This window comes from Ceratotherium simum, chromosome 3 (genome assembly GCF_057802395.1).
Source record: "Ceratotherium simum simum isolate JZ-2026a chromosome 3, ASM5780239v1, whole genome shotgun sequence".
In the NCBI taxonomy this organism is placed as follows: Eukaryota; Metazoa; Chordata; class Mammalia; order Perissodactyla; family Rhinocerotidae; genus Ceratotherium; species Ceratotherium simum.
In genome coordinates, this window is record NC_141902.1 from 44119101 (window position 1) to 44407458 (window position 288358).

Below are 288358 nucleotides of genomic sequence, written 5' to 3' on the forward strand. Positions count from 1 at the left end.
TTATAAATACATAAATAATATATATTATATACACCCACCTTGGACTGACAAAGACAAAAAAGATCAATGAATGATATCACTTCTCATAGTGTTATTAATTGGTAAAATCATAAAATCATCTTCTTTCCTGTATTTCTGCCTTGATTATCCCACTATTATTGTCTGTAATTCAGACTAAGCTACTATCACATGGATTACCACCATAGCCTCCTAACTTGTCAGCCAGCATTCATTCTTGCCTCTGTTTATCAGTTCTGTCTAATCAGCCAAAGTTATCTTTTCAAAACACAATATGATCCCTAAATCTTGCTTATATCGCTCCTTGCTGTTGGAATAACAACAAAATCCTTAACAAGACCTACAAATCCATCTGTGGTGTGCTCCCTACCCATATCGCCAGTCTCATCTTGCACTGTGCTCCTCCTTACTTTCCACTCCAGCCACACAAGCCTTCTTCAACTCCCTGTCCTTCCACACTTGCACAGGCTGTGGCTGAAGAGCTCTAAATTCCCCCATTAGTCTAACTAACTCCTACTTACCCTTCAGCCCTTATCTGAAATGCCACTTCCTCCAGGAAGTCATCCTTGAACTCCCCAACTGGGCCAAATCCTCTCTTGTACTCTTTCACAGTACTATGTATCTTTCCTCAGTAACACACCAGACTCTACAAGGGGAGGGACCACATTTGGTGTTGCTCACCATCATATCCTAAATACCTAGCACATGGTACTTGGTATATACTAGGACCTCAAAAAATGTTGTTGAATGAATTATGAATCTTTCCACAGAACAGTTTGGCAACATATGTCAAAATTTTAAATATGTATATTCTTTGACCCAGACATCTACTTTGGGAAATTCATTTTTCCTTTATCCTATTACCCACATGTACACAAACACACAGAAATGAGTTTTGAGATTTTCCACTTTTTTGAGTATGTGCATATTACTTATATAATCAAAAACAATGAAAATAATTTCATTCTTGGGAAACACTGTAAGTTCATGATGTCTTATATAGGTTGTATCACAGCGTCCCCAGATTAAACAGTTGCATCAAGGGGAGAACACCAAAATATCACTGTCGTCCCAGAGACTGCCCTAAATTACTGTGGCAGAGGGTCATGGCAAAAGTCACAGCAGGTAGAGATTTTCAAGTAGGGATGGGAATTGTAGAGGGTTCAAGGACGTCTTCAGAAAGAGGTGGCTTGGGGGTCAGGTTATAAAGGACAGTTAGGAGTCACATAGATGAGGAAGAGGGGAGAGGCTGGGAAGACTGCGTGTCAGGCAACAGGATCAGCACAGAGAGGTACAGAGATGGATGTGCAGAGCAAGCAACATACTCAGCCGGTGCAGTGTAAGGAGTGGAGGGAGAAGCAAGATACAAGACCAAAAAGGTAGGCTGAGGCCAGATCACAAGAATTTCAATAGCCGGTGGGAAACAATCAGGGATGAGTTTTAAGTAAAGGGTAAACACTGCAGGGTTTTTTTTTTTCCATTTCTTTTTTGAGATGGTAAAATATGCTATTACACTCAATGCTGCAGTGAATAACTTTATATATTTCTTCAGACACAAGCTTAAATATAATTACAGGAGAAATTCCTAAACATAGACGGTGTGTTGAAAGGGTATGCACAACTCAAATGTTGATAAATATTCTGAAATCTTTAGAAGTTGTATTAATTACATATCTTAAAAAAATGTGTACTGTTTGTTTCCCTAACTCTTGTCAAAAATAGATTGTCAAAAATACATTTTAAGAAACTTTGGCTATTAGGTGAAAAATGTAGTTTTAATTTGCATTTGTTTATCATATGGGAACCTAGGCATCTTTTCAACTATCCTAGTTCCATTTGTATTTCCTTTTGTGAGTTATTTTTTCATGTCCTTGGAAAATTTTTCTACTAGAGTGTTGATCTTTTTCTTATTGATTTGTAGAAGTTCTTTATATTTTAACAAATTTAGCCGTTTATCTGACATGTTTGTTACAAATATTTTTCCCTGTTTATGATTTCTCTTTTGACTTTGTTTATAGTGTTTCCTACCACACAGAAATGTCTGATTTTTAGACCCAAACTTAATCTTTTCTTTTATGGCTCCTGAGTTTTATCACACTTAGAAAGTTCTTCTCTACTCCAAGATCACAAAAAAATTTTTTTCCATTTTTTCCTAGAATCTTAATACTTTAATTTTCATATTGATAGTTTATCTGGAACTTATCTTGGTATAAAGAGTTAGAAGAAATACAATTTTATTATTTTCCAGATAATTGTCCCAACACCATTTATGGAATTGTAAATATTTTCTCCACTGATTAATAGACGCAACATTTATCAAGTACTAAATCCTCATAAAAGTATTGGGGTCAATTTCTGATTCTATTCTGTCTATTGTTTTGCTTTTTTATTCATGACCGGGTATTAAGCTACATTAATTACCATCACTTTATAATAATTTTACTATCTTTTGGGATCAGTTTTTCCTTTTTATTCCTCCTTTTCAAAATTTTCTTGGAATATTCTAGTATACTAATTTTTCCTTAAGAACTCTCAAATCAGTTTGTCTGCTTACTGAAAAATCCCTGTTGGTATTTTTATTGAGGCCCCATTAAATTTGTAGATTAATTTAGGGAGATTGGCAGCTTTATAATAATTTGCGCTCCTGGCCTTCCCATCTATGAAGTCTTTCTGTGTGTGTCCCTCATTAGCATTTGAAACTTTTCCTCACATAGATCTTATGGGTGCCACGCTATGCGAAGATTATTTGTCAGACAGTTAGGAGAGGAACAAAGCTGGAGATGGGATGGTCAGGAGAGCACTCTGTGGGCAAGATGTGATGAGCAACTGAACTACATGAAGGCAGTTGAAGTCAAAACAACAGAATTTCTTACTTATTGGAAACTGGAAGCAAGGGCATAAAAAGAAATCAAAGCCTTCTCTAAGGTTTTGAGCTTAAGGGTGGGGAGTTTGAGGGGTAGCATTATCAGAAAAGTGAAACAAGGGGAAGAACCAGATTGTGAGCGGAAAGAAGGTATATTCAGTTTGGGAAATACTGGCCCCCAGGTTCCAGCAAGATGTCCAGGTAGAAATGTCCATCAAGCGAGTGGAAATAAATGTCTGCAGATATATACATAGGCTTGAAGTCACACCCGTAGGATGAAAGTCAAAACTCTTCTGGGGAGGGGGGTTAGCGAGAGAGGAGGGCAAGGGTAGGACCTTGGAGACAATCGTGTTTGAGAAGGAAGAAGAGTCAGCATAGGAGTCAGGAAATGAGCAGCCAGGGTAGTGGAAGAGAGAGTCCAGTGGAGAGCCAGGAGAAGAGGAGACAAAAGTAGTGAATGAAAACACTGCTGTATTTCTCATTCACAAAACACTCTCATAAACTTGCATTAGAGACTAGTCATCTGAGGTATAAATCTTGACCCCATTACCTAGGAGTTATATAGCTTGAGGCAAGTCTATTAAGCTCTCTGAGCCTCAACTTCCTCAACTGTAAAATAGAGACAATAATAACATCTATCTCATAGAGCCATTGTAATGACTAAAAGAGATACCTCTGCCAAGAGAGCAGGCACTCAGAAACCCTAGCTCCCTCCTCCTCCTCTCCCTGTATCTGCTGAAGTTCATAAAGTTTAAGTGAGTGGCAGAATTTCTGATTGCACTACGCTGCAGTTCCCTTATTCCAGAGGAATGTATGGTCAACAATGGGCAGCGACATCAAGGAGGTTGAGAGTTTGGCATTTAGGACATTAAAGGTGAGCCAGCAGGGAAAATTTCCCTAAGAACAGTGGATCCAACAGCCAGATTCCAAGAGGCTAAGAAGCAAGTGGCTTATTTCCTCCTATGGTCCCTGTTCTTGATCTCCTATCAACCTACTATCTTATGTATCCCTCCATAGTTTCTTTATGTGCACAAATATTACACAGATTAAAATGTAGTGCATTCTACACCGTGTTTTGTACCTGACTTTCACTAATAAATGTCCTGGAGCTTTTTCCATCTTGGTATTTAGGGAGCTTCTCTGTTCTTTTATACAGCTCCATTCCGGTGTATGGATATATTATAATTTAGTCTATTCTCCATTGATGAATAGTTGGGTTTTTTCCAATGTCCTGATTTCGTAAATAATGCTGGAAAGGTTAACCACCTGCACATGTGATTTCACACAGCCGTTCTATCTGTAGGATAAATTCCCCAAAGCGAAGTTGCTACAGGACAAAATCTTAATCAAACCTAAAAGGAGAATCAACCTACAAATACCAAAACCAAGGCTATAATTCTTCTGTGAGGTGTCCAGTTCAGCACAGGAACAGATAACTAAAAATCCCTATAGGAAAGATATTTCTTACTTCCTTTCTTTGTAAAAACAGAAACAAGCCCAAACACGCATGATGAATGTGCGTTTCACTCCCCATTTAATGTGCTTTGCTCCAGATGTTATAGAAATCGTTGAGTTTGATGTACTCTGTTATAATTTTTATTCACAATGCTGCTCAAAGTCTTTTGAATAACATTAAGGAAGTGGCTGAATTTTGCAAGAATTAATATACAGAAACCTGAGTTGGAGTTTGTTAGAAGAACAACTAGAGAACCATTTTATGATCGCACAACTTCAGCAATCATATATTTCTAAATTGAGTTATTGGTTTAGTGGTTGGCAGGCATGCAAGTTTAAATTCATGTTGTTCTCCCACTCCTTTCCTGGCAGTTTCCAGCACACTGACCCCAGAAACAACTGTATAACCCTCCATTTATAACAAGGAGCCTCTTCTTCCACGAGGCTTCAAGCACTAAGCCAGCTAGCATGTCCATGGCAGGTGGGAGTGGAGACTTGGCACTTCAAATGTGTGGGATAGAAAAGCCAGAAGAGGCTAAAGAGCCAAGAGGTGGCCTGTTCTCCTTATTCCTGATTTCAATCATTTCCTTCTAGAAGATTCTGACAGTAAAAGAGCTGAATTTTTTCAGAGGAGCTCCATCCCAGGTCATGTCCTCATACATCAGAATGAGTTTTCCTCCCACAATCTATTCCAAGGACTAGCCTTGCAGGCTGAGCAGAAGACCAGCCTAGGCACCCCAAAAGAGACACCCTATACCCCTATACCCAAAAAGGATTTGAAAAAAAGAAGAGAAGCAGGCCAACAGGCAGAAATATAAAAATACTCGAGTCTTGTGCTTTGTAGCATTTTCTTATTGAATTAAAAAATAATAATAATAATAAAGAAGTTAGAAAACTCAGCCCGCAAGGAAGAAAGAGCAGAGAGATCAACCAACTCAGCTGGATAAAGCCCACAGCGTGGCCCCGAAGGTGGTGCCACCTGGTGAAGATTCAGAGAGACAGCGCAGAGTTAAAGAAAGCTTAAGCAACTCCAGTGAGCTGGGAAAGCCTGGAGGAAAGGCATCAGAAATCAAAGTGCAGCTGCTCTTTTTGCTGTTTAAATCATTATGTATTAGCTGCAAATTTAGTTTGTTGGCCAACACTCAAAAGTGACATATGGCCAATAAAAGTTCAGTGGAATTTTCCATCTGCTGCTTAACTTTACCACTGCTTCCATGCTCAGTGTCAGAGCAGGCTGCACTTCAGAATCCTTTTATGAGCTGTATGCAGGCTGGTAAATGGGCACAATTCTGCGCCAGCGCATGCCATCAACCCAGCAGAATATTTGACGGGTTGCTGTGCGTGTTCTTCAGAATCTGTTCCACACTCAGATCCAACCGCCTTCCAGGATCCATAGGAAAGAAAAAGGCCTGAGTGGACAAGCCCTCTGGAATGTTGCAGGTGGGGATGCCATAGGTTCTACAAGTGGGGTTCTCCTGAGACGTCATCTGGATACTCTGCAAAAAGCTTGTGAGAGACAACTACACTCTGGGGGCTCATTAAAACCCCTGCCAAAGGCAAAGGAATTGGCAAGTGCCAGTGGCTCAGTTTTGGAAACCATATCCATTGGTATTAAAACACAAAGAGAAGAGGTTTACTTTCCTGCGTCTGGGTTGTTCATTTCACTCACCTTGGAACTAGAATTGCCTGCAATTAAGCAAATAGAGGCAAGCTGGTCCAGTTGTGCTCAGTTTTCACACCAATCAGCCTCTGTGCTCCTCATAAATTCCATCCTGGTGCCCTCTGCCACCAATATTCAGGGACACCTCAATGGTCCGCCCGCTTTTACAGCCACTCTGCAATGCGGGAAAAGTTTTAACCCCAAACCTTGCAATGGGAAGTATCTAGATACTCGAAATCATTCTAATCTTTTTCTAATGGTTGTGTTCTTAAAAATGGAATTGGAGGATGAATATATCCACAGTGATCTCTTTGTTTAAGTAAAAAACAAAAGTTGTTCCCAAAGGTGATTTCACTATAACCCAAAGGGACATTAGCGGGAGAAATGATGATGCACAGTACCATATTTGCCTGCATTTTGCATGAGGCTGTCATTTCTCCTGCCTGCTCTGCACCTGTCAGAGATATACAGCTAGAGACACAGTGAGATTCTGGACTAGACTCAAAGAAAGCACTGTCTCGAACTCCTGTTTTGAATGTGTTGGCAGAGAGACGGTGGAAGGGCAGGAGGGAGACAGGAGAGGAAAAGAGGCTGGTTGAAATACTACATAGGAATTGATGTCAAAACTCCCTGAGTCTGCAAGGAGGTGGCACGAATTATAACAATGAATCATTTGCACAGAAATGGGCTTTCAGTTCTGACAGACAGTGAGGATTTAGGAAGATGGATTCCTCCTGGGTTCAGCAAGAAGCTAAGGCAAGGAAGCCAGTGGCGTTCGGGGTTTGGCAGTCACAGACTCTTTCTCCAATGTGCTGACTTGACAAAAACTCCATCCTCGAGGAGCCAGCCTCTCTGGAGACTATAATTTTTTTAACCCGTGTGTATTTAAGGGAAAATTTAATCTCTCTCCCTCTGACTCATTTACACTTAACTCATCAAAAAGTTGTTTTTCTTTATGCTATTTGATGGCCAGTAAGTTAGAGTCTAATTTAGAAACAGCCTCTAGTCCTGGGAAAGGACCCAAACCAAGACACAAGCCTCAGATCCAGCTTCTGCTTTGAGTACAAAGAGTGGGAGGTTATTTCTTTGGGAAACACTGCAGGGAAAGGGGTCTCTGCATTTTAACCCCCAGCTCCTGTTCTCCCACACACACACACACTCACAATCACACTCAACTAAGGAACTGAGTCTGGTAGGACATCAATGGAATTACCAGATGGATGCCTGAATGGCTCTGTCCCCGAAAATTAAATTGAGTCATGGTAAACCTGCAATAGTAATGGTTAAGATGCACTAGCCTTAACCGTTAACTTACAGGTACAACCTCTGGATGCAGATTGCCTTGGCTTCAAGTCCTGCCTCTGCCCTTTCTTGCTGTATTACCTTTGGCAGCTTCCTTCATCCTTCTGAGCTTCAGTTTTCTCATTTGTGAAATGTGGGCAATGATAATAGTACCTGCTTCCCAATGAGAAGGCTTAACCGCATTAACACACATGTAGTGCTCAGCACAGTCTCTGCACAGGGTCACTACTCACTCAGGGCCAATCAATGAATGGTTGCCCTTCTTGCTACATGTAGCAGACAGCCGTCAGACACCAGTACACATCACCTTAGATCCTCTCAGCCTCCCCTGACTTCCAACCCAGCTGTCACTGCATCTGGAGAAGCTACGCAGATGCAATATGGCAGCACCACTGCAGGCCCGTGCCATGCACCTCTCACCTCCTCGAGGGCCTTTCTATTGTCTTCGGTTGGGTTCTCCTAGAAGCAGACTCTGAGATAAGAATTTAGAAAGAATCCTAGAAACACTGATAAGGGAGTGGAGAGTGAGATGGGGATGAGAAGGAAGCCAGTAAAGGGCGTGTCAATGAGAGGTTGTCGCAGTGGGTAACTGGGGCTCCATGCTACTGGAAGCCTCTGAGAGAATGCACAGCACCTGCAGCATAGTTGGCTCATCCAAAGGAGTGACGCTGGACTATTTAGCCACCAACTCTCAGCTCCCAGGGATGTTAACTTCCTGGTATGTGGACCAGGCATGCTCCTGCAACCAGAGAAAGCCTCAAGCAGAGCACTGCAGGTGGTGCTCCCCTAGAAAGCCAAGATGTGTAAAGAAATACAGAGCGCTGAGGAACACGGGCAGGGAGCCAACAGAGCGGCTACACCTATGACTAGGAGCCCTGAGACTTTTTGGGACCATACTCAAGGCCCGTGCATGCAGCCAGGAAGCACAGGGGGAATAAAAACTTGTAGATAAAACTTTCAGAGGCTGGTGGGGAAGACAGGAGCTAGTGGACAAATTCTTCCTCCTTTCTCCCATCAGGGTCAACTGTCCCAAGACCCAAGATCTTCTTGGAAAATGGCCTCATGAGATGCAGCACTGCATCTCACTTAGAGGAGACTAGCTCTACAGCGCATCCTCATCCCTCCTCCTTCCTGCCTCATCCCCCTCGGCCCTCACGCCTGCTACCGGGAATTAAGTTGTTCCAGTAAGCCCGGGCCTTAAGCTCTGCCTTCTAGGGAAGCCAGGCTAAGAACACAGGATTAATTTCTTATTAATTCCAATCTCCATCACCGTACCAACCTCACAGAGACAAATCTTGTTTAGAGTGGTGAGGGATAGCAAGTCACATGTGACCTATTAAAAAGGTAAGACTTTCTAAGTCATCCAGGAGAAAATATTAGATCCCGGTACCTGGATATCCCTAGGAATGGAAAAACAGTTCCTAGAGAGAATGGCCCACAAACGCAAGACCCCTGCTCTCCCCAAATTAGAGAAAGTAGAATTTATGAAGGAGCTAGGAAGGGCGTGTTTAGTGGCTTCCTAGGATAGAGCTCGAAGCAGTACCTCTGCAGCCTAGCCATCTGATTTTGTCTACACAACCCCACGCCACCCCTGCCACTAACCAGTGGAAAATGACTATTACATGATGGAAAGTGGCCCTTAACAAAACTGTAATAAAGAAGCAGACACTGCAGTTAACATCAAGTGTTTCAAGACTAATTTCAGTTTTTGATATTTTAAACATATTTTGAAAGAGAAATTAAGTCTCTTATCTGGTGAAGGAAAGAGCTGTCAGGACACATAATTGTCCTGTATCTGCGCCACCGAGGCATCCACCCCTGCAGACCAGCTCCCCGCTCCCGGCACGGAGAAGACCCTCCCAATTCCTGGCTGCTCCCACCCCAGCCAGGGCTTCGCTGCTGCTTGCAGACCAGGAAATACTCTCTGCAAAATGAATAATACATCGCTTTGTTTCTGTGAGGACGCTTGTCACTCTTCCACTTTGCCAAAGTGCAAATGAATGTTCAGCGAGGATTGTGGCCTCCGCTGCCTGCCATGAATGGGCAGGGGCAGCAGTGACCCACGGAATGTGATTTCAGAATGCTTCTCCTGCCCGGAATTCACCATACGAAGACACCTGAACCCTGCCGAAGAGGAAATCACCATTTATTGAGCTCCTGTGCACCGAGTTCTGCACTAGAGCCTCTCCATAAGTTAACTTAAGGGAGGAGGGTGGGTAAAGTTTCTCTCTAAGGCCCAGATAGCAAATATTTTTGGCTTTGTGGTCCGTACTGTCTCTGTCTCTGTCATAACTACTCTACTCTGCTGCTACAGTGCCAAAGCGCCATAGATAACAAATACACGAAGGGGCACAGCTGTGTTCCTGTAAAACTTTATTTACCAAAACAGGTTTTGGCCAGCAGGCCATAGTTTGCTGACCCCAGGGCTAGCTTACATCACCGTGATAAACACTCATGGGTGGTAAGCACTGTCCTCCTTGGGGAGTTTCTCGTCAAGTGCAATCACTCTTGAGAGAAATTACTCAGCAAATCCCGAAAGTCTTAGCATGATTTAATTCATCAGTCACTCTTCTAGAGAGGAGAAGTGGGGGAAGACGGACAAACAACTCTTCAGAATAAATGCGAGTATCAGGAGATGAAAAAAGGGAGCCAGAGGGAGAAGAGGAAAGGACGAGGCGACAAATTGTGAGACTTAGGGGGGGTGGGATGAATCTGGGTTGGCAAGTTGGGGAGGGAAGGGCTTTAAGGACAAATTGTTCCAGTGCCACACCATCCCAACTCTACAGGACATCTGTGACAGCATCACACCATGGTTAAAACTTGGTCTGGAAGTCAACTGCTTTGACATAACTGACTCTCCTTCCAAAAGGTGGTGGGACTTCGGATAAATTGTTAATCCCGGACATCAGGTTTCTCATCTGTCAAGTGGAGATTCATAAGATTGAAGCAAGGATTAAATGAGATAGCTCATGGAAAGGGCTTGGCAAAGTGCCTGGTGATGTGAGCTCTCAGTAAAGGCTGGCTGTTATTATCCTTGTTACCTAGAATGAACCCCAAGAAGTAAAGGCTGTCAGAATGAAGATGCCAACCACAAGCTCACAAATGCTCCTACTGGATATTCTATGGCTCCTCTCTCCCTTATAAGTAAGCAACTTATCAGTGAGTCAACTGGACTGTCTGGACTAATAATAATCATAAACAGGGACACACATACTCACACATAAATTCCTTCATAAGCCAAGAACCCATCAATCACTGCCCCGAAGTAGTCTCCCTTCCCCAGTTTTGTGCACTTAGACACATTATGTCTTAGCAGTTGATCACTAATACCACAGGGAGTGCTTCTGTCATCCAACCTAAATACTGAGGCTTGTTTTTCCAATCATTTATTTCAAGCATACTTTCTTGAGGGCTTACTGAGTATTGAGTAGAAATATAGGAAAGAGTACGCATTATATAAAATATAGTGTTTAGGGTAGACAAGACTAACTGCTTTTTAATTGTATTTGCATGAAGCCTGGTGAGACCCTGTTCACAGCTCTTGAACCTAAGGGGTCTACATATTAAAAAGCATGTAAGATGGGGAATCAAGTACTAAGTGAAAATGTAGCCACCGCTAGAAAAATAAGAATTGGAAATTGAATGTTTCCTGGGCTCATAATGCTCATTTATTGTGGAGCCCTGCTGGCCTCATCAATTCCTCCCAGCCTTTGAGGATTCATGCATGGTCTGCCTTCTCTGGGAAGCTTGAACTCACAGCTCTAGCCCATAATGTTTTCTGGCTCCTCTCTCTGCCTGTAGGACAAATGGCAGTGGCTCTCAATCCTGGGGACACATTAGAATAATCTAGGGAGCTTCTATAAAATACTAATGCCCAGACCCTCCTCCAAGAAATCCGATTTAGTTAGTCTAGGTAGGATTGGACATCAGAATAGCTTTTAACTTTTTATTGAAATAAAATATTACATACAGAAAGTACACAAAGTGTTCGGCTCCATAAAGTTTCCCGGTGGAACACGCCCATGTAACCAGTGCACAGATCCAGGCACAGAACATTATCACCGCCCCAAAGTCCCCTCATGTACCCTTCCAGACCCCACTCCTCCCAAGGTAAACACTTCCCTGACTTCAAATAGCATAGCTTGAATTTTGTCTGTCTTTGTATTTGACATAAATGGGATCATACTGTATGACCTTTTTATATTTAAATAAACTTTTAAATTTTAGAACAGTTTCAATTTACAGAAAAACTGCAGGTAGTACAGAGAGTTCCCATATGCCCTGCACCAAGTCTCCCCTCTTGTTAACATCTCACATGATGATGGTACATTTAAGTGTGGCCCTTTTTCATCTGGTTTCTTTCATTCTTCATTATACTAAAGAGATTTATCCACATTGTTGCATGTAGATGTCAATCTTTCCTTCTCATTGCTAACTGGTACTCCATTACGTGAACAATCCATAATTATTTATCCATACTACTGTTGATGTGCATTTGGATAGTTTCCCATTTGGAGCTCTTACAAGTAGGGCTGCTATGAACATTCTAGTAGGCATCTGTATTTTTAAAAAGCTCTCCAGGGATTCTAATGTACAGCCAGAACTGAAAACCACTTATACAATCTAGGCCATCTTTTCTCCTCCATGGCAGGGTGGTGGGGGGTTGGCTGGAGCAGTGCATGGTGTGCTCATGTTCCCCACAGGGCAAAGTACAGTGCTGGAGACAAAAGAGGTCTTCAACAAATGCCTGTTTATTGATTAATCAATGAATTATGCTTTTATATTTCACAACCCCCTTTGTTCCAGGTTTGGAACCGTTTCTCTGCAGCAGCATCTCTCCTGCTGATGGAGCAAGCTGTGCTGCACCCACCTTTACCTCCTCTGGCCTGATAAAGGTCTCTCTGGTCCTCACAAGCTGGGTGCTGAACATGCATGTCCAGAACACACTTGAAAGAGCAAATCTCTTTTTATTTTTTTACCGAAGTATAGTTGACGTACAATATTATGTTAGTTTCAGATGTACAACACAGCAATTTGACATTTATATACATTACAAAATGATCACCACGGCAAGTCTAGTTGAAAGAACAAATCTGGAGTACAAATTCAAGAGGAGGTAGAATGTGCAAGGAGCCCAGGTCATCCAGGTGGCAGTATATTAGTTGTCATTCTGCCTTTGTATATTGATTGTTTCTCAACTTCTTTTTTGTAAAAGATATTTGTCTTTTTCTCATTGATTTTTTGTAGCAGCTCTTCATATACAGGAAATTAACACTTGCTTTCCTATCATATACGTTGCACTTATTTTCAGTGTGCTGTTTGCCATTGGATTTTGTATATGGTGCCCCCAGAAACCCTGTATCTAAGCCTTCCTTTTCCTTCCCTGGTCCTGCCCAATGCCCACACAAAGCTGTCAAGTGCCTGGCATTGCAAACATTCCAACCTACTCTCAGTGGGACATGCGACCCTGAGTTCTCCTGGGAAGTGTGGCTCTGCCACTGCTGAGTTTATCTATACGTTAGTTTCCTACTGTAACAAATTACCACAAAGCAGATGACTTAAAACAACAGAAATTTATTCTCTCACAGTTCAGGAGGCCAGAAGTCCAAAATCAAGATGTTGGCAGGATTGATTTTTTTCTGGAGGTTCTGTGGGAGAAACCATCTCATCTGTCTCCCCTGGCCCTTCATGGTTGCCATCAATCCTTGGTGTTCCTTGGCTTGTAGACACATCACTCCAATCTCTGCCTCTATTTTCACATCTTCTTTACCCCAGTGTGCCTAGCTCTCTGTGATGGTTAATTTTATGTGTCAGTTTGGCTGCGCCATGCTGCCTAGATATTTTGTCAAACGTTATTCTCAATATTTCTGTGAAAGCGTTTTTGAATAAGATTAACATGTAACTCAGTGGATTTTGAGTAAAGCAGATTACCCTCCATCAGAAGGTTGGGCCTCCTTCAATTAGTTTAAGGCCTAAATACAATGAAAGATTGACTCCGCCCTCCTCGCCTCAAGGAAATTCTGCCACCAGGTGGTCTTGAACTGCAACAGCAGCTCTTCCCTGGGTCTCCAGCCTGATGGCCACTGCAGGTTCTGGACTTGCCTGCCTCCATAACAGCATGAGCCAATTCTTTAAAAGAAATCTCTCTCTATATATACATATCCTATTGGTTCTGTTTCTCTGGAGAACCCTGACTGACATAGTCTTTGTGTGTCCTTCCCTCTTCCTATAATGACACCAGTCATCATATTTAGGGCCCATCCTCATCCAATACGACCTCATCTGAGCTAATTATATCTGCAAAGATTCTATTTCCAAATAAGGTTACATTCTGAGCTTCTGGATGGACGTGAATTTGGGAGATGGAGTACGATTCAACCCAGTACAATCTAAATTTGCCTGGAGTTAGTGAATTGTGGACATGGCTCCAGGATCTTGGTGGACCCCAGTTCTATCTCCCTTTTCTTATCCATCTCACAGAAGGCATGGCCTCAAAGAGTAGAGGCTACACAACTCTCAGACTTCTGGCACCAGCCTAGCCCTCCTTCTTCAGCTATTTCAGGTTGAACATGTAGGTCCCAGATATAATTGTTACATTTGATGTTGGACTTTTCTTGACTATGGTGCCTAAAGCCAGATGGTTCCACTTATTCAAGTGTTTGTTGATTCCACACACATTTACCGAGTTGGGCATTAAATTCCTGAGGACAGGAGCATGATTTCCAGAGCCAGGTGGTCTAGATGTGAACTCTGGTTCTATCCTTTCTAGGTGTGTGATCTTGGACTAGTTACTTCATATCTCCCCCACCATAAAAGATATTCAACAACAAAAAGATCTTAGAACAGTGCCTGACAAAAAAATGCAACAAATTTTAGCTATTTTTAGCTATTATCAAGAAAATAAATGAGACATGGTCCCCACCAGTAGCCCTCCTTGCTCAACCTCTCCAGCCTCATTGTTTGCCTACCCCTGCTTTTTCTCCCATCCCATCTCTCTCCTCCTCAAAATCCTGCAGTGGCCCCTCCTTGCCTCCAGAATCAAGGCTAATCTGCTTAGTTTGTCAATGAAAGCTCTGCTCAATCTATCCCCCAGACCATCTTTCCAACCTCTTCTCCCACTACACTCCTCCACACACCCTGCATGCTGGGACACTCACCATCCCAAATCATAGTGTGCATGTCAGGCTCCCAGGATTTTGTTCATTCTCTTCGTTTTGCCTAGAATTTTCTTCTTTCCCCTCCAGTTATTCATTTATTCCTTCCTCAAGACTTAGCTCAATTGTTACCACCATTCTAACATATTTTTATTTTCCCCAATAATCTTAGTTGTTTTTTTATCCACAATTCCACAGCATTTTATTATACTTATTTAGCACTTATTTTATTCCACCCATCTTATAATTACTTGAGTGTGTGTCTGTTTCCCACTAAGATGGGAAGTTACTTGAGGGCAGAAAGCGTATCTTATTTCCCCCATCTCTGTCTTGTGTACCAGGCACACAGTAAGTCTTCAGTAGATGTTGGCAGTCAGTTGAGCGGGCCACACAAGCTCTGATGGCTGCGTGCCAGCTTGATCTGCTCTTATATCTTCTCACTCCTTTTTTTATTTGTGTTGTACTGCTTGAAATTCTTCTGGAGCATGTTCTCTTAGCCTCTCTCCTCATTACTCTATACCATCCATTTGTACTCACCATAAAGGAACCATTCAACCATGTTGCCATTGTCCTCTCTCCTCACATGCCCTGCTGGGTGGAGCTGAATTACACCAACATAGCTCTGAAAGAGTGAGTTCGCTACACCAAAATGTTCCATGATTGCCAATCTCATCTTGGCCCTTGTCATTGCTGTTGTGGCTACATTATTGCACAAACGTGTTTCCAGCTTATTTGGGATATGGCAAATCTACCTATAAACTGACAATCTGGACCTGCCCAGTCATAGAGATTAACTAAGTTCTTAACTCAGGAATCTGAAAAACATAAACAACTGAGTCATGATGGGGAATCATAGAGTCTCCGAGTTCCAACCCCCAAAGAGATGATAATGCAACCAAGTAGTGTTCAACGAGTCAGTTGGATGGCTAGATACATTTCTTAAGAAGCCCAACACATGGGAAGGCAACTGGCATTAAAATTCCTTATGTCTCTGGTGACAGATGATGAAGGATTTGCTTTAAGTATATTCCTGGATTCTTGGTACAATGACATTTAGGACTGCTAATCAGTAAGCATGGGGGAAACAGACAACTCTGACTTTTCTCTCCAAGCCACCCTCCACACGGTGACCAACGATGCCGTTATGAACCATAACCACATCCTTCTACTGATTCCAATGGCCCAAGGCTCCCCATTTCATACAAGGCCATGCATAATCCAGGCCCAAGCTTCCTCTAGAGAAATGGGTCACTGTACACTCCTCGTCCACATTCTAACCACACCACTCTACTGTCCAGTACACAAACACACGGAGGCTGTCACTCCTCCATGCCTTGGCTCATGCTATTCCCCTACCTGTGCTTCCATCTTCTCTTGTTCTTCTGGGAAATGCAACCTCATATATATTTCCACTACACTACATTGCAATAAATCAGAACTAGAAGCCATGGTAGACTGTTTCTTTGAGGGGTGGTGGTGGTAGTAAGAACAAGTGTTACAAAAATATTCATAGTCTGTGGGTATGGAAGAGCTTCAATGCATTCTAGGAGCACAAACTACAGTCTCCTACCTTCCCCCTGTTCACACTGCTTAAAGTGGGGTTGCAGTTCAATCCCACTGGTGGTAGATGCTGGGACGCATATAATGCCTTCAGTGCTTACCCACCGTCAGGGCTCAGTCACAATCTCCTGTTATATTGCTTTAGACAACCAAATGTCCTAATCAGATTCCAAGCCCATCTGAGGGCTGTTGCTAAAGCTTTGCTTACATAAAACACAACACTGTGAAGCAGCCAATTTGGGTTTTAAAAATTGGATTTTAAAAATTAATCTGCACAACCCATAATCCTGATTCTTACTCCATCTCTCATCCTACCCAGCTTTGACTCCCCACCATTTTTGCCCCTCCCTGAGCCTCACAATATCCCTTACTCCCACCTCTCCCTTATCTCATCCTTAATGGGGTGAGCAGCAGAGTTGTGGAAAGGGAAGAACTGGTTCTAAGAGAGGATGTAAGGACCGCACTGGTACATTGTGCGTGAGTATTATTTGATAACTTCTTTAATGGTGAAAGTTTAATTATTTGTTTTTCAGTCAAGTCAAAATACTCTCATATTACATTATCTGAATCAAGATGTCATGTGACACAAGAAAAGGGAAACAGTAATTTTTGTGGCCAGGAGATGGGGTGGGAGAGACCTTTACTTTTCAGTATAAATGATTAACACCTCTTACATTTTGTATTGTGTGCATGCATTACCTTTTCACCAAAACATAAATGAGTCTTCTTTAAAATTGTGTATGTCCTTAACAGACCCATTGCCCTGGGGCCCTAGAGAAGAGTGCAGGCCAACTCCAGGAGGGTGCAAGGTGAAAATTCCTATTAATTTCAATGTATTTGCACCACAGCTTTGTTGGAGGTGAAAATTTGAAGGTTCTCTTAGAAATTTTCCCTCTTTTTAGTATTGGAAGTGCAGTCAAGAATTGGCTGTGAACTTGAAAATAGCAATTGAACATAGGATAGAGGTTCAACACCACTCCTCCTACAAGCAGCTGAAGAATTATACAAATATGTGTCTGAGGAGCCATGGCATATTTAGGGATGCAAACTCATGTCTCCTGATTGGTGAACAAATATTACAGTCCTGTAACTCAAGACACACAGCCAGCAATTTTCAATAATAGAGAATATTGGCTTATTTATTTTTCAGAAACTAACCCAGCAAAGTACAACATGCTGCAAATGAGTTTCATTTGCTCTCTTCGGTCAACTCCAGACGAGCTATCAAGCGTGTTACTCTTTTATAGGCTATCAATAGTTTTTCCATCAAAAAGCTATTTTAATTCATTATTGATGATTTTTTAAAATACCACTGTCTAGCCACCACCCTATTGATGGCAGAGGATAAAAAAGAAAACATCTGAGGAAATGTGAGACATGATTTCTGTGAGGACAACCATTGCTTTTGTTTTAATGTGGTTCATTAAATTAGCTCTGCTGATGCAAGTAAACTCAGCAACATCTCCATTACCTGCCGGAACACTGGGAGTGCTAACAGAAAGCCCCAGGACACACCCCCGCTCTGCTCTCCTGAACTCAGACAGTGTGGCATAAGAATTACACTTTGGGCTCTACAGCCAGACTTTAATGTGCCACTAGCTACTAGCTAGTAACCTTGGCCAATTGTCTTAACTTTTCTGCCTAAGTTTCCTCATCTGTAAAATACGGATAACAGCTGTATCACTCTCATGGGTAGTGATGTGGAGTAAATAAGATAACGCACATCAAGGGCTTGGCAGCAAGTGAGTGCTCAACAAACATTAGCTATTATGATTATATTGTAATACAACAGCCAGACTTGGTGCTATCCACGTACTTCTCCATTTCGCCAGTGCCTTATTGATGATCTGACCAATTCTATTAATATAAGCACACTACTATTGATCACCATGTTACCCACATTTCACTGCCTCACTCTGCGTTGGGCATTTCCCATGTTGGTGTCCAGCAATGTATAGCTGAACAACTTGGAGACGCTGACTCTCTTTTACGCACTCCTCTTCTCTGCTCTGATACGGCTCTTAAGCCCAGCAGAATGGTGAGGGCCAGTGTGGTGTCATACCAAGGAGTAAAGAGGTCCCAAACCTCCCCTCATCCCCAGTCATCCTTGATCTCTGGAGAATGCCCTGAACCTAAACCATTGGCTCAGTTAAATCTTCAGTTAAAAGGAATGAAAAGGAGCAAGGAAATGGAATTAAAACTTTCCTAAAAAGAAATGGAACAAGATTCTACCTTGTTCCAATCTACCTCAAACTCAGGCTTAAGATGTGATGGGAAAATATGATGGGTTGTGTTGCCTGTGGGTTATCTTAAGAACCAAATCCACAGGCTTTAATTGCAATATTTTATGAAGCATGGACACATGGATTAACATTTTCCTTCTGCCAACCCAAATAATACACGTCATTCAAGACTGTTCTACAAATATTCCATCCAGGAATAAACTGTCCCTTCTTTAAATGCCCATAATGCCTTGTAACTTGATTCTAGCCCTTATGAATTCCTACCTTATTTTAAGGTTATTCACGTATTATAGGTGTTGGTGACTATGTTATAACTTTTCCACTGAACTCTTAGACACCTGAGGTCGGGGCTCCTGCCTTTATTTCTCACCGCAGTTTGTAACCCATTTTCACCTTCATGGTGTGTCATCCTTATTACTCCAGCCTGCACCAAAGGCCCATTTGATGAATGAGCACAACTATTAGCAATCCAAACTTACAGTGACTTTATATAATCATAGCCTCAGAAACCATGACATAAACCAAGGAATAATCAATGGCATAGTTTTTAATAGTGCAACTAAAAGTGGATTACTTGTTCCTAAGCATAGAGGAACAGTTAGAGCTGGAGCTGCTCTAGAGGGAAGGGAGGATGTTTAAGAACGTGATACAGGCAATTTCACAAAGCTACAAAAATGGGTTACCTATTCTTAGCTCCAACCTGGAAGTGACTTTTCCCACACAAAGGGGTTGCAAACTCCATTAATAACCACAGCCCTTAAAAATTCAGCTTCTGGCCCCAAAATTACTAATCTTCACAAAGGAAATGCAGCAGTTCAATCGATCTCTTCTTAGAGCCACGAAACTCAGAAATCTATATGAGCCATAGGCAGCACGTTGGGGGAACACGGAAGCAAACAAGATCTTCTAAAAAGTATATCTGACGGACTCAGAGCCAGTGATGCCAGAGCCAGAAATAGCATTCTCTTTTCGTCAACCTAAGTATACCCCAAAGCTCATGTCATCCATAGCTGGGAGTACATGGCCTCTCAGACTTTACTCCAGCCTCTTTCCCCTCCAGTGTTTGGAAGATTTACAAAGAACCTTGAAGATAAGGGCAGGTCCTCATTACTCTAACGGCCTTCTCTCTGTCTTCAAGGTTTATGTCCACATGGTCTCTTGAAGTCTGACTGCTCCAAAGCAGAGAGCCCACACCCATCTTGCCCAGTGCTCCGGTGGCCTTCACCCTCAGAAGTCTCCACCCCCCCAGAGCAGGGCGTGGGTCCCAACTGCCCTCCAGACTGGTCGGCCTCCAGACCCTTCTTAATATCTGGGACTCCTGTGCTCTCACTTTGTCCTTGACGGTGCACCTCTGCACCACTCTTCTCCAGAACACCCAACGCCATCTCTATGATGAGCTCCAGATTTTATAACACACTGGAGGAGCTCTTGCCCTCAAGCAGCTTCTCCTCTCTGCCCTACAAAAGTTTCCAAAGTAAAGAAATACAAACAACCTTGTTTCCCCCCTGAAACAGGGAAGGAGGAGGAAAAATGAAAAACCCGTGCCAATTAATACCTCAATCCTTTATTCTGCCATAAACAAAGACTCTGTAATAAAGGCATAAGCAGGATGCAGCTATCCCCGGACAGATAGGACCTTTTCAGATAAGAGCAACAGGAGACATGCAGAAAAGAAACCAGTCTGGACCAGAACTGATTTAGTGAAAGGTTATCTCCATGTTCCCTTGTGAGGAGGGAAGAGAGAAAAGGGCAGAATCTGCTGCATATCTTTCCTCTGCAGCTTAAAGTCTGTACATAAGAACAGTGAATGGTGTTTCAATTCATTCTCCACAACACATTTCTCATCTTCACAAAACACAAGGTACAGAATCCTTTTTAAAGGTCTTAGAAACAGACCCGGGATTTGGTGATGCACACTTGAACACCAGAGTCAAAATAAGTGGGCAAAACCAAATAAGCAATCCCCCTTAGAGGACAGGCTGAGCCCCAGATTATCCCATCTGTATGTGCAGAATATGAAAATCACACCATTTTTGAAGGGGAATCCAGGTGTCCGAGTGAGACTTTTTGCACAGCATAAATGATTTGAAAAATAGCAGATGCCTTTATCCAATTCGTTACACCACTCAGTTACTAAGAAAATGGAAATTCTGGAAGTTGGCCAGCCATGCTCAATCTACAGATTTGTGCTTTTCATAAAAGAGTGGAGGTAAGGCTAGCTTATCTTTCCCATCACAGACACAGTCTACACAAGGCAGAATGTTTCCAAACTTTTTCTTTTCTTTTTTCCCTAGTTGTTGGCCACATAGTCCTGAATGGAACAACAGAAGAATCTTAAATAGGTGTGCCTATTTAACCAGCCAGTCTGTGCACACGTGGGGAAATAATGTATAACTTTATATTGCACAAGTAATCAAGTAATACATGTTCATTGTTAAACGACAGCAACAAAACCCTGGAAATTATATAGATAGGCCAATAGTAGAAATTAAGAATTACCTATTATTTTACCACCCAGTAATAACCACTACTAATATCTTGGTATATAGTTTTCCAGACTTTTTTCATAGGTATACATAAGTAGACTACATATATAATTTTTAGAAGATTAAGGTCATTGTACTTATTATTTTGTAAGCTATTTTTTCATTTAGGAATATATTTCCATACAAACAAATGAACTTCTATTTAAGCATTTTAACATCAACAGAGCACTCCATTGTACCATAATTATTTTATTAGAAAATATAGGTTATCTCCAGTTTTGGGATATTATAAACAATACTACAATGAATGAATATAGTGTAGATGCATTTCTGGCCATCCCCTTAGGATAAATTCTTTAAAAAGGAATTTAAGGTCAACACTGTTCAGATTTCATAGGTTGTTTTGATGTACATTGCCAAATTGCCCTTCAGAAGAGCTGTTCCAATTTATACTCCCACTTGCGTGGTCTGGGTGAGTGTCCAAGGCATTAATCTTAATGCTGTGCAGTAAACTCACTGACAGCTCCAACTTCTTCTTATGGCTATAGGAACCTGAAGCCCTTAAAACACATTGTCTATCATTTGCACACAGGCACACCTAAGAAACAAGATGTTTACGATGATAAATAATATATACGTGCTCAATCAAAACAAAAATCCTCAGGAGATTCTCATTTAGTAATAACTCCTCAATCATATTCTATTTTTAAATATGTAGTTCAAGTAAGTCGCTATCTGAGTCTCAGGTTCTTTATTGATTAGTTGTTCTTTATGGTCCCTTCTATTCTGAAATCTGTGGTTCCATTCCAAAGAGGGAGAGAAAAAGGTCTGGGCCCACTGGCTGGGAACGGAAGGCCTTTCGTCTGGCCCAGCCTCCTCTCCAGCCATCCCTCCCCCAGTTCCCTGCAGGGACATCTTCATGTCCCCCGTGCTGTTTTCTGAGCAAGCCAGGCCACTTCTGAATTCTGCGTCTTTGGATAGCTATCCACTCTATTGTATAATATTACCCTTCTTTTCTTTCTTCCCTGGCAAATTCTACTCATCCTGCAAGGTCCAACCCCAATAGCACCTTCTCTGGGAAGATTTTTTGGATCCTCCAACAGTCACTCTGTTTTGCCCAGATCACCCTGCTTATGCCTCTTTACACCACTTATAACACTGATTGCAATGATCTTGTTCATGTCTGTCTCTCCCATGAGACCATTTGCTCTCTGTTATCTCCTGAGTTAAGAACTGTGATGCACATACAAAAGATGCTTAATAAGTACTTGAAAAATGTGCAAATGAGCAAATGAATGAACAGGTTACAATTCTTCTGAGTCTGTCTATAACATCTCCAAAAATTTCAGAGATGTACTCAAATCTACGTCAATTTGAAGACTGTTATTTTGCACATCTAGGGTCCAGGGTTTCTTCTGGGACTTATCCCAGATCCAGGCTCTTCTCAACAGCATGCTCTTCCCTCCTTCTTATGAACAAGCACCTATTACTAGTTCTCATTCCTTGACTGGGAAAGAAGGAGATTAAACCCAGTCCATACACACAGTGCCATGGGACCAGCCAGGGACTATCAGCCATCCATACTGAGAGTATTAAGGGAGAGAAGGGAAGGTAACAGGAATTCTAGCTGAACAGAGGAGGGCCGGTGAGTGTAAATGGGACAGTCTTTGCCTTCCCTTCCAGCAGTGACTATGGCATGACAGGGAAAATAAATGAGAGGAGATTAAAGGGGGAAATGTGTTTCCTCTGCTATCAAACTTTATCATGTAGGACTCAGGCTAAGGACACAACATGAATCACCCCAAGCAACGTGAACATTCCACAGGTACATCATCAAGTAACACTTCAGAAGCACTAACACTGCACAACACATTCCCAAAGACCCTCCCCTCCCACTATCTTCACACAGCAAAACAGAGGCCTGGCTGTTTTCCAAATCTGTTTTCATCAAAGACGTTTATCTTTTTGCCATGAAATTGCAGCTTAGCCACACTGCAGGGGCCGTAGCAGGACTGCCACTGAGCATCAGCGAGCAGTGAGCCCTGACTTTGGAAGGTGGAATTCCAGGAGCAGAGATCCCACACTTGAAACTGCCCTCTGGGCCTGCAGTAGAATTAGCCCAGAACTTTGAGACAGGGAAGTATAATGGTTAAAGCGAAGGTCACAGAGTTTGACACCCCTGGGCTTGAATTCCAGCTCTGCCATTTTCCATCTGTGTGGTCCTTGGCAAGTTACTTAGACTTTGTTGAGTTTCTGTTGCCTCTTCTATAAAATGACTCACTCTCTCTCTGTCTATGTCTCTTCTCAAATGTCGTCTCCTCAGAGAGGCCCTCCCAGACCACTCTGTCTAAAATGGTACTTCCTGCTGATTTCCATCCTCTTGTCTAACTTTACATTCCTGCTGGCATTTATTACTATCAATATTCTGTTAGATTATTTGTTCATTGTCCTCCATGGGTAGGAAAGCTCCAAGAAAGCAAGGTCTTTGTCTCCCTCACTCTAGAAAAGTTACCAGCGCGTATTCGTGGCTCAGTAAATATTTGCTGAATGCGTGAATGGGAATAGCAATCATCAGATTGCTAGGAGGATTAAATGAATAAGGCACAGAAATGTTTAGCATGTTGCTTAGCATATTATAAGCACACAATGTATGATGCTAGTAGTTCTAATAATACTACAAAGAAACATAAAAAACCCCAGAATCATTTTTTTTAAAGATCCAATAGCAAAGATATGACTTTATGTAGTCTTGTTTTATGTTCTTTAATGAATAACCCAGCTTCTCTCAAAAAAGGATCTGAAGTAGCTTACAAAAATATGTAAAACTAGCTGTACCAACGTAACTTATTCCATTCTGGAATATTTTTACAGTTGATAAAATTTTAATGTGTTTTATTTGCTTATTCATATATTTCACAGCAAACACAATTAATAATCTCATTCATCTCATATATAAGACTTAACTGAGACGAATGATCAGACTTTAGAGAGAGAGCTCACAGTTGTCCCTAACCAAATTAACATACACAGTGGTCAGGTCTCAGCCCCACTCAGCGCCTTTGCTGAGCTGTACTGGAGTATCATTTTCTGTCCTGCAGGCTTCACATTTCTACCTGCAGAAAACAACGCTTGTAAAACGTAGTAGGTGTCTCAACCAGTGTTCGGGAATAAACTTTCCAGTAATGACAGTAATGTACTTACTCACTGTGTTTAATTGACTCTCCAATATCACGTGTTGCAGAGCTCACAGCTGTAACACGTTCTTTCTGCTTTTCCCTTTCATTTTCCTTACAGGGTGTAGATTTTGTGCCCAGTATTCCTGTGTGGTCAGCCCTATAGAGTTTCACTTGTCTTCTCCTTTCCATTCATTCCTCTCATTCTGCAGTGACCTCTGTCCACGTTTGTCACCTTGATCTCTACTTTATTATTGCATTTACATTTCTTATAAGGCTCCCAGAGTCCTTAGTTACGATTTAGTTCTTTTTACACTTCTTAAATTATTTGATTAAGGAAATATATGCTCAAAAAATTCGTAAAATTTCTTAATTAAATTAATAAAGGCTCAGATAGGCACTTTTCATTTAATTGATAAATGCTCAGAAACATGTTTACTTTTTGTAAGCTGTCTTGTGCCTGGTATGAAGTCCAAAATAGGTTTAACAATATATGTTGCAGAAATTCTAAGCTTAACTCAAAAAGATTAGCTCAATAAATCCTCAGAAATATGTATTGTTCATAAATGATCATAATCTGAATCTTTACTATTATAGTTTATAAAATAACAGGCTTGCTTTTCACATGATCACCAGAAACTTGCACCAGTTGAACTGATCAAAAGAAAATTTCATCCAGTTGAACCTTGGGGAAACACCCTTTACCATTAAATATTCAAGAAAGATTCTAGAACAGAAAAAGAAACATGAGAAGAAAACAGCAAGATGGGGAAATCAGGAAAAGATAATCAGATAAAGCAAAGGGTAAAATTATTCCTAAGAAATAGATACCATATTTTTCTGCATAATTGTTAAACGTGAGCCTGATCCACAAATCTGCCTATAATGGGCAAAGCAAAGAGGAAAAGATATTTGCTTATGAGACTCAGGAAGTGTCAGTTCACCTAGGTGAGTCACAGATCTTCCTAGCAATGAAATCCTAGAAAAATTTCCCCTGTGGGTCCTGATGAAGGAAATACTGCATAAGGGAGTGAATTACTTCTTCGGCAATCCCCTGTACTAAATACCACGGAGAATTAAACAGGAGTGCTTCTTACAGCCTCCAGAGCAGCAGTAAATGTCATTACCCACAAGGCAGCTCACAAAAAGTGGTCCATGAGGAGGCAAGAAGATGGTGTTCCAGGGTGCAGCTCTCGATTCAGGAATAACTTTTATAATTTTTAAAAGAATGAACTTATTTGTTCATTCAGTAAATATTTATTGAGTATTTTTTGGGTCAGGTACTGTCCTGGGCATTCAGGAGAAAGCAGCAACAAGATAAATGTAGTCCCTTTCTTCAGAGAATAACATACTTGTTGGAAAGATAGGCCAATGACTACAAAACATTGAGATGTGTGCAAAATGAGATGACATCTAAACTGGATTTTCAACTCCTTGACCTTCTCATCTCCAGTTGCTTTTTCCTCCACTTTATTACAGCTGATCTAGTCTTATTATCATACACTACCTTGTTATTACTGCCATCAGCACCACCTCCAAATCTGTTTCAGAAAACCCAATCTCTAACCCACACCTCCTCCCCTAGCTCCAGCTCACCCACATAATTCTTTAACCTCACTGATGTCTCCAAACCATGGACCACATTCTCATCATTCACCACTCACTCCCCTCTTTTCATTTTCCTTCTTATTCATTTAGATCACATGGCCTATAATTATAATCACCTTCTTGAAAATTTTCTCTCTTCCTTTATACCTCTTTCTTCTGGAATAAAACCAAGCCTGGCAGAGTTCAGCTTATCCACACCTGTGTTTAAAAATAGAATAGTACTGGAGGAAAAACACACACAGAAAATCTAGCTGACCAGTTTCACTTTAAATTCATGATCAAAAACCTGAACAAAACACTCAACACTCCTCTTATGTTTCCCTTGTAAATTAGCCTTTCCAGTCTTATAATAATTATTTTCTACCTTCTACAGTCTGTCTCCTCAAACTTTCTTCAAATATGAATTAAACATGATTTTTAAAATGTTCTTTATGATTAAAAAAATAGAAACTGTCAGATAATAATTTATACATCTTCCTCCTCGCTAAATCTGTAGATCTCCTTTACCTATATCCATCTTCCACAGTTCTCTTATTTCAGTGGAGGAAGAAAGTCTTTTCCAACAAAGGATCATCTCCCCTCTGGGGCTCCAGAACCCTGACACCCAGCACCTTCTCAAGGAGTCTCTTGTCTTAGCTGCATTTTCAGTCTCTTGCTTGTTATTGGATCATTTTCATCAATGCACAAATGTGCTATAGAATTTCCCATGGTAAAAACAAACAAACAAACAAAAAACCAAATCCCTCACTCAATATCCCCTTCAGCTGCTATTCAATTTCTCTTTCACATACAGTAAAAAAAATTCTTCTCCTTTCCTTCTCACAGTTTACTTCAATTTTACTTCTGCCCACAGGACTCCAGTGAAAATTCTCTGTTAAGGTCACCCATGATCTCTCTGCTGCCAAATATAATGGATGGTTTTGTATTTCGCCTTAACCTCTAACCACTCCCTCCTTGAAAACTGCCCATCTTCTACTCTGGCAATACCACATTCCTCTGGTTTTCCTCCTACATTAGTGGCTCTCTTTCTGAAATTCATTTGCTGGCTCTTCTTCCTCTACCAGGCTGCACCTCTGAGCTGTATACTCCTATATTCAGCTGCCCACTTGACACACAGGTGTTAGAAGGACAGAAGGTTGTGGGATAGCAAGAAAGATGACACCTTTGTCAGGAGGCTATTGTAGAACTCTGGGCAACAGATGATGGCAGCAATGGACATGGAGAAGAGTGTGTTGAGCCAAGAGATGTTTAGGAGAAAGAGCTATCTGGACTCGGTGATTGATAACTGTGGTTGGGGATGGGAGAAGTGTGAGTCAAGGATGACAACTGGGGTAGTGTCATTCACTAAGATTGGGAACTTAGAAAATGGGCTACATGTAGTACATGCTTCAGAAATTTTCCAGAAACCTGGTTTTTCCCAACTGAGACTTTAAAAAGAATTAGGCAGCACAGAGAGGGTTTGAGGTTTATTCCCCAGCAAAAAATCTGATATGCAGGTATTGCCCCTCAAGAACCACATGCTCTGACCATCTTGGACTCCCAACAGTGCAGGGACCATGTCAGTCTTGTTCAGCACTCTATCCCCCAGGGCCAGCATTGCCCCTGGCATACAGCAGGTGCTCAGTGAATAGTTATTGAGGAACTGAGAAGAAAATGTAGTTAGCAACTCCTTATGAACAGTTAGGGACTGAACCAGAATGGATGCCTGTTTCTTATATAAAATGGAAATATTAGGAGCAACTTTCTCTTAGAGTTACTGTTAAGAATTAAATGCAGGAATACCTGTAAAGGATCAGAATAGTGCATGGCTCATAGTAGATGCTCAAGAAAGCTCTTCTTGTTATTGATATTCTTTCTTCTGGGGAACCTCTACTTTGCTATATGAAAGAGCCAAGTGACTTTTATGACTTTTTTTTTAAGAAAACCATGAGTCTTAAAGAAAGAGAGAAAGAATCCTGAGACTTAGATAGAACTTCTGAGCCCTGCTTCAGTGTCCCAGTCACATAAAGACTTGGAGTCCATGAAGTCCAGTCAGCTGACAGACTCTACTCACATGGCAGCCTTCTTCCTGTTTCTCGTCATGACCCCTCCTCAGAGGAAGCCACATCTGCTAAGGGGTGCTGTGTGAATGCTAAATGTTGGAGGTAAATCACATTCCTTCAGAGGGGAATCCAGGGCTGTGGGCCCTTTGGGATTCTCCAGTGGCCACACCCTCCAGTGACATTAGTCCACATGCAGGACAAATTGATGGCTGCACAGTCCCATTCGAAAGGTAGGCACATAGAGACTACCCTTGGAAAATGATCCTCTCGTTCCCTTTGTATCTAGGAGGAAACTCCGAAAGAACCCAGATTAGAAGCGTCCTTCAGAGCCACAAAAATGAGCACATGAGTAAAGGAGAGCAGAAAGCATGATAAACAATAAAGACAGCGGCTGCAATTAAAATATTGTAACTAGATTAAAGCCATTCCTGCCATCGTGGCCATTGATTCATCCCATCTACCCAGCCTCCTAAAGTACTTGAAACAACAGAGTCGGCTGAGGAAGCAACTAAAATGAGGCCAACCTAGTTGTTCAGTGGCCTGCGACATGGCATAAGGGACAGCCCTCTTCCATCAAAAGAGCAATGAGCACCAGGGGTTGCGTAGTGCTATAGAGTTCACAAAGCTCTGTAACATAGATATAACGGGAATAATGTTTTAGAAATACTTTCCAACTTTTTTTTTCATTTCCTCTTGCCTTGTAGCTACCCGTCCACAGAATCAATGGCATTCATTGCTTGAAGGAAAGGGCAGACACAGCCTAGAACAAAGGAGTCATTCGTCAATTTTGAGTTTCAAATTCAATTTGTTTTTTTCTATCCATAGAAGATAGCAGTTTTGAAAGCCAAGATCTGTTGAAGAAAAAACGCACTTTCCAAAATCTAAAACTCACTGTTTACATATCAAGAGTAAAGTTTGGAGTTCTGAATATAGAGTTCGACCCAGCTGGCAGGCGGGCTAGAGCAGGTAGGAGCTGAGAGGGAGCGTGGGGTGTAAGACATCTGTTGGGGCTCAGCACTTGTGAGAGGAAAGGGAGGAAGCAGGATTGGGAACTGGGAGAACTTGAACTTCGATGCAGGTGCAACGAAGCCTCTGCCAAACCAGTGGGGAGCTCTGAAATGAGCACTGCCCATCAGAGCTGTCTGTGACGAGCTGAAATGGCTGGGCATCTCTGGCCCTGTCTTACTTCAGTGTGGGCTGCCCTGGGAACGGTGTGATCTCAGCTGAGGCTCTGCAGCTCAGGCCGTCCCTGAAGGGGCTGCAAGCTGGAGGCCGTCTGCTGACAGCACCTCCAGTGTGGGACAACAAGTCCTCCCTCGAGGGGTTCTGGGAGGCATATGTCTATGTCTCCCACAGTGATCTTCCAGTTTGAGGAAGAACTAGAACAAAAGGGAGAGAAAGACAAAAGGTAAGATATGTGTGTCCTTAGGTTCTAGGAAAAAGTAATATAGTTCTAGTTCTTTGAGAATGTCTAGCAAAAGACAGAGCAGACTGGGTAGTCCAGATGTCTGGAAAGCAAGGGCCCTTTTCACAGAGACCTGTGCAGGCCACGCCTTCAGTAGATTGATTTACAGAGAGTGACCACAGTCACAGTCCCAAGATCAGTCGTAGACTGCATGGGCGTGGTGCACTCATATTACAATGGTTAATCTTTTTGGTCAACGTCCCTACCTTTCCAGCTCCATACCCCCTATAACAACAACAGAGCTCCATCACATAACAACGACAACCTCCATCTCTGCTTGCTAAGCAAGGACTTCAAAGCACATGAAGTCATTTGTATAGCTTATGCCAGCACAGAGAGAGTTACAAAGCTCTTACTGACTTTCTCTCTTCAGGAGCAAATTCTCTTATATTCATTCCTTAAGAGCTCTAGGACTCTTGAGTTCCAAGCCTAGGCGAGAAATTCTAAGCCCAGCAAATTCTGAAGAATCCCTGACGAATGCCTTTGTCCTGATTATTTAGAGTAAAGGAGGCATCAATCTCCCCACGTAGGGATGGCAGCCTTCACAGAGCAGACTAAGGAAAAATGATGGTGCTAACTCAGACCCTGAGGGGGTTTATTATATCAAAGTGAAGAAAATAAATCTCCACACTGCAGCATGTTTGAGTCAGGGCCCCTCCACTTCTTTTCTCACTCGCCACCCCCTCGGAAAACCCCAGTGCAATGGAGCTGGAGGAGAAAATGACAAAGCCAGGTGGAGGCAGGCCCTTTTCCAGATCACTCATTAAACCACTGAGTACTGAAAAAGTCGGGAAGGCTTGTCTTTAAACTCGGAGGATGAAGATAGAGCAAGGCTAGCACAAATGAAGTGGGAGTAACAAGTACCAAAAAGCAGGCTAAAAGCGAAATTACATTTTTTATAAATATAGCTAATGAAAATCCCTTTTCTACTAATTTTTTTTCTGGCTGATGGCCTGCCCAACGCACTCAATTTCATTGAGAGTTAAGCACTCTGCCAAGTTCTGGTAACATAAAACGTGCTCTAACGCAGTTACAGTGCTGAGGGAAAGGGGACAAATATTTATGTTCTGGGTCTTTAATCAAGCATGTGGTGCTATCCCCATTTATTGAGTTTCAGAAAGAATGGGGGAGATGTAATTCAGATTCAGTTAATTCTAACATTATTTCCACTCTAAAATGTTTTTCTTTTAAATAATATTTGATCTGCAAAGCTTGAACTCCCCCTTAGAATTCAGAGAATTGGAATATGCCCTCCAGTAAAAGGAAAAAAATACAAATTTTGAGAGAACTAGGAAGACCTTCTAGGAATTGAAAGTGTTTTAAATAAATTTTCACTGAGTTTGAACCCACACAGCAGTGAATGAGATCAACCTGAACTGGGTTGAAAATTGGGACTATTCACCCATATCCTAAACCAGTGCTCAACCCAGATTTTTGCTGGTAAACTCACGAGGAAGAGGGTGAGGGAAAGTTGGCAGGTAGCTGTGAATATGCGAACCATTGAGTAGAATGCTGTTCAACTCACAGCTGTGGCTGTGGCTCAAGCTAACAACTCCTGTGACGATTAGAGACAAAACATGAAGGAGCTGGGTAGACTGAGCCAAAGCTCTTACTCATGAGGATTCCCAGGCTACTGTCCTACGCACGCAGCCTGAGGGAGGGCCACTCATGGGACAGTAGCAATTGAGACTCTCAAGGCTCCTTGTAACAATACAGTCACATTCAACACTCACTCCACCCCAGCCTTCCCAGGTTGTTCTTAACCTGGTGACTACCCATGGGGCTTGACTCTGCATGTTTAAATTGCAAAAGGCAACGGTAAAATATGTGCACTGTTCTGTATGTATATTATATATAACAAAATAAAAATTTAGAAGATAAAAAGGTGATATTGACAAGCTGGAGTCAGAGTATGGGAACAGCCTTAGCCATCTGCTTACTTTCCCTTCCTCCGTCTTCACAGTAGTAGGGGCAGCCTATGAAAACTTTCATTTCAGGGTTCAGGTGCAAATAGTGAAAGGCCAGGAGTGGCCAACAGTCCTAGCTCTCGTTGCATGGAGAGAGACAAAATTTCTTTTCAAATGACAGATTTCACAGTAGTAGATTTTGCTGTTTTGCCTCCAACAGGAAGTTGAAAAGCCCAACCTTGTTTGAAGCATCAGCAGGTGGAGCTGGAGAGCTAACTGAGCCGTTCAGGTAGGGGGCACTTCAGACAAATGCTTAGACAACAGAGCAGATGGCATTAGGATGGCACAAAAGGGCCAATTTACAAAAAGACCCTGTGTATTACTTTGGGGTCTGTGGACGTTTTCAAGGAAAAGTCACTGTGGAATTCCTTACTTTGTTCATTCATTCATTCATTCATTCAACAATATTTATTAGATATCCACCATGTGCCCAGCACTGTGTTGAACACCGGAAGTGCAGTAGGAAATTAGATAGACACAATTTTGTCCTCATGAAACTTACATTCTGAGGAGTTAGCTCAGCTTAGCAAGTAACATGTTCATGCACTTTGGCACCAGACAGACCTTTGTCTATATCCCGGCTCTGTCACTTAGTTTGAGAACTATGTAACCTTAGAGCTTAGGCAACTGGCTCAATCTATCTTCTCCAAAGCAGGGGTAGCAATATCCATCTCAGTAGTTCTCAACCCTCCTAGAATCTGGGGAATTTTTAAAAATATCCATGCCTGAGCCACCCCCTGTAGATTTTGATTTAGTTGGTCTGGGTAAGTGCCAAATCACCAGTAATTTTATTTTTATTTTTTTTAACAGTTTTATTTATTTATTTTTTTTGTGAGGGAGATCAGCCCTGAGTTAACGTCCGTGCTAATCCTCCGCTTTTTGCTGAGGAAGACTGGCTCTGAGCTAACATCTATTGCCAATCCTTCTCTTTTTTTTTTCCCCAAAGCCCCAGTAGATAGTTGTGTGTCATAGCTGCACATCCTTATAGTTGCTGTATGTGGGATGCAGCCTCAGCATGGCCAGAGAAGCGGTGCGTCGGTGCGCGCCAGGGATCCAAACGCCGGCCACCCGTAGCGGAGCGTGCGCACTTAACCGCTAAGCCACGGGGCCAGCCCTCACCAGTAATTTTAAAAGCCACCAGGTACTTCTACTGAGCAGCCAGTGAGAACTACCCCTCTATCCTTTAGGGTTGGTGGGAGAATTGCACCGAATGATGCACATAAATACCTCTTGTTTAGTAAACACGTAACTGTTAGCTTTGATTCCCAAGCATAACAGGTGCTGTCTACCTCAGCAGAGGTCCAGGTATTTTAGAGAAGACTATTAACCTGAAGTTGGTCAGTGAGCAAGGAAGAGCTGAAGATAATTCTGACAGTTTTGTTCCTTAAAACAAAAAATGACTACCCATCTGTGACTTGATCACAGCTCAGTAACCACCTCTGCACTGATCGTAATGGGTTAGGTTACTTGGCCATTTCAAGAAATGGCTTGTTCTTGAGCTTCTCTATGTATTTATTTTATTTCCGTTTTGAGTACAAACCACCACTCACAGTTTAATGATATTTAACACTAGCAAGTACTAATAAGGAGAAGAATTAAGAACATAACTTAGAATCATACCTAGCCCAGCCCTTTCATTTTACAAATGAGAACAAGGAAGCCCTAAGAAGTGAAATGATTTTCCCAAGATCAAATATCCAATAAGTTCAGTCTTGTTTTGTTTGCTCAGCATGACCCTATATAACAACTTAGTTGTATGCAACTTTGCATAACAGATGAGTTTCTTACTGGTTGTGTGTAAATAGAATCTATGTAAAGTAAACCATATGGTCCATGTACTAAAAGAACTTTCTGGTTAAAAGAACACAACTATGAATCCCTTTGGTTAAAAATAAAAAGGTTTTTCAAGATGGAAACAGGAGTGGCATGGTTTTTCAATCTTTCCAAACTTCCACGTAGAAACAGACAAAATAACTAGATAGCAAAACCAAAGACCCATGGACAATATTGAAAATAAAATTGTGTCAAGCTATCTCCACGAACCCTAAATACAAATGAGTGGGGACAAACCACCCTTGTGACAAGAAACAGGCATGGTATCAGCTTGTATGTGGGAGAAAGCACAGGAAAAGCACAGGGAATCTGACAACCTGAGAACAGGAGACCCGAAAATAACAACAAGGATTTGCAGAAGTGCAACAGGGCTATTTGAGAACAGCAGCAACTAAAAAAGGGTTGGCTCAGTCTAACAGTGGGTGAGTAGGGGGGTCGCAGTAAGTTCTGACCCACGTGAACTCTCAAAACTCATCAACCAGGGCTCCTTTCCAGGATGGCGCCAACGCATAGAGATTTGAAACTACATATTGAAAGTTTTGTCATGGAAAAAAAGCTAAGCAGGATAGAGACAGTAGAGAAAAAACGAAAAGAGAAGGTACAGGTAAAAGTAGAAGTGGAGGTGAGTCAATAAATCTCAGAGAGCAAGCCACGTTATTTTTTTAACACTACAGGCAAGCAACAGAAGAGGGATCTCTGTGAAAAGAGAAAAGCTATACTGAACAACACCTTCTTCTAAAAGTTCAGGAAAAGTTAATTTCACATAAAAATGAAAGAAATAAAGGTGTGGAGGTCAAATCTCACACAAAGTTATTATAAAAATAAGTGAGAATAAGGGGCGGAAGAATAACATCCCTTCAGACAATGGAGGTATGCCAGGAAGACAGGCCCACACAGCAGACCAAAACTGGACCCTCCTAAATCTAAAAGACATGAAGAAAATTATATAAGACATAAAGAGCAACATAAATCAGAAAGAGAAAAACTCAGAAATGAGGTGATAGCAATCAGCAAACATTTAGATAAAAAAGGAAAAAAATTTTGAAAAAATGAATATGGAACCAGAAGGAACACAAGAGCAGTGAACACAACAGATAATGTCTTAAGAGAAACAGAAAGGAAAAAAAGTGAAAAAATTTTAAATCAAGAAGGAATGAAGAAACAGATAAAAAAAGATTTATGATCAAGTAATAATATTGAAGATATACAAAAAATATCCAACATAGAAATAATAGAAGTCACTAAAAGAATAAATCCAAAGAAAGGGAACAAAACAAACACTGAAAACTATAATTCAATAAAACTTTTCTGAAATAAGAGATTTGAAACTACGTATTGGAAGAGTAGACTACATTCCTGAGAATATTGACCTAGAACGACCAACACTGTGATATATTCTAGTAAAATTACTGAACTTTAAAGAAAAAGAAAAAAATCTTCTGGATATATAGAAAAAAAGCAAATGGCTTGTAAGGAGAAGAAAATTATGTAATTATCAACTTGTCAGCAACAATGCTTTATTCCACAAGAAAATAGAGTAACATATTTAAGATACTCAAGGGGAAAAAATGTGAGCCAATGATTTTATATCCAGCAAAGCTGACTTTCAAGTATAAAGACCATTGACAAATTGTGATCAACACGAAAGAGCCCAAGGAGTATTGTTCCCATGAGCCCTTCCAAGGAATCTACCAGAAAATAATATCTAGAGAAACTTCAACCTAAGAATAGTGGCAAGCGTTAAACATGTAGTTACTTGTCGAACCAAGCCTAAATGAGGGTTAAAGGGAGAAAAAGGCTGTTTAATGACTATATGCTCAAGCAATGTAGACAGACTATAGCTCTTAGGATAGAAGGAGAACAGAAAGAGCATATGCAAAGTTTTTTAACTCTTCTCAGTAATTGTATTGATGGTGGTATTATCAAGATGGCTTTTTTGAGACTGTTGTATATATAATATAGGACAAGTAAATGAGTAATTATGAAATATTGGATATTCTAATCCTATCATCCCCTGTGTCCTTGAGAACCAGTATCCTTGAATGAGAAGTATCAATATGAGCTCATGAGGTATTTTACTAAGAGGTGTGTGTGTGTGTGTGTGTGTGTGTGTGTGTGTGTGTGTCTTAGAGAAAGAGAGAGAGAAACTCAGAAACATTGAGCAACCCAATAGTGGTGAGCATCCCTAGCAACCCAGATTCCTAGGTCGTGGTCTTGACATACTTCCCACTTAAAAAAATAAAGAGGCATTTTGGAGAAATGGCTGATTTTATGTATAAGATGAGTTGGAACATCTTTTTCTATCAAGTAGTGAGGAAGCTATCAAAGACTATTAAGATCATGTCAAAGGCCCACAGAAGTCAACTTGAAGAGGCTCCCACCTACCTAAGATGAGACAAGTTGAGCTTCAGAAAGCATAGTAATTGCAATTGGAACCCATCAAATATATTTAAATACAATAATTCATAATAATTTTAAAAATCTAATTGGTTATTTTTGGAGGAAAATGGAGAACCATTATCTTAAGAACTGATAAATAAAGGAAAAGACTCACGTATGTATCTTGTCTTGTCTATATAAACTGAGTATCCTGGGTACCCAAGAGTAGATGATAGAAATAATCTCCTTGTAAAATATTCCAAGTAATAAATCAATAAGAAATTATAGAATTAGAATGCCACTCTTTTGCAACCTCTGAAGAACTGACGGATTTAGGTAATGAGCATGAATGGCTGCTAATGTCGAAAAAACGGAGACAAGCAGACACTGTGTTTTCTGAGGAAAGATCACACCACCACCTACGGTCTTGCCAAAGGGATAGAACTGAGTCTGATCAAGCCTCTGCATTCAGCTACCATTGAACAAAAATACAGAAAACAGAGGAAAACATTGAGCTATACCATAGGACACAATCGACACAATCAGGACTATGGGAAACTCTACAGATCAAATGCCCTGGGGTTTTTCAACAGATAAATTATAAGAAAAAGAAAAAGGAGGGGAAACCTATAAACTAAAAGAGACTTAAAAGACTTTTTTTTTAAGACTAAGCTATGGTATCCTAAGAATGCACCCTATTGGGGTGAGTGATAAACTATTAAAAATACTACACACACGGAAGTGATGACTATAGAAGTCAGGAGCATGGTTACTTTCAGAGAAAAGGGGGAATTGGGATTTGAGGCACATGAAGGCGTTTCTAGGGTGACTGGCAAAGTTCTATTTCTTGACCTGTGATATTTACAAGGAAGTCCATCCTATAAAAATAAAATAACAATAATAATATAATATGATAACAATAAACTATACACTTATTTTTTGTTGCTTTCTTTATTTTATTTTATAATAAAAAGCTTTTTAAGATCTTTTTGCAAAATGAAGAATAAATGTTTAAAGCAAATCTAATTAACCTCCTAAGTACTCTTTCCTTAGTAAATCCATATTTCGTAGGATGGTTTGTTCAGATCAAGTACATGTGTGTTCTAGGAGTGTTATCAAGAACTATTAAAATGTAACCAGGTGGGGCCAGCCCCGTGGCGTGGTGGTTAAGTTCATGCACTCCAATTCGGTGGCCTTGGGTTCACAGGTTCAGATCCTGGGCAGGGACCTATGCCATTTGTCAGCCATGCTTGGTGGTGACCTACGTACAAAATAGAGGAGGATTGGCACAGATGTTAGCTCAGGGCTAATCTTCCTCACCAAAAAAAAAAAAAAAAAAAAGTAATCAACCAACAAATGTTTATTGAGTAACTACTACGTGCAAGGCACTCTGTTCCATCGTAATTGATTTCTATCTTCAGATACTTGCTCTGTTTCCTGGATTAGTTAACATCTTGCATTGGAAGTATTCACTGTGAGTTTGAGTTTTTGTGCTATTTTGGTATTTTGTTTGTTTATGATGTTTAGTTTTATTAATTGATTGAACTACTGGGTTTTGGAGAGAAGAAGCTCATGGGACACTTCCACTCAGCGCATAAGTAAGTGGTCTCCTCGTCTGATCTTAGCCACTCTGGCCCTGAGGCCATGGTCCAGTGGTCCAGGGCACTGCCTCCTGTGGGGATCTGTAGCTGGAACTCTGCTTGTGGAGAATCTGCTCTGTTACTGGGCTTCACTTTGGTGACTCATCATCCCAGCTTATAACCACACCACACATCTAGATGGCCAATTCCTAGAAATGGCAGTTCAGAGAAGTTTATAACAGGCAGCAATTCCCAGCAAAACAAAAGAGTGTTTGAGAATTTTTACCAACCCAAGATCACAAACATCAGAACACCAGGAAAACCGAGTTTCTAAATCTAAAACTTAGCAAGCACATCAATTTTTACGCATTTTCTGCAAAGCAAAGAACAATAAGAATTGCAAAACTACAAAATTCCTTTAAGGCCAAGAAGCTTCTATCTCAACCAAGAGAAATACAATAATAATAATATAAATCAATGATAGGCAGATAAATAGACGGCATTGACCATGTGACAGAAGCTGTTCTTAGCAGATTACATGCATTCGTTTATGTAACCCTCACCACGACCCAAATAGAGGTGGTACTATAACTTGCCCATTTTGCTGATAGTGGAACCGAGGAGCAGAGAGGTTAAATAACTTGCCCAAGGTCACACAGATAGTAAGCAATGCTGGGACTCAACCCGTGTGGTCTGGCTCCAGAGCCTGTGCTGTTAGCCAAGTTACCACACTGCCACAAGTTCTTAACTTTTTGGCAAGCCCTAGTCTACATTTGAACGCTGCCTGCCTTGTCAGATTTGCATCTTAGATAGTAACCTCTGGCAGAGAGCTCAGCTAATCAACGATCAAATATCATCCACTGTCTCCTTAATAGTTCCTGAAGCTGTCGACTTCTCCCCATCCCCATTGTCACTGCTTTGGTTCCAGCCACCGTCATTTCTCTGCTACATTATTGTAGTAGCGTCCTTAGCAACCTTCCTGCCTCCGGCCCTAATTGGAGATGAAGATGAAAAGCCAAAACAGAAATATAAAAGAATGCCCAGCTAGCCAATTAATACGAATTCACCAGCTCCAACGATTTCGAGAAGCAAGAGCTGGAGAGAGAGAGGTGGGAGCAGTTTCAAACTCAGATCCTAACAAATCTACAGGAAGATGAAAGCAGAGCCAGTATGAGGACAGTAAATAAAATCACGCCATGAAGAGCAAGCTGCCTGGATCTGCCCTCAGGGACTGTGGGCCAGGGAGCAGCTGTAGACAAAGATTGTCTGCTCTCCTCACTACCTCCTCCAGCCTCCCTGGGGCCTGGGGCTCCTGATCAGAGAAGTTTGGCTGGCTCCCACCACCCTCCCTCCTGCGCTGGCCCTGCTGAGAAGTGCCCTGGGCAGGGCATTGGGCAGGAAGGAGAGTCCTCACATGATCCAGCTTAATCCTTTTCTCCCTTCCCAAAGCTGCATGCTGCGGTAAGAACGCAGCAGAAATGCAGACAAAAGGGAGCCCAAGGTGGGCGAGAAGGGCTCTGCTGCTCGGCGTCCTCTGGGCTACTGCCCACCTGCCTCCCCCGGGCGCCTCCCTGCCCCAGCGTCTCCCAAGGGCCTCAGGTAGGTGGACACTGGGGTCAGCTACCCCTGCTGCTGCCATTATATGCGGATGAAGGGACAAAGAGAAGGACATTCTCACTTGACTCACTTTTGCTTATGTTTCCTGCTATTTTTACTCTGATTTTTAGCATTTGGAAGGATATCAAACACTTTTGATCCCTCAAATAAGTTCTCAAAGATAGCTCTGAAATAATTCACAGACATCATGGAGCAGGCTAGTCTCCGGGTTTTATTGCCGGAGACTTCATCATGAAAAAAAATCTTCCATCCTAGAAATTCTGCAACAGTAGATGATTCTTTGCAGGCCTGTGGACAACTTGGGCTCTGAAATGGGAAAATGAAATGGTACAGATATTAGAAGTCTTTACCATCAGAGATATAGTTTCTACTTGAGGAGGAAGAGGGGTTCAGAATTCCCTTTTAGAACTAAAGCAGACATTTCTTTCTTTATTAAAGAAATGCTTTATTTCCCTAAAGCACTTTCTTTCAGGCCCCAAACACTAATTTTTTTAAGGATCTACAACTATATCATTATAGTTTTCAACTATATCATTATACATTTTCACCGGGGCTCTTTAAATTCCACCCAGATACCCTACACTTAACAGTTTTCTCAAGGAATCTCTCTTTGTGGGCTTGGAATGTGTGACTCCAACACCCTTCAAACTTTCGCCTCCTTTTCCTCACCAGGAAATAGCACCCAATGTGTTATGTCTTCATCATCAGAGTTTCCTGAAGGGTTTTTCACAAAACAGGAACGCGCAGAGGGTGGCATCATCATCTACTTCCTAATTATCCTTTACATGTTCATGGCCGTGTCTATTGTCTGTGATGAGTACTTCCTACCCTCCCTGGAAATCATCAGTGAATGTAAGTGGCTGGAACTCTCCCCTCTAACCTTCCAGAATGGTTGTGCCACACCTAAGTGGCCGTCTTTAAAACAGCTCAGTGACAATTCTGTCCATCTCAACTGGCTGCAGAGCACTGACTTCTGTGTCATGGGGTCCTGTGTCTTAAGGAAGTGGCTTGTGTGTGGTTTTTAATCTTTAATTAAGTTCCCAGCAATTATTACTATCCTGCCTTGCCTAGCTCCAGAAACTTTCCATTTGTCTACTGCACTGCCTGGCTGTTAGTAAACTGTTCTGAGTTTTCACATACATGCACTTGGTATATACTCCTAATATAATGGACTCCTAATACTTGCCATTTTATACTTTAAGAAAATTTTTCATTTTTACTGTAAAATTGCTATAACTTTTTAAAAAAAAAATAGAGGATAAACAAATGCCATTAAGGACCACCATCCCCCCTCTTCCTTTCCCAGCCTCCTGCCAGTAAGGAAACTAATTGATGCTTATGAACCAATAAATAAATAAATAAGTCCTGCATCCTAGGTAAGGTGACCTCAGCCATCAGATAATTGTAAATTCAGTTATTAAAAGTTAAGCTCAGTTACTGGTTTCTGAAGATAAGATCTGCCAGTGCAAGCCGCTGGGTTTTATTCTTTCAGCCGTGTACATTGCCCAGAATTCTGAGCAGAGGTCTTTCACTGGTGCACTGGTCCCTGAAATCAGGGTATTAGTGATGTTCTAGGCCAAACATCCTAGGACCTAAAACGGGACCTGGCAATAGTGGAGGCACTCAACACATATTTGTTTAATAAAAAAATTTAGAGAATAAGTCAGCATATGTTTATTGTAATTATTATTATTTAACTTAAGTAGATGTAAATATATATTTTCTTACATTGACATTACATTTTATATTGACATAGACATTTTTCCTTAATAGAGATTAAATTAACATTTAACGTAGTATTTTTACTTAGACTGATGAAATACAAGAAAAATAGAAGAAAAAAGTAAAACCACCCACATTTCCATCACCCAGAGATTCCCAGTTACCATTTGGTGTATTTCCTTTCAGTCTTCTGAATCATGGTATAGATATGGTTTGAAGTCTTCTTCTTTTTCCACATATTTTATTGTGCACATTTTCCCTTATTATTAAATACTCTTCAAAAACATGATTTTTAATGGTAGCATGATAGTTCATGATTCTGTAAATGATTTGAGCACCTAACACTGGTTTTTATGCATAGTAGGTACCCCGTAGAAATTTATCATAATCTTAAAAATTATTGATCTCATTAAATATTTGATTCGTTTTTTAATTTCTTTGTTGTAAATAATGTTATGCCTGTACTTATACAAAGTCTTTGCAAACTTCTCTGATCATTTCCTGGTAAAGATGCAGAGCTCTGCATATTTTAAGGTTTATCTTACACATTGCCTAAAGCAGTTTGCAAAGGATGTGCCAACTTAAACCTCCAAAATGTGTGGTAGCCTCCCTTCTAGAAAACCACAAATAATATCATTTTAAATGTCTTTGTTAATGGCTTTAAAATGGAACTTCATTTTATAATATTTGCATTTATCTTATTATTTGTGAGGTTGAATATTTTATATGTTTATTGAAATTTGTGGTTTTCCTCCTGTGCTTTTTTGCCCATGTTCTAATTGGGGGATATTTGTCTTTTTCTTATTGATTTCCAAGACTTTTTTTTAAATATAAGGATATTAACCATTTTTCTAATATAATTTTTACATCATATGCTTTTCCGTGGTTTTTTGTTTGCTTTTGTATTTTGTGTGTTTATCACATTGAAGTTTACATATTTTTTAATAAATTTATAAATATTTTCTTTTGGTTTTATACTTAGAAAGACCTTTTTATCCCTAGGTCAGTCAGAAAAACTGTCATATTTTCTTTTACTTATAGTTTCTTTTTTTTTTTACATTGATTTGTTTCTTCCACTGAGAATTCGTTTTGCTACAGGATACAATGCTATTTTTTCCAAAAGTTGATCAATTTTCATATATTAAATTCTTACATATAGGTAGATCTGTTTCTATGCTCTCAACTCTGTTGCGATAATCCATTTGTTCATCCTTGTGTCAGTACCACACTTTTAATTAGAAAAACTAAATAGATCATGTCAATTATATAAAACTAAGAAATTTAAAATTCAAGGTACTATATCCCACCTAAAATCTTTATCTTCCTGGAAAATAAAAAAAATCACTTTTTTTTTTTTTGGCTTTCACCTTTTCAATGATTTGACTGAAAGAATAAATCCATCAAGAATTTTGTTTATAAAAAATTGTCTTGGGAGTGATAAATAAATAACTTTTCTAGCCCTGCAGAAGAAACTACTGCATTAAAATTTAGACTGTTACTTCAGAATAATCTTTATTAAGTGACTTCATAGAATATCTATAATAATGACTTCCACCATGCCACTTGTAGAACTACTTTGAAACATCATCAGCAAACATGCATTTCTCAAGTGGATTGCTCTTTGCTCTGCAATATAATACAGCAGCTATTATGGATGTGTGATTGATGGATGCCTACACCACTGCCAAATCTTCTTCAGCCACTAAGAATTGACCCTGGTCTTGAGTATTGAAAGCACTGGCAACAAAATGAGATAGAAGTAGTGCTAGCTCGATTCATTTTTAAATGCCTATAAATTAATTCTGTCATTTCTCTTTTCAAGGTCTAGCATGGTCTCATCCAAATTAGGACATCAGCAATAAAAAACAATTTCCCTGGAATTTGTTTACATCCACGGAAACTGGCTTCAGAAAAGTCTGCAAATGCTTTACATTTCCTGATAGTTCTTTGATGAACGTTGAGTTCTACCCATTTTGTCAACAAATAATTATTAATATAACCCTCAAAACAGTTTACTGGAACATCTCACAATATATCAGTGTTATTATTTATTTATTAGTTATCATAAAACAACTATGAAAGACCAAACATAGTTCTAACTTAAATATACATATGGTTTCATTTAGTCTTCACAAAAACACTACAAAGTAAAGACTATTAGGTTGATTTTACTGATGAGGAAATTGAGGCTGAGAGGATAGGTAATTTCTCAAAACTACACAGCCAGTACACGGTGAGCCCCAGCTCCTAATGGCAAAAGCCAAGAACGTTGTCAACTGCTGTATAATATAATTTTACATATCCTTGTTTGAGATTAGCTGCCATAATATGGTTGTTTCAGAAGAACTGTTCTATTTGAACAATCTTAAAAGGTGTTTTCCTCCCAAGGGCACTGGAAATTTGACCAAAAAAATACATCAAATACCCATCGTAACTATGGAGGGAGTATACTACAAAATAAAGAGAATTCAATGAGTTACTTAAAAAAATCAGTTTAGATTTTTGGCAACCTACAGAGGTTGCGAATTAATGTTATAAACACTTACCCACAATAATTAGACTCTGAGGTTTAAACATTTTGTCTAAGATATACATGAGATCATAGTATAGTACTATGGAACCGAATCATCACATATGAGGCAATGACTTTCTGTAGGGGACATGTTCTGAGTCCCAGCCTAGAATACCATGGTAGAATTGGCAGGTCCCTGGCCCACCCCAGCCCTGTCACCCCATTACACCTTCCTCTAATCACTAGCAGTGGTTCATTTGGTCAGCAGAAGGGTCTTCAGCAAGGTGAAGACCAGAAGAGGCTCAGGACTGGAAACTCTGGGCAGACGACAAGCTGGAGGTGGTGGAGAGCCGAGCCTCTTGCTGACACCCTGGCCAGGCCCTAGCTCACCCAAGCAAGTGCTTTCTCTTTCTGTAGCTAAATATGTTGGTCTGGCAATTTCCTCTAGAGCCGCCATCACATGAGACTTCCAGCAAGGATCTTTCCCTTCCACTTGCTCTATCCATGATCATAAAAGTCACACAACCTCTCCTCCCCTCTCAACACTGGAAAAGCAAGCACATACCTCTATTAGGCAACCTGAGACATTTTGCTTAACTGTGTAGAACCAATACAAGAAAATGCTGTTGCTATACTCCCTTCCTCTAATCCTATCCTCTTTTTTATCCCCTTAGATTCTTTAGGAAAAGAGGCTAATGATGATTCTTTGAACACGGAAAGAATCTGAAGTGAGATTAATCTACATTAGACAGGGAATAGAAAATCACACTCTGGTTGTCCAAGACATCTTATCTTTAGAGTAAGACCTGGTTTCTGTGGTGTGAAATAGGATGAGGATACAGGGGAAGAGGTTAAAAGATGTCATCACAAGGGTGAACATGGTCTGAGACCAAGTTAGAGCTAAGGGAGCTAGAGGTAATGGGGCAAAGAATGAACCTAAGGGGAGCCCCTCCTCCTCACCAGTTGTGCCACTCTAGACCTGTACTGAGTGGACACTCTAAGCTATATGTGTGTGTATGTGAGAGAGAGAGCGAGAGACAGAGGCAGAGGCAGAGACAGAGATAGAGGATTCCAAACAACAAGGAAGAAAGGGGAGCCTCTGAGGTATCTGGTCATTGATATAAGCCTGACTTAAACCTTTGCCTAAAATTCCCATGCTTGCTTTGTAAAGTCAGTCACATGACCTTGTAGTCATATCTGGTATCACTTGCTTGGCGCTTTTTCCACTTTGTTGTACATCTCTACTATATACTTGCTGAATGGTCTATGACAATGTTGAGAATCCTTGGAGGTGCTGGAGAGGGAGAATGCTGTTATATGCTAGAGCGCCATTCTACTATAGTGAAATGGTTGAAAGTGTCCGCATGGAGCCAGAACAGCCTAGGTTCAAATCCTGTCCCCATCATTTACTAGCTTGGGCAAAGTGTTGAACTTCTCTCTGATCCAGGTATCTCAGCTGTGCAACGAGGGTAATTAGAGCTCTTAGTTCCTAGAGCTGTGTGCCACACATATGAGGAAATACCAGAGAACTGCTTACCAAGGACCTAGCACACAGTAATCATTCAGTAATGTTCATTATTCCATAGGAACAGACTATAGAGATTAGAATCCTTGACTCAGGAAAGGTGAAAGTGGAGCCGGTGAATGATCAAAGTCAATATGAGTATGTTTAGGGCAAATATCACATCTAGGGCACACCTGCTAGAGCTTGAAGACCCAGTAAGGCAAATAAAAGCAAGTACTACTTCACAAGGTAGGGAGTAAGTTCATGAAATCCATTCTTTTATTTGATCTAACAATCCATGTGGCAACTTGAAACTATACCTTAAAGATCTCTGGAATATTCTGTTTAGAATTCTTCCTATTTCTTTCACATTAAAATCCATACCATTTTATTCCATCTTTAGCAATCTTTTATTGTTTAAAAAGTGATATCTTTAAATTATAGTTAAATATAAATTAATATATTATATAAATTTAAAATATAATACAAACTATATTAACTTATAGCCCAAGTAGGACTTTTATCTCTGCCCTCTATAAGCAGTTCATTGTTAGAAACACAAAAGTTCAGCATAAAACCAAAACAAATTCTATTTACATATCTTTTTGATACATAATGAGGATCTCCTAGAGTTATTTAACCATTGTGTAGAGCTACTTTCTTTACCTTTTTCCAACTTAACTACCTAGAAAACTGAGAACTCCTTAGGATTGGTACTTGCTATAGCCCACAGTCCACAATGAGCTAGTTGTCAAACTTTTCTTTTTAAATGTTATACTAATATACTATTTGGTTAGAAATTCTAACCCCTGCACCATGCTGATCCTTTGAGGTACAACGTGTCTTAAGTAAAAATGATCTTAATAAGGTTTTGGGTAAACACACTTAAATAAATTATTTACTTTTTTATTAAAAAATTGTTTTTACTCACTCCGCTTTGAACTAATATTTGGCCGTGTTCTACTTTATGTTTTGGAAACAGACAGTAAGAAAGAAATGCAAGTTTTAATTCCAGGTAGAATTGGTTCTAAATTGATAAAATTGAAAGGGAGTTGAATAATTCTGTGAGTATGGCATTTGGAGAGCCTACAGTTTCAGGGGATTGTTTGATTCTTAATCCTCATGAAATTTACAGAGGCAGAGCCTTCCCAAAGAACAAAGAATCTAAGAATAGTGCTTCCTCCCTGCCACACAGCACTCATCCTCCTCTTAAGAGCATTTTCATCATCTTTGTTTTTCTTTTCTCTCTGATCTAAATTTTGGTCCCCTTGGATTGCATCTAAATTTACCTCAGGCATATAGATCTAAATAAGTGCCAAGTCGTCTGGATATTACCAGGATGCTGTTGCAAGAACTAGCATTGGTAATTATAATCATAATAAAGCTACATATTAATCTCTTCACTTAACCTACATGGATAATGGAAAGAGCAGCTTTTTGAAGTCAAAAAGATCTAGGTGCCCATCCCGAATCTGCAATTACTACCTTTGTGACTTTGGGCAAGTTATGGAACCAAAAGTCAGGTAATTGTGAGGTTTGGAGATAAAATGTCTTACACATGTTTTCTATGATAGGCTTAGGCAAGGTGGCAATCCATGGTACTATTACAGCTGTTAGATTGGGGGTGCGAGGAGTCCTTTTTCAGTAGAATCAGGCCTTTAAAAGCATGATACAGTGTTTCAGAATTTATTCCATCATAGCTCAGACAAAATGTGAGGTGGCAACTATAAAGTACTCAAATTGTTTTTATTTATTGTTAAAAACATCACAGAGCAAACACATGCAGTTGTGCAGTGAAAGGCTAGGCATTTATTCCAACAATGCAGACTTTACTCAAAATATTTCTACAAATATATTTGAAATTAATGTCAGAACCAGTTTTGCAAATTATAAAAAACATTGGTTTGCTGTCACACTTCATTTTGGACCCAAAATAGAATTACTCAGCATGACTACCCACCCTAGTCACTAGAGTTGGGTCTGAATGACTTTTGATTGTTTCTAAAACTCTAATCCATTCACAAAGCATCAAAATTTCCTATCATTGAGGACTTGTTAAAATTGTGCCAGAGGATACCAAACTGCCTATAGCCTTTGGCTGTAACTTTACCAAAATGTACATTGTGAAAAGGACTGGAAATACACTAAAATGATAGCAGCGATTAAAATACAATGGTAAAGTCTAAGTGACTCTTCCTCCATTTTCCCGTCTTCTAAATTTTTAATTATGTAGTCTTTTATTATTATAACAGGAATTTAACAATAAAAAGTGGTATAGAGGGCCAGCCTCAGTGGCCTAGTGGTTAAGTTCGGTGCACTCTGCTTCAGTGGCCTGGGTTTGGTTCCCTGGCACAGACCTATACCACTCATCTGTCAGTGTGCCAGGGAACACTCATGCTGTGGCAGCGGCTCACATACAAAAAGAGGAAGATTGGCAGCAGATGTTAGCTCCAGGCAAATCTTCCTCACCAAAAAAAAAAAGAAAAGTGGTATAGAGTCTTGAGGCATAGAATTCATATTCTACATTTTGAGTAAATGTTGATAAAATTGGAATATACTTAAAGATTGTGTAGTCCAAATCTCCATTTTACAGAAGACAAAATACAAGTCTTGTCTAAATTTGTCTAAAGTCTCATACTAAGTTACTAGCAGAGCCAGAATCCAGGTCTCCATTTTAGTTTAAAACTCATCCTTCTGCATTATATTTCCGGAAGGGGAGTTTCAAAACTTTATAAACTTTCCAACACGGCATTATAGAAAACACTTAAGAAAAAGTCACGAGTTTTAGTAATCAGTTCATTATCATAAAGTTGCACTTTATATAAACAACATAATGCTTTCTAAACCTATAAAGAAAACTCACCTTGACCGTTTCTACTATCTCCTGAAGGAAATGTGATTTTTCCTTCAAAGTAATGGTGGGGGGAGAGGCAGGAAGTAATAGCTCTGGGGAAGAAAATACGAGAACAATTTATCTTGAATAATAAACTAAAGCAGAGAGAAATGCTACCTAAAGGTCAGTGAAGACAAAGCCAGTCTATTCTAAAGTTCAAAGGTATAAACCATTTTACAAAATATGCTTAGAACCCTAAGATGTAACTTGTTAAAATATCTTTGAAGTTTTATGCATCCATCTACACAGAATCTTTCCTTTCATAACTCAATTAGAGCCCAGTGAATAGCAACAAGCTTTACTGCTACTGCCTTTTAATAGTGAAAGTGTTTGAAAGGGCCACCTATTTTCCTACCTTGCAACAGCCCAATAGATCACATTCTCTCTCTTGAGGTTGAATTTTTCTAACGAAGCATTCTTCTGCTAGCATTAAATGAAGATTGGTCATTCACTCTTCAGCTGCACCAAGTTGGGGCAGTTACTTCAAGATAAAGCATTTTGTTCTCTTTCAATTTCCTCCACATGTTATCTAGCCCTGATTTGATTTGAGAAGAGAATTCATGATAATATCCAATTTCACCAAATTTATACCTTCTCTGGAATATGCTGGAAAACTTCCAAAGTATTCCTGACTCCCAGTCACTATTTTTTCCCCTAGGAAAAAAATGAAATGGGTTAGTCACATGCCAGTGCCACGAGGCACAGAAAAAAGTAACTCCATCACCCACCATGTTATAATTGGCCTGCCTAAGTGCCATTCTTGTATTGGGTCTCTGTGGTGAAAGAGAAATAGCACTGGACTTAAAACCAATAGACTTAGGGTTTATGCCCTAACTCCTCACATTTAAGATCCTTACTATCCATGTAACTTTGAGTTACTTAACTCCCGGACCTGTTTCTTTATTCAAAAAATGGAAATACCACCACTCATATCTGAGGATAGTTGAGATTATTAAATTATGCATATGAAAATGAATTGTATATTATGAATGTAAGATATTTACTTCATTTCTAAAGTGAAAAAAGTTAATCAGTGCAACATACTTTATCTTGTTCTATGTTAAATTTTATGGCCAATTGGTCTTACTATACATCACAGAGCTGTAATAAGTGTTTATATATGTATATACATAAAATCTCATTCTAACCAGTAAAAGAAATGCTATGAAATATGTTACACAAAATATTACTTCTCTCCCTTCATTAGTCACTGCAGGTAGATGTTCATCAAGCAACATGACCAAAGACAAATACTGAGGAATAGGATGGAGAGCCTGGATTAGATCATTCCAACTACCCTGAGAGGACTTTTCACAATGGAGGCTTAACAGGTGGCAAAATCACTCAGACTAGAGCTGGTTGGGCCTCTGAGACCAAATAACCCCAAGATAAAAAGGATGACTGGGGCTGGTATCACCAGCAGACAGTATGTGGATGACTTTCCAAGCACTTCCCATATCTTTCAGAATAAAAGCCAAAGTCTTTAGCAGGATCCACAAGGTCTTACATGATCTGGCCACCCATTACCTTTGACCTTATCACCTACTGCTATCCCTTCACTCACTTTATTCCAGACACACTGGCCTTTTTCTATTTCTTAAACACACAGGCTAGCTTCCACCTCAGAACCTTTGCACGCACTCCTGCCTGGAATCCTCTTACCCCAGGTGTATGTGTGGTAGCTTCCTCACCGTCAAGTCTTTAGTTGTTACCTTCTCTGTGAAGTTCTTTATGGTTATCCAATCTAAAATTACAATCCTTCCTCCACGACATTTTACATCCCTCTCCTTGCTTTTGCTCTTTGCCACTTCTCACTAACTTAACACATAGTTTATTTTGTCTGTTCCCTCTCACTAGAATTAAAGCTCCAAGAGCACAAACATTTGTCTGGTTTTTCTGCCATATTCCTAGCACATAAAAAAGCATCTGGTATAGTAGGTATTCAGTAAGTGTAGTAAATAAATGAACAATAGCCAAATGTTCCAATTATCAATGGCTGCTTAACAAATCACCTCAAATTTAGTAACTTAAAACATTTTATTACCCCTCACAGCTTTGGGGGTTTACTGGACTCAACTAGGTGGTTCTTGCACAGGTGTGTCATGCAGTTCTAGTCAGAATAGAAGACTGGAATTATCTGAAAGCTCCCTCCCTCACATGTCTGGTGCCTGGGATGAGAAGATTCGAAATTTGGAGGCTGAAACAGCAGGGGTTCCTCAGGCATCTCTATTTCTATACAGATACAGGCTCTTCATAAGGTCTCCCCAGTATGGCAGTTTCAAAGTAGCCAGAGTTTTTATGTGGTGGCTTAGGGCTCTAAAGCAAATGTCCCTAGGGAGAGAACCATGAGAAAGTTTTGTCACCTTTTATGTCCTAGCCTTGGAGATATTATAGCTCTGCCATACTCTGATTGTCAAAGGAGTCACAAAGGCTCATCTACAAAGACTAATCTAGACTCAGGAGGACACATAAACACCACCTTTTATTTTTTGACAAGGAATGAAAAGATTCTGGAATAACATGTGAACAGAAACATTGTAGCCATTTTTGTAAATACAATCTGCCACACTGAGAAAAAAAAGTAAAGTCAAATGCAGATGTCCCTCCCAGCAGAGAAGTAGAACATGAGGTGGACCTGAGAGTAAGCAACAGGAAGTGGTCCCCACAGGCAGGAAGTAATAAGGAAATATTGACCACAGGTGACAGGGACTCAACCAAACACACCCGAGTTTGAGGGTCCGGGAAGACTGGAGTGTCAAGAATCAAGAGGTATAGTAAACAATAAACATCAACCAAAAGTTGCTATCAAGAGCCCTGGAAACCTGAATTTTAGTTCTAACTTTGACACTTTGTGACCTAGGGCAAATAATTTAACGCCCAGCATGCTACTTCTATTGGCTTTTAGTCTACCAGCAAAGCCTGGTTGGGAATTTCTGGTGCATCTGTGTCTCAGCCTTCCCAAAACAAGGTAGTTTCTTCAACATGGCTTGCTCCTTTCCTTCCATAGAAGGTTCCTTAGCTCTAAAATTGAAAGGCCAAAAATTTCGTAAGACTCTCAGCCCATCAATCACTGAGAATAACGGATTTGAATGCTTGTAAGTTTGGGGGATATACACAAACTATTTGAATAGAATTTTCTTATATTTGCTACTCTAGAGAAAAGTTTTAATGGTTCCATGTTTTAAATCAATAATCAATAGACTATAATTAAACTTTATTTGGTTTTTAGTTAATTACTCTTTGTATTTAGACATGGTTGAAATTGCCAATTTGTGAATAAGCTCCTTAATTCAGCTTCATTTATAGATCTTAAAAACTACCAATATTCACTTTTTCTCCTCTTTCGACTCGGATTAGGATACCTGAACTACCTTATTTTCTCAGCTCCTAGCGGAGCACTGCTGTCAGTGTGATTTTGAAGTTGTGCTGTTGCTACACACTTAGCAGCCCTACAGCTAGAAAGGAATCTTTTCTGGGTCCTAAAAGATCCCAAATCTTGGCACTCAGAATACTGAGTTGCAGCATAGCTCCAAGTCTCCTGACCTCTCTCCCTTTCTACAGAAGCATTAAGTAGCGAATTCATAAAGAAAGCAAAACACAGGATGCCTCTATTTTTTTAACCTGCATGTTTTATTTTCCCAGTTGAAGTCAATATTAGTGCTTTTCTGTGAAGCTGTAGCTTTGAATAACTATTGTATTTAGTTATAAGGACACACTCTCTCATTTGTCACTTTACCAGGCATAACATAATTTCATTTGTCTTTAGCCCTTGGATTGTCTCAGGATGTTGCAGGTGCAACTTTTATGGCAGCCGGTAGTTCAGCTCCTGAATTAGTTACTGCTTTCCTAGGTAAATATTGCTCCTTATATTTTTTGCTTACTCGACGTGATTTTATCTTCAAGTCAACACTAACCTAGCTACTATCTTGCTCATAGGTGTATTTATCACAAAGGGAGACATCGGTATTAGCACCATTCTCGGATCTGCAAGTTATAATCTCCTTGGCATCTGTGCAGCCTGTGGCTTGCTATCTAATGTGGTATGTAAGAAAACTTGATTCAACAAAATATATTGTCTGGACAAATTATAAGAACTGTTTATAGTCTACAATAAACAAGGCACTAGTATTGTGTTCAATCAAATTTATTAATCAGTAGAAAAACAACATGTATTCAATTCAAAGTTAACCCACAAATAGCTTTTGGTCAAATTTATGAAAATCAAAGTAGGTTTTTTCTTAAAATTCCTTTTTCTCTTAGCAATATGCAAAAGATAACAATATTTAGCTACAAATATACAAACAATTTTAGTATTACACTAAGCACATACTTGAAGAAGTTACAGTGTAACGGAAAGAGTAAATTAACTATCCCTTCACAGGTTTCAACGATATCATGTTGGCCCCTATTCAGGGACTGTGCAGCATACGCGATCAGTGTAGCGGCAATTCTTGGCATAATATTCGACAACCAGGTTTACTGGTAAGCTTGAAATAGTCATTACTCTTATGTAAAACAGAATTACATAGGGGATTTTATGAAATTCGGATGGTTTACTAACATTTTTTTCAGAAATGTTATTTCAGTCACTTCTCAGTTTTCTGAGCTAACTTCCTCATCACAATTGGTTGAGTTCTTCCTTCTTTGCAATTTCTTTTTAATCACGTCAGTCTCCTTTTTTGTCTAATTACTGGATATTACCACCCTTCCTTCTCCCCACTGACTGCCTGTTCAGAAAGTCTCCCAACTTTTGTTGTCCCTTAAAGCCCCAACAGTGGCCTTTTCCTCTATTGGGTTATTGTTGACTTTGCCTCAGTTAGAAGTGGTCATGGTCACAAGATTAGAGAGAGAAGATGATGGAGGAAATAAAAGAAGTCCCTTTAAATGCCCCCAACTTTCTCTCTGATGTTCACTTAGCAAGAGGAACTATAGCATTCTTCCTCTGAGAACCAACAATGTTTATGTTTCAATATTAAAAATTGTTTGCTTTCCTTGTAATCTCCCTGTGCCTTGCTGTTCCAAGAAAATGAAAAAGGGGTGACTTAGTGGACAAATAACTTTCTCAGCTAATAAGCACCAAGTACCTATTAGGTGTTTATCACTATGCTAGGAATCATAAGGGATAAAGAAATGTAAAACACACAGCCAAAGAGGTTGTGCATTGCACAATGCCAGAGGACACCAAAAAAACAGAAAACAATGTAAATGGCACCCTCTGGAGTACTACAACTTAGCAGCCCTGCATAATACCAGCTATCAAGAAACAAAATCTAGCAGTGAGCAAAATCTCTAAATGAATCATCCCAAAGAAAGACTGTTGGTCACAGTAGGGATCCTTCTGAGACTCAGCAGTTGTCTGTAAGGAGACAGTGACTGTGAAAGTACCTAAGCTAATGCTCCCTCCATTGGGGAAATCAAGAACTCGGTGCTTTCAGCTGGAGCAGAGACTTCCTGGCTACAAGGGGTAAATGCAAGGTTCAAATGTGATGCCATTAGCTAACCACAATTCTTTAAATAGGAAAGCAGAGTATAGGGAAACAGTTCTCGGTGTCTAAGGTAATAATTTTATTTTTGAGAATATCCTTGTTTTCTTGTGAATACAAGCCAAATTCAGTTACATTAAAATCACCAAAAAAATCTCTGTATAGCAACCTGAAAAGCCCCAGCCAAAGTCTAACATCTTCTCAGTATTTTACACAAAATTCCTATACCAGAAAACTTGAATAGACATAGCTGAAATGAACAAATATTATATTCTTTTATAATTATTACATATTTGGGGAATGTATTCTGCCAATAAATTGAGGTGGAAAATGCCCATGACTATTCATTAGTTTCATTTTTATTTTGAAATCTACAATTATTATTATTTTCAAATCATTTTTTATGCCTACCATTTGGAAGGAATCTACAAATGAAGACAATGAGTTTACAATCCTTTGTCTTTTGGGTTTTTTGTTTTTGAAATATAGAAAGGACAGTGGCAAGCTATTATCAATAAGTTTCTAATAATGCTGTAACCAAGTTTGGACACATCTATAAAACCAAAATATATCTAGAAATGTTTCTTTGATTGTTCTATTGCTGCATTAGAAAGTTATTAAGCAGACACCGCCCAAAAGCTATTAACTCGAAAACAACTTTTGTTTTTATTTTAAAAACATGCAAATTTCTCTAATTTATAGGTATGAAGGAACTTTACTGCTTTTGATATATGGATTATATGTTTTGGTGCTGTGTTTTGACATTAAAATTAACCAATATATTATAAAGAAATGCAGTCCTTGCTGCACCTGTCTTGCCAAAGCTATGGAGGAGAGAAGTGAACAACAGCCACTGATGGGATGGGAAGATGAGGGTCAACCATTCATCCGTCGGCAATCAAGAACTGATAGTGGAATATTTCACGAAGATTCTGGCTACTCTCAGCTTTCTATAAGTTTACATGGTCTTAGTGAGGTTTCTGAAGGTAAGAACCACATCCTGCCCACTATTAAGTCTATGCACTAGAAAAACTTAAGAATCTCATTTCAACGCAGCAAATACTATATACTTATTATATAAATGACACTGGAGATTCAGAGATGATGAAGAGGCAGTTCCCATCCTTAAGAATCTTTCAATACTGTAGGAAAAAACAAAATAGCTAAAATATGAAGGCTTAAGTGCTATAAAGAGAAAGAAATAAAGTGTAACTGGTTCCTAAATAGGACAGATTGTATAAAACTTGATGAGGATGGTTAGACAGGAAAGATTATCACAGAGAAGGGAGCATTTAAACTGAGCCTTGCAGAATAGGTCAAATTTTAACTGATGATGTGATTTATGACTGATCAATAAGTAACAGCTACTGAAGTCTTTATTATGTAAATCATGCAGAGATAAGAGTAAAGTATATTCTATGGAGTGATGCCAAGGAAGTAATATGAGCAAAAGGCCTGCTGAAGTACTAGCATAACTGGAGCACAGAATATGCATAGTAAGGGAGCAGAGGAAAGGTGGATAGAAAGGATTAGGATATGAAGAGTCCTAAATGCCAGTGTAAGAGTCTTTGCAGGTTTGTAAGCAGAGAAATTATTAGAACTGAAATACAGGATAGAAGACATGGAGGTCTGTAAGAGGCTACTAAAATAGCTGATGTGTTTGGTAAATGCCTAGACAGAGTGAAGGCAGTGGGAACAATAGAGAACAGAGGTGAGACAATGCACAGGAAGCATCACCAAGACTAGGTAACTGAAGAACTGGATGGGGCCAGAAAAGGGAGCAGCGACAATTCTAAGGCTTTGATCATGACTGAGAAAATGGGAATACCACTTATAAAACCCAGGAATTTAGGTAAAAGGGCTGGTGTGGGGAAAAAGAAGGAAACAGTTGAGTTTTAAATATTTGTCATTTGAAGCAGTAGCAAAACATATAGTTAATATGTTTACTAGGAAGTAAAATTCAGCTGTGGCCAGAAATATAAATTTACGGGTTATTTTTGTATAAAGTGGTTGTATGAAACAGATTCTAAATTTAATTAAGTACATTAGGAGGGAACTTATTCTAATTTACTACCTAAAAAAAATTAAAACATGACTTTTCCCCTTCTTACAAAAATTAGTTTCTAGTCTTTCAGGTACAAAACATGTATCTCTAAGTTAAATTTTATACAAGAAACTCAAAAGAACCAGTCTAAATTTTTTATTACACTAAAATTATATCTAATATTACTTAATGGCCCATTGGCTGAGGCTTGGCACATTTTTTGTATGAGTTATTTTACTAGCATTAGTTATAATGTGACTTGATCCAATATAGGGGTACATTATTTTGTAAATGCCATATAAACTTCAAACAATTTTAAAGTGAATTCCCATTTTTATCCAATATATTATTATTGTCTTGCACTAACTTAATAAAACAAATTGAATAAAAAACAGACTCAAGTTTTAAAAGTTACACTATAGATTCTATACTAGTTCCTATTTTCTTAAAGGTTCTTTCTAAGAATTGTGAATTCTGAATTTAGTAAATTAATGAACGAAAATAATGAAACAAGCCCCCCAAAATTACTTACAATGAGAATTAGAATGAAATATTCAACTTAATAAAAAGGTTATGCCATAATTATTTTACACTCCCTAAGTATGCATTATCTGATACATAGGGCAGGCTAGAGGCATCATCAACACTGGCAAGTGGAGAGAACTGGAGAAGATAAGGTACAAGCCAGGTTAATCCCATAAGCAGAAAAAGTTACTAAAGACCATCCACGTTGTAGAAAACCAAGAGATGTCCAACTGATACTTCATAAACATTATTTCTAACATATTTAGCAAATGACCCAAGATATTTTGATGGATTTAAGGCCCCAAATCAAGAAATGCTGAGTATCACATTTTACAGTCTGCCCTAAATTCTCAATTACTTTTTTTTTGCCAGCAATATCAGTAACGAGGTATTCAAATGTTTTAAATAGCCTCTTAAAAACTGACACAGCTAATTCATTTCAATATAGCTTCTAAAGGGACATTTCCAACTTAATCAGCCATTTGAGAAAACTCAAAATCATTTAATTTTTCCTCAACAGATCCACCAAGTGTTTTCAATATGCCTGAAGCAGACTTAAAAAGAATTTTTTGGGTACTAACCCTTCCTATTATTACATTACTTTTTCTAACCACACCAGATTGTAGAAGAAAGTTTTGGAAAAATTATTTTGTGATAACTTTTTTCATGTCGGCACTATGGATATCTGCATTTACATATATCCTGGTTTGGATGGTCACAATAACTGGTATGTATCTTAAGTACAAGAGCACAATTTAAAAAGAAAATAATCAGTTGCATATAAGAACTCCATATAGTCACTAAAAGTAGTCTAGCTAAGGAGCAAATTTCTTTTTCAGCAAAGACTAAAGATTAGCACTATTTACAAAAAGATTAAATATGAATATACCAACAAGATCATTCAGTTTTGTGAGTTGCATATTATATATCAACTATATTCTCACTATTATACAGCCCAGGGGTACTAGTCAAGGGATCATCTTATAAATGAAATCAAACTCACGGGATATCTTTCTATTATGCTAATAATTAAATCATACTGCATGGGGTCCACAACATACTCTTATACTGAATTCCATTTCATAATGAAAAATATAGCAAGGTGCCAGTGTTTTGGAAAAATGATGACTGCTCACTGTTTAACCAGATTACATTTTATTTTGCTTTCTAATATGGCAATATAAATGTACTATGAAATGAGTGAAAAGGGTATAAAATAAAGTTTCATTTTAGGTTTCTACTACCTTCATGATTAAGATTTAACTATTACTACTTGGCCATAATCAGCTCTAGTCCCACAGAATTCCTGGTCCTGAAGGAAAAACTGAATATAAACATAGAACCAAAAAATCAGGAATTTCTTCCAAAAAGGTTAACTTGAATGGACTTATACCAGAGGGGAGCAAACTATCACCTGTGTGCCCAAATCAATCAGTCTCTTGTTTTTGCTAGTGAAGTTTTACTCAATACGATCACAGCCATTCGTTTACATATTATCTATGGATGCTATCACACTACATTGGCAGAGCTGAATAATTGCAACAGGGACCATATAGCCTGCAAAGCCTAAAATAATTACTATCTGGTCCTTCACAAAAAAAGTTTGCTTATCTCTGACTTTTCCCAAATTAATAAGTGACTTAGAATAGTATGCTTGCAAAAACTAAAATATTTCTTTTTTTTTTTTTTAATGAAGAAGAAGGAAAAGTCCAATTAGCTTGTATATTAAATCTCTCCAGATTTTCTCAGCCAGATTATATTTGACATTAGGAAAGCAGGAAAAGAGCAAAATCAAGTAATAGATCATAGAACAGCCCCCAAGATGATAAATATTAGTGTTATTTATGTACATATGAACTCTAGCAAACCAGGAACAAAAATTAAAAGCCAATTACAATTTCAATATCAATATATAAGCATGCAATAAATATGCTAAAGTTCTTTTAATTGACGTTTTAAGAAAAAAATAAGAAAAGAGATTCTAAAGCAAGTTTTCAATTACAACATTAAAAGAGCAATTACATGTACTTTTTTTTTTTAACTTCCTTCTGATTCTGTTTCCCAGAATGAATACATTTCTGAAAAATGATGAACGGACATGAAATTTAACAGAAACATTAATAAATTGGGACCATAGTGTCAGAAAGACTCAAGTAGAACCCTATTTTGTTTTCCTCAGATTTATGGTACTTTCCCAAAGAAAACACTAAATTAAGGTATATCACTAAAGCAAGACTTAAAAAATGTATATACTATGTTAACACATTTACAGTTTAAAAATCGCTACAAACAATTTGCTTAACTCTGACCACTTCAAGAAAATGTTTTTAAAGAGAAAATGACCAATCTCATTAGCATATATTAAGCAACAGCCTTGATGAGATAACACTGGACATCCAAAACTTCTATAAGCCATACCAGGTAGGGGATTACTCCTTGGTAGAATTTTGTCTATTAAATATCTTTAGATATCTGTCATTAAAAATCTGTATTACCCGTGTTACCCAATTTACCAATCTTATTCAAATACTTTGCTAGCTAAAATCTAAGTACATATTGGTTCTGAAATCTAAACGTGCCTATTTTCTTTTTGTTCAGGAAGAAAATATCTGCAGAGAATGGTTAGTGAATCTATAATATTTGTAACTTGTAATATCTATGTTTATTACAGGGGAAACATTAGACATTCCAGATACAGTAATGGGACTTACTTTATTAGCAGCAGGAACAAGCATACCAGACACGATTACAAGTGTGTTGGTTGCAAGAAAAGGTAAGAACTAGGTCCCTCAGGAAGCTGCAATGCCCATTCTTCAAGCCTGGCTGAAACACTGAACAAAGGTATCTTTAAAAATATTCATCTCCTCAGTAATGTACTTAGAACAAAAATAAAGAGTGACTCAAGAGGAAGGATTTACTATTTAATAGCAAATTAATTTCACTAAATCTAATCCCCCAAGTAATATTCATGTGAAATGTGCATTAAATTGTAATTAACCACATTAAATTAGAATGAAAAGCAACAAGTAATCTACATACCTTACTGAAAAATGGTTTAATAAATAAAGATAATTATTATTAGATAAATAAACGTTAATACTTTAAATACTAACCCCCACAAAATTAAAAAATACAAATTAAGTAAGACTTTTGCTCTAATACAACAATTTTCCAAAACCAACAAACAAAGTATCCAGTGTTCTTTTCATGAAGCTTATTAATAAAATACAGTATTGGTATGCACATTTTAACAACATGCTTTTTTTTTTGCAGGCAAAGGAGATATGGCTATGTCTAACATCGTGGGATCCAATGTGTTTGATATGCTGTGCCTAGGTGTTCCATGGTTTATTAAAACTGCATTTATAAATGCATCAGCTCCTATAGAAGTGAACAGCAGAGGACTAACTTATATAACCATCTCTCTCAACATTTCAATTATTTTTCTTCTCTTAGCAGTTCACTTTAATGGCTGGAAACTAGACAGAAAGTTGGGAGTAGTCTGCCTATTATTATACTTGGGGCTTGCTACATTATCAGTTCTATATGAACTTGGGATTATTGGAAATAACAAAATAAGGGGCTGTGGAGGTTAATATTAATAGTGTTATGTGGAAAATGCAAATGATGGGGAGGGGCAGAGAAGGAAAACTCCATTTCTTCATTTAAGTCAAATAAAAACTATCCTGAACTCTAGAATCTAAAGCTTACTTACAGTAATTCTTTACCACGAAAGAAAGGAATTTAAAACCAACCAAAATCACATCCTAATTTGTCTGAGCCCTTTCTTTTCAAGGACAATTACATATATAAAACAGAAGTTTTGAAAAAATCACCTGTGTTTTACCTTACAATAAGTTGATAAAAGCTGGGGAAACTTGAACAAACAAATCCCACTAAGTAGTACTGAAAATAATAACAAGAAAATGGCTTATTTCATTAAAAACAGTATAACCATTCATTTAAACTGAATGACCAGACTTGCTGTCTTTAAAAACCCAAACTTGAGATTAACAAAAATCACAGTATATTTAACACTATACTGTTAAAAGCTGGTGGGAGTTTTAAAAGTTCATTTTTACAGCTTTTGTAAGCATAACAGTATTACTTAAAAAATGATTTTTACTAGGAGATTCAGCAAAACAGATGTAAGAATGTTCCAACCATGGTCTGAAATTATGCATTACGATCCAATCGAACATCTATTTCTCTGCCACTGATTTTTATGCCATTCATTATTCTGCAGGCTTTTTCAGCTGATTCTGGGGAGTCAAATCTGACTGTTCCACAGCCTTTTGACTTTCCATTCTCCATTTTTATTTCTGCAAACATTACATGACCTGTAAAACAAAAATAATAGAATTACTAGTCACTTTAAATAGGTTCCATTTCACACAAATAGGTGTGAAATTCCTCACAGCCAACGAAGTAATAAGTAACTTAGCTAAAAATGTTAACATTAATGATTTAAAAATAACACATCATATAAGCATTATTCTCATCATTTTATATTCTGAATATAATACAATTCATTTTTAAAGTAACGAATACAGGCATGTTAGACTATACAAAATTAGAAACAAGATAAATTTGCTTAGGATTTAATATTTTACTAAAATAAAAAATTTTATTTTTCACGTTAAATTCTTAGTTTCTGAAGTAAATTTTATAGCAATAAGGCAAGCTAGCACAAAATGCCACCAAGTCACCATGCCCAATAACAAACTTACAAATTTAAACAAGATTATTTTTAGGAAAACTTGTTACTTTCTGCCCAATCTCCCTAATCTCTTTTCCTTCCCTTTTATCCTCCATTTCACTCATTCATCCCTGCAAACAGTAGCAACTGCCTAGAAATTTAATTGTTACCAGGCCACAGAGGGCCCCACTCATTCTGCTTTTCAACCACAGTGCCAAAGTTACTTATTCAATATCAGAATTTGAACTCCAAGTGTAAGAGTGGCATCAGACATGTTATAGAAACAGGCATGGAAGACACATCGCAAATTTAAAATCAACATAGGGAAAAATGGTGATGGTAACAGCACCAAGAACATCAGAGAAGCTTCCAGGAGGAGGAGGAAAATCAGACAATTGCTCTGTATACAGTTAATATCATTGCTGACTGTAGAGACTGGTAGTTGAAATAAATCAATATCATTTATCAAAATACAAAGTGGCCATAAAAATCCATTATGCAAACCAGAACACTTTGGAGAGTAAAAGGGAAAGTTATTAATAATTACACACAAGTAACAGATGTAAGTCAGACTTTACAGACAACTGGGATACATGATCATCCATTCCACAGATTTAGTGTGAGATGTGTGACTACTTACCATAATATTTCCCTCCCCTTGAATATTATAGTTGCCAAATCACTATATGCTAATTTTAGCAGGGCAACAAAATCATAGAGGCACACATATTTAGTTCTACAAAGGGAGAAAAAAGGAAGAAGGGGAAGGTATAAGCAGAGGGCTTATCAAAAAATTGCCTAAGCCCTTTCCAGGTGATGGGATCAATTTTTAATCTCGATGCATGATTAAGATATTTTTTCCTGGTTAAATCTTGATCTGAATGATTTCTTACCTACAACCTCCTACACAACTTTGCTACTTTTGTTTTTTCATCCATCTCCTGCCCCCGCTATTACTGCATTTTTCTAAAACCAAGTGGCAGTATATTACTCACCCACTCAATGCTAATTAAATGGTCCAAGTTAATAAACATAATGCTGAGCCAAAACCATGATCTTGTAACCCAGGCCAAGCAGTCTTTTTTTTTTTGTGAGGAAGATCAGCCCTGAGCTAACATCCATGCCAATCCTCCTCTTTTGCTGAGGAAGATTGGCCCTTTGCTAACATCCATTACCAATCCTCCTCCTTTTTTTTCCCTTTTTCTCCCTGAAGCTCCAGCAGATAGTTGTATATCATAGTTGCACATCCTTCTAGTTGCCATCTGTGGGACGCTGCCTCAGCATGGCCTGACAAGCAGTGTATCGGTGCACACCCGGGATGGGAACCCGGGCCACCAGTGGTGGAGCACACGCACTTAACAGCTAAGCCACGGGGCCAGCCCCTAGGCCAAGCAGTCTTTAACTGTGTTCTAGAAGTTATGAAACAGACTAATCCCCAGAGAAATTATATTTTATTTATTTATTTAAATTTTTTATTTTATTGTGGTCACATTGGTTTATAACATTGTATAAATTTTGGGTGCACATCATTATACTTCTATTTCTGCATGTTCACCATCCTAATACCAATTACAATCCATCACCACACACATTTGCCTAATAATCCCTTTCACCCTCCTCTCTCCCCCCGAGAAATTATATTTTAATGGTTAAAGTAGATCCAAACAATATGCAACCTACAACTGTTAAGAAGGAAAAACAACAAAAAACAAAAGTACAAACATTCACAAAAATCACATTTTCTAATAAACATCATAAAACGAAACTGGAGACTGCATTTAAAAAAAAAAAAACAGACACTTTAAAGATAGATGTAGAGCAATTTCCAGAGTCCTCTTAATATCTTGAATGCTGGGATCTGAACAAAAGCAAGTTTAACTAAAGAAGTATAACTTGGTAAATGGCAGCACTTTACAGTGATTTTAAAAAGGACTGTGGAGAATTTTCAAGAGCTTTTAAGGTTAAAGGTTCTTCCTTATTCTAATTTTACCTAAAAACTTAGGGTTTTTCTTAACATAAGTATCCCACCATAGGTTTATTAGCAATAGTAAGGTTTGCTCAAGCAAGAAATCTTCAAACCTTCAAAGGAAAATTTGTAATTATCTCTTGCAAAATCTGTCTCTCAATGTTTCAGGACAAGTTTCTCTTTCTTTTTTTTCCTCTTAAATTGTCTCTCTCAGCTTAGGAATCATCACTCAGACCACCAAATTCCTGACATCACAATGATCTCAAGGCTTCTCTAGCTGACAAGTCTCTCAGCTAAGATACTTGAACCTTCTTACCGTTTGGACACTCAGGCTATATAGAAAGTGGTCCACAGATACTTGTTTCATGGTTAGACTGCCCCCCAAAAATCCTAGTAGGCATAAAACCAGAAAGAGTTGTATGTTTTCTAAGTTTCTTCTTAACCCCATACAAACACCAATTGAGGTATTTTCTTTTCTAAAGATAAATACTTGAAGAATAAAATTTAGTTTCAAATAATTGATTAAAATCAGACCTCCCTGGCTTTTTACACACACTGAGAACTTTCTTAAGTGACTTAAATATCTACTGACCTTGTATGATTCCAAGAAAAACAAAAATAGGACTGCTATTTTAGCAATAATATGGACAAAACAGTATGCAATGACAAATCAGCACCAGAGAATAACCAACATATTGCTGTTACATACACTAGTTATAAAAATGTCTTATCCTACAGTAAAAGAAAGCTTTCCACTTTATTTGACCCAGCTATTAACATCTTGTGGGGCATACTTTGGGAAATACTGATATAAAAGCATATCTAAAAATAGACCAAATTAAAGGATAAATAATAAATAGTTCAATAAAATCTACTTCCAAAGTAAAGCTGTAATATAACCATAGGAGAAAAAATCAAAATCAGGTATTTTGCAAGAAATCATAATTATGATCTAAGGAACAAAAAACAAAGTTTTAGTGTTTCTTTACAAAGAAAGTGAATCTATGAATGAATGTTCCTCATATATTATTTTTACTGCTATATTATTTTACTGTTAAGTTATTCTAGAGTTAAAGTCCACTAGTCATGTTCAGAGCAGCATGTGCTTTAGTAAATAAAATCTCCACAAGTCTCCATTTTCTATGCAGTTAACAAGCATACTGATGTAGAAAACTACATAACGGAAATCTGTTATCAAGAATGGGCTTTCCTTGCACTGCAGTACTAAAATGTTATGGTCCTGCATCATACTAAGCCAGAAGGCCACAGTGTATAGACAATATGGGAGTAAGTTTGAAAGATTATGCCTACTTGACCTCATTAGCAGAACCTGAACTAATGTGAGGTCCAATTCTAATGGGTCAGTTAATTTATTTATACTTAGCCTTCTTAAAAATGCACATCACTAACCAATTACACAGGGCAGGATAAAAAGAGATCTCTTATATCCTCTTATTTCTCATCTTGTTAGATTTGAGGATATGTGAACACACTGTTTCCTGAATTATGAAGGCTGAGGAAATGCTGTATTGAGGGTAATACAACCCATAATACAACATTTTCTCAGCCTATGTAATTGCCCCATCAAGGACAGTTAACCACCACAGACATTTAATAAGCAGAGGGCTTGCTGGTATGCCATTTACTGGCAGATATTATCTGGGGGTGATGCATGGAATACCACTAGACTCTTACTAAGAAGCAACCAAGAGAATATACTTACTTTGGACCCGGGGGGAAAAACACAACAAAAAACTGCCTTTTACTGCAAAAGAGGCCATACCGGCTTGTAGCAGGTTAAAAAGAAACTTCCTATAAAAACTGAAAAACTTAAAATTTAAAAATAAAGCAATGTGGCAGAAAAACAGATGGTTCAGTTCATACAAGCCAGATAACTTACACAGTTGCCAATAGCTTGACATTTAATTCTATTTTACCATAACTTATTTTCTTTCCCATCAATGCAGTTCCAGGGGAAAAACAGGAAGAGGGTAGGGAATTATTTAAGTATTTAATTATTATTATTATTAATTATTATTATATTTATATATAATAATTATATTAATAATTATTGTTAATAATTGATTATTAATAATCATTAGTATTAAGTACTTAATTATTTAAGTATGGCATTATCTTAACATAAATCTTAAAGTCAGAAGCTTTTACGACTAGAATTGAGAAGAAAAACAAAAATCATTATCTCTTGATATAACTATAGACTGAAAGGGACATAAGAACAGAGCTAAAATTTTTCTACAAAATGATAATTTAGCCACTTTATTTTAGTGACTAAAACGTTGTACAAATTTTTTAAATGTAGATTGTGACACTGTTTTTTTCCTTTCAGGAAATGTCTTTGAATTGCTGATGTCCTTTTGTCAAAACGATGCCACTCCTACAAGAAGCCCACCAAAAGACCTCAAGTTTGCGGCAAGCCTTGCTCATATCTGACCTCAAAAGGAAATCTGCCTACATAGGATAAAGAACAGTCAATCAATATTGGTCACATTTTCATTAATGTCATTTGTTTGTCCCACTTTGTTCAACATTTATCTTGTTTCATTTCTACTTTTTAAAATAATGTCATATCTCATTTGGAGACTTTTTTTTTTCCACTGAAACTACAACAAAAGATATTATCTATACTTGCTGCCACACTGCTCCTCATTCAATGTGTTTCACTAAGGCCCTAATATGTTCATCCCTCTGTAGTCTATGGGATTCATGGCCAAATGCTCATTCTGGTAGATCTTCTTATTCCCACAAAGACTACCACCACCTCAAAACAACTTTATAATTCTGCTTTCTCTTAGTGGTAACTATTTACTAGTTGACTAGTATTCAACAACTTTTTTATCAAAAGAAAAATTAAGTTTTTATTTAAATAAAATATAAAGAAGATCAACAAAACAAGCCAATAGAACACCCTAGACAGATTCACACTGTATGTTCTTTGAGGGCAGGACAATATCTTACTTTGTTCACCTTTCTAATTCTAATGACAAGCAGACTGCCCAAAATACAATATTTGTAGATTTAATGCATGAATAAATAACTGAATAAGTGAATGAGGATCTGCTCAGAAGGCTTAACTCACTCATAAACATTTAATAAACTCTTTCTGTATGTACCAAAGCAATGAAAGGTGCTAGGATAAAAAGATGACAGTTCTTGCCCTCAAAATCTCTATCTTGGAGGGAAAAAAACATGCAGATTATTACAACTGAGTTAAGCATAAAGTACTCTGAGAACACAGTAGATAATAGTATCCACAGTGATCACTAACACTTTGTGACAGGGGCCACAAAGGCCACTTTTGTGGGAGAATACTAAACTCATCCCCTTCCTGATCTCAAAAAATTAAAGATATATTCCAAATACTCTTAACTTTTCATTAACTCTCAAAGGCTGGATGTACCACTTTAGCCTTTTCATCATTTTACGTCACCTATATTGCTTACTATTGTGGTTATAGTCTCTGGGATACCATGCAATAGCAGAGAAATACTGGCAGGAAATCTGTTACTCTGTCCCACTCACACTAATTCTTTCACCATCACAAAAAAGGCCCTCTTTTAAAAGTAAGAAACCACCTAACCTTCTACAGACCTAATAAACATATTAAGGTTGTATGGTTCCATAGCCAAGAACAGTTTGTAAAAGAATTAGAAGGGCCACTAGGATGTACCTAAGCATTCCAGGCAGTGAGTTCTATGCTATCAGCTAAGTTTCCTGTGTTGTGTAGGCCACAGAGTGTGCAGAATGGGTCTCATCTATTAACTCCATATCATCTGGGTGTCAGTATTTCATTGGGTCATGCTGACAGTGCACTGCAGTACAATACAAACAAGGAAATAAATATACCATTCATTAATATTTCCCACAGAAAAAAATCTTTTTAAATGCAAGCAATGATAATATATTAACCCATTAACAATCAGGTATCAAAACAAGCCCTTTCTTTATCCACAGGAGACAACCACAGGTTCTACTCTAAATCTTGTTATTTAGTAGTAATTTGCACTTCTGTAAGTCAGACAACAGCAAAATAATTCATTTATTTGAAATGGAATTAGACCTATCATACTATCCAGGAATAAGCATCTGAACAGGTAAAATCTAAACACAGTGTTTAAAAGTTTAAAATCAATTTTTCCTCCATAATCAATATCAACATATCTGCAGTCATCGGCATACTTACCACACTGACTGAATTTCTCTTTTAGTTTCTGCCAAGTCAAGTCAAAAGGCAGCTAAAATGAAAAAAAGGTATTAGTAACACACATATAAGGAAAAAAACAATTTTAAGTATCTTTTACATTTAGTTGCTTACATTTCTGACAAATATCTGGTTGCCTTTGGAACCTATTCTGTCTCTCATTCCACTTCCCATTGGACCCGACAGAAATCCTCGATCCATATCGATGCTCCTTTCCAGTATAGCTCCTATACCTGGTCCCATTCTATCAAAGCTGGAACTCATCCGATCCAGTCCCATCCCCATTCCTCCAGTCACGCTGTTCATGCCACCAATTCCACCACCTGGATTTTCAGGAAAGGAAAGGAGGGTTTGGGAGTTTTTGTTTTAAAAACAGAAGGAAAAGGAGAAGGAAGAGGAAGAAAGAGAAAGAGGAGGGAGGAGAATCATTTTTGAGAAGGAAAAAGAGAAAAATTAATTCATTTATGTAATTAGATAATATATAAACATAAAATTATTTTTATACACACAATATAACAATCTTCCAAGGAACAGAATTTAATTTGGTATACATTCAGTTAGCTGAAAGTTAATGGCTAACTGACTCAGTTAATTCTAGCCACTATGTAAATACATTATACATATGTACTGCTATAAAATTACATTCTGATCATAAAACACATCATATAAATTATATAAATTTTCTACCAATTACTTTATCCACTAATATCATAGTTATTTTTATCCTCATTTTTATTTTTTAATAATTCCAGCTTAATAATTGCTAGAACAAAGATACATGAGGTAAAGTCAAATTATTACAACTCCAACACACCAATTGTTGCTCTCATCATATTCTTTCCCTAGCTTACCTTTCACCTCAGTAATTTCTGTTTCACATACAATTTCTCTTTTCATACAATTCGATTTTCAATAACCACAGAAAAACCTAACTTTTAATCTCAATATTATACAGAACTTGTGGAGATAACAACAAAAAATGGAACCACATCCCTTTAGCCAGAGCTTGAGAATGTAGCTCATAGCTCATACCCACTGTTTTCTTATGTGTTGAGTCCCCTTTAACTATTCCAATTCTACTCATTCTCAAAACTTATCCTTTTTTCTCATACCTGATATTCCCCCATACACAGAAATTCTAAAAATTAACATCACCCTCAAATTGGCTTTCTGTAAATGACAACTATAAAATTAGGGAACCAGAAGTATAAATACTGAGGTGAAAAAGGAAGGTAGGGAAGTTATGATTAATAGGAAAATGGCCAAGGCTGAAAAGATGATGAAGAGAAGGAATAAAATGACAAGCAAGGTACAATGGAAGTAAATATCTTTAGCTGATAGGATTTTTTAATTCATTCTTAGAATAGTTCGAGTAGGCTGTGTTTCGCATTTGTGAGATTTCAATCAATTAAAGGAAGTCAATCAAGTATGGAGAACTCCCAGAGACAAGGCTCAGTAAGCAACAGAGGTCAAAAACTAAGCCATGTGTTAAGGCTTAATGTAAGGCCTTAACTGTGGTAGCGGAAACAGATGGGAGATTTGGCATTCCCCAGTGTTGCAACTACTCTTGATTCTATCATGGGAAAGGTTTAAGAGGAGAGGAAGCAAGCATCTCTTTCAACCTTAGCCCTCAACCTCAGGAGGTCTCTAGAAGTGTGGTATCTGGGGCAATTCACCTGTGTCTACCAAAAGACACAAGATGTTCAGATGAAACAACACCAACAGCAGTTGTAGAGAATAAGCAAGGAAACAAAGAAGGTGCTAAAGCAAAAGCTGTTCCTGCCACATGATCAGAGAAATTCCCAGATTCCTTAGTTAGAAAGGAGGTTCCTGAACTGGCTGACAGTTAACATATACTCTGGTGTTAGTTTAGAAATGTCAAACAAGTAAATTTAAAGTTAGTTTAGAAATTTCAAACAGTGATCAAACAGAAAAGTTCCTTAACTATCAAAGTTTCTCTAAATTATGACAAGACACATTAACATATAAGAACAAAGTATTACTATACTACAATAACTACTCTTGCAAAGTCTTTTGCAAGCACTCAAATATTACTGAATAAATTCCAGTAAAATTTAAACCTACTTATTCCAGATCCTACTGGACCCATGTTAGAAGCTCCTATTCTTCCTGCAAACCCTCCAATCATTGCACTGCCTAAACAAGGATGGAAAGATAACATACTAATTAATTTAAATAATCATACTTTAAAATTCCCAAGATACTATGCTCTCAGAAGAGGTACAGTAACTGAAAAGTATAAAGTCTTCTAGACATAGGGTTCAAATATGTAAGATATTGAAAAAGAGAGCATGTACATTAAAATCCCTAAAGTGTTTTCCTTCAAGTAATAAATTGTGTGAAACATCATAAATTTCCAATTTTTCACCAAAAAAAGGAGAGAAACAAACTTTGAAAAATATAACCTGCAAAAAAAAAAGGAAAAGTATGCAGTCAGCCCTACCAAGTCTACCAAAGGAATCTCCAAAGCCTCGATTTATTCCAATATCACCACGTCCAAAATCTCTCTCCATGCTACTAGTCATCGCACCGCGGTATAGCTCTGAAAAGATTATGCAACAAATTAATCCTTTTTCAAGTACATTAATACAAGGCAATCCATTTAGGAACACACTGAAACTAAACTGAAAAGATAGCAAAAGTCACAAACACAAAAAAAGTCTGTGATTTACTCAACTTACCTCACATGCCACATAGATGCCCAGTCCCACCATGCCTGTCTCTATTCCCCAGTGCCCATATGCCCTCTGAAGACATCTAGTACCCATTCCTAAGTGAAGGGGGAAAATTTTAATAATAGAGAAAACTAAACATAGCATACACATCCCACTATATACATTTACCTACCTCCCATTCGGCCAACTCCTCCAAATCCTCCCATGCTATTCATTGCTTCCAGACCACCAAACCCAATTCCTATGAAATAAAGATTCATTTTGAGATTTGACTGTCAGTTGTATAGCTGAAAGGTACATTTTGTAAATGTTGAGTTTCACCAGTAAGCTCTTCATCCACCCTACCTTGTGTAGCTACTTCTTAACACATCACCTTCATATCCCTTAAGTATGTACCAGGCTCAATTTCTGCTAGCAGCCTTTAGGACATGAGCCAACAATAAACCATGACTTTTTTTTCCCTTGGAATTCTCAACACAGTTTCTAATTTACTAAAAATGGTGATGGGTACATACAAAAAACAAATGCTTATACATACCTCCTCCAATTCTATTCATTCCTCCAAAACCTGGACCATCCATTCCCATACCTCAAATAAAATACACAGTATGTACTTTCAGTAAATCTTATTTTTCCAACTCAAGAATGAGATAATGCAATACAGAAAAACAGATACCACTGGTCTAGTCACAACGGAACAGAAGAAAAGCAGTGGGGCATAGGTGGGATGGTTTAAAGTGCTATGCCATGATAGTTGTCTAATCATGAGTCTTCAAAAAAGCCTCTTTGAATATTTATTAGACAAGAAAACAAAATTCACTGGTCACACTCACATTAAGTTAGAGAATATCTAGGACTGGGTAATCATTCATTTCTTTTCAGCACAAACACACAATCATCACTATAGCAGACTTAGAGGTCAGGTCAGAAAGTAAGGACTCCTCTAAATATGGCAGCTAAGGGAGCAGTAAAAAATTAAAGAATAAAAATAGCATGTGTTTAGGAGGGTGTAGGGCCTAAGAGCAAGAGAGAAAATTTCCATCTGTTTGGATCAAAATGATTACCGTAGCTACCCTCATAATTTAAAGTATAGCTATAACACTTCAACAAAAATAGGAATCTGATAGCATTTATTAGTCCATCGATTAAAACAGCAGTTCTCAAAGTACGGTCTAGGGACCCTTGAGGGTCCAATAGGTCAAAACTATTTTATTCATCAGATAACACCAAGATATCATTTGACTGTTTTACTCTCATGAATATAAGGTGGGATTTTCCAGAACTACATGATGTATATCATAACAAATTGAATGCAGAAGTATTTAGCCAAACATTAAAGAGATGTACAAAAGAGGTAAAACAATGCCACTCTTTTCACTAAGTTTTTTATATTGGAAAATACAATTTATTTTCTTAAAAATTATATTCATGTTAATACATAATGGGTTTATTATTATTTTAAATATGTAAATATTTTTTAAGCATCTAAGTTTTAATTTTTCATACAGCAAATACTGACAAATATAACACATAAACAAAAGCCTTTTGGGGTCCTCAACAAATTTTAAGAGTATAAAAGGGTTCTGAAACCAAAAAGTTTAAAAACCAATCTTTAAAGATAAACCGTTAGTCTAGGTAAAGAGCAAAATAGCTATCTTAAAAGCTACCTTTCCAACTAGATATACAAATATAAATTGCTTATGATAAGGTAGCATTTCAGCCATTCCACAAATACTGTATATCCATGATACACAAGGCACCATACTGAACATTCTCCTTCTGCCTCAAAGACATTTTAAAATCTGAAGTGCTAAAAGGCTAGCTACAACATGGCTGGCCTCAGAGGAACCCTCCTGACCTTTGCCCATCTTCTTTCATGTTCTCTGCCCCCAAGGTTTCATTCCTTTTTCAGACTGAAGTGACATCCTAAATATTCAACTATAAAATAGAGTCCTTTAAATATTATTACAAACAGGTAAACGTCAGCTTCATAAGCTTCATAACCTATGTTTATAGAGTATAGATTATTATGCAAATGTTATCATTTAAAAAGAAATAAGAAAGAATACGTACCACTGGGACCTAAATTTCCCATTACACCTCCTATGTTCAACTGGCTGGCACTAATAGGCTGTCCACCTGGACCAAGTCCCATTCCAATGCCTCCAAGACCACCTAAAACACAAATAAGAATAACATTACCAACCCATATATGACTAACTACCTGGTACTAAATTTTTTTTAAAAGCTATATGCCTGTAGTAGTATTCCTAAAATTTTTCAAATTTGTAAATAAGAGCACTGATTCTTGTTTTCATTGGAATGCAGCAGACTGAAGCCTCACTATAATACTACTTATTAATGAGAAGTGTTTTATGAAGCAGGTCATCTTATATCCCAGTTAAAGGCATATTGAAAAGGACTCATGAAATACCAAGAGGATAATATCACTTTATAAATGGCATACATATCTGAAGATGAGAACGTTGCTCAAATTTGTTGAACCACTTAAAATCTAAGAATTACTTTTAAGATGGTTAAAATCAAACTAAAAAGTCAACAAGCATGAAACCATAATAATAAATATAGCAAATGTTACATTAACTAGTTTTATCATTGACATAAATATTTCTTTACAATTATATGGCACCTTAAGTGTTTTCACATCTATTATCCATAAAGGAGGAAATTTTTGAGACCTTAAGTTACTTGTACAATGCCATTTAGCCATGTGATTAAGCTAAGACTAAAATTTAAGTTTTCTGTCTCTAAATCCACTATTCTTTTTACTACCTCTCTTAAAATAAATTAATTAAATTTACTGAAAACATATGTTAAGAAGATAATTTGATAACACTAAAACAGTAGAACTAATTAACATTTGAGTGGGAACTATTTTATTCTACTAAATCTGAGTATGGTTTTAAAGTTCTTGCTAGTCAATGTAGCATTTAAAAAGTGGTAGGGGCTGAGAAAATGATTCATTTTTTTTTTTTAAGATAGAGTACAGAAGCATGTTGTGTTAAACTGGAAAGATCAATGAGTGATCTGGTAAGAGAAATATCTTTTTTCAGCTCAGTCCCTAAAAATGGTCCAACTGAAAGCAAAAGCACATTTAACTATCAACAATGTTCATGTCTACACCTAGCATTCATATTTTCATCTGGTATCATTCTTTACTAAAAGGAACCAGGACTCCTTGAAAGTAGGCCAATCTCATGTCTTAGAACAAGGAAAATCTTCATTGATCTGGGAAATCTTGTTTTTACCAAAAAGTAAGAATATCAGAGGCATAGGAAATGAGGAGGTTCCCAATTGCCAAGTTATAATCATTTGAGCAAAGGAAGGGAGGGAGAAAGGGAGAAAGAAAAAATGGGGAGGTTAATAATGACTAACTTAACTAAAACAACAAACTGATTCTGTCAAAGTATATGAGTTCATATTATATCTCAATAGAGATGAGCATATAAAAATGTAAATTTCAAAAAGAACAGATATAAAAGAAGTATGAATGTAACAGAGGATATATTTTTATCTAAATAAATAGAAGAGTATTAATAGTGGAAAAGAAAATTGGAAGTCCCTACATAAAGCTAGGACCTTGAAAGATGACACCCGGAGTGACAAGGCAAACTTGGTGAAGGCAGGAAAGGACTGCCCTGTAAAGGGAGAATGGGCAATATTCAAAGACATGTGAGCGGAGAATTTTCCAGAATTTATTTTAAAAACTGAATTCTCAGATAGTGAAATCCCAATAAATAGTAATCCACATGTACACTGTAATCAAACGGCATCTCCAAGACAAAGATCTTAAAAATCAGTCACATGAAAAACACAGCTTACCTATAAAGAAAGGACAATTCAACTGATAGCTAACTTAATAGCTACAATGGAAGCCAGAAGACTGTGGAATATTTTCAAAATGCTGAAAGAAAATAACTATCGATCTCAAAGATATAACCAGTAAAACTATTTTTGAAGACGTTTATGGACAAACCAAACTCGAGAGAATTTACTAACAACAGATCCTCATTGAAAGAACTTTCAAACAATGTGCTTCAGGAGAAAAAAATCTGTGCCAGGGTCTGTGAAAGCAGAGAAATGATGAGACATAAAAATGGTAAATAATAATAATGCCTAATTTGTGAGATTGAAAAAAGCAATATAGAACAAAAACACTGAGCAATAAAAGCACATAATTCAGTACAAAAGTGATTAGAATTAAAGCATTCAAAGGTCACTCTACTACTGAGTAAAAAATAATTAACTTCAGATTTTATATAGACATATTAAAATATCCAGGATAACTACTAAAAGAGAAGGCAAGAGAGAAGAAAAATAAATATTTGTAAAAAGCAGAAAAATAGAACACAAAATAAGATAATGGGAATTAATCCAAATAAATCAATAAATGTGACTAAACAAAACAAAGCTGTTATATCTATATTAATACTAGACAGAAGACTTAAAGGTAGTTACTAAATATAAAATCACTCTATAATGATAAAATTTTGATTCACTAGGAAAATATATCAGTTACAAAAACTTGGATCACCTACTAAGTCAGATTCAAAATAATTAAAGTAAAAACAGGAAAAAATAGACAAATCCACCATTCTAGTGAGAGATTTTACCGTATATATCTCTAAGTAATTGATAGCACAAGCAGACAAAATAATTAGTAGAAATATGAGGCAATTTACATGATTAGCAAACAATTTAATGGACATATATAGAACAACGCACTCACTAAGCACACCTGGAATACTTATAAAAATGCGCCACATATTAGGCCGCGATGCAAAGTCCAAATTAATTCCAAAGAATCACAATCACACAAACCGTCTTCTCTGACCACACTGCTGAGTTAGAAATTAATAAGGGAAAAAAACCATACATGTGGGAATTCAAAAATACATGGCTTAAGAAAAAAATCATAATGGTAATTTAATAAAAATTAAATCACAAAAATATTCCATAGCAAAACCTGTGTACAACGGCTAAATTTATAGTCATAACTATTTATATTAGAAAAGAAAGGCTACAAATTAGTGAAGTAAACATTCAACTGACGGAGTTAGGACAGAAATAAGAGACTAAACTCCAAGAAATAGAAAGAAGAAAATAATAAAGCTAAGAGCAGAAATTAAAATATAGAAAACGAAATTCACCTCTTTGAAAGTACTAATAAAACTGACAAATCTCTAAGCAAAAATGACCAAGAAAAAAAGAGAAATTGCAAACCTTCAGAGTTTAAAAGAAAACAGAACTATAGATGTGGTCAAAATTTAAGAGAGACTATTTTAGGCTAATAAATCTGAAAACGGACAGAAATCGTAAAATTCTTAGAAAAACAGAAATTACCAAAATTGACTCAAGAATCAATAGAAAATATGGACAATCAGTAGTTAAAAATCTTCCCCCAAACAATACACCAAGGCCAGACAGTTGTATTACAAGTTATTTCTAGCAAACACTGAGAGAACAGATCATTCCAACAGAAAAAGAACACTCCCCAACTTAGTGTTGTTTCTAGCAACAAAAAATTAGAATAACCTAAAAAATAGAAAAATATATAAAATATGATATTAGCAGTTAAAATGAAGGAACTAGAGCTACATCTATCAACATAAACAAATCTCGAAAAGAGCAAGTTACAGAATAATATACACAATATGATGTCACACACCAAATTTTAAATCCAGTAAAACAATTCCATATCATGTTTATGGATATATAAATTGTAGTCAAATTATTAAAACCTAAATCATAAATACTACATTCATAAGTTGTTTCCTCTGGGTAAGGTATCTGGTGGGAGGAGGGCAGGGAATAGGTCTCAACTTTATCTGCAAAATTTTATTTTAAAGAAAAATCACCTAAACAAATATGGCCTATAATAGCTACATGAGTAATTTTATTTTTGTCGGTATATTTAAGATATTTTATGATTAAAAAAACTTTAATGATAACGAGAGAAGGTAGACTAAAATAGTAAGAACAAGAGCTAGTTATTTATTGAATGCTTACATTATGCCAGAACTGTTCTAAGTGCTGTGTATATATATATTAATTCATGCAATACTCATGCCAATGAAGTAGGTTCTATTATCATCCTCATTTTGCAGATGGGGCATTGAGACACAGATGTTAAGTACATTACATTGTTGTTTTATAATCCTTTGGAAAACAATTTGATAATACTGATCAATGAGCATACCTGAGAACCTGTAAATCTACTTCAGGATATCTTAAGGAAATAACCAAAAACATACCAAAGATTTTTATATAAAAAGACATGAATTACTCTGCTGGTGATTAAAGGAAAAAAGTTAAAACATCTAAATACACATAGTGAAATAGTTATGGAGCATCCATATGATAGACTATCACACAGCCAATAAAAATATTTGGAAAGAATTTTCAACATGGAATAATGCTTATACTCTGTTAAACCAAAAAATACAAAATTATTTATATGGTAGTTCTCAACTACATAAAAAATATACATAGAAGGAAAGACTGAAAGACAAGACACTTTAATACTATAACAGTGGTTACTCGTGGGTGGTAAAATTACAAGGACTTTTACCCCCTTCTTGTGCATGAACTTACCAAAGTTTTTAGTATATATTGCTTTTATAATCAGGAAAAACTACCAAAAAGGAACAAAATGGCACATATTTATCTTCCCAGTCTTCCTAAACAATCACGCCAAACTATCTCCATAATTTGAAACTAACCCTAAACTCTGGGCAACTTGGGACGTAGGCACGAAAATAAAGAGTTTCGCTTAGCATATAAAAAATTGTAAAAGAATAGTCTGTATTGTTTCTAATAGCTTTTACTTACGTGGTAATTGTGGTGTTTTACTATCATGTGAACGGTAGTCTTCATGAGGGACAGACTTGTCATCCTAATTGCAAAAAAGTTTATTATAGGGTTAATATATAACTAAAAAGATCTGCAATGTAGAGGAGAGCAGATAAAAGATTTCAAGAGGCTGGAGGGTTGAAGTGATATATAGGAACTCACCATTTTCACATGCATAGGTCTATCAAACAAAAACTGCCCATTGAACATAGCTGTTGGTTCAGTCAAGGAAAGCCAGTTAATACAACTATAAAATTATACTTGAACACAAACACATTTTTAATAATCTTATTTAGAGTCAGGCTAACTCTAATAATTTAATCAATGTCTTCAATATTTTACTTATTTGTATTAGTGTCTTTCATATACTCAAAGAAAAATCTTTAATTCTTTGCTTTATATTTTTATTTTATAAATAAAATACAAACTTTTAATTCAACCATTGAAAAAAGAAAATTAACAAGGCTTCTTTTAAAGCAATTGCATTAATGCACAATGGATTACCTAACTGTTAACAGCATGTATACATACAATTAGTTGTGGCAGGAAGAGAAAGGAGAAAAAACTTCATACCGGGCCTGTACAATACAGCTAATTCAAGTTTTAAGAGTGACTTTAGTACTTGGACATAGTAAAGGTTTTATGGTGCTGGAGACTAAAGTCTAACACACATTTCTAAGCCAGCCAACCTTCAATTCCATGACCCCCACAATGTGGTATCAAGCTTCTTCAACCTTAGTAAATAATGCTAAAGTGTAAATCAGGATACAAATTGCTTGAACTGCTTCAATTGCTTGTTCAAAAGTGACTGTGCCCATTCCTCTGCTCTTGCCATCTTTGTCTTCTTTAATATCTGCCCGCTTTACAGTTCCAGCTATGCTGAACACTTCCTTTAGCTTCTTCCAACCAACTTTGAAGTCAAGCTTAACATAAAATTATACAAGGTTACATACCTAATAAACCCCTCTCCCCATTTATAAATAATACAAACAAATCTTTTCTAAATTCTCAAAACCATAAAGAACTATAATTCTTGTTAAATAGTATATCAGTAGTATTCAACTAAAAACATCTTAAGTTGTTTAAAATCAGTTAAGCTACATCTACATTGTTCCTCATCCTTAATTTTTTTTTAATTCCCAAAACAGTCTCTCAATTGCTCAATCCTGCTTTGCACATTTGAAACTTGCACACCTATTTTTACTGAGATAAATTCAGATTTTGGAAAGTACTGTACATATTACTGACTTGCAGAAGCTTAGAACAAATGACAAACCAACTACAACGTGCACATCACAAATATCAAAGCTAAAGAAAGAAATCCATTTACTAACATGAACAAAAATCACATACAATAAAAGTAAATCATTTCAAGAACTGCTTGTGTTTATAAATTCCACAGTTCTCTTTTAAAAAATCCTAAATACTTGTATTTACACTCTAACCTTACATAAACAGACTTAAATTGGGGTTTTTACAATAATTACTGTTTTGCTTACTGTAGTTAAAAATAAGCAAAATGTTCTATAAACCTACAACCCATTCATCTAATTAATCTCATGATTAGAACTAAATATCTGAACAACAAAAATTTAGACTAAAGCTTAAACTTACATTAGCAACAAAAATTGTGGAACCAAGTCTACCAGCCTGCAAATTACTGATAACCTCAGGAGGAATGTTTGGATTATTGAGAATGGAAGGTGGTAAATTCATCAACCCTGATCCCATATCAGGTACATGTCCTCCTGGAAATGATCCTCCTGTTCGTTGCAATGCCCTACGAGCATTTTCTCCATCAGGATCCTATAACACACATTGAATGTTAAATGCCACTAGATACATAAGCAAGTCTACATCATTAAATTAACAACTTCAAATTCTATAGTGGCTATCCCATCTGGCTCAAATTATTGGCCCTCTTGAAGAGTGAGCTTTTTTTCTCATCCAGAGAATTCCGTCCCATAAAAACCTGTGGACAGACAAAAGATTTCAGTCTCCAGGGATGTCAATTAAATACCTCTTTCCAATCAAATACCTCTTTCCAATCACTAAAGTCACTTAAGAACTTGAAATTAGTTTGATTTCACCCTCATACTGGTGTACAAGTATATGGCACATACACATAAATACACATAACTCAAAGAGGAACAAAATACTTACTGTGACTTTTCAAAATGCAGTAAGGGTGAATTTTCACCACTGGCTGCCCAATGCAATGCCAAATTCAGACTAATTGAAAGCTTTTCAACAGCGAAGAGACTGTTATAAAACCCAGGAATATTGGGGTAGAGGGGAAGTATTATAATATATAATTTCATTCCTGAACAAAATACAATTATCCACCTTCTAACCTCTTTCCTTCCTCAACAATGATTATGATCTGAGATGGAGGGAGAGGGGAGATAAAGAAAGGCTAAGTGTTCAAGTGAAGAATGAGACTAAACATTGCTTTTTTTAGTTTACTAACTTTATAAGAGAAATATTCTACCTTTAAACAAAATAAAAAAGCAAATTCAAAAAGCAAACAAAACAGCAACTAGAAGGATGTGCAGCTATGACATACAACTATCTACTGGGGCTTTGGGGGAAAAAAAATAAATAAATAAAAATTAAAAAAAAAAAAAAAAACAAACAAAAACCACATAACAAATTGATACACTATCATCTGCAATACCAAATGATTATGATACACGTAACCATCAACTCTATTCTGCTGGCCTCAGTCTGGAAATACTAAGAAAAAGAAAGTTGGATAATTTAATAAATTCTCTAGGAAGGCTGGGAGAATAGAAGGTGAAAAAGTGAATGCAAGAATAAAGGTGTTCTGTCTTCCAAAGTATTCTTCACCATTAAGGAAAAAAAAGAAATACAGAAGTAAAGAAATAAATGTTTAGAAGAATACTTATAAAACCTTTAAGCTAATAAATAGTATATGCTTCAGGTTCAAGGTTTCAAAAACTTGCACAAATACAAAATTTAGGATAATGGTTACCTATGGAGGAAGGAGAAAGACAGAGTAGGGGAGATGCTTCATGAACTATTAAGATAGTTAAGTTGTTTGTCCTTAACATCTTAACATTAATAAAGCAGATTCCTATGTTTTGATTTGTCTTTTTATGACAAATATATATAAATATATATATATATACACAAAAATATATACATATAGAATATATAAAACATATATAAGATACAATTTATATAAAACAAATTACCTACTATGTTACATGGTTTTTAATTCCTCTTGTCCCCTTGGATGTCAGCCTGCCAGTCATACCCTGCTATTGCTATTGGAGGGCCAATAATAAGTTTACAACTGCTACTAATCCCCATTTAATTAAATGAAAAAAAGGCAATTCTAATATCTGTTAAGGAACACTGGAAATACACTTTTCCTTAGACTCTCACTAGTAGTTCTCAGCATTGACCCCAGCCACTCATTTGTAAATCAGATATTCCCAGAAAAGGGACATTTAGTGATAATAATCCAAAAAAGTTAATTGAATAGAGAACACCTCATCATTTAGCTAGGTCCAACTCAACCATTTTTTTCTCTTAAAAAACTTAAAAATGGAAGTATCCTATATCACCTTGGATCACACAACTCTATTCTAGGGTCTCTGAAATATTACTGAGGATCTATAATGTGCTAAAACTTAAAAGAACACACAAAAAAAATGGGCTTGGCCCTTAGTATCCAATAAACTTTTTTTCCAATTTAAAAAAAGACACTAAGAATCTATAATACTTGTCTTTTGAAGAAGAATAGAAAAAATCATAAAACAGCAAATCATAATCCTCAAAATAATAATTTCCCATAATGGTGGCTGTTCTACAAATACCACCCTTATGGGAAATTATTAGGATATCAACACATTTCTGGAACACTGGTCCAGGCTTATGCATAAAAACTACCAATAAATGGCTGGCACAGACCACCACAGTCTAAACTTTCTCTACCAATTCTCACTTCCTGGTCAAAATATTTAAAATAAATAAATAAAGCCCCAGGCTCAAACAGATTTAGAGGAATTCAGAAGCTGACTCCAATAAAGCGTTTTGAAATACTTTATTTGGTGGTAGCACGGCCTTTATTTTAAGCTATTATCACCTCATATGCAAGAACAAAAGACCAACAACCAGTAACATTCCCACCTTGGACAGGAATAACAATTCATCACTAATAACATCACAATAATAACATCACTATTATTATTACAGCTAATATTTATTATGTAACTACAATATTTTGAGCACTGTGCTACGTGCTTTATATAACAGTATCACAATTAAAACAAACCGCTAACATTTATTAAATGATTTACATATATTAACTCAGAGTCCTTATAACACTATCAGATAGGTTCTAGCATTATTCCCATTTTAGTGATCAGGAAACAAAGAAATAGAGAGGTTAAGTAATTTGCCCTGGGTCACACAGATTCTCTGATGCCAGAGCCTGAGTTCTTTACCATGTATTTTACTTAATTCTCATAAAAACCCTATTAGGTAAGTGTTATCAGTAGTAATATAATTCCTGAGGTTTAGAGAATAAGTCACACAGCTAGAAAGTGATAGAGCTGAGACTCAAATCACTATTATACTACGTTTAATTGTGACTGACAGTACTGCTCTACTACCAATGATTTACATCCATGTTGGTGGAGACTCTTCTGGGTCTCCAAGTTACATCCTCTACCCTTTTTAATACCGACTTTAGCAAGGATATGTGCATAACTGATCTGTGATCAAACTATTCAGATAAGATTAACAACAAGAACGAAAAGAAGACATGAAAATGACTGCTATTCAAGCTAACCATTTTCCAAGTCAACTGTATCTAACTGTAAAGAATGTTTCTATGTATCTTCTGATCATTCTTTTGTCAACATATTTATACTGGTACAATTCCATACAAAGGGAACATCTCCATTTTAGGGTTTTCCAAGTTCCAGTTATAAATTTCACTAACAGATTTATAACTTCTCTTAAATTTTAATCTGGCACAGTCTCAGGTTAATTTTATTAAAAGTGAATACCAATTTTATTCTAATCCACAAGGCATCTGTGTTATTAAGCAACCTGTAATTATCAACTACAAGAATGTCTACTATATTTCTCAAATTAAACAACACAATCTAAAAATTAAAAATGTTATACCAAACAAAGTCAGCATCTAAAGCGTGTCATCTTTAAATTTCTGGGTCCTGAAATTTTTTAAAATTATGCACCTCCACTTATAATAACTTGGAACAAATCAATATATAGGATAACTGCCCTTCCCATTAAGGGCAAATAGGAAATCATGTACAAGCAAAACTATGATCATTATATAATGCTTAAATAAGCATCTATGCTAAAAAAAAAATGTTGTTGTTGGATAAATACATTACCAAAGATGAAAATCCAAAGAAAACATGTCCTTATATTCAAATGTTTAAATTATTCCAAGTATAAGAAATCTTACCTCTTTAATATTCAGGGGTCTTCCACTAAGATCATATTTGTTCATAGTTTCTAATGCTTTCTTTACAAATTCTTCATCTTTGAATTCAACCACACTTAACAGGGAAAAAATTTATAGGAAATGTTTATGTACTAAGATATCTTTTTTCCAATCAGAAGTTTAAATTTGACTTAAGATACTTAAAAAAAAAATTCTTACCCACAACCCTATATCCAGGTAGATTTGTCAACATATGCAAAAGAAAAAAAGTTTTAGATCAGTAGATGAAGTTAATGGTAGATTCTAACATTTAAGTCATCAAAAGCAATCAATAGTACAATCACTTTTTTCTTTATCCCTCCAGAACATAACAGGCAAGTGACCACAAATTTTCTGTAAATTTTTAAATCTATCTATTTAAGACAGTAGAATCCAGCATTTAACAAGCTTGGAGTACAGTTTTACTTTTAGATGACTCTTCTTTAAGTTGTTAGTAATGTCACTGCACAAATTCAATCAAAAGTAACTCAAGTAAATAACTGAAGCCTCCAATATACTTATCCTTACATTGTGATAAATATTTTCAAAAGATGTATTATTATGCACAAATAGTTTTTAACATATATTTTCAATCTTATTAAAATCAAAATAGGAAATATTAATCTCATTTTTAACAATGTTCTCTGTTAGAGAAAACTGGCTGCACACAATTTAACAGCATCCAGTTGTAAGTATATTAAAAAACCACCTATACTAAAGAAACAAATTTGTAGAATCACTTTTTAAATAATTCCTTTTCATTATTACTGTTCAAAGCGCCATTTGAATGTAATGACAAAGTTTTTATTTCTCATGCACCCAACTGATTTTTGATAATATAATTAAACACTGTTAAAAGCTTTCCACTGTATTCTTCCGTATACTGCTTTCTTGTTGCTAAAAATCAGTATCTACTATCAACCAATTCCTTCTATGTCAATTTTAATCATCAATGTCATTCATACCAATTGGTCAGAGCACTGCCTCTTATGTGGTCCTGCAGCCTACCAAATTAAGCTCTTCAGTGTAAGTTTCAAACATATATTCTGAATTAACACCTTTAAGCTACAGGCCTCTCATGGAACTCTTAGGGAATATTGTCAATTCAGTGACTTTTAAAACATCCTTGAAGACATCAAAACAACAAGAAAAAATCATATATTATTGACTAAGAAGCATTACCTTAGAGCATTAGAAAAGTGAATGCCTTTTATCAGCATTTACAAAACCCATCCCTTCCAGGGAGCTAGTTTGGTTTGAATAAGTGTCAGACTTGCTAGTATAAAGCCTCAAATCTTGCATAATAAAGTAAAACAAAATGAAACTTAAGTTTCCAAAAACTGGTACAAGTATTATACAAAAAGTAAACTGCTGAGGAACTTTTAAACCTCAAGCAGATTATTGCCCACAGCACTTACCCTTGATTTTCCTTCCGCATCCTTAAAGAGCTCCACGTATGTAACCTCACCAACTACATAAGACATACAAAAGGAAGATACCAAGAAACAATACATTTAAACACCAATATCTTGCTTTACTGCACACCTGTGCACAACTCTACAGAAAAGCACCTATTATTCACCAACAATCAAAACCAGACCAACATACCTCCTGTCAATGGCTATGTAAATTTAACTAATTTTCAGAAATGTACATCATCCACATTCTCTAAAAAAGCTAACAACCATATTAACCTAATTCGTACTACAGATCATAGTTTGGCCAGCATGATATAGTTGGTGAACAAATGCACATATACATACAAATGGCCCCTTAGCCTATCATATTAAAAGCATCGACATTAGCACTTATCAAATAACTTTGGTCGCCTACACACAACAGCTGTTTTAAGGTGACTTTCTACCTGAATGTCTTCAATCATGTTTGCCATCAATAAACTAAATTTACAAGTCATGCTTCACAGCAAGCCACACACTTTCTAAATAAAGTCAATGAATAAAACCAATCAAATAGTTGTCACCTTACAACAGATACACCAATGCAATTTTTATTTATTTATTAGAAGAGATCAGCCTCAAAGCCAAGTACATAGTTTGCAGGACTGTTGAAACTCAATTTTTCAAGAGATAACAAAACTAACTTTTACAAGATCAAATATTAAAATTATTTTTCCCCAAAATCAACCATGTATATAAAATGAGGGTTTTCAGGTTATTCTGAAAACAAAACTGCAACAGCAGTAACGCAATTTTAATATAGAACTGCAGAGACAGCATCATGGCATTCATGACAATGCAAACAAGATGAATTCCACAGCCGGATTCCAGACTCCACCAAGATAATAACAAAACAGCTTTTGGAAAAAAAATAATCAGACCTTATTATTCATACTTTAACACACTAAATGTATTGCTTAACTAATACAACAGTCCTTTAAAAATCTATAAAAACTTCAACTAGGCAAAGCAATCACTTTAACAAAATTCTTGGTGGCATGCATATGCTGGCTCACTACTATTCCACTAAAATGACAAAAAAAAAAAAAAAAAAAAAAAACCTTCATTTATCCATACTACCTCGTAAGGAAATTGTGTCAAGTGAAAGAAGAGGAAAAGATTAATTCATGTGTCAAGAAATAAAACAAAAATCCATTTATTGAGTCTGTGTGGCTCAGAAGAATAAAAAAGTTTGCTTAGCTCCCTTCCCCCCTTCTACATGAAGATTATCCAACAGTGGGTTTATCAGAGATGGTTACCTTTTTCTCTCATTAGATCTTTAATAGCTTGCCATTTCATGTCATATGGGATGTTGCTAATGAAAACTCTGTTACGATTTGGACCCTTCTTTTCTCCAGTGCCCGAATTCTTGTCTTTTGAATAAGGATGAAATCTATTGGCTTTCTTATTTCCTGTAGACTTTTCTTTTAATTCAGATTTCTCTTCCTTCACTGATTCATCATTCTCTCTATGAATTAAAAACAAAACAACAAAAATAAAACCTCAGTCATGCTTTAATAACAAAAGTCTATATTAAATATTTCATATTTATCACTTCATTTCACCAAACTCTCACTAAGATAGACCTCAGCAAAGCAGCTGGAGAATCAGCCTGCTGGCTCTGAAATTATCCAATGCCATTTCAAAGCAAGGATTTGGGCATATTACCAACTTCTCATTTAACAGTCCTCATTTTTTTCCATATTAAATAGCTACAGCATCCAAACAATCACCCAGTTTTTCCCATCACAATACTTAATAAACATTATCAGAACTTAACAAGAGGGGAAAACCAATGATTTTATTCCTACAGTATGTAAAACTGCCACCTTTAATGGAGAATTAACTTTCTGGGCCTCATTGAGAACTCTAAAAAATCTAATTTACAAAATGATATCCTGAAAAATTTTATCTTAAATGTTAATGGTTTCTTCCCAGACTTTTTCTCCTCCACTGCTTAAAAACATAATTAAAATACATAGCTGTATCTATATATGTATATACTCCCATATGACTCTCATAATTTGTTTCTATTCCCAATTTTGATCAACACAGAAGACTGATAAGGTATCCTAATATTTTCATGCTCAATATTTTCTGTGTTTTAACCTATAAACTAGGATACGGTACTTCATAGAATCATGCCATTTTTATTGGTAGTATTTCCTACAATGGGGAGAGGAGGTGAAGGAGGGAAGCAGTGCTTAAATGCAATTCAAATCAGAATTTTATAAATCTACTTTTTTTTTTTTTGCCAAAGAAGATTCACCCTGAGCTAACATCCACTGCTAACCTTCCTCTTTTTTTGCCTGAGGAAGATTAGCCATGAGCTAACATCTGTGCCAACCTTCCTCCATTTTCTATGCGGGTCGCGCCACAGTATGGATGATGAGTGGTGTAGGTCCACGCCCGGGACCTGAACACGCAAACAGGAGCAGCCAAAGTGGAGTGCGCTGAACTTAACCACTATATCATGGGGCTGGCCCCTAAATCTACTTTTTTCTTTTTATGAGGAAGACTGGCTCTGAGCTAACATCCATTGCCAATCCTCCTCTTTTTGCTGAGGAAGATTAGCCCGGAGCTAACATCTGTGCCAATCTTCCTCTATTTTGTATGTGGGATGCCGCCACAGCATGGCTTGATAAGCGGTGCATAGGTCCTCACACAAGACCTGAACCTGCGAAGCCCTGGCGGCCAAAGCGGAGTGCAGGAACTTAACCACTAGACCACTGGGCTGGCCCCTAAATCTACTTTTTAATGAGGCCCTAACTAGAAAAACATTTAATTTATAAGATTGTAATCACAACACAACTATATGATGCTATCCACCAACCATGTGTAAGATGTAAGTACACACTTGAAGTAAATCCTATAGATAAAAATCTGGATATATACTTTAAAATGCAATTTACTTTTCAAAAGGAATCTTTTTTTACAGAAGTGACAATAGGTTTATTTTAAATCACTAATTACTCTACTGAATTTAAAACCATTTAATTAAAATTTTGATTTTAAAGCAAATTTTCACTAATAAAAATCCCTGGGAATGACATTCAAGAATCTAAACCTTTTAAAGCTTCCTGGATTATTCTGACAACCAACCAGGTTTCATAATCCAGGTTCTAAATTATCTTCTAAACAAAGCAATTATGGGAATTCCTACATTGCAGTGCTCCATATACACCTCTTATTGTAGTCACTTGTTCCACAATATATTGAACTTTTTAGACACTACTTTTCTGCGCAGATAACAACACAGCCATATATATAGTAGGTAAAACTCTATGAGAACAAAAACCATCCGCCTTGGTATCAGCAGCATCTAGCATGGTAACTGCACATAACATGCGCTACATAAATATTAATTTTTGAATGAACAGTCAGTTAAGAACCCATACTCCTCTGAGCACAGATGGTGCTGCTGTCTGCCAGAAAAACTGCTTAAATCAAGGAAGAGACATTAGGGCCAAACTTGCTTTGCCGCCTTTTCAGACCTTGACAGGGACATCTTCACTGTCAAACATCTTCCCCTCAGCAGAAATGGCACAGCCTGGAAGTGATCTTCTCAACTGTCCAACTCTGGCAAGTACCTACTGGTCTGAACAGAGTAGCAGCAAGCACTGAAAATGGCAGCAAGCAGCCAAAAGGCACAGAGGCCTTTTCTCTGGTTTCTGGGTATAGTAGGTACAAGAAAAAATCCTTCTTTTCAATCCCCCAGAGAACCCATTTACATAGTAGGCTGAATTCAATGAATGTTTTTAAAATAAAAAAGTCTCTGTTCAGGTGAACAGACATCTATATAGTCTCTAGCCAAATGCCCCTCCCCCTGCCTATTTTCTTCCTGGATGAAACCAATCGCGAAAACCACACAAAGTTTCAAGTACTCATTATGTCCTTCTCTTCTTACATGGATGTTGTCAGCATTTGCTTACAACAATCTGACAATTCCATTAAAAAGCAGTAATATTATGTAAGCTACCCTCTTTAAAATATTTACTCAAAGGATGACCAGAGAGAGCAATTTCTTCAAGTCTTCCCCAATTAGAGGCATCTTAAAGATACTGCTAAACTGCTCATCTACAATGCATAAATTATCTATGGAAAACAGAACAGTTTAGTGGCTAGAGGTGTGGTCTTACTTATATTAAGAAACTAAACTATAATTACTCAATTTCTGAACTCTTTCTATGTCATAAATACACTATGGAAGAGAGAGTAAAAATACACGTGAAAACTCTTCAGGAAATGATGCTACATAATATCAAACTATTGGCACTATATCCAGAATTCCATGTAATAATTCCCAAATCATTCATTTAGGTAAAACCCCGTTAACGTACTTGAAATACGGTGACTACTCTAAGTCACAAAAACGTTACCTACTCTTAAAATTAAATTACGTCTACCCCAATGATAACACATATTTCTGAAAAATCAATATCCAACACCAAATGAGGAAACATAGTTTTAATATATGATTTTAAAAGCATAATGCTATAGAATGAGATCCAAAATTAAGCCCAGTTCCATTCTTTACTCCTAACATGATAAAAGAAAATACTACTCGGGGCCGGCCCCGTGGTTTAGCAGTTAAGTGCGCGCGCTCCGCTGCTGGCGGCCAGGGTTCGGATCCCCGGCACGCACTGACGCACCGCTTGTCCGGCCATGCTGAGGCCGCGTCCCACATACAGCAACTGGAAGGATGTGCAACTATGACATACAACTATCTACTGGGGCTTTGGGGAGAAAAAGGGAAAAAACGGAGGAGGATTGGCAACAGATGTTAGCTCAGGGCCGGTCCTCCTGAGCAAAAAGAGGAGGATTGGCATGGATGTTAGCTCAGGGCTGATCTTCCTCAAAAAAAAAAAAAGAAAGAAAGAAAATACTACTCTACTTCAACCACTTCACCCGTGCCAATTCACTGCACCAATGTTTAATATTTTATACAAGTACCCTAATGTCATATACTCCAAGGTGTTATTAATCACACATGAATAATGAAGAGTTATAACAATACTGCTATTTTTCTTCCTATTCACTTAAGAAAAGGCGAGTTGGTATACCATTTTGGCATAAAGAAAAAGACTAGACCTAGGGAAACATCTTTAATATCTTGTCAAAAGATGTAAACACGCCAACTAAATCCTCTGTGTATGGGTTTCATGATCCTAAAAGTTCATTTCTGCATTTCTTAAAAATATATTTACTGGGCCTTTTTAAGTATAAGGCAATGGGAATACAGAGATGAATAAGACCTAATGGTCTCGGGCCGGCCCCGTGGCTTAGGGGTTAAGTGCGCGTGCTCCACTGCTGGCGGCCAGGGTTCGGATCCCAGGCGCGCACCGACGCACTGCTTCTCCGGCCATGCTGAGGCCGCGTACCACATACAGCAACTAGAAGGATGTGCAGCTATGACATACAACTATCTACTGGGGCTTTACGGGGGAAAAATAAATAAATAAAAATTAAAAAAAAAAAAAAAAAGACCTAATGGTCTCTATCCTCAATGGCTAAAGACTAATCTCAGCACAAATTTCAATCTTGATAAGCGGCATTGTGTTCATTTCTAAGCAATATATATTTTAAGGCAATATTTGGTAATTTTTATCATCTCAATAAATTCTTATCATTAAAAACATATGATAATCAACTCAAGGTTTATGTATTGGGTTGTTAACTACTCCAGTTGGTTCACAGGATCAAAAAAAGGCTGTTAGGTTGATACAGGTAAATGTGCCTAGTTATTCAGTATGAGTGGCCTGTGCTGGACCATTATATGTTCTTAGAGAATAGAGAGTACAAGAAACCCCTGTGAGTAAACTGGCCTCAACTTCTGAGAAAATAAGAAAGGAGAGAGATGAACTGTAAGCAATATGAAAAGAATCTGCATTTGTATTTACTAGTAACATTTCTTAATTGCTTCACCTTATATTTTCCTCTCCCTCAATTAGAAATGAAAGGGATTCTTTTCCCACCTCTGTCTTCTTGGGTCTAGCTAAGCCACAATGAGACTTGTAAAGGGATTAGAGACTTTGAGACCTGATGGAGACTTTCAGATACCAGCTTTACCTGTACCGACACTACACTATTACACTAATCATACCCGAGTATAGGAGGGCTTCTCTCTGTTATTCAACACTGTACTATTTGTTCAGGAGAAAAGGGTGACAGGCCCAGGTTTACACATAAACAAAAAGCCCATATTTTATCAATCCAGTGGTTTTCATTCGTATCTATGATGCTAAGTCCCTGAAAACCCACATTTTCGCAGGCCTGGAAGAAAGTGCTTCACTCACTTTCCAGTTCCTCAGTTACTGAAGTGCACCACTTTCTACCAGGAGCAAACTCCAGTGAGGTCCAATCCCATATACCTGCATCTCTTTTCTGCCTGGAAGATGCTGCCTATCCTGTTCAAACCCAATTAAGACTAAGAGTGTCATAACCCAGCTGGGAGAGCTACCTTATCCCCAATCAACTCTTACACAGACTGGTGCAGGTCTTACCATACCGTTTCAAACATTTTTATACAAAAGAAAAGCAAGAATGACATTTCCCTTTCCTATTTTAATGTGAGCATATGTTCACTGCTTTCTACTCTGAGGCATAACTGAGTGAAGGACAAGGATGTTTTCACCAAATCATTAACATACTTTCAACTTCAGGTTTAAAGAGCTGGGCGTATGAAAATAAATGCCTGACTTCATATCCCCCTATATAACAACAAAGGGGAGCATAACATTCTCTCACACTAGAAATTATTATGAATTCGAGTCGACTAAATTCTCTACAGACACTGCTAACAGCCGCAACCTTACAAGCAGTGGGTTTTCTTCCATTAAAAAAATCTTATTTTACCATTATACCAAAATTAAGAACCTACCATCTCACTGCGTTTTTTAAAAACAGCCTGCAAGGCTGACAAACATGGGGGCAGGGGGACACAGGGAATAAGGCACCACGCATATTTCCCTTTTTAAAGTACCTCACCAATTCAAGAGTAACACAATGGATTCGGCGGAACAGCACGCTATTAAACTTCATCCTGGTACATATCAGTCCAGAGATGAATATATGCTTTAGAAAACAACAACAAAACACTGAACTGATAAAGCTCAGAGGGAGGCCGGAGAGCTGGGAGGCTATTCCTTTTCGGTCGTTCTCGGTGGTTAGGAGGAAACGTCCGATGATGTCATCCCTAGATACTCCCTAGTGATGAACACTAACTGCTGGTCTTTAAAAGGGGGACCATCTTCCCGCAAACCGTGGCGGCCGCCGAGTTCTGCCCAAAGGTTCTCCAGCCCCAGTCAGGGAAGAGGCGGCGAGCCGCGTCCTCGGGCCAGAAGTCGGGGCGGGGCGCCGGCCCCCCGGCCCGCACGCCGGCTCCCCGAGCCCGGGCGGGCGGGGCAGGGCCTGGCAGCGGCCCGGCTGCACCTGCCGCGCCCGCCGCCCACGGCCCGGGGGCGGTTATCCCTCACAGAGGCCCGGCCCGGCCTCGGCGCCCCCAGGCCGACTCCCCGCCCTCCGCCTCCCCCGGTCCCCTGAGGAAAAGACAATACATTTTCACGCCATTGGAGCTGCTGCTGTGCTGCGGCGGCTGCTTCTCCGGCTCCGGGGCGTGCGGTTCTCGCCGAGGCTCCCCCGGCGGCTCCGCGGGCTGCGGATGCGGGCTGTCGCCGCCAGCGGCCCCGAGCACCTCGGGCTTGTCGGCGTCCGCCATCCCGCCGCCGCTGCCTCCGCCTCGGCCGCCTGCGCTGAGGGGCTCCGAGCGCGACAATGGCGGCGGCCGGGGAAGCGGTAACGGATCCCGATTTGAAAAGGCCCCGAGCGCTCAGTTGCCCGGATCTCGCGAGAACCGGTCGGGGCTGAGAGACTGGGAGACGGTGTGAGCAGGGTATGGAGGGGTGGGAGTGCGGGGGGGAGGGGAGGGGAGGGGAGCGATGGGGTGGCGGGTCAGGGCTGCCATTGCCGCAGTCGGCCCTGCTCCAGCCCAGGGAGGGCCTGACTTGTCCAGAAACCCCTGGTGGAGCCATGTTCTGACCACCAGCCCGCCTGTCGCATGGCACCCAATGGGGTCTTCGCTTGCAGAAGTTGGCTCTGGATGTTAGAAACCCCTAGAGCTCTGAAACTCACTCTTGAATTCCTTCCATGTAGGGGCAGTTTAAATTAGAGAAGCACACACCGCTTTGCATCTTTAAAGACGTCTACAAATCTTTAGACTCTCCTTAGAAATATTTTGAATAATGCAAATAAATCACTTGCCACTTCAATGCCTAGGCACCCCGTAGACATTCAATAAATAGTTATTGATGACTGGTTGCAATTCACCAAAATGAATGGCTTTGAGTTTCTTTGAGTCCTGGTTGGTCTTGAGAATGAGGCTTTCCTTAGAACTCAGCTATCAGCTTACAAAAAGAAGAGTGAAGTTTTTTTAATTCTCTAGGCAGCAATCAATGAGGAGACTATATAATTTTCATAAGAAATCTTCCACTAGATTGGCTAATAATGGACATTTTGGGTTTTGGTTGTGTTTATTATATGCTGATGGAAATTATATTTGAAGCAGTTATAGGCTTTCAAACAAATTTAATTACCTATGGAGTTTTAAAATATAGTCATAGATTTTTCTCCTGACTATGAAAAAGAAACCCATTAAACTTTATCAGCTCCTAACTCTTGAGTACTATAATGTTTAACATTGAAATAACCTTTTTCAGATGAAAAGTTCAAAGACCTTCCCAAATGTTTCTTTTCATAAAGAAGTAAACATGTACGATTTACATACTTTGAGAATGTCACATGTGCGTTAGTAGTAAAGTTGTAGTTAGAAACTAATAGATAATTTCCTCAATTTCCCCCTGTTCTTTGACATTTCAATATGTAGGTTTCTGCCCTCAACAAAAAAAATACCATAAAACATCCGATCCTATGCCAGAAGAGTTGAGCTACTTCATCAAACACACATGCATAAACATCAGAACAATTTTAACCATGATGAATACACTTGGTAAAATACTGCGGTTTAGGGTGCTACTGACATTGTTTCATGAACACAACGCATGCTATTGTAGTTGCTGTGTAAATTGTTTCTCCTCAGTCAATCCCAAGACTTGGTGTGTGGAGTCACTGAAAGGGCATTGGATTTTGACACAGAAAACCTGGGTTAGAACCCCAGCTCTGCCACTTTCTGCCTGTAACTCCTTGGGCAAGTCACTTAACTTCTCAATCTTTCCATAATAAATAAGGATAATAATACCTACCTTGCAGGATTAAGGATGATTAAAAGAAAGCACTTTATGTAGGGCAAAGTGCTATATGAATATAAAGTAGTATTACAATTCCCTATCTCTCCATGCTGCGTGGAGTTTTAGTTAAAGAGAAGTCGGTGATTTTCTCATAGAACTGAATCATAAGTACTTTCAAAACATTTGTTGCTCTCTTGTTATGCTTTTGCTATAGTTGAATTTAATGATGAAAACATAACCTTGCAGTACTTAGTACAATATATTCTTGCAAAATCCTTGAATAGATTCAATTTAGTGTTTTTTAAGAGGCCTCTATGCTTAAAACAGAGTGGTAGGTGCATGAGGAATATAAAAATGAATATGGCCCTGTAGGGAGAGAACATTTATGAAAAGCACTATTTGAGTGCTGTAATAGAGATAAATGTGAAGTATAATTAAAAACTTATTTACAAAAATAGGAGACTGGCCTGCATGCTGCCGTGTGCTAATTAAAATATTCCATTAAAATATATATCTTGATTACTGAGTTTTTTGGCACCCCTTTAAATGTCGTGCCTAAGACAAACGCCTCCCTCACTATACCTTAGTCTTAGTCCTGATAAATACATAAAGGACAGAAGTTAATTCCTACAGGGGGGTCAGTCAGTGAGAGCTTCGTAGAAGAGCTGGCTCTTAAAACATGGAGAGAGTTGGGGCAGCTTCTGAAGAGAAAATGATTAATCCTTACTCCTCCATCTGACTGCTCTATAGATTGATCTTTTCTCCTTCTCTTGCTATTAATATTGTACTTAGCTAAATCTGCAAAAAATAAAAAATAGTTATTAATATCCTATTGTTCCTTCCATTTCTATATTTTCCTTCCTTCCTTTCTCTTTTCTTTTTTTTTTTAAAGTCTACATACTGAAATATTCTTGAGTAATGCTTTAGTTTTTATCTTCTCGTAATTCTCACAGCAAATGTTATCCTTTGCAATTGCACAAAATGTATTACCGGTATAACTTCGCATGACCAATTAGTTTTCTTTCTTACAAATTGGAGTGTGTGTGTGTGTGTGTGTGTGTGTGTGTGTGTTTGTGTGTGTGTGTTGAAAGAGAGAGAGATTGAGATGAAGAGGCCATTATACGTATTGAAAATTTAACCCTAAAATTCCAAAATATTTTCAACTAATACTTTCATACGGGTATCACTTAGGAATTGCGTTCACCTGCTAGTAACAGAAACTAGAAATAATAGTGTCTTAAACAAGATAGAAGTTATTACTCTCTTAAGCAAATGTAGTGCAGAGGGAGGCACCCCAGAGCGGGTAGTTCTACAGTCATCGTGGACTCAGGTACCTTCTGTCTTAATCTTTCACCATCCAAATGTGTGGCTTCCATTCTTAAGGTCACCCTATGGTGCAAGATGGCTGCTAGAGATCTAGGTATCTTGTTCACATTGGAGGCCAGAAGCAGTCCAGAAAAGAAGGATCCTATCAAGACATCCCACACAACACTTCCACTCATGGACCAGAACTTAGTCACATGACACATCCAGTTGTAGAGGAGACTGGCACATAATTTTTCAGCTGGGTTCAATGCCCAGGGTTCTGCTACCAAAGAAGAGAATGGAGTGACAACCAGGTTGTGGTCATCCTTTTAATTTGCCTTTAAGAATTGAAGGCAAAGACCAACAATAGGAAGTCAAACAAACAGTACAGTATGATTTTTAAGTCAATTTGCTTGGCTTCATGAAATTAAATGGCTGGATTTGGAGCCATTAAGTTTTCAAAATTTAAAAAATACTATGGATTGTATATTCTATATATAGTTCCCTTTTTCATCAAAGAAGTTCATTCTATGATTAAACAGTGGATGTTGGTTATTGTCACTAGAAAACAAGGTATAGATTATTCTGACAATCAACTACTTACTATTTTCTCTCTCCCTCTCTCCTTCTACTGCTCTGCCTAATTTAGGAGTCTATTTTTTAGCATTTAGCATTCTAAAAATACATCCTGAAGAAATGTTTCTACCAACCAAGTGAAATTTAGAATTAAGGCAATTATCTGAATAATCCAGGCAGAAATTCCACTTTCACCTCAATTACTCAAATAATTCAGATAATACAAAGAGTTTTGCTTGAATTCCTTAGATAATTGTTTCATTTTTCAACTTTTCAATACTAGGGTCATTGCCCAATAATAGATTTACTTTTGATTTTTGTAAGCAATATTAGGACATATTTGTTTTTTCTTTGAAGACTAAAGACTCCTATAATTCCTAGATATATCCTTGAGTCTCAATTTTTATTCACTTCCTAATTTCTTAACTTAAATCACCCTGCCTTTTCCTCAATATCACCCAAGTAATGCCATTAAAAGGTGGATGAGAAGAGCAAATTTCCAAGAGCTCTGCCCTACTTCCCTTCTTAAAGACATAGTTATGGCCTCCTCTTTAACAATTCCATGAATTGGGCTTCCTCTGTCCAAAGCCATGGATATTGTATGGTAATATTTTTAACTATTCTAAGTTTGATATCCTAACCCAAAAAGTACTAATAAAAAGGATTACTTTATAGCAAACATTGTTTTTCATTTAAATAATTACCCTTTTTAGAAATATCATTCCAAATTTTCATTTACAACATTTGGAAGAGAAAACAGGTTTCTTAAGAGTGATGGATGATAAGGTTCAATCCACATGCTGTCCTGCATATTCAAAGATAATTCTATAAATGGTGATGGTAGAGATAATATCTAACACAATCCATATTCCTTTTCTTATTTGGTAGAAATTTATTTAAAGTGACTGAATATTGCCAGAAGCCCACATTTCCTAGCATCACATGCAGCTGTGTACAGCCACGTGACTATGTTCTGGCCAGTAAGATACAAGCAGAAACGTTGTGAGGACCTAGTAGGAGATTCCTTAGAAGGAACTGACTTAATTGGGAGAATGGCCATTTTGTCCTCGCTCGCTTCCTTCTGCTGCTGGCTTGGAATGGAGGAATGATGTCTGTAGCAATAGCAACCATGTTGGAACATGAAGTAACCTTGTGATTGGAAGCTAAGTGCTGAGGATAGTGGAACAGGAAAATAGAATTAGGGTCTCTGATGATACCATGAAGCCACAGCCCTACGTTCCGTACATACACAACCCTCACATTCCCACCCCAAATTTGTTTTCAAGAAGAGGAAATAAATTTCTATCCTGATTAAATTGCTACTATTTGGAGTCTTTCTATTATACACAGCTGACATTAATCCTGATGGTCATTATTTTTTATTGAAATTATTGATTTGCTTCAATAGTTTCTTCTACACTGTGTTCACACAAACACTACTTTAAAAACATATTTTTTCTGAAGACATCATTTATATTGATTTTTGTTTGCTCCTTTGCTTTATGCTATAGAAGATTACATGTTTCCTATCGGATAACCATTCTCCCGTTTTTCCTTACTGACAGAACCACAATTTTGTTTAGATAGCAATGTGCCCAGCTAAAATACTGGGAGTGGCCATAGGACAAAATTCCATCTAAGAAGTTGTAAGGAGAAATATGCTAGGAATTCTAGAAGGGTCTTTCCTAATAAGTTCTTTGCCTTCTTCTTTCCTGTGAGGCTAGAGGGTGGAGTACCCCTCTAGAAACCATGAGGCAACAGGTATGAGGACAAAAGCCACAAGCTAAGGATGATAGATCAGAAAAATAGGAGACTGAAACACTGATGAATGCACAGAGCCATTGTGTAAGCCCTAGACTGCCTACACCCAAACTTCTTGTTTGGGGAGCAAATAACCTCCATTGCCTTTAGACATTGCCATTGGATTTCTGTTACCTCAGTTTCATGAAACTGAACAGAATCCCAAAATTCTACCCTTGTGCAGCCCTTTTTAAAAAGGGTCACACCATTCCTAATGGCTGCTTATGAGCCTAATTTGTTGGAAGCAATGGTTTTTTGGAAGCACTGGTGTTTTAGTAGTACACAAATGTAATACATTTTTTCATGGTGTATTGCAGAATGATAGGTTGAAGTGATTTCATGTCATTACATTTCAATTCGCAGTTTCAATGTGTTAAATATATATATGTATATGTGCACATATATATACACGTATATGTATATAAACAAAGTTGATTAGATATATTTCCGTAATTTTCATTTGTTACTTTATTCGGTAGTCAGTTAGGAAAAGAAATGAAGCTTTTGACCCAGCCCAACACTGTAGATATTTCATGTAGGATTTAATGCACGAAGACTTAGAAGTTTACACAGTAATTAATAGGGCTGAGAGAATAAAGGTCTAGGAGCTATTGCTAGGGTTTGAAAAACTAGGATGGGCAGGAATCATGGGGAGCTATCACTAATGATCTTTGTTGCCTGTGGCAGCAAAGTGAGTCTCAGAACTTCCTTACGCCCAGAAGCTGCTGGCATAACATCTCAGCTGCCATTTGCAGATGCCTACAAGGCGACTGCTGCTGAGATTAATGGTTTCTCCTTCTCTTCATCCTCTTAAATTTTACACCAGTGTCTCACTGGTAGAATTTAGGTTGGAATACTGCTGGCAACAGAGTCTGAGAAATGTCTCATACGAGAGAGCTTAGAAAGGTAAGGATGCTGCTGAGTATCAATAGGTAATATATAGCACAGGGTCTAAGCCATTTGGGATACGTTCTGAGGTACCCAACACAAAGAAGAGAATTACTATATTCATTTGTGCATTCATCCATTCGTTCATTGTGTCTGTTAGATTTAGGAATGGCTGGACCTCTAAATAAGATTAAGTACGTAAAAACACTTGTAACTTATGTTATTCTCTTGACTCCATTAACAAATCTCAACTCTGAATTCCTTGAGAAATCCTTCAGACTACTAAGGAGACTGCGTGGTAGTGTTCTGACAGTCCCAAAGTCATTGGGGAAATGTAGGCTTGCATAAGTGTCCATTTACTTCGACCTAGATTTCTGCATCTGGACACCTAATATTTCTGGAAACTAGAGTCAAAAACACTTCTTAAAAATCACACCTTATTCTTCCCAACTCCTTTGCTTTGAGCATCATCTAGAGTCCTGGGACAATCATATAAGAACTACTGCATATATAGAATACTATGTAGAAATTACTAAAATTCATCAGTCCTCAAAACATTAGGTTTACACTTTCTCCTTAAAATCTTCATATTTTCAAGTATTATTTTATACAACAGTCACTAACTTTAACTTATTTTATACTGACTTTTAGGTCGTATTGAAAGATAAGGCCCTATGTAGGCCTTTTCAGTTGTGTTCTGTAATTGCCTAAAGTGACTTTGTATCTTACTAAACACTCATTCAGTTTAGTTTTGCTTAAAATATGAGAGGTATGAGTTTTATTTGGCTAGCTTAGTTTTAGAAATCTGATATCAAGTATACAAGTGTTTCTTCAACAGTGTACTCATTCCTGAAAAAAAAATTCATGTTCTACAAAATCATGCACTAAACATGACTGACAACTTAAGAATCTTAAGCTCAGATTGGGATAAGATCTTTGCAAAACGCATATCCAATAAAGGACACATATCCAAAATGTACAAAGAACTCTTAAAATTCAATGATGAGAAAGCAAGCCACTCCATTAGAAAATGGGAAAAGATCTGAACAGACACCTCAACGAAGAAGATATACAGATCAAAAATATGCATAAGATGTTCAACATCTTGCATCATTAACAGAATTGAAAATGAAAACAACAATGAGATACCACTAATAGCTATTAGGATGGCCGATTACAAAACACTGACAACACCAAATGCTGATGAGGAACGTGAAGCAACCGGAACTCTCATTCATTGCTGGTGGGAAAGCGAAATGGTACAGCCACTTTGGAAGACAATATGGCAGTTTCTTACAAAGCTAAACGTAGTCTTGCCATATGATCCAGCAATAGCACTCTTAGTTATTTACCAAAATGAGATGAAAACTTACATTTACAGGCCGGCCCCATGGCTTAGCGATTAAGTCTGCGCGCTCCGCTACTAGCGGCCCGGGTTCGGATCCCGGGCACGCACCAACGCAGCATTTCTCCAGCCATGCTGAGGCCGCATCCCACATACAGCAACTAGAAGGATGGGCAACTATGACATACAACTATCTACTGGGACTTTGGGGAGAAAAAAAAAAAAGGAGGAGGATTGGCAATAGATATTAGCTCAGAGCCGGTCTTCCTCAGCAAAAAGAGGAGGATTAGCACAGATGTTAGCTCAGGGCTGATCTTCCTCACAAAAAAAAAAAAAAATTACATTTACACAAAAACGCACACATGAATGTTTAGAACATCTTTATTCATAATTTCTAAAAGTTGGAAGCAACCAAGATGTGCTTCAATAGATGAATGGCTAAACAAACTGTGGTATGTCCATGACGTGGGATGTTATTAAGCCATAAAAAGAAATGAACTATCAAGCCATGAAAAGTCATGGAGGAACCATAAATGCATATTGCTAGGTGAAAAAAGCCAGTCTGAAAAGGTAACAAAGTCTGTATGACTCCATACATAAATTCTGGAAAAGACAAAACTATAGAGACAGTAAAAAGTTCAATGGTTTCCAGGAGTTGATGAAGGGCATGGGAGGTAGGGGAGCAATGAATAAGCGGAGCACAGGGGTTATTTAGAGAAGTGAAACTATTCTGTTATGGTTTTATAATGGTGGATACATGACATTACGCATTTGCCAAAACCCATATCACTGAACAAGACAAAGAGTGAACTCTAATGTAACCTATAGACTTTAGTTAATAATAATATATCAATATTGGTTCGTTGATTGTAACAAATGCACTGTACTAACGCAAGATGTTAATAATAAATGAAACTGTGGGGTAAAGGGGAAGGAGGTATATGGGAACTCTCCGTACTTTCTGCTCCATTTTTTTGTAATCCTAAAACTACTCTAAAAAATAAAGTCCATTCAACTTAAAAAAATAACTTGCAAGATTTAGGGGAAAAAATCATGTTGGGAAAAAACCAACGTAAAACCCATGCAACTTCACAACCAGAGCACTACAAAAACATTTGTGAACCTAATGAAAATACAAGCACAGCTAAAAATACAAGTTAAAAATATACATTACAATATATCTAGAACTTTACTAAAAAATTTCACTTAAGAAAGAATGATGGAAAAGTATAAGGAAAGGTTAAGTTATGAAAACAAGGGCAAATGTACAAAGATCAAGAAGAACTGTTCACTATGCATTTTCAAGACAGAGCATGTGGCCAAATTGAGACAAGAGAAAGAAGGAGTGAATGGGCGTTGTGTATAGGACTGCTTTCCACCACAGCTTACTGCATTCACCTGTGTTGGTGGACTTAGGGTTAAACTGTTTTTACCTGACAGTCAAAATACTAATGTATTGAGGAAAATCGTGTATAAACAAATTGATATCCACATTCTATTGACATCCCTCTTTGCCAATTACATATTAACTGATTTATACTACAGAAACCTGTGCTATATCAGAACAAATTGCTTTTGTTTCTCTGTTTCTTTAACCCAGCAAAATAACTTAAGCCAATTAAATATATTATACTGTGGTTATGGCTCACACATTCATGGCAATTGTGCCCAAGGTACCCTATCATATTCATTATATTTCAACAGTAAATATAGTAGAGGGCTTGAAGTATACTTTAAATGAGACAATTTAAGGCTTATGGGCAGTAAAATTAAAACCAATTAATTGAAACTTCATTTAAATAGATCACTCTGAACTGAAACATTTAGTGCATTTTTCTTTGCAGAAAAGTTTACCAGCAAAATGTAACATCTCATTTTCAAGAGACTCATCAAATAGACCAGCATTAGATCATTATCTACACTGAAGTGTCATCATGCTCAATTCACTTATGAGTCCACTTACTTAGATAATTTCTTCATTGTTGACAAAAATCCCACAGTCATTTTCTAATCAAATCTAATCATCCCATTACTGAACTCTCTAATCCTATTTCAGCATATTCAGCATTGGCTACTCTCTAGAGATCAGATGGTAAAATGACCTAGAGGAAGATCTCCAAGGAGAGAAAATAGAAAACTAACAAGGTGGTTAAAAAAAAAAATACAGGACTGTAAGCCAGTTAATATTTAGTTGCAGTACTGAGAATGAGACCATGGACCATTCATTTACAGCAGAAATTTTTAAATTGATCCTTGGATTACTTTGGGATTATAGAAATGGATTTCCAAGGGTCCATGAATGAGTTGTGAGCAAAATTATCTGCATATGTGTATTTTTAGGGAGAGGGTATATATTTTTTATTGGAATTTCAAAATCATTCTTATTCCTCCAATAAGATCAAATCTACCTATGTAGCAGAAAAAGGCATGGGTAGCTAAAAGTGACTCTCAAAATATGTAGGAATGCATTTTTAAAAAATAAACAGTTGACTTTTGGATATAGCTAGTCATCTACTACCATCTAAAGCCAAACAAGGGCCGGCCCCGTGGCTTAGTGGTTAAGTGCGCGCGCTCAGCTGTTGGCGGCCCGGGTTCGGATCCCGGGCGCGCACTGACGTACTGCTTGTCCGGCCATGCTGAGGCCGCGTCCCACATACATCAACTAGAAGGATGTGCAGCTATGACGTACAACTATCTACTGGGTCTTTGAGGGGAAAAGAATAAATAAATAAAATCTTTAAAAAAAAAATAAAGCCAAACAAGCATTGGATTAATTTTTTTAAATGTTTATAACAAAAGTAATTTATATTTGTCTTTAACACATTTTTTCAAAAAGTTTTGCATTTGAAAGTTGTCATATCCAATGTTTGAATAAATAGCAACATTTCAAATAAAAGACACCACTATATTTAAAAATTTTAGCTCAGAAAGAATAATCAAACCTCAGCCAGACCAGATGTAGATTTCCATGAAAAGCTGAAGGTAACACGTTGGCCTAATAAATTTAAGAGACGATCCCATTATAGAAAACCTGAGAGCAAGAAGTTAACTGGAGACAGGGTGGCAAGAATTCATAGCAAGCAAAATTTTCCACTGAAAGGAATCCTGAGCTGGCTTGTTAGAGGAATTCTTGCTTTCAGTTTCTTCGTGACATATACAGTATATTCAGTGACATCTTCTTTGTGACTCACTCTACAGTATATTCATTAGAGTGGGGCTGTCATGCTCTTTACATTCCTATAGTTTCCATGTCTTCTAACAAGGTAGATAATTAGCACTTCTGCTCATAACAAAAAGCCCTAGTCATATAAGAGACATTATTTAGGGTATAGAAGGAGAAACAGAGAAACAAAGTGTTTTGAAATAAAGCTGATCTGTAGTTATATAAATTAAAATATTCTTCTGCTAGCTTAATGTTTCTTATTTAATCATAATAAATTAGATTTTTATCTTCATAACTGGATGGTCATTTTTTCCCATAGTTTAGTATCTTGTTAAAAACAAATTTATGAAACAACCATATATATCCACCCAGTAGTCAACATTTTTTGGCCAAAAGGTAGACAAATTAATTAATTAATTAATTAATTTACTTATTTTTAATTTATTTACTCCATTTCTGATTTTATGAGGACATTTACATGAGGACACACTTAAAACCGATAATAAAAGGAAAACAATACACCAATACCTGAGAAAACAAAATTGCAGTAATCAAGGCAATAGAGAAAGAACACAAATATAAAACCTTATATAGTTACTTTTTTTTTTTTTTTTGCTGAGGAAGATTCACCCTGAGCTAACATCTGTACTGCCACAGCATGGCCAATAAGTGGTATAAGTCCACACCAGGGCTTTGGGCCCATGAACCTGGGCCACCAAAGTGGAGTGCGCTGAGCTCGATCACTACGCCACAGGGCCAGCTCTATAGTTACTAATTTTTACCTGTTACTTTGACTCTGACTATCCCTGGTAACTAAAGAAAAGGCAAATGTGATCAGTTACAATGATATACATTGCGTATAAGAAGAGAACACACCACTTTCCTTGGGATGGTTTAAGTGAGGAGGAGGGGTGTGAGAATTCAATTCGTGTAATTGGTATTGAAAGAAATGTTTTTGGAGGGATGTCATATAAGAAATAGTAAATAATGTGTTGGGCAAGTCTTTAGTAACAACCCTGTAGTAGACATAGAGCAGGTTGTGGAAGATGCTTAGAGGGTTATTTTACATAGAATATTTGTACATAAGCTGAAAACGTAATGTCAAAGCATAAAAAAGGCAATTCTGTTTGGGCGAGGTCTAAACAATGCCACTCACATATTTATCTTTCTAATAATTTGGATTGCTCTGAAAATAAATCATAGACTATACAGAAGTATAGATTAACTGTGTGTGCTTTAGAAGAGCATATACTTCATATCTTTCAACATTTTTTTTAATAGTAGTTGGGCAGAAAACATTGACAAGGACCTAAAATACAGGTATTCTGGGGTTTTATCTATTTCGCTATTTTTCATCACTTCTTTGGCAATGTAGAATAAAATATAAATTATTAATCTCCGTGCTTCTATAGATGTCTGTAGAACTTGCCATGTTGTTTTCCAATGTATCTCATCAAAAGCAGAGACCAAATCTCATCTATCTTTATATCCCAGCATCTAGCAAAGGAAGTGGAACATGATGGATTAAAAATCCATCATGCTTGTCTGAATAAGCCACTTTGCAGACTTTCCAGAGCATCACCACTGTCCATAGAGCTTTGAAAAGGTCAAGGTCATATACCAACACCAAGGAACCTAATTTATAGTTAAAACTTTCCTTTGGCATCAATTCAAAAGCATTGACTGAAAGCACTGTATCAACTGATGTAGGTATGGATTTTTTTTAGAAACTGGAAAACCATCCACAGGAACCTTCAAATTTTAAGTATATGTGTATTATATCGATGACATGATGGATCAGCATTCACTCAAATGATCTATGAAACAACGACTCTATCTCACTTTCTAAACTGGGTGAGGATTAGATCTGGAACATTCAGATTTTTGAAATCAGCATCATGAGCGTTTACTACAGAGCCATATTTAAAGTCATAAAATGACAAGTCAGTCCCCAACCATGGTAACAAATTCTTGGAATGGGGCCCATATATCAGCTGTAGAATCATATAATTTAATTCTGCTTCCTTGAGCTGGGCTTGCAAAGAGAATGGGTGACTGCAGATCATAGTATGGAAAAACAGAGTGGAGTAAACTGTAGCATGTGTCCAGACAATGTCAAAATCAATATCAAAAGATCAAATTCATGGACAGTTTGTTAATATTGTGCAAACAAAATGGTTAACCTCTGAATTTATTTGAATAGAATATTCTTGCAACAGTCTAGAAACATATACAGAATAAAAATGGAAGAAAACTACCTCCTTTCCCGTACTCTAGGAGTGACTGCATTGTCAGAATACAATATCTCTAGAAGCTTGCTACTTGAATTGTGGTCCTGAGACCAGCAACCTCTGGCATCACCTGAGATATTGTTAGAAATGCAGAATCTGAGACCTAACTTCACACTTAATGAATGAGAACTTGCCTTTTAGCAAGATCCCCAGGGAATTCATATGCACATTGAATTTCAAGAAGCACCGCTATAGCACGTAGTACAAAAAAAGGATGTGACCCTTAGTGAGCTTTAAAAAAGAGTCAATAAGGGCCGGCCCCATGGCTTAGCGGTTAAGCGCGCACGCTCCACTACTGGCGGCCGGGGTTCGGACCCCGGGCGCGCACAGACGGACCACTTCCCCTGCCGTGCTGAGGCCGCGTCCCACATACAGTAACTAAAAGGATGGGCAACTATGACATACAACTATCTACTGGGGCTTTGGGGAAAAATAAAAAGGAGGAGGATTGGCAATAGACGTTAGCTCAGAGCCGCTCTTCCTCAGCAAAAAGAGGAGGATTAGCACGGATGTTAGCTCAGGGCTGATCTTCCTCACACACACACACAAAAGAGTCAATAAAACCATGGCTAGGAACATGTTACTTGAGGAAGATACTTCTTCCACTCTCTTCCTTGGTGAGCAGTTAGTTCATCTATATTATAGGGTTTACTAGTTTTAAATGAAAAATAACTTTTTTTAGTCTAGTCTTGTATGAACTTCCAGTTACACAATGCCCATTTTTTGTAAGACCATGAAATTTCCTAAATTAGTAAATACTCTAAATCACCATAACATTTGTCTTTATTATTGAACTATAACACACCTTTGCATTATGTGTTTTCAGCATTTTTTTACACAAACGATGACCCAATTCTGCATCTACATTTTCCCCAATCGTTGACAATTTAATAATTCATAAGGTCAATAATTAAGTTTTTAGAGAATCTACAGGTGTTAGCAACATGTAGGTTCTGGATATAGTATCCAAACATGAATAGAATTGGAACCTTACAACTGAGTTTGAAGAACGACAAGACGCCTAAGTAAGGATGAGGAGAGAAGTTTTTTGTTGTTGCTGTTGTTTTGCTCTCAATTCGGTTTACGTTTGGATTCTATATATTCAACACTGTTTAGAAAACGTGTCTCGCAACTGCATATGGGCTTTATCGGAGCTTTCCTCGCTTGATGTCTTCTAGCTCGCATATGGGAGCGAGGTATTACTTCAGCACTGCGGACAGCGCCTAGGCGCCTACTCCTAAGAAGGGGAGGGGATCCGGCTAGGTTTGCGTAGAAGAGAAAAGGCGAAGAGTAGGGGAAAACGACTCCAACCGACGCATGCAGCCCTCAGTTAAACCAATACACTTTGACTCCCGTCTTTCTCTTATCGGATGAGAAGAAAGACGTAAGAATTTAGCCCCTGGTCTTCAACTGAGACTGCAGTCACCGAGCACAGCAAAATGACCATGGCACAGCCACTGATGCAGCGAGGAGAGGAAAACAGGGATTTTAACAATAAATTAATTAAATCCCTACTGCCGTAGGAAGCCAAATGATGATGAACTCCGATTGCTAACCTGCAGAGTGTGATATGAGTAAAAATGAGCGCCTATGTTTTTTTCTTTTAAACAGAACTGAGATATAGATTGAGCCTGTTGCTGCAGTGGTGCATTCCCTTCCCCCTTTCATTTCCCACCTCTTCTCGGTCGCACATACACACAACGGTCAGACACTCTCACATAAACACACGCACGCGAGCGCAAATATTTACACACTGCCACATGGAAGAAATTCATGGACATTTTCCTGCAAATACACTCGCGCGCGCACACGTACTTCGCGGGCGCTCACGTCCTCTGTCTCTCACCGCCAGATACAGATATTTAGACACGTAGGCCAGGAAAGCGCTAACCACGGTCCTGTGACCACGCAGGTTCCCCGGACACGCCTTTTACATTGTTAGTACCGATCAGCGAACACAGACAAACCTGTCAACTTAAGTCTACTCGCTGGATTTCATCTCCATGGCAACAAGCATGGAAGGTGAGACATCTCTGCCTGGGAAGTAACTTTCTCCCCCTACACTCCGCATTAACGGACAGGTTTCCAGTGCAGGTCCAGATGAGAAGCATGTCCTCATTCTCTTGTATTTCTGAAGCTAGGGAGCGGGAAAGAAGGTAGGGGGGAAGGAGCCTGCAGGTCTGGTGAGTTCAAATTCTAAAGGATAAAGAGTCATAATGTTTCCATTGCTGCTGCTGCAGCTGCTGCTACCAAAAAGAAAAAAAAGAGGATGCGTTGTGTGTGTGCAGTCAGTTTGCTGATGCTTCTCCTATAATGTTTTTAGGAGGTTTCCATGCTTCTTCAGTTTAATATGTCCAAAGAGAACTGGAGACAAGACAGAATGTTAATGACATCTAGGTTTCTCTAGTGAGACATTTTGAGAATTTTCAGACCAGGTTTCCAGTGCTTTGAAAGGAACGAATGTCAGAGTCCTTGAGGAGCCATCCAAAGATTCTAAGAGGAAAATTCGCATAAGGTTGAAACCTAAAAGCTTGAGGGGTGGATTCTGGCAGATCCTAAGGTTTTGGATCCCTGGGAAGGCCCGAAATTTATGCACTTCATCATGATGAAGACATCTAGGTTTGTAATTTAAGATTTTCCTTTGATTCCAACACATTCTATTCCTAATGATTGACTAGCTCTGTGCAGATGTGGCCTCAATAATGTTTCTTTTCCCTCTTTACTTTTAATGGGATTTAATAACCTTGATGTTTGGTGGGGGCTATCTATGGGAGGATTCACTATATTTTAAGCATGGGTTTTTGTATATGTCTCATTTCATGAAATTATGAATGTTCATGTCATTATCATTAGAGATTATTATATCTAACAACCAGTATCAAAATACTTTTCACCCAGAATACCACATTCCACTATAATACTTGTTATTTCAGATTTACTGTTTGGAATATCATTAATAGATAAATAAACAGGAGAAAAAATCCTGTTGATTAAAATAAAATACAGGAGGTTCTTTTTCAATATTAGTTTCTGCAATTGCACATTGTTGCATGCAAATTAAATAACCATATGTTTCTGAAAAGTGAATTTTTATAACTGCAAGCAGTAAACTTATTTCACAGAAGAAACAAATCACATACAACATTCATATATATGAAAGGTTATATATCAGGTAAAAATACTGTTATCTTTGCTTGACTGCTCACAATGGTATGATTTGTGTGACTAATCATAGAAAGACCTTGTTTATTTATTGGTTACTAACTACGAAGCAACTCAGTGAGATTTGGGCCTTTTGGTATCTCCAGGTATACCCTTGGCCCAATTCTATGACTCATCAGGACTTACAAATCCCAGTTCCTGACAATGGCCATGAAGGAAATGATGTGTTTTCAACTCAGTTGCTCATTTCTAAAGTACTTAAACATTTATTCCTGTGAATATGGCTTGAGGCAGAATTTTATCATTTGCCGTGGTATTACAAAAATATACTTCAATACTTTAATCATAGTATATATAGACCCTGATATTTAAACTGTACAATGTTGATAGTTTTACCCATTTTTCTGTGGTGTAGCATATTTAAAATAACTTTTACCACACAATTTTACATTCTACCCTTTTTTGGAAAATTCATTTCTTTTTTCTCAACTATTTTTTTCTCACAAGAGTTTATTTATTCATAGTTTTGTAACTTCATGGTCTACATTTCTCTCATTTTCTATTTCCCAGTAAACAGGATATTAAGATGATGTTTTCCCTCTGAAGTAGGCAGTAAAATGTCTGTTGTGCAGAACCTGCTGATTTTTTTTTTTTTGCTTTCCTGTCTCTTCCAGGGATTAGAGAAAATGAAAATGCATCTTTTATGCACAGTTGTTGACTAATTTTGGATACCTTATTAATTATGAAGAAATCAATGTTGTAACTGAACTATTTACCCTTATCAATATTTTGTTATTAATACTTTTATATCATACTATTCTCTATATCAGTAGAAAGGTGCTAAACTCAGCACACAGCAGTATAGTCTCAAAAACTTTAGACTTGGTGTTGAAATGAGACAAGTTGTTCATTTCAAAGAGCAAGTAAAATGGAAACTTTGGGCAAGTATTTGAAAATTTTAGGCCTGAAAATACTAGTATTTCAGCTGCTGCAAACATAGATTAAATTACCAAGAGCATCTATTTGCTGAACGTATTGTTAGGCAATTGCTTAACTTTCTACCTATTTGCTGTGTAGACACAGCCTGCAGCAATGGCCAGACTTTTTTTTTCAACCTTTGAATACTATCCCTTCAGTTCTCCTTGACCTGTGTTTTGTTTTCATCTTCAGTATAAGGTAGAATTTTAAGATGAATATAAAAGTCTAAATTCTTCCTTTTAAGATGTTAATGAAACAGCTGTTTCTCTTCTCAACCCAATTTTTATGTTAAAAATGGAAATTTCATAGTTTTTTGAACCCCGAGTGAATTTACCTGGCTCTACTTTTAAAAACGAAGATATAGTCGTGTCCTTAGTATTGGAAATAACTAGTCTAATGATCTAAACTTCTGCAGTTTTAACTTTTGTGCAGGTAAACCTTTTCTGTCAAGTTTCCTTTACTATCTGACTCCATTTGCTCATTACTCATCACTCCTAAACCCTCTTCAATTAAGCGTCCCTCCTGGACACTCAACTGAAAATTTTTAAATGATGAAAAAGTTCTGAATGCCAAACCCAAGGCCCTGTTTTTCGGTGCTTAGTTTTTATCACCATTGCAGAATTTGACACTGTTTACCAACGCCCTTTAGAAACACTAGCCTCAGAGCCAGCCCAGTGGCCTGGTGGTTAAATTCAGTCCTATCTGCTTCGGAGGTGCTATCTGCTTCGGAGGCATGGGTTCATGGGTTCAGATCCCCGTTGGGGACCTACACCACTCATCAGGCCGTGCTGTGGTGCCATTCCCACATACAAAGTAGAGGAAGATTGGCACAGATGTGAGCTCAGGGCGAATCTTCCTCCTTTGCTCCAGGTGAACTTCCTAGTACAGATTGACTCACGACTCGGATCACTCCTTATACAACTCTACTAGCAAATCATGTTTTCTCCTTATAAGAGAGGCATTCTTTGAGGCTCATTGCTAGCCTTCTTCCATCTCCAGTCCTTTCTGGTAACTGCAAATAGAACCTTAATGGAATTACAACAAAATTGCCCTCTGGATCAATTCAGAACAAGTCGATCTGGCTTTCTACAGGATAACACTTCAAACATTTGAATGCAGCTCTTGTCTTTCTTGGTCTTCCCTTTTCTAGGCAAAACTCAGCAATTCTTTCTTTCTCTTAAGTTTTGATCTGCAAATGCTTCTATGTACTGAACTCTCTCCATCCTGGATGCATTCTTCTACGCAAACTTTATTTGACCATAATACCATTAAGATATTCTCCTCACCAGCAATTTAAGATATTCTCCCCACCAGCTGGACAAAATGATCTGGATTAATTTATTTAAAAATGCCTATTGAGTGACTACTATGTGCCAGGTATGAGCCCACAAATACACTAAGTACAGAACTAAACTCTTTGTTTACTTTCTAAATTTACACTTTGCTCGACTTTTCTTTATTTTGGTTAATGAAAGCACTACCTTCAAACTTGTCCAGGCTTAATAGAATGGAGTCATCTTTCTCTCCATGGCCCACTGCATTCCATCAGTTGCCAAATCCTATCCCTCGTGTCTTTATAAACATTTCAAATCCATACCCTCTTCCACACATCTACTTCCTAGTCTAGAACCTTATTGCTTCTCAGCTGGACCATTTCCTTCCTACGATGCTCCCTCCCTGAATTCTATGTCTACTTCAGTCTTGTCATCAAGCCACTTGGCCTATAGGCAAATAAATTTCAAATTGTTAGCCTGACAGTCAAGATATTTCACATTTTGGCTTCAACCTACCTTTCCAATGTTTTACTTCTCCCGTACTCCCTTTTGCTTCGGCTAAAATGCTTACTCTCCTCCGAACAAATCTATCACTTGCTTGCCTTCATATTTATTGTCATACTGTTTCCTTCTCCACATGTCTAAATCCTCTGTCTTTCAAGACTCAGCTCAAATATAATCTCTTCAAGAAACATTTTCCTGATTTCTAAATGTGTGAAATCTCCATTCCCTCTAAATTTGTTTATCCTCTTTGAATCTCTTTTTTCATCAAGATGTTGAAGATAATAATATCAGCCCTGTATGGTTGTTATGGGGATTAAATAAATAACATATGTAAAGCAGTGTTTGGTACACAGTAGAAATTAAGTACAAGTTTGTTTCCTCTTCCCTTTAATTGACTTTGTAGAAGCCTACACTGTTTTATTCTTGTTTGTGCCTGGATTCTCTCTCTGACAAGTTAGACTCTTTTTGAGTAGAGGGTTTCATGTTTACTAAAACATAGTAGCAACTCAATAAATATTTTTGGATGAAAGTATAGTGAAAATATATTACTTTATATATATGGCCTGACCAATGCATAATAATAATATTATTACCTTCTATCATTTGCACCCTATTCAATCTTAGCATTTGATTTTTCAAGCAAACGCCTTATATCTTCTGCTCATACTAATTTTTGATTAATTGCAGCTTCCAGATTTATTTCACAAGAACTTCCAAGTCAATTCTCCCCCATCTGGGATTGATGCATCTCCCTCTGTCCCACTTAAATACAGGACTTTAGAAGTGTTTCTATTAGATTTTATGTTTTGGTTTCAATCCAGAATTCTAGTCATCAGAATTGTCTTGAATCTTGATTCTGTGAGCCACCATATAGTTTTCAGGCTAGATTTGTGTCAAATTTAATAATCGTCATTTCAATGTCTCAACCTAATAACTGTTCAAAAACACTGAAGAGGATGTAGATGGTTAGATCTTTGTGACACTACCCTAGAGAGCTGTCTCTATGATTACAGAACACAGTATTTATGAGGGCACTTCAGTGAACTATGAATCTACATAAAAATACTATTTTCCAGACATATCTCACCATCTTCCCCCAAAAGATATCATGGGAGATTGTTAAATGCATTGCTGAAATCACCAACCCATGACCATGCTCTTTTCCTGATTCTCCATGTTAGCAGGAAACTTTCAAAAAAGGAAGTGAATTTGGCATTACTTCTTCTTAAACTCATGTTAACTTTTAGTGACTTCTTAAATGCTAACAAATCACCTGTTAAATAATTAATTATGGACTTGTAACAAAGACTAATTCCAAGTTTCCCATATATCATTTTCATAATTCCCATTACTCTTTCTGAAAACTGAGACATTTGTCTGTCCATGTCCATAGTTCTGGTAGCACTGTCATGGTCAGGTATTTCTCAAGGCTTTGAAAGGTTTTTGCAGATGCAAGTTATAAATCATCTTATCCTGGGAGTTTTAACTCATCTAATGTGGCTAAACACTATTCTACTACATTCTTTTTGCCTTTTATTGTTTGATTTTTTGATCGTTTCTAAAGACCATTCTGCCTTGGTTAAAAAGACAGAAGTAGATTACATACTTCTGCCTTTTCTTTGTTATCCGATACCGTTAAACTATCTTGCACAGTGGGGCATTTAATGCTTTATCGGTCAATTTCTTGATGTGAACATATCGTTTATGAAATCTTCCCATCTCAAAGCCTTTGCAACGGCTGTTTCCTCAAACTTCAATGCTCTTCCTCCAGACATTTTCATGGGTCCTTTCTTGACAACATTCAGACTTCATGTCAAATGTCTCCCTAGGGAGGCCTTTGCTGACTTCTTTAATTAAAGAAGTGCCCTTTATCCACCACCATTCTCTTTCCTTTTAACTTACTTTGCTTTCTTTCATAGAATCTCTGACTACCTGACATAATATATAGAAATAGATAGATGATAGATAGACAGATATTTTTAAAATAATTGTGTCTGTCTCCTCCACAGGGATATAACACTCATTATGGCAGGTGTACATTGTTATCCAGTTCACCACTATACTCTAGCACCAAGAACAGTGCTAACACATAGCAGATATTCAATATATATATTTGTTCAGTGAATAATTAAAATAGTATTGCTATGTTCATTGTAATATACTACCTTAAACTCATTCGGCTCTTTAGACTTCCTGACTGAGTCCTTAAAGTCTTTGGTCACTTCTCAGCAATTGTCCTAGCTACACTGCATTTCTATATTTGTACCAACAATAGAGAACCAAATAAATTATAAATTATGTTTAAAGCCATGAAATAGCCATTTATCTATTCGTCTAAGATACTGTACAAAATGGTGACTTTATTCATTTACTAACAGTGGCTCTGTATATCCATTCATTGTTTGTTACCCCCACCTGATTCTAAAAGCCTTTGAACTATCTTAGCTAAGTATCTTTGAAGTATCTTACCTTTCTTAGCCAAGGGTAATTGGAGCAGCCAAGTAATGAGGAGGACAGGGGCAGAGGAAGAAGAGAAAGTACCAGAACAGTACCAGAAATCTTAAGCTAACCAAAGTTACCACAATTGAATACAGAATTTAACTTTGTACTTCCATACAGAATTTAACTCTGTACTTCCTGGTAGTCAATGCCAAAATAATGTGATGGCTACATACCTTTCCTTAGACAATAAAGGGAAACTCACAAGATTGTTAGGCAAGATTCACTTTCTCTACCTTTGAGTACTACAAATCATGTGAGTCTTTGTGGGAATGTTGTATTAATCATTCTGATAAAAAAGAATGGAAACACAACTCTGAGCTGCTGAATTCTGGTATTTATCTTTAAGGCTAATTTTTGAAATCAAATAGAAGTTTTCTTGTTCATTTCACTTTAACTAAATGTGTTTTCATGTTTTCTGGATGTTTACAAATTATATTTTTTTAAATCAGAACTTTATTCACCAAAAATTATATTCTTCAATAAATTCAGTTTAATTCAATTCAAATATCTGTTGAATACCTACAATGTGCCAGGAAGTGGGGTCACTACCTGAGAAGTAGCTATTTTTCCGTTAAAAATGATAAATAACTCACTAATTTATAGATTGTCTAAGATTCTAAGAACAAAACATTATCTGGTATATGTTAGATAAATTGCAACATAAAATACAAGGGATTTTGTATCTCTTACTAGGAATATATCTTGTTTTAATTTAATAGTGACAAATGAGTTGAGTGTTATACTGCTAAAGCTAGAAAATGCCTCTTTTTGTTTGCTTGTCAGGAAGTCTTAAGAGCTGAATGAGCCTAAAGTAATATCATAGGGTTTATATGGGATATAAATATATATATTTATCCTTCTACAAACATAAAGTACAAAAAGAAGTCAATCTTCAGAAAAATCACTCTGAACCACTTAAGTGATCCTTAATTTAAAAAAAATTATATTCACTATACCATGCTTATTAGGGCAGAAAAATGATTTGGTGAAATGAAAGTCAACAGAGGGATTTGAAACAATGTCTTTTTCCTTTTATTAAACAAAAAAGTCAAATAACCAGCATACTCCAGAATGTATTGAATATTCCTGACATTTAAGATTTGAAGATATAGCTTTTTTGTAATCCAAAGCATTATAAAATAAAATACTGTTTGATATTAACTGGTGTATTAGTCGGTAAATAATTTTAAAAGCTACAAGGCCTGTTCCTCTTAATTATTCCCTTTCTCCACCCCTTATCTCCCATCCCTGTTCTGTTTCAGTTGTTTTCTGAAAATTGAATCCAAAAAAATCTGAAGTCAGTCATTTTAATAAACATAATTCTTAAAAATTATCAGAAGAAGCAACAACAAAAACAAAAAACAGCAGGAGTCCCTCATTCTCACTTATTGGACGGCAGGCTATTTGGTGACAGTCCTCTCAAGAAGGGTGGCTGTGGGTTAGTAATCATTCTATTTAATTAACAAATTTTCATTTTTAATTATCTCATTTAATTAACATTAAGATATCAAATGGGGGACTGGCCCAGTGGCGTAGCGGTTAAGTTCGTGAGCTCCAGTTCGGCAGGCCGGGGTTCTCAGGTACGGATTCCTCGCATGGACATACAAGCTGCTTGGCAGGCCATGCTGTGGCGGCGTCCCATATAAAGTGGAGGAAGATGGGCGTGGATGTTAGCCCAGGGCCAGTCTTCCTCAGCAAAACAGAGGAGGATTGGCAACAGATGTTAGCTCAGGGCTAATCTTCCTAAAAAAAACAAAAAAGATATCAAATGGGAAAAAACTATTTTGTTTCAATTCAACACACTTTCTGAACATTTTTATTGTAGTTTTAGAATCTCAGTACAGTAGTAACTTAGAAATGGGAATCTCTTTGGGAAGGAGACTGAGGAGCTCGTCTTGAAACTGAATTTGCCTAGAAAACGTACTGTTTAACTTGGATTTTATGTTTTTTAGGGTGTTCTGAAGGCTAATGGTGATGGTAAAGAGATGGCTAATGGGCCACGGCCACTGCTGCTTGTTACCTGCAAGCTGCTATGTTGGGGACTGCTTTCTTAACATAATTTTGAAAACACAACTTCTCTCTTTAAGAAGTTGACATTTAGTGTATGGAGTGGTAGCAAAAAAGAAAATACAAGTACATAAGTATAAAAGCTAAGAGGGTGAAAAAGGGGAAGGCATCACACCTGTTTAAAAGGATCAGAATCTGTATTGGATAAAACGGCACTGGAGATAGACCTTGCCGTACGGCCTTTAGAGAGCTTGACCAGCTCACACCCTATGATTATTTATGGCTTTAACTGTACACGCAAAAATGAAGTGAAAACTAGATGACAATTCAGGTCAAAGAAGCGGTGACTTAACCATCTCTCAATGAATCAAAAGCTTTTAGGGTTATTTGAAAATTCACTTTCATACTTAATTTTATACTTAGAGTATGGAGGCACAGTTTTATGTGTCCAGGAAGACAATTCTTTAATTACTACAGAAGTAGCATCTCCAATGCTAACTTGATTCTGATCCATATATAATAATGTTTTCAAACATCTTTTGTGAGTTTGTGAGGGTTTGAAAAATGCCAGATTTTATAAAACAGTTACTTGCCCAATACCATACATGGATAAAACTAAACTGAGTCCAATTTTGTGTCTAGGCCAAGAGGTGACTCCAGCAGGAATTCTGAAGAGCCGCAATGATGTGACAGTGAATAATGAGTAGTACCTACTGTGGCAACTCCTCAGCTAAGATGAGTGTCAACGAAGTATCAGCTTTCTCATTGACTCTGGAGCAAAAAACCGGCTTTGCTTTTGTTGGGATTTTGTGTATCTTCTTGGGACTGCTTATTATCAGATGCTTCAAAATCCTCTTGGACCCGTATAGTAGCATGCCTTCCTCTACATGGGAAGATGAAGTTGAAGAGTTTGATAAAGGGACATTTGAACATGCACTTGCGTGAGAGTACCAGCTTTATGGTTTTTAGGGTTATGCCACTGGGACACGTGGTGGTTACAATTGTAATTACCTTGAGTGTGCTGGAGAGAGTCTCATTTCATTCATTGAATTCAATAAATGTGTACGGTTAATTTAACCATCATGCTGTGTAAATAAGCCTTTGCTGGGGTTCCTCACTTTCTCCTGTCCCCACATCAAGGTTTCTAATGAATAGAGCATAAGGATTGCTCCAGCCATATATGCCATCTTTATTCCTATCTCTAACATCTGCCTTGAATCTCTGCTTCCTTTTTGTGCCAGTGAACTGTGATAGAGGCTTCCTACTTCTTCATTTCTACCCCTCTGCAATGCCCAGATACCCTCTCCACATTCTTGACCCTCGCCCCCTAGCTTTAGTGAATCAGTTGTCTTAAACGAAAGAGACCTTCAATCCAAAGAATAAAGAGAACATGATTTTCCTAATAATAGCCATTGATCAAAAAATGTTCACAGGTGAGAAATATCTCAAAAAACGAACACAAAATCCCTGCAAGTAGCCACGGGCCCTAAAGGTCCCAAAATCTCTCAATTTGACCCTTCTGGTTCTCCTCTTTCTAGAATCTCTTGCAATAAAATCCCCTAGCTTGGGGTCCAAACCAGACTTGCTTCAGACTGATACTTGATCCTCCTTCCCTTTTATAAATAACATTAAAAAGTGAGTTTCCATCATGATTTAGTGTAAAGAGTACTCTACTAGAAACAAGAAGTCGAGTCTCTGCTCTGCCACCATTAGAGCTATGCAATCTTGGGCAAGTCATGTGGTGTGTGTGCAACCTCTGTGGAGTTCAGTGAGGAAGCTAACCAGAGCATTTTTAATGTGCCTTTCAATTCTGTGTCCTATGAACTCTACAAACATACCTGTAAACCCAGAGATCTGAGATGAGGATTTAAGAAGTCAAGAAAAGTTTTTCAGTTTAGGAGACTCAGAGATTTGAATTCTAACATTGGCCTAGCCAAGAACTAGCATTATGACCTAGAAAGTTACCTAAGGGAACTTATTTTCCACATCTGCAAAACAAGGATAAAGAAACCCATCTTGCTTATCTTGCAGGAAGGTTGAGAGGACCAAGTGACATGTAATGAATGTGAAAGCAATTTGAAAACCATAAAACACTGTTTAAAGATACCTTGCTACCATTATTTATTACCCTCATTGGTAATAGTAATAGAGGTTCTCAAACTTTAAGAAGCAATGGCTTAGTGTAAGTTATTCAACCTCTCCGGTCTTCATTCTCTTCATTTGATAAATGAAAAGATAGAATTATATAATTCTAAAATTCTTTCCAACTACAAAATTCTGACTCTCCGTTAGTCCTGAATGGAGGAATATAGCAGGAGATGAATTAATACAAAAATATTTGTGTTACTTGAGAACACAAAACTGTGAAACATACCAAAATGGAATGCCTAATATTTACTGAGCGTTAGCACTAAATTAAGAGCTTTCCATTTATTATGTGATTTGATACTGGTATCAATTCTTCCAGTTCAGTACTACCTTTTCCATTTTGTTATCTCAGTTTCACAGATGAGGAACTGAAGCTGAGAAAGATTAAGTAACTTCCCAAGGTTACCAAGCTAGACAGTAGCTGTGTTAGGAATTGAACTTGGGCATTCTAACATCAGAGTCCTTGTTTTTTTTTTTTTAAAGATTTTTTTTTTTATTTATTTTATTTTTTCCCCCCAAAGCCCCAGTGGATAGTTGTGTGTCGTAGCTGCACATCCTTCTAGTTGCTGTATGTAGGACTCGGCCTCAGGATGAACGGAGAAGTGGTGCCTCGATGCGCACCCAGGATCCGAACCCAGGCCACCAGCATCACAGCGCGCGCACTTAACCACCAAGCCACAGGGCCGGCCCCAGAGTCCTTGTTTTTAAACATCCTGCTGTACTCCCAGACACTGTCCTCAACACTTTTACATATCCTACAAATATGGTTACTGCTCAGGTCTATGGCACCCCACAACCAGCTGCCTCAGCAAAATTCCCTGATGCTTTCCATCTGCTAGTAGATTTATAACACATCTGTGTTGCCTATGGATCTTCTGGACCAAATCCACACCTCAAGGAGGCTCTGTCACCCAAGTAGGTATAGGAATGTTACCTGGGACACCTTGTAGCCAGTTAACTTGGCCCCAGAACACTTCATTGAGCCAAGTCAGCTGGACACACTGAAAGTTGTATGTTCTCAGGACACTAGGCATCTCCTCTATGACTCAGACTTTTAAAAGTACTCGCTAAAATATATGTTCAAGTACCAGATGCTCCATTTATCTCCCAGAGAAGGCACTCAACAAGACCCTACATTTTGTTGATTAGAATACAAGTTTAGATCTTTATTTCAAAAAGAAGAAAAGACTCCAAAAACCAAAAGACAAGAAACTTTTATAAAGTATGAGCATTGTTTCTGAAAGTTCAACACCCACAAACCTCTGAGATGTCATCAGCTCCACTATAAAGTTATTTCCAATCCCAGTAAAGAGAAATTACTTTAACCAAAAGAGTCTTCATTCACGGCACTTATGTGTGGCCTATAGTGTGTCTTAGACTTTTTTGGAGGGACAAGAGGAGGAAATGACCTCAATATCTGTATTTTCAGAGCCAGAAACAATATAAAAGATACAAAGGGCAGTTATAGTATGGATACAACACGGAAATTTCATTAAATGTTAATCCTTCTAGAAATAGATGTCCAAGGTCATAGCCAGATCATCCCCTAGCTGCCCCTTCCCAAGAGCCCTGTCAAGGAGAACAAGAGAAAAGGTAGAGAAGTGTACCTCCAGACAGTTCCCTCCTCTTCCCTTATTCACCTATCTGGAAGGTCTAAATCGGGTTTTCCTTTCAAAGTTGGCTTTATGAATGGTGTAATTTCGTCCACATCCCCCAAACCATCTCCCATCTGCTCCAGAATGCCTGAATCCCCTTAATAGAGAACAAAGACTTTCATTTTAGAGATAAAAGGCTTAAAATGAAAATGTCTGGTTGATGTAAGACCAAGACTAAAACTAATTCACACTACACCGTCCATAGTTAGGCAGTCAGTCAGCAAGGAAAAAGGAAATTGACTGCTCTCAGAGACATTCACAGCCTTTGGTAGAAGAAAAAGGTAAAAGAATAAATAGGTGGGCTTCTGAAAGAGGGCTGGGGTTCAGGGACTGGTTGAAGGAAAAGGAGACTAGAAGTGGCAGAAATAACTGACAGTAAAATTCGCAGGTGCTGGCCTGGGCCAGTGAACAGGCCTTGACTGGGGTCCCAGCCCTATCTTAGCTGGTCTGCATAACCAGCCCCACCAGCTGAATCTGAAATGTGACTAATTCCTCTGCCTTACTACCTCCAATATGGGGACTCATAACTCTTTTTCAAACAAATAAATGCCTTGTACTGGTGGCCTTTAAGGGTAGAATGAGTTATAGGTACATGCTTGTAATTCTGCCTCTATTTCTGATACAGCCTCATGACATTAGCCTGACTGATTAGCATGACATTTACCTGACTAAGTGCATCTAAAGGGTTTTACTTAGGTACCTCCAGATCTCTTTCTACAATCCAGTATCTGTTCACCAACTTAACTCCCCCTCCACCCCATTTTAATAGGCATAGTACCTATTCCAGTCTCTAATGATTCACTCCAGAATCTTGGATGTGACTAAGTAAAACTCACCAGTCAATTGTAAACATTGCCAAAATAAAAGGAAGAGCTTAGTACAAACTGGTGCTGTTCGAAATCCTATACACAAATTAACTCATTTAATCCTCACAATAACTCTACAACAAGGTAGGTAACATTATTATCCACCACCACATTTTACAGATGAGAAAATTAAGGCATGGAGAGTTTGAGTCACCTGCCAGAGTTCACACAGATGGGAAGTGGCAGGGCCGGGCTGTGATTCGAGCATCCTGACTCCAGGGACTTGCTCCTACCCACTCTATGACTCCACAACTGTGCTGCTCAGGCAACTGGAACTCACTTGGATAGTTTCTTATAAAACACAAAGAGGACTCATTCAATCATCCTGATTGAAAACCAATGACAGAATCTGCACAGAGGAATTGTTTGTGCTGCCTTAATAATCACCACAACACAGATTCGAGCAAAACCTTTCCCTCAACAAAACTCAAAAACTGGGTTTGATAAAACTGTTTTACCAGGTGGAGACAAACAGGTCATTCAACAGTGCCACGGGGAAACTTACCCACAGTTTGATTCCTGCTTGAGTTTCCCACTAGGTAGAAATATTTTCAATAAGTTATTGATTCTACTCTCAATCTACTCACTTCTCATGCAAGAAGAGTCAAGGTAATATCTACTATAAGCAAGATAAAATTGTCTCAAATACCAATTTTGAGTTACAACGCATAGAAATTATCTCTGGAGGACTATATTTTGCTGCACATGCTAAACAATAGGAGCTCACTAGGAGTCACGTGAAATGAGATGACGGGATTCAATTTACTTAGCCCCTAACAAGTGAAGCGCTGCTCAGATTTTGTTGGATGATTTCTGTTGAGCAATCCAACTCCCCTTATGAATTAAAGAAATTTTATTTTACTTTCTGTCTAAAAGGATTAATGGTTTACTACTAGTTACTAGTTGATGTAGTACTTAAGGTTTCTCAGGGCTAATGACTGGGCGGAGCCTACAATATTATTCCAAGCCAATTATTGCTCAGCCATCTCTTTCAAGGAAGATTCTAACCAATAAGAAGAAGCCTAAGATTCTAGGCTGAAAGCTAGGTGCCACATATAAGCTTGGGGGATGCTGAAGCGGGTTATACTTTCTGGGAAGGCTCCTGGGTGGTAAGTTAAACATTTCTGGGAAGGGTAAAAATCACACTTAATAGTATGTCATAAAGTAGATTCTGAGGCGTGGAGTAAAGGCGAGGACGATGAGGAATATGAAGACAAGAGGGGTATTCTATAAAAAACCAAAGAGATAACAGCTTTACTTATAATTTCCCCAGGAAAGGTTATTTGAGAGTTGAAGGTGAGATTTTTTTTTAAATTCAAAGAAATACCTTTAACAGCTGCAACAAAGAGGCAAGCTTTTGTTTGTATTTATCTATCTTTCTAGAACATTCATTGAAAAGCCAAATTTTAAGGTATCTATAAAGAGATATTATTCTAATGAAATGATATTCTAAGATGGGCTCATGATATGTATTATGAAAATGATTATGTAGTCTATTTATCTCACAGTCAAATATAAACCTCTCCATGAAGATTGAGAATATTTCATTAAAAAGAATCAGTAGAGCATGATTATTTTACCTAAATATAGCATATGACTTATTAAGGGCTGTGATTTATTTCCTTAGTCTGAATACTCATGTTTTTTTAAAGGTTCCATAATAGCATTTATAAAACAAACATATAAGCAAACAAAACATTTTGAAGGCTAGTAAAAGATCTAAGAATTTACAGAGACATCTTCTTGCCAGGACATATTTTTATAAACTAACAAGAATGTATTTTTTAGAAGTTTTAAAAACATTTTTTATTTTATTGATCATATAATGTATATTCATATCAATCATAAAATTCTTTGTCGATGAACTATTTTAGGCTGGGAATATTCTCATCAGCCCTTACTGTGCTCAGTTAGTAGTTATATCTTTTCTAAAGTCATATTGACTCCAACTGCACTGAGTCCAGGCAAATACCACAAACACAGGTAACCTTTTAATGACCTCATTGGAAATTCTGTTTGCTGAAGCAGGTCCCCAGTTATTTATTATGGGATTTAATTACTCAGGTGACTTAGGTTCCTAGACAGGTAATTTTTAATGAAATGAATTTAAAATTGCATGTCTTGTGAAAGAAAACTCTTCCTCATATCCCCATTCCTACTTAAATATATTTATATTTCTTGAAACAAGTTTAATTTTCTTTTTCAATGACAGATTTGAAGAGTGGTCAGAAGATTGTTTGGGAGGCAATACATCAAGAATCTATTTATTGAATTCTTCTAGAACAAAAGCTAGGAGCTCCCTAATGCAAACACATTAATGTTTATTCTGAGGAGGAAATATATATGATTTTTTTTTTAAAGAAAAAAACAAGCATAAAGTAGAAAGCTTAGTCCAAAAAAAATCCATTTTGGAAGATGTCACTGAACAATTCTTCCAATGTATTTCTGGATTCGGTGCCCAGTAGTACCAATCGCTTTCAAGTTAATGTCATAAAAGAGAGCCAGGAGAGCAGTGCTGCTGCAGATGACAACGCCGACCCCCCGCATTATGAAGAGACCTCTTTCGGGGATGCAGCCCAGAACAGATTCAGAATCAGCTTTAGGCCTGGGAATCAGGAGTGCTATGACAATTTCCTCCAAAATGGAGACACTGCTAAAACAGATGCCAGTTTTCATGCCTATGATTCTCACACAAACACATACTACCTACAAACCTTTGGCCACAACACCGTGGATGCCGTTCCCAAGATCGAGTACTATCGCAACACGGGCAGCATCAGTGGGCCCAAGGTCAACCGACCCAGCCTGCTCGAGATTCACGAACAACTTGCAAAGGTAAGCTTAAGGCCCAGGAGCGAGTATCTTCTCTTACTCCTCCAGGTGATTTCCTGCTCTTTAGTAACACGATGAATGTAAAAGCGTGAAGTGAAGAGGGCTATTCGAAACTGCCCATCTTACTTGCACAACTGTCCCTAGTTCCCAATAAACAGAAAATACCCAAAAAGCATTTCACAGATGTTTACTGACAGAGAACAGAGAACCAAAGAATTAACTCTGCAAGTTAGGCAATATGTTGTATCTTGTTTACCATTATAGTCTATTCAGTTCACACTTGTTTAAAGATGTCAAACTGAATGCTAAGCTGGTTTCGCCTTAGTATTAATGCCTCCACAGCAGCTGTAAAAAAAAAAAATCACTGGTGCCTACTGTAGTTAATACTGTGGTGCCAGCCTTTCGTGCACATGAGTATTTTTTATATTCTTCAAAGAGAGAGCAGAGATTTATAAGATTCAGCATTTTATCCTTTCCTTTTCAAAACTTTGCCTGAGGCTCCTGAATGCACTTAAGCATATAAAAGTAACTAAATTAAATTAAAGTACAGAAGCAGCAGAAGTGGCTAAACTTTTCATTATTTAAGGAATATAGCCAGGGTTCCCAAATGAGCTAGAAGCGTGAGGCAGCACTTTTTCTAATCTTGTAGCAAATCATTTATAAGCTAAGTAGATTTCTTCTTCTGTAACTTGCTCTAAAATATGTGGACGCCCTTTATCTTCCTGCTCTTCTGGGACACAGTTTGGAATGAATATCATTCTTGATGGAATATAATTACTTGCTAAGAAGAATAATTAGCTGTCACATGTCCAAATGTAGTTTACTGTTGTCCAAGTTTTGAGGTAAGGAAAAAAATGAATTGGAGGAACAATTCTTTTCATATTCATTCGTTCATTCAACAGGTTTTTTTATTAAATGATTACTCGCTCTGGGGATTCTAGGAATACTGCTCTCATGAAAGATGCCCACAAAGGTGAAAATCTCTCTTTGGTTTCTGCTCGTCATTCTTTCCACAGGGAAACTCATCTCCAAGTCTTGTTCCCTTTGGCTGCTCAGGGCCTCTGACTCTGGGTCCTACCACCGGAGACCGGGCGACTTCCTGAGGAGAAGCCCATGCTCTGTTCCCTTATCTCCTCTCCCCACCAAAACTTACTTGTCCTATGTACTTTATAGGCAATACTCTGCTAAACAGCTGATTTCTTTAGAGACATAAGATTTAGACTTTATCTGGAGATTTGGTGCTTTAACCAAAGGAAGTTAGCAGTGTGGTGATTTCAGACCAAGTGGCTGCCCCCGTGAAGATTTTTGAGAAGGGAGGCCATTTGAAGCTCCTGAAATCAAACTGAGGTGTCTCTTTCCTTTTCTATGTGAGGGGAGAGGAAAGGAGAAAAGAGAAAAGGAAGAAGGAAAAAAGGCAAAAGAAGCTTGAGAGAAGAGGGTGCAAGGAGCTTCCCAGATGTGGGAAGGGCAAAAAGAGAAATTTAGGGCATTATGAAGAGATTTCCATTTATTCTGAATAAGGAAAATGAACCAAAGTCATCTAAAAAAAGACCTGAAATTCTATCCCACCATACTCCATCTCATTACATGTGATAATTTTTAAAGCTGCATCCTTTGTTAAAATTGTCATCAAAATTTAAATAGTTTCATTAACGCGCTCTCCCAGCTTACAACAAAAGAAAATAAAATTTTAACTCCATTAAAAACGAAATAGAATAAACTCACGTTGTTCTTAGGACTGATGTTCTAGAGAGAGAAAAGTAGCTAATTTATAATTTCTAAAGCTATGGCTTATGTAAGTCTTTATACAGGCGGAGAAAAGATCTGAGGGCACTATTGTGAGAAAGCCATCTGAATGCCCAAACAATAGGAATGGAGTCGGAGCATTTGACAGATTTGATAGCAGTTTGGGATATCATATTATTTTTGAAAAGATAAAATGAGAGTAAGGATTAAACTTTGATTTAAAGCATTTTTTTTCCTGGATAAAAGGAATGGCAAATTAGATTGAAAATTAGGTTTAGGCTCAATGCCCTGAATAATCATTCTGAATGAGCATAGTAATAAGTTACTCTTTTTATGAACTGGACCCTCGCTTATCTAGGATATTTCATCTTGATTAAATCATACAGAAGTATCCACATGGCCAAATTGGGAGCAGAATTCTAATGCAACCACAGAATTTACAGTGGGCACATTCCTATAGCCAGGACTATTCTAGTGTTGCTGAGTTGTAGGGACCAATCCGCCTCCCCGCGTGTTCTACATCTGTGCTATCCTTCAGACAGTCATAGTCTGGGCCTTCTTCAGTTCATCTCTTTCTTTCTTGCTAGTGAATTTGATCCTGCTGTTCCTCTTGCTTTCCCTCCCCCAAATAAAAGATGAAAATCTGCAATGTAATGTAGCTATGCTGCCACCTCCTTGTGGCCCTTGGCATATTGTGGTAGTTCCTCAAATCACTAGAAAGGATCAATAGAACAAACACTGTATAATAACATTCAGACATATCACAGATTTTGTATGCACAAAATTATAAATACTAGTGTTTCCTAAAAAATTTAAAAGTGGAAAGTAATTGACATAATACAAGTTAGGCTATATTTTTTGGACCTCTGATTATAACGCTTTAAAAGCCATACAAAAATGATGTGTTCATACTAAATGACAGAATGTATTTGTCAGAAACCAGCTGGATTTCGTGCAAATCCTGGTTATAACTTCCAACTCAGAAAAAAATTACATGACAAGGTTGTTCTAATAGTTAAAATGAAAAATAGGTTTGAAAGACATTATTTTAAGTCTCTACCTTAAAAGAAACTCTAGGAGTGATAGGTATTGACAGAATTTGTAATCTCAATGATTTGAGATCATAGTTGAAGAAATTCTTTTCATTTTCTATGTAATAAAGAGCTAAATGCCTATACTGGTGGCTAGGAATTACTGATTTCTGAAAACTCTAGTTAAAAGCAGAAAAAAATAACTCCATCTCTTACTTGCTCTGCAATATTGTACAAGCTATATAACTTTGACTGATTTTACAGGATGCTTGTGAATATTAGAGTTTATATTCTTATAAAGTCTAGCACATTGCCTACAATAGATAGGAACTCAATAAATGGTTATTGATGATGATGATGATGGTAATTTTTATACTAGCTAATTTTTATTTAAAAAGTAAAGTGTAGACTGATAAAATATTTAACAAGTACTAAAAATATATGTAATGAAATGTCTCTTATCTAACATAAATCTACAGTTATTCTCTCCAGGGCAATCATTACTGACAGTTTCTTATAAATCCTTCCAGAAATTTTCTATTCCTATATAAACATATGTATGTATCTATAAATATCTATATTTGATCTGTCTAACTTGCTGTCTGTATCCTTTTTTCAAACACATATTGAGACATATTTTACTATGTTTCCCTGCGCTCTGCTGTTTTCAATAAACAATATATGTTGGAGATTGTTCTATGTCAAAACATGTGTAATGATTATTATACATCTGGCAAAAATTAATCTAGTATTTTTACTTTGTAAAAATAATTCTACTTTTAGTATCCAGCCTAGTTCTTGTGTCTACCTTTTTATACACAATTCCTAACTACAGGGCTAACCAAAATGGAACTCCTTTTCAGCCTTACTAACCACCATTGTTGTTAGCATTTCAGAAGAATATAATTACAAAGAAATCAGGAAAATATATACCCTTTCTATCAAAGTCAGTGTTCTGATGTCATTAAAATAAAGAGTCTATGAAAAATACAAAATACTAAAAAAAACTAAGATGCAAATATTATTCTTAAAGAATCCAACTGTTTAGAAACTGATCCAAAACAAAACAATGGAATGATTTCACATTTGGGTCTTTAGAATATTAGCAACTAAAAATAATTCATCAGTAAGAGCATTAAGAGTGATTCTGGTATAATAAAAAAATTTTTATTAAGAATTGTGTCAGACACAGGGCTCACACTTGACAAATTCTCATTCAATCCTTATAACAGTCCTTCAAGGTAGGAAATTGCTATTTTATTGATGGTGACAGTTTTTTAAAATTCTGTGGATCATTTAGAAGAGAAAACAGTAACTTAGAGAAGTCAATAAACTTCCAAGGCTGAGAAGCCCAGGTCACATGGCTAATAAGTTGAACCCATGTCTGCATGACTCCAGAGTCCACGCTCTTGATCACTATTTTCCACTCTCAGCCTACTCTCCCATGGCACTTTGCCTCAGCTCATTCAACAGTTATAGAAAATGGTGGAACTCAGGCACAAAGAAGGCATTCCACTTCATCCATGAGGGGCTGAGCAAGAGATCCCAATTCCTTTCTTGTTTTGGGGACTGTGACAAGGGATCATGTTGCTTCTCCTACAGAATTAATTGTAGGTCTCAATTATTTTCATCGTCATCGTCAAAAGCATTTATTAGCCATTTATTTACAAGAGCTTCTCTATAAAGTGAGTTAAAGAGATTTGACGTCTACGCTCTAGAATTTTATAAGTCAAATGGCATTGTTGTGGGTAGAAATATAGGACATGTAGTCAAGTTAACAAACATTAAACCACATAAATCAATGTATAAATGCTTATCTTCTGTAAAAGGACAACCAAAAATGTACAAATGCATTCTCTAGAAAATAATCTTCTCTAAAATATTTCCAAGTTCAGATTTGGCACTTTAGCATTCAAATTGGAGATATCCAAAATTAGAAGTAATCACCAAGCCAAATAAAATAGACATTAAAATTTAGGCAATAAATGCTTTGAAGACCACTGATGATCAGAAGCCACCCCTAAAATATTTGTTGGAGTGAAACTCTGCAACTAAGGAGTAATTCTAGTGATTGTTAGAGTTTTAAATACCCAAAGCCACACCTGGGAGCTCATACTAGTAAAACAATCTGTGGAAACAAAACAAAAAACAAAAAAATGATTAATTTCTCATTATAAATATTTCAGTGATAGATGATGAGTAGGGTGAGACTTCCCTTAAAGTATTACTTGGAAAATATTAAGAATCTGTTAATTTTATAGTTTTAAGTGATTTATTACACATGGCTACCTTTTGGCCTAAGTTATCAAAAATATGTCAATTTGTGTGTGAGGTATATGTTTTCAAATATAGTAAAAATACTGTGATTATAAATTGTGGCCATTGGTAGTGATTTAGAGGCATGGTTTATAGTAATTCTGAAAACAAGAAAAATTAAAAACCCTCTCATTTTCGTAATTTAAAATACTCCCCTTTATCACTAGGGCTATAAATGTACAAACATAATATTGATTAATAAGATATAGAAATACGATTAGAATCATACGTTTTTCATTCTGAAATGAACCTTAGGAATTATCTGGTTCTTACTGGAATTGGCTTTAAAACAACCCACTGGCTTGGGTGTGAGAGGTTTAAGTGGAATACTGTTGGCCCGTATGTTGATAATTGTTGAAGCTGAGTGATGGGTACATGAAATATATTATTCTCCCTACTGTTGTGTATATTTAAATATTTCAATAATAAAAGAAAGTGTAAAACAATGAGGAAAGGATCATCTAGGGCTAAATATTTATGGAACTATTTCTCAATTGATGGTCCAAGATTTCTACCACGCTGAGATTAAAGGCTGAAAACTTGAAAACATGCATAGTAGCAAGTATTACCTAGTTGGAACTTAAAGAATAAATATATTTATTTTCTTCTGCTTTGATGATAGCTAGAAAGGCATTTATTATTTTTCTGGAGTTTGAAAAATCATATATTTTATATTAAATAAAATAATTATCTTTCATCATCTAGAAAAGCCCAATAGGAATTTGCCCCTTAAGTCTGTCTGTCTCTGTCTCTTTCTCTTTCCTTCTTCTTTTCTTGCTTTCTTCCTTTCTCTCTCTCTTTCTCTCTCTTTCTCTCTTTCTGCCTCTCTTTCTTTCTCCCTTCCTTTCTTTCTTTCTTTCTTTCTTTCTTTCTTTCTTTCTTTCTTTCTTTCTTTCTTTCTTTCTTTCTTTCTTTCTTTCTTTCTCTTTTTCTCTCTTTCTTTCTTTCTTTCTTTCAATGCACTTGATTTTACCTTCTCTGAATGCTTAATGCACAGGTAAAACTCCTGGTAAATAAATAATCATTCCCTAAAGCTATGCAATTTAAAATGCATTTATGAAGGGTTGTGGGTCATCATTTATGGTAATGGAGTGTGAACATACAAATTAATTCAAAGTGTGAAGGAAAAAACTGGTTTCAGGCAGCAATCATAGAACATCTAGTCTTTGAGACTTTGGTCCCAAGAACATGCACCAGCCAGGAGGCTGCCAGCCACTGGTTATAGCTCACAGCCATCAAATCCCCGCAAACCCTCAACCCAAAGTTGCTTAGTACTTTGATGATAAGTTGGCTTTATAATTGCTGTTTGTGCTTACAAAGGAGGCATTTATTAAAGAGTGAAACCAAGTTTTGCTTTGCCATGTTAGAAGAGGAAGATGGCAAACATAGAAAAATGATTTTGCCTTAGAGTAAACTACTTCAAAGGAAGGTTTTCAGAAAACCCATCGATTTTATCCTCATTGGCAGTATTCAGGAAAGGTTAAGTCACTTGCTGGAGGACACATCCTGAGCTAACTGCAGAGCCAAAACTAGATTCCAAGTCTCCTAGTTTATGTGGTGCAGCGATTTTTCAGCTCCCGATGAGAGTAAGCAATGGAAATGGATTTGTACCTGTAAATTTACTATCAGACTTTTATAGTCAACAGAAGAAATTTACATTCAAAGGTTTTTTCCCTTCTGTGGTATAAATATATTTAAAACTTTGAAACTCTAGCAGGTTGAACATATTTCTAGCAGTTGAACAACTCTTCTAAGGGAGAGTTAACATCCTACATTGACTCTGTTTTTGAATAATTTATAAAATTACTGCCTTACTAATTTCCATCTATGATGATTTCCCTGACATGCCCTCATAGAATATTCTTTTTGCTTCACATTGTGATGTCCTGGTGATAAATTGAAGAACTGTTAAAACTGAGAGCAGAGGGGCATTCATCAGATAGAAATGTTCATGTAAGGGTAAATTTTAAATATCCTATTCATCCTTTAGCCAACTTTGTAAGATATTTTTTACAGTCCTTGGTATTCTTATTAATCCAGATCTGAGGGCCACAGTTAACATCAGAGTTCATCAGACAGCAGAGCAATTTCCTGGACCAAACTCTCAAGTTCAGGTTTAATCAGAAAACATAGATTTTATTCCCAAGATTGCTTTTAAAAAGCAAGGGACTAGGGCTCTATCTCATGAGATCCCCAATTAATTCAGGAAAAGGAAATTGCCTTCTGTGTGAATGAGTAGCTGCTGATTTTCTGGCCATGGGCTCTTGATTAACTAGAATATTGACAATTTAAAAAGTTTTTCTCAAATCAAGCCAAATAAATGAATCTCCTAACCAAATAATCCCTTTAACATTCATGGACATTTTAACACATTCCTCAATTTCCTGCTCTCACTGATTTTTCAGTTATGGAAAATGAAAGTTATATTTGACCCACTCAGCTGCCTTATGTGTGTAGAATCCTTTCAGACAAAAGCATAATTTGTAATTGACTGGAGAATGACCTGAAATGTTTCATCCATCTGTAATTGGCTGTATTGTATAGAAACGTGCCATCCAATACGGTAGCCACCAGTCATATGTGGCTACTGAACACTGGAAACGCGGCTAGTCCAAATTGAGATGTGCTGTCTGTGTGAAGTACATACTGGATTTCAAAGACATTGTATAAAAAGAATGTAAAATATCTTATTAATATTTTTATATTGATTATATGTTGAAATGATAATGTTTTCTATAGCATCTATTAAGTAAAATATACGATTAAAACTGTCATGATTCAGGTCCCTCCTACAAGATGGAGTACCACCACTGTTAATAAATATTTACATTGCAAATATTAGAAATATGATATTCTATAAAAATTAAATATATTCTTAACATCTAATGGTTCATATCTGAACCCAAGTTATTTCACTAATTTCTTTGTACTTTTTTTTTAAAGTAGCTACTGTAAAATTTTGAATTATATGCATGACTTGCATTTGTGACTGGTATACATCACCAATTTCTGCCCTGCTAGTTCAGCCTAAACTTCTATGGACTTTGTTTATCCATATCTTACATTGATATGAATATATGATGTCAGCTTTCAATTATCTGTGTAAATAGGGACTGAGGATGCCTAAGATTAGGATATTCCTCAGGTAATTTAAAACTAAATTTTAACTCTTAATTTCAGTTTCTTTTTTCATTCAATTTTTTCCCCAATGCTGTTGGAAAATAATAGATGATCTGGTTTGGGATTCGTTTCCTTCCTTTCCTTTTTTAAATGTGGCCTGCACAGAGGAAACAATGAGAAATGGAAAACAGAATAGAAAGGAAGAGAAAAGAAATGGGAGACAAGAATGGATAAGAAACTATGTCATCTGTCCCTAAGTGGTGTTGATCAGGTGGCCTTCAAGTCTACTTTATGGATTTAATATTGTTTATCAGTGGCCAGGTATGGCAGGCCCTGGTTGGCATTGAGAATTAACCCACACTACCATCTTCCTCCAATTCAGATGTGATGCAATGACTCTTTTCACATTGGATTACATTGGTTACCCAAGTGTCACACTAGTACCATGAATAAAGTCTTATGGGAGAACAAAGTTGGGAGAAATCCTTACTTACAAAGAGAAGTAGAAGAACATGCTGGAAGAAGGAGACAAGAAGCCAATATCACTTGGAGTAAACAGCCCAAATTAGGGTTAGCTTACAGTGAGGGTGCTAATAGTACACCAAAGCCCAAAAAAGCAAGAGCCCTTGAGTATGGCAATGGCAAGAACTTCGACCATCCCCAAATAAAGTCCTTACAGTAAATACTGAGGGACAGGCCCAGTGGCATAGGGGTTAAGTTCACACCCTCTGCTTTGGTGGCCCAGGGTTCACAAGTTCAGATCCCAGGTGCGGACGTACATACCGCTCATCAAGCCATGCTCTGGCGGTGTCCCACATACAAAGCAGAGGAAGATTGGCACAGATATGAGCTCAGGGCCAATCTTCCTCACCAAAAACAACAAAAAAACCAAAAATGTTTATTTTATACCAGTTCCATTTTAGAGGGGAAAAATTGCCCTGTCCAAGACCTCTCAGCTATTAATGTCAGAACACATCATTCTCGGCTTAAACCAATTCAGACCACTTAAGATAAAGTTGTTCTTTAATACTGATAATTAAGAGCTGAATCTAAGAGACTTCCTCAACGGTTTCCAAGCGCTTACTGGAAAAGATTGCTTTTGGGGAGCTCGGTGGGGTGGACTTTAACAATTAAAGAGTCAAGTTGGTGCCAGATAGGCTAAATTAAGTGGGTGTGTCTGAAATTATTCAAAGTCATATCTAAAAGAGAAATTAGAGAGTTGTTCTTAACTTGAGAGAAACAGAGCTATTTCCTCCCCCATTGAATTCAGAGACGATCTCACTAAGAGGAAAATTAGGCCACAGAAAAAACTAAATAAACATTTTAACCATTTCTTAATACTACTTACTTCTTTCTACTCAGCCTATCCTTCTAGTAGTGAGTCATGAGACTTCTTACCTTCTGTACAATACTACTAGCCATCCAACAATTCTCAGGCACATTCAAAACTTTTTGAATCTGAAAGAAACTTGCCCTACAGGAAGGCATTCTTGTAGCCAGCCGTGCCTTTAAATCTTTTCAGAATCCTTTAAACTTTTTTTTTAAAGAAAACATTTCTACATGTTCTTTCATTGAATCTTCTTTAAGATACTCTGAGTTGAGTAGAGAAGTTTTATCATCATTATTTTAGATGAGTAAAATGAAGACCAGAGACGTTAATGGAAAGAAGACCAAGCACTCTGCGTTAGTAAGGAAGGTTAACTTTCTGGCCCTCTTACCTGCCTTCTAAAAGACCCTCATTCACTCTTGAGAGGCTCTCCTCGCTACCCTGCACCCCTTCTTTTCTCTTTTATTCTCAACTTGTCCAAATCTGACCATTTTCCCCTAGGGTAATATTCTTACCGATAGAAGAACTGCCCAGGGTCCTTCACTACCCTGCAGTCTTAGCGGTGCCTAAAATCACTCACCAGACAAGCCCATCAGCTCTCGGGGCAAGAAGTAACTATCATACTAAAATGACTAGAACATGTTTCCTTTTTTTTTTCTCTAAAGTTTTATGTCAATTATTTTGATTTGCCTTTAAAAGTTTTATGGAACCGTGTGTTTGTTGACCAAATACTGTGTTTTTTGCTCTCTGTAAAAATGTAGGATGTGGCAGTGGCCCCGGGTTCAGCTGACAGGGTTGCTAATGGTGATGGGACGCCTGGAGATGAACAAGCTGAAAACCAGGAAGATGACGATAAAGGCGGTGCTGTGAAGTTTGGATGGGTGAAAGGTGTGCTGGTGAGAAAGCTCCTATGTTTACGAATGAAAACTAGCCATTCAAGGTTCCGGTGGACTGAGTATTAGCAAGGCCTGAACACCAGAGCTACAAAGACGGCTGGGTTTTGTCCCACTGTCACTTCTCACGTACCTTTCAATGCTCCTTCAACCCGCAGGTAAGATGCATGCTGAATATCTGGGGCGTCATGCTCTTCATTCGCCTCTCCTGGATTGTTGGAGAAGCTGGAATTGGTAAGCATTTTTTCCCTCCTATATAACACTCAATATAAACTCAATAAGCAGCTTGTTTTCACCATTGGTGCTGAATGTGAGATGAAGGTCACAGAAATAATCTGCACTTGGGCTCTGTTTGTCAGAGAGGAAAAGTGCAGCGTTAACTCCTGGAAGACTGGAATTTTCCAGCTTGCCAACCAGGGGCATGCTCAAGTAAACATTTCTATCTTTTCATAGAGTTTTAGGTGTACAGGTATATAGAGACATATTCATTTTAAATAATAGTATTCATGTTTTGGGACAAACTGACATTTATCAGAGTATCTCCCTTATGATTATTGGCAAAACTTCACTAAACAAAAATAACTTGTGGGGAAAACTGGTGAAAATGTGACCTGACTAATAAAAATGCTGAATTGTTGAAGATTTTCCAAAGAAAATAATTGTGTTAGTTTCAGGTACCAGCATGAAGAAAACAAAGGTTAATAAAGTATTGCCAGATAGAAGCTTAAAATGATAGATAAAATGACTAAGATAATGTATACAACTATTGCTAAGTTTTCTAAATGGAAAATGGATGATGTTGAAGTTATTTTGAGTGGTTATTTAATGTTTTTAGAAATTATATTCCATTTAAAGTATTATTTCCTGTGGTGAATCCTTTTTAATTGAAAGTAAATTAGTAAAATTTATATGAAAAATTTATATGAATTCTATCAATGATCCTGATTTAATGTGATAAAAATGAATGATGTTCTACTTTATCTATGGAAAATACATAAAGATTCACTTTTGGGGAAGACGTATAAATCATTGGTATCAAGAACATAGAGGTTCAGATGTGCTTTCAAATACTACTCTGGAACGCATCTCCATTCACATTCAAAAGATACTGGGCCATTATTTATTGCCTTTGCTCCTAAACACGTTCAGAATCACCGGAAGACTAACTCGGAGAAAGAAACGGCTGAGTTGTAAATTGAAAAAGTGGAACCAGTTCCCATAGTTTTTCCATGTTTCGTGTTTGGCGACTGCTGGGTTCCTGACAAAGGGCTGCTTGCCGGCTTTATGATGCATAGCAAATGAGTGCTCACAGCCACAGGGGCCAAAATAAGTATATGCTGTTCCATGGAAAATCTGCAGCTTAATATTGCCAAGTTTTTGCTCCAGGGTTTCATGCAAAATTAGGTTTTTAAGGGCAGTTTAGTAACTTATTGAGATCATCAAGAAACGTTACTTTGTTTGGAGGTGTGAGCATAGCCAAGGGCAAGAGTAATTCTTTTTAATGCAACTTATTTAACATCCATATGTTTGGGCAATAATCTGAACTTTAATCAGGTCTTAGATTACTCTTCACAGTCAATCCACTCTCATGTTTATTGCAAAATTGTAAAATATTAAGAATCCTATCTTCTGCTAAAATGTTTATTACACTTCCAGAGAGCAGTATTGTTTTAATAAGGACCTTTTATTTAAGTAAGCAAATCCTACTTTAGAAGAGATTAGAATCCTACCTAAATGGGTGTCCAGTGGGTTTCCTTTGAATGGAGGTTTTTTGTTTTTTTTCTTAATTCTCAGAAAATAAACTTGAGTGAGTTGTAGAAACTTATTACCACTCTTACTCAGTTTTACTGGCCTTTGCTGTGAACTTAAAGCTAAATGAGTTGACTAAATCACCCTCTGGGTCCCCGTTGGATTCCCTTTATTAGTTAAGAAGAGAAACGAATACAAATAGCTTCTTCTTGCCTTGGGGGTAGTTTGGGGAAGAAACCTGAATACACCTTCAAGTCCAGACCCTGGGAAAACCAGAAGGAGGCTGGAGCCAGGATAAAAAAGTAGCTACAGCCCTTGGCTAACCATTCTGGGGCCACGAGTTTTGGTTGTCTTCTCCCCCAAAGCAAATGGTCGAATGAGCTGATAGTGCCATCTAGTTGTTCTCTGTCTTGGAGAACTTGGCTGGGGCAAAATGGTTTCCAATAAACTTAATCAACAGTCAGGGAAGAAGGGTGTGAAAAGCAAGTACGACCTGAAGCAAGACATTTATATTCCATGAGTTTCACTTTTTCATCTGAAAATTAGGGAGCTGGATTAATTGTTTCCCAACCAATTCTTTGACGATAAAGCTAAAGAACCTTGCTGAACAGGCAGACACAAATTGAGAGAGGCTGAGGGCAGCACAATAGTCTTCAGACTGTGGGGTGCATGAGAATTACCTGGGAAGTTAGGTTACAACACTGCAAAACCCTGGGATTCACTTCGAAAGATCCAAACTCGGTAGGTCCGGGCATTTTTAATAAGCACCCCAGGCATCTCCTGAAGCAGGGGGTTCAAGGATAGCACTTTGAGAAAACATAAGAAGTGAATGTTCCCTAAGCTGCCTTTTATCTTGAGATTTTATGTTTGATTGTGACAGAGAAGGAAATCTCTTGCTGTTTAAATGTATAAAACTTTGTTCCAGGATTTCAAGTGGTTTACAGAAATGTATACAACGCAGAAGGATAAATTGAGAATTGCTGGGAAAATACAGGCAAAGGGAAAATAAGGGTAGGGAAATAATAAAGTCAGAGTAGATTTAATGTCCTGAAATGCAAACTATATGGTTCTGTACAGTCGCTGGAGTGAACTAAACATTTGATATCAAACTTCCTCAAAAGAAAGTCAATAACAAAATAGTATGCAAAAAACGAAAAGAAATCACCCTTAGTGGTACAAAGAACTGGGGCCACGTCGTGATGCAGAGGTGATTCCCATCACTGGATCCCTGCAATAGATGGGAGGAATTTAGTGCAGCTATTTCTTACAACACCAAGCTTTTAAGAGTATAGGGGCCAAAGCAACATGGTCCAAGTTTGCACCTTGTGTCCACAGTTAGCCTCTTCCTAACTGAGCACTTCCCTGCACTTTAACCTGTAAAATAACCTAGAGACTTCTGCTAGAGCCAGTATATAGCTGGAAGCATCAAAAGAGCCAGGCTCCAGTACCTCGTTCCCATTTCTGCCCTTAGTCTCCCTCCACTTCCCCTTCATTCAGGGCATGGCCAGAGAGATCACACCCCCTCTTGGCCAACCACCCTTCTAATCATCCTTGGAACAAGGAGCCTGCCAACAACGATTATGAAGCATTCTCTTTATGTAGAGGAGCATACCAGACAGGCCCAGGCAAGAGCACTCTGGCTGGAGCCAGGGTGATTTCAGTGCCTGTGACTCTACAACTTCTGCCTGAATTCTGGGTCGGCCTCCATTGAGGAGGGTATTGTAAGGGAGGAAAAACTGTTTTCTTTCTACCCATGTTAGGCTCATTGGCTAAGGCCCTATGAATTAGACCGACAAAAGACAGATTAGCAAGAGAAAAACAATCAGAGACAGATTAGCAAGAGAAAAACAATCAGAAGTTTATTAACATGTTCATCATGCATACACGTGGGAAGACTGCAATAAGTAACTCAAAGTGGTGGTTAGAACTTGGGCTTGTATAGCATCTTAACAAGATAATCCATTTTTAGAGAAGTGACAAGACAGAGGAAAAGGACTGAGTTTCTAGGGTGACAAATTGTGGGAAGGCAAATATATGGGAGAACTAACAGAAGATAAGTAAAGTTCGTTGGGTAAGTAAGTTCCTCTGGTGCTGTCTCCAGCTGATAAGGGTCTAGAATTGTCTCTGGTGATTAACTTCTGTTCTTCCTGGAATACAGGAAAGGGAAGACATCTTTATAAATTTATGTCCTGTTTTTAGGCAAATAAGGGGAAGTATCTGCTTCTTTTCAATTGCCTTTAGCTCAAAATAATCTTTATGCTAACGCGGCATATTTGGGGGTGATATATTCTATTATCCTTCAGTATCGACCTGGCTGTGTATTTCTTGAAGCTAAAAGGAGCGTTGCCCTCCTCTGAACTCTGGTTTACCACTTTCTCCCTCCCTCTCATAATCATTGACTTTCTGTACCATAAGATCTTTGAGGGCAGCTTTTTAAATTTAATTTGGCTTGTTCCTTGCATTTCTCATGCTACCTAAGACATGGCTGGATGTATAGTAGGTTTTTAATGAACAATAGCTATTAGGCCTATTGTGGATATGATCAAAAGGCAGTGCTACTAATTGTGTACTGTGTTCTATGCTCTATGCTAGCCACTTTACACATGAATTCTTTCTAATTTCATTGCCATTTTTGGCTCAGAAAATAAGTAACTTGTCAGAGGTCACACAGCCAATAAGTGAATGTAGTTCAATTTGATTGTTTCCACTTGAACAATGAACAATTTGGTATATTGTATGTCATTTTCCACTCTTACACAACCAAATGTGCATAAAAAGATAGTTGTCTCAAAGAATGAACATTTATTCTCTAGTTATATTAACAGCTTGGAATTCTATGGACCAATTATTATGATTATAGGTATCTATAACTTCATCAAAAATGGGGTTCACATTAAATTTTGACCAACCATAGTTGTTCAGTTGTGTGCAGCTTCGCACTGCACATTTTAGCCCTTGAGTTTCTAGGATCTCTGATTCTACAGGTAGAAAACTTCAAAGCTGAGCATTTACTCCATGGTGATTTCAAGGCCATCTTGTTATCTCCATTGTGGTCCTTTGGTCATTACCCTAGACTTGCTGGCTTTGATGTAAACGATCTAATGGATTGTTCCACCGTTTAATCGCCTTTATTTTTCCTCTCTCAACTGAGGTCTTGGTGTGATTATCATCGGCTTAGCCGTGACAGTGACTGCTATCACTGGTTTATCCACCTCTGCTATTGCCACAAATGGATATGTCAGAGGAGGTAATTAAACTTGGGACCTGCAGGATCATTTGTAAGGTAAAGGCAACACAGGCTCAAATAGTTCACCACTGACCTTTCTGGAGTGTTTTCAAAGGTAATCCAAGTTGGTTCCTTTTCTTCCTCCCCAGGCAAGAGAGATGAAAGAAAAATGGGGAAGGATTTAACCTTTGTCAAACCTTCAACTTTCTCATTCAGGTTCCTCTCAAGCAGGAGAGAAGGTCACATGCCATGTTTTCTCTTTTCACAGCCAGGGTAGCTTCTCTCCCAGGACACCAGCATAAGCCAACTTTTCCTTTCCAGGGCTGCCTTTTAGATTGTGTTTACTTTTGGAAACCATCCTTCATCATAATGAGCAGTTCTCCGACTTCATCTTTATGCCAGGCACACCAGTCTCTCCTTAGCACAAAGGAACTCCGTGGGGGCCCAAGGCTTGGACGTGAAAACTTAAATTAAAGGCAGTATAGTTTGCAGCAGTAGAGAATCCAAGGAAGAAAAGTAAAACGTAATATCTTCTATGTTTCGTTGCTAACAGGTCTTGGAGTTCTCATAATTCTTCTTTCCACCATGGTAACATCTATTACTGGGTTGTCAACTTCTGCAATAGCAACTAACGGGTTTGTTCGTGGAGGTAAAATTTCTAAGATATCTAATGCTCTCATCACGTGCTACGGGTAGGCAAAAACTTTTTATATACTTCTTTTTTGTTGGGAACAAGAAAATAGCCCAATGTTCTTGAAGCCTGACTAACTATTTGGAAGAGCTGGATGCAGAAGGAAACACAAGGTACTGTGAGTATAGTCCTGGTCTACTCTGGTCAGCTATGGTCTCTTTTCTAATGAATCTTTCTGGCACATTGCAGGTCATGGTTTCCATATGCTCAAATTCCTTGGGTAAATGTTTTATTTTTCAGGCTAGTCTGCACACCTCTTGCTCGTGTTTCCTGGAAAATGATTCCTGGACATGGCTTCAATTTTAAAGTTTAGTACATTTCAGGTGCTTCCTAGACCTTCGTGGAAGGGGATCTTTTAGAACATTTCAGATTTTTCATGGGGAGACTGATCTTGCTGTGACAAGATTCAGACTGCTGACTCCTGAAGTACTGGTGACTTCTTGAAGTGTTGGAGCCAAACACCTTTCTTGGGGGATTTTGCAGGTCTTGGAGTCATCATCATTGGCCTGAGTGTGGTAGTGACAACACTCACAGGTATTTCTATGTCTGCTATTTGCACAAATGGAGTAGTAAGAGGAGGTAAGCCAATTCATTTACCTATGACTACAAGCTTTGGTTATGTGGTAATGTCTAGAGTTGGTTTAATGTTGGAAGTAAAATTTTTATATTGATAATTACTCCCCAAAACCTGAAAACAAAACAAAATAATCCAAAATTTAAACAGTAAGGCAAAATTTTGCTCAAGGAAAATTAAGAGATCTCTAGAAAAGTCTTCTTTGACCCATTTCCTGTGATTCAACATGTTTATGAAGTAGAGAGTGACCACATGTCTAGAAAGAAGGCATAGAGTATTACAGTAACATATGGTTTCTTTGTGCCTTGGACGAGCCCCGCTGGCTCTCTCCCGGGTCCCCTCAGCGTGGGTCTTCTCAGCGGCCAGGCTGACACTGCTGACACTTCCCACTGGGTAACCCTCAGACTTCACCCCAACACTGTGCTCCCAGTGCCAACAGGCAGGAGAAGATCCTTAAAAAGAAAATAAAAACAGACAAAACAAAGAGTTCCTTTCAAATCATCCAGGAACAAGCAGGCCTAGGCAGAAAATGAAGTGGGTGAAGTAAATCATTGTTCTTCCAACTTCCTTTCTTCCCCCTCCCATTCTGCTTTGGCTCCTCAGGTCTCTACTTGGGTACCTTATCCAGGTCTCCCTACCCTGGGCCTTCTAAAACACCAGCTAGCCACAACATACTCCTCTCACAGCTTCTGCCTGGCTGTCCTTTTGACCAAGCCTAAGTGACTGGCTAACTAATTTATTGAGTGTAATCTGGACAAAGGAAATAATGGGATTCGCCCCACCCAAATATAGGTTACATTTTCAGAGAGGGCTTTGACCCTTTAACCCAGAGGAGTTCCTATGGTGGCAGAAATTCCTTTTCAGTAAAAGGCAGTTTCATTTTGTTTGCAGATGTTTCTTCAGTGTCATTCCCTTACCAATTCTATCCACCTCTAAGACTAGCTCAGTATAGGAAGTCATTAATTTACTCTGGTCTGTGACAATATCTAGTTATCTAGGCCTCTCACCATCTAGTCGTTTTTACCTTCAGTAACCTGCTCAGTACCCTCTAGGCAGTTAACCAGTCCAGCCTAGTCTTTCATGTGCACAGAAGCACACAGCCCTGTACAGAACTGCCTTTTCAACATCCAAGGGAGAAGCACTTGTTCCAGGCCCTCCCACCTTTCTTCTACTTGCCATCCCCAGACGCTAGGGGTATTTGGCAGTAATCATACCTTCTTGAACTAAAAGCATAGAAAACAAAATCTGATTTATAGAGTGGATAATACATAGCACTATACAGATACCTTTTTTATGCAGCAAATATGTACTAGAAAACTATACCAGAAAGGAAGTTAGAAGAACAATGATAAACTTCATCTGCTTCATTTTCTGCCTAGGCCTGCCTGTTCCTGGAAATTTCACATATAAAATTTTATTTCACTTACATTATTGATTTGAACTCTCCAATGAATTTTTTTAAAGACAAAGCATTTTTTGGGTAAAGTTTGCTGTATTCTTATTTATAGCATTTGTGTACAATTAGGTTTCAATAAATTGGATTTTATTAAGTTAGGATAGTTCTATCATAGATTATATATAGAGTAGAAGGAAAAGCTAAGTTATTTATTAAGGTGACACAAGATTCCTAAAATTATTAGGAAACTGTAATTTTTATTAGAATAATTAATATTTCAAATGTTCTCAGATATTCAAAGTTATCTGATCATATAAACTAAATCCCCTAGCAGTTCCTCCACATAAAACATGTTCATTTCTTCTTTCAGGTGGGGCCTACTATCTTATTTCCAGAAGCTTAGGGCCCGAGTTCGGTGGGTCTATAGGCTTGATCTTTGCTTTTGCCAATGCAGTAGCTGTTGCTATGTATGTGGTGGGATTTGCTGAGACTGTGGTAGATCTTCTTAAGGTAATTGAAAGCTTTTCTTTTCTTCAGCCAAGCAAGATAATTTGGTTCAATTTGCTTTTTCAGGGCACTGGGGGATATCATTATGATGAGATGAGAGGAAATAGATTTATTCTGCAGAATGTGGAAGTTGAATATAGCTGAAGGAGCCCTAGGCTTGGCATCAGAATTGGCTTGGACCAGTCTCTCACATTTACCAGCTGAGAGATTTTGGATCAGTCCTTCTATTTATCTGAACCTTGCTATCCAAATCTATAATATGGGCTAATAATACTGTTCCACATGTTTCACAGAAATGTGGTACAAATCAAAAGAAATAATGTGCATGAAATACTGCATAAAATATGAAACAAAGGATAAGTAATGGGTATTATTATCAGCAGCAATATTACTACTGTGGTTATAGATTTCCAAAGGGAATAAAAGTTCAAACATTAGAATAACTCACTGTAGAAAACTAGGTGTTTCTTAGTTGAGGCGCCCCGGCTAGATGGTATATATGTGAGCACATCAATTAGCTGGAATACGAACTAACTTCTCGTCCTCTTTTCATGGTGGTGATAGCATTCACTGAATTCCATTGGTAACAGTGCCTCTATTAGAAAATTAGATGAATAAATGAGTAGATTATTTAGTTCATAATGTATGTTATCTTCAAGAGATTCATTATCTGGTTTGTATACTTTGTTCTTTAATTGGATAGCATTTATTTTCCAATATTCACATTGGAAACCACTCATTTTTATTTCTCTAGGATTCCCCTTGATACACAAAAATAACTAGTCATTCTTCTGAAACAAAAAATGATATGTGCATGTACACATACTTTTACTTAGTGCTATAGTAGCTTCAAAAACTGTGACTAGAATGAATCTCTAAAATTTCCAACTCCTAATCATGGCTGTCAAAGGCCTATTATCATGGCAAAAGTAATGCTAGTTTCCTTATCTTCTCAAATTTATGAGCACTTTATTTTTCTGTTATCTTGAATGGTTCCAGATGTTAGTGCACAGTATTGCATCTTACTGGTAAATGCTACAATAAGACATATAGGCAAAAAAGCTCCATCTCTAACCATTTTAGTGATTTTTTGTTCCAGGAGAGTGATTCAATGATGGTGGACCCAACCAATGACATCCGGATAATAGGCTCCATCACAGTGGTGATTCTTTTAGGAATTTCAGTAGCTGGAATGGAATGGGAAGCAAAGGTGAATTTCTCAAAATGATGTTAACAACAACTGCTGGTCAGGTCCTGAACGAATTGCAGGAATAGAAGAACCCTATATTCAGAAAGAATTGCTGTTATTACTTGTTATGGTAAAAGTTACAGGTTAGTGCTAGGTAGAACACCAAGCCCTCAAAGCCCACCAAAGCAGTCATGACTCACAGCTCATGTGTCACATGATCAGGACTGTGCTTTGTCCTTCTTTATGCTATCATCACAATGACACAGCCACCAAGGTTGCTGCCATCTTCATGCACAGACTTCTTGTGATCATAGCAATAGTACATGCTGGAAGTCTGTGTCTCTCACTCACACCCCTGGCATCCCCTGTCCAGCTGGCTGTGGGTGCTGAAGCCCAAAAGAAATAGCAAGTGTATTGGGAGAAGGTAACAGAGGCAGAAACGATCCTTATCCTCTGAAACCCAGTACTTCAGCAACAAATTTGAGTGCATCATAGGCCCTGGAACTGGAGAATATCCGGATTTAACTAGTAGTAAAACAGTTAGTAAATTTCCGAGTGATGGGGATCATGTTTTTTGCCAGCTTTCTAACTCTCTACAGTGATTGGTGTAGTTGAAACTGGTCCTATGTGCCTGGAGATGCAGTAACTAGACCTAAGTGGGCACCGGAAATGGAAAGATGGGCGAAGCCTCCCACCTGTATAAGGCAATAGGAAACATTCCTACATCGGACTTATTTGTGGATTATGCATTCACACATTAAACAAAAATTGATGAAGTGCTTATCATGTGCTGGGCATTCTGCTGGACACTGGATATTCATTTGTGACCAAAACAGGCACAATCCTTGCTCTAGTTGAGCATATGGCCTATGGGGCTATGAGTAATAATCAAGTAGATAAACAAGTAAATATAAAACGGTAAATTGTGAGGGAAATAAATAGGGCAGTGAGATAGAAAATAAAGGGGAACCTACTTTTGATGACTTTATTCCCTGAGGGAGGCAAGGTCGTTTCATGGCAGTAGAAGGTAGAATTTAAAGCTCCAGCTTTATTGTCGGAGGGCCTGGATTTGAAGCTGGTTTATATCCATATGACCTTAAGTAAATTGCTTAACCTCTCTGTGCCTCAGTTTCTTTATCTTTAAAATGATGATGATAATATTATCTACTTCATATGGTTATTGGTGGTATTATTTATCTGAAAGAATACAGTAGTCCCCTTTTATCCACGGTTTCACTTTCCATGGTTTCAGTTACCCTCAGTCAACAGCAGTCTGAAAATATTAACTGGAAAATTCCAGAAATAAACAATTCATAAGTTTTAAATTGTGCAGTGTTTTGAGTAGTGTGATGCAATCTCACAAGGTCATGCTACATAGGACGTGAATCATCCCTTTGTCTGGCATAACCACACTGTGTACACTACCTGCCCGTTAGTCACTTAGTAGTCCTCTCGGTTATCAGATCAGCTGTCGTGGTATCACAGTATTTGTGTTCAGGTAACCTTATTTTACTTAATAATGACCCCAAAGTGCAAGAGTAGTGATGCTGGAGATTCAGGTATGCCAAAGAGAAGCCATAAAGTGAAAAGGTGAAAGTAAACAAAGAAGGAAAGAAAGAAAATCATATGCTGAAGTTGCTAAGATCTATGGTAACTTTTATTACAGTATATTGTTATAATTGTTCTATTTTATTATTAGTTATTGTTGTTAATCTCTTACTATACGTTATTTCTAAATTAAACTTTATTATAGGTATGTATGTATACCTATAACATAGACTAAAAACGTAGTCTATGTAGAGTTCAGTACTATCTGTGGTTTCAGTCATCCCCTGGGGGTCTTGGATTGTATCCCCGGTGAATAAGGGGATTCGCTGTACTGCTAAAGTTAAATCTGCATCTGCTATATTATGAGCCAGCCCTCAGTGAACATTAGCTATTATTATTTAGATTCACTGGTCAAGAAAGGCCTCTCTAAGGAGGTAACTAAGACTTAAAGGATGAGAAGAGGAAATAGTTATGTAAAGGGTAGGGAGAGGTGCATTCCCTGCAGAGGGAACAGCATATGGGAATGCCAAGCCAATAACACCTTGAAATGTAGGCGAGACTAAAGAAAGATGATGTGGATGGTCAACCTTGCAGACTGCTTGGACACACATTGGCAGCCCAACATCAAATGCACTAGGCATCATGGGAATTCTATGAATCATTCTATGTTCTCGTACTCCTTCTGCAGTTAGTACTGGAAGAGGAGGAATCCACAGGTGCTTTGCCTAGAAAAGAAATAAACTCTATTAGTGTTGAAACTTTTGGCTCCTTTTATATTCCTGAGGACACTAGAGTAAGTTACCCACCTAGTACTTGGAATGTTCTTGAAATGTCCACCTTCAAGTGCCCAAGCACATGCTCCCACTGAAAATGTTACATCTACTCTCAGGTCAAGTGAGGCTTATTAAGATGCTATTCTATAAGGATATGCTTATTACTTACTCTGGATAAGAGAGTCTTGACTAGAATAATCAGATAAAGTCTTTCTTCAGTGGACATATAACTTTAATAATTATATAAAAAGTAGTTAAATAAATCTAACTTGGCCTCCTTTTACTTTGCCGTTCCAGGCTCAAGTGATTCTTCTGATCATTCTTCTCATTGCTATTGCAAACTTCTTCATTGGAACAGTCATTCCATCCAACAATGAGAAGAGGTCCAAAGGTTTCTTTAATTACCAAGGTACGTGTAACAAATGAGTTGCAATAAATAATTCTCCATTGCCCGCCTCCATCACCATCCCTGTGACCCCCATTCTAGCCATTGGAATCCCACTGTGATCCAGGGAAGAGCCTGGGATTGAAGTCAGGCGATCCAGAATGAGTCTTGACCCCACTGCTTTTATCAGCTAGGTGGGTCACCTAACATGTTTGGGTCTCAGATTTTCCTGTTAAAGTGTGGATGCTAACTTCCTAAGGGGATTTTTGATAAGCAAATGAGATAGTGAATGTAAAAGTGCTTTGAAAACCTTAAAGTGCTGGACAAATTGTTATCACTGTCAAATAGTAGAAATAGATTGCACATGCAAGGAAAGAGAACACAGCTCAATTTGTTCAACCAATGGGAGTACTAAGGTCAAACACAGTCATTTTTTTTTCCTCCTAGACCTTTTTGCACCTTGCTTTCCGATAGCATTACCTAGTTAAGCATCAGTGCCAGGTTTTCAAGCATAAAAGACTATAGGAGTTACTTAGTGTAGCATCCTGTGATAACGTCACTAAGCATGAAATCTGACTTCTCTCTCCCATTCTCCACCTATCCACCTTTTCCTAGCTTTCCACTCTAGCTTACCCAAGAATCCACTGCTGAGATTTTTTTTAAATTTCCCTTTGTTATTCACTCAGTTGTCAGCATTTGTTTCCTTTTTATATCACATCACCTCTTTCTTTGATTCTTTTTCTTTGTAAAGATTGTCTTGTTTGCTTTGCATGTTAACATCCTTTTCTCTTCTATTCTTTTCTCTCTTCCAGCACTGGCTGTATTTTTTTCTGATAATTTAAATTTTCTTTCCCTATTTTTGCATCATCACAGATTCTTTTGTTCACATTTTTCTTGCTTCCTTTTCTTTCTTTCTTTCTTCCTTTTTCTTTTCATTTTTCTTCTAGATTGTTTCCTTTTCTTTTAAGTAATTTGGTGACAGCCTGTGGAATAGTATTATTTTATGACCAAAGCTCCTCCTGGTATTATTCTCCCATACATAAGAAATTGGTATAAGGATCTAAGATCCAATCTCTGGAGATGAGGGGTGGGGAAGTTAGAATGTTAGTGGCAAAACCATAAGATAGCCTTACCTACAAGGTTCTCCTACAACTTAAAAAAAAAGCATAGAAACGCAGTGTGTTGAATAAGGTATTTATACATGTGAGTATGTAGTTGTATGTGTGTAGGGCAATTATATGTGTGGTATATTTGCAAGTATGCCAATATGATCATGAGAGAATTCTCCATTTCCTTCTTTTTGAATCTTCTAGATTCAAGGAAGTCAGGCAGCCTGGGTCTCTGTTGGCATGAAAATTATTGAATTTTCAGAGCTATGTCCTAGAGATCTAACACCTTGTAATATGTATTTTTGACTCTGGTAGGTATTAACATGAGCTTCATCAGGAATTCACCAAGATCTTCAAGTTCATTCCATTTAGAATATAGGGGCACATTTGCATTTAGGGCTGTAGAAGCCAAAGGTAACTTTATCTCCTACTCTGTGAAGAAAGTCTACATGACATTTTCTCATGATTTGTGTTGCAGCATCAATATTTGCAGAAAACTTTGGGCCAAGCTTCACGAAAGGTGAAGGTTTCTTCTCTGTCTTTGCCATTTTCTTCCCAGCAGCTACTGGGATTCTTGCAGGTGCCAATATCTCAGGAGATTTGGAGGTATGTTGTTTTCTCTGCTTTTGGAGTCCTGGGAGGTGGTGGTGCAGTTGGTGGGCAGCATACAGAGCAGAAATATCACTTCTGTTAGGATAGACTCCAAATCCCTTGATTTCCTCAAGGAAGGAACTTTTGAGCATGAACTTAAAGCAAAGGCTGGATGCTGCAATTGGTGAGGAAATGTAAGTATTCCAGGCAGAGCAAACAAAAGAACAGACAGGCATAGGAAAACTGTGGGAACAATAAGGAGTTTCTCATGGTTTAAGTGGAGAAGCCCTGAATGAGGCTTGATGATAACCTTAGAAGGCAAGGGGAAACAGCCACTGGAGGGACCTGAGCGAGAGGTAGTTGCCCTAGATTATCACTCCATGAAAGTGAGGACTGTGCCTTTGGTTTCTTGGCTGTATCCTTGGAGCTAGCAAGGGTTGGATACATATTTATTGAGTGAACATATAAAGGAATTTAGATTTGTTATATTAAGGACCACAGTGCCAGGGTAAATTCTTGAGCAGAGATATGGCATTAAAAAGATTATGCTGGGGCCCTGCCTGGCGGCGTAGTGGTTAAGTTCACACACTCCACTTAGGCAGCCCGGGGTCTGCGGGTTCAGATCCTGGGCACGGACCTACACACTGCTCATCAGCAGCCATGCTGTGGCAGTGTCCCACATACAAAATAGAGGAAGATTGGCACAGATGTTAGCTCAGTGACAATCTTCCTCAAGCAAAAAGAGGAAGATTGGCAATGAATGTTAGCTCAGGGCCAATCTTCCTGACCAAAAGAAGAAAAAGAAATTATGCTGAGGCTCAGAAAAATTAAGTAACTTGTTCAAAATGATTCAAGTAGTAAGTATTAGTGCTTAATGAAATTTAGCTATGGAAGTTGAGCTTCTTGTTTCTCAGATTTAAATTTGTATCAGAAGTCACTGATTTAAATTTCTGCAAACTGTAAGAACACATATAAATAAAGAATATTGTACTTTCCTTAGACTCCTTAAAAACAAGTTTTTATTATTAGATTCTTAGTAGTCAGTTCAGCTCAGCCAACACTTACTACTTACACCAGGTACCAGAGAAGCAAAGAAAAGCTTGATCCTTCCCTCAAGGAGCTCATGGTCTAAGAGAGAGACAGACTCCATATGAGTCATAAGAAGCAAGAACAGAATCATGTGCAAAGGAAAGAGGAAAGAGTAATTGCCTCTCCCCAAAGAAGTAAGGGAAGCCTTTCAGAAGAGGGGACACTCAATCTAGATTTCAAGGGATGAATAGGAGTTCATCAATAGGACAAAGAAGAGAGGGACATTTGGAACAGAAGGCATGGAATGTAAAAAGTCACAGTGAAAGATGCTGCTGATGGAAATTATTTTATGTGTGGAGTGGGGTATACAGGTAAAATCTTTTCATCACTGTATTAATAAACATATTTATAAAGGATCTTCTATGTGTCCAAGGCACTCTGAGAGGAAGCAAAATACTAGAAGTACTAGAAGATATTCCTCTCTAAAAAGACAAGACTTAAAGTTCCTTTCTTCAGAGATAAGTGCTAACTTAATTTAGGGTTGCTGTATCAGTAGAAAATTTTATTTATCTATCAGTCTGTACTGAGAAATCTCTGATTTTGAGTTTACATGTAAAGAAAATGCAGAGGATGTCCTGTAATGATTTTCATGGCACAAAATTTTCCCCCAAACAGTATTGTTGTAAAAAGTTGCATTCTTTCTATCTAAAAATACTTTGGTGATTTGTACAATTAAGCTTAACTTTTAGCACATACACTACTATGTGCTATTAAATAGAACTCAGAGATCCTTTAAGCTACAGATAATGGAGTTTGGATATTATCCCAAAACTAGCTGGAGACACTAAGGAGGTGAGATCAGGGAGTACCATGATTAGATATGTGTTTTAGAGAGAGCCTGCCAGCAGCTTGTGAAGGATGGATTAGAGGGTGCAGGGTGATAGGTAGGGAGACTGGAGGCAGAAAGATCAGTGAGAGGATATCACAGTACTCTGGACAAGAGATGAAATGAGCCTGAATTAAGACTATGGCAGGGGAAATGAATCAAAGGGGTTAGCTTTTGTTAGAGTTAGTAAAAAATGGAAAGTATGTTTTTTACTATGATCTGCAGTAAGAAAACATCATACATCACAACCGAGTGCACACATACAAAATTTTCCCCAAACAGTTCTTTACTTTATTACAAATGATGTCTTGTGATATTTTCACATCAGTTCTATTCTACTGTATTCTTTTAATGCTGGTCGCAACCTCCTGAATTGATTTCCTGGTGTAGTAGATGAGGAAAAGGAAGCTCAGATTTGGCCGTTGAGGTTGAAATGGCAGAAGGACATCAGAGTGGAGATGTCTAGTGGGTAGCTAGATTTACGAGTCTGGAGCTCTGGAAAGGAACTAGGGCAGGACTGGAAGGCACAGCATGGATGAGTTCATCCAGGTCTGTGCAATAGGAGAGAAGAGGACCAAGGTAGCATCCAGAGAAACAGATATTCAAATATTGACGGTAGGAAAGGAGTCCACAAACAAGAAAGAGAAGGAGCTGTCTAAGAGGTAGAGGAAACCAACAGAGCGGGGTCATGAAAGTCAAGAGAGGAGAATGCTTTGAGAAGTAATAACTAACATGATCAAAAGCCAGAGTGGTCAAGCGTGTTGAGGACTGAGAGGTGACCACGTATCGGGAAGTGATGAGGAAGCCTCAGAACCTATAGATATTATTTCTCTCAGAGAGTGAAACCAGAAACAATCAAAACATAATAGATTCAGTTCAACTTAGCAAACACTTATTGTTTACATACTATAGGGATATGCAAGGTGCTATCTCTGCTCACAACCTCAGAATCCTTCCTAACATGACACTTCAGGTTGCCAGTGACAGTCCATGAGGGTTGGCACAAGGGGATGCTGCAAAGTTCCATCCTGAACCTTCTATCTGTTAACACATTAATTGATGATCTGTAAATATGTTCCTGGGAAAAGATTTGGGAAATATCCAAGTCTAATCAACAGAGTTAAGATACAGTTTCAGAGATGCAAGATTAGGATGGTTGACATCAAAAAGCAGCAATCTACTAGATTGCTTGTAAAATCAATCTTAAGAAAAAAATATAATATTTAATGAAGAAAAGTAAAGGAAGGTTAGATTGTGGGTTACTGCTGGGAGATGGAAACTAACATTTAGAGTAAAAACTAAGAATTTGTCAAAGTTCTGAGCCCTGTCTAGGCGAGACATAGCCAGACTAGACAACGTGAATATGTAATCATACATTAAGATAATGGCACCCCGATTTATATCAGGTCAAGTTAGACAGACCTTCATGTGAGTTCTAAAAAAGAAATTTTAGACCTCATAGCAGATAGTTCTAAACAAAAACAAAGTTTTTGTGTTTTAGGTACAAGACTACCTTCCTTCTTCATACCTCTTATCCTTATATATATTTTCTTTCTTCCCACTTAAATCAATTCTTCATATTTCACTCAGATCTTAAGAAATCCTTAATAAATAAAATAAAATTTGAAACATATCATGAATTAGGGGATTGAGTGGGGCCCATTTCAGCCACGACTGCCTTCTTTTTCCTTCTATGTGCTGCTCAATTGCACACTTTTGGAGACAATAGTTTGGAAGGAAGAGGCTGGGTATGTATGTATCAGAACAAACTCCGTGTGCAGGTATTCCTAAAAGAGTGGGAAGGAATTTATGATCACACGGTGGTTCCAAAAGGCTGGCTTACTCCATGTGAGGGCAGATTCCTTGGTTTAGTTATCATTTCCAGCTGTCAGGTTGAATCTACATTCACCATGATTTGACCTTTCTAGTGGATTTGAGCAGCAGATTTAAATTAAAAAAAAAAAAAAGGTTCAAACTTTGTTTGACTGCACTGATTGCTTATTTGTATTGATGAGTCTCATGTCCTCTGGTGGGGGAACTAATGCCTACTGAGATTGTGCTTCCCTCAATACAATATTTATTGACTCCTACTATATGCCAGGCACTGTCCTGTATAAGCAATGAATACATTAAAATCTCTACATAATAATCCCTGTTAAGTTGTAATTCAATTATTTAGACGTTATGCTCTTTGGAAATTGATTCTGATATGATTGAGCCCCAAAAATAGGATATAAAATGGTATATTATATATGATGTGAGCTCAGCTCGGTGAATTTATATTCATTTATAAGCAAGAGAAAAACCCATGTTCTGGTATAAGCTTGAATTTGCCACTTTCTTTATGCCTGTTTATGGAAATTAAATAGTTCCCATCACAGTCATTCCTGAACTGGATTCCAAATGGGAAATTTGAGAGGTTGGAGAATTTAGTAGATCATCCTTTTTGCTCACTCAAAAGTGATTTTTTTGTAAAGGCAAGCCTAAGCTTAGTACAAAACAAATGCACACACACAGATATTGTCAACATGCCGGGTGTGTTTGTATATTTCCCCTAATACTTTCAGGTCTGATGTATCTGCATGAAATTCACAGGAGATAAAGGGGAGGGAGAAAGGTTAGTGAGTGAACTAACTAATATACTTTTCTATAAAAACTGTCCCTCCTGGACAGTTAGAGATCTCTTCAGTTCAGTGCAAAGTTTTATAGATTTCTTTATTCACTCTAAACACCTTGTCTTTGTTCAAAAAGAACTTGAGCTCACCTCTGCCATTTGCTTCTTTTCTTTAGAACTTGCCTCAGGAAAGTTATCCTAAAAATTTGAAAATACAGAAATAACTCCAAGTAATCTCTGTTTTTTATACCATCCTGTCTTCTTGTACCTCCACATTATTTTTTTCAAAGGATCCCCAAGATGCCATCCCCAGAGGAACCATGTTGGCCATTTTCATCACCACTGTCGCCTACATAGGAGTTGCTATTTGTGTAGGTGAGTTGTATGTGTCTGGTGTCTAAATGCCAGGATTATAAGGGTCCAGTTGTTTTTTTATGTCCAGTGGGCTTTCAATGGAACAAAAGTAGAAAGTTCTTTAGAAGGCAACAATTTTAATTCCCTTCCTGGATGCTCTAGGTGTCTGAGTACAATCAAGCTGTAACATAGGTGACTCTGGGTCAAGGCTAGGGTAGAGCTAATCAGATTGTCATTCTACCTGAACACAAAGAGGGTCCCATTTTGCTATTCTAGAGGAGAATCCCACTGCCACGGAAGCCACCACTTCCAGCACCCACCTCCCTTGCCCTGGGAGACAGGTGAGGAACTGAGCAAGAGAAAAGAAGCCTAAAACAAAACAAAAATGAAAACAACCAAAAAAGCCTTAGGAAAGTATGAAAGATGTAGAATTGATGACTGTGCCTCCTCTTTGCACTGCTGTCCCTAATATGGAAATGTCACTGCCACCAATTGGCAGGAAATCAGAACAAGACGCAGCTGCCAGCAGTGTGGGTGGCCAGCCCCCACATTGCTCAGTGAGCAGAAAATATGAGGATTCTCCTGCTGTTCCTAAGCTGACTTTTGTTCTACCTGCCGCCTGCAGCCACGCCTCCTCCTGGCGAGGGGTCACCTCATGCTTATGCATTATAGGAGAGGAAGAAATGTGGAACATTCAGAGAGGAAAACTTCTTTCTGTGCGCACTAGGAATGCAGCTCCAGTCTGGACCGCTACAGAAGCCCGGATGACCATTTTACCAAAGGGCACCTCCCAGTTGTCTTCTGCTTACTATAAAGGAAATTAGGAAAGTACATAGATCTTGAGTTGGTTTCTAAAGAAAAAAAAGCAAAACAATTAACTTAGATTCTTGCTTCTCTCACTGCCTGTTATTTGAGGAAATTGGATAATGTTGTTAACCGTATTGTGGCATTTCCGAGTTTAGTTACACGTAAAGAAATTTTATTCCAATGCTTTAGGAAATCAACACATTTTTAAATGACATTGAAATCACCTAAAGTTAAATTTCCCAAATGGTTTTCTTTCTCACACAAAGTAAAAATGAAGGAATAAATAAAGTTATAGACCCGATTTCAGAGATTATTCTAGTTTTTGCCCCGATGGGTGCAAATAATGGCTCATGGCTTGGCTTTATGGGAATCTGGGGAGTTCTAGTATGCAGAAATCAAAATACATGATTTAGAAAAGTCAGCTCAACATAAATGAACAATGCAAAAAGGTAAAATCTGGAATGGATAGTTTTGCTTGGAAACCCACATCCATAATTTCAAATGTTTAAGCAGAGGCTTGCAGGCCACCTCTCAGGGCTATATAAAAAGGATTCCTGCACTGATTATTTTAAATGGTTCTTTCAAATCGAAGATTCTATGATTTTTAAGTCTTTCCCAGATTCAAAGAATATGAATTTCATGGCTAAAATTGAGGATTCCCATTAGTACTTGTCACTTGGACCGCTCTTAAAGTTATTAGCAAGAAAAGAGAACTCACCCTGGTTGGAGTTTGAAAAGCAAAATGAACAGTTTTGTTGGTTGGCATTTAGTTTGTAAAGTATTTATCTTTCAGGTAGTTCAGAAAAGTCTATTTATATTTATATATTTCAATAATCCTATCAAATACATAATAGCAGAGATTACAGTTAGAAAAAATCATAAGGAATGTCAATGATTAAAATATATATCAAGAATCTTTAAAAAGTTCGTAACTGCACTTCTGGGAATCTATCCTAAAAAAATACTTTGAAATATAGAAGAAAAATTTTTATGCACAAATATTTCTTAGAATGTCTATAATAGAAAAATAACAGAAATACCCAAAAGCATGAAAATAATGGAATAAACTGAGATAAATATTTGATAGAATATTATTTGACCATTAATGTTATCTAGGAAATCTTAATATTTTATCCCAAAATATTTTCTGTATTATTTAAACCATTAAAATTTTATGTAAAGTAGAATTATAACTGTTTAAAAAATTATGCAAGGGGCCGGCCCCGTGGCTTAGCAGTTAAGTGCACGCGCTCTGCTACTGGTGGCCCGGGTTTGGATCCTGGGCTCGCACTGACTCACCGCTTGTCAGGCCATCCTGAGGCCGCATCCCGCATACAGCAACTAGCAGGATGTGCAACTATAACACACAACTATCTACTGGGGCTTTGGGGAGAAAAAGGGAAAAAAAAAAGGAGGAGGACTAGCAATAGATGTTAGCTCAGGGCCGGTCTTCCTCAGCAAAAAGAGGAGGATTGGCATGGATGTTAGCTCAGGGCTGATCTTCCTCACAAGAAAAAACAAAACAAACAAACAAACAAAAAATTATGCAAGGAATATCATTAGTTGAAAATAAGAGTTCAGTTCTCTTAATTACTAGAATTCAGTAATGCTATCACTTGGTTCTCTCACACATGAGAAAATAAATCATTCTACTTGAAAAACATCCAGTCAGTAGCACTAAGCCAGAAATATGAATTCGGTATGTATTATGTGCAAAGCACTGAAATGTGCATTTTAAGAGATCAGAAAGTAAGAGAGGCCCAACCTCCAAGTGTCTCACAGAGGCAGGCGAGAGCTAGAACTGAAACCACCCAAGGCAGCAGAAGTGGCAGCCTGTTAGGGACAGGGGGCACTCCCAGGCCTCAGAAGATGGGAACCTCCAGGTACAGCGTCCCAGGAAGCATTGACAAGTGAAGAGAGTATAGGCAGTGGACCTGCCCAGACTTAGAGTACACTAAGTATATTTTCAGAAGAAAATCCTAAGGGAGCAGAATCCTTCATATAAAGAAATGACAAGCCACTGTTGTTTCCCCAGGGGCCTGTGTGGTCCGAGATGCCACTGGGAACGTGAATGACACCATCATTTCTGGGATTAACTGCAATGGTTCAGCAGCCTGTGGGCTGGGCTACGACTTCTCAAGATGTCGAGGTGAACCGTGCCAGTATGGGCTGATGAACAATTTCCAGGTTTGAACTGCAAAAAAATAAATAAATAATGTTTATTGCTATTGTTTTCATGTTTAGAACATCATATATAATGAAACTTCTGACTCTGCCACTGATTGATTATTAATCGATTTGAATTCAGCAAGGGACCATTCGCGTGGGAGGGAAGGGAATCATACAGGCATTATGTGGCAGCAAATCTCGTGGCTGCATTTACTGTGACGGGGAGAGAATAGGGAGTTGTATGAATTGCATCGCCAGGGAAAGATTACCACGCGACATTATGTATCTTCCAATCAATTGTGCAAGATTTCATGGTGGGGAGAAGGAGAGACTTAGATCAGTGAGCACTTAGAATGCGTTTCAGGCATGGGCTTCAGCTTAGGAAAAGCCTCTGCGGTGGTTCCAGAGTGCCTGAAAGGCAAGGCCAAGAGGGAAATTGTGAGTGACAGAGAGGGAGGTAAAAGAGGGGGAGGAACAAGGGAAGTTAGGACTTGTAACTATAGGACTTGTAACATATTAATTTGTCTGAATGATTGGTGAGCAGAGGGAGAAGCAAATTTGTGTGAAAGCTTCATTCATCTATTTTAACAACCAGCAAAGAGAAATTAACTCAGCTGAAGTCATTACTCCAAAATATGACTTAAATTGATAGAATCTCATCATAGCTCAGATCCAAAATTATGTTTAATGAGCACAGAAAAAGTAAAGCTTTGAAAAGCCTCTGTGTGCAGGAAGAACAAGAAAGGCTAATGCCTTCAAAAAGACTGGTAAACAGCTGAGTCCCTCCTCAAACCTTATTAAAATACCATTTTCTGCTGGATAGAATTTCCCATAATAAAAGAAACATATGCCCACAAAGGACAGAGGGGGAAATTGTCAGAATCCTTGAGACCATTTCCTTCTTTATTCTTTCCAGAATCTTCTGGATGTATTGTGGTGAGCATTTAATGTTTCTATAAACAACAACAAAAGGCCATTTCCATTTTGAAGAAACAAATATTAAGTATTTGAGAATGAAATGGGGAAAAAAAAATCTGGTTAGAAGCAATCAGCTTATAAAGGAGATTCCAAATCACAGAAAGTAGAAAGCATTTGGCTGAATTTTTTTTGTCGTCTATTGGATGAGTCTCCTTACTTGAACCTCTCTTCTCAAGGTCATGAGCATGGTGTCAGGGTTTGGTCCCCTCATCACTGCCGGCATCTTTTCTGCAACGCTCTCCTCAGCCCTGGCCTCCCTCGTCAGCGCACCCAAAGTGTTCCAGGTGATACAGACATAAGAGCATGCGCTTCTCCCCACTGCTGTTGCCACTGAACATGGATCAAGCTGAAATACTCATTCTCGCCAGCAATCATTTTCCATCATTTTCTGAAACAGTTTAATGTTTGCATCTGGCTCAAACGCTATGTCTGCCACATAGTCAAGATCGATTCAAATAATCAAAGAATGATAAACTGCAGTGTTAACTTGTGCCTCATATTGTGTATCACTTCATCTTTGCCCAGATCTTCTTGTTTGAATCACCTAGAGAAAATGACTGTGCAGAGGCAGAAATGATGAATTTCTCCTCTTCTTTTCCGTTAGGCGCTGTGCAAGGACAACATCTACAAAGCCCTGCAGTTCTTTGCAAAGGGATACGGGAAAAACAACGAACCCCTGAGGGGGTACATCCTCACCTTTGTCATAGCCATGGCGTTCATTCTCATTGGTTCGTAGTTCTCTTGTTCTTACTGAAAGCCAAAGAATTCTTCTGATTACTCATAGGATTTATCTTTTAGCTTGAGAAATTACCTGTTTTATATTTAATATCCCATTTGGGAATATTGGAGTCTGTCTAAGAAGGAAATGAGAAATCCTTGTGTGTAGAGGGCCTTTGAGGACTTAAAAATGGACTTTCAACCTTAATCTCTTCTTTGAATCTGAATGTTGGAAATCCATCCAACCAAATGCAGCTGAATCCTTGCTTCAACCTGCCCAATATTGTCTAATTTCAGAGTCTCCCTCAGCTGCCACCTGTCTTTACATCTCCTGGCCTGGCAGCTAGGACGAGAATTGAAGTGTCAGTTCTCAAAATATGCTCGTGTCAGAATTAGAATCAACTGTGGGTCTGTTAAACTGCAGATTTTTCAAGCCTAACCCCAGAATTAGAATCAGAATCTCTGGGGATAAGGAATCTGCATTTTTAAAAGTCCCTCAAGAGATTCATAGACCACTAATGTTGGAGAACCACCTACCTAGACTATAATCTCAGCCCCCTCTCCCTAAGCAATATAGAAACTGCTGCATAATCTTGGAAAGGCTCATTCATCAACTTTAGCCTGTGCATTCCTCACTCCTCCCAAAGGCACCACTTTTGCTGGTGAGCATATCAGAGGAAAAGAAGCAAAAGGCGAGGATGATGATAACTATGCATGGGCGGGCAGAGCCTTCCCCAGCACGGCCGTGCCAAACATTGAGGGCTCCTCCTCATCACACACACTCAGGAAGTGATGATAATTCACGAATCCTCATGAGATTTCTACAAGGTTGAAGAGGGGAAAACATGACTCTCTCTGTTTGTTAGATTTTTAAAAAATTAAACAAAAAAATGATTATGTACAGATATGTTTCAAAGTTTTAAAAATTTTGTAAATTAAATAATATCCCTAAAAAATCACTCTTTCAGAACAACGTAGATTAGCTTCATGGCACCAGCTTTGTGACAGCTATTTTTGCCTACCTCCTTGCCAGCATCCATGTTCTAGAATCACACCCAGCTGCCATCTGCATTTGTATCACTGAGGTTGATGGATATCTGACCTTCAGATAAATAGGAATATCTCTAAATTATTTCCTATATAAACAATGCAACTGGGATTAAATCATACTGGATATTTAGGTACTGAGGTAAAACTGAGTCAAACTTTGAGAGGTAGAACTCCCTAGAGATGTAGAAAAGTGCAAATGACTAACAAGAGTCCTGAAAGTCAGAGAGAGCAAGTTGGTATATGCAGAGAGATTTCCAAGTCGGCATTTCTGGTGCGCCAGTATTTAACTAATCTGTTGCCTTCCACAGCCTTTTGATTGTACACATAGCAGATGAAGAACACAGGATTTGGTGCCTCTGGAATAGCCACAGGGGAATTTATCATCTGCCCAGTCCCCAAACCCTCTACCCACTCCACTCGAATTTTTTGTAGGTAGAGGTCTTGATTGTCTATTTTCTGATTGGTAGGTTTTCTTGCTTTTTACTTTATGGAAAATAAATTCTGGCTAAGAATATATTTTTTACTTTTTATTTATTTTTATTTTTTATTTTTTTGTGTGTGTGAGGAAGATCAGCCCTAAGCTAACATCTGATGCCAATCCTCCTCTTTTTGCTGAGGAAGATTGGCCCTGGGTTAACATCTGTGCCCATCTTCCTCCACTTTATATGGGATGCCGCCACAGCATGACTTGACAAGCAGTGCGTCTGTGAGCGCCTGGGATCCGAACCTGCCAACCCCGGGCCGCCAAAGCGGAGCACGAGCGCTTAACCGCTTGCACCACCGGGCCGGCCCCAAGAATATATTTTTTAAATGAATGCAGCCCCAAAGAAAAATCGCTAACTTCTTAAACTTTGATAGATGCTAGCTATGTTTTTAATTTCCAAATAAAGTCAAGCTTCCAGGCTATAACAGCTGTTCAGCCCCTGGCCTCCTCACTCCTACCTACATGCTCAATTCTGCTTCGTTCACAGCGGAACTGAACACCATCGCTCCCATCATCTCCAACTTTTTCCTGGCCTCATACGCACTCATTAATTTCTCTTGCTTCCATGCCTCTTATGCCAAATCTCCAGGTAAGTTGACTTTTCAAAACTAAAGTAACCTAAGCCAACAGTTAGTTTGTCTCAATGAAATGAAAGAAGTCGGTCAAAAATGCTCAATCTGTGTTTATTGTTTCCTTATATCATAGTGGGCAATGTAATCCACTTTATTTTGGTGAGTTGGGGGATGATTTCTGATATAGAAAAAGAATCATATGAGCAATGGCCTTTTGACCAACCGTAAAGTCAATTTTATCCTGCGGCAATAAATTATTCATTGCAAGAGAAACCACATTTATTTCAGCAGTAGAAAAACACCTCTATTTATTTCCAGGGTGAAAGTGACCACAGAAGTGGAATAAATGTATATATTTGAAACTTCCTTACTAGCAATTTGTTTCCTGCCCGTGGTGCAGAAGAGAAGGACGAGTAGTTCCCATAATTACCTGCTGAGTGGAGTTGATGCAGATTCTCGTTGAAGCTGGCGACATCCCAGCACTCTCAGACTGCAGTTTAAAGTGGGGCAAAATTTCCCACCAAAGAACCTTCCCCTCTCTGTTCACCCCCACCTCTTCTTTGCTTCCATTGGCCAATAGAACTTCTTCTCCCTTTCCACCAGAAGAGAGACTTGTCATTATCAACCTTCAGAAAGTTCTTCACCATGAGGACTTTTATCAGGGATATAAACATTTCTGCTCTTTTAGGGCCTGCCACGATCTCGAGCCTCCTTTGGAAAACCTGCTGCCAATAAGACAAATATAAATGGAAGGGAAGCCTTCATTCCCAAGGCCACGGGGCCCCAGAAGATACTGAGGACTTTTTGTTTCTGTTTTGTTGTCTTCTTTTAAGCAGAGAAGAGAAAGTTCTAGTCATAGAATACAATAAATCATAGAAATGTGTGCCTCCGGGCCACTTTATGTCCATTTTTGAAAAAAAGGTGAAGTGATAGAGGTGGGCAGAGGAAAGAGTGAAAAAGAAGGAGGGAAAGAGGAAGAGATAAAAAGAGAGAAGAAAGATAGAAAAGCATATAGAGGGAGAGACAAATGGATACACAGACCCAGAAGACCACTCTCTCTCTCTCTCTCTGTTTCTTTTACACACACACACACACACACACAAATATGCACAGAAAGCCAGACTCAGAGAAAAATAGGGGCATTACCAGTGGTGTTCTCGAAATGCTATTTCCATCTTGTGGCCATTTAGGAAACTGCTCTTGAAGACTCTGAAAGCTCTGTTGTGTTTTGGCAACTCCAAATTTAAAATGTACTTCACTCACAGACCAAACATACCCTTTAAATCAGAGCTTCTGCGTCCTGACCATACTGTCTCCCAGCTTCTTTCATTTCAGGGAACTAATAGAACATGGAAACCCCCATACATATATGAACCGTGTGAAATATTTTCATTGCAAAATGGATGACATAGTAATGCATCAAGTTTAAGAAGCCATTGCAGAAAAATTTCTCCCTCTTTTCCCATAGATTATTATTTCTGAAAGGGCACGCACTATCCTCCTAGGGTAAAGGAAGAGCCAGCAGGAAGTCAGTGGATTGACTTTGATGACTGTGACAACTGCTCTGCCTTCTCCATGGGAACAATAAGCCCATTGTCTTCACCTTGTCTTTCTTGAGACACCAAGGAGTTCTTTCTACCCCTCCCCACTAGACCCCACTCTTTCCATCCCTCCTGCCTCCTTTCAACTCCTGATGGCATAGGTATCAGATGCTTAAGTTTTCATAGTTTGAGAAGACAATCGGGGGCATGCAGGAAGTGTGGAGAGGCCATGAGTGATACGTTTTCTATATTTCACAGCATACTTATTTAAATAATTATACCTTCATAGGCCAGGGGCCCAAGATCACAGAAAACTAATAACAGAGTTAGAAAGTTAACCTAAAAGTTCTGATTTTTATGCTAGAAAAAAACATGCTGCCTGCATTCTAATAATATGGAATGATGTGATAATGATAGTGTGGAAGTTTTCCTGTGCACATAGTATTTTTTTTGTTTTTTTTTTTTTTACTTTCAGGATGGAGACCTGCATATGGAATTTACAACATGTGGGTGTCTCTTTTTGGAGCTGTTTTGTGCTGTGCAGTCATGTTTGTCATCAACTGGTGGGCAGCTGTCATCACCTATGTCATTGAGTTCTTCCTCTATATCTATGTGACTTATAAGAAGCCAGGTAAGATAAGAAGGACTTATGTCTGGAGGAGGGGGGTTTCCAAAGCACTCCAACCACCTATTCATTCAACAAATATTTATTGAGCAGCTTCTATGTGCTTAGGTATGCCATGTGTATAAAGGATATTAATAATATAATGTAATAAAATAATAACAATAGTTAACCTCGTTGAGCACCTATTATATAGCATGCACTCATTTAATCCTCACAGTAATGCTATATATTAAGTGCTATTAGTACCATTTTACAGATGAAGAAACTAGAGTTTGAAGAGTTGACAGCTTGCTGAGATAACAGTCAGGATGTGATGAAGCAGACATTTTAACCAGAGTGTGTATGATACCAAACCCCACAAGCTTTCCGTTATATCACCTTCCCATGTCCTGATAAATGAGATATAGTCCCTGTCCTCAAGGAGTTCACAGACCCACAAATAAGCAGTTAACAATAATACAATGTAGTAAGTACTGTGAAAGTGACGTGAATGAACTGCTGAGAAAAGGAGAGGGCGTGGTTAACTCTGATTAGAGTTGTAGGAGAAAACTTTCCTGGTTCATGGCTTGTGTTCCTTGGGACATGCACTCAGTTGGCACTTAATAAATATGTGGTGAATGGACAACCAAGCTATTTTTTTTAAAAAAAGGCAAGAGACTGGCGTTGATTAATTGGATAGAGCAAGGGAAGCTTATTTTAGGCAGAAGGAAAAGCATGAGTGAAGTTAGGAAGCATGCAAGTACATGGCATATTTAGGAAGTTTCAAGGCCCTTAGCATGGAAGGAGTTCTTGGGTGCAAAGGACAAGGGGCATGAGATGAGCCTGGAAGGGTAGGTTGGGGCCAGATAAATGAGAAATTTAAATGGCATCCTGAAGAATCTGGATATTGTGAGCCTCAAGAAGCTGCCATAGATCATTCAACTGGATCTGGACTTTGGATGTTAACTTTAGAACCAGTGAGAAGGAGGGATTGAAGCTGGGAGAGGCTAGAGACCGCAGAGCACCATACAAAGAGGTCCAGTCTCAGGAGCCGACAGGCCCCCAGCCACCCTCACTCTCCCCTTGCCTGTACTCCGCAAGCAAAGTAGATAAGGCAGTAACTACCTCAAAGAGGTTTCATTGTTGTTTTTCTCTATTGCTTTATGCCTTTTTAACATCAGGTATAATTTGCATATGGTAAATTCACTCCCTTTAGATGTACTATCTCTAAGTTTTGACAGACGTACACAGTCTTATAACCACCACCACAATCAAGATGGAGGACATTTCCATCATCACTAAAAGTTTACACTCCTATATAGTCAATCTCTTCCCTCAGCTTAGCCCCTAGCAACCACTTTTCTGATTTCTGTCCCTATAGCTTTGCCTTTTCCAGAATTTTACATAGAATCCTATAGTATGTAGCCTTTGTGTATGCTTCTTTTCACTTAGCATGATGCTTTTACATTCATCTGTGTTGTTGCATGAATAAGTAGTTTGTTCCATTTTGGTTTTGAGTAGTATTCCATTGTATGAATATACCTTAAATTTCTAAAAAATGTATCCACCAGTTGATGGACATTTGGGTTGTTTCCAGCTTGGGGTGATTATGTATAAAGCTGCTATAAACATTCACACAGAGGACTTTATGTGGACCTATGTTTTCATTTCTATAGGAGTGGGATTTCTGATTATATAATAAGTATATATATTATAAGTGTGTGTGTGTATATATATATATATATGGATGTATGTATGCCAAACAGTAGCAGTATCATTTTCCATTCCTACCACCAATGAATGAAAGTCCTAGTTGCTTCACATCCTTGTCAGTGCTTAGTATTGTCAGTTGATTTTTTAAAAAAACATTGTAATAGATGTAGAGTACTATCTTATTGTGGTTTGGTTTACATCCTCCCAATAACTAGTGATGTTGAACATCTTATTTGCCATCCATATATCTTCTTTAGTCAAACCTTTTGCCCATTTTTTGAGTTGTTTGTTTTCTTATTATTCAGCTGTGAGAGTTCTTTATATATTCTGGTTGCAAATCCTTCAGCAGTACATGTTTTGCAGATATTTTCTGCAGGTCTATGACTTGTCCTTTCATTTTCTTTACAGTTTGTTTTGAAGAGCAGACATTCTTAATTTCTATAAAGTCTAATTTATCATTTCCTTCTTTCTTTAATCCAAAGGCACAAATTGCTTATAGAAGTTTCAATGCTTTAGATTTTAAATCTATGTCTATCATCCATTTTGAGTTAATTTTTGTATATGGTATGGGGAATGGATCAAGATTTATTTTTTACATATAAATATCTAATTGACCAGTAGGGTTTTTATAAGAATAAAAGAATTTAAAGTATGCTAAATGCCTGGTGCATAGTCAACACAATCAATATTAATCTTTTTTATCTCCAGATCATTATCCCCCACCATTTCCCTCACTCTTCCAAGCAAGACTGGGGAGATGGCTCTGTCTGCCATCTGGGGTGAATCTGTACATTCCCATCAGGGACTTTTTCTGTTAAGATTTAGAGAATCCATCTAATATTTAATTTTTTAAAAAAAAGAATGGCAGAGAATGGTAGTGCTTACCTCCCTTATTATGATGATTAGGTCCTAAAAGATGAACTAAAATGCTTGCTAAAGATTGACCCTCTTCATGGACATCCAGAAATAAAAATTCCTGAGCTATTCAGTTTTACTATTCAAAACATAAAGATTGCTGCACACTATCTGTGAACACAAAAATGTGTCTTTTCTTTTTAAATTAGGCATTTGTGAAGACCCCTTGAATTTATTCAGGGGCTGACCATTTCCCCAAGTCTATCTGCCTGCAATGTGGTTATCACACAGCCTCTCCCAGCACGCAAGATTTCTGGGGCTATAGCTTTAAAGTCTAATCCTTAGCTGGAGAGGTCTCACTTCCAAGAATTCATGAAGTGTTCATAGAAGGACACACACAATGTTCTTTCTAGGAAACACTACATTATGTTTTCTCTAATTTGGGCACTTGTCACTGCTGACATAGCCAAGAAAAATCATAGAGGGGAATGGCTTATAAAAATTATTCACAGTATACAGAAGGAAGGTCACTGCTTTTTATGCCAAATTCCTCCTTCATCCACAGATGTGAACTGGGGCTCCTCCACACAGGCTCTTTCCTATGTGAGCGCTTTAGACAATGCTCTGGAATTAACTACAGTGGAAGACCACGTGAAAAATTTCAGGTAAAATTGGCTTCTCAGGGTCCTGTGGTTTCACATTATAAGTAGCTTTCCTTTACGGGAGACAAATGCACTAGTGTAGTTAAACGCTTTATGGGTATGTTCTAAGAATAGGCAGTCATGCAAAACTGCCACATTTTCACGATGCGTGCTTCTTCCCTTCCAGTCTGAGCTATGCCCACCCCCAACTATAAACCCTCATAGTGCTGGCGGTCACCTTCCATGCAAAGAGATAGAGAGGTGATCTAAGTGACATGATTTCAGAGAGATGTGCCCCAATCCCCACACACCTTAATCATTGTTGCCGTCTCCATTCAGCTGAAAGCTTTGTGGCTTACTGAATTCTCTTAGGAAAAGTTACAGTTTAAGCTTTTCATTAGTTATATCTCATTTTGAATGGAACCTCAAAAGAAGCTTTGCAAGGAGGAGGAAGGAAAATCACATGAAAATACTGGTTGAAGAAGGACAGGTTCTGTTGGGGGCTTGGGATAGGATACTGTCCAGAGGACAAAACACAGAGAACTACCATTTCTTTACTTCACATATTTGCCATCACTAACTAAACTAAGAATACAAAGATGGCAAGATGTACAGGCAAGATGATTCAAGACTTCTGGTGAGAAACCCAAGAAATATTTAGGGGAGAGTTTGTCTCATTTTGCCAAACCTTCTGTGGCCACTATTTCCACTGGGATGATTCTGGGCTCATAGGCTTCTTGCAATGGCCACTTCTCACATCTTCTTTTCTCCACTTCCAGGCCTCAGTGCATTGTTTTAACAGGGGGACCCATGACAAGACCTGCTCTCCTGGACATAACTCATGCCTTTACCAAGAACAGTGGCCTTTGCATCTGTTGTGAAGTCTTTGTGGTAAGAGCCTCTTCATCCCAGAAAGGTGCTTTTTCCTCCCTGCTCACCTTGTGTTGTTTTAGGCGAGCCAAGCAGCTACATGCAGTGATAGGAGAATGGCAAGAGAGTTTGGACAAGAGCCCTTTTCCTTGATTCGTACAGCAAGGACTAGCAAGTGCCCGTGATCCTGAATTTACACGAGTGGATAAAATGTGTTTCAGATTTCATAGGAGACCAACTAAAAGTGATAAATATTTCCAAATGATGGCTTTTGAGTCAAGAAAAAGAGAACTGACTCAGAAATAAATGAAGGCATTTGGGGTGATAACTGTCTGCAGAAATATAAAAGGATGGAATGAATCAGAGAGTGCTATTATATAGATTAACTCATGAGGAGAGAACTAGACATAATGGCCTTAAATGACAGCACATAAAATTTAGATTAAGTATTTGGATAAACTTGATGACACTACAGATATCTAGGGAATTCAACCAAGTTTTCCTTGTCTTAGATAAACATTCAGAGCTGAATGAGTTCCTTTTTGTTTAGGAAATATGTGGTAAACTATTGATAAGTTATTGGTGGTTTTCCCAGGAGGTATTCAAAGGTGATGCTAAAAATTTAACCATGATTATTGACCAATCACCAATCTCTAAAGTGAGGAGAAAGTATTAAAGTTATAACAAAATAGTAAGTCTAAGTCCTTCAAACCAGCCTACCTCTACTTGTATTCCCATTACGCTCTTTCTGTCTCTCTCATACACACATACACATACCCCACTCAAAATCCTCAGCTATTTCAATGTATTTTTAGAGTACTTACCTATTCTTCAAATCATTTTCCTACAGTTTGTCTTAGTTGATCTACATAACAGCCTAGTGAGGCAGAAAGGAAAAGAAACTCTGTTCTCATTTTACTGATTGGAAAAGTGAGATTCAGGAAAATTAAATTATTGCAAAGGGTCACATGACAAGAAAATGGCAGAGCCAGGATGTCAGTCCAGGCCACCCAGTTGTGTTGTGTTACATCATGAGGAGAAAGCCTTAGCAGACTTGTATCCCTGGAAGTGCTGTTAGACAGGTACCACTACCTAAACTTCTAATACCTACCAGGGAATAGGGCTGTGAGGCAGCTGTGTAACCCTGGGGCCAGTCAACTGTGCCATGACACAGGGACTAATTGACCACACGTCATCATGACCAGCACTTAAGCGCCTTTTTACACTTATCAGTACTCTAAATGCCATACGAAGCAAGTCAGTCATATTCTCTTTCCTCTCAGTGCTTGTATGATAGTTACTCAAACAACATAACTCAATGCAATTATCTGATAGGAGGTGGAGGGAATCCTACTGACTGCAGAAGATTGACAGGTTAAGTAATGACCAACTATGACTCCAGAGAATTTTAAAAATCTTATCAAGCACCTTTCTCTCATATTATCAACTTTGGTGCCCTGGATTAGTGGATTTCATTTTGGCCAATATAATAAGGAGCCAGTTTTGATGGAATAAGCAGTTTGGGGTGTTTTTCTTCTCCAGCAATTTAGAGAAAACTTAGTTTAGCAGGCAATAAAATATCTTTAGGACAGGAGAAATGAACCAGGAGTATAAACAGTGATACACTGGCAGAGGAGGAAAGGTCTTTCTATAGAGACAGGAGATATTGCTTTTAATTAACCCTTTGCTGTTTTAACTATAATAAAAGAGTACGATTCTGGAATACCATTTCGTGTGAAATAGGTATGTAAATCTGTGCCTCCAATGACCTGGTTGTTTGACATGTATATTGGACCACATTGTACATCACCGTGCTGGTCTCTCCAAGGAAGGCCCAAGAGTCTTGCTCCCAGATGCTGAGGTTCTCTTGGAAACAGAATAGTTACTGCATCAGTTAATGACTTTCTGGTTAGTTACTTTCTGTAAGCTCCTGGGGCTGCAGATGCTGTCAGCATTTTTCAACTCCATGCTCAGTCGTCAATCATCTTTGCAAAGAAACAGATGGAAGGGGTTGTGGGGAAAGTCGACACCCCATTACAAAATTTTTTCCAAAAGCAAAGTGGTTGGTGGTTAGGACAACCTGGTGGAAAAAGTTAAATAGTCACAATGATGTTAAGAGATGACAATTTAATTTTTAACTCTAGGAAGCTGGTGCTCATGGGCTTTCGAGACACACAGTCAAGTTCTGAATCAGTTTTGCCACCTATTAGCTGTGAGTCCCTTAGGCACATAATTTAGTCTCCCTATGCCTCACTTTTCTCAGTTATAAAATAGGAATATTAATAATAATAATAATAACAGCATCTGTGTTACAGGGTTGTTGTGAGAATTCCATAAGATAAGCTTTCTAGTGCTCAGCTCAGTATCTGTCAAATAGTAAATGCTCAACTAATTTTAGTTGGTATTGTTGATATTGCTATTATCATCATCATTATTTTTGGTATACCCTAGTTGCCATTTTCATTCCAAAAATATATCCCCTTCAACAGAACCTTAAAGCACCCTCTCTCAAAGAAACCAGGTCCAGACACTGCATCTTGGACTGTTTAGGTACCCAACAGCTGGATCATGATGGAACAGTAAGATACATATTTCTGCCCGACTAATCACAGGACAGCAGGCTCTGTGCCCTGGCCCTCTAGTGGCGTTCAGTTATCTGAAGTGAGAGCTTGAAGTGCTGTTACACTACAAGGAAGGAGCAGGACTCAAGTTCACTGGCATTTCGGTGCTGGTGGGGAAATGAAAAGTACGTGGCTACAGCTGCCATTTCCTGCACCAGAGGCATTTTTAAAGGACTAGACGTCGAAGCTGCTGAAATTGAAATTAAGAGAGTTATTCTTTCTGCTGGGCCCCAAGCCCACACTGTAGCCTGCCAGCTATCCAATGAACTCTTACACTCACCCATCAGAGCCTCTTCTCCCTCTTGCCTTTTCCTACTCAGCCTAAAGATTTCAAATGAGGGACCGTTCATCAGGACAAATTTGGGAATCCTTTTTAAGGAATCCAGCTTGGTAACTTAAAATAATGTCTATTCTTCTCCTTTATATTGCCATATAATAAATCAGTGACATACTTATATCCCAAGAGGCTGTATATTCAACATGTAAGTAATTTTCTTCTTCTTTTGTGCCTCATTCCTATCACCTTAGGAAGACTAGAGGGAGTAAGACTCCACCTTCTAGTATCCTCTCATATTTCCAAGCACAGCCAAGTTCAGTGGGTTAGGCAACAGGCATGTATTAAGTTAAGGGTTGCAGTCTCCACCAATTCTTACCCTATGTAGCATGGCATAAAGAACAGTGCCTTTATTTGTCAATCAGTTTTCTCACTTATTCATAGTAGTTGGAGAGATAGTAAAACCAATCATTGCAGATAACTTAGTTTGGGCTTGGTATTCTTAATTCTCTGAGTACACTAGGTTCAGTTCTAAAAATCTTATGGGGCCAGCTCATACTTGTCTTTCCCAATAGTCACTCACTCACATACCTCTCAGTTTTGCATTTAAAGGCAGGGTATTTTTTATTAAACAAATCAAAAACAAATGTACTTTAAAGATGGAAAGTTGGTCCAATTGATCTGGGATTTAGAATGCAAATTAGATAAAGCCATTAATTACACAAAATGCAACCCTTACCTCTTTTCTAAATTTTGTTTGTCTTAAAATTGCAAAAGGCTTTCAAGCTTACAGTGTCCTCTTTTATTAAGTACATTGTGTTGTGCTGGTGGCTGAAAAATAAAGGTTTTTTTTCTTTAGACTGCTTCTATTTTTTATTTTGAAACATTAAGAAAAATATGGGGCTGAACCATATGAAATTTACATTTTCGTAGGTCAAAAACTATTGAATACTGGCAATTTCATATGATTAAATTATATCAAATAAAATGACACCCATAGTCTACTTCTGCTAATTAACAACTGTTAATATTTTTGTCATAGTTGCTTCCACTCACTTTTTAAATGAAATAAACCATTACAGATCAAGCTAAAGTCTCCTTTATAACCACTCTCCCTCTCCAAAGGCAATGTTATCTGAATTTTATTGGTAATCTAATTATTTCACATATGTGTACCAAGATGTAGATCTGTTTTGATTAATGTTTTCCTGCTCTTTTATTCTTTAAATCTTGATTGTCTTGTCCTCTCCTCTCAGTGGAAAGGAGAAAAGGGATAGCTGTTGACCAGCTTGCTCATGTAGATCCCCTTGGAACAAAATTTCACCCTTACTGTTTCCCTTTCTCTTTTTCTGAAAATTTATAAAATATTTTAATAAAACCTAAACCTTCTTTGAATATGAAGAAGCTCTAACTCCTAACCCTATGGCACAATGGAGGGCAGTTCAAGCACAGATATCCCAGAGAAAACTAAAATTCTCACTTTTTCTTCTATCTTCAACCTCCTCTTAATCTCAACTTTCATGTCTACCAAAAAGAAAATGCATTGTTTTTAGATGCATCTATTCTTCTTTAGTCAGTAAGTCTCTGTCATGATGTTAATAAAAGAGTGACATGACAAAATACAGGAAGAATGAAATGACCTATGGATGGGCACTAGGATGCATAGTGAGATGAAATATGGACCAAATCAGAAAGAGAAAAATTCTCTTTCCCACAGTTCCAATCAGAGCAGCAATAAAAGCAAAGACAGAGCAATAAGACTCAATGTTTTGAAAAATAAAAGTTGGAAAGAATACTGCCCTTCGCCCAAATTCCTCTGTTTGATCCTAACAATTATTGGAACTCCTGTGTAAATTCTTTTTCATAATATTCATTTATTTGAAGTAGTGTCACATCAACTTCTTCTCCAGACTAAATAATTAGAATTTCTTTACCCCTTTCTCAATCAATGTCAAAGTTATAATATATACAAGATTTTAGAACTTCTTTGTTCAAATCCTGAATTAATTTATGTACTCATATTTTGGATTTTAACTGAGCTAATCTCTATAATATTTTAATTGAGTGGTAAAGTCTACTGTTGTGACTATGACATACTTGAGTGTTGAATAATTATATTCCAGTATGCATCCCTCTTTGTTAGTTTACTTTTTTCTTACTACATTTCTATTGCAGCCTTGCATCACATTAATAAGTGTACTACAGAGATATTATAATCACTTTTAGCAAAGAGAGATTCTGCATGAAATATTTTTATGACTTCTCAATATGGCAAATTTAGGCATTAAAGTAAATCTCTCTGTCACAATTAATGTTTAATCTGGATTTTTGTAATATTAATAGACATACATTAGACTGTATTAATTTTAAATAAATGCCACTTTCCCCAAAGTTCACAGTCATTGTGGTACAACTTAATATACTGATGGTCCAATACCTTTCCTAACTGTTGGTTATTCTTCTGTCTCATGGCTATTGTTACCATTGAGCTTCCTTGAATAAAATATTCCCTCTTTCTTTTGCAGTTGATGGCCATGAAGGACTAGTGGTTCAAAATGCATTGACAGTCTAGAACCCTGAGCAAAATTTGATCCATAATGACATATCTTTCTTCGGGCTAGGTCCACTGGTTTAGTAACCACTCTCTGTATCTTTACCTTCTCCATCTTCATTGAAGGTTCTTGTTTTTTAGCTTTAACGTAAGTCATCCAAACTATTTTGAAAAGTTGGCAGGTTCTAGAAATATACTGGTAAAAATAAGTACATACAGAATATGACCCAATTTAAACAGAATATTAAAATGGAAGGGACCTCGAGCCAGCCCTGATGGCCTAGTGGTTAAAGTTCAGTTAACTCAGCTTCAGCAGCCTGGATTCGGTTTCCAGGTGCGGAACCACACCACTCGTCTGTCAGTAGCCATGCTGTGGTGGCAGCTCACAGAGAAGAACTAGAAGGACCTACAACTAGAATATATACAACTATGTACTGGGGCTTTGGGGAGGAAAAAAAAGAGAGCGAGGAAGATTGGCAACAGATGTTAGCTCAGGGTGAATCTTTCTTAGCAAAATGGAAGGGACCTCAGGGATCATCTAGTATTGTGTAATAGAAATACAATATGTGCCACATATGTAATTTAAAATTTTCTAGTAGCCAATTTAAATAGTAAAAAGAAAAGATAAAGTTAATTTTAATAATATATTTTACTTATTTTAAATATTTATATTTAATTTAATAATATATCAATATAAAAATATTAATGAGATATTTTACATTATTTTTTCCGTACTAAGGCTTTGAAATCCAGTGTGAATTTTACACTTCCAACACATCTCAGTGTGGACCAGCCACATTTCAAATGCTCCATAGCAACATGTGGATAAGGGCATGTGGGCAATGATGACCTAGACAATTTCCTTATTCTTATAAATGTAGAACCTACAGCAAGAGAGGACAAATGACATACCCAGGGTATCAGCTAGTCAGTTCCAGAGCTGCATCTAAACCCAACACTCTGGCTCCAGTCAGTGCTCTTTTAGCTCTGTTGTAGAACAAATACAGTGGTGGGATTAGGTCTGGGGCTTCAAAGAGATTGTGAGTACTCATTTAAGATAATAAAAATCAACTTTGGATCAGCACCTACTGTATTCCAGACATTGTATTAGGCACTTTATCATGACTACTTAAAACAATCTTGCAGGATAGAGATTTTTATCCCTGTTTTCAGAATAATATATCAAAGCTCAGAGATAATTAATTACCTCCAAAATAGCCAAGCTTAGATTTGAAACCAGTTCTGTCTGACCACAAAGCTTGATATCTTTTTAATACATCCCAAGTCCTTTCTCTCCAATCCAAGACCCTCTGAGACTATGACTCCAAGCATGGTCTGGGACCAGCAGCATCCATGTCACCTGGGAGTTTGTTAGAAATGCAGAATCTTGAGCCGTATTCCAGACCTACACACTGCATTTTATCAAGATCCCAGGTGGTTTGTAAGAAATCTAATGCAATTCAACAAAATACCAAATCTTCCATGAACTAAAAGAATTTCCCAGGAAAATAGTAGATTTGTGCCTGATAGGCACATAGTAGATAATCAGAAATACCTTTTGGATTGATTTGAAATAGGCAAAGAAAAGAGCTGGCTTGGACCTTTAAGGAAGGAGAAACAAGAATAGAATTTTTAGTTAAAAATAATTTTCCAGAACTCAAATGTTGAAATTATAAAACACGTCATCTACCGCCACAACACCTGCCTCTTTCTCCCTTAATCTCTTCTATTCTTCCTATGCCATAAGAATGTGAACTTTTGTTCCTACCAAATTCATTGAGTGAAAGGGAAATGTTAATTTCTTTGAATGGGAATATGTCAACGTTACATAAGGAAAAGTGGTGCAAGGGTATGTTTACCATGCACAAAAAGCCACGAATGGGGGCCGGCCCCGTGGTTTAGCGGTTAAGTGCACGAGCTCCGCTACTGGCGGCCCGGGTTCGGATCCCAGGCGCGCACCGACGCGCCGCATCTCTGGCCACGCTGAGGCTGCGTCCCAAGTGCAGCAACTAGAAGGATGTACAACTATGACATACAACTATCTCCTGGGGCTTTGGGGGGGAGAAAAAAAAAGGAGGAGGATTGGCAATAGATGTTAGCTCAGAGCTGGTCTTCCTCAGCAAAAAGAGGAGGATTAGCATGGATGTTAGCTCAGGGCTGATCTTCCACACACGAAAAAAAAAAAAAAAAAAAAAAGCAATGAATGGGCCTAATAGAATTATCAAGATATGGTAGTTCGCGGCAGGATTTGCTGCTCACCAGGATGTGGCTCCCACGAGTGCTGTTCATTTCTTGAAATTGGGCTCTAGATTAGATTTCCTTGGTCTTCCTAAAAGTGGCTCTCGCTATTAAGTCAAAGGTTGATTGTGCATTTATCCTGAACTTTTTCAATCACATTTTCAGTATTTTCCTCATGTGCCATAATGCCCTCAGCTCTTTCTTTCATTCGGCATGAGGCAGTTCATTAAGCAGGTGTTAACACATCTAGACATTCTGGGTGGAAAGTGAATAATGTGAGTAGCACAGGTCCTCTCCAAAAGGTTGAGTCTGCAGGAACTCTGTTTAGTGAGGTGTTTTTCCCTCTTTCCCATTTCTTAACTCAGCGGAGGATTGCTGGCTATTTTTGTCCTTTAGAAAACAACAGCAGTACGACGTATAACAGCAGGACTTCTAACCAATATTTCATTGTGTCGTACAGGGACCGCGCAAGCTGTGTGTTAAAGAGATGAACAGTGGCATGGCAAAAAAGCAGGCCTGGCTTATCAAGAACAAAATCAAGGCTTTTTATGCTGCAGTGGCAGCAGATTGTTTCAGGGATGGTGTCCGAAGTCTCCTTCAGGTAAGGCTGGCATTGAGGGAAGGAGTACGAGGCAAAAGACAATTAGCACTCCATGTTAATGAAGCTCCCAAAGTGAATGGCTCTAGTTAGGCAGCCCAGCATCAGAGATCAATGCAGATGATTAAGGGGTTCATTTCGAATTCCTGGGAATAAGGCAAAGCTAAAACAAAAATAGAGAGGTTCTATTACAATGAACTATAAGTGATACACTGGAAATGGAAAATGAGGTTGCCTTTGGCCACCAGCATACATTCTGTCCCCATACTTATTGAAATGCAAATTTGTTCTCATGGTTGATGACATTCAGGATCCTATTAAAACTTCAAACTATTTTTGCATCTCATATTGCACATGGCAATGCTCAAGTCAGGCATTCTTTTCCTTTTTTCTTTTGCAAATGGTGTGAGGGCGGCTGCAAGACTCAACTAAATAAACGTGTGATGATCTGGGCGTCAAATCTCCCCATCCTCCTAAATTATTTCCAGAATGTTAAATAAAATGTAATAATCTCTGTGGCTCAACAAGAAAGCCCACAGTTCTCCCATCTTTTCTCCCTTATTCTTTCCTTTTTCCTCCCCTTCTATAGTAAGTACATAGACTCTTTCCCTAGTTCTGATCTTCATAATTTAGAGTGCCAGAGAATTCTTAAACAATCCAAGAGACCCTCAGAAATTTTAGGGCTTGGGTTTTCTAATCATTTTGGCTTTAATATGGTTGGAAAGCCCTGATTCTATGTACTACACCAAATGATGCATTTAGTTTTCAGAGTTGCCATGTACACTTTATATCACAATTCAGGACTGCATCCAGGTAACTCTGATGTTTCTGCAGGTAGGGAAGGAAAAATATGATTAAAGTGTAATATTTGGGAGATTGAGTATTTGATGCATTCCTGTCTCTAATATCCCCAAAGAACACTTACAACGTAGCTGCACATGCAGAGAAACCATTTCTGAAATACCTATTACCCCCGATGAGCCTCTTTTCATCTGTTATTAATTTGCTAAACCATGGAAATAAATGTCATTGCAAGATGCTGATTTTTCTTTCAGTAGTCAGTTACTTTTCAGTAGCTCTTTGGTTAAATATGTTGGGAAGGTTACACATTTAATGTAAAATTATCACGGAAGATTGGTAAAATAATAAAATTTTCAACTAGGAATGGGAGGACAGACATAGAATAAGAGCAGGGAGAGAAAAGACATAATTATAGAAAACAATTCTTATATTAATCAAGAAGAAATTGTAAAAAGTTTGACAAGGCATGAAGCTTGTTCTCACGAATTTCTCCAAAGAAAAGTGGAGGACAGAAGGGTCATGACAAAGAGCAGGACAGAGTGGTATGAAAGGGAAGGATTGACAATTGCAGCATTTTGGATAAAGCCTTCTTTGCATCTAAGACGTTATGGTATGAATGACCATGTGCCCAAACTGTAGTCACAGAAAAGACTACAACTACACTGCCCTGTATCTGCCAAGGGCCAAATGACAGCTCTAGAGAGCTGTTTTCTGCTATCTGTGCATTTCTAAGAGCAATACACCAAATGTGGTGGACACAAAGTTTATTTCAGGAATCCTCCATCAATACCTATCTCCTACTTGCTACTGTCCCCTCTAAAATGCCCCAGTCTGGTCATTTGTTTCACTATTCCTATGACCTAGAATATCCTTCCTTCACTCCCATTTATCTTTACTTGTCAATATCTAACCAAACTGCAAGATCCAGAATAAATGCCACCTCTCCCACGAAGCCATCCATGAATCCTCAGCTGAAATTCAAGTTTTCTTCCTTTATGCTTCCATATGAGTTCCTATTGTATTTGTGCTTGAATTATAATTATTTGTGTATATCTTGTCTCCTTTACCTTATTCTAAGCTCCCTAAGGCCAAAGAACATGCCTCACTACTCTCCCACAGCACCTAACATAGCACTTTGCAATTAATAGGTGCTCGGTAGTATTGCTGAATTAAATTTAATTAACTGGAAGCCATATCCTGTCATCTAATGGGGGGGAATGAAACTTCTGAGATGCAAGATGGCTATTAATGATACTGTTATACAGCAGGATTCGGTTCTGGAAACATAGCTCAGTTACTCTTCAATAAATCATATAAGTAGAAGTTCCAGTGATCCTTATACATAAGAATTTTCTAAACATGGATTTTATTGCTAATGACATTATGGATATAACAGGTGGAAATGAGCTTTGAACCACTAAGTTACAACATGCATGCCAACAGTTAAACCAACCCTCACTTGATTTTAAATTATTGAACCATTTTAATGAGTATGTCAGAAGAAATGCAAATTACTGCTAATTTAGAAAAGCTACATTTCTGTCATCTAAAATCCATTTATGGCTGAGATGATTTAGAACTAATCTTTCTATTTTATGCTTGGGTACGGGCATGAAGGACATGCAAGAAAATGTAATCTAATCTTCAGAATCTCCAGAACATTACTTCAGTGCTCTTTTGGACATTATTTTTCATTTGCAGTGGTGGTTTCCTGGTATGGTAAGGATTGCCCATGTGTTTATCTCCTCTGTTTAGGCCTCGGGCTTAGGACGAATGAAACCAAACACTCTGGTGATTGGATATAAAAAAAACTGGAGGAAAGCTCCCTTGACAGAGATTGAAAACTACGTGGGAATCATACAGTAAGTGATGGCTTTCAAGATGTGTTCCTGTTTATAAAGCACTAACCAGGGCAGTACATAACTGACACTGTTGTACCAGATTAAATTGCCTGAGAAGAGGACATTCCCCTACACTCTGAATTCTTTCCCAAAGTGAAAAAACACTGCCAATAATAGAACTTGAGGGAATCCTAGTGTCAGAGGAGGCAGGATGGTGGAAACTCGGTGTCAAATAAAAAGGTAAATATTAGGAATTCAATTTAAAACCTATCTATAAGAGTAAAAGCAGAGGACAGCTAGGTGAGGAAGGAATTGTTCTTTCAAAACACCTGGAATCTTGGGTTGGCTGGTGTGTCCAATTCAGTGATTGTCTTCTTCTGAGCCTTGGATAAGGTGGTCACCACCTCAGAGCCTCAGATCTCCCTCTGCCGATATGCGGGTCCCATATGCCGGTACCTCTGATGTGTAGCAGTGTTGGTTTATGCACAGAAAGTGAGTTTCAAGTGGTGCCTGATATCTGATAGCTAAATATGGGAAAAGTCTTGGGATAGGGGTAATAATGATAGTCTTTAAAGGACCAGTAGGCACCAGGCTAATGTCCTTAACATGAATTGTCCCATTTAATTCTCACAAGAAGCCTTTGAAGTAAGTATTATTGCTGTCCCCATTTTACAAATAGAGACACAGACATTAAAAAGTAAGTAATATGCAGTAAACGACAGAGTTTTGTAAGTGACAGACCTGGAATGCCCATCCAGGACCATCCAGATTCAAAGTTTAAACTCCTGACCACAATGCTATGCTACCTCCAAAAGTACATGTATACCCAAAGTATTACCTATCTTGGGTCCTTCTTCTGAATAAGAGAAAACAAATTCTACAACATACAGAGAGGGACAGGGTATCCTCAGTGATCATTTCAGAAAATTAGGCCTTTCTTCCAGGCTTGAAAATGCTTAACCAGATTTGTCTCAAGAGGAGCAATGTTAGTTATGTCCAACAGCCATCTTTTGTGTCAACAACTCTGAAAGGGAAGATTTCCTCTGTCTGGAGTCTGGTTTTACTCTGATTTCACACCACAGGGTAGAGAACATGGCCTGAGAGGTCTGGCTGCACTTACAAGTCCAGAATACATAGGAAAGACATCCTCTTCCCTTCAAACAAGCGTATACCCAGTGCTTCTTATACCGGGCTCTGTCCTCTGGCCCCTGCTAGAATGAGCATCACATTTATCATTATTTGGGGGAGATTTAGGGAACATAACAAAAGCATTCTAATATTAGTTCTATTGAAAAGAAGCATAAGAAAATAATTTTCATCTTCTGAAATTATATGCATTACTGACCAAATAGAAATTCACTTAACGGTCTTCCTAACGTGGGAAACCTATGTGCTAAATGCATTCTCCTGAATTGTGTTGCCCAAACATACAAAGGCTGGATGCCACATCTGGCTCCTGCCGGTGCTTTCAGTTCAGCAGGTTAAGGCTAAATCAGGTGATCAGGGTCAGAATTTTGCCAGGCTCAGCAGACAGCATTTTAATTTTAGAATCACAGTCAATTGCTGACCAGACATTCTTGGAAATGGATTAGATTTGCTTTCTGTTATCCAGATTCTTCAGTAAAATTTCATCTTTACCTTTGGGAAAAAAAGAGGTGGAGGGGAAAGAAACTTCATCATCACCTTTGGGAACAAGAAGGGGTGGTGCAAATAGGAAGAAATATGTAAATCTTCAGAGAGTCCATTATTTGATACAAAATTACCTGGGATCGTCTTCCAACCTCCCCACCATCCCAAACATTCTAGAAATTTGAAGGGACCAAAATAATCTAACCCAGTAACACTGAACTGAGGAGACTTCTGGCTTTTATACCAAATTAATGATTAGTCTTATTGGCAGCAAATTTCAATGTTAAGGTGGCTCAGATTTGTACTAGTATAAAACTTAGCTGGCTTGGTAAAGTTAAATGGCTTTACTACTGTAACGATGGGGTCAATACAGAAGGAAGATGATCATACATCTGTATTGTATTTCCCTTTTTAAATTTTTTGTTTTGTTTTGTTTTGTTTTCTGACTTAAAGCAAAGCACAGTATTATTGTTAACATAGGGGTATTATTACAGTAGTATAGTATTTACTGTTTTTCTTTGAGTAAAATACTTTAAATGTCTATAATATTCTTAAGTATGGTTTAATTTTAATTAGAATCTGTATTAGTTGTGTTGTCTGCCATAACAAATTACCTCAAACTTAGGGGCTTAAAACAACACAAATTTATTAGCTTGCAGTTATGTGGGTTAAAAGTATGACACTAACTCACTGGGCTAAAATCAAGGTGTGGGCTGGGCTGTATTCCCTTCTGGAAGCTCAGGGAGAGAATTCTGGCCTCACGTTTTCCAGGTTCTAGAGGCTGCCCACTGCTCACGGCCCCCTTCCTCTATCCTCAAAGCCCCTGATGGATCAAGTCCTTCTCATATTACGTTACTCTGACCTCCTCTTCTTCCTCTCAACTTCACTGTTAAGGATCCTGGTGATTATACTGGGCCCACTCAGATAATCCAGGGCCATCTCCCCATCGCCAGGTCCTACCTAATCACAAGTACAGAGTCCCTTTCTCCATGTAAAGTAACATATCCATAGGTTCCAGGGATTAGAATGTGGATGTCTTTGGGGGTCCTTTATTCTGCCTAACACAGAATCCAAATATTTTTTTGTGAAACACATTATCCACTTTTTATAATCAAGGACAATTAGAAACAAGATTTATCAGGAATTTGTGGCAACTTTTGCTACAAGGGGTCTATTTTGTTAAGTGAAGATCACTTTCAGTTTGAATTTTGAATAGATATTCATATTACACTGAACTTATTTATACCATTATTGAAAATTCAGGTTTACTTTGGCTACTGGAAATGTGTTTGTATATGATGTATGAGGAGACAATCACAAACCGCATTGTTTCTGGGGGAAGGTCGCCCAACGGAAAGGGTCCTGGGCTTCAAGTCCATAGAAGTTTGAACAAAGGAATTTCCAAGGAGAAAATTATAAATGAATTCAAAGAATTAATTGGTTTGAAGCATTATTTCAAGTGGTCTGTCCAAAGTCAATGGTGAAATCTCCTTGGAGGAACTGGAGATGTTTTTAACTGGGAACTTAATGTCAGAAATATTGTAGGATTTCTCCTCAAAGTGTGGGGGGTTTGGTTGATAATTTCAAAGGGTCTTTGCAGTCTGAAAACTCTTTGTTCTAAATATTTCAGTGAATGTTTTGTTTACATAAGAAAATAAGCAATTAGTTTAACAGTATGTAAGAGGTTCTTAATCAAAATTCTAGTTGATAGTATTATTTGAATAAGTTGGTTCCAGAGTAAATGAGCTAGTTACTTTTACCCAGAAAACATTTTTAAAAGGCATAAAGAGAGAACAAACAAACGAAGAGAAAAGGCATCAGCTCTTGGCTATATTCTAAAGTGAATTTTTATAGTTTAATTACATTAAAATCCTAGAAGCACTTTAATATTGGTCCAAAGCTTGAGGATTAAAGGAATCATTTAAATCACTAACCACTTTGCTTCCACTTTCAGTGACGCGTTTGATTTTGAGATTGGTGTGGTCATAGTCAGAATCAGCCAAGGGTTTGACATCTCTCAAGTTCTTCAGGTGCAAGGTATGTACTTTCTTTATTCAACCAACAAATATTTATTGAGCACCTACTGCATGCCTAGCATTGTTCTAGGTGCTGGGGATGGAGCAGTGCATAATGCAGACCAAACCCCCTAATGATAAAGCTTACTTTCTTGTGTTGACTCCAGGTGTGCACACTTCCCCAGTATCGTCCCCTTCTAATACAACTGGCCTTTGTCCTGATAATTAGAAATATAGAATGATCCAGGGCAGTCATCAATTATTCTTATCACAAAACCGCAAAGCCAGCATCACTGAAAATAAACACCTTCAGTAAAATGACCTGCCGAATTAATTTCTGCAAGATGTTTCAGAAAATGAAGATTAATTCTTTCCTCAGAAAACCATGTATTTTGTTTTTAAGAGTCTATGATCTGGTTTGCAGCTAACATGGAAATGAGCCTGAATTTATCATGCTGTGAATCACTAATCTAAGTTGGAAGCAGAAACACTAATTCAGATTAGTGACTCGGCTTTTTCCCTATAGAGGATTTAGTATACTTGTTTAGTCTTAGAGTTTAAACATACCCTCTTGTGCATGAAATAAAAGACACATCTAAAGAGTCACTGATATATTAGGAGAGGACTTATCTCTTTAGCTGAACTTCACAATAGAGTCCACTGACAATATGACACTAAAACAAAAGGATAATTTTGGGTACCTCTTATGTACTAGGCGTGGTGTAGGTGTCAGTGCTGGGTAGACTAAGACTAATAAGAGTCTGTCTGTATCCTCAAGAGACTCACAGCCTACTAATGGAAATGGGCATAATATTAGTGTAATAATAGGTATTTCAATAAGGTATTACAGGAAAGAGAGAAGGGGCATCAAATTCCAAGAAGGCTTCCTGGAGGAAATTACTTTTGATTTGACATCTAGTGGATGAATAGGAGTTAACTAGGCAATGTTGGAGGAGAGAAAAGTGAGAAAGTTTGGGTAATAGGATTCCCGGCAAAGTGGAGAGCATTAGCAAAGGTGTGAAGACGTGGGTATATAAAGGAACGGGATATATGGGCAACCAAAAGCAGATTAGTGTTACTGACACGAAAGGTATGAAGCAGACAATAGTGAACTACGAGGCTGCTGATATAAGATCCTGATTTTAAAAGCCTTGTTTGCCGTATTAAAAAGTGTGGACCATATTCTCCAGACAATGAGGAGCCACTGAAGAGATTTAAATGAGGGAGTAATGTGGTCAAATTTGTGTTTTAGATCTTATACTCTTTCAGTTACATAGGGCATGGACTCAAAGAGGACTAGAATGGAAACAGAGAGACAAATCAACAAGATTTTATAGTAATCAAAGCAAGAGAAGGTGATAACCTGAACTAGAGCTAGGGATGGAGAGAAAATGACAGACGTACTTTGGAGGTACAAAAAACAGCATTTGGGGGTAGGTTGGATGTGTGGAATATGGGAGAGGGAAGAGTCAGCCCTTGGCTGTTCGGTGGGGCTACCAATGGAAATGGGAAACATGAGAAGAAGAGTAGGTTTAATGAAGAGATGCCTGGTTCGGTTTTAAACAATCTCCTGTGGGAAATGCTACTGGAAATGTACAATAGGCGGTTAGAGAGTCCTGGTCTTAGAGGAGAAATGTAAGCTGGAGATGTAGTTTTAGGAGATGTTACAGGTCAAATTGTATCCCTCTAAAATTCATATGTTGAAGTCCTAACTTCAAAATGTGACTGTGTTTGGAGACAGGGTCTTTAAAGAGGTAAGTAAGGTAAAATGAGATCACTAGGTGGGCCCTAATCCAATATGACTGGCATCCTTATAAAAGGAGGAGATTGGGACACAGACAAGCACAGAGGAAACGGGGAAGATGGCCATCTACAAGCCAAGGAGAGAGGCCTCAGCCACCACCTTGATCTTGGACTTCTTGTCTCCAAAACTGTGAGAAAATAAGTTTCTGTTGTTTAAGCCACCCAGTCTGTGGTATAGGTTATGGCAGCCCTGCCAAACGAACACAGGAGACATCATAGTTATAGTGAAAATTAAAACCATGACACTGGAAAATATAACCTAAAGAGTGCTTGTAATTGAGAGCCCAAGGCACAGGAAAAGGACCCCAAAAAAGGAGCAGGGAAGGAGTGGTCAGAAAGGAGAAGGAACCAGGAGGCTGTGGTGTCATGGAAGCCATGGGAGCAGAGTGCTCAAAATGAGAAGAATCAGCAACATCGTCAAATACAGCAGAAAAGACCAGTAAGATTGGAATTAAATGTAATTGACATGGCACAGATAATCTCAGTGAGAATGATTTCTGTGGAGCAGTGTTGACAGAATCCAGATTGCAGTGGGTTGAGGAAAGAATATGAGATGACGAAGCAGAGAATATGGATGTGGCCAACCATTATGAGGAGTTTGGATGCTAAGGAGAGGAACGAGATTGATGAGATTTACTATATGGAGATCTATAGACCTTGGAAAGGGAGAGAGAGGCTTGTTTCCAGCCTGAGGAAATGGGCCCAAGGGAGCGGGAGTGATTGAAGATGAAGGTAAAAAAAGGATGACCCATAGAGTCAGATCCTGGAGGAACAGGAAGAATCAGAGAAGGACAGGGACGGAAGAGTTGGCCTGAAACCAAAGAAAAATGCTTCATCTTCTGAAATTAGGACAAAGGAGATGAGGATTGATGATGTAGTCTGTGGATTTGTAGGAGTGGAGTGGTAAATTGAGGAAGATCATGTACAGTAGTCTCAAATCTCTCTCTGAAGTTGGAGCAGTTTCTCTAGTTGTCCAGTTTTTCTCTAGAGGCATTTGGTCTCCAGGGTAGAGGAGGATCGGGGTTTTTCTGGGTAGGTTCAGCAGAAAGGAAGAGCCTGCAAGGGATTTGAGAATGCTGGTGCCTGAGGCATCCAGATTCTATTTCAGCTTGAAGAGATCAACATAACATACAAAGAAAATGTGTAATCTAAATACATCTAAATTCCATCATTTTTTAGATGGAAAAACATTACAGCACAAAATGCAGAAAAAATTAAGGTAAAATGTAGAAAGTTAGCAACAGAACAGGTCTCTTGATTGTCTCCATCATAACAGAAGGGAACATGAGTGGACGAGGTGGATTTTCTGATGCAACCATTCTGGTGTGTTGTAAGGGAGGAGGACAAAGAAGAAGAAACTAGAGATCAAGCGTTTGTATAGGATAGAGAACCACTGTCTGACATGTACACTCTGTGATTATGTATGAAGAACTTTAAAAACCAGCGTAGAGCCTATTCTGTGTAAAATTGTAGCATAAAGGTTATCTTTGATGCCTTCAGCCTTGCTTTTTTACGCCCTGTCTCTCTTTTATGGACGTTTTGCTTCTCCAGATCAGATATACTAATATCCTCTGTGTGTTCATGGTTAATTTATATTCCTTCCTAGTAGAACTTAATACATTAATAGCAACAGCAACAATTGCTAACATCTTTGAGCACTTATTATGTGCCACGTATTATGCTTCATGTTCACATATATTATAACATTTATCATCCCAACTACCTATGAGGAAAGTACTATCATTGTCCCCATTTTACAGGTAATAAAACTGAGGCTTACCTAAGATTCACAAGGCTAGTAATTGGTAGAGCTGAGATTCAAACTCGTGTCTGTTTGAACCCACACTTTTACCTTTTAAAAAGGAGAGCTAGAGAAGAAAATGACACGCATAATGAGAGACAATGGTGAAATCTGAGATATGGGAATGAAAGCTATTTCATTCATATAAACAAAGCTATTTCCATCTATTCCTTTAAAAATCCAACATAGGGGCTGCCTGTCTGTGGTAAGATAGACATGACGTTGAGGACAATGACGAGAACCTAATACTAAGAAACTTGTTCTGTTGCTTTCTACATTTTACTTTAACTTTTTCTGCCTTTTGTGCTGTAATGTTTTTCCATCTAAAAAATGAGACTACAAAATACAATTTGTGATTAGATTACTACCTACTCTGTAGGTGGTGTTGATCTCTTCAAGCTAAAAGGTATGATGTGGCTGAAAACTATTGCTCCCACCCCTCACTGCTCATCCGCCAGAATGCAACATCAATCTAGATCTATAAAGCAATGCAGCAAGCAAATTCTGTAGAATTTCTGAAAGAATCCCGGCAGTGAACTGCATCCCCTTTTAATTCCCCAAGGGATGTATCCAATTTATATCAACTTTAGTGTTTGAAATATTTCTGCTTCTTAGTCAAGAAAGGGAAAATACAGTTGGACGCTAATAAAATAATTAAAAGTACGAATTATCTAGAGTAAACAAAAAACAATGTTGCACAAATACATGAAGAACATCCAGAAAAACAACAGCATAATGATAGAAATTAACTTTACGCCACATTTCCATGCATTATTTTGAAGTTCTTGTAATTTATGACACAACTCTCATATTAGATTTTGAATTGGAAGAAATAAGCTTATGTTTCATTATATTATACTGTAATATAGGGCTTAATAAGAGCCTGATAAATCTTAAGTATTGCATTACACTATGTTAATGATCATCATCATAGCTTTTCCAACACAGGCACCACGTGTCATCACAAATTATAGTTCAAAGGAAATATTAGCAATTCGGAGTGCCCATATACTGTAGTTAATAAAGCAGTGAATAGAAATCAGCTTTATAGGTAATTTACCAGCTAATGACAATTATTTCTATACTGTGTCACAGGCTTATGTGAGGAGAATAACCTTCTATATAAAGAAGATCAATGCTCATAACATTCTAACTTGTATATGCAGCAACTCATCCAATATTGACGGCTGATAGTTTCTCTTAATAAATTAATGAGAGTATTTATTATATAAAAATGCAGTATTTCATATTGTTCACTGCCCAGGGGTATTTAGCAAGTTTGCCAACTACAACAAAGAGTCCAAATTGTACTGGTAGGAAATAAAGTGATGGAATGTGAGTCGCAATATATTGTGGTCAAGTGTTCCATGTAAGTACTGCACGATTTATGGCCATCTCAGAGCATGAGGATTCTGCTGTGTCTGATGGAGTGGCTTAGCAAAATAAAGACAGATGGCAGTGTAGTAAATAATTACTTGATTGGAAGGCGACCATTGCAGGATTGCTTCCTGCCTTCAATTCAACTAGACTTCACCTGGGGTACGGCACATTGATTCATGTGAGCGTTTACAGCTTTGAGTTGATTGACCAAGGAGAGACTCATAATTTAATAATTAATAAAGAAAAAGGATGCTGTGAAATGGGAGGGGATGCGAGTCCTCAGTGAGTTTCCCTGCTCTCCCTTCTGTTGTCAGATAATTGACTACTCTCTATCCTTAAGATTCAAGGGGAATTGTAATTTGTAGACTCCTGCCTATTTCTAAAAGACATATTTAAAAAAAAAAAAAAAAGATGGGGGTGTAGAACATTGGAGGCAATCTTGACAACTAAATTGAATTTCAAAATATAGTCACTCCAGTTAGTTACCATACAACCAATTTATAAAGCACTTGAAAATGGAGTAACTACCACCCAAGCAGTTTGGGCATTTACGTGAAAATACGGCTCAGGATTCACTCTTCGTTCTTACTGTGAGAACTGTTTGGGGATAAGTATGAAGAATTGGTTAGAAACCCACTCAACTGAGAGAACCTTAGAACTGACATCTAGGCTTTTTCTTCCATCATTAAAACCTCAGGGATTCTTTTAGTCTTGGAATGAGAGAAGGGCAGGCTTTTACTCTCTCTCTCTCTCTCTCTCTCTCTCTCTCTCTCTCTCTCTCGATCTCTCTCTCTAGCATTGTGGCTTTGTAAATCATGATAGAGTATGGAATTATCTAATATGGAAGACTCAGATTCCCACCTGATGCCCAGGTGGTGGCACTTTCCAGGGAAAGGACCCCTTTCCTTGCCTCTCATTCTTCTGTTAATTCTGCCTGTCCTACCTTCTGTCACATTCCCGCCTAGTTTGTACCGTCAGCCCCTCTTTTTATAACTCTGTGTAGAGCATTAACTCCACTCCTTTCAAACATTGTCTTTTGTACCTACCCCCCATATACATACTTGACACACCCCATCCCTGACAAGTATTCACTTGTTTTTCTTCCTTCAGGGAGGTAATACTTTCAAATGTATTGAACGGCACTGACCTGTTCTTTTATTTCAAGAAACTCCCCTTGAGTGCTTATTATGGTGGGAGGCACCAGCAGGGAGGTGTGGAGAGGGAGTATGAGAAGTCTAAGCACAGGCTTTGGAATCACATAGACCTGGGTTCAAATCCCAGCTTGACATTTTTTGGCTGTGGGACCTTAAGACAAATTACTGATCCTCTCTGTGTTTCACTTTTCACATTTTCAAGTGGAAATAATTATAGTAGTTACTTCACAGATGTATTGATTTGGATTAAAGGATATGATGGCTGCAAAGTGTTTAGCTTTGTACTTGGCACAAAATAACCTCTCAATCAACGGTGGTAATGAAATACCACCTCCAGAAGCTACCCTCCAGGAATTTGCAGGCTAGTGGGGATAAAATAGACATGTATCTTAAAACTCTATTCTGTGTCACACAGTTATAGTTACTGGGATAAAGACTGAAGCAGAGTATTACGGAAATGTAGAGTATTATGGAAATTTCTCTGATTGAGAAATTTGGGGATGGTTTCTTCAAAAAATGCAGACTGGGTGTTCCTTCGACAGTCAGAGCACAGCACTGAAGAAGGATGGTGAAGAGGGATGAACACAAGAGTTGGAAGCAGAAGACTTGGGCCACCAGCTGTGCAACCTTGGACAAATCATTTGAACTGTCTGAATCCAAGTCTCCTTCACAGTAAAATGGGGAGAATACTACTACCTCTGCCTGCATCCCAGTATTGGTGTTGGGATCAAATAAGATACTAGGTGGAAAGAGCTTTACGAATCCTGAACACCACAAATGTGGTAGTGATGGTGGTGTGGTGGTGGTAGCGGTGATGGAATGAGTAATTGTTATTGTCAGCCTTGTGTAAATCAGTTCACATCTATCCACTCATCCCCCTCGGCTCATCCTCCTCGTGGCTAATGGCACACTTGTGCAAATCAGTGAGCCAGTCCTCTTGTGGAAAGAAATGTTTTGACAAAGTCTACTTTTGATTTCACATGCAAACAGAGGCAAGCAGTACACCAGATACATAACTCAGAAGAACAGATAAAACATCGCTTCTACTTAGCACTGAAATGAGAAAAGGAGAGATGCACAGAAGGAGGTCTTAGATCACCCACAAAGGGAATAATTAAGAATTAACGCTAATAAGAATTAGCAAAATCACTGTGCAAGTGATCATACCACTGTGTGGATCTGGAAATCCAAGGTGGCCGTGCAAGCCAGTTTCAGCCTTACAATAGAATCTGTCTGCGGCCTGTCTCTGTCATCTTGGAGGCAACTGCCAAGGCTGACGCATTCCAGCACAGTCTGGTTTTGTCTCTCAGGCCTGGGATTTTGCAGTTTGCTCTGTCCGGGATGGGCTGTATACATACCTTCAAGCAAATTGTTGGAATAGCTCCCAGTTCACTCAGCCAGCTGACTCTGTTACAAAGGAGGATTTATCTTTCTTCTTCCTTTGTCCAAAATAGGGGACAAAGAAGATGGCAACTAGTGGCTAATCATAGGGTGTGCTGGATCCTGCCAGAAAAAGAACAGCAGAGAACGCCCTCCCCAGCGTGGCCTTTGCAGTTGCCCCCACAGAAGCTCACAAATATGCACCTTCCAGACAACTGCAAAGTGCAAAACACCCCACAGCTGACCCCTGCAGCACCCCAAAAAGTGGATGCTGCTGATGCTGCTGCCCTGGGGCAGCTGCCATATGTACCTGTATCTTTGGGGTCCTCCCTTTAAAATGACATGCTTGAGGGGCCGTGGTGTGGGGGAATTAACTTGGCATTACATCACATGCTATGTTTAGGTTCATCTGAGGATGAAGAGTTGGAGGTTAATAAAACAACTCTGAAATAATTGTAATCAGCCAGAAGCAAAAGGTCTTCTCAGTGGGGAGCATACAGGATTTGGAATAGAGCAGACCTCTTTGCATTTGAACCCTGTTATTTGCTGGGTGACATCAGACACCTTACTTAAACTTTCTGAGCCTCAGTTTCTTCATCTACAAAATGAGGGTAATAATAGTAACTGTCTCAGAGTTATTTGGGAAGGAATAACATGCAGCACAGTCTCTGGCACCCAAAGAGTGTGCAATAAAGAGGAACTGCTAAAATCACTCCCACGTTTCTCAAAAACACTCAATTTGCTTTGCATGACTAAGCCCATTTCCAGAAGTTACATAAATACACTGCCTATAGAATGCACCCCTTACTTTTTTCTTTAAGAAGCTCCAAAGCACTATGCAGGAACTGTTGTTTATTCTTTTTGCAAAGCTAGGAGGGTGGGAAAGGGGAAGGGTTACCATTTCCATTTCACAGATAGGAAATCAGAGGCATAGAAAAAGTAAATGACTTGCCTAATGTCACATAAAGCCAGCAGCAGAGCTATAACCAGTCATGACCCCCAGTGTGATGCAGCTTGTGTTCACCTCTCAAAAGTCAGGGGTAAGCAGCTCCTGTCTGAGCTCTAATACCATCAGTCTAATTTCTCAGATTTTCTATAGCTGCTGGTCTTGAGAACCTTTGAAGCTTTGGGGAAATCACATGGGTGATTTGACCTTAAATCTCATGCCACTGGCAAAAGATTAATTGCTAAGACCTGGAAAGGGGCCAGACAATTCTGTGTAGCTGAATAACAGCCTCGTCTAGGGATGTGACTGTCCTGACAGATTTAGTTAGTACATAATTGATAAATCTCAAGTTTGTATAGCTCTGCTTCCCAGATAGATAAGGCAACAGGCTCAGAGGGTTGACATTTACAGAAGCCCTACCAGTGTTTTGTAACACTGAATCTAGATTTTCTGCTCTCTTCCTCAGAACACTGCTCATTTTCTAAGGCTCTGTTCTCAGCAGGGAGTAAGATAAGGGGATCTGACACGAGTGCCACCTTGCCTACTGTAAGCAAGAATGGCCATCATTCTTCAGCACTGTCATATGACTGCTTTCAAAGTCTTATTTACCAGTGCAGGTTGAGGTCAGTGAGGGACATGACGCATGACATAGCAGCTAGGAATTTTTCGTCACAATCAGAATCCAAAAAAGATAAAAAGCAGCCAGACGCAACACCAAAGCTTGGATGGTGGGTCTACACCCTGGACAGGCAATTTTGCACAGCTTGACTCTTGTTCCAGATTCCAGTGTTGTAAAACCCTTTTTAGCAATTTGAACTTTGACAGGCACACAGAAATCTCGGCTTCTATTTTTTCCACTGTGGTCACTGGCTCCAGAGAATATCTTGCTTATCAGAAAGAATTGTTGGTGGATATTTTTCATGGTAATTTGTATTTGGAGCCCATAAAATTTACTACAAGATTTGGTTACCTTTCCTTAATTCTTGCTCTCTAGTTTTATGTCTCAATTAAGAGGCATTGTTGTGTGTCTGAAATATACCTGTATACTTCTGTAATTTTGTCACTTCCCTTTGTAAAATATCTGACCCAGTAGCTTAGGTCAGTAAGCCAGTGGTTTTCAGTGTGTAAGATCTTATATCTTATACACTGGATCTATATACAGTATATATCTATATACAGTGGATCTGCCCCTTTGTTTTTTTGCCAAAAGTGAATAAAGATGGCATTACATAGCCTCCCTTGTCGTCACAAATAAAAATCCAGTGACTTCAGTTATTATAACTTAACCCAGAGCTGGTTACTACTTTCTGAATACAATTCCTGGCATACATTACTTTTTAATAGTCATTCAGAAAAATCCTATTATAAATAATCATTTTACTGCATATAGACCATTTTTCACATTAATATAGTTTATGAGTGGTCCTAAGTTAGTCACTATAAGTTAAGGAATTTTGTCTTCTTTCATCAGATGAGTTAGAGAAATTAGAACAGGAGAGGCTGGCTTTGGAAGCCACTATCAAAGACAACGAATGTGAAGAAGGAAGCCGCGGCATCCGAGGCTTGTTTAAAAAAGCTGGCAAGTTGACCATTACTAAGCCAACTCCTAAAAAAGGTAAGTACTAAAATTTACGAGAAAGATTAAAAGATGAACCACTATTTGAGTATCTAGGGGTCAGAAGTCAGCATCTGAGACTGAAAGACATTTCTTTCGGGAAGGTAAAAGATAGAAGCTATTGTCATTTATCAACAACATTAAACCCTTTGTACCATCTTACTGTAAAAACTTTACTTTAAAATACTGATATTTGGTTTGGGAGTAGGTTGAGTGCCATAAAATAGAAATTTCTTAGTTAAGATGGAAAGGAGATAGAAATTAAAGAACTAATACACAAACGAATTTATCTACACACACCCCCCTCCATACACATACACCTTGCAGACATTTCAGGGGATTTAAAGTTGACCAGTACAGGTAAATGAGGACTCCAGCTAGAACTCTTGTTTCAAAAAAAGCATCTTTATCACAAACCAGAGTTCTGGACTTAGAACTTCATCGATACTAATTACCTGTAGATTTTGGCTGAGTGGTACACTTATCTCTGAACGTCTAGGGTACATCCCGGGAATGTAGGACCAGAGAATGAGAAAGCTTGTTATCAGTTTTATAAACAGGTAATTCAAACATCTGATTTTTTTGTGTGAAAATTGTTTTCTTGCCAGAAACGCTGCGCGTTTGAGTTTAATGAGGTCCACAGCGACCTCTGCTGGTGGACAGTTGGAATGTTAACATGCATTTCTTTCATGTACCAATAATCCTATAGATACTGAAGTCATTCACTAGTGTGAGGCTCAAGAAAGATCGTTTCTCTGGGAAGGTCTCCAAGTCAAATAAGAAGATCCAAATTGAAACTTAGTAGGTTACTGGTCTAGGTTGACAGAATCCAATCTTTCAAAGCAGCTATCTCCTACCCTGGAAAAGGTTTGGTTCTGTTTGCTTGTTTTCCTACTGTAGCCTAAGGATGAAATTTCACCCATAAAATAATATTTTTATATATTTATGTAGAATGATGGGCAATCCAAACATTACCCGCCTTCAAATACTAGAGGTACCCTCGGGTACCTGGAATATTCCATGAGCTATAGGAGAGACTACTATGTATTGCCACCCTTAAAATGACATTTTCTAGGAAAATGATATGTTTGAATCTGAAGTTGGAGGTACATCAGGACTTTCAGGGTATAAATTTTAGAATAAGACCAGTATAAGACCATCTGGGTGCTAACTACTATCTTCTTTCCTTTTCAATTATTTGGTTTATTCGTGAAAAGAGTTAACTATCCATTGAATCTGCTCTCTTCACTGGTACAGTCTGGAAAAGCAATGAAAAATTCAGAAGTCATAGCCCAATACTATGTTTTAGCTGATAAGGAGGAGGGAAGCATTAACGTCCTTATTAATGAAAGGAGGACTTGTTATCTATTCTGGAAGCCTGTTTCTGCATCACAACACTTTCGGCAAAAATGTACTCTTCTGAAAGTCAATATGTCTCATTGTTCTGCAAAGCTAAATAATGTTTCATTTCCAACACCTTAAGTTTCAAACACAGCTCTACAGTAGGGCTTTACTGCTCTGGGCTTTCGTGGGTGGACAGCTCTCTTGAGTTCTAGATCAGGACCAACTATGCCCCTAGGCACTCATAACGCAGTCCTCTGGATGCTTTGATTTGCTTGCAAGTGGGGGGGGGGGGGGAGTTGGGTCCATTTTGTAAATGTATTTACTTTCTCCCTCAGCATCCTCTATGGAGATAGAAATAATATAAGATAATTGCTTTAGAATTAACAGGCCCAAAACATGCAAACAGGGAAAGACAGAACAAAGCGTCTTTAGAACCTCTTAGATCAGACAGGAAGCTCTGAAGAGGCTGTCAGCTCTACTCTAAGCACTATGCTGACACCATCTCTTTGAAATAGAGCAATGAAGTCACAACTTTCAAAGGCATGGAAATGAGAAATAACATATACAGTGTAGCAAAGAAACCCCTACTGGCAAATAGGAACAAGGGTCCAGCTCAAACAGTGGCCTACTTCCCTAGAACACTTTCATTGTGTCCATATTAGGGTGGAAGTTGCATTAAAAAAATTTTTTTTTAAGTATTTTATGTGTGCCCTTAATTATAACTCAAGTAAAGGAATTTTGTCTTTCCATATTTCCTGGCTTTTTCATCTCATTCACAGAGATTCAAATAGCTCAAATGGCTTTACCTTAGCTTCACAAGATTCCTTGAAAAGAAAACAGGAGTAAGCCAGGCCGACATTAGGACCAAAGAGTCGTAGAGAGGCAAGATGTACATGGTCCTTGGCAAGCTTTATAATCTAGACATTCATGGAATTTACACCAAAATTGTGCTCAAGCGAATGAATTATCTAACGAAGGAATACTTCTGATTCTATTGCTTATCTCTAGAAAACCAATCACCACATGTTCTACTTTCAAGTAAATCTGAAAATATGATTAAGTTGAGTTATATCCGAAATTTGGAAAAATTGGGCTATTTTGCTATTGTATCAGATAAGTTTGCATTGTTACATATCTAAATGATAATTTCACTCTGAGACAGATTACTAAGAACCCAAAAATAATCCACTGCTTTATAAGGAAAACTGTAATCATAAAAACAATATCAAATTTCTTTGAACTATTGAAGGTGATTTAAATTACTGTGAGATTCCACCTTTATCTCCCCTTTTCGGAGAACAGAGCTCACTATTTACCTATAAGTATAAAAAAACACTTACAAATTCATGACCCTTCCTCTATTTTCCTGAATAGATTTATTGGAAAGTTATTTTGTTTCTTTCCTCCAAAGACAGATACACTACTTTCCCTCTCATTACAGACAGCAGCATTAACACAATCCGGTCAATGCACGTCGGGGAATTCAACCAGAAGCTGGTGGAAGCCAGCAACCAATTCAAAAAGAAGCAAGGAAAAGGCACAATTGATGTTTGGTGGTTGTTTGATGATGGAGGTAAAAAATTCCGGAATATACACCAGGGAGCAGAATTTCTATGTTGATAAATTTAACAAACTGCATGGGAAGGTATTTGAAAATGATACCAGTTAAAGTATAACGTTTCTGTGTTCTCCAAAGATTTTAAATTATTTAGGAGCTGTGAGTGTGGGAATGAATAAAGATGTAAAGCCATTCATTTCCTTTCAGTTAGACATACTCATCTTTTCAGTCATAATTTACCCTTCTTTCAGGGTTAACACTCCTGATCCCCTATATCTTGACTCTCAGAAAAAAATGGAAGGACTGCAAATTAAGAATCTATGTAGGAGGGAAGATCAATCGCATTGAGGAAGAAAAAATTGCGTAAGTAACTTCTGACTCAAGTGTTAGAACATTTGGATGTCTGCTGTTTTCATGCCTTAATTTTAAGAACTTTAGGTGTCTGAGGCACAGTAGATTTAGACAGTCACCACGATAGGCCTCATGTTTACTTGGTTTTCTGGTCAATAAATTATCTGCGTAATTTTTCTAATCACTGTCTTCAAGTCTTTTTATTCCCTGCCACAAATGCTTTCAAAAAGGGATTTGACACTGAAGCTTGATCTCACATCTTGAGAGTATCATTGTCTTGTATAATGTTTAGTTTGTTCTGACTAGTCAATGTATTCAAGAAAGGAAAAGCCTGAAGGAATTTGTGTCCAGTAGTTTTTTCTGGGAGATTCAAACCCGTTAATTCACGGCGGTCACTGGAACACGCACACTTGAGGGGAACCGAGAGGCTGCAGAGACCAGGTCCTGGTCCCAGCCCTGCTGCCAACGAGCTGCAGGACTTTGCAACAGTCACTACACACATCTGGGCCCCCAGTTTCTCATTCATAGTTTGAAAGAATTTAAATGGATGACTATTGAGAACACTTTCTAATAAAAAAATAAAATTAAAATGTCCCACAGTGTAAGTGTGTATCTTTTTTATTAATTCAGTCATGGAGAGCTGGTGTGTAGTTGTGAGAGCACCAAGCGTGCTGAGAACATGGTGCCTCCAAAGGTCTCTGGCGGAATCTGGAGAACAACCTTCAGCTGCTCTTGGTCCCCCGGGGCATTCCCCCATGGAACTGCTACTTCCAGAAATCACAAAATAACAACAGGCTTTTATTCAGTAATTTTCCACATTTTCTCCCCCCTCTTAGGAGGATATTATATATATTTAATTCTCCTTAAGAGAGTCATATTAAAATGGAAACTAATGTCATGTCTATAATAATTTATATTTTCTTAAAGCCCCCAGTATCTTATTGGGACAATTGATGAAATTTGAAAATGGTTGGTGGATTAGACGATAGTATGGCATCAATGTTATATTTCCTGATTTCAAAAATTTTGCTCTGTTTATATAAGAGAATGTCTTTGTTCTTAGGAAATACCCACTGAAGTATTTAGAGGTAAAGGGGCTTGATATCTGAAACTTACTTAAAATGGCAGATAGGTATGTGGGTAGGTAAGTAGAAAAAAGAAAGCCAGTGAAAAGGAAAGAAAAATGTAGATAGACAGACATAGATATATGTAAAGAGAGAAAGAGAATGATAAATCAAATGGGGCAAAATATAAATAGTTGGTGAATCTGGGATTTCTTTGCACTATCCTTGCAACTTTTCTGTAACTTTGAGATTATATCAAAATTTTCAGTTACCAGGGAAAAAACCTCCAATATATAATGATATAATCTATAATAATTATCAGTTTGTCAGTAGTTTGTCAGTAACTATAAAAATTGTCAGCAAGGTAGTAGTCAATAAGTACTGTAACTTGTTCTCTTTTTTTCAAATGATAAGCGTGGACAGCTCTACGTTACCTTCCCTGAAACCTGAGTAGCAGAGCTGGGTTTGCTATTTCCAGAGTCTACACCTCCAGGAATTTCTCTTTGCCTTCGGTGGGGAATAGCGGGATCCACCCTTAGCGTATCCATCAAGTACGATAATGAAAATCAAACAGTAACCAAAGCCTTTGTCTGAAAGCTAAGCTGAAATAAGACATGATTGCTTTTCATATCCTAAACCCAAAACTCTTTGAAAATAGTTAGATATGCAGTGATGAGGTGTTTCTCTCATATTTTCAGAATGGCTTCCCTTCTGAGCAAATTCAGGATAAAGTTTGCAGACATCCATATCATTGGTGACATCAACGTGAAGCCAAACAAAGAAAGGTATGAAACATTTAACAAGATCCATTGTTTACCCGTGGTACGCTCTCATTCTGTGCTGATTATTAAAGGGTAAGAATGGTACGTATTTACTTCAGTGACTTCCTAATAAGATATGATAAAAAAAGGGGCTTCAAATGATCATGACATAGAGCTATCAAGCACGTTCTAATGGAAGGAAAACGTTCTACAGTGAAGATGAGCTTGAAAGGGAGAATTGTTGAAACACAAGTTAGTTAGCATTTTAGGATTGCCCTTCATATTCTTAGTTTCTATGGTGGCAAGAGTAGGAGGAAGCTCAAGCTCAGACGATTCTGACCTGAGCAATCTGGGCAAGTTTTCATTATTTAAAGTTACCGGTGGGGCACCCTGGATGGGGAGCTCTGATGGAGAAGATGTAGAAACAGCTTGTGTCTGCTTGGCACAATGACAGAGCTGACCTTCCATGGCCATTTTAGCTTTTAGGCAGAAAGGACCCAACACTTGGAGCCTGTGAACTTTCGAGGAGCCTCGAAAACTATCTGAAGCCTGGCAAGGAAGTGTATTGGCTCCAAAATTTTAAAATGGCAAAATTGAAATAATCATTTATATATCTTTAAATCATGACATCATTTTAACTCTCACTAATTGTTAAATTTGTCAAGTTCATGATATTTGAAAACAATTTGTAGATTAGATCTTCACAGGAGTTCTCAAAGATGTAAGAAGATCATCTGGAAATGATAGCTGATTGTAAATTAAATTAACTACTTAGAGCTATAATTTAGCAATTATAAAATGTTTTCAATTGTTTACAGTTCAAAATCATATTTACTGTTGCATCCAGATGCAATTTAATACATTTGGGTTGGTGTGGAGTGGGGCCTCCAAGGATGAGAGTGCAGAGGGACACAAAGGTCTCAGTAAGACTTAGGTCCTTGCTGTCCCCTCGGATGTCTTCTCATTTCTGTTTAAGATGCATTCTTATTGACCAAACAACAACCTCAAATTTCACGTCGTTTGAGGGTATTCATGATTCCTCCAGGGCTATGGGTCAGTTAAAAATGGCTTTACAAAATACCTTAACTATGATAAGAAAGCTATAATCTACAGGGTTGACTTGGGTTGGGTTATTAGTAGGTAATATTTCCTCACATTGCATATACCACTAATGCCTAGCATTCCTATATTTCTACAGTTATAAATACTTCAGAAAAATTAAGAACAGATTTATAATTGTCCTTGGTAAATAGAATTAACATTCTGATATGACCTGGGTTGTCATGCAATAATCTCTGGTAGCCTTCCACATTTCATTTGAAGAATTTTAATTCCTAAGTTGTTGCCTTTTGGTATTTGCAAGGATATGATCAAATGGGCTCATCTTATGGCTGTAATTGGTGGAAATGCATTCTCTTTCATAACTGCAGGGCCAAAAATTCCCTAGCATGTGCCACTTAGCAACAGGCCAGAGCCTACCAGTGCTCTGCAAGCACAGGGCCATTTACTCTTGTCTAGAGGGTGGCCACGATGTCTCCTACTGACTTTGGATTTTCTATAAGCCCTGGCTCAATGCTGGGCCCAAATTAGTCACCTACTTCTTGTAACCGAATTTTTCTTGCTGTTGTTTGTCTTCTCAGCAGCTAAGGACTGTCTGTTTGCTGATTAATTTGTTCCTTTATCCTTTGCCTCTTTACCCATCAGTCTGGTTTTCTCTACCCAAGTCCTTGTTTCCTTCCCTTTCATGCTCGTCTCTGCCCAGCTGCCATAGTCACCCACGGCATCTCCATCCTTTCTGTCCTGTCACCGAGGGTGTTGATGGACCTCTTCCCCTGACCATTCTCTTCATTCTTGAGTGCCCATCATGGTCTAGACACTCTTCATCCTACTACCCCGACCTTTGTGCCATGGGTTCCTCCTTTCAGGGAACAAACTCTACGGACAGTAGTAAGAAATGAAGGACAGGCGTTTTTGCTTTTGTCCTGATATCTAAGTTTGATTTTAGACACCATCTTAATTTGGTGTTTCTTGCGTATCATCATCCTACAATGAAGAGATCTACTTTCTCAGGAAAAGAATGCATTAGTTCTCACAATTTTGAAGATTTTCTCTCTGATAGTTCAAGGTCTTGAGGAAGATGTAGGAAAAAAAATCCATTCTTACTAGAATAAAAGAATCCTTGCAGTTAATGTACCCTGGTGTGAAGACAAAAGGCCACCAAGAAGAGATGTGCTAAAAGTGCCATCCTCCTCCCTTCAGCCTTCTGCTATAACTGATGCCATATTACTTAATAAAACCGTCACATATCGGAAGTTGGCAATGGCTGTTCCAATATATGAAGGTAAATTTTAGAACAGAGAATGGTCACTCAGTAAACTTCACAGATGGCCACCGGTAGCACATCTGGCACCTTTGTGCTAATTTTAAAAAGGCAACTCCTCTGAGTGGTTCAATTAGACAAAGAGAACTCTTCCTCTGGGCTGCTGCAGCTCCAGGGCCAGGGCCCAAAGCTCAGAGAACTCGCTCAATCTCAGCCCCCACACGGGCCGCCTGGCCAGGCAGCCCTTATCTACCGTTAACAACTACCTCCTGATCTCTTGGTGGCCAGGTGACACACTATGTCGAATATACTTTGTCAATGATTTCCATGTTGGAGCCTAATGTTAAATGCCCTTAAATTGTCTTTAAAAAATCTTTCGACTACCTTAAAACATCCGTAAGTCTTGATGCAGGTATTTTCTCATAGAAACATTATCTATAAATATGGTGGGCCAAGGGTGAAGGGGAGTATAAAAGCAAAGTTAATGAGAAAATAATTGAGCTAGCAGAAACTAAAAAGCTCTTGTGGTTAAATTTCATTTTTTATTATATAGACTGAATTAAAAGTCATAGGCCAAAAAGACAACAATCTTTATACAGAAATCAAAGAGAAACCAGAAGCAATTAACTAGATAATTTAGTTTAAAGATGCTGGAGTGGTCACAAAAACAACTAGTACATTAATTTGAGAAAAGAAATCTTGTATGAACTTAGGGGGAAAATTTTATGCAATGAGAAAATGTTTAAACTTTGTTAGTATGAGGAACAAGGATGGGGAAAGCAGGGCAGCTATAAGTTAATATTTTAAATTGAATTAATTCTCATTTGTATTCAATAACATGTAATTTTGTCCTATTCTAGAGTCAGTTAAAAAATATTTATCAGAAAAATCAGATTTAATGAGAATCAAAATAGAAATCTTGAGCTACCTTTGGATCCCCTAGGTAGGAGAATGGAAAATGGCCAGCTCAAGGATGAGACTTAGGATGAAGAAATCAAAGATGACCACTATGTCACCTAGCATGTTTCAATTGCAAGTAAAAGAAAAATTAACTCATAGTGATTTAAATAATGGAAATTATTGTCAAATATAACTGAAAAATCCAAGTATTTTGGCTCTCAGGCAAAGCTTGATCTAGCAAGTTAAATTTGTAATCAAGGACTAATTCTCTTTCATTCTCTGTACTCTACTTTCCATTATAAAATCAGCAATCAAAGTTGATTTAGCTTATAAAACAAGACGATTGCCAGTAGCAACCAGGACTACATACTTGCTCATTTACATTCAGCGGGAGAGAAAGTTTGTCTCTTCCTCAGTCACTGAACTCAGGTCCTGAGCTCCGTTCAGGTTGCACCAAACTGAGCCACTCGCTGTGATCAGTGGAACGCTAGGTGCCTGTTGGTCAAGCTTGCCTGGGTTATGTGCCGACCCTGGGCAACCACTCTGGCAGGAGGAATAGAATTGTGCTGATTGGCTGATGCTGGGGATGGAATCATTCCCACCAAATTACAATGGGAAAGCACAGGATGGATGCCAGGAGACAACAAGCAACCTCTACTCCACCTTCTATTTCTTAGGAAACTATTTTTTGAACTGGTCTTTCTAATAAACATCTGGGCTGAGATGCAAAGAAAACTCTTAACCTGATCAAAATAAATATATGTAGATCTGAAACAGAGAGCCTCTCAATTGCTGACCTCAGTCCTGTGGCTTTTCAGTAAAATGAATGCCTTGTTTTACAGGGCACTGCACACTTTTCAGAGCACTGTCACCCAAATCATCATACTGAGCCTCACACCAATCCTCACACCAGCTCTGAGCAGCCATCATTACCCCATTTTATAGGCAAGCTTATCCAGTCAAGGAGGACATGGAAGAGCTGGAGCCAGAACCCAGGCTCTCCTCTCCTAGGCCAGCACATTTGCACGATTACCACCAAAGGTCTCTGAAGGCACAGCACTGTTGGAAGGAATAGTAAATAAAAGTATTGTATGGTTGGAAGAAGAATAGGGCATATCAGTCTTACTTCTTTCCTGTCGTTGTCTACCATTCTCAATATGTCAATGCATCAGAAATCTACTGCATTAAGTATCTCTTCATCCCTTAACAAAGGCACACCAGTAGGGACTCCCTAGTCCTTTGTTATCTCTGCCCTTTGATCTGCAAATCCTAAATCAGGCCAATTGATGAGATATTGAACTCATCGCTTCATATTTTAATTTTCTTAACCTAACAGCCCATTGATTCTAATTATCACTCATTCCAAAGTTACTAAATTATAAATAAGCTACATTATATAAAACCAAAGAATTGTTTATATTTGAGATCATCTTATAGTAAGTAGCATTCTGTAGACAACTACTCTCATAAATTATAAGCTTGTTTGTACTATCATTTGAAAAATAAATCTTATGAGAATCTTATGAAAAGCAAGAATGAGATTTTTCAGCAATTTTTTTTTTTTTTTTTTTTTGTGAGGATGATCAGCCCTGAGCTAACATCCATACCAATCCTCCTCTATTTGCTGAGGAAGACAGGCCCTGGGCTAACATCCGTGCCCATCTTTCTCCACTTTATATGGGACACTGAAACAGCATGGCCTGACAAGCGGTGCATTGGTGTGTGCCCGGGATCTGAACCCAGGCTGCCAGCAGCAGAACGCGCGCACTTAACTGCTACGCCACAGGGCCGGCCCCACAGCAATTTTTAAAACGTTTCACAGCTCTGAAATACTGCTCCTAGTTTTCTACTTAATGATTTCTTCTTAATTGCTCTAACATGGCCTTAGATTTTTAGACATTAAAATATTATTGATTTTTGTTCTTTCTTCTAACACGCACCTGAACAGTATTCATTTGAAAATCTCAAGCAGCAATAGCAGACACCAGAAGGACAAAGGCTGCATTATTGGCAACAAACATCCAAATTGTTCTATAGCCATTAAACTTGTCGGAGCCCTTGCTATTCACCTTCCAACTGCCCACAGCCTCTTACCATGAGTAGGAGTTGTCATGTGGACTAAAGGTGAGGAGGGCAGCCCTACCCAACTCCCAGGGAGCCTAGTTCATCTCCTACATTAATTCATGAATGTCTCCCGTAGAGTCTGTACAATTAGCAGATGGAAACTCATTTATGAGCTAAAGTGTCTACATTACAACTGTGTCTTGGACTATGCTACGCAGAAAATGTATTTGCAGAACAATTACTACCTATGTGTCTGTGTTTATATTGAGGATCTAATACCTAATAGGCTAACAAGGCCTCAAACATGCTAAGGCCTTTCTTTAGGCAGGGAGGCAGTGCTGTAGCCATGGTTTTACTCACAGTAAGTCCCCTGCAAAAATAATTCTTAAAAGATTTGCATGACATTCAGCTCTGATTCTGCAGCCAGCAGAGCCAGTCATACCTGGAGTATCTGTGAAATAATGAGTTAGTTTCCCACTGTGAGGCCTCCTTTATAATTCCAATTTCAGCTGGAAAGTCTTTGAAGAGATGATTGAACCATATCGTCTCCATGAAAGCTGCAAAGATTTAACAACTGCTGAGAAATTAAAGAGAGAAACTCCATGGAAAATTACAGACGCAGAACTGGAAGCAGTCAAGGAAAAGGTAAGGACTTGTCTTCCTTAATTTTTACTTTGCTGTCTAACTAGCTGAAAAAGAAAACAGTGGTTGATTTAAAGATCAAGAGGTAATGTTCTATTACAGAATTTCAATATTCAAGACCCAGGTTTTCTGCATTTTTCAAGTGCTCTTCAATCATATTACTGGATGTGAAGATTTAGAAAACTTTTCATTTTTTAATATAAAATCAATTCTTTTTTAAAAGTTAAGAAAACAGGTTATTGATATATATTGTGAAGTCTCTTTTCAAATTTAATTTTATAGAACAGGAGACAGACCCATCAGTCTAAAATAATTCAAGTCAAGTCAATATGTGTGCAGAGTAAAGGTAGATTGACTCACGATTTAACACAATAACAAAGAATTTTAACCTGGTGAACATAGCTATGAACACTAACAAAGAGATCTGAGAAAATAAATAATTGGAACAATCAATGTGCAAGTTAGATGGGCACACATTGTAGGATGGATGTAAAATGGTCAGCTTTTTGAGAGAACCTATAAGATGGGAGATAATGAAAGGGGCAGGAACATAAGAATTAGGCAGAAGAACAGACATCTGAATTGGATTGGACATTCAAGGAAAAAGACCACAAGAACCTCTAAATTACAAAATTTAAATTACATTAGGAGCTGAAGTTGGAGCAAGAGATACTAAAAGCCTTTCAAATTTAGTGGAAAAAATACTGAGCTAAGAATCATAAACTCTGCGTGTAATAAACTGCCCAGTTCTAACAAAGATTTTTCATGTAATTGAGCAAATTACCCATCTGAACCCTGGTTTCTGAACCAGTGAAATATAATAATAAATATTACTCTCTTCACTGCAAAATGGTTAATGTAGTGATTTTTCCAAGTGAGTTTTTTGGTGACTTTTTAGTCGAAGCCAGTCTCCTGTGCTGATAAAATATTCAAAGAGCCTAAAGAAAGGTAGATTAGGATATAATCTGTGTTCTTAGGATGTCAAATTGGTATCAAGATTAGGTTAGTTTTCTTCAGCTACAAACCTGTTCCCCAGAACTGGCCATTCTCATCTTCTTTTTACTGCTATCCATGTTGTTTGCTCGTTTTTTCCCCTAGAATTTAATAAGCCACTATAGCACAATGACAATCTGGTCTTATTCTTTATACTTCTAAAATTTCTTATGAATTTTTAAAGTACTGTAAGTTTACAAACCTGATGAAATAATTGTAATTTTGTTTAAAAAGTGAGGTTTTTCTATTTGTCCATAATTTAAGGTAAGATCAATTCTCATTCATAATTCTGAGAGAACTGCCCTCAACAAAATCTGAATGTTGTCCACAGAGTTATCGCCAGGTTCGACTGAACGAACTCCTACAGGAGCACTCAAGAGCTGCTAATCTCATTGTCCTGTAAGTATCTTTGCAGGCATTTAAGAATCCTACAGAGAAATCTTAGGGAAACAAGTTAGTCAATTTAAAAGCTCACGACTCGGGCCGGCCCGGTGGCTTAGCGGTTAAGTGCATGTGCTCCGCTGCTGGCGGCCCGGGTTCGGATCCCGGGCGGGCACCGACGCACCGCTTCTCCGGCCATGCTGGGGCTGCGTCCCACATGCAGCAACTGGAGGGATGTGCAGCTATGACATGCAACTATCTGCTGTGGCTTTGGGGAAAAAATAAATAAATAAAATCTTACAAAAAAAAAAAAGCTCACGACTATTCAGGTGAAAGGTTTTAAAAATTTGGAAGATATGGGATTTTAGGCAGTGAAGGAAAATAAACGTCACCCTGAGACTCTGACAGTTGGGGCCTATGGGCTTTAGAGGGCCTCACTTGGACATTCCTCCAGGTGAGCCCCACCCATGGGGTCAGGGGCACGTGCCCACCTAGAACCCTGGCTCCCCTCTAGACCACACTCCAGGAACCTGACCCTGGAATTCCCTGCCTAATGAGCCCCAAGCTGGCCACTGAGGCTCACAGACTCCTTCCCTGGGTGGGTGCTCCTGAGGTGTAGAGTTCACGGCATGTTCACGAGGGTCCTTGCCGAGTGGCAAGAGGCCAGGCAGAAAAAGTCAGTGAGCTTTTCCATTTCCACTCTTTGCCTTCCATCTCACAAATGGTAGGGGTGTACCTACTGAAAATATTAATGTTTGTTTACCTAAAGATTGATAGCTAAAAATGAAAACCTCCAACTATGTCACATTTAACCTCATGAACTGACTCCTACGTATGAAAGTAAATATGTCTTCAGCAAGGTTGAGACTGGAGGACTATCCAGCTAAGCTGTAGAACAGTCTCCTGAATTGGGTGGTAGAATTCAGATAGCTGTTTTCTGAGGTTTCTCCCAAATATAAGAGCTTTAAGCTATTGGGAAAAATCATTTTCACCAAAAATGGGGGGAGAGGTATTGGTTGATCAAATTTTCTATTTAAAGAGGAGTGAAAATTTATAGTTGTGTTTTGTCTCTACTCTACAATGCCTAAGCCTATTTTACTGGTTTATAGATATTTGCATTATCTCAGAAATACATCAGTTTAATACCTATACTCAAAAAACATCAGTGCTTTCATTTTGGGGGGAGGGGTATAAAAGTTTCAGGGCACTGGTTATTAAATAGCTCAGATAAATAGTGATGTTATTGCCTGTAGTAATTGTCACTTTCGTTTTTTTCTTCCATGCTGTCAGGAGCCTTCCAGTGGCAAGAAAAGGATCTATATCAGATTGGTTGTACATGGCTTGGTTGGAAATCCTCACAAAGAATCTCCCTCCTGTCTTACTAGTTAGAGGAAATCACAAAAATGTCCTGACATTTTACTCTTAGAACATGAAAGATTGGAACATATTTTAACTTAACATATGAATAATTAAGAAATATGTTCCAGTACTGTTAAAAAACAAGATATTCAATGGAGTAAATTTGAAGATCTAATTGGCTTTATTCAACAATTTACGAATCAGGCAGCATCCGATCTAGCAAATAGAAGTGCCCTCCGAGGAGTTGTGCAAAATGGAAGGTTTTTATAGGAAGGAGGGTGGGGCAAGGAAGTTATTAGCAAAAGAAAAGAAAGGTTAGTTTCAGGCCAGGTCATCGTATTGTGGAGGGAAGGAAACAGCAGGGGTTTTATCATGCGTATTATCTCACTAGTGCTAATCGGGAAATTTCAGATTGACTGTTTTCAAGGTCACATTTCTGGGAGGGGTTGAAACTGCAATTTAGTCTTGGTTTGCTGTCCTGGGGGCAAATGACTCCATTTTAGGCCTGCTGCCTCTTTTCTAACAGTAATTTATGTTGTAAATCTGATCTATGGATATGCAAACCTCTGGAGACTATCGTACAGGATTCCACAGAAACTTTGTCATTTTTTTTTTGTTAGTTAATGGGAGCTAATTTTTTTCTGTCAGCTTAAGGGGGTGTCAAAGCCAATGCTACCCCTAAAAAACATTTTTGTCATTACTGTTGATAAGAAAATTAAGCAAACCCATGCCAGCTTATGCTCATGAAAACTACCAACTTGACTGTAAGCTTCTCCAGGCAAACCTAATCTTTTGTTTGCTCCCAGGCCCTGGTATAGGTCTCAGCCCCACAGCAGTTCTCATTAATGCTTATTGACAGGCTAGTATAGTAACCATGGGCAGTTATCAAAGGAAAAGACCAACTGGGCTGGAAACGTGATTATGCTTGGCCTTCTGAGAGGCTTATACTAAAAAGAAGATTTGAAAATCAATAACTGAAAACTTTAAGAAGTACTTGAGTCTACAAAATGTTTAAAGCAGTTACCTAAATAAGATAATTTAATGTAACACAGATTATATACTTAGAGCAATCTGAGCGATCATTGATAACACACGGCTTTAATTTGCTGCTGACTGAAAAGTATATTAGCTGGATTAGAGGGCAACATATATTCCAATTAAATGAAATTATTTCATTCTTAATATATAAACTTTAATTGTTCTCCCTACTAAATATTCTGAAATTTGCATCGTAGTATTACTTTACATATTTTTTCTAATTAAGTGGTTAGCACAGATGAAATCTTCGTAGGCATCTAATTGAAAACTGAGTACCACAAATTCTCAAACCATTATAAATATATCCTGAATCATATACTTAGTGACTTTATATAGTGATTGTATGGATTTAAAAGAATAATTGAGGCCGGCCCGGTGGCTTAGCGGTTAGGTGCGTGCGCTACGCTGCTAGCGGTCTGGGTTCAGATCCCGGGCGCGCACCGACGCACCGCTTCTCTGGCCACGCTGAGGCCGCATCCCACATACAGCCAACTAGAAGGATGTGCAGCTATGACATACAACTATCTACTGGGGATTTGGGGGAAAAAAATAGATAAATAAAATTAAAAAAAATAAAGAATAATTGAAATGTAAAGTGGAGAAACTTGCAAAATTTGGAATATACAAGTATTGATTTTTTTCATTTTTGTTAGTATTCCTATAACACTTAATCACATTGAAAAACCAACAAAATTTTTTTCTGATGGATGGCTTGATTTTTTTTTCCTGACATGTTTTGACTGTTTATTCTGATAAAATATAAGAGAAACAATGAACCTGAAATAAAAGCACTCTTTTAAACTCGTTTGCTTTGGCCTAAGGTCATGTTTTCACTTTTATGTCGCTAAGATCACAGTGCGATGGTGCACCAGATGTGAGCCCAAAAATTTCAATCAGTTGCCTCGTCTGCGGGTTGTCTAAAACTGGGATTCAAGATTAGGACTTGAAGCCCAGACTGGGCTCAGAAGGACGACTAGGGAGGAAAAGGTAAACAGTCAGCAAAGCTGTCCCTATTCCAAATCACGGACTATTTGACTTAACTGAGGCCTGGATTAAACCCTCTCTTGAGCCCTATGTACCTGAAATCCAGATGACTAGACGCCATCCTGGTGACCAGGGAAAGGAGCATCCAGCTTCATCTAGGCCTCTGACGTTTCTCTCCTTGAGCGGGTTTCTGGGAAAGTTGAGAAGTAATATGACTTCTGTCACAGGAAATTTTGGCTCTTGTTTCTTTGAGAGGCTGTTGCACATTGGGTTTCCTGGGAAACAGACCCCGAGACAGATTTTAGTGTGGAGCATGTTTATTAAGGAGTGGCCGTGGAATCAATACCTGTGGAAGGGAGGGCCGGGAAGCAGGAAGGGTGGAGGAAAAGGTGAGCTGTGATACAGGCCCAAGGACAGCCTCAGCTGACCCCACAGGAGGCTCTGGAGATAGAAGGTCCCTTCAGACTAGTCCCAGGCAGGGCTGAGAGGGCCAGGCCTTTATACTCCCACAGTGATCAGTCATTAGATGTGGACTGCCCAGGAGGGGATGTGAACCTGGGTGAGGCAGCTCTCTGCAGCTGAGGCATCCCTGAAGGGCCTGAGAGCAGAAGTCTGTCTGCTGGCAGACAGGAGAGCACTCTCCTCTGCTGGGATGATAAGCCCTTCATTAAACAGGGTCTGGGGGGCACATCACCATGTCAATCTTATAAGGTAGTGATAAAATAACACCTCAGACTGGCTTCAGTTCACATCTTGGTCTCAACATTTACTAGTGGTTTGACCTTAAACAAATTATTTAATTTTCTGAGAGCTACTGGCAAGAGAGTGACTGAAGTGATGTCCCTTGGGTTCAAGTTAACAAAGGAGGAGGACATGGACTGAGAGAAAAGGGATGGGTGGCAGTAAGGGACTGGAGATTTTGATGTCAAGAGCAGTTGTATTGAGAATAGGTTAGGGTAGCAGAAAATTGAAAGGATGGGGGCTATGGTCAGATACAGCAGATTTTTGTGGCCCTCAGTGTCCTGCCCTTGTCCTTTGCTTCCCCCGTCTCTATTAACCAACCACCTATCATCTCCGTGTCTACACTCATCTTTCTGAGCAAGAAGGAGAAAGTGCATTGGTGTCCCACCTTCTCTGTCCCCTCACTTTGTGCACGTTTCCCATCAGCATCCCCACCCTTTCCTCACAATGACTTTTCAAAATCTTCATCAGTTGATGACCCTTCCACCATCCTTACAACATATCCACATAACTTCTTATATAAACAGGCCCATGCTAGGAGTAATGTCTTACAAGTTCTTCCCTTCATATTCAATGTTAGAAATCTGTCAATGGAAGATGTTTAAAAAGATTGTAGATTCTTGGGGACTAGCATAGGCCTACTAAGTTAGAACCTCTGGAGAGAGACTGATGAGCCGCAAGATTTTGGAACCACTGCTCTAGACCGTCTCTCCTGTTCCACGACTTGACTTTCACCACATGTTGATATCTCCCAAATTTACATTTCTAACCCAGATCTCCCCTAAGTCTCAGGTCCATACATTCAATCACTAATTTTCATGGTGTTTCTCTTTGTATGTCCCACAGACACCCTAAATGCAGGATGATCAGATTTCTGTTAAAAAAAATAAACAAAAAATCCCAAAACACACAACTAGAGCAAAGGCATCTAATTCTCTTTCTCCATCGTCTATCAGATTCCCTTTGAAATGACCAAAGAAACACAAAAATAGGAAAGTTCTAGATCATGGCAGGAAACTAGGGAAAGATGCTATCCACATGATAACATTTTTGGAAATACAATCAAGCTGTAGTTTACATGGGATGAGATTGATGGAAGCTATCAAAGGTCGGTTTGCAACCAAGACTCCTGAGAAAAAATCCACATATCACAGGAAATCATTGCAGGAGACCCTGGGAGAATTCCACTAACCCCTCCCCCCAATTTGCAGCTGAAGATGAGAAGCTGGAGATGGGACAGACAGAGTGCAGCTTTCAGTGGGGTCCTTTTTGCTGGGTACCGAAAGTATTCAGAAATGGCTGCCCAGAGAGGCCAAATGGTGTGCTTGGTGAGCACTTGAAGCAGACATGGGTGTTGCAGTGGGGCATCTCATGGGTGTCCTTGAAAGGCACCAGAAAGATACGTGCTGCTATAGAAGCTGAACCAAAGAGAAAATCAGCCCTCGGTGCACAACTTCTAATACAGAGAAGAAAACTCGCAGAGATGGATGATCCTGTCCCTGGTCTCACTGCTCTCGGGCTGCTGGGTTACTAAACTGGCACTGCAAGTTGATATCAACCAGGTCTCTAGTTGAGATTAAATAGGAGGATTGCAACGAAAACCAGGTGGTATGGTGGCAGTCCCTGTGTCAATCACAGAAGACCAGCACATCTGCTTGTTGTCAGTGTGGCTTGCAAGACTTAGCACCCACAGGGACCTTGCTGGCTGGATGTTGCTGAACAGGATGTTCACCTAGATATTTCTAGTGTTTTCCTCTGCAGAGATTTAGGGGACACGTTGACATAAGGATGAAATCTGTCAGACTCCACAAGAGGAGAAGAGGAGAAATTTCTCTTTGGGTGTGACTCACTTAAGTGCTAAGACATCACAATTTGTGACAGATCATGGCGTCCCCATCAGTTGCAGTAACAGCCAGGAGGTCAAACCCATGCTCCAGGCCCCAGCAGCTGACCCAGGCACTGGCACAGGGCCGCCAGCTCTCCCACAGCTTTCAAGCCCTGGTCTACAGGTGAAACCTCCTCTCCACAGCAAGGTGTGTCAATCTCTTTTAGGATTTCTGATGTTGAAAACAATAATCTCAGTATCCCTTTTTTGTGTGCAGAAAAAACGTTTTCAAAAAGAACACACAGGGCCGGCCCCGTGGTTTAGCGGTTAAGTGCGCAGCGCTCCCCTACTGGCGGCCAGGGTTCGGATCCCGGGTGCGCACCGACGCGCCTCTTCCCCGGCCATGCTGAGGCCGCGTCCCACATACAGCAAAGGATGTGCAACTATGACATACAACTATCTACTGGGGCTTCGGGGAAAAAAAGGAGGAGGATTGGCCATAGATGTTAGCTCAGAGCTGGTCTTCCTCAGCAAAAAGAGGAGGATTAGCACGGATGTTAGCTCAGGGCTGATCTCCCTCACAAAAAAAAAAAAAAAAAAAAAAAGAACACACAATATTTCATCTCATCTAGACATCATTCTAACCACAATATTTTAGGTCCCACTGAGGAAGAAAAATCTCTGCCATTTAAACTATGATATAATGTTCTATCACTTAGCATTTTTGCTATATTAATTGCGACACCTTTTTTAGGCTTATATAAGTATAGAATTTTACATCATATATCATTCTTGTGCATATAAAAAAAGGAAAATATAAAAAATATAAATTTGTTTCCACTTTAGTGTCCTACTCTGCTACTCACCTCTCCATTCAGAGTTGATGTCTCCTTTTTTCTACGTGACAGGACTTTGGTGCCACCAGGACCACCAGTGATTCAATGTTTCTTACAAGGGGAAAACAATAGACACTATTTTGTTATTGGCATTAATAATTTGGATAATTATAGGTTTGAGTATGATTTTTAAAAATAGCTTAACTTTGACTTCTAACAGAATTTAAATCATTGTGTGTAAATTCCAATGCATAAAGAGCATAAAAACAGAAAAAATAATCCAAGAGAAAAGTCAGAAATTCTCATTGAAAAAAGAGAAAAATCACACAATATGGTAGAAGGAAGACCAAACATATAAGAAATAAACAGAAAATATAAATATGTCTATCTTTCTTAACAAAGAACCTCAAATTTAATAAAAAATAAAGTGCAATTCTATTCTATCTGCTAGCATCATATTCTAAATCATATATCAAAAAGGCTAAAAACAAAAGAATAAACAAAATACATAGAAACATTCAAACAAGAAGAATAGAGTTGGCAATATTAATTTCAAAGTTTAGTACTAAAAGAATTAGGAAGGACAGGAGAGTATCATTTTATATTTATAAAGTAGATATAGCTATAATAATAATGGAGCTTTATGTAAACAAATAGCTTAGTATTGACATAAATAATGCAAGAATTGTTGGAAACAAAAGGAGAGCATCACAGAAAGCCAATTTTCTTGGGAAACAGCTCACCTACATCACCAGTTTTGACAGATCCAGTATAGCAGAATTCAAACTACACACACACAAAAATGGATAGGGGCCGGCCCGGTGGCGCAAGCAGTTAAGTGTGTGTACTCCACTGCGGCAGCCCGGATTCGCCAGTTCGGATTCCAGGTGCGCACAGAGGCACTACTTGACAAGCTACGCTGTGGTGGCGTCCCATATAAAGTGGAGGAAGATGGGCACAGATGTTAGCCCAGGGCCAGTCTTCCTCAGCAAAAAAAGAGGAGGATTGGCAGATATTAGCACAGGGCTGATCTCCTCACAAAAAAAAAGAGAAAATCCTGCCGGCCCCATGGCTTAGCGGTTGGGTGCGCTAGCTCTGCTGCTGGTGGCCCGGGTTCGGATCCCGGGCGCACACCGACGTACCGCTTCTCCGGCCATGCTGAGGCCGCGTCCCACATACAGCAACTAGAAGGATGTGCAGCTATGACGTACAACTATCTACTGGGGCTTTGGGGGGGAAAAAAAATTAAAAAAAAAAAAAAACTACACACACACAAAAATGGATTTAATAGGTATAGTAGTGCTCCCCCACAGAGAATACACTGTCTTTTAGAAATCTATAGAATGTTTATAAAAACAAATTATATATTAGATAACTCAGCAAATTCTAAAATATAGAAATAGTAAGTATCACATTTTTATCACAATATGATAAACCTAACATTATTTACAAATATATAAACGACAACATCAAAATAACTCAGGTCGAAAAAGAAATAAATAATGCAATTTTAGACTATTTAGCAAAAATGACACTGAGCATTTCATATAACAAAATGTATTTTATGCTGATAAGGCAGGGCTCAGAGGTAGAGTTATACCTGTAAATGGATTTATTAATAAATAAGAAAAATGAAAGTTAACATTCAATTAAAGAAGTTAGAAACTTTGCAAAGTAACTACAGGAAAACGTGAAGAAGAAATTAAGAAAGAAAAGCAGAAAAGTAAAATTAGAAGCTGAGGTTCTGAAGTCAGAGAGAAAGGAGTTGAGTGTCCGTTTCCACACTGACTAGTGGAGGGCTCATTACCTAGCCTCCTGAAGAATCCACTTTCTCCTACGTGACATGAGGATTATTAAGAGAAACTACTCTTGAGGGTTGTTGCACAGAAATGAGCTCCTGTGTATTAATAGCTGAGCACAGTACCTGGCTGAGCACTTTATGGTAAATACTTAACTCAGAGTTAGACGTTATTTTCAGAAAAGACAAAAACAGTACAGCTGATAAACTTAAGTGCTGTTTGCTGCTATTGCTTAAAAAAAAAAAAAAGAATAAGAAACATCAAAGGATAAAATGTAAATACTCAAATTTACAAATGAGCAAGGAACTATGGGTACAACTTGGGAGAAGAATGCCCTTTAAAACTCTAGACTGGTAAATTTTTAAATTCTAATGAAATATATCAATTTCTAGTAAAATATAAATGACTAAAATTAACACAAGAAATAGAATACCTGATAAAATCTAATACTTCAAAATAAAACACAACGATTGTCAAAGAATTAGCTCCAGAAGGGTATCAACCCAAAGAATTTTTTCTAGGTGACTTCTTTTAAACTTTCAAAGAAAAGATAATTACTATTCTATTTAAGCATTGCTAAACAGAGCAAGATAAAACACCTTCTTTTTCTTCCTCAGTTATTCTGTGAAACTGGAATAAATTCAATACCTGCATGACAGACCACAAAAACTAGAAAGTACAAATCACTTTCTTGTATGAATAAACATGGAAAATTCCAAAATAAAAGACTAGCAACTCAATTCTATCAATATATTCACACACAGAAATCCACCATAATCAGGAATTCAGATATTTTAGGAATACAGATATATCTTATGGTTCAGAAATCAGTCAATCTAATTAATCATATTTAGTGAGCATTAGTTACCATTTATTTATTCATAATTATTTGAATATTTATTTGCAAATGCATAGAACATCTCTAGAAGAATGCACAAGAAACTAGTAAGGGTTGACTCTAGAGAGGAAAACAAGATGAAAGAAAAACAGGTGTGAGAGAGACAGAAATTTAATTTTTAATATGTACCAATAATAATTACTCAAAAATAATATTTTAAAAATTAAATCCATAAATAAATAAACTCCTACCCTCCTAGGCTGTGTTTAATTATTAACTTATGTTTGAAGTGACATATATTGTGAAGATCATATGTAACAAATTTTTGAAAGTTTTACCAAGTGTTCAAAAATGTAAGATATTATATCATTATTATATTCTGTTGCACTTATTTATAAAATGAGTAAGCAACTAAAACATCACTGTAAAATAAAAAAGTTGACTCCATCTCACACCACTGATAAGTTTAGTTTAGTTTTTTTAAACATCAGATTTTTTTTAAACATACGATTCCCTCCTGGATGAAAAAAGAGATAAAGAGAAATCTTGGGCTGGATTTACCACTACAGCCCTGCATATTTCATTTGCTGAAGCTCAGAAATGGACACATATAATCTTAATATGCTCTGGGGTTTTATTTCCTGGGCTGAATAAAACTCAGAATTGATATTATCCATAATAGGATGGGGTAATTATAATAATGTCATTAAGTTTGTGTGAACTCATGCATTGCATGTGCAATGTGCTCTTTTACCCTTTCTTTTTTTTTTTTAATGTGAGGAAGATCAGCCCTGAGCTAACATCCATGCTAATCCTCCTCTTTTTGCTGAGGAAGACCAGCTCTGAGCTAACATCTATGGCCAATCCTCCTCCTTTTTTTTCCCCAAAGCCCCAGTAGATAGTTATACGTCATAGTTGCACATCCCTCTAGTTGCTGTGTGTGGGATGCGGCCTCAGCATGGCTGGAGAAGCGGTGCGTCGGTGCGTGCCCAGGATCCGAACCCCGGCTGCCAGTAGCAGAGCACGCGCACTTAACCTCTAAGCCACGGGGCTGGCCTCTTTTACTCTTTTATTTTTTTTTTATTTATTTTTTTTTTTTTAAGATTTTTTTATTTATTCAGTTTTTCCCCCCAAAGCCCCAGTAGATAGTTGTACGTCATAGGTTCACATCCTTCTAGTTGCTGTACGTGGGACTCGGCCTCGCGTTGGACGGAGAAGTGGTGCCTCGGGGCGCTCCCGGGATCCGAACCCGGGCCGCCAGCATCAGAGCGCGCGCACTTAACCGCTAAGCCACGGGGCCGGCCAATCTTTTACTCTTTTAAATACAAAATCCAAATAGGATGCTGTATTAATTTTCTATTGCTGTATAACAAATTATCACAAACTGATCATCTTAAAACAATACCCATTAATTATCTCACAGTTTCCATGGGTCAAGAGCACAGACATAGCTTATCTGGGTTCTCTGCTCAGGGTTCACAACACCGCAGTCAAGGTGTTGGCCAGGGCTGTGGTCTCATCTGAGGCTCAGGGTCCTTTTCCAAGCTCACGTAGTTGTTGGCCAAATTAATTTAGTTGCTGCTATAGAACTCTTGGCAGCTTGCTTCTTCAAGGCCAGCAGGAGAGAAAACCTCTTACCTCTAGACCCTCTTTTAAAGGTCTCTCCTGATTAAGTCAGGCCTGACTTTTTGATTAACTTAAAGTCAACTGATTAGGGACTTGAATCACATATTCAGAATACGTTCCCATTTGCAAACATATAAGGTAACCCAGTCGTTGGAGTGGCACCCCGTCATACTCATAGGTCCTGCCCGGACTCACGGGGAGGAGATTACATAGAGTATGTGTAACAAGGGGGTGGGAAGCATGGGGACCATCTTAGAATTCCGCCGACCACAAATACTTTCTCACATTTCTGAAGATCATATATCAGCTACTAAAAGCCAAGTCAGGAATCTGATAATAAGTTAAAAATGGCCTGTCTAGTATCCATATAAAAGCCCACTATCTATGCATAATAAATCATACTCATTTTTCAGGAAATCTAAAACCATAAAAATAGGTTAAAGCCGAAAATGACCTCAGAGATCCTCTAGTACTAAAGCAGGGTTCTCAGACCAAATATTTGTACACAATTCCGGTTACAGGGTGTTTTCAGTCAGTGTTTTCCAACATGTTAAATGAGCAGTAACTAGCAATAAATGACAGTAGGGATGATGCAGCAAAACATCAAAAACATTTTTAAAAAGAAAGTACAAGCCTTAAGAACATGGCAGTCTGAGGTCATAAGTGTAAGAGGCACAGACTCTACATACCTCACTAGAGCCTGAGGACAGCATCACTTTGTGAGAAGACAGACCAATGGCAGAAAAGTTCAATTTTGTTCCATGTATTCTGGTTAAAAAAGCAAGAATATGTTCAGTTTATCCTCGGAAAAATTCTCCTTCATATGGTTGACATCAAAGGATGGCTAAGCTTCAGTTATCTGGAAAATTAATTTACGTGGAATGACTCTGCGGTGAAGCAGAGTGTATGGCGCTCTTGCGTAAGATTTAAAGAGTATTTTCAGGTTGGGTAATTCAAGATGAGGAGTGTGCAAGGAGAACTCAGAGATTGAGGCCAGGATCACACATTATGAACGTCATTGCTTCAGAGAAGGTGACAAGCAATGACATCTGGAGCAAGGAGTCTTTGCTTTCCTTCTCAGCCTGGAATGTCTCTCAGCAAAGGATTCTTTGGGCCAAAGCTAAGCAATCCACTTGTCAGAGAAAAACATGGGTAACTGCCACACTGTCAACTCAGCTGCAGAGCCCTGAGGGCAAAGCACGGGCCTCTGTTCTGATACACAGCTCTCTCCCCAAAGCTGGTGGCTTTCCTGAGCTTCTAAATGGAGTTCATCTGCTCTTTTAGATGCCCAACAGATCAGGAAAAGGAGATACTTCACATATACACTTCTCTATTATTCTTTTCAAAGCAATTATGTACTTGGATTTTCTAATTTTCCTGTTGCACTTCTCCCAACAAAGAAGGGGTAGAAATATTCTCAGGGAAGGTGAGAAGTTCAGAGCAGTAAGCAATAATGGGTCTTGCAAAACATTAAGCTACTCTAGCCGCTAATAAAACCAGCACAGTGGAGAGATATGATCACCAGTTCTATGATTTCCTAACATTCACAGGTACATTTACAAAATGAATTCTATTAAAAGAAGTATTACTTGTGTATTTTGGACTTAATGTGTCCAAACTGAGCTCTTGATCTTCCTTCCCAAAGTTGCTCTTCTAGCACTGTTCCAAATCTCCTTAAATGGCAAACCCATCCTTGCATAAATCTTGGAATCATCCTTGACTTCCTTCCCTCACCTCACATCTGACCCATCAGCAAATCCTTTTGGCTTCAGAATATATCCAGAATCTAACCGCTTACCTCTATCTCCACTGCTGCCTCCCTGATCTGTGCTACCACCATCATTTCTCACTTGGATTACTGAGTAGCCTCCTAAAGGGTCTTCCTGCATCGGGCCTTGATCCTTTTCTGTCTCATTTCAGCACAGCAGCCCCAGCAATCCTGTAAAATGAAACAGAGCATGTCACTCCTCCTATCAATATCTTCCAATGGCTTCCCATTTCACTCAGTGGGAAAGACACTTTCCTTACAAAAACTTACAAAGCCCTACAACTACAACCCCCTCCTCCACTTCTGGGACCTCATCCCCTACAAGTGTACGCCCCCTCTGTCACTGTTCAGACCATCCTGGCCTTCTTACAGGTGAGTTTGCACCTCAGAACCTGATGTTTGCTGTGCCCTCTACCTGGAATGCCCCTCCCCAAGATATCACTTCCTTCCAGTTTGGTTAAACACCCCATGCCCCCATCCCCATATCCGGCCGAGAACATATTCTCACTGAGGACTTCCCTGGCCACTTTCTAGAAACAAGCCTATGTAACAGACTGGTAAGTCCCATCACCCAGGTTCTTGGTCAGCGTGAGAGAGGAATTCAGACACCGACACAACGGCAACAGCAAGCAAGCAAAGATTTATTAGAGGAAAGATCAGATACACTCCAAGTGAGGAGCGGGCAGTGCCAGAGAATGCATCTGCCCCGTGTCTTGGGTTAGTTGTACTTTCATTTGGGCTGTTTAGAAGGGAATTAGCATTATCTGGTTATCTGCCAATAATAGTCTTTCCTCCACCCACGTGTTGGGAGGGGGAGTTCTTAACCTTCTAGGGGAATCTCCAGAACCGTCATGGCAGTCATCCCCCGTGGAAGGGGAGCTAATGCATATGGAATTTGTAGGTAAATTAAAGAAAGGTCAATGTCCTCTAGAGGTGTATAGCAGAAGGCTTTGTATGTGCTGTTTGTGTACCCGTTATTTTTATCATTGCGGTTGATGGCCTCAGACTGGCGGCGGCACCAGGAGGGTCTCAGTTCTTCTTTATCTGCATCTTGTAGGATGCCAGCAAGATGCTTCACTGATGCAGTAAGGTCTCCAGCTATGATCCCCGCTCATGTCTACCTAGCTACCTATCTCACCTATTCCACATCTCACCCTCCTGCTTTGCTTTTCTCATTAACACTCAGTGCTACTTATTTTAATCACTTCTATTTACTATCAGACTTATTTTTTTTTTAAGAATTAATTAATTTATTCATTCATTTTTTTTTTTTTAATTTTTTGTTTATTGCAAACTGGTGCAGCCACTATGGAAAACAGTATGGAGATTCCTCAAAAAATCAACGATAGAACTACCATATGATCCAGCTATTCCACTGTTGGGTATTTATCCAAAGAACTTGAAAACACCAATTTGCAAAGGTACATGCACCCCTGTGTTCATTGCAGCCTTATTCACAATAGCCAAGACTTGGAAGCAACCTAAGTGCCCATCAAGGGACGAATGGATAAAAAAGCTGTGGTATATATACACAATGGAATACTACTCAGCCATAAGAAACGATGAAATCCAGCCATTTGTGACAACATGGATGGACATTGAGGGCATGATGCAAAGTGAAATATCAGACTTATTTTTGTCTGTTCTGTTCCCTGCTATGTCCCCAAAGTCTAGATCAGTGGCCAGCACATGGAACACATTCAACATATATTTGCTGAAAGAATGAATGAATGCAGGGCACTGACGGGAAGGGGACTTATAAAGCCCAGTCTCCTTTGGGTTCTGGTCTCTGACTCACTGTGGAGACTCACCCACCCCGCTCAGACCCCGTCCCACACCAGCCATGCCCCACATTCCACACACACCTCCATGTCTCTGAACAATTGGGTCCCCCTGCCTGGGATTTCTGATTCTCTTTTGTTTATCTCACTGTTATTTGTATCCTCATTTATTTCATTACCAATGAGGTAATTACTAACCAATTTCTCATGAGTTTACTGGCCATCTGTTATTGCTTCTTTTGTCAATCCAACAAAAATGTACCAGGTTCTAAAGATATAAAGATACATTGTTCTGAGCTCTTAAGATATAAGACAACCATGTTTACTGACCTCAAAAAGTTTATGGTCTAGGTAGACAAGCAAACAAGTACACAAAATAATTATGGATTATGAAAAATACTGTGAAGGAAATTATGACAGAGAGTAATGGAAAAGGCAGTAGTACTCGGGGTATTCAGGGAGGGCATCTATGAAAAAATTTTTCAGAATGAGAAGGTGCTGACAATGTTAAACTTTACCTGAGCCCTAAGCTCCTGGAAAACAGTGATGGTTAAGAAATCTCCCCCGGGGCCTGCCCTGTGGCTTAGCGGTTGAGTGTGCGCGCTCCGCTACTGGCGGCCTGGGTTCGGATCCCGGGCGCGCACCGACGCACCGCTTGTCTGGCCATGCTGAGGCCGCATCCCACATACAGCAACTAGAAGGATGCACAACTATGACATACAGCTATCTACTGGGGCTTTGGGGAGAAAAAGGGAAAAAAAGGAGGAGGATTGGCAATAGATGTTAGCTCAGGGCCGGTCTTCCTCAACAAAAAAAGGAGGATTGGCATGGATGTTAGCTCAAGGCTGATCTTCCTCATAAAAAAAAAAAAGAAATCTCCCCAACTTTTTCTCCAAATCCCCCACGCTTTTGTAGTCTAGAAAAAAGCTAACTGCAATGAACCACCATTCCCCACATGACTTAGGTAACACTTGCTGTCCGCTCTTTCTCATGACTCCCATAAGACTTGTAGAGGACTCTGGGGTTTACCTGCAATAAGGCCAAACCCAGACTGTTCCTTTGTTACCTGAATCTGCTGACAAGGTCATATGTAGACCCTCTAACTTTGTTCTTTGTCTCATGAATGATTAACTGAGATTAGAATTGTTTGTCCCCTCGAAACTAGCTAGACACAAAAATAAACATTTCCTATTCCACTGAAACTTCCTGTGATTGAAAAACAATCCCAACTGTATATTACTCCACCTGTAACTTGTCTGCTTCTCCCTATAAAAATCTAAGGCAAAACCACCCTGCTGAGACACACTGTAGTAGGCTGAATAATGGCCCCTAAGAGATAGCTAGGTCCTAATCCCTGGAATCTATGAATGTCACCTTATATGGAAAAAGGGCTTTTGCAGATGTGATTAAGGAGCTTGAGATAGGGTAATTCGATAGATTCCCTCCTCTGGGCACCCCAGGTGACCTCAGGAACCCGGGGCAGAGGCAGGGAGGGACTCGATGGGCACCACGAGGGCCGCGAGGGGATCTACCTATCAAGCCAGGGGGAGCTTACCAGTGGAGATTCAAGAAAGAGAGTGAAATGAGGGTCCAGACCCAGGTAGTGTGGTGCAACCCAGTCAGCGGCTTCGGCAGGGGGAGGCAGAGCTGGAGGACCGAGGAGCAATTGCATCACTCGAGGTCAACTCCAGAGGTTTGCCTCCCCAAGCCTTAGCATGCTTGGGATTTTATTGAGTACAGAAGCTTTTAGGGAGGGAGAGGGAGGAAGGAGTAGGTGAGGGGTCCATGCAGCAGTGTGAAATCTTTTTTCTGCGAAATCTTCTTCTGTGGTTAGCTAGGTGTTAAGTCTTTGTCTGCGATCAGCTAGATGTTAAGTCTTTTGTGCTCTAATATGTGTTCCAGCAAAGCAAACAATACAATGTTCACAAAGTCAGGTCTCTCTGGGTCAGAAAGGGCAAAGAGAATGTCCAAGACCCCTCTAACTTGATCCTGGAGCTCTGGTTCCACATCCGGTGGTCCTTGGTTCTCCAGCGGTCCATTCATGATGCCTTTACAGTAATTATCCTGGATTATCTGAGTGGACTCTAAATATAATCACAAGTATCCTGTAAGAGGGAAGCAGAAGGAGACTCGACTACAGACAGAAGAGAAGGCGGCCATGTGATGAAAGCAGAGTGAAGCAGAGTCAGAGAGAAGATGCTACAACACTGGTTTTGAAGATAGAGGAGGGGACCATGAGCCAAGGAATTCAGCTCTAGATGTGGGGAAAAAAACAAGGAAGCAGATTCTTCTCTAGAGTGTCTAGAGGCAGTGTGGCCCTGCTGACACCTCGATTTTAGCCACGTAAGACTCATTTCAGACTCCTGGCCTCCAGAACTATAAGAGAATAAACCTCTATTGTTTTAAGTCACTAATCTTGTGGTAATTTGTTACAGCAACCATAGAAGACTAACACATATTTCAACCTTCAGATCCAGGGTGCTTTCCCTACTGCAATAGCCTGAATAAATTCCATCTCCTTACTTAATTGATTTTTGTTTTTACAGTGCTAACTATATGAAGAGCAGGGAGCAGAACAGTCCAGGCAGAGTGAACAACACGGACAAAGGTCCTCAGGCAAAAGAGAACTTTGTGTGTTCTAGAAGCTAGGAGATGAGTATGAATTTAAGATGAAGTTGAATGATAAGAGCCTCATCATCCAGGGCCTTGGGCCATGGAAGGGAATTTGAATTTTATTATATTTGTGACAGGGAAACCTTTAGGAGATTTTGAGCCATAAAAAGGGGAAGTAGGGAGATCAGTTAGTAGTCCTGGTAAGAGATAATGGTGGCCCCAGAATGTGGGAATAATTTAGATATAGGACTGTATGAACTGGATTCTGTCTCTGCAAGGGTTGTAACATGAATCAGAGTACAGTCACATTAGGATAATTTGAGGAGAGTTTACTAAAAGAGCTATTCATGAAAGTGTGGGCAAAATATGGGAAACCAAAACCGCAAAGGAGAGTGCAGTATCCTGAAGCCAATAACAGTGCAACGTTACCCCCTTCCCTAGGCCTGGGGGGAAAGGAGGAAAAAGTAGTTTCCAGAGCCTGGAAGAAAGGGCAACTTGACAAGAGCAGTGGCCTTCAGTGGAAGGACACAGCCAGCTAGAGGGGACCCTGACCTTACCCTCCCCTCTCCCTCTGATGTCCTGCTGGGGCTTTCCATTGTCCAAACCCAAATGCAAGCCAGAAAACTAGAGAGCTCATTGGTGAGGTCAATACAGGTCAGCCTCCTGGGGCAGAGAACACAGTAAAGAGGGATGGAAAGTGGGTCTGGAGGGAAAAAAGAAAGATATGTAGTAGAGACATTCCAATTAGTCCAGTTTATTAAAAGAAAATGTAAAGACTTGAATTTTCTACATTATTTCCCTAATACTCAATTTCACCTAGCCTAGGCCTACAGGCACAAAAACAATGGCCTTTCACCTTCCTGACTTCTCTGAACATTTACAACTGCTCCTTTGTCCTAAAGGAAATCAGGGAAGACAGTGATTAAAACACTTATGAGGACTAATAATGCTGTCTTCAAAGTTCAATGAAAAACCTCTTATGGTAAAAGTGTAAAATTTGAGGAAATGTTGCTACGTGAAAACTGGACAATATCCACTTTATACTGAAGAGAATTGAGTCTGTGCAGCCTAGTAAGTAAAGCTGGTTTCAGAGGGGCAGAATATTAAATCACAATCACCCAAAACCACAGCAAGCCTAATTCATACATCTCTGCATGGATACCCATATTTTACCATTGTTTCGGTTTCCTTTTTTTTTGTTATTACTCTGGAAGATAATTCAATTTGCATTGCACATTTCCTCACAGAAATTTTGAATCTTATGAATATAAAAATCATGGACTTGGCCCAATTTTATTTTAATCAGTTTTTCTGTTTCCTAATTCAGGATTAACTTCCCAGGATATATGCCGAAATTTAGTAGCAAGAGTGACAGTGTGCACATTAAAATATGGAGAGTTTCAGCAGCAATTTGAGTTATGGTAATTACTGGGTTTGTTTACACAGACAGAGATGAAAAGCACAACCTTTTTCTTCCTGTCTTTTTTTTTAATTTGGAAAAATTGTGTGCTACCAACAGAAAAATCATACAACAGTTATTTAATGTCATGGAGGAAATCAGGTGCAACCAACGAGACTGAGAAATAAAGAGATCAAAATTGTCTGAGGTAGTGTCTTAACTAGCCATTCTTTCTCCTGGAGCCCCCTGCAACAGTATAGAAAGGCTCTCGTGCTCACATTCTGCTCAGAATGACTGCCATAACATTCGCCTGCACCCAAATCAACTACCCATTGGGTCTCCACTCAATACCAATTCCACTGTGGCCCCAACATAGGCTTCAGTTTCCACAGTCATTCTCCATACCCTGCTTCCTGGCCCCGTTTGCTCCATCCAGGAAGTGGGCCTGACTGAGATGGGGCCTATATGAGGGAAGAGGAACAGGAGGCAGATGGTCCTGGTAACTGGGAGCTAATGGGAGCGGCACCAGTGCTCTCAGGGAAGGTGAAAAAATAAGCCCATCCATGGGAACACTCAGGAACAGACCTGGCCTGCTTTTGCAAGGCTTGTTGATCCCAGATGTAGAAGCTTCCACAAGACATGCGTGCTTTTGTGACTACAAGGTTTTTCCTCCTAAAGGCAGCAGGCAGACAAAACTTCATGTGTCTTAGAATGGTTGAAAAGGAGTAAAATTACCCAAATGACTAATGCTTGATCTCAATATCTTCTTCCACCCCATTTCCATACCAAATTGACTTTATGGGCCATCAATCCAGCTAAAAGGGAAGTCCTTCTGATTGCTTAAAATACCTATTCTAGGTTTTTATGGTAGACACAGTAATAGCCCCCAAAGACATCCACACTTTGATCCCTGGAACCTGTGAATACATTACCTTATATAGCAAAAGGGCCTTTGTAGATATGACTAAGATTACTGACCTTGCTATAGAGAGATTATTCTGGATTATCTGGGTGGGCCCAATCTAATCACATGAGTCCTTAAAAGCAGAGAACCTTTCCCAGCTGTGATCAGAGAACCAGAAGGATGGCAGCACAAGAAGGACTCAACCTGCTGTTGCTGTCTTTGAAGATGGAGGATGGAGGTCACAAGGCAGGGAATGTGGTCAGCCTCCAGAAGCTGCAAAAGGCAAGGAAATGGGTTCTCTCTTAGAGCCTCTAGAAAGGATTGCAGCCTTGCCAACACCTTGATTTTAGCCCAGTGAGACCTGTGTCACACTTCTGACCTAAAGAACTATAAGATAATAAATTTGTATTGTTTAAGCCACTAAGGTAATTTGCTGTGGTCATTTGTTACAGCAGCAATAGAAAATTTACATAGTCTTCATCACCTCAGGCTTGGATTAGCACAATAAAAAATTTCTAATTTCTCCAGCCTCTCTAGTCTCTGGGTCACCTTAGAAACTCTTATTCTACCGAACTCTTGTCAAATATCTCTCTACTCATTTGACTCCCCTATTCAAGAGGCTACAAATGGCAATTTTTTCAAACTGAGGTCCTCTGACCATCAGAAGATTTAAAGTGCTTAGTGAATATTGCTGAAGATGACCTGAAAAGATTCCTTGGAGACACTGGTCAACAGAATTTTCCAGGTGTTTCACCAACAAACATGTTTAACAATAGGAATACACTGGACGGTTTATAAAGTCGCATGGTGTTTGCCAGTTACACTGCCCTACTGATAAAAACAGTCAATGTGCTGGAGTGAAACCAGTTCTGCCACTCTAGCCAGAGTGGATCATACAGTTAATCTCTGAACCAGGGACTAGTCAGTGGAGATGCTTACATTATAATACACTACGTGGCTAATTTTCAGTCCAATCAGATGCTTTTCAAAGATGAAAGAGGGAAACATGATTTGAAAGCGATCATGTGAGCCAGGAGAGACAGTAGAAGTCCAGAGCTGACTTAGTTCTTGAACAGCTTTCCAGTTTAGTCCATATAATCCCCCTTCCTATAATCCTTTCCCTTTTGTGTGGTCTTGCAATTAAAACTGTCAAATATATCAAGTTTCTTATTGCTCAAAATTTCACTTTACATTCTGCAGTAAGTTTCAGCCTTTAGTCATATTTAACTGTCGGTAGGGCACATTTTGTGACTTGCTTTAATGGTCTCCATTTGGCTTAACCAAAAAACAAGCAGATACTCTGAGTGCTGCCTGGTCTACAAGTCTTCCTAGTAAATTTACACTACAAATTTATTGCTAAGAACAAAGGCCCTGGACCTGCCTCTATATTTAAGGTAATGGAGTCTCTATCAAAACAGTCCAGAGTACAGGGTTTTGGTAAAGCTCGTAACATTGGTTAAATATAAAGGAATTCTTTCAGCATATCTTGAAGCCAGCAGATTCTCTAGAAATAAATCCCCTAAAGCAGTGGTCCTTAACTAGGAGTGGGCAACAAAATCACCCTGGAGAGTCTGAGTAGTCAGTTTGTAGTGGGGTTTGCACATGTGCATTTGACCAAGCTTTTTCAGCGATTCTTATGTTCTCTAGCTGTGAAGCCATCTGCTTTTATTTTCTTTACTTCCTGAAAACTCAATGATGCTTTAAAATGAAATAACAATAGTCCTTCTCTGGACTGCAATTACAGAAATTTCACCTCCTGATACTTCCAAACACGCTGGCATAATTCAGTCAGCTTTTCATGATGATTACCTTAGTTCAGAGATTGGGCATTCAGTGTATTAGTGAGAACTGTAGTTCTGAGTTTGTATGTTAACTATTCTGATCCCCTTGAACTTCTGTAGTACGATGTGGCAGTAATTTGCGAGTTAGCCTAAAGTAGTTTTTTGGCAATAAATGCTTGTTTTGTTGACTATTTGCTAGCTCCTTACCTGTTTATCTAACTGACACTCAACTTAGTGTCGATCTCCTGAGCTACTTACATGCTTAAGATCCATGTGCTGCTCATACGAAATTGCAAGGCTACATATTTTTATCAGATCTTTGTTATTCCTTTGTTATATATGGCAGGAACATTCTGTGGGTTTCACAAGTTATATGCTACTTCAGTGTTTTCAAATTCGGCTATAGATACTCCTGGGGGAACACAAGACATTCCAGGAGCTATCCTGATGCTATTCTGGACCAAACGATTTTAAAAGTTTTGAATGAACTTTCAGATAGTCAACATGCCTACATACTTTTTACTGAAATTGATCTGCCTGTGTACTAGTCCTTCTTTTTCATCTCTCTTATCTCATTTGCCCTTTTACAAAAGATGGGCATACTTCTCACCCATCCCCAGTCTTATTCTGGTGCTTTGTCCATGGTGTAAAAATCTCTGGGCTTGAAACAAAGGAGAACTTCTAAATTTTGGTGCCAGATCTCCAAGTATGGCTTTTATCTTTCCTTGGTTTACACATATTTCTGGTAAAGGTAAACTGTGTCATGATAAAGGGGGCAGTTTGGCCCACATTGGAACATTCTGAATTCAGACACAGTATAATTGTGCAGTGATGGGGAATTATAATAGCTTTCCAGTAATGGTCTCACCTCCTCCATTCCTGAACTGTCAAAGAATGCACACCCCCTAAGGAAGAGCTCAAGAGTTTAGTTCAAACCAAGAAAAACTGAGAAAGTTCACCTACCAGAGAGCCTTTCCATAGGAAGTTTGGACAAAACGACAGTGTTGTTAGGTGGAAGTTTGAGATACAGAAAGAAAAGCAAAGAAAGTAATAAAAGTTTGGTTAAACATTTTTAAAAGAGACTGTAAAAAGTAGTGATAATAATAATGCTTTTTGAGATTCAAAGAAAAGATACACTTAAAATACTAGACAGGGCCAGCCCCGTGGCTTGGCGGTTGAGTGCTCACGCTCCGCTGCTGGATCCTGGGCGTGCACGGACGCACCGCTTCTCTGGCCATGCTGGGGCTGCGTCCCACGTACAGCAACTAGAAGGATGTGCAACTATGACATGCAACTGTCTACTTGTGCTTTGGGGGGGAAAAAAAAAGGACGAGGATTGGCAATAGATTAGCTCAGAGCGGGTCTTCCTCAGCAAAAAGAGGAGGATTAGCACGGGTGTTAGCTCAGGGCTGATCTTCCTCACCAAAAGAAAAAAAAAAAAGCTAGACAATTGGGGCCAGCCCCGCTGTATAGTGGTTAAGTTCGTGTGCTCCGCTCTGGCAGCCGGGGGGTTCGTGTGTTTGGATCCTGGCCTCAGACCTATGCATGGCTAGTGAAGCCATGTTGTGGCGGTATGCCACATACAAAATAGAGGAAGATGGGGAGGGATGTTAGCTCAGGGCCAATCTTCCTCATACACAAAAAAATACTAGATAATAACCGTATGTATGTCAAAAGAAGGGTTAATGGAGTTAAAACATTTTAAGGTCCTGTGTTATCCAGGAGAAAGATTATAATCTTATTTTAGATTTTAGACATTGATAAATTAAGCAAGCACATTTTTTTTTTTAAAGATTTTATTTATTTATTTATTTTCCCCCCAAAGCCCCAGTAGATAGTTGTATGTCATAGCTGCACATCCTTCTAGTTGCTGTATGTGGGACGTGGCCTCAGCATGGCCGGAGAAGTGGTGCGTCAGTGTGCACCCAGGATCCGAACCCAGGCCACCAGCAGCGGAGCGCGCACACTTAACCGCTAAGCCACGGGGCCGGCCAAAATATTCTTTTTTTTTATAATTTTTTATTTATTTTTCCCCCAAAGCCCCAGTAGATAGTTGTATGTCATAGTTGCACATCCTTCTAGTTGCTGTATTTGGGACGCGGTGTCAGCATGGCCAGAGAACTGGCGCGTCAGTGCGCGCCTGCGATCCGAACCTGGGCCGCTAGCAGCGGAGTGCGCACACTTAACCACTAAGCCACGGGGCCAAGTACATTTTAATTTATCTAAAACAATAGAATCAGAGAGTAAAAATTCTAAATTAGTAGAGGGAAAAGCGAAATAATAGAATTAATTAAAATAAAATTAATAATAAAACTATAAAATTTAAAAGAAGGCAAGAATGGGTAAAAAGAAATGCAGAACATCTGGAAAGAATCTAAATTAAGATAAAGTTAAGTCTATCATGGAGCTTACATGCTAGTGGAGGAAACATACAACTAACAAGCAAAACCAATAAATAAGTAATTTCATGTAGCAGTACATGCTGTGAAGAAAATCAAATAGGGTCAGGCATTAGGTGGTGCCTGGGAGAAGACTGTTTTCAGATAAGGGAAGATCTGAGAGAAAGAGAGAGGAAGCAAGACTCCAAGGTTTCTGTCTTGAGCAAGAAGAGAGGTTGAGAAGAGGAGACTGAGAAGAGGCAGTCAGTGAGGCAGGAGGAAAACCAGGGTGTGGGCTGCTGAAGAAGTGTTTCAACAAGGAGGGCATGATCAACTGGGAATCTAGGAATGCCTGGTTAATTTACGGCAAACATCTTTCCCAGACCTGAAGAACACAGCTGGCAGCAGGCTCAGTAGGCAGAAGAGTTACCATAGTCTCAACAAACACATATAAGCCTACAGAGCAGAGTGGCTAAGTACAGGGAATCTGAAGCCAGACTACCTGAAGTTGAATGCTGACTCCATCTCTTTCTAGTTGTGAGCTGTGTGATCTCGGACAAATTATTTAAGCTCTCTGTGCTTTGGTTTCCCCATCTGTATAATGGGGATAATTTGGCACTTGTTTCCTCTGGTTGTTGTGATTAAATAAATTAGTATTTATAAAGCACTTAGAACATAGCTGGCATAAAGTAATCAACATGTCCTTGTTAAAAAGAGAGAGAAAAAGCCCTACAACGGCAAAGGTAGGAGTGACAACTTTGCTTGTAAAGTACCAACTTGCATTCTCAACAGGTTCAAGTTCGCAATAGTCTTACGTAATTGAACTAATCAGCATGACTGATAGGATAATTATATTCTGATCAAGAAACAGCATGAAATAAACTATGGTTGGACTATGTCTAGTTCTTTTTTACTGTAGTATCTTGAATTTAAGGTATATTTTCATATCAAGTTATATTTCAATTGTCATAATGAATGTCCTATTAAATGCTTACTGGTTCAGAACTCTAACCTCTTACTCTTTTCCAGTTGGATTATGCCCTTTTCTCTTTTCAATCTAAAACAACCTCAGATGAAAAATAACAATAATAAACACTATCTGTATCTACATTAACAGAAGAAATAGCTGAATACTTTATTGGTGCTAGACATTATAAGGATCCAAATAAATAATTTTTGTGTAAAACACTGAAGTAGGTGCTTTGAAGTATTCATGAAAGTTTATAACTCTTATTAACATGAGACAATTACACAATGGGAGTATATGGCTAATGAACGATATAGTAAGTGTTATAAGATAAGACAAGGCAGAGCTCACTACTGGTTGTAAAGAAGTTACATGAATGAAGTGAGATTTTTATCTGGGTCTGGGTAAATGGAGTCATTACTGTCATTACATTTTAAGATATGCAAGGACTCAATTTATCTATAAGGTGAACTTCCTTAGGAAATTACTAGAGAAAGCACTTCAGCAAAATGAGGGAGTAAACTAAGTTGAAGATACTAGATCCATAAAACCAGGGCTCCAATACAAGAGAGGGACAAAGGGAAGTCCCAGGATGACAGTAATTCAGCAGGACTGGAGGGTTACTGCACAGGTTGGAGCAAAAGACTAGAGGAGAGGGAGGGGAAAAATGGAACTGATAGGGGATTTGATGTGTTTCATTTCATGTGAGAGATGTTTGAGGTATTGGATCCATTGAAGCATTTGGAAAAAAAAAAGCAATAGATGAATTAAAAACACCATCACTAACAAAGAAAAGGGAAAAACAAGGCAATTATTAACTTGAGGCAGACAAGTGTGAAAAAAGGAAATAATCATATCACATTACTTAATTCAGCAGTGAATGATATTTACAGTCATGATAAAGTAAATACTAACTGCCGACTTATCCAAAAACCATTACAAAACAATTTGCAGAATGGGGTAGAGAGAGGGCTAAGAGGCTTAATCCTCAACTACTCTAATTCAGAAGATAATTTCTATGCCTTTTTTTTAAAAAAAGCAACATATAATTTAGAAACAGGGAGGTAAATTCCAGTAGAAAGAGCCAAAGAAAGTTGGAAGTATTGCTCTTGAGGAGTGAGACTTCCGGTAGGGCAGTGATGGAGTGGTAGGGCAGGGACTGCTGTGTTTCATTGTAGGCCTTGAAAAAGCATTATATAGAAAAAACCTTTGATTAAAAATTAAAGGAGTGGACAGAAAAATCAAGACTTTGAAAAGCAATCATATACAGGGGCCTAGTGGAACAGGCAATAAGAACTCTATCATTCATTCACATAACAAATATTTATCAGGAACCATTCTAAGCCAGGCACTAAGCTAGGCCCCAGGAATACAATGGTGAATGAAGACATATACGGTCCCTACCGTCATGGTGCTAACGTCTACTAGAGCAGACAGACAATGAACAAGAAAATAAATACATAAAGGAAGCAGATTGTAGTAATAAGCGGTGTGAACAGAAAAAAATTAATTATTGTGATGGAAAATGGTGGTGAGGGGAAGACAGGGCAGCTACTTCAGTTAACTACAGCGAAGGCCTTTCTGAGATGAGCTGAGACTTGAAACACATGGAGCTTACACCAAGGAAGGATGTGTATAGACTCCTAGGCAGCAAAGTCTGGTGGGTCTAGAAACTTAGATGGCTCTAGATGAGGTTGGAGAAGTAGCAGGGCCCAGATCATGTCGCTACAGAAACAAATTTGGGGAGTCCTTAAGGTATAGATAATATTTAAAGCCATGTGTAAATAGAGCATAACCCATAACCTCATCTAGAGGAATTCTAACATGTAAGAGTAAGAGACTGAAAAGGTGGGGCCTGAAAGGAAAGGCACAGCAAGGAAGTCTAAAAACTTCCCCAACAATTCCCTAACATTTTTGTCACTTTTCTAAAACTGCCCTATAGGTTGTTATTTAGATAAAGTGCATTACAATTTAGTTTCCAGATTTTTGCGTCAGTTCTGGAGATACTTGTATCCTGGAAAAACCAATTTACAATTATCTAGAAAGTTATTTCTTCTTCTCCACTTGAAGTTATACCAGCGTGGCCCAGCACCTTTGTCCGAATCATAGCCACGGGGTCACCCTCTGTGCTTCTGTGGGGTGATCCGAAATAGTGCTAGGATTTCAACCGAGTTGTCATCGCGGTTATCCCGAAGACGCTACCCCCCGCCCCACTTTAAGAGTAAACACCACACCGTATTGCAGTGTCGGTGTAGTAAGGAAATGGAACAGGTTGCCATGCCCGCTGCCTAGGGCGGAGCACGGAGCGCAGTGCCTGTCACCGGCAACGTGATGCGGTTCCGCTGCTTTGGGGAACCCAAAGATTAGAATCTGGGGAGTCATGGCGGCGGGCGGCGCTGCGCCAGGTAAATCAGCAGAGGGGCAGGGCCCGGGTCTCGCGGGTAGTCTCAGAAAACGGGGGCCAGAAAACAGATGGGAGTCCAGGGAGGGAGTGAGGGAGGCAGAGGCAGCCGGAGGCGGCGGCGAGATTCGGGACACAAAGCGCCTTCCCGGAGGCCCGGCCTGCTCCGGTCCGAGGGCGGCCGACGCACCGCCTCCGCGCGCCCCCGGACGTCGGCCGTTACTGCTTCCGAGGTCACTTCACCCGGGCACGTCTTTGGGACGCAGACACGCCACGCGCCTGCAGCAGCGGACGAGCCAACCAGCTGGCAAACCTCGGGGCGAATGATGCCGCTCCGTCTATTGCTCCGCTCAGTGTTTACAGACGCGCGCGGGGCGCGGCCGAGAGCCCAGGAAGCTTGGCTCTCCTGGCCAGGCCCGCCCGTCGCCCCCGCCTCGCTGCTCGGGGCGCCCCGGCCGCCGTCCAGCGCTCGTAGCCGGAGCCGAGGCTGCCGCGGTGCCAGTAACATTGGGGCCCGGGCTGGAGGAACACGCTTTCCAAGGCGTGGGGAGGCTGCGACCACGGCCGCTGTCCCCGCGCCTGCCTCGGGCTCTGGGAGGGGGCGGGCCACAGAGCGGACCCGCCCGGCGCTTGGGCGATGGGGAAGCTGGGAGGGCGCGCAGCCCATAGGGCGCGGGAGCCGGTCCATTCGGGCTCCCTCATGGGGGATGGGGGGTTTCTATGGTGTGTGTTTGGGGGACACCCAAGCTGCCCCCCTGCGTTGGACCCGTGCGCTGAGTTTGGAAAGGTTAAAAAGGCTCGGTAGTTTCCCACCCAAAATCTGCTTTCTGAGAAGGGTTTCCAGCCCCTAATTTGAATCCCGCCTCCCCTCTCAGCCACAACTGTGGGCTCGTCCAAGAGGCGGTTGGGGGTGGGGCGAGAGTTACTGGCGCGAAATTTAAAAGTTTGTGTGTTCCCGCGGTTGTGCTCACGCAGCGCTCTCTTGTTCCCTCTGCTATGCCCTGCTCTGAAGAGGCCGGCGCCATCACCCCCAGCAAGCGGGCCCGGCCTGCAGAGGGGAGCGGCATGCGGCTCCGGTTTACCCGACTCTCGGAGCATGCCACTGCCCCGACCAAGGGGTCCGCGCGGGCCGCGGGCTATGACCTGTACAGGTGAGTAAGGCCCGCCGGCCGCCTGCGCCCCCCACGGAGGCCAGCCTGGTGAAGAGGCTGAGAGGGCCGCCTTCTGCCCCTGCCATCCCTGCCCCCCGCAGGAACGCCCAATTCCCGAGTTACAGAGCTCTCAGCCCTGTTAGCTTTCTTTCAGGCCCTCTGCAGCCACAGCTTGAAACATTCTCTTCAAAGGTGACAGAAACAAACGCTTTTTGCATGTATGCAGGGTTTCTGCCCTTTTTTTGTGTGGATAATTTTAGCTTGCCTCCAGCATAAATTCATTAGGGATTTGGGCAAAAAGTGTGGAATGGTAAATAAATACCGATAAATGTCCACTGAGGCGTTATTAGTTTTGCAGCATTCATTGTACCCTTTCCACGTGGAGGGCAGAGATGAGTAAGGCCAGCCTTGGCCTTCAAGGACTGGCCTGACTGTGATGCTGTGCCCAATAGAAAGAAAAGCCACGGTGGGACCCTGGGGGCTGAGTATGAAAATACCTCAGAAGGAGTAATGAGGGCTGATTTTGCCTTAAAGGGTTAGTGAAATTTCTGTAACTGTCCGTATTCAAGTTCGCCCCAAGGACTGGGAATTTCAGGAAGGGTCCAAATATGAAAAGCAGAGGTGTTGGTAATACTACCACCCTTTCGTTTGTACGGCACCTTTTCCTGTACTAAGAACTTTCCCATATACCGTTTTATTTAATTCTCCCCACAATCCTAAGGTATATGAGTGTTGCTTACTTTTTACAGATGAGGGAGTTTGGGAAAAGCTGAATTGATTGCCCAAGGGCTTGAATGTAGTAGAGGTTTTTTTTGTTTTTTTTTGAGGAAGATCAGCCCTGAGCTAACATCCATTGCCAATCACCCTCTTTTTGCTGAGGAAGATTGGCCCTGAGCTAACATCTGTGCTCATCTTCCTCCACTTTATATGGGACGCCACCACAGCATGGCTTGACAAGCGGTGCATCGGTGTGCGCCCAGGATCCGAACCTGCAAATCCTCGGGCCGCCGCAGCAGAGCGCCCACACTTAACCGCTGCACCACCAGGCCGGCCCCTGTGATAGAGTTTTTTGACTCTGAATTCAATGCTTTTTTCTCTTGACTACTGTGCCCGGTTCTTAGATGCATCAAGGTAGGTGAAAAGTGATAATGGAGGGAGAGGATGTTTATTACATGACTAAATCCCGAGTGTTAGGGTGTATTTTAAAGCATCCTAGGTAATTCTAATGTGAGAACTACTGGTCTAAGTCATAAGTACAGGAGAAGGGGAGAAAGGAGTGTGTGATGATAGTAAGGGAGACAAGAAAGAGAAAATTGAGATACAGGCTGTTGTAGCTGAAAGGGATATAGTTCAGTCCCTTAATTTTCATGAATAAACGTAGCGTGATGTAATTTGATTACACCATATCTGGGCACTTTTGTGAGTCTTAGGAGAGACTTCGATTTAAGGTGCTTTAAGCATCCTCCTAATAAAACACAGGTGCCTTTCTGTATACTGAAATAGACATGGAAATAGGTATTTTTAAATCTTTAAATTTGCTCTTTCTAAAAAATTAGGTTTAACTACTTGAAGAGAGAAAATTCTAACAAAATAAGTAAAAATATAGTACCGCTTTTACTAGTCTTAATTAGGGTCTCCACAGTAACTTCCAGTTCTGCTTTTTGTAAAATCTCTTACATTTCTGTCAAGGAGGGGGCTACAGTAATAGCAACAGTAGCAGCATTGGCTGGGTGGACCTTAGAGAATTGGTTCCTCAGCAGTGTCCATCTCCAGTGATTCACAGTGATCGCCTCTCTTCCTCAGCCAGTGAGGTTCATGGCCACAGCGTGGTAAGCTTGGGAAACTACCAGACCAGCAGAGCAGATGCAACACAGCTCTCCCTCCCCTTATGTTGTCCACCCATTTTCCCCTTTCCTTCTCCACATTTTCCCTAATCGCTTAGAGGATTGTGAGAATGAAATGAGTTATAGAAAGCAGTTAGGGCTGTGCCTGGCAGGCACATGGTCAGGGCTTAATGAATGTTAGCTATTATTAACAATTATTTACACTCTTTCTTGGTTCTTTATCTTCCTCTTTTCATACCATGCTGGTGAAACATACACCTTTTAAAAGTCTGCCTTTCTACCCTCTCCTGCTAAATAATTACCTCAATTTCCCAAGAAAATTTTGTTCGGGGGAGAATACATTTATGTGTTAACACCTTGTTCACCCAAAAAATTCACAGAGAATTGCTATAGCTAACTACCAGTTATTTTCTTTCACTGTCTTCCTAGTGCCTATGATTATACAGTACCACCTATGGAGAAAGCCCTTGTGAAAACCGACATTCAGATAGCTCTTCCCTCTGGGTGTTACGGAAGAGTAGGTAAGTGATTTAAGACACAGGTACCTATTTGTCAGGCTCTTCCTTGGTGATATGCTCCTTCATCGTAGTTTCATTTGGGGTGTAAATGAGGGAAGGGATATCTCTCTGCCTGTGTCCTAAAATAAAGAATTGCCATCTGTGATGGCGAATGCAGCCGTTTGAAAACTTTCATTTATGTATCTGCTTTTGCCTGTCTCTCTGCTTTTTTTTCTGATTCCTTACTTGAGCTTTTAGGAGCTCACATTGGCCTAGGAGGTTGTTCTCACAACTCCTCACTGTGAGAAAGACTGAAAATATAGGCGATTTTTAACGGGAGCTTTGTTTGCAGTGTTACTGCCATCTTGCACTTCAAGGATCGAATTGCATATGAAGTCAGATTTCTTTGTGAAGATGGTGATGAGAACCGCTAACATTTGTTGTCTAAGAGTATAGAGACGGGCTTAGGATAATGACATGGCATTTTATATCACAAGAGTAAAACTTGTAACCCCTGTGGGTCCCAGGGTATATCAAGCCACTTGGCCTTTTCCCCTATGGGTTCCTTCTTTGGGGTGTGAGGGGAAGGGATACTCTTCACTGCAGCAGAGGAGCCTCCTCAGAGTGGGAGGAGCTGGGAGAAAATGGAGTGCAAATCAACAGGTTTGACTTCTGGAGTGAGTCAGTTGTCACTGGAGAGAGAGTTTAGAACTTCTTTTCAAGAGCATAATTACTTTCTGGCTAACTTCAGAGTAAACATAAAGGAGCCAATGGAACTGTGACCCTCGAGGGGCGGGGGTGATGGCTAGACTACCACTGTCTTGTTAGCCATGAGGGTGAGAACAGCTAATACTTTGGCCTTTAAAGGAGCGAGATGAGCTCTCTCTTCATCGCTCTTTGGCAGCATTGACTGAATTTTTAGTGTATTTTGGGGGGACAAATCAGGAGATGGAGTAAAATAAAAGTAAAGGCAGGAAGAGACAGCATTTATTAACAAAGTGCCTGATTTAAGTTATTCTGTAATAAAATACTAGAAGTTAGGATAGTTAATGGTAGCCCTGATGCTCAAGTCAGCAATTATAAGGTATAAACTTAGCATTTTATTTTTTTTCATTTTAAGAATAAAAAGCATAGTAAGAATAAAAAGCTTAGTGGAACTGAGTTTTTAAGGTTGAGTTTTTGGCATTTCGCTTGCCTGATATTAGCCCTTTTACCTTACTCTGGTTCATTGGTTTCATACAGACGTGTCTTGGCATCTGAATCATGAGTAGAGGTCCCAAGTTCTAGGCTAAGCTCTGCTACCCTTTGTTTAGGCCTATGCCTGTCTCTCTCTCTGCCTTCTTCCCATCTACACTGCAACATGCTCAGAACTCCCATCTCAAAACAAGTCCTCTCCTCAGTCCTGTGTCCCTGCCACCCACAGTCCTCTTGTGGCCAGACTTCCTGACAGAGTTGCCGTTGGTTGTCCTCCCTTGCTTACCTTTCAGTTCACTCCTGAGTCCACGCCACACCACCTGAGATCTTCAACTGACCGCAGCCCTGTGGTAGTGATTCAAGTTGGTTTTGAATTAAACCCTGTCAAAATTTTCTAAACTGTTCTTTTCTACTTTGATAATACAGTATGATAAATACATTCTTTAATTTAGAACCATCTGCTAAAGTTAAGATGAAGATATAGATGTTATAGGAGCTGAGAGTGACATGCTTAAATTGTATCATTTATACCCAATATTGCCCTTACCCCTTAAAAGAGCCAATTTCTCCTTTTTTTTTTTTTTTTGTGAGGAAGATCAGCCGTGAGCTAACATCCACGCTAATCCTCCTCTTTTTGCTGAGGAAGACCAGCTCTGAGCTAACATCTATTGTCAATCCTCCTCCTTTTTTTTCTCCCCAAAGCCCCAGTAGATAGTTGTATGTCATAGCTGCACATCCTTCTCATTGCTGTATGTGGGACGTGGCCTCAGCATGGCCGCAGAAGTGGTGCGTCGGTGTGCGCCCGGGATCTGAACCCGGGCTGCCAGTAGTGGAGCACACGCACTTAACCACTAAGCCACGGGGCCGGCCCCCATTTCTCCGTTTTGTTTTTCAGCTCCACGTTCTGGCTTGGCTGCAAAACACTTCATAGATGTAGGAGGTAATATATTTACATTTTTATTCTGTATATATTTGCAAGTATTTACTCCGTCTTTGCTTAAGAGGTAGTAATCAAATGACAAATTTTATTTTTATTTTCAGGAAAAGGAAATGATTTTTGTTGTGTCTTGTCTTTTAGAAATTTCCATCTCTGCAGTAATAGATAACTATGGTATAGTTTCAAATGCTATTTGGTTATGTCTAATTTTTAAATGACCATTATGTTATTTTACTAATAGGCTAACTAGACACTATATTATGGGGGGTAGGATTTTTGCCTTGGTTTAATGATAATCTGCATTTAGTCCAAAAATGACTCTATTCATAGAAGAAAGTTTGTTATTATAAGGTAAGGAAAAGCTTTTATGTCATTTTTTTAAGCAATTATATTTTGCTTAATTATTAATAATTCATAGTAATTAAATAATTATTAAATAATTGTTTAAGCAAAAGTTTCTAGAAAATGCAGGTTTATCTTGTAGTAAGAATTTTCTTACCTCCATAAGAAAGCCAGCCATATTTGGCAGAATATAAAAAGAGAATCTTTCCATAAAGTCAGAAGAGAAAACTGCTTCCCTGTCTACATTTCTTGCTGAGTAAGTCCTCAGTGGCTCCTCTTTCCCTTATAACAAAGCCTTACTCCTCTCCCAAAGTCAACAACTTCCTCACAGGGGTCTTTTCATGAAGGAGCCCCAGTCTCCTCTGCTAGCCACCCTTGCTGTGGGATCGCGAACTGCCCCTTACTGTAAGGAAATTCTCACCTTCCTAATATGGCCTCCTTGCTTGGGATCCCCTCATTACTGGGGTATGGACCCCACTGACAGGGTCCTCATGTCCTGACCCCTTTTTCTCCCCAGTGGTAGTGAGTGAGCGCTTCACTAACAAGACATCTTGGCGCTCTGCTAGATTCTCTGCCTCTGGCCATTTTTACAAAGCAACTTTTTAGCAGATGAGGAAACTGGTTCAGAGATGAGCCCAAGTTGACATGTTAAAAACTGGAATCTCCATCCATATGATCCCTGTCCCCCTGTTCTTTCCATTGCAATTAACTGCTGTGGATCACCCTGCCCCTTCCTCCAGCAACCAAGCACTGACCTGAGTTAGCTCACGGTTACATGCACTGCAGGGATTAAGCACTGGATGAGGCATGTCCTGGCCTGTCTCTGGCCTGCCCTTCACTGCCCCCATGGTGTCACTAGGTGGTGCTGTGCGGCAAGACAGAAGCCCAAAACTAGTTCTTAGACACTGAAGAGGGGCTGAGTCTGACACAGCAGGGATGGACAGCCCACTCAGGTTGAGGATTGCCTGGGCTCAGTTATGCTTGATTTTCAAAAGTACTTTTCCAAGGTCAAGTGTTGTAATTTAGGACTGTAACTTAAGGATATAAAAAATTGTATATATTTTTAAAGAAATTTCAAAGAGTTGTCAAAGGAACATGGGCTTTGGAGTGACAACTGGATTTGGGTTCCAGCTTTGTCACCAACTAGCTAGTTATTACTTAACTTCTCTGAGCCTCAATTTCCATCATCTGTAAAATGAAACTGTGTGTGCTTGCCTCTGAAGGGCGAGAGGATTAAATGATAATGTATGTAGAATATCTAACACTGTTTGGCACATATGAGACCCTGTAAGTTGTATTTTCTGTGCCCTAGGGACTTCACAGATTTTTGTATGTGTGTGGAAACTTTTTTTCTTTGACTTTGTTAGTAATTTTTGCTCTGTTTAAAACAACCGTCTGAAAAAATTCATGTAAAAGAAATGGAAAGTTAGTTTGCCTGGTGGTTGGTGTGGTATTATTCATAAAATCACATTGTGGTGTGTTCTTGGATGCAGAGTATCTTAAAAATGTCTCTTAGGCACAAGTTTATCATAGTTGGCCACAGTTTTTATTTCAGAAGAGAGATGTTGTTAGAAATCCCAGGCAGTAAATAAGGGTCAAAGGGAAAAGTTGAATATGCAGGATTCCGTTCAGAATTCACATCTGGTAGGTGTGGATAGTTTTCACTAAAGAAGGTTTCCAACAAATGACATGCCAAAGTCTTGACACAGTAGAACTTTTGCCTGAAGTCAGTTAATCACTCTGCCAGTTCCAATGCATGATTTTTCCAGTGATAACTTCAAAATACTTTCTGCTTTCTCATGAAGAGAAATATCCCTGATGCTTATATCCCTTATGTAGAAAAAGAGTAAGTCTTGGGTTTTTCTTGAAGGTCAAATCGCCTTTGAGTAATAAATGAACTTGGAACTACTGGATTTTTTATACTATTGGCATTCATGCTAAAAAAAATTATTAATTGAGGGCCTTTTTTTCTGCCATACATTTTAATTGACTTCAAACAACTTCATTTCTTTTTAGTTAGTTAAAAGCTTTTCATGTTTCTGTGTGCCAAGCATAAAATCTTGGTAGATCGCCTGGCTTTGCAGAATTCAAGACACCCAGCCATTTGAGTACTCCTGATAGGACTGCTTTACAGATTTCTAGCAAAGGTCTTTACAAAAAGAGAGTGTTTTTGTATGGTAGACGATACCATAAAGTGAAAAAATAAATACTTGCAAGTCATGAAAAAGAGTTAAATACCCAAAGAGATAAAAAAAAATCATAAACAAAATATAGAAGAGGACATGCAAATGTGCAACATATGGAGGAAAACAGTCCAGCCTCACTAGTCATCAGGGAAACGCAAGGGAAAGCCACGAGATACCATTTTTGACTCATCATACTGGCCAGAATTAAAAAGATCACTACCACCTGGTACTGGCAAGGCCTTTGGAAATGGGCATTCTTAAATATCGCTGATGGAAGTTTGAACTGCTACACGTTTTTTGCAAAGTTATCTAGCAATATCCATTAAAATTTGAAATGTACACACCCTTTGACCCAGGAAAGTGCTTTTTGGAACCCATTTGATGAGAATAAACAGCACGCATCCACAAGGACGTACGTAAGGACTGCTTCGTTTATGAGAGCAGAATGTGAAAGCAACCCAAGTGTCTGATAATATGTGAGAGAAGAGTTACACGGAAATGCTGGTACTGTATTTCCATATCTTGGAAGTAAAAAGAATGAGTAAGATTTATATATAGTCATCTCAAAGGATGCGTATGTTATTTAAGTGGAAAAAAGAAAGTAATATGTACAATATATTACTGTTAACATTGACTACCTAAGGGAAGATAGGGGAACATTATTGGCTTTTGCTTTATATGTATTTGTACTATTTGGATAATCTAAAATTTTTCTATTAAAGTAGAAACAAAAGAGTTCAGAAGTCAGTCTACATTGTCTTTAACTCATTCTAGATAAATGAGCACTAGCTGTACATCAGATCTCCCAGCATGGAGAGTGCATGGTCTTCTGTGGTCATTTGCATGGAATGACATGTTCTATGGAAGGGTTTCTTCATTACATCTGCAGCCAAAACTTTCTTGTCCATATAGATAATATAGAAAACAGCTAGTCCCATCTTTATATCAGTTCTTTCAGTAAGTATTAAGGACGAATTTAATAGTCAACTGGCAATGGGAAAGAAACCAGGCTTCAGTATTCTTTGAATTAGTCAAAGTTTTGTTGCTCTGCAACTGGGAAAGAATAGACAGCTTGCTTCAGTCTAGATGTGATAGGAACTACCTCCGCTGCCTTTCAGCCACTTCAATACTCACCTTTCTCACTGTGAAAAAGTTATTTATCTTTAATTCAAACTCTTAGAAATGCTGTGTCAGGAATCTTTTAAGAAGTATACACATTCAATTTCACTTATCCCTAGTAATTCATTCATAAAGCACAGGAGTTCATTTAAATTTTTAGTGTAATCTACTGCAAAAATCTAAAATGTTAGTTTTTCTGAGTATTTTTCCCCATGGTCAAACTTTTCTTTTGATTTGCCTTTTTTTTTTTTTCCTATATGAGAAAATTGAAAAGGAATACTTACCCTTGTTCTGTTAAAAAAAAAATTTTTTTTTCAGTGGACCTTCAAATAATTATGAGTCTGGCCAATGGGCATTAGTACCCATTGAGCTAAATTCCTGATTGTTTTTATTTCCTTTTTTTTTTTTTGATAAGCATTTTTTTTAGGAGATAGGATGTTAGTAAGATGTAAGACGTAACATGGAGCTACATTTAATTAGGTTCACATGAATCCTACCCAGCATTTTACAAAGTGAGAAAAAAGAATTAACATGTATAAAAGGAAATTGGCAGTGGAAGGGACACGGGCGATGGGGAGTGACTGTAATAGGGGATTTCTTTCTGGGGTAATGAAAATGTTGTAAAATTGGTTGTGGTGATGGATGCACAACTCTGAATATGCTTCTGTTGAATTGTGAATTATGTCTTAATATTAAAAAGGGACATGAGAAGCTCTGGTGCGCCTATATTATCTGTCCTTGTGTTTATGGAAACATTTTAAATTCTTGGCCCAAAGAATTCACCAGGGTAAGAAGTCTGGTAAATGTACCTCTCTGGGCCAAGGCAAGGCCCTGGCTCAGGTTTCTCTCCTACAAAGATATGCTGCCCTTGTGTTTATAATCTCAAGCAGGTACTAATTACACACTTCTATGATAAGTGTACTCCTCATTAAGCTTATGTGCTAACGTTCTGAGAGATCATGCTCTAAGAAAGCATGGTGGCTCAGGTTAAAAGGAGAGGAAGAATATGAACTGAAAAATTCAGCTCCATTCTTATTATAAAAATGGAATGTTCTGGTATTTGCTAGACTGCTGCTTAACAATGTCAGCATTGACTTATTCTACTACAGATCTTCAGGCTTTTTGACATTTTTATTGATGACAATCGTATTTCAATCTGGATATTAGTGAGAAGCTGCTACCAGGAAAAGCCTTTAAAACCCAAGTCATAATTTCCTCCTAGTCTTTTTGGCAGATGTGCAGCAGGTAGAGGGGGTTTGGAGAGAGCTATTCGGGATGACTGTCCGAGATAAGTGCCTGCTCCTAGTTTAGAGTAGGAAATGGTCACCATTTGTAAGGGTGACAGGTTGGAAAATTAGGACCATTTTCTAAATTCTTATTTGCATTTTAGTAATAACATTTCCTAGTTTTGAGACTTGACGTAGTACCAGAGCAAGATTCACTTATTCAGTTGTAAGGATAAAAATCTTAACAGCTACATAAGAATGATTTTGGGGTAATCTTATACCCTCAGTGTTTTGGTAGCATTAGTCAAACTCATTATTTTTCTTTTCTCCAGCTGGTGTCATAGATGAAGATTATAGAGGAAATGTTGGTGTTGTACTGTTTAATTTCGGCAAAGAAAAGTTTGAAGGTATGTTAAATACAGACAGTGTGAGTTATATATGTGTAAACCACACTGACTCCTCTCATTCTCATTGCACAAAGCAGAAGATAGAGATGCATCAATACAGTGTCAGTAATAGCCTGTTTTGTTTGTTGTTTTCCTTTGAAGTCAAAAAGGGTGATCGAATTGCACAGCTCATTTGTGAACGGATTTTCTATCCAGAAATAGAGGAAGTTCAAGTAAGTATCATAAAAGCCAAGTAGAGAACGAATGATGTAGCATCTTAAGTGAAGAAAAAAATATAATTTTGAGGACTTAATGTGCTGTATGTAACTAAGTAGTAGCATATGTGACTAGTCCATTTTAAGCAAAATTAAAATGTTAGTTTTAGAATTTCTTGAAATGTTTTTCATAGCTATTGTATAGTATTACTTTGGATAATCATTTATACTGTGAAATTCTAGTATTTCCTTAGCTTTTTTGAAAATTATCTGATATTTTAATTTATGGGGCTTTTTAAAAATTTAATTTTCTTTTTGTAATCTCCTTTTTGAAAAGATGTGATAGCAGTAATAAAAATTACAAATTAGCACCTGGAGAGATGTGAAAGAGGATCTGCAATTAACTATATGGCTTACCTCTTATGTCTTTTCAGGTTTTGGATATCACTGAAAGGGGTTCAGGAGGTTTTGGTTCTACTGGAAAAAATTAAAATTCCAAGAAGAGAAAATGAGAAAACGTATTTTTTTCCTAGAGTTTTTGCTTAAAGCATTTTTGGTGTTTTGTAGTTCTGTAAACTTAATAGCTTTAACTTGTAAAAATATTTGGTTCTCTTATGATCAGGAAAAGGGTACCTCTGTTGAGATCACAGAGAAACATACTTTTTTGTTTTTCTCTACATTTGGTGGTTGTAGAAATCTTTATGATGACCTAATGCAAACAGTTTTTTTAATCAAATGTACATCATTTACAGATCCAAAAAAGACTGTATTATTTAATTCACTAAATGCTACCCCTTCAGCGAGTTATTTTAATTGCTTTGTAAATCATAAGCAGTGCCTTTCATTCAGTAAATCTGAATTCTGTCACAGATGCTAATTATTGCATAAACTGAACTAAAAGATGATAAAAAGAAGTTAAAGGTACTCTGTTCTTCTCTTCATTGGTCTAAAACAATTTTTTTTTCATTTAAGATGCTTTGTGAAGGTGGGAAGAGGAGGATCCTCAGTTTATTTTTTCATTTTTCTAGTTTTTTTTTTAATCCCTTTCGTAGACCCATGTTTGACTGGGTAGAGGTATGTTTGTGAAAGGAAATGTAATTTGGGAATTTACAGTTGGTTTGTTCCTCTGAATTTCATTCCATCAAGTAAATTGTGCAAGTTGTAGTTATATGAGTTTCCTTCACTGAAGTAGCAATAGGCTGTATCCAAGAAATATGCAAGTTAATAGGGATAAAATGGATGTAATGATAGCTTTACACTGGGTTTGTCCATGGCAGGTCCTTTTGAGTAAATATGTTTAAGCAGCATTTCACTGCAGACGGGGCTGATTCTGTGGATTAGCTTGGTTAACATCTATTGCAGTCTTCTAGGTGTGCTTTCCTCTCCTGTATTTCCCAGACCCCTTTGCACCAGGGCTTTGGGTGTCACAAAGGCTTTGTCAATCAGGCGCTTTAGTGTGAGATTCCTGAGGCATCGTTTTTGCGAGTGTGGGTCATACAGATTCAGTTCTTCTGGAGTTGGCAGCTCTCTTGGCTGCCCAGTTCCTAGAAGGTCAGGCGAGAGTTTGTTTCTTCTGTCCTCCCAGTGATTCTCTGGGCCATTTATACTCTGCAATGCAGTATTTTCCATCTGTGGGCCACAATTCATTAGTGAGTCATGAAATCACCTCAGTGGGTCATAACTAGCGTTTTAAAAAATTGAATAGAAGAAACAAGATAGCACATGTCAGATGGGTAAATGTTGTGAAGATTGTTTGAATTACATGTTTATGTGTGCATGTGTGTACTGTTATGATATAAATTATTTCTGTGGTGAATAAAATTTAAATAAATTCTTTTCAGCTAAACTAGCCAGAGTGGATTCTGTTCTCTGAACTCTGACCAATACCTAGTAACAAGTGAGTAAGAACAAATAGTATGATGTGACTACCAGGAGGTATGGCCTCAGCTTACACTGTTAATGTTAGTTACCGCTATTGAAAGTCCACTATATTAAGCACTTTTAGAAGCTGCTCATTTCTTTCTCATAGCATACCTGTGGGAGAGTAGATAAAACATTCTTTTTTTGTAGATGACAAAAATAGGCTCAGAGACATTTGGTAACTTGCTTTGGATTTCAGCTAATAATGACCACTATTAAAACTCAGGTCCTATGGCTTCAAAGCCCATGTTCTTTGTAGTATCTTCAGTCTTCCAAGTGGTAGAGAGAATACAGAATGGAAGCGATGGTTAATGCAAGTCCTCTAGTTTGTTCATACCTGGAATGTATTTCCATCTGGGCACCGTAGTTAAAGGAAGATGCTCAGAACTGAAGCTCCTCTGAAAGTTAGAGGCGTGGTGTTGAGAATCCAAGGAATGTGGAGGGAGGGAGGGTTGGCTAGAGGAGGCCCCTGGGATATGACAGATGTTCTTAGATTTTAAAGGCTCAGGGAACTGTACGTGAACTGAGGGACTGGAATTAGGGTCAGTGGATTTAGTCTATAGAAGACGGTGCCTGTGCGATGATAGAAAATACATGTGCATCTCTGCCCCTGGTTCCTGGCACGGAGCTCCTAAAGCCCTTGCAATTCCCAAAGTAGTAAGAGCACTAGGACCATCTCTTGTTCTAATGTTGGTCTTTAACCTTTGTTCCTGACACAGCTCCTGAAACCCTTGTAATGTCGTGGGTGATAGGAGTGTCTTTTGTCCCAAGGAGATGACTCTGGGTGGGCTCCTGGATGAGGGCTGGTCACCAGAAAGACCAAGCCATGATTAGAAGCCTGGAATTTTCAGCCCTGCCCTCCATTTTCTTGAGAAGGGAGAAGGGCTGAAAATGGAGTTGATGATGATCATGCTTATATGATGAAGCCTCCATAAAATCCCAAAAGTACAGGGTTTGGAGAGCTTCCGGGTTGGTGAACACATGGAGGCGCTGGGAGAGTGGTGCACCCAGACAGTGCACGGAAGCTCTGCGTCCCTTCCCACATACCTTGCCCTATGCATCTCTTCCATCTGGATGTTCAACTCTATCCTTTATCATATCATATCCTTTAATAAACTCGTAAACATAAGTAAGTGTTTCTGAGTCCCGTGAGCCGCTCTAACAAATTAGTCAAACCCAAGGAAGGGGTCTTTGGAATCGCCAGTCTATAGCCAGTTGGTCAGAAGCACAGGTGACAACCTGGACTTGTAATCAGCATCTGAAGCTGGGGAGGGGGGCAGTCTTGGACTGAGCCCTTAACCTTTGGGATCTGACACTATCTCCGGGTAGGTAGTGTCAGAACTGAGTTCAATTGTAGGACATCCAGCTGGTGTTGCAGAGAGTTGCTTGGTGTGGAGAAAGTCATCACATATTTGGTGATGAGAAGTGAAGTGTTTGATGTGAGTAGTAAGAGACTCACAGGGAAGAAAGACATAGTAGGGAAGAACTGGACTTTTCACTACATAGAAAGGAAAAAAGCTGTTTTTTTCCTTTACAGTGGCATAAGGGCAGACCCATGGAACTTCCCTAAAACAGCAAATTGAATGAAAAAAGCAAAGACTGCCATATGGGAGAGTATAAAACAGTCTGTTGGGGTGGGATTATTGGAGACTATTTTATGTTATATATACAAAATTTGAATATTTTATAGTATTTTTACTTCATTTTATTGTGAAATACATTTAGAAAAGTGTATAAAACAAAAGTGTATGATATAGTGAATAACTACAAAATAGAAACACCTAAGTAGTGCTCTAGATTGGTTTTCTAGGAGGTGAAAGCCCTATGCTAATAAGGCTTGGTTCCTGAGCTCCTTGCAGCTTTCTCTTCCAATCTGCTAGATTCACTTGTTAGCACAGGGAGACCAGGGAGCGTCCCCTTATAAGGGCAAGTTCTTCCTCCCCACTAGAAAGGAAACCAAAGTTTTTCACTGATGGCCAAAGAAGCATTATCTTCACATGTAGGGCTGCACCTCACGATTTTCAGATTAACTACAAATTGAATAGCAGTGAGGCAGTTTTCCTGTTTGTTGACAGTTCCGCCTCACTTGCTAACAATGCCCACTGTCCGCTCTGGTCCTTGGTACCTATAATCAGAAGAGAAATAATCAGGGAGACTCCTGCAGACTAATCTGATGCTCCATCAGTTAATTTACTTTGGTGGCTATCTGCAGAAGAAGTCACATACTAGTGCTTGGCCTAGGTGGATGAGGGGACAAGGCACCTTCCCTCCACAGTACTTCCTGCCACGTGACCATCTCCCTCCCACCTGGCGGGAGATATCAAATGATTGTTTCCTTAAATTCATTTTCCATCTTATCAATGGAAGGATGGTGGCAGGTTGGAGGGCTAAGTTATGTAGACACATGGAATTTTGTGAAGTGAATATGTCCGAGTTTGGGGTCAATGGGCCTTGGACTGTTGGAGTAATTATGTGAGTATTGAGTCCTAGTTATCACACAGAGCATTCTCAGCATGGCTCCTACCCCAATCCTCTCGCTTTGACTATCCCCAAATCACCCTTGGTCCTGTTTCTCATTTGCCCTTCTTTTCCCCTGCATCTTCAACTCCAGCTGTGGTCCCTGTTAGGGGAGGACCAATAGTTTGTACTTATGTCTTCCCCACTTCCTTTCCCTGCTGCTAAGGTCTACTGCATACTCTGAGGAATGGTGATAGACTGTCAGTCACAAGGACTGCAGATGACAGAGGAGGACAGAAATCATATGGGCCGAATTCAGTGATAATATTCATAGTAATATTTATAGATTCGGAGAGCATCCCTGGATACAGAAAAAGCTGTTCATGCAAACCCCATGCTAAGAGGTGTGTAATTCTGGTAATGATAATAGTGGTCTTTGATCAGGCCTTTAAATCCATTTTATCTTCTGTTCGTTAGGGTAAAATATATTATTTCACGTAACTGACCTCATCCTTTTAGCTGAGAAATATCCTCTAGTATTGTATCATTATCCTAAGAAGAGAGGTGAGGTTGGGAGGAATAACTTCTCAAAGGTGAAAATAAAATGCCTTTTCCTGAAAAGCCACATCTCCATTTGGAGATACATAATGTACACAGTGTTTTGACATTGCTCTTTTCCTTACTGAAAGGAGGAGAAAAAATATATAAATGAAACTGAAATTTTCACTGAGGAAATAGTCTCAAGAAGTATATGAAGAAAAAAGAAGTATACTAAAAATGATTCCCCTTATTAGCAACTAAACATGGTTAAGTTGGGAGAATTTTAAAAGATCCGGGAGGTCTCTTAAAGAAAATGTCTAGTAACTATTTATGAAAGTAAGATTATAGAGAAAATTTATGATTAACAAGTTACTAAATTATGTCTTGGTTTGATCCTAATTTTTAAAAATGGGTTTTACAGATGTGTAAGGACACCTGGGAGAATATATGCCAAAATAATGATTATCTCTGGCTGTTGGAATTGCTGATGATTTTTTCCTTTTTGCACTATCTATATTTTAACATGAAAACTATATTACTAGGTTAAGAAAAAAGCTTAAAATTTTATGGCAAAATATGTTTGTTTAATTTTGATCACATTTACTATTTTAATCAATATCTTTAATATTGAAAATATGTGGGAAAATTATGACAATGTTATAAATTTTGAAGAAAAAATATGCAAGTTGGTATAATGGAAAAGCACTAGCTTTAGGAGTTTTAGACCCGAGTTTTAAGTTCTGCTCTTTTACTAACTAAAAGATCTTGAATAAGTAAAATAACCTTACAGATACTCAATTTTCTTATCATAAAATAGGGAGAGTGCATCAGATAATCTCCAGGGTCTGTTCCTGCTCTTCTAGTCTGTTTTGCAAATTTTAAGAACAGACTGTATGGCTGTGGCAAACTACTGCCACCTGTTGGCAGTTATCTAAAGTGAGGGGGCTGTATTTAAGGTATAAAATCACCATTCATTCATTCATGCTTACATTTGTCTAGCATCTATATGCTGGGTAAGTGCCAGCATCATCATTCATTCAACTGAGTGTTTTTCTATATGATATAGGTAAAAACAACTAAGATGTGAGCTGTCACTTGCTAGCTGCATGACCTTGAGGCCACCATTTAACCTCTGAGTCTCTGTCTTCCCATTTAAAAAATAAAGATAATATCCACCTTACATTATTAGAAAATCTAGAGATGGTGGATGTAAAGTATCTCACACAGTCCATGGCAAAGAATATTTGGTATTCTTTGGTAGCAATTATCTTCAGGAAGGTTACCATCTGGTAGGGGGAATAAGACAAATGCAGAAATCTGTGCAGTTTGTGATATGCCTTGAAAAATACAGAGAAGGCACAAGGCACATTCAGAAAATGGCAAAACCAAAGTTCAAACAGACTGGAGTATAAAAGACATACTTTTTTAGGAAATTGCTGGTGACTATTCCGAAATGGTAGGTTGCAGGTCCACTCTGGAGAGTCCTAAATGCCGGGGAAGCAATGGCCCACCACAGAAGAGTTTGGGGCAAAGAGTAACATCACCAGAGCTGAGCTGTGGGAAGATTGATATTAATCTGATGTCTGTGACAATGAGGTTAAGAGACCATCATCAAAACAGCCAGGTAATGAGCACAGAGGATGGCAAAGGAAAGACGGATGGAAATGACACTGAGAAACTGCAAAAACAAAGTTGAGAATGAATCTAAGATGACTTAAGACATTGTTAGATTCCAAATCAACTACCTGAGACAAAGGGAGGCTAAGATGTGCCTGGTGTGAAAACAACCAACCACAACAGTTATAGGACTGGACTCCAGGGTTCCTGAGTCAGGGTCTAATCCCCCTTCTCCACCCAGGAAAGGTGTTAACCCAACTCTCCACTCAGGTGTGAACACTGAACCAAATATGAGGTTGGCCTTCTTGGTGCACTTAATACAAGTACATAGGAAAAAAAACTTTTTGTGACTATTTTCTAATGTGCCAGGGGCTAGAGGGGACATATTGTGACAATATACTCTTCTACAAGCCCGCTCACTGAGTATTAGAAAGGGCATTATACTTACAGGAAAATAAAATCTCAAGTGTGCCCCATTTTGAAATCCCTGTGGGATTTATAATGGCTTAACTTTTAGTTGACATGAAATATTTTTTTTCTGGCATCTTAGAGAAGCAGGCAATTTCAGAGGTCATGTTTTGACAAATAGTAGCACAGATCAGGACAAATGACAAGAAGCTCTCATAAAATGTACTTTGACTAGAGCAAAGGCAAATAATGATATAATCCCCTGCAGCTCTATGTTTGGAATGGAAACGTTATATTGTTGGGGATGATAGGAAAAATGATATTAGAAAAAGACTAATGCTGTATGGGGGTCCTGTCAGATGGGGGAGTATAAGATAATTCCATGATATGTGGAATAATACGATTCAGAAAAAAGAAGGGCCCGTTGACTGAGACTGGATTTGATTATCATAGGAGAGATGAAACCCTTTTTCATAGTCAGAAAAATCAATATACAGCCAAAGAAGGGAAGTCTTTTGATGATAAGGCAATAAAAACTTCAAAGGCTAACTTAAAAACGTTTCCTGATTCGTTTCAGCCTAAACTTCTCCCTGTGCCCGTCTCACGCTGTCCGCCAGCTCTTTTGCTGGAATATGTTACCCAGTCTCCTTGGAATCATGACCGGGTCTCGTTGGAATGGAAACTGTGTCAGGCTGCGGGGGTGAGTGGGAGGGAAAACCGTGCTGGCGGAAACAGAGGAAGTGTTTTTTCAATTGAGAGCCAGGAGTAAGTGCTGACATTGTCTCGCATGTGTCTGGGGACAATGGCACATGCCAATGCTAACACGTCCACTTCTCTGAGTCCCTTGCTCAGAGGCGTTTGGCAAGGGACTGCAGAAGCCACAGCTGTTTCTCTCGCCCCATCCCCAAATCTCTACATCCCTTTCCTCCCTCTTGGGAATGTGAAGAGGGGACAACAGGCGGTTTCCACCTTTGTGTTATTAGCATAACCATCCGGAGAGAATTTTCTTATTCTTCCCGCATATGTATTTTGAAGTGAAAAATCTTTTTCCTTACATAACTTCACTTCCACTCTTCCTAATCACTTCCACTCTTCCTAAGCACCCCCTTTAGGGAGTTTGAACATTAACGTCAGCTGACTTGAGAGCAGCACTGAGCAAAGCTGCATTTTCTAGGCCAGAGTAGACCAAGTTAAGTTAAAGGAGCGGTTGCCAGTGGATGCTGACTAAGATAGGCAAGAGGCTGATTAATCACGCTGGGCTGCCTGCCAGTGGGCCTCTGGCACCCCTCTCCCCAAGTTCATGGTGAGGGTGTGCAGCTCAGACCCCTCAGGCTTCCAGTACACCTCTGATGAGCCTGCTGTGACAGCTCCCTGGCCCTTGGCTACTGCCGTATAGTTGAGTAGCTGAGAGAAAGATGTATGTTTATTTTTAAAGATAGTTTTATTTATGTATGACACAATGTCTACACTGAACATCTTTTGTTTAAAAGGCAAAAAGAATCACCTGTTTGCCACATTTTACTTGTACTTTCTCCCCAAGACTTGTTTGTAGGCATAGAATATCATCTTTTAAACTGCTTTGTCCTGATATAATTATCTGTGTCAACTTTTGTTAGAATCAATTGTCAGAACTGCAATTAGAATACAAATAGTAGGAGGAAGAGAGCTAACCTGAAATACTCTGTACTCCAGGTGCTGTGCTAGTTGTGTTACTTTTGCCTGCACAGGATATTTTGTAAAGCGAGGGCAGAATTCCTCTTAGGGCAAAAACTAGTTCCTTTATTTTTTTATTTTTATTTATTGTTTTTGGTGAGGAAGATTAGCCCTGAGCTAACATCTGTTGCCAATCCTCATTTTGCTGAGAAAGATTGGCCCTGGGCTAACATCTGTGCCCATCTTCCTCTGCTTTACATGTGGAACGCCATCACAGCATGGCTTGATGAGCGGTGCATAGGTCCGTGCCTGGGATCTGAACCTGTGAACCCTGGGCCACCAAAGTGGAACACGCCAACTTAACCACTACGCCACCGGGCCAGCCCCAGTTTCTTTATTTTTAGGGAGTCAACAATCCATTCTGATGGGCTACCCAAGAATTTGAGTGGGGTCCCAGGGTTCAAGGCTTGCTTGGGCAGCCCGAGAAGCAGGAGAGGCAGTGAGACTCAGAAGTTGTGGGAAGGGGTCCCAAAATGTGGTAGGAGGCTACTTGGAGAAGGGACCAGAGCCAATGAGAAATTTCCTGCATCAGGAATCACCAAGGAACTTATTCATTTAAATATTTATTGTGCAAATTCCAATCATGTACAAAAGTCGAATGTGTATATGACCAACCCCATGTGCTCATCACTCAGCTTCAACAATGATAAAACTCAGAGCTGATTTTGTTTCTTCTATATCCCCACCTACTCCCCCATCCCCACCCCAATGAATTATTCTGAAACAAATCCCAGACATTGTATCACTGCATAGAATACATTTTTATCTGGTTAGTGAGCCATCTGTGCTGTAGCTTCCCTCCTATTACCCCAACTTCAAAAAAGTTGACAACCCACACTGCTTCAGTGTCGGTGGTACTTTGGAGGGGGACAAAAAGCAAAAAAGTTTGCATTTGGGCCAAAGTAGGTAAGAACAAGGCAGTAGTATAAAGCGCGATGCAGAGCTGAGATTAGGAAGGAGCCGAGTGCCCAAGAATTCTTGAAATGACTGGGGGAATGCAGGGGGAGAGGGGGATGTGAGATTTTCTACAGGAAGTCGGAGGAGGGCTCATGCAGGGCTCTGCGTGTGTGTGTGTGTGTGTGTGTGTGTGTGTGTGTGTGTGTGTGTTATTAAAATGAAGAGTGATTCTAAAAGACTGGAAGACTTGGGGACAGCCAGACAGCTGGCATTTGGGTTACAGTTGCATATTCCAAGTTTCCTTGCCTTGAAAGGAAAGAAAATACTAAATTTAAACACCATCTTTCAATTTCTCAGTAATTTCCCTTTCTGTCTCTTTCACAAATGCAGTCTTTAGACATCAGTGCAAGGCATTTATTCTCTACGAAGCCTCTCAGACACATGAGATGGCTAGAGAGGAGTTGTTAAGCAACACCAACCCAATTAAGTTTTCAATGGCTTTCTGAGTAGCCCTGGTTAGGTCACTCTTCTTTAATAGCTTGTGAACCAGCAAAAATTACCAAAGCTTATGGAAAGTGGACCTAGATACTTGCACAATTCTCCCACAGCATTCTCAAGGAAAGTAGGGACAACAATTGGACTAAACATAGATTTGTCAAATTAATAATGCTCTTCAAGTTTATAGATAAACACAGGAAGTTGGGACTTGAAATGTCATCTTCTCATAAGAACTATCCACACAGTTGATAATTGCCCAAATATGTCCAATGTTAGACATTCCGTGACCTTCTTTGCACACTTATAGTAGGAGTTACAGGTAAGTTATTTCTAGGATGCTTTATCTTGAGAATTGCTGTTAATATGCTAATGAAAGAGATTTTTTTCTTTGAGAAAAAAATGACAACTTTCCTGTCTGATAACTTGTCTTTCTGTTTTAGGAAAAGACAGAGGTTCTATCTGGGAAACAAAAATTGTAAGCAATGTTAAGACAATACATTGTTCAGAATATTGCTATTCAGAGGCCTTAGAAAATAACATCCAGACATCCACTAGATGTCACTAGATGTTTGCTTTTTTGTAAAGGTAGCATATTTCTTTTTTCAAAAAAAGGTTTATCTGCAATTATGAATCGACAGCTCCCAGTGGGTCCAAACTGGCAGAAAACAGGATGCAACAATATTTGAGTGAAAGCAGGCAAAAGTCATTAAATGAGAACAATGATTATAACTTTAAATAAGATTTGGGTGGTTTCGGGGTTTGCATAATCCCTCCTGGCATTTGCAAGGATGAAGAGAAGCCAGCAGCTTTGCCCTCCTGCTGTGTTTAAACAAAAAATGGAAAATTGTAATGAACAGCTAGATTTTTCCTATCTTCCATTTTCTTTTTTCTTCCTCCTTCCTTCCCATGTTTAGGAGAATGCAACTTTTTAAATGATTGTCCTTTTAATGAAGTTATTTTGCAGCATTTTAAGACCAATTTTTCTTTGTTCAAATTTCTACCCACAAGTTGAAACTGTTTTAATCCACATTATCTCAGTGAAAGGCATGTAACAAAAGAAAATAGAGAAGATGTCTAGAAATTTTGTGAGGGTTCTTGGGGGTTATCCACTTCCTGTATTTGCTAAAAATCTAATAATCAGTTCCAGTAGAGAGCATGTATCCTGGGGTTTTGTTTTGTGTAACAGCTGTTTGTTTATTTTTTTTAACTGTCATTGTATTTTGGCTTCACGATGGTTAAATAAGTCTCAGTATTAAGTAAACTTCTCTGACCCTGCCTATTTCCTGTCTTGTCAAACCTTTCCTTGTAAGAATAACAGTGTTCTTTTATTTGGTAGTGTGCGGCGTGATGTTTTTGGCATGCTCAACATTTTTGACTTGCAAAAATTTGTGACCTCAAGTGTGAGAGAAGTGAATGCTTGCTTTAGTACCTCATAGGGTCCCAATCTAAAAAAGCGTCCTGCTGCATACATGTGAGAGTTGCGAAAGAATTATCAGCATATTAATTCCCCATACGTCACAAATAATAAATAGGAATAGATTTTTTACTGAGTTACTAAAATGTTAAACTGGTGAATACTTGGTGAATATTTTGCTTCTACCAAACTTACATAATTCCTCAGATTGACCTAGCCATACAAAGACGTTAAGTGCTTTTATTTACTGTGTACTGTCTAAAAATAATTCATATTTTAAAAAATATATTTTCAAACCAATGCACATTATGTGGCAGAGGTAGTATTGCTAGTTCAAGTAGAAGAAGAGAAGAAATATCTTTGTTGCCTAATCTTTACATATCTAGATCTAAATCGTTGTCAAACGGATTCTATAACGTAAGAACCACCAAAATCAAAAGTCTCAACCTTGGGTCCCTCCCAATTTTTTTTTTTGAAAAGGGTGGCTATTTGATACCATTTTCTCTGTCTTTTGGTTTATCTTCTATTTTTCAACAATGTATTTTTCAATTATGAGAATAAAAACCATAGTGAACATCTCTTGCTTTTAAAGATTGATGACTGCTAAATACTTACCTGGAAATCTGAGAACTAATTGGAACCTGAAGAAAGTAGCTTGGGTTGATTTGAAGATGTCAAAGAATAAATTTTTATAATCTCAGCACTAATTCTGGTAATTTTCTGAAAGTCTCAGCTAACAAAAATTTTCTAAGTATCTGAAGTAGATGGAATTTGATAAAAATACTGCCATCGAGCAGTTCTCTGATTTTTATCTTTAGTCTAGAAATATTGTTCTAATAAAGAGCCTGTGATAGGCAGTAACAAAGAAAAAATTGGGAACTGAAAAGACACATTCGTCACCCTGATCTGGAATACTTTTTCTCTAAAAGTCTGAAACACACAGCTATAAACTCAATTTAAGATTGTCTTAAACCTGTTATCAAACTTCCCTCTATTGCTCATTGTCATTAGGTATTCCTTCTTGTCCAGGGTGGAATCTAAAGAGATTTAAATAGCATTATCAAGATTTATTGCATTTATATCACACACATGTGCTTTCCTGTACTGTAGTCCAAAACACTATTTTATTGTCTTCCTTTTATAGAAATAAAAATGAAGTACAGTAATACTAGAAATTGATTTACCACCTTTTCCACTTTTTAATATAAAACTGTAATATTACACAATAAAATGAAAAATATTAAAAAATTAAAAACCAGCATGTTTTAAAGAAACACCCTTCAAGTAAAAGAGATGAAAACCCATAAGTTATTGGCATTCTTAGCTCTGTCGTAGAGTAGTTGTGTGTATGGGCTTTGAATTCAGACTGCCTGGTTCAAGCTTTAGCTTCGTCACTTACTCGTTGTGTATTTGGGCAAGTTAGTTAGCCCCTCTGTGCTTCAGTATCCTCTTCTGGTAAAATGGGGGAAATTATATTGCTTATGCTATTTTTTTTGGATGAGTAAATAAATCCTTTTTGCAGTATCATTAGCACAGGACCTAGTCCCTGGTAAGTGTTTTTTTTAAAGATTTTATTTATTTGTTTATTTTTCCCCCCAAAGCCCCAGTAGATAGTTGTATGTCATAGTTGCACATCCTTCTAGTTGCTGTATGTGGGACGCCACCTCAGCATGGCCTGACAAGTGGTGTGTTGGTGCGCGTCCGGATCCGAACCCGGGCCACTAGCAGCGGAGCGCACGCACTTAACCACTGAGCCACGGGGCCGGCCCCCCTGGTAAGTGTTTAATAGGATCTACTCTCATAATCAATATTATGAAGCCGGACAATTATTTCCTTACCATCTTTGGCCATTTTTATATCATCTGATGAGAACTTTGTAGAGAATTGAGTGTGTGGGATTAAATTTGCTATGTCACTGAAGCACCTGAAAATACAGCTTGAGTTTGATCAGTTCTACCACCTTAATACAAACACAAGAATCAATGAACTCGCTTGTTATAAATTCCTCATATTCGTAATAGGTATAAAAAATCTTTAAAAATTGCTTTAGAACATCTATTAATCTAGAGGATATTTTGCAAAACAATTTTTAAATATTTTCCCATTTAAGAGAGAATACAATGGGATATTGGGCAAAATGAAATATATTCACTTGCCATTTGTTCTTTCCTTTTAAAAGTTAGTCTAAAATATCCCCATTATTTTATAAAGCCTTGACTAGTGATAAATGCAATCCATACTCACAGAACAGTCTTCTTCATTACTACCATATTTGAGATTGTTTAGCAATCTTACTGCCAATGGGTTAAAAGGTCATGTGATTAATATAAATAATCTGATTAATAGTGGAGCAAATTAAGTCCTATGGTTAAACTGTGGCAACAGTCCAGCCTAAATGAGTGCTCATCAGATAATCAGCTGCAGTATATACAACAAACATATTGACCAAAGTAATGCAAGCAGAATAAAAAAGGAAATTCAGACACCTTAAAATGATCCCTCAATCTCTCTTGAACACATATGCGCACCAGAATAGTGTTTTTTCACGTTGGTTGAAATTATAGAATCCTTCTGTGTTTTTCTTCCACTGTGTGACATTTTCATCATGCATCGATTCGAGTTTGCCAGGCCAGCGTTATAGATATGATTTATTTCCTCCCGGAACTAGGCTTGAAATTCCAATGGACCCCAATAGATGCAACGGTGCCCCTTGAAATAGCATGTCCGTATCCACACAGGCAGGCCTGCCTCAGGAGTGATAAAAGGAGTCACAGGTAGTGTAATTTTCCACTCAGTTACACAATTTTACATTTTAAGTGCCTTATACTTATAGCCAAGTGTAACTACCTAAAAAATAGAGAAAGATCTTAAATTATGAACTTAGCTTTTTCAATCTTCAACAGCTATTCATATTCTCCTCATACATACTTAAAACAAATAATATCTGTTTTAATCCTCATGACCATTATATAAGGTGGACATTATGATCTCTTTTTTAATATAAATAACTCAACCTAGGACTCTCAGGAGAATCCAATCCTACATCTTTTGACACTTTGAACAAACTGTTTCAATTGTGCCATAACTGCTCTTAAGTTACAGCTTGATATGCATGGTTTTCCCCAGGCTTGAGTTGATTTAGGGACTTTCTTAGTGTTTGCCTATTATTCTGAGATCACTAGATCTAACAGGAAAAGCCTAAAGCCTTTGTTTTACCATAGCATTACATTATCCTGGTCTTTATTCTAGTAGGAGAGACATGCTAATCCCTACACACAGCTTATCGTGGAAAAGTCCCCATTTGCCTTTCTAAAATATTCTGCTCTTCTTGACTTCCTTTCTCTCTTCGTTTCAACAGGAATTTTAAAAAATAAGAATTTTGAGGTAGCAACATATGGTCTGCATGACAATCTTAAGACAGTCCATTTGCCACTGCCGACACGTCCTGAGCTCCCTTCCTTTTTAAGTACCTTTGGAGACATTTATGGTTGTTCCTCCATCCTTTCCCCTCCTCTCCCAGCAGCTCGTGCTTTCCATTTAACATCACATTCTAGGGGGTTGAGCCCATCTGGTGCTCCAGTGCATTCCATGTCCTGGCCAATGATTGGTTCAACAATAGGCATGAGACCTAAACCTGTCCAATGCAAGCAAATTTGAGATTTCTGGGAATTATCAGTCAAAGATGCCCACTCTTTCCCAAAGGACTTAAACAAGGAAGCATTAGCCCCAGCAGAGAGTAGCAGCCATCTTAAACCAAGGGAGATGCCAGTCTTAGGATGGAGCTGACACCATGGCAAGTGAAGCAGAAAGCAACAGAAGGGAATTGGATACTTGGTGACATTCTTGATACAGCCTTGTCTGGTATCTCTCTATGTCTGAGCATTTTAGATGCATAATTAAATTCTCTTTTTTTGTTGCTTAAGCCACTTTGAGTTGAGGTTTTTGTTGCTCACTAGTCTTAGCATCTTAGCTAACACAGTACCTATTTTTTCCCACATTGGTGACTCTAATACACCTGCAGAAGTTGCAGGACTAGCCCCTTCTAGGTACAGGTTGCCATTTTAATGGGACCCTGCTCCCTTTAACAGAACCTAATTTTTTTTCAAGCACATTTGAATTGCACAATCAAGATTTAAAATAGTGACAAAAAGTGATTACATCTAAAAATTCTAAACCCTGGTACAATATTATCATGCTGTTAGCTGTGATAGAGCTGATAGCTGATAGAGCTTATTTTTTCTCATGACCCTATTTGCTTCGAAGTAAACACCTGAGGTTGACAGAGTTTGATGTCCCAGCTTTTTGGATCTCTAAAAGGATTACAGCATGATTTTATAACCTCTCACAAACCCCTCCTCTACCAATGAAAATTACTAGGTACTATAAATGTGTCTTTTAAAAATTAATTGGAATCAAAATGTGCTTGGAAATGAGTTATTTTATTTTAGATTTCTTAGCGTTGTCTGAGATGTCTTTTAATTGCTTCAGCATGGTGCTGAAATACTTTATGTATGTGGCTTTAGGAGTCAATGATCTAACAAGATGTATGATGAAAAAAGCAGTCCTCTCGCCCACCCTTCTCCATCTGGAGTCAAAACACTTTCAACTGTTTGTTATTGTCTTTGCTTTCATGTTTCTAAATAATATGCATGTGCATCTATTTTCTTATTTTTTTTCAAATTAAGGCCCTCTCTAACTGGTTTTCTTCTGCAGCTGATGAGAATTCAGCTCTCTTGCCATACCTTTTTGCCGCACGCTCCTCCCACCCGCTCCTTCTTCCTGTCTTCCCAATGCAAATGTGTAACAATATTTTGGCTAAATGTATAGCTCAGCCATATAGTATACTATAGTAACATGTTTATGTAACTTTTTTTCATTAATAATAGCCTCTTTTTTTGTTGTTGCTTAGTTTTTCATGTGTTTAACATTAATTCTTCCCCAAATTCTTTGATAGAATAGTAACACTCCCTTGAATAGAGTCGAACACTAAGATAATCTATCAGATTCTTTTCCTTTTTCCTTTTTTCTAGACATTTGTCTCTGATTCCTCTGCCTCCAGCTCCAGTCGTCACTGACTACTCTCTAGCCTGCCATCCTGGGAGTCACCATTTTCTTAGGAATTCCTTTTATCTCTGTCCTCTGGGGGATTTCCTACTGCCTGGATCCCATGCTTTCCTACTTTTGGCTTATATCCTCATTTTGGTGAATCACTGTCTGCGGTAGTTTTTTTTTTTTTTTTTGGTCGAGATACAACAAACATATAATAAAATGTACTAAACCTAAGTGTCCAGACCAATAAATTGTTGTATACCTATATATTCATGTGAACACTGTCCAGATCAAGATATTGAATATCTCCAGCACTCTTCAGGGCTCCCTCATGCCTCTTCGCAGTCAATACCCTCCACCTTCCACCACCCCCAACAAGCTAATCACTATTCTGACTTCCATCACCATCAATTAGTTTTGCCTGTTCTTGAACTTCATATAAAAGAAATGTAAAGTATGTACTCTTTTATATCTGGCTTTCTTTTACTCTTCGTTATGCTTGGGAGAGTCATCCATGTTGTTGCATGCACCAGTAGTTTATTCTTTTGTTTGTTTTTTTGCTATGGTATGTGATATGAATGTAAAGTATTTAGATATTATAAATACAGCTGCTACCAGTAGTCTCATACCTGTCTTTTGTTGGACACATGTAGTCATATATCACCTATGAGTGGAATTACTGGGTTATAGGGTAGCCATTTCTTCTTGAGAAATGGTGCAGTTAGAAATATTTTTGGTGGGTTCTGTATTAGGTTAGGCTACACTATGGTACAGTAACAAACAAGCCTCGCACCTTAGTGGTTTAATATGTCAAGTCTCTTCTGGCTCACCCAAGTCTGCTGGAGGTCAGATAACTCTCCAGGGCAGCTGTCTTTCATGTGGTGATTCAGTGACCCAAATTGCTTCAGTCTTGTGGCTTTACCATCTCAACATGAGGCCTCTTTGGAAAGAGTGGAGCTCATACCTCTCCCTTCAGTGTTTTGGCCAGGAAGTGCCACATGTCACTTCTGCTCACAGCCACTTGATGAGAACACATGGCCCAGCCTAACTTGGAGAGGTCTGGGAAGTAAAGTCTTCTGTGCACCAGGAAGGAAAGGAGAAACAAATATTGGTGAGCGTAAGTAACGTCTACCACACTTCACATATCTGACAGTACCTCTGTTCTAATGTCATAGAAGCTTGAAGTCATTTCTCCATTGTCTTTTAGGAGACAGTAGGACTTACTGACCGGTGAGCTTCCCTGTAGAGTGATGAGGTGGGACACAGACACTTTGCTGAGTGACTCCCATGTCAATATTGGTAGGAGTTTTCTTTTGTGGCTGGGTACTTTCTACTCCAGTCTCCTCCATGGGGAGTATAAGCTTGGATGTCAACATCCACAGAGCTAAGGGGAGGTTTCCAAGTCTCACCATTCAGATTGTGGACTTTCACTTAATCCTCTTTCTGTCTAGCTCCCTGGCATCACTGAGTTCAGAACCCCACTGAGTTCAGCATCTCCAGAAGGCAAACAGCTTGCTTTCTACCAGGGCAGGGGGAAATACTCACCTGGCTGTGGGGCATAGGAAAGAGTCTCTAACTTACACAGACTTTCAACAAATTCTTTGTTTTTTGTGCCACCCATTCCCTTCATCTTTATAAGCACCAGGGACCATCTATTCCTGACCTTCCCAAAGTTCTTTAGAGCAACTCATCTTGCTTCTTGGCTTCCTCTTCTTAGGTTTTATTAGGCTTTTGGGTTTTATTAGCTTTCTCTACTCTGCTCCATCAGTTATTCCTCTTCTTTCGGCTTTCTGTCTCCCAAAAAGCAGTTGATGATTCTTGTCTGATGTCTCCTCTACAGCTCTTTTTGTCCTTGGGGTTTACACCTTTATTCATTCTCTCCCTATCATTTTCAGTAGGTGTAGAGAAAGTTTATATAAATGCTTATTTTTAATTTTCCATGTTTAATTTGAACGATAATTATTTTTTAAAGCTAAAATATCATCATATCTCCGCTTTCTAAAATCTGCTCATAGAACTGCAACACCTACAGCATTAATTCTAACCTTATGTTTGCACACAAAATTTTTCATGATTTGACTCTTGATAACTTTTCTAATCTTAATCCAACAATTCAGCATATACGATTCTTTGCTATTTTTCAAACACGCATGCTTTTTCGTGTTTTCAAAGCCACGCAGAGACTGTTTCTGTTACTTGGAATCTACTTTTCTTCTTCCTATGAAACATCAACTTATTCTTTGCCTCCCCTATCAAGCATTCTTTGACTCCTCCAGACCAAAGTAGTTCTCTTCCTATGTGTTCACATAGCACTTAATACCCTTGTATAAAATCTTTTCCATTCCCAGTCCTACAATGGAGAATTTAGGTGTAGTATTTCCCAGTCCCACAATGGAGGACTACTGCACACAATGTCAGCCCTCAAAGGCTAAGATTGTGTCTTCGTCTTTGAGTTTTTTGGTACTTGGCAAAGTGTCTTCCATAGCTCAGACATGTATATCTCAATATATATGTGACCAGTGAATGAATAAGGAAGAGATAATACAACAGCCCTTAGGTGTTGTAAAACAAGGCACCAAAGCACAAAACCTTCACCTGGGAGTCAGGATTTCCAGGTCCTGATTTTTGCCTGACTTGGGCTTGCAATATATAATCGAGCATTACTCGCTCTCGTCTTTCTACTCTCAGTTTGCTGCCTTGCAGGGTAGGGATATCTCACAGAAGGTCATCATTTTTTGGAGAGGGTTTAAAAAACTGCTTTGAGCTTTAAAGCCTCTTGGCCAGCTATAATAAAGTCATGGGCACCTCTGTTTCAAACTCTGTAGCTGAATTGTTTTCCTAATTGTGCTAGATAAGGTCGTTCCTTTCAAATGCCTAGAAAGGAGGGACACCCCCATTGGTGAATGTCCCACGTTCAGGCACTATAAGCTACCCACCACCAACGCTGTGCTGTTCTCACTGCCAGTGTCCTCCTTTGGTAAATACCAGCAATGCTTTTAACAAGATGCATCCTTTTTGCCTGATCTTGTTTGCTCAATACTGACCTCAGATGAGGCTACACGCAAGTCCCACCCCACAGCTGTCTCTCTTGGTAATCGTGTCTCATGCCAGGATTTGTTTTGTAAAAGATCCAGCTGTATGAAAAGTCCCAACAATTGCAAACATTCTATAGAATAGAATCCTCAACTCTCTGTTGCCAACACTTTCAGGTGGGAAAACCTGCTAAAGATGGGTCCCACTCAGGGCCCTTCCTCTCAGTATCCGTGAGCCTTTCAGACAGCTGTCTGACTGGAGACTGTTGAGACAAACACGTTTTTCCTCCAGAGTGTTCCTTCAGAGCATCAGCTCTGGAGCCAGCCAGACATGGGATTTTGTTCTTTTTTGCTTTCCAACTTTGGCAGGTTACTTAAGTATTTGGAATTGTTGTTTGCAATCCTATAAAATAGGGCTGGTTGTGAGAGTCTAACAAGATAACGTGCATAAAGCAACCAGCACACAGTAGGTATCCCTTTTGGCGTTTCTCCTCTCGGAAAGAATGTCGGAGTTCTCTCCAGTTTTTTTTCTTTTACCGTTCGCTCTTTTTAAAAATTTCAGTCTTTTCCTGTTCTACTCACTGTGTTGTCCTCTTTCATTCTTCCTTTTTTTTAGGGTGTACATTTTTTAGTTTAAATTGTAACTTTATAAGTTTAAATTTAACAAAACTTAGTTAAGTTTTGGTCAAATCTCTTACATCCAGCTTGTGATTATTTCCTTCTTTTTCACTTATATTTCCTTTCTTCTTTTTTGGCACTTCGTATTTCTCTTGGTTTGGTGGCTTTAAAGGTAATCCTAGACAGAGTTTGAGAGATGTTTTTTCAGGCATTCATCTTCATGATTGGAAGGAATAGAGAGCCGGGCAAGCCCGCTCGCAGAGGTGGTGGTAGTTTGGAAGAGGAGTTGTTGGGAGTGGTGGTAGGGAGGTGTGATGGTTAGGAAACAAAGAAAGTCCCAGGAATTCAAAAAACAAGAAATGAAGTACCACAAGAACTCGTGGCACCTGGAACATTGCCTGGAAACCAAACCACTCTTTTTAGGGGTATTCTCCTCTCCTCTCTCTCCCCTCCCCTTCCCTTTCTCTACATCTGTTCTGTTGTCTTCTCATTTAGCACCTGTCCCATGATGGCCATCCCAGCCCCCCACTCTACATGACCTTCTTACAACTGAGAAGTCAATATCTCAGTTTCCCAAGTCCAAAAATTTCAAGAAAGGAATCTAATTGGACCAGTACCTCTTTTCTCACCAGAACATAGGTCACTGGCCTGCCTATGGTTGAGCTGTCTTTGTTAATCCGAGTCCACTCTGCTCCAACTGGACATTGTCAGGGAGGGCAGCACCACTTGGAATTTTTGTGACTTCCTGGTCCTGCCCCTTCCAGCCAAGGGATAATCTCTTAGGAGACAGTGAGACCAGGTTTACAGCTCCAAACTTAGCAGCACACTGGGTTTGATAAAAAATATAAATATCAATATCGGGATGCTGATGTTAAACAAGAGCCGAATAAATACAACTACAATGTCAGAAAAGGACAATATCCTATGATATAAAGGGTTTTTGGACATTTCCCCTAGTAAAAATTTGGATACCTGAGTGATCACTCTCCTTCCTTTGGAAACATTCCTGTATATGAAAGCTGCTGGCAAATAATTCTGAAGTGACATCATCCCAAACTTTAAAATCTCACCTCTGGCAGCTCCTAAGAAATGGCAGCACAGGTTGTTTCCCCAGCTCATTTAAGAGGGAGTGGTCAAGGGGCATGTGCCACAACAAAGCCAGCTTACCTGTCCATAGAGTTTGGTGAGAAACAAGCCTTCATCTGTTTCACCTGCGCACATCCCACAAAGGCACCATGCTTGACAAGGGAGTTCCCGAGGGAAGTAGGTCCAGAGGGGTCTTGCCCACTATGCTAGGGACCTGGCACGTACTCATCTGTGTGACCAAGCCAAATTGTTGACACCAACATTAAATATATTGTCCAAAATTCTCTTTTCTCAGATTGCATTTCTTCTGTTTCAAATCACGCCAAAAATTCTACACATATCCGAGAGAGAGAGTAAAATCTCATAAGCTTTTCTGAGTCTTTCCCCTCCTATTCTCTCAGCAATCCTCTCTTGTCATCTCTCCATCCTCCTTTTCTCCTCTTCCCCAAGCTCCCACTTCCACTTGGTCACAGTAAATCCATGTTCTCCCACTCCCTCAGCATGGCTTTAGAAGTAACCTTTAAGGATAGCTGATAAGTAGAGCCAAATCTCCGTAAATCATCAGAATCCTCACTCTGAGAACACGGGAGCATAGCTTGTGAGGCCCAAATTGACAGTTTTGCTGCCACTGGGATGTGACATCTAATTTCTCCTTTTTCTTCTCTTTCTAAGCCACCTAATGACAAGTCCCTCAGGCTGAATAACGAAGATGCTCTGCTCTGCTGCTTCTCCTTTCTTTCCTATCTTCTCGAGGCCAGCTTTTGTAAAGGAGGGATGACTAGGCACAGGGAATTTGGTTCTTATTACAAGCGTGAAAACTGGGACTTAAACCTTCATTACTTTTCCCCACCCATTTTCATTTATTCAATCTGAAATGTTACACTTAGCCTTCCTATCAAGTTCAATGTGTTCTTTAAGAAAAAAGAGTTTCAAGTGCCTCTATCATTGATGATAGAGAATTATTTTACTACATTTTAACTTATAAAAAAAAACTTACTCAAAAGGACAGTATTTAAACAAACTAGATGACAAATGTCAGACTGAAAAGAGAGTTATCTATTGTTTTTAGCAACTTTCCTCCTTTTTGGCGTGAATCCTTTGAAAGAAATGAGTCAGTTTCACACTGCAATTGAAAAACATCCCAAAGATGGTGTTAGTGTTTTAGTCTGTTTTCTACATAAAGGGTGTTTCATGAAAGACCCGCCCGAACAGCACAAGACCAGAGCTTGGGAACCTCAATCTGTTCCAGAAACCAGAGTTCCCACATAACTACATAATGTGCTACTATCAGGTTACCGGCTTGCCACAATTGCCTAATGTAACAGCGAGTTCAGGGCGCTGCCGTGGGGAGGTGTAATTATCAGGGGATGACTTAGGCTGAGTGGTTGCAGTCCTCGGGAATTAACATGCACAACTCATGGGCAGGCCAGTGCTCCACCTCAATATTCAACTGCAGGCCAAGGATACCCAGGCCTAAACTTTCCAAGGTCTTTTCCTCCTCTCTGAGGTAGTATTGTATATCAGCTGTTGTTTCTGTGATAAAAGGGTCAAGGAAAGGGTAGCATTTAATTGTACTGCTGGTCTTGTTTTTAATATCTTGTTTTCATGTCTCTGAAATGTCTTTATTTCAGAATCCCCAAAATGATTTCTGACAAGATCTCTGATTTTTCCTTTGTAGTGAAAATAATTATTTGTTGACTTGCTATAACAGGTTGAGAATGGTGATGAGGAGGGCTTGTGAATAAATTTAGTCATTTTTATATCAAATTTCAACCTGTATCCGTTCTTGTTCCTAATTCTTTACCCAGTTCCAGATCCTGACCTGAAATGAGCCAGCCTTACTAGTAGAATTTATGGAGTTCAGCAAGTCTAGCCGGATGAGGGAGTTGAATGTTGATTTCACACATTTATGAAAGTGACAGGTGAAAGTAAAATGCTTGGAAGATAAGACCCAATTCTATTTAATGTGGTTGGTGGTGTTTCCAGTTGAACTTAGTGCCTTGAAGCCCAACCTGGATCACTAGAAACTAGTAGAACTCTGGTGTAGATATGAGAAAAACCTGGAATCTGATTCCCTACATCCATTTTTCAGTTCCTATTTGCACCCACATTGTCCCTGATATGGTCCTGCTTGGCTCAGAGTTCCCACCATCACAGCCTTGGTGGGCCACCTTCTCTGACCCTGGATGATCACTTCCCTGTGGCTTCTAATCCTATATCTTAGCCTGATCATCACCCCAGCTCCTAGCTTCCTATGTGTCAGTATAGGTCACGGTTTACCTCTTTTAATGGCAAATTCCTTGGCTGAAAATTATCCAGATGTCCTGGAGAACTAAATGGGCAAGAGGTTAAATAGTTCTGTATAATGATGATTTTCAAAGACTTTTCCTAAGTAGTGGAATATTTTTTCTTCAAATTAAATCTTGTGTAGATGCCCAATATCTAAAGCAGATGAACGTGGTGCTGTAGAGATATTCCACCATGCTGTCATGTTCACCCTGAGGAAACTTCACTAATACAAAGGCTCATCAGGACATGGATTTAAACTACTAACATACAGGATTCAGAAAGGGAAGAGGAAGCCAAAACGTTTGTGGCTCATTTCAACAGCTGTTTCACTCAGTAATTATAGCTTTATTCCCATGACCTGCCTCTGAACCCAAGCTTTCTGGATCCTATTCAGAGCAAGGCATGAGGGTGACCTATAGTAAAGCTAGCTGCCCACCCCCTTACTCAATTTCTTCTCCAAGTTTTTCACCAACTTCCTGCTCTTGTAAATTCTGTGGGCCTCTAGTCAAAGGATCTAGATTCCAATTCCAGTTCTGCTACTTTCCAGCTGTGTGTGAGGATCATTTGAACTCCCTAAGACTTGATTTCTTCCTGAGTTGATAGAGATAATAATACCTACTTTGCTGTGAGGATGAAAATCAAAATACACTGATTGTATAAAAGAATTGTGTAAACTATGTAAACTATGCATTCTATATTCTTTTAAACTTATTATTAATACATACACTAGAGTGCTGGAGACAAGAGATGTATCACCAAAGAAGTTTGGTTAAACTGTAATCATCATTCTTAAAATCTTAATGGCTCTGGAGGCACACAGAGAGGATACAAATTAGGAGGAAAATGACCTGCTTTTTTTCAGCATCTTCTCAGTGCTATGGATGCAGAGTTGACCTATAACCCATGGTCACAAATCTCAGCCAGAAGGAAACCTAAGAAAGATGGACATCTCAACTGGTAATGTGCCCTAGGCAGAGGATGGTCACCAAACTCAGGTCTCTGGCAGCACTGGGAAACAGTGAATTTCTGGACAACCAGCGTAGCACATTTAACTGAGCACATGTATGAGGCTGCAGACAGAGCAAGGCAAGTTTCAGCATCTCTCCCAGGTCAGCAGTGTGAAAGTTGCCATAGAGCCATGACTGCTTCAGTGAATTTAAGCAGAAGCTCTTAGGATCCTGGAGAGAAGGGTGATGAGGACTGGCAGTGGCAAAAAGGGACACTTGTGATGACAGTTATCTAAGGCGGGTCACTGCTGTAATCACTCATACGGTATTAGAGTATTCAAAGAAATAAAGGAAAGAATTTAGAGATTATTCGGTGCACAAGTCAGAAACCCACAGCAACTATGCTGCCTCTTACCTTTCTCAAGATCACGGCAGCCACCACTAATCAAGACTTTCTATGATTATCTTTATCTAGAAAATGGAGTAATAGTGAGATAACACGTAAATCACTTAGAACAGTGACTTTCACAGAATACTCAAAAAATTGCTATTATTCCCACTGAACCATATTAGCACATTCCCACTTGGCTGTGATCCAGTCTCAGATCCCTTTCACCACAGAGTTATAGGAAAATACTTTCAAGATGCAAAAAGAAACTTATGAGCCATTTCTGATCTAGTTCAACACGTACTGCCCTCCTTGCCCCACCATCTTCTGTGACTAAGGAAACTGAAACTGAGGGAGAAAGAGAGGCTCCTGTCCCCTGTACTGTGTTGCCTTCGAAGACTTGTCACTACTGGAAAAAATGATCATAGCATCTACTTTCCAGAGTGTTCCTGTTTAGTACCTCACCTCCCTTTTAAATAGTCCTTCAAAGGCAGGGATACCATTTTCTAAGATTTTGGTAAACTCACTCTTCCCGTGCTAAAGTCACTTGCCACCTAGTCAAATTACTGTGAGGTGAGGTGAGGTGAGGTGAAGGGGGCCAGCCCTGGTGTCTAGAGGTAAAGATTCCATGCTCTTAGTGCTGTGGCCTGGGTTTGTTTCCCGGTCAGGGAACCATACCACCCATCCATTTGTTGTCATACTGTGGCAGCTGTGTGTTGCCATGATGCTGAAAGCTCTGCCACCAGTATTTCAAATACCAAGGTCAACCAAGGTGGACAGGTTTCAGCAGAGCTTCCAGACTAAGATAGACTAGGAAGAAGGACCTGGCCACCCACTTCTGAAAACAAGTGGCCATGAAAACCGAATGAATAGCAGTGGAGCATTGTCTGATATAGTGCTGGAAGGTGAGAGGATGGCGCAAAAGGACCCGCCTGGCTCTGCTCTGCTCTCTACAGGGTTGCTAGGAGGCAGAAATGACCGGATGGCACTAACAACGAAGGTGAAGGGAGGCTCCAGTTCCATGGAGAGCGATATTAAAGAAAGGATACCACAAGGCTTTAGAGGGGAAGAAAAACAAGAATGACTTAACAGACTGTGAGTCGTCAATAACAAGATGGACTCCACAGGGCTGAACAGTGATTATCATAACATTAATCATATAAAGTTGGCAACAATAGCTGGCTCTACCCTTCATAGTTTTGAGAACTTCTTAATTTGCTAAGCTTCTTGATGATCTCAAGTAGTTGTACAACCCAGGGACTGGGCAGCAAGTCTCCTGCATGAGGGACCATGAGTCACTGCTCAGAGGTTCCCCGTGTGAGGCTATCTGGACCCGTGCCATCCTTTCTTGTCTCCCCAACCTCTCTCCTCCTCCCAGCCTCTCCCCAGATGAATTGTTAAGTCCCTTAGCTTGGTCCACTCCCTGCCTGTCCCCACTCTTGTGATTGCTTCACCTTCCCCAGGCTGCCATTATCTGTGTTGACCCGCCCTTTCGGCATCTCTTCCCCTCCCCACCCAGCGTAGCTTTTCTCTTCCGGGGCCTCTTTGCTCTGACTCCCACTCCCTTCTCCATAATTGTTTCTTTCCATTCTCCTTACTCGTTCATTTCCTGAGTTCCACCCTTCCTTACTCATCCCAGTTCTCGTCTTTTATATTTATCCCTTTAGCCATCTTTCCCTTTTTGAAAAGCACAATGCTGAGATTTACGTTCAAAGGAAAGTGTCTTTTCCCTATGCTGACCTTCAGAGCAAATCCTCTCAAGGGGCTGGCGTTTCTCATCAGGCTCTACATTCGACCTACTCATTCTCTCTTGTCCACTGACAGACTTTCTTCGATATCATGTAGCTATAAAGTTTCATCTACTGTTTTTTTTCTTTTTCTTTTACTGGAGGAGGGCAAGAGGATGAAAGAACAGTGAGCACACAAATCTAGAAGGTGTTTTACTAGGTGATCTCTATCATCCCCAGGAGCTGCGTTTTACTTCAGCATTTGAATTCATATCTCTCCACATTATTTCTAAGAATATACTCACTCCTTTATGCATGGGAAAGCTGGTTTGGAGCAGGGAAAGAGTGGTTTCCTTAATGAAAATCTTGGGCTTATTACTGTTTGTTTGTTAAATGAGGGGCAGTAAAGGGACAGGCATAAAAGGGAATGGAAATAGTCTAATCTCTTTCTCCCTCATCCTCTTCTGGCAATCTGCAAAATGAGGAGTTGGAAGCTAAACTATGGAAGTTAGACCAGCTTAATCTGGTTTCCAAAGATTGAGTTGAATTGGGTCTCTTGGTGGCACATTATTTGTTACCAGGGAGGGCCCTCTAAAAATTGTAAAGTGGCAATTTGTTTTCTCTACCTTATCAACTTGACCTCATAGATCCATAGGTCTCCCCAAGCTGTGGGTACAGAGCGAGCTAACAGTCATGATTCACATTTCAAGAGTCTGTCCCTTATGTTCATGAAGCAGGACCTCCAGGCATCTCCTGGGGTACCTCACATGTGCTCACACCTAATTCTGAGGATCATCCATTCCAGGCCCCTCACGGGTATTTGCCACTGAATGGGGTACCTTGCCACGGCTCTGGCCCCTGAGAATCCCTCTGTAGAGTGCCAGTTCCCTCCCCAAGGTGCTATTTCCTGGTGCTCCCAAAGCTAGAGCCCTGAAGGTGCTAATATGACAGCAGGCTCCTCTGGATCCTGGCTGCACTGGGGCATTTTGTGTTCCCTGCAGGTCAAGTAGAAGGCTCCGGTATATGTCTTGTCTGTCATCTGTCATCCAGGCCCTGAAGCCTCTCTGTTCATGGCCTTTCTGTGGAGCAAGGAAAAGGAACTGAAGCACCTCAAGATCTCAGTTCCCCTGCCTGCCCTCAGACACTCTTGTACAAACAGTGCACTCTGTTGAGCGCTCCCTTCCCCTCTCACCCACACCCTCCTTCTGAAAGTCAGCACGTTAATGGCCTTGATGGTGGTCATGATATCATGGGTGCATATTTATCCCCAAACATGTCGAGTTGTGTACATTAAATATGTACAGCTTTTTTCACGTCAATCAAACTTCAAAAAGTGATTTAAATAATATTAGCTCAATCAGCTCAAAGACAGGCTGAACCCTCTGCTTTTCTTTCTGAATATTGATATAATTCTCTCTGAATAGTGATATAAATGTGTTATTTAAAGTCACAAAGGGAGCAAATAGAAGAACCAAAAGTAGTAATATAATTATTAAAGATCTAGAGGATGGGGGCAGGGAAGAGAATATTCTTTCTGAATATTTCCACTGTCTTTCCCCTCATTTCTTCCCTGTCTCCCCCCACACTCCCGTGCTGCTACTCTTCCTCTGGCCCTCACTTGGCTCCAATTTTCTTGTTCTCCTTCTTCCCTCCCATCCCAGTCAAAACGTTAACTCCTGAGTACTTGAAATTCCTGCGTGTTGGAAAGTACGTGTGCATTCCAAGTCAGAGGAACAGTTTCCAGAGTGGTCACCACCGTTAGGCCCAAAGGCAGAAAAGAGCTTGTTAGATCACACAGTTATCTGTGATCTCTGAGCCGTCACGTTATATGAATGGTCAGAGGCAGAAGTCACAAGGAGGTTTTTTGAAATTGGACTTTTTCATTTTTGATGACACTTTGGGGAAATACGTTTATGAAAGTGTACTCATAACTCTGCCTATGAAAATCATTTTGAGGCTGAGGATGTCGAATCTTGAATTCAGACAAATTATCCAGTAAATGTGAGGTCAAAATAAAGGTCTTTCCAGACAAGCAAGGGCATCCTTACTTGAAGTTATTTAAGGATGCATGTTAGGAAAAAATGAGAAAGAAAACCAAGGAAGAGGAAATGTGGGGTTCAGGAAACAGGCTCTAACCCACAAGTTGAGTAAAAGGGAAGATTCAGGTGTCAGTCATGAAACCAGAGGATGCAGCGCTTGGAGAGGCAGCCTTGCAATCAACAGCGTGACTGAGGGATGAAAAAACTTGAGGAAATTGTAAAAGCACTTTATTCTACTGTCATAGGAAAAAAGCAAAGGCCATTAGAAATTCCAGGGAAAACAGAAATCTGGATAAGAAAGTCTTGCCCAAACATGACGAAAAGAATAAAGAGGCATGATTTTAAGCAATTGATAATGTGTAAGAAAAGAAAATCCTTTTGGCCTTGGTGCTAAAAATATTTCTCCCTACACAGCCCAGAAGACCTGTTGAGAAGAAAATGTAATCCTAGTCTGCCACTTGGTTCAGTAGTGAGCAATGTTTACTCACAATATAAATGCTATATATTCAGTTTTATCTTTTAAAATTAATCAATAGACAAAGCACACATGCCTGGCACCGGAGCATAGATACACGTTAACAGCTTTGGTAGTGCAAAGATTATGTCTATAGTTGTAGTTTATTTTATGAAAAAAGTAATTAAAATGTTGACTAAGGTTGATGGAGGATAAAGTAGAGATATAAATGCATTATTTAAAGTCACAAATGTAGCCAATGAAAGAACTGAAACTAGTAATAGAATTATTAAAGATCAGGAGGATAAGGGCGAGGGAAGGTGAAGGATAATATGAAAGAGCTAAATCATCATTTTGAGAGTAAATTAGTATCATTTATTTATTTACTTTATTTGTGAGGAAGATCAGCCCTGAACTAACATCCATGCCAATCCCCCTCTTTTTGCTGAGGAGGACTGGCGCTGGGCTAACATCTGTGCCCATCTTCCTCTACTTTATATGGGATGCCGCCACAGCATGGCCTGACAAGTGGTTCATCAGTGTGTGCCCGGGATCCGAACCCGGGCTGCCAGCAGCGGAGCACGCGCACTTAACTGCTATGCCATGGGGCCGGCCCCAAATTAGTATCATTTAGAGTTGATAGATCAAGAAATAGAAATCTATGCTTATTATCCAGGATTATGGATGTCGGAGTGGTTGCCTCTGGGGCACGACGTGGGGGTAGGTTGAGAAGGGTGTCGAGAAAGACTATTGCTTTAAATCTCTTTATTATTTTTTAAACTATGCTTATTCTTATTTTAATTAAAGATGACATTAAAATGAAATCATGCCCCACTTTATGTATTTGTGCCTATTCAGGACGGCAACCACCAGGGGTTCTTCTTTTCCCTTACATTTACCACATACTACACGTTCATTGCCCTTTTACTTACCCCCATTTCCCTTGGGATAAAATGGCTGAGGTGGTGAGTTATGGCACTAGAATGTCATTTCTTGGAAAACAAACATGACCGTTTCCAAGCTGGGATTGTATGACCAACTGGAAGAGCCGTTTGTTTACGGGGTCCAGTGTGGCTGAAACTGGACAGGAGGGCCAGGAAGTGTGGTCCCAAATGCCCACGTGCCGTCGTTTTCTTTTCTTGGGTGATGACACTGAGAACGTTCTGTTTTCACAGCTGGCCTCCTTGCTGAAATGTGGAAGGAAAACTGTAAACAGCAACTCGCAACCTGTTGACCTGTGTTTTTCTGTGCCATAGTACCCTTGCATCTCTGTCCACCTGGAGGAGAATATAGAAGCAGCGGTGATGGCTTCCGTTTTCTCACTCCCAGGGACCAACTTGGAAGGGCGCGAGGTGAGATTTTCACACTGGCCAGTGAGTGCTAGCCTCAGTTCGGGTGCCTGGAAACCATCGAGGAGCCACAGAGAGCCCAGCCACCCTCCCAGGCTACTGAAGTTCACAGGTAACTACATTGTGTGTTATCCCTTTGGGCATGTCCACAGCCCAAGAACTGACAGCCATTTAACCCGTTCAGTCGAAGCAGTAAGGTGAACTGTGGGCAGAGGCATAGCCTTAGGAAGCCAGGGGACAGGCAGAATACAGGCGGGCATTTTCTAAAACTGAAACAGAGATTTAGTCATTAGTACCCTAGTGGCGCCTAAGTGTTAACATTGCTTCCACAAATCCTTAACTTCCTCCAAGGGAATCCTTCCTACACTTAGTTCAATATTTCACAAACCACAAATGAGAAATGCAGATTAGGCAAACCGATCTTACGTCCTTTGAAGCCATCACAAACTGCTGGGTCACCTCATGTTGACATATACCTGTTGGCCAAAGAACTTAGAATGCCATAGACTGCATTTCATATCAAATGATTTCAGACTTTGATAGTTAAACCCATTCTCAGAGGAGAGGAGAAATGAGAAACAAGAGTCTGGTAAAAAAAAAAAAAAAAAAAATTGTGAGAAAAACAACTGCAGAGCCACAGACCCAAACAGGAATCTAGTTTCTAAAAATCAAATAGAAGTGGAGCCAAAAAATAGTATCTGATTATGAGACCTCCTAGGGGCAGGGGGAAACTGGCAGCGAGTTGAAACACAGTGCGATAGAGCTCCTGCCGATCCAGGGGCTGCTCAGAGGAAAAGCAGCCGGGGTGAGAGCTCGGCCGGAGAGCAGGACGCGCCTGAATAGCAAGAAGCGGGCAGCTCTGCTTCAGCTGCTCCTCCGCAGCCAAATGGCAGTGGGGCCGTGACACTGGCGCCTTCCCCCCATAATTTAATTAGCAAGTGTAATTCATGTCTCCCTAGAGAATGTCACTCTAGGGTACTACAGCACACTGCGCAATGTGCAGCGTTCAGGCTCCAGAAAAGTGCCCCCCTAGCATTTCTGGGAAACCTCAAAGGTTTCCCAGAAACCTGAATGGCTCCCATTGAGTGACAGGATTCTGCTCTTTGTCATTGACTAGAGGCCCTGGCATCACCCTGGGGCCTGTAAGCGCCCACTCTACCACCAGGGTCTCTGTGTGTCATGTTATGAGCATTGCTATTGATGCCCACTGAAGCCGGTTTCTCTGCCACCAGTGGTGTTGGAGCTGGCCTGTGTCTTAGTTTGTTTGGCTGCATAACAGAATACCATAGACTGGGTGGCTTATAAACAACAAACATTTATTTCTCACAGTTCTGGAGACAAGGCACTGGCAGAGTCAGTGTCTGGGGAGGCCCCGCTTCCTGGTTCCTACATGGCCATCTTCTCTCTGTATCCTCCCATGGCCAAAGAGGCAAGGCAGAGCTCTCTGAAGTCTCCTTTATAAGGACGCTAATCCCATTCATGAGGGCTCTGCCCTCACAACGTAATCACCTCCCAAAGTCCCCACCTACACACACCATCACATTGGGGATTAGGTTTCAACATATGAATTGGGGGGGACACAAGCATTCAGTCTACAGCACCCTAAATATGGCTCCTTCCCGTTGCCATTCCAAAGCTGCACTGTGCCAAGGTGCACTTTCCTGAAGTGGCCCCCTTACATGCTGCCTGATGTTCTCAGCACCTTACAGGTACATTGTGCTTAGATTCCCCTTGTCTCTATGTTGACTGAGGCATTTTTGCTGGACAGAGCTTGTGTGCCTGACTCTGCCCTCTTTCTCATCCTGCCAGGACGCGGGACATGCTTGAAAGACCTAAATCCAGCAGTGAACCTGGCTTAGTTCCAACGAAAACCACCTTGCTGATCTTGCTTATTATGGGCCTTGTATGTGCCCAGAACTGTACCTGGTTCTGTGACAGGAAATAAGTGGAGTATATTGCTGTTGCCCTTGAGAAGCTTACAAACATGTTGGGGAAACAAGATATGCACATAAAAAGGTTAAGCCGCAAAGCCAAGAGAGATAGGGGTAAATACTTGAATGGGCAATACAGAAACTAGAAGAGTACAAGATTGTGAATTGCCTTGTGTTGTGTATTGGAATGTGGGAACACTTACAGAGGAAAGACTTGAGCTTGATCCTAACTATTGCTGTATTAGTCAGGTGTCTTGGTTGTTGGAGACAGAAATTCAATTCAAATCCCTTAAAGAAGAAACTGTACATCCAGAGATCATCTATCTTCAGGCATAGCTAGAGGCAGTCATCAGAATTTAGTCTTTACATTTGTTTTATGTTTAGACCAAGGTAGATTAGTGAAGGTTTTCCTTAACATGACTAAAGCAGCATGTTAGTACATTTCCTTTGTGAACAGGATATTGAATAACAATAACTATGATTTATTGAGCCTTTACTAGGCATCAGGCACATTCATTTTGTAGATAAAGAAACCAAGCATCAGAAGGATTGTATTACCACCCTAAATTACCTCGGGGAGGGAATGCAGTCCCTCTGACAGAGCTAGCAAGTGGCAGGGCTGATAGTGAGACCTGATACTGTAGTTGTCTAACTCCTGAGTTTATGCTTTTAACAACTGTGCTCTTTTCAGCAAATTCACTGTTGTGTCTTATCCATTTTCCTGGCCTCACTAATGTCTGCCAATGCCAGGAATGACCATCTGAGAGCTAGATACTCTCTGACTGGGCCCCTTGTTGGCCCCACCCTGCTCTGAGACTCTCCCCAGCTAATAGCTCAGACAGCATCTGGGGCATGTGAGTTGGCCATTAAGAACCTGTGTTGCTGTTGTACCCCATCAGGCACCAGAAGTAGTGGATCCCAGTGTAGCAACAACCCAATGACAACACCAGTGGAATGCAGAAAGGGCAGCATTGTACCTTCTCTCTCTGACCTTCTCAGTCGAATGGACTGAGACCAGTGGGGAGCTGCACCATGGTGACTACCTACAATCCAGTTTCTTGATTTCTTTGAATGTCAGGGTCCTAGTACAAAAGAGCACAGGAGACAGAGCTGAGTGACATGGTGAGCCCAGAATGGGCGAGCTATGGTCTTGAATTGGAAGAATAAAGGAAAAAACTCCTATCTAAAATGGTTCTCACAGTTCCTCACACAAAGTGGATTCTCATAATTGTAAGACAGTATTAGCATCACACTATTATTACTACTACTCCTCTTCTCCTCCTTCTACTATTATGATTTTACTTTTTATAAAACAGCATAATGATGTGTATGACGAAATACTGCTTAAGGATAACATCAATCAGGATGCTTTTGACAGCAAGTAACGAAAGACCTACCCAACTCAAAATGGCTTCAGTGATAAAGAGATTTATTATTTCACATAAGAAGTGTAGTGTGGAGGCAGTTCCTGGACTGATCCATTCAGCATCTCAGCTGTGTAATAAAGAACCTAGTTCTTTCCATCTTTTCTGACCTGTCAGGCTGACTGTGTTCGTTTTTATCCTCATGCTTATCTTCTAATGGTGAGAGATGGCTGAGGCAGCTCTAAGCATCATATTCTCATATATCCATATTTAAGGCTGGAAGAGAGAACACTCATTCCCTGCATCCCTCTTGAAGAGTGAGAAAAAATTTCCCAGAAACTTCTCTGCAGACTTCACCTTCATCTCAGTGGCTAGAATTGTGTTACATGACCATTTCCAAACCAATGACTGGCTAAGGAAATTAGAATTCCCATAACTGGTCTGGGGGAAGGGGCCTAGACTTCCTAAAGCCCGAGTACTCCTGATATCTGAATACAGTCAGGGTTTGGTTAACATGAAAGAGCTGGGGGGATGGCCATTGGGTGCACAACCAGCAGCGTCAGGCACAATGACACTGGCTGGCTCTCAGTGTAAGCAACCTGATTTCAGCCTACATTTTTCTTAAGTCTATGCTTTAGACTCCTTGAGAATAGTAATAGACTCTTATTTATCGTTAGATTCCCCCAAAAGTGCTTACAATGGAATAATTTTGTAGTTGAATACAGTGAAGCAATAATATTTTTTCCATATTTATGTCTCGTTTTCATTACAGGAACTGAGATCTCATCGAGCTAATAAAAACAAGATCTCCAGTGGTTATTTGTCCCCCAGTGACTTTTTTTTTTTACCTCTACACTGACTTAAGAAAGCCTGGAACTGTCTTCATTAGAGTTGAACATTATTGTGAGAATAGAGGGTAGAGAGCCGAGAAAACCATGTCATCAGAAATGTCTTCTGTGCAGTCTTTAAATATATTCTTATCAGAGTTTCAAATGTAAGGGAAGTAGTAGGAAGAGTGAATACCTTTGTTGGATGGAATCAAAATATAAAAGACAATTTTTAATAGAAATGGCCATTGGACTAAAATGATTAAGACTAATTTTCATGAGAAAAACAAATATGAGTCCTTGAATCAGACCCCAAAACCAATTATTAAAATATAAAAAGATGGTGTAGGGGGATGTGTGGCATGGGAAATCTGATTCTATTTATTAAAAAAACCTTATATGTTGAGTCAGGAAAGTTTAGCTTATACTGCAATAACAAAGAAGCCCAAAATATTGTGCATAATGCAACAAAAGTTTATTTTTTACTCAAGCGAAGTGTGTTGCATGTCCAAGCATTGTGCCAGGGCATCTGCCCTCTGTGTGTTGTCTCAGCATTCCAGCTTGATTCAATTCATGACACTTCCTAATCAACACATGAATTGACAATTGCTATGATGGGAAAAAGTGGGCTGAAAAGTTGAGAATGAGTACTTAAATGCCTCAACCTTGAGTTGACATATGAGACCTCTGCTCATTTTTCATTGGCCGGGGGATGGGGACTTGTACTCCTCCCATGTGCCTGGGGAGTAGAGAAGAATTGGTGATTGATGACCAGAGGTATCATTAATTTGCCCATCACACAAATTTTATTGGGAAGTAGATTCTTTATGGGTCCAAAATACCATAAGGCTGTTAGAAACATGTAAATATGAGGCTACATTAATGGAAGTAAAATCTCAGAATGATGGAGCTAACAATGGTGTTATTTCCCATCTTTGGACAGAATATTCATTGAATGTTGTGCTCATTTGAGGGACTATACTTTAAGAGGTCCTCTGGAGGTGTTCAGAGGAGAAGAGCTAAATGCAGAATGATCAAGAACTTTTTATGTTTAGACTGGAGAAATCTTCTAAGGACAAAATAGCCATTCATCCTCAAATATGTGAATATTTGCCTTGCTTTTAGGGGCTATGGGTGGTAATTCACAGGGAGAAAGATCTCTGCTCAGTTTAAGAGCCTTTTGCAGTCAAAACTATATAGATTGCCCCAAGATAAGGGGAGTTCCTTCTCAAGGGTGAGGTCTGAGCATGAGCTGAACCTCTTCTTTTGCACAAAGGTTGGGGGAAAAGGAGAATTCAAGCATCAGATGGCTCATTGGACTAGATGACTCTTAAAGATGCTTCTAGCCCCAAATTTGATAATTGGATCGTTCCTAAGTTGCCCACAACTCCCATTGGAGTGATTGCCCCTGGACCTCCAAAACCACTGACACTTGCCTGACTTCCTTCCAGGGTCCTGGAGCCATACATTACTGGAATCTGGCTGCACAAATGAGAAACTGATGAATTATATCCCAAAGGTGAAGAGGACAGGATGTGGTGGTGAGCCCTGGGTTGCTGTACTTTCTCCAGAATTGTATTCACAAGGCAGCTCCAAGTCATTCCAGAGCTAGCTGTGGAAACACACAAGAAGCCACACACCCTATTGTCTTCCTGTAATGAAGCTGGGCTGAACTAATGCAAACCAAATTTGATTTAAACCCCCCCAAAAAAAAAATCAAGAAATTCTTGTTAGGTGGAGCCTTTTTATGTCGTTTTATCCTTGAGTGAATTTTTACAGCTGAGTTGGAAACTCTATCAAATAGGGATTAGAACTTCTTTGCCAACTCCTAATGTACATCTTAGCCAGGGTGTGTACACGGCCTATCCAGAGCTGCCCTGCTTACCACCAGGAGTTAACTGCATTCTTCACTCAGTAACCATTTCCTGACATTCTCCTGATGACACACTCACACACACACACTTTTGTTTTTCTTTTGTCAATTCATGAGTTGCACTTTCTTGGTTACTATGGCTGCAAATTGTTGATACTGGATTCACAGTCAGGTTTTTATTCCTTTTTGTCATTTTTTCCCATGAACTAATAAGCCACAGCGGAGTTAAAAGTACAAGTAAATGTGAACCTTACACAAAGCATTTTTATGTTCTACTGCCATTTCCTTCTTACCCTTAATCATTTAGAGTTGTTAACATAAGAAAATGAAAATGTTCAGCCTCCTCCCTCCCCCCACACCCCTTTTCCTCTCATTTCCCAAGTTTCAGAGGGGAAGAATACTCAGCCATTTCCCATCAGGACTGTTTGCAGAATAACACATGTCCTCAATTACCGGGATCAGAAACTGAAGGCACCTTTTGGGGTGGTGATGGATGACTGGTTGGCGTCTCCTCTCTGTTGGATATGCACCACTACGGATGCCACAGTGGGAATGGCTTAGCAGAGTAACATTTTTCTCTCCTGTGATTCAGGCAGATTTTGCCCTGGGCCATGGACCTAGTTCTCAGAGGGTGTGAGCCCAGTCTCAGCTCATGTGTGAGCCACTCCACAGGAGAATCCAAGCTTAGAGCTCATCTCATGGGGAAAAGAGCTCAAACTGAATCAAGAGGAGAAATGCATAGAGAGTAACTTTTTATATGGCAAGAGAGTAGGTTCTGGAGTAAGACTGCCTAGGTTTGAAACTTGCCTTTACCACTTACCAGTTGCATGACTTTTTGCCAAGCCATGCAACTTCTCTCAACCTCTCTTTCATCTGGCAAAAGGAGATTAAAAATAATAGTCCTTATCTCATGGAGTTGTCATAAGGGTTAAACAAGATAATCTAAGAAAAGGACTTAGAACACTGCATGGCACTGAGTAAGTGCTCAATTAGAGTTAGCAATTGTACTCATCAAGAACATTTTGGTAGCAACGGACCAAAAAACAGTTCAAAACAATATAAGCACAGAAAGGCATTTGTTGATTCCTATAAGGCATGATGTTCCAGGAGCTCAAGCAATGTCAGTAAGACTCAGTCTCCCCCTCCCTGATTGATTGATTCTGCTGTCATGGTAGCCAGTCTCTCAGATGGCCCCCAGTGATCCCTGCCTTCTGGTATATCCTTGTGTGGTCCCCTATCACATTGTATCAGAGTTGGTCTGTGTGACCAATAGAATATGGCAGAAGATATTGTATGTTGCTTCCAAATTTGTGTTATAAAAGACACTGTGGGGGCCAGCCCCATGGCTTAGTGGTTAAGTGCGTGCGCTCCACTATTGGCAGCCCCGCTTCGGATCCCCGGTGCCCACCGATGCACCGCTTCTCCAGCCATGCCGAGGCAGAGTCCCACATACAGCAACTAGAAGGATGTGCAACTATGACATACAACTATCTACTGGGGCTTTGGGGAGAAAAAAGGAGGAGAATTGGCAATAGATGTTAGCTCAGGGCCAGTCTTCCTCAGCAAAAAGAGGAGGATTGGCATGGATGCATGGATGTTAGCTCAGGGCTGATCTTCCTCACAAAAAAAAAAAGACACTGTGACTTCCCTCTTAGTGTCTGTCTCTCATTCTCTTTCTCCCTCTCTCCCTCCCATCATTCACTCTGGAGGAAGCCAGCTGCTGCATTGTAGACAGCACTGTGGAAGGCCCATATGGTAGTGAATTGAAGTTCCCTGACAATAGCCACATGAGTGCACCATTTTGGAAGTGGATCCTTCAGCCTCAGTCAAGCCTTCAGATAACTGCAGCCCCTAATGACAACTTGACTGCAACCTCATGAGAGATCTTGAGCCAGTGCTCCCCAGCTAAGCCACTCCTGGATGCCTGACCCTCAGAAACTGTGTGAGATAATACTTGTTGTGTTAAGACTGCTAAGTTTTGGGGTAAATTTTTATGCAGCAGTAGAAACTTAATGCAACTGTCTATTATGATGGATTCACTTGTAGGTAGGTCTCTCTGGTGCAGCTCTTGGCAGTCTCAGGCTTACACCATCTTCCCAGCTAGCAATTCTAGTAGAGATCTTCCCTTTCCCCAAAATTATAACAAACTCACTGGGCTGAATCTCATTGGATGAACTTGGCTAAGTGTCCTCCCCTTAGCTAGTATTTTCCACAAAGTAAAAAAAAACTGTTATTAGCAGAAGAAGCAGGGATTTTCTTGGGCAGCAAAAACAATAGCCATCTGCTGTTGTTATTATTGCTAATCACAATACAATCATTTTCTCTTGTGTAGGCAAATACGTTTGGTAGTAACAATATTGGCTAAAATTTATTGCATGCTTGCCATGTGTCAGACACTGTTGTAAGAATTTTATATGTTTCACTCATTTAATCCTTGCTACAAGCCTATGAAATGGGTACTGTTATTATCTCTATTTTATGAAGGGGAGAGGCTCAGAAAGTTTAAGTAACTTTCCCCAAGTCACATAGCTAGCAAGTAGTCAAGCTGGGATTTGAACCAAGACAGTTTAGTTTTAGGATTTATGCTCATAAACCACTCTGCTAAAACACCAATATCATGAAGTGTCATGACCTTGTTAAGTTTTGATTTCAGGTGTTTTGTCCTCTTAGGTCTTGATTTTTCATTTATAGAATATGTTATGTTTCCACTGAAATAGAAATGGAGATGACTTGGCCTTAACCCTGAAGGAATAGACAGACACAGTTAAATACCTGATAGCATGTGGGGGAAAATGCACCCACACTTTCTAGTGATGTGCAGTCAGTGTTCTGGTGCAAGTCCCTCCTCACTGAGAAACCATTCATACAAAGGCACCCTCTCTTTTCCACCACTGACAATAAAGCGGATATTTAGAAAAAAAGGATCTTTTGAGTGAATAGAGAGAGGTGAGAGGTGGCGTAGAGAGGTGAGTAGGGGAAACGTCACTAACGAGACCCATTTAACCAATTTAGGGGCACATCTGGCCGGCCCCTCATTTTTATTTGTTCCAATTAATTATTCGACAACTTTCTCCACCTGCCCCTATTAGTGGGAAATTTGGTGTTTCCTTGTGAAGTCTTTGCCCACAACTTGAACTGTACAGAAACCTGAGGGACCTGTTCAGTCTAAATGGGTTGGTTCAACTTTCACACTCCACGTCGTTTGTGCTGCTACTGTCCTGGTGTGGTTTGCAGAGTGCATTGTGTTCCTGTCCACTGTGGAGATGGGGCCCTCGTGAGGCCCGCACTGGCTCTGGGTACACCTCACCCTTGAGCTTCAAGGGTTGGGCTCTCTTTGGTTATATGCAGAGGATCAGCTACTGCTTCACAAACACAGCAATCACACCAGGGTGGCTTAACCCTGAAGGAATAGACAGACACAGTTAAATACCTGATAGCGTGTGGGGGAAAAGGAGTAAGATAGTAACCCCAGCTATACTCCAGAAACTAGCCCTTCCCACCAAACAGTAGCCCTGTTCCCTGATCCAGACTCCTCCTTCATGTGTGCGGAGCTCCTCTTTGGAGCTCTTGATGTCCCAGTGAACCTCTATCAGGACCATCTTCATCCATCAGAGAGGCTTAATTCTACTAAACTCCACAAGCAACTCAATGGTTCTGAGATTGGAGTGTGTAACACACTCTTCTCCCCAGAGAGCAGCCACGTCTGCTTAACTGAGACCATTCAAGCGTGACAGGGAAATATCAAGGATAATCTGTCCCAGGGTGACTTTCTGCATCTACCTAGGCACAAAAGCTGTTGGCAGCTTTTCTTGCTAAAAATGTACTCAAGTTATGCTTCACTGGACATCCTGCTAGAGAAATATGACAACTACTTAGGGTATCAGAAACTTAGGCAGACTCCCAGGTGGAGCCAGCCTTTCTGTGTCAACAAGATCTACTTGGTTGGAGAAATGCAGAGGGAGTTGCCCAAAGAGAGGGCATGGCTATTCCCAGAAAAAGAGAGAGCTGCCAGGCAGACAGATGAAAGGTGACCAACACATTTAAAAGGGTGTCTGTGGCTGGTTAGCTCTGGGCTTGTGACAGGGGAAAAAAATCATCTTTTCAACTCCAGCTGGTCCTCTTCTCACTGCAGAAAACTAGGTATTGCCCACTACTTATGTCATTTTTTATAGGAAAATTAATTTTGAGCTGAATGAAATTTGAGACGACTATATGGATTCAGAGTTAGGAGGAAGATGGGAAGTTACTAAACAGATTTGGTGTCATTGCCTCAGGATCTTGAAACTCTGAAGTACTCAATCTCTACACCCAGTTCCACTGGGAATAGAGGGCATCAATTCCAGCAGTTAAGAATATATAGGTAATTTACATAGTGGGCAGTCTCATCTCAGAAATAAGAGGGCATAAAATAAAACACCAGGAAATGCCAAGATTATTTGGATGACCAGAGCTGAGAGGAGAGAACTCACCATCTCTTGTCTCTTTGCCTTCCCCACCTCCCTGCTTTGAGTGAACAAGTTGCTAAGGACTAAGAATGTTTGACAAAAGCATTTCCCTTTGGAGCTAGGGGAAATTAATATTTTGGGGTTGGGGTTGGGGTGGAGAATTGGAGGAGGTGTAAGCATGAAGCCAGGTGTTGATGATCTCCCTGCAAATATGAGAATTTCTAATTAAAAGCTGGCAGCTGCACCAAACAGCTTGCACCCTGTGGGAAAGCAAGGACTGAGAGGTTGGGTGGGATGGGGCCTGATGTAATCACATTCCACTGAACACAAATCCTTTGCTATGGGTAAATATTGTCTCGGGATCTCATGCTCTGTTCCTAATAAATTTCAACAGACAAAGACATAGATGTATCACCTAAAAAAGGTCTTCAAATGACAATAGTTCCTGCAAGCCAGGAAATAGAGCTGATTTACCATTAAAGTAGGTCTGTCTGTTCAGCAGGGTTCCCAGGTCGCTGTCATGGAGAAGTTATTTGCTGACTCATCTTGAAATTGGAGAATTTTCAATTTTCCATTGTACACAGTTCTGTCTCTTTCCAGAAGAGTCTTTAAAAAAAAAATTTATGTAACGTATGTGAACTATGTTTCACTGTTTTATATTCTAACAAGAAATGTTACTTGTTCCCAATTCCAATAAAGGGGGAAAAACACAGTTTTTTGAACCCTTCTCAATTCAGAATGTAAGAAAGCACGAGCTGTGGACAATTAGTGGCCTAGTTTTTTGAGACAAACTACTGAAAAATGCATCTTTTATTTAAGCCTTGCCAAATGTTAGCAATACTTTTTTTCTTTTGCACTTAAGAAGTTTAGATTCTGTTTTTTGTCACTCCCTTGAAGCTGATTTACCTGTGCAACCAGAGAAATGTTTCAAAAAAATTACTTTTTTTTTTTCCAGTAAGAAAGAAAATGGCTTCCAACAAATCTTCAGTTACTTTTAAACCATTTCTTTCTGTTCAGATATGGGGTTCCACTCTTCCTGTCTTTAGTTCGGGCTTTGGTCAGGGGACCGAATCTCAGGATTTGGGGTGTGGAAGAGACACTCTCTTCCAAATCACAACCAGTGAAGGGATCCCATCTACACCCTCATCCCTCCAATTGGTCATGAGGCCTCTGCTTGGGCACCCAGTGGTGTCTCTACTTTGTGAGGCTATTTTCTGGAAAAGATGGACTCATTTTCAAAGATGGGCAGGACAGACAGACTGGATACAAAGTCATCTGTTCGTTCATGCATTCACTCAGTCCTTCCACAAATATTTATTGAGTATCTTCTTCATGCCAGGCAGGCTGTGTGTTGCCTCTGAGGACAGAGATCAACAGAGGGGATGTGGTCTCTGCCCTCAGGGAGCTCCCAGTAGAGTAAATAGACGTTAAACAAGTAAGTGCACAGATAACTAATTATACTTTTTACAATGAAGATAAATGGCCTGAAGGACAAGTAGAAAGAGTGATAAGGGCTAATCATAGGGAGACAGAGCCTAGACTGGGAGTCAGTTGGAAACTTTAACTAAGACGCTTTTCATTTTTCTCCCATCACCCGAATGAAGCCTGGGTATGAAAAAATGGGTTAGAATTTCTTAAAATAACTACTCATCAGAAGAGACAAAGAAGTGTCATAAATGAGAGAGTATTGATGCAGCCTAGATGTTCTCAATGAGGGAATAATTAAGTATCTACAATATATACACCATTTGGCAATATTATATAGCCTTAAAACCAACTTAGAAAAGAGTTTTTATTGATCTCAGAAAATCTTTATGCTCTAATGATAAGTGAGAAAAGTTGCAAATGCAGAAATAATGTAATATAATTATAAAATAATGTAGAATAATTCTCTCTATATACATATGCATATGCCTATAAAACATGTAAAAATTACACCAAAATATTTTCCTATTTTTATTGTTAAATATATTATAAACATGCAGATAAAATATATTTTTGGTGAATATGTATAAAACAAACATCTTTGTAACCACAGCTAGATAAATGAGTAGAACTTTGCCAGCGCCTGAAGGCTCCACTTTCCCCTGCCCCCTCCCCTCATACAGCATGTATCATAATACTCTCTCTTTCTTCCCTAGAGGTAAACACTACCCGACTTTTATGATAATCATTTGGGGTTTTTATTTTTTAATACATAACTTTATCACCTGTATGTATTCCTAGGCAAAATTTTTGCCTGATTTTGAAATTTGTATGCATAGAATCATACTTTCTTGCTTCTTTTGCTCGACATTCTGCTTGTGGAATTCATCCTTGCCATTTTGTACAGCTGTAGTTAGTTCATTTCATTGCTTCAGTGTTCCTTTGTAGGAATGAATATAGCCCAGGGCATTTATCCATTCTACCATGGACGGACGTCGGAGTAGTCTCGTTTGGGTCTACCACAGAGAATGGTGCTACTACCATTCTTGTACATACACATTGTACACAGTGTATTAAGCTTCCTTACTGTGTAAACCTCCAGGTGCACTTGCTGAGTCATGGGAGATGCTGGTTATTTTGTTTCTACCTTCCCACCCCTGTTCCATTCTTCACTTTTCTCTGCCTTGCACTGTGTACCTTTATAAACCATAGAACTAGACTGCCTTGCCTCCAGTTTCAGTTAGGTTTGGCAAATGGGAGGCAACAGCATGAGCTTGGAGGGTGGGAAAGAAGAATGTCTGGAGTATTAATTCTCCTGACTTCCTCTCTGCCTCCCCACAGTTCTGGCAGCGGCTGCACCACATTGCTTCTTCAGTTCTAGCTCTTGTGACACCCTGGTAAGACTCTCCTCCTCTAGCTGATTCAGGCCTAGCAGTGGTGAAGGCCTCCCATTGTTAGTCCCCAGTGGTTTACCATCTTTGTGGTTCTTTCAACCCTGCTCACATCTTTGTAAACAATCCTTTTATTAAACTCTCTTCACTCAAACCCTCTTGAGCATGCCATGTCTTTCTTCCCATTTAAGGTGTACAACTCAATGACTTTTAATATACTCACATATTTGTGCATCCATGACCATAACCAATTTTAGAACATTTTCATTACCCCAGAAAGAAACCCTGCAGCACTTAGCTATTACTCCGAATTCCCCCACACTCTCCCAGCCCTAGTCAACTATTAATCTACTTTCCATCTCTATAGATTTTCCTTTTCTGTATATTTCATATAAAAGGATTCATACAATATGTGGTCCTTTGTGACTGGCTTCTTTCATTTAGCATAATGTTTTTATGATTCATCTGTATTGTAGCATGTATCAGGACTTCATTTCTTTTTATTTCCAAATAATATTCCATTATATGGATATAGCACATTTTATTAATTCATTCATCAATTGATGGACATTTGGGTTGTTTCCACTTTTTGGCTGTTAGGAATAATGCTGCTGTGAACAATCAATTACAGGGTTTTGTGTGGACCTAAGTTTTTCTCTCTCTTGGGTGTCTTTTTCTTATTGACTCATAGAATTTTTTTTATATATTCTGGTTACTAGTTGTTTGTCAGTCATATGTGTTACAAATCTTCTCTGACCAGTGGCTTCTCTTTTTAGCCTCTTTATGCTGTCTTTTAATGAATAGAAGCTCCTAATTGTAAAGTAGCCGAATTTGTCAGTCTTTTCCTTTCTGGTTAGTGCTTTTGGTGCCTTGTTTAAGAAATCTTCCCTCCTCCAAGCAAATGAAGATATTTTCCTATATGTTTCCTATAAGTTACATAGCTTAGATTTCAGATTTAGATTTTTAGTCCATCCAGATTCTTTTCATGATGATGATGATGAAAGATAGAGATCTTCCAGAAGAAAAGATTCGATTTCTTTTGCCAAATGGCCAGCCAATTACCATTCATCATCACCATCCATTTCCCATCACCATTTATTGAAAAATTTGCTTTTCTCCATTGATCTACAGTGTGACCTTTATTATAAGACTAGTTTCCATATATGCGTGAGTCTAGTAGAATATTAAGTTGATCTCTGAGTGGTTGTTATTTTCTTCTTTATGCTTTTATGCATTTTTCAAATTTTCTACAGTGAGGCTATCTCATTTATACAGTTGGAAAAAATGTGTCTAGAGAAAAAAATTAGAATTTGAAGATCAAGAGACAGCAAAGGACATTTGGAGATCTTCAGACTCCTGAGGAAGACTTTTCTTTTGCTGCTTTTCCTACCTATATCACATTATTCTCATTATCAGTGGCAAGTAGCCAAGAACCTTCTTGTATCTGCAGAACTGAGCAGAGACAAACCTCCTGCCCAGCCTTCCAAGAAACCTGAGTCCTCATCTGAGTTCTCATACCCTGTTTCTCCAAGTTCAGGCTGAGGTTACCTTCCCTGTCCACTAGAGCTGCGTTTCTTTTCTGAGCTTTTCTGTGATCCACATCCAGAGTCTATGACTCTAGGAGAAAACCAGCCTCTTCATGAAATAGATCATTCTCTCTCAGTGCACAGATTCTATTGACCATTTAATAATCCATCAACCTCTCTCATCTTCTTTCCCTCCTTCCTCCATCTTCTGGAGTCAGACTGCCTGGGCTCAAAACCCAGTCCCATTAATTATTATTTATCAGCTGTGTACCCTTGAAAAAGTTATTTTACCACTCAATCTCTTAATAGAGAGTTTCCTGGTCTATAAAATTGTGATAGTTGTTAGGATAAAAAGAATTACTCTATATAAATTTCTTAATAGTGCCTGGCACATGGTACATTCTCAATAAATGTTAGCTATATTTATGGTTATTATTTGATGCTTATATGAAAAAATCCATCCACCCACTGTCATGAAAGAGATATCATATATTTAGGCATATGCAGTAGCAAATGTTTACTCCTTGAAAAAGTCCAAAGCAAGCAGATATAATAAGAGTAAAACATTGCCTTCTATAACAACTGCTTTACATCACCATAATGAATCCTCTCCTCCCTTTAAAGTCTACTTTGGAAGCGGGGAAGGCAGAGGTGTGTAGAAGGTGGAGGGAGGTCATTGTATTTGATGTCTGGGTCACTGTGGGGCACAACAGATGCAGCATGCTGGAAAGTGGAAGCTTAAGTGGCAGAGGAGACAGCGATAATATAAACCCCGAGGAATTCATAGAAATCCAGGGAAGAGTGTTAAATTTCCACAACCTAGGTGGAGGTAGGGGTGGGGATAGGATTCAAGCCTCTTGTTCCCAGATCTAAGGGGCAGAAACATCCCATCTGAATTACTCAAGAGGTAGAGCCCAGAATGCATGGCTGGCACGACCTCCCTCAGTTGTTGGCTGCTAAGCAAGGTGCCGTGAATCTTCCACTCCTCTCTTCCCTGCTGTGTTCTTTCTTGGCAATGTTCTTTATGGATAGGCCAGATGGGCAGCTTCGGATCCTGTATTTGCTTTGGCTTCGGGATTCGCCGCTTACTTCCTGTTAACATTCCTCCACCCTCACCCCAGAATATGGGTCTCTCTCGCAGCCACCTGCTCTCTACCCATGGTCTCTGCTCTCTGATTTCCCCATCAGCTACTTGGCTCTTGCCTGGGACTCAGATCTAACTTCTGTTCAAATAGTTTCCATCTGAACTTCTTGTTTGGAGCAGATAGTGTTTCACCGTGGTCAGTGTTTATTGGGATGGAAGAGGGTGATCAGGGGTGGCACTGGAGAAGTCAAGTTCATATCTCCAAGTGACTTTTAAGTGAGACCAGATAAAGCCATTCTTCCGATGGGTTTCTGCCCAAAAAGCCTGAGGCCCAGTGCAGAGTCAGTTATGGCCAAGGAGTCTAGTGCTGTCTTTGAGGCCAAAAACCAGCTAGGCATGGACAGAGGCTCACAGCTGGCACACATGACTTTAGATTCTCTCACATTTACCCTCCTGGGTCTTCTTAACCCAGGCAGTTGGCGTAGTAACAGTGCCAGGCCAGGCCATAGTCCAACACCAACACATGTGCCAAACCGCCTCACCCCACGTGTGGCATTACATGCTCTGGCTACTCACAAACTACTCGGGTGTTCATCTCTTCCAGTGGAGTTCAGATAAGGGCTTTCAGCTTGGCTGTTTCCACGTGATTTTCCCCAGGTCCAGAGGCTCCACAAAGAAACGCATTTACCTACTTAAGGAGCCTCTTCCCTTGACTTCCACTTGGATGGACGTCACAACTAAGAACACTTTAGTCAGATGGGACAGGGCTGTGTTGTGAATCAGAGTGTGGGTTTAAATCCCAGATCTACCATTTATTAGCTTCATGACCTTGAGCAATTCCCTTAACATCATTCTATCTGTTTCCTCATTTGTGAAATGGAGCTAATGCGGCAAAGGGGTGTGAGAATTTAAAAAGATAACCCACAAATACTAAGGTGAGTGATGCTCTGAAAAACATGCTAGTCATACTGAGACGGGAAATAGGATTGATGTTATTTATGGAGAGGTGGTCCCTTCTTTGCCATTTAAGAGATGAGATCCATAGCTCAGTGGAAAGTACGGTGGGTAGCTGAGTCGGGAAAAAGAACATTGTGTGTGAATTCAGAGCGCTGTGTATAAAGAGCAGAGCTGTGCCCTGCACTTGGTGTTGGATGTCTAAGGGTCCCTGAGTTGAGATGACATGGACAGAGGACAGTAGAGCATAACAGATGCATGTTCTGACATCCACAGTGCTTTTGGACTTGTTCTCATTGCTGGAAATGCCTATTTGAAGGGGTCTGCCTCCTGGAATGGGCAGGGTGATGACCTCAAGCCGGTCATCGATTTCATTGAGGGGATATCTCCAGGGGGGATTTTGTGACCACTAGCAATGACAACCACAGCCAAAAAGAATGAGGTTCCTTGGCAGACTAGGCAAGGTTTTGGGTTTAATACCGTAAGGCAATACTAGTCTGGACTGACCCTTTGGACAGAAGAAGGCTTCCTGGGGCCTTGGAGCTCTTACACAGACATAACGCGGACACAGAGGCATTTAATACTCATGTTTGAGAGAATGTGACCTCATTTTATATCCCAAGCTGGCGAATCGGTTACATTTGTAAAGTGGTTAGCACGCTGCCTGGCACATTTTAAGGGCCCCATAAATGATGCTCATTATTATTAAGCACACGTGCCGCAGCAGCCAGAGGGCAGAGCAGTGCTTCTTGGCAGCTGGAGTCCCCTAAGGGGAGGGCGGCAGCTTAGGAGCTGGGAGAAGAGAACTGAATCATTTAGCAGCTGACTCGTACCCGGTCACTCCAAGGAATCTCCCATCCCGGCACAGAAGTCTGACCCAATTTGCTCACCCTTCTCCTGAGACTCTGGCTTTCACCACAGATCCAAGGAAGGAGCATCCTTCTTCTTAGCTGGCTGTGGTTGGGAGGCAGAGGGGGTGGCCCGGAGGTCGCCCAGATTTGGGAGCCTTGAGCACTAGCTCATCTCCTCCAGCACTCCCTGGGGGTCAAAAGGCTGTGAGAAAGGGAGGAGAGAGGGCGTGGGGCACCTTGCGTGGTCAGGAAGGCCTCCCCTCCCTTGGAACATGCAGCAGCCAGATCATGGGCTCATTGGGTTGTTTATCATCCTCAGTCTCAGGGAGAACATGCCCACATGACAGCGCTTTGCAAATTGGAAAGTACTTTTCAAATGTACAAGACCTCAGCCTGGGATTTAATGCTGTAGGACTTTTCAAACCTTGGAGCACAGGATCCTGTGTCAATTCTCTCAAAAGAGGATTCACATCACTTAAGTCACATTGGGGTGGAGGTGCCACATTAGTCACTGCAGTTTGCAAGCCTTGGGTTCCACATTCTTGCCAGGAACCTTTCTGAATCCCTAAAGAAACCAGAAGAATGGAGAGTAACTTGGGCTGGGCCATCCCAGGCATTGATTCTCATAGAATCTGAGATCTGGGAGCACAGAGGGTGGGCTTGGAGCAGGGAGAGAGGGGAGCATGTGGACCTGGGAGGTCACCCAGGGCGGCTTTCAGGCACAGCCATATCATTTTCCTTTTATAGATGTGCCAACTGAAGCCCAGAAAGGCTCACCTACCCGTCAGATTCACCACCCAACCTGCTACCTCTTCCTGCTGCAGCAAGTCGCCTCCTTTTGCCCTGGTGGCCTTTCACAAGCTTAAAACGGTTAATGTTGCTATTCTTTTCCAGCCACCAAAGCAAAACCACATTCTACAATTGCTAGTTTCACATACACACGATGAACTCAGTTGTTCTCATTTCTCCCCTCTTCCCACAGGGTCCTGCATTCCATGGCCACTAAGGCACCCACTGCCTTAAGATGTCACCCATCCCAGTGACTTTGAGGCCCGGTCATACTTGCTTCACCTTTCTTTTCTTTTAACAAGGTCTTAATCAAGCCCTTCTACTTTCAGTCTTCCCTAACCTCTTCTATAATCCTATCTCCTCAATGTTCATATCTAGGGGATCAGGGAATGGTGGAAAAACGGAGACAAGGAGAGAAATGACTTTCCCTAGGTCACTCAACTGAACGGCAGAGCAGGGAACAGGATCTCTCGCCTCACATGTGGCTCTTGAATCCATTCCCTTCCTTCCATGCGCCAAACTACCATCTTGCTGAGACCTCCTGCCTGGACTCCTGCAGGATTTCATTCTTTCAATAAATGACTAAGACAGAAACAGCCCCTGCCCTCATGCCTAAATGCCCAATGAGATAAGTGGGCATTGGCCAAGTGATTGTGAAAGAGGAATGAGAAAAGAGAAGTCAGAGGCTTCCCAATTTGTTCTACTGCCTCAGTCTCTTGGCTTCTCAGACAATGCTACACACTCCTGCTGGATTAATATTCCTAATATTCCCAGAGCAACCACTGTATTCCAAACTACTCTAGGCAGGCACTCTACCCACCCCCATGATCACAACCTCATGACCCTGCTCCCTTTATGCACTGTGCCTGCCAGCTGGCTCTACTGCCCCCTCTCTTGTTGCCCACTTCAGTGCCCTTATCCAGGATATTCTTTCTCTACAAAAGCCCAGCTTGGCTGCTACATATCCAAGGAGCTTTCACCAACACCTCTAATGGAAATGATCTTTCACCACCTCCGCTATATACTCCCTTACCAAATTTTAGGACTCCTTTTGTGGAAAAGATGTATGTTACAAGATTCAAGGAATTTACAACTCCTTTTAGGTAAAGAAAAGTCCAATAGTAGACAATGAAACTGGAAGACCTTGGATTATCCATCTCTCAGCTCATTTTTTGAAAGCCCACCCTTGTCCGTAGAACATTCATCACTCTGAG

At 39.0% G+C, this 288358-nt stretch overlaps 5 protein-coding genes across 8 annotated transcripts; 4 read left to right on the top strand and 1 right to left on the bottom strand.

Moving 5' to 3' along the window:
* Nucleotides 1-38266: 38266 nt before the first annotated feature.
* On the top strand, nt 38267-59015 carry SLC24A5 (solute carrier family 24 member 5). Its single transcript, XM_004421545.3, has 9 exons — nt 38267-38387; nt 39078-39257; nt 50803-50886; nt 50973-51076; nt 51418-51518; nt 53222-53505; nt 55609-55815; nt 57760-57861; nt 58362-59015. The coding sequence occupies exons 1-9, from the start codon at nt 38267-38269 to the stop codon at nt 58682-58684; spliced, it is 1506 nt and encodes a 501-aa protein (XP_004421602.1). The 3' UTR covers nt 58685-59015.
* Nucleotides 57997-90261, bottom strand: MYEF2 (myelin expression factor 2). Of its 3 annotated transcripts, XM_004421542.3 has the most exons (17): nt 90046-90261; nt 83749-83957; nt 82451-82503; nt 81213-81220; nt 81015-81108; nt 77159-77350; nt 76314-76467; nt 75707-75756; nt 75524-75587; nt 70745-70846; nt 69210-69260; nt 68844-68912; nt 68440-68538; nt 68061-68132; nt 66090-66298; nt 65958-66009; nt 57997-59428 (listed from the first exon to the last, which is right to left on the bottom strand). In XM_004421542.3, the coding sequence occupies exons 1-17, from the start codon at nt 90204-90206 to the stop codon at nt 59265-59267; spliced, it is 1803 nt and encodes a 600-aa protein (XP_004421599.1). In that variant the 5' UTR covers nt 90207-90261; the 3' UTR covers nt 57997-59264. The 3 variants fall into 3 exon arrangements, with proteins under 3 accessions (XP_004421599.1, XP_004421600.1, XP_087283009.1); XM_004421543.3 differs by lacking the exon at nt 68061-68132 and having other exon boundaries at nt 90046-90260; XM_087426883.1 differs by lacking the exons at nt 68061-68132; nt 81213-81220; nt 82451-82503; nt 83749-83957; nt 90046-90261 and having other exon boundaries at nt 81015-81136.
* Nucleotides 90262-114225: 23964 nt separating this feature from the next.
* On the top strand, nt 114226-114471 carry CTXN2 (cortexin 2). Its single transcript, XM_004421547.2, has one exon. The coding sequence runs from the start codon at nt 114226-114228 to the stop codon at nt 114469-114471; it is 246 nt and encodes an 81-aa protein (XP_004421604.1).
* Nucleotides 114472-120610: 6139 nt separating this feature from the next.
* SLC12A1 (solute carrier family 12 member 1) lies at nt 120611-203309 on the top strand. Its single transcript, XM_087429074.1, has 27 exons — nt 120611-121030; nt 131329-131463; nt 131619-131694; nt 136989-137084; nt 137610-137705; nt 139467-139606; nt 140703-140813; nt 143411-143522; nt 145086-145213; nt 150018-150102; nt 152924-153075; nt 154212-154319; nt 154640-154763; nt 156774-156875; nt 158875-159030; nt 162137-162236; nt 162992-163103; nt 171227-171367; nt 173921-174027; nt 177590-177672; nt 187586-187729; nt 190515-190646; nt 190883-190994; nt 192745-192831; nt 198601-198736; nt 200058-200125; nt 201398-203309. Exons 1-27 carry the CDS (start codon nt 120611-120613, stop codon nt 201531-201533), a joined length of 3399 nt encoding a protein of 1132 aa, XP_087285200.1. The 3' UTR covers nt 201534-203309.
* A 23800-nt stretch (nt 203310-227109) lies between these two features.
* On the top strand, nt 227110-240088 carry DUT (deoxyuridine triphosphatase). 2 transcript variants are annotated; one of them, XM_087426928.1, is made up of 7 exons: nt 227110-227149; nt 228158-228296; nt 230570-230661; nt 232727-232771; nt 237974-238048; nt 238190-238260; nt 238677-240088. In XM_087426928.1, exons 1-7 carry the CDS (start codon nt 227125-227127, stop codon nt 238731-238733), a joined length of 504 nt encoding a protein of 167 aa, XP_087283054.1. In that variant the 5' UTR covers nt 227110-227124; the 3' UTR covers nt 238734-240088. The 2 variants fall into 2 exon arrangements, with proteins under 2 accessions (XP_087283054.1, XP_014636179.2); XM_014780693.2 differs by lacking the exon at nt 227110-227149 and adding an exon at nt 227198-227646.
* The last annotated feature ends 48270 nt before the right edge of the window (nt 240089-288358 follow it).

Excerpts from the sequence above, each read along its gene's own strand:
- SLC24A5 (XM_004421545.3), top strand. The coding sequence starts at position 38,267 with ATGCAGACAAAAGGGAGCCCAAGGTGGGCGAGAAGGGCTCTGCTGCTC. Across the intron at positions 51,519-53,221 it reads TTCGACAACCAGGTTTACTG|GTATGAAGGAACTTTACTGC; the intron begins GTAAGCTTGAAA and ends TCTAATTTATAG. Across the intron at positions 55,816-57,759 it reads TTGGATGGTCACAATAACTG|GGGAAACATTAGACATTCCA; the intron begins GTATGTATCTTA and ends TGTTTATTACAG.
- SLC12A1 (XM_087429074.1), top strand. The coding sequence starts at position 120,611 with ATGTCACTGAACAATTCTTCCAATGTATTTCTGGATTCGGTGCCCAGT. Across the intron at positions 154,320-154,639 it reads GCGCACCCAAAGTGTTCCAG|GCGCTGTGCAAGGACAACAT; the intron begins GTGATACAGACA and ends CTTTTCCGTTAG. Across the intron at positions 177,673-187,585 it reads TCAAGTTCTTCAGGTGCAAG|ATGAGTTAGAGAAATTAGAA; the intron begins GTATGTACTTTC and ends TTCTTTCATCAG.
- CTXN2 (XM_004421547.2), top strand. The coding sequence starts at position 114,226 with ATGAGTAGTACCTACTGTGGCAACTCCTCAGCTAAGATGAGTGTCAAC.
- MYEF2 (XM_004421542.3), bottom strand. The coding sequence starts at position 90,206 with ATGGCGGACGCCGACAAGCCCGAGGTGCTCGGGGCCGCTGGCGGCGAC. Across the intron at positions 82,504-83,748 it reads AGATCTAATGAGAGAAAAAG|TTGGTGAGGTTACATACGTG; the intron begins GTAACCATCTCT and ends TGTCTTATGTAG. Across the intron at positions 69,261-70,744 it reads GGGAAATTTAGGTCCCAGTG|GTATGGGAATGGATGGTCCA; the intron begins GTACGTATTCTT and ends ATTTTATTTGAG.
- DUT (XM_014780693.2), top strand. The coding sequence starts at position 227,217 with ATGGGAGTCCAGGGAGGGAGTGAGGGAGGCAGAGGCAGCCGGAGGCGG. Across the intron at positions 238,049-238,189 it reads CGGCAAAGAAAAGTTTGAAG|TCAAAAAGGGTGATCGAATT; the intron begins GTATGTTAAATA and ends TTTCCTTTGAAG. Across the intron at positions 238,261-238,676 it reads CAGAAATAGAGGAAGTTCAA|GTTTTGGATATCACTGAAAG; the intron begins GTAAGTATCATA and ends ATGTCTTTTCAG.